Source organism: Dicentrarchus labrax, unplaced genomic scaffold, assembly GCF_905237075.1.
Source record: "Dicentrarchus labrax unplaced genomic scaffold, dlabrax2021, whole genome shotgun sequence".
Classification (NCBI taxonomy): Eukaryota; Metazoa; Chordata; class Actinopteri; family Moronidae; genus Dicentrarchus; species Dicentrarchus labrax.
Window position 1 is genome coordinate 19,692,746 of NW_026136723.1, and position 283,112 is coordinate 19,975,857.

At 40.8% G+C, this 283,112-nt stretch overlaps 19 protein-coding genes and 2 non-coding genes across 39 annotated transcripts; 10 read left to right on the top strand and 11 right to left on the bottom strand.

Annotated features, from left to right (window-relative positions):
- Positions 1-21,646: 21,646 nt before the first annotated feature.
- Positions 21,647-35,899, top strand: efna1a (ephrin-A1a). 2 transcript variants are annotated; one of them, XM_051390409.1, is made up of 5 exons: positions 21,647-21,999; positions 32,577-32,872; positions 33,813-33,878; positions 33,993-34,088; positions 34,218-35,899. In XM_051390409.1, exons 1-5 carry the CDS (start codon positions 21,902-21,904, stop codon positions 34,340-34,342), a joined length of 681 nt encoding a protein of 226 aa, XP_051246369.1. In that variant the 5' UTR covers positions 21,647-21,901; the 3' UTR covers positions 34,343-35,899. The 2 variants fall into 2 exon arrangements, with proteins under 2 accessions (XP_051246369.1, XP_051246368.1); XM_051390408.1 differs by having other exon boundaries at positions 21,649-21,999; positions 34,215-35,899.
- A 5,619-nt stretch (positions 35,900-41,518) lies between these two features.
- Positions 41,519-42,944, bottom strand: dpm3 (dolichyl-phosphate mannosyltransferase subunit 3, regulatory). The gene is made up of 2 exons (XM_051391026.1): positions 42,892-42,944; positions 41,519-42,649 (listed from the first exon to the last, which is right to left on the bottom strand). The coding sequence occupies exon 2, from the start codon at positions 42,623-42,625 to the stop codon at positions 42,347-42,349; it is 279 nt and encodes a 92-aa protein (XP_051246986.1). The 5' UTR covers positions 42,626-42,649; positions 42,892-42,944; the 3' UTR covers positions 41,519-42,346.
- A 10,177-nt stretch (positions 42,945-53,121) lies between these two features.
- trim46b (tripartite motif containing 46b) lies at positions 53,122-67,944 on the bottom strand. 5 transcript variants are annotated; one of them, XM_051390223.1, is made up of 12 exons: positions 67,214-67,938; positions 63,848-64,109; positions 63,573-63,762; positions 62,884-63,082; positions 61,833-61,979; positions 60,953-61,048; positions 59,811-60,064; positions 59,036-59,157; positions 58,440-58,778; positions 56,232-56,461; positions 55,445-55,512; positions 53,122-54,558 (listed from the first exon to the last, which is right to left on the bottom strand). In XM_051390223.1, the coding sequence occupies exons 1-12, from the start codon at positions 67,304-67,306 to the stop codon at positions 54,117-54,119; spliced, it is 2,442 nt and encodes an 813-aa protein (XP_051246183.1). In that variant the 5' UTR covers positions 67,307-67,938; the 3' UTR covers positions 53,122-54,116. The 5 variants fall into 5 exon arrangements, with proteins under 5 accessions (XP_051246183.1, XP_051246184.1, XP_051246185.1 ...); XM_051390224.1 differs by lacking the exon at positions 67,214-67,938 and adding an exon at positions 66,263-66,507; XM_051390225.1 differs by lacking the exons at positions 53,122-54,558; positions 55,445-55,512 and adding exons at positions 57,013-57,071; positions 57,184-57,248 and having other exon boundaries at positions 56,305-56,461; positions 67,214-67,944.
- Positions 67,945-71,925: 3,981 nt separating this feature from the next.
- s100a10a (S100 calcium binding protein A10a) lies at positions 71,926-73,800 on the top strand. The gene is made up of 3 exons (XM_051390229.1): positions 71,926-72,085; positions 73,262-73,414; positions 73,546-73,800. Exons 2-3 carry the CDS (start codon positions 73,283-73,285, stop codon positions 73,705-73,707), a joined length of 294 nt encoding a protein of 97 aa, XP_051246189.1. The 5' UTR covers positions 71,926-72,085; positions 73,262-73,282; the 3' UTR covers positions 73,708-73,800.
- A 4,770-nt stretch (positions 73,801-78,570) lies between these two features.
- Positions 78,571-80,847, top strand: LOC127357930 (ictacalcin-like). Its single transcript, XM_051390526.1, has 3 exons — positions 78,571-78,727; positions 80,143-80,288; positions 80,529-80,847. The coding sequence occupies exons 2-3, from the start codon at positions 80,151-80,153 to the stop codon at positions 80,667-80,669; spliced, it is 279 nt and encodes a 92-aa protein (XP_051246486.1). The 5' UTR covers positions 78,571-78,727; positions 80,143-80,150; the 3' UTR covers positions 80,670-80,847.
- Positions 80,848-83,284: 2,437 nt separating this feature from the next.
- Positions 83,285-98,388, top strand: snx27a (sorting nexin 27a). The gene is made up of 13 exons (XM_051390003.1): positions 83,285-83,730; positions 85,979-86,204; positions 86,367-86,559; positions 86,947-87,011; positions 87,790-87,894; positions 88,020-88,098; positions 88,394-88,557; positions 89,995-90,084; positions 91,093-91,242; positions 91,524-91,652; positions 92,518-92,577; positions 92,732-92,780; positions 93,807-98,388. The coding sequence occupies exons 1-13, from the start codon at positions 83,420-83,422 to the stop codon at positions 93,875-93,877; spliced, it is 1,692 nt and encodes a 563-aa protein (XP_051245963.1). The 5' UTR covers positions 83,285-83,419; the 3' UTR covers positions 93,878-98,388.
- A 5,386-nt stretch (positions 98,389-103,774) lies between these two features.
- On the bottom strand, positions 103,775-122,546 carry chrna11 (cholinergic receptor, nicotinic, alpha 11). 2 transcript variants are annotated; one of them, XM_051391202.1, is made up of 11 exons: positions 122,484-122,546; positions 119,090-119,320; positions 117,058-117,197; positions 116,576-116,620; positions 116,127-116,236; positions 115,956-116,035; positions 113,478-113,645; positions 113,190-113,384; positions 110,891-110,977; positions 109,263-109,372; positions 103,775-107,703 (listed from the first exon to the last, which is right to left on the bottom strand). In XM_051391202.1, the coding sequence occupies exons 2-11, from the start codon at positions 119,139-119,141 to the stop codon at positions 106,969-106,971; spliced, it is 1,722 nt and encodes a 573-aa protein (XP_051247162.1). In that variant the 5' UTR covers positions 119,142-119,320; positions 122,484-122,546; the 3' UTR covers positions 103,775-106,968. The 2 variants fall into 2 exon arrangements, with proteins under 2 accessions (XP_051247162.1, XP_051247161.1); XM_051391201.1 differs by lacking the exon at positions 122,484-122,546 and having other exon boundaries at positions 119,090-119,345.
- A 2,300-nt stretch (positions 122,547-124,846) lies between these two features.
- Positions 124,847-133,213, top strand: LOC127357863 (small conductance calcium-activated potassium channel protein 1-like). Its single transcript, XM_051390401.1, has 10 exons — positions 124,847-125,174; positions 125,748-126,609; positions 127,114-127,209; positions 128,075-128,374; positions 128,986-129,107; positions 130,239-130,380; positions 130,464-130,574; positions 130,800-130,927; positions 131,873-131,942; positions 132,089-133,213. The coding sequence occupies exons 1-10, from the start codon at positions 125,167-125,169 to the stop codon at positions 132,314-132,316; spliced, it is 2,067 nt and encodes a 688-aa protein (XP_051246361.1). The 5' UTR covers positions 124,847-125,166; the 3' UTR covers positions 132,317-133,213.
- Positions 133,126-136,134, bottom strand: rps27.1 (ribosomal protein S27, isoform 1). Its single transcript, XM_051390402.1, has 4 exons — positions 136,041-136,134; positions 134,929-135,037; positions 134,720-134,830; positions 133,126-133,378 (listed from the first exon to the last, which is right to left on the bottom strand). The coding sequence occupies exons 1-4, from the start codon at positions 136,044-136,046 to the stop codon at positions 133,350-133,352; spliced, it is 255 nt and encodes an 84-aa protein (XP_051246362.1). The 5' UTR covers positions 136,047-136,134; the 3' UTR covers positions 133,126-133,349.
- Positions 133,730-133,860, bottom strand: LOC127358524 (small nucleolar RNA SNORA35). Its single transcript, XR_007882458.1, has one exon. It is a non-coding gene; the product is annotated as a small nucleolar RNA SNORA35 (small nucleolar RNA).
- On the bottom strand, positions 135,305-135,435 carry LOC127358523 (small nucleolar RNA SNORA35). The gene has a single exon (XR_007882457.1). It is a non-coding gene; the product is annotated as a small nucleolar RNA SNORA35 (small nucleolar RNA).
- Positions 136,135-137,215: 1,081 nt separating the features above from the next.
- lrrc71 (leucine rich repeat containing 71) lies at positions 137,216-142,927 on the bottom strand. Of its 4 annotated transcripts, none has more exons than XM_051391146.1 (17): positions 142,709-142,927; positions 141,890-141,928; positions 141,678-141,744; positions 141,171-141,278; positions 140,915-140,990; positions 140,731-140,805; positions 140,458-140,526; positions 140,155-140,314; positions 139,984-140,067; positions 139,768-139,842; positions 139,459-139,566; positions 139,262-139,325; positions 139,097-139,167; positions 138,969-138,995; positions 138,764-138,875; positions 137,880-137,971; positions 137,216-137,417 (listed from the first exon to the last, which is right to left on the bottom strand). In XM_051391146.1, the coding sequence occupies exons 2-17, from the start codon at positions 141,914-141,916 to the stop codon at positions 137,298-137,300; spliced, it is 1,335 nt and encodes a 444-aa protein (XP_051247106.1). In that variant the 5' UTR covers positions 141,917-141,928; positions 142,709-142,927; the 3' UTR covers positions 137,216-137,297. The 4 variants fall into 4 exon arrangements, with proteins under 4 accessions (XP_051247106.1, XP_051247105.1, XP_051247104.1 ...); XM_051391145.1 differs by having other exon boundaries at positions 139,459-139,554; positions 141,678-141,812; XM_051391144.1 differs by having other exon boundaries at positions 138,764-138,872; positions 141,678-141,812.
- Positions 142,928-144,396: 1,469 nt separating this feature from the next.
- ash1l (ash1 (absent, small, or homeotic)-like (Drosophila)) lies at positions 144,397-175,423 on the bottom strand. Of its 4 annotated transcripts, none has more exons than XM_051389609.1 (27): positions 175,254-175,423; positions 173,942-174,042; positions 170,196-170,999; positions 164,932-169,351; positions 161,967-162,636; positions 161,641-161,814; positions 161,419-161,513; positions 160,935-161,008; positions 160,726-160,771; positions 160,358-160,466; positions 159,977-160,183; positions 159,625-159,771; positions 156,126-156,234; positions 155,821-155,970; positions 155,247-155,314; positions 154,547-154,713; positions 154,143-154,295; positions 153,843-153,897; positions 153,358-153,490; positions 151,728-151,991; positions 151,218-151,304; positions 150,997-151,087; positions 149,773-149,911; positions 149,469-149,641; positions 149,054-149,220; positions 147,896-148,355; positions 144,397-146,900 (listed from the first exon to the last, which is right to left on the bottom strand). In XM_051389609.1, the coding sequence occupies exons 3-27, from the start codon at positions 170,802-170,804 to the stop codon at positions 146,809-146,811; spliced, it is 8,859 nt and encodes a 2,952-aa protein (XP_051245569.1). In that variant the 5' UTR covers positions 170,805-170,999; positions 173,942-174,042; positions 175,254-175,423; the 3' UTR covers positions 144,397-146,808. The 4 variants fall into 4 exon arrangements, with proteins under 4 accessions (XP_051245569.1, XP_051245566.1, XP_051245567.1 ...); XM_051389606.1 differs by having other exon boundaries at positions 147,869-148,355; XM_051389607.1 differs by having other exon boundaries at positions 147,869-148,355; positions 175,157-175,423.
- Positions 175,424-176,709: 1,286 nt separating this feature from the next.
- Positions 176,710-182,947, bottom strand: rnf115b (ring finger protein 115b). Its single transcript, XM_051391176.1, has 10 exons — positions 182,851-182,947; positions 182,489-182,672; positions 180,950-181,008; positions 180,693-180,750; positions 180,393-180,604; positions 179,026-179,094; positions 178,852-178,930; positions 178,586-178,679; positions 177,537-177,652; positions 176,710-177,342 (listed from the first exon to the last, which is right to left on the bottom strand). Exons 2-10 carry the CDS (start codon positions 182,564-182,566, stop codon positions 177,220-177,222), a joined length of 888 nt encoding a protein of 295 aa, XP_051247136.1. The 5' UTR covers positions 182,567-182,672; positions 182,851-182,947; the 3' UTR covers positions 176,710-177,219.
- Positions 182,948-183,190: 243 nt separating this feature from the next.
- scamp3 (secretory carrier membrane protein 3) lies at positions 183,191-192,959 on the bottom strand. 2 transcript variants are annotated; one of them, XM_051390220.1, is made up of 9 exons: positions 192,420-192,959; positions 192,052-192,132; positions 190,325-190,438; positions 189,253-189,373; positions 188,575-188,703; positions 187,120-187,279; positions 186,911-187,012; positions 185,686-185,803; positions 183,191-184,198 (listed from the first exon to the last, which is right to left on the bottom strand). In XM_051390220.1, exons 1-9 carry the CDS (start codon positions 192,471-192,473, stop codon positions 184,049-184,051), a joined length of 1,029 nt encoding a protein of 342 aa, XP_051246180.1. In that variant the 5' UTR covers positions 192,474-192,959; the 3' UTR covers positions 183,191-184,048. The 2 variants fall into 2 exon arrangements, with proteins under 2 accessions (XP_051246180.1, XP_051246181.1); XM_051390221.1 differs by lacking the exon at positions 192,052-192,132.
- A 4,839-nt stretch (positions 192,960-197,798) lies between these two features.
- Positions 197,799-201,756, bottom strand: crabp2b (cellular retinoic acid binding protein 2, b). Its single transcript, XM_051390222.1, has 4 exons — positions 201,426-201,756; positions 199,380-199,558; positions 198,410-198,526; positions 197,799-198,136 (listed from the first exon to the last, which is right to left on the bottom strand). The coding sequence occupies exons 1-4, from the start codon at positions 201,739-201,741 to the stop codon at positions 198,086-198,088; spliced, it is 663 nt and encodes a 220-aa protein (XP_051246182.1). The 5' UTR covers positions 201,742-201,756; the 3' UTR covers positions 197,799-198,085.
- Positions 201,757-203,828: 2,072 nt separating this feature from the next.
- On the top strand, positions 203,829-206,263 carry mrps21 (mitochondrial ribosomal protein S21). Its single transcript, XM_051390207.1, has 2 exons — positions 203,829-203,968; positions 205,719-206,263. The coding sequence occupies exons 1-2, from the start codon at positions 203,886-203,888 to the stop codon at positions 205,897-205,899; spliced, it is 264 nt and encodes an 87-aa protein (XP_051246167.1). The 5' UTR covers positions 203,829-203,885; the 3' UTR covers positions 205,900-206,263.
- Positions 206,264-210,044: 3,781 nt separating this feature from the next.
- Positions 210,045-214,291, top strand: ciarta (circadian associated repressor of transcription a). The gene is made up of 6 exons (XM_051390206.1): positions 210,045-210,289; positions 211,408-211,758; positions 211,874-211,949; positions 212,073-212,151; positions 212,257-212,410; positions 212,753-214,291. The coding sequence occupies exons 2-6, from the start codon at positions 211,408-211,410 to the stop codon at positions 213,143-213,145; spliced, it is 1,053 nt and encodes a 350-aa protein (XP_051246166.1). The 5' UTR covers positions 210,045-210,289; the 3' UTR covers positions 213,146-214,291.
- A 1,659-nt stretch (positions 214,292-215,950) lies between these two features.
- On the top strand, positions 215,951-228,974 carry rprd2a (regulation of nuclear pre-mRNA domain containing 2a). Of its 2 annotated transcripts, XR_007882273.1 has the most exons (11): positions 215,951-216,430; positions 222,165-222,294; positions 222,550-222,701; positions 222,936-222,988; positions 223,146-223,272; positions 223,393-223,568; positions 224,057-224,399; positions 225,550-225,750; positions 225,907-226,089; positions 226,224-228,293; positions 228,869-228,974. XR_007882273.1 is itself a non-coding variant. In XM_051389751.1 (10 exons), the coding sequence occupies exons 1-10, from the start codon at positions 216,256-216,258 to the stop codon at positions 227,966-227,968; spliced, it is 3,285 nt and encodes a 1,094-aa protein (XP_051245711.1). In that variant the 5' UTR covers positions 215,951-216,255; the 3' UTR covers positions 227,969-228,974. The 2 variants fall into 2 exon arrangements, 1 of the variants encoding a protein (XP_051245711.1); XM_051389751.1 differs by having other exon boundaries at positions 226,224-228,974.
- Positions 228,975-236,932: 7,958 nt separating this feature from the next.
- Positions 236,933-262,931, top strand: celf3a (cugbp, Elav-like family member 3a). Of its 4 annotated transcripts, XR_007882274.1 has the most exons (16): positions 236,933-237,407; positions 238,378-238,530; positions 240,190-240,272; positions 250,028-250,076; positions 251,539-251,577; positions 251,904-252,029; positions 253,201-253,280; positions 253,878-254,021; positions 255,237-255,381; positions 256,697-256,846; positions 257,142-257,201; positions 257,760-257,864; positions 259,093-259,236; positions 259,385-259,517; positions 259,971-260,068; positions 261,927-262,931. XR_007882274.1 is itself a non-coding variant. In XM_051389752.1 (15 exons), exons 2-14 carry the CDS (start codon positions 238,386-238,388, stop codon positions 259,510-259,512), a joined length of 1,398 nt encoding a protein of 465 aa, XP_051245712.1. In that variant the 5' UTR covers positions 236,934-237,407; positions 238,378-238,385; the 3' UTR covers positions 259,513-259,517; positions 261,927-262,931. The 4 variants fall into 4 exon arrangements, 3 of the variants coding, with proteins under 3 accessions (XP_051245712.1, XP_051245714.1, XP_051245713.1); XM_051389752.1 differs by lacking the exon at positions 259,971-260,068 and having other exon boundaries at positions 236,934-237,407; XM_051389754.1 differs by lacking the exons at positions 251,539-251,577; positions 259,971-260,068 and having other exon boundaries at positions 236,936-237,407.
- A 3,103-nt stretch (positions 262,932-266,034) lies between these two features.
- Positions 266,035-279,697, top strand: cers2a (ceramide synthase 2a). 2 transcript variants are annotated; one of them, XM_051390573.1, is made up of 11 exons: positions 266,035-266,526; positions 272,409-272,582; positions 272,736-272,853; positions 273,077-273,195; positions 274,357-274,414; positions 274,753-274,803; positions 275,017-275,109; positions 275,918-276,046; positions 276,451-276,557; positions 277,629-277,782; positions 277,891-279,697. In XM_051390573.1, exons 2-11 carry the CDS (start codon positions 272,410-272,412, stop codon positions 278,035-278,037), a joined length of 1,149 nt encoding a protein of 382 aa, XP_051246533.1. In that variant the 5' UTR covers positions 266,035-266,526; position 272,409; the 3' UTR covers positions 278,038-279,697. The 2 variants fall into 2 exon arrangements, with proteins under 2 accessions (XP_051246533.1, XP_051246534.1); XM_051390574.1 differs by lacking the exon at positions 266,035-266,526 and adding an exon at positions 271,358-271,503.
- The last annotated feature ends 3,415 nt before the right edge of the window (positions 279,698-283,112 follow it).

Consider the following 283,112-nt stretch of genomic DNA (forward strand, 5'->3'; position numbering starts at 1 on the left):
AGCTCATGATTAGTCTCATGATCTGCAAGTAGTCACTACATTGCCATGCTTGCACCACCTATTTCATAAGCACATGTGAATGAGTTTCGCTGTGCCACTTTCAGATGTTGTTGGCACTCTGCTCTCCACACCCTGCTGCCCCAGACAACAGGCTCTGCTGCATTGAGATCATCAATCCATTAATAGCAGATCACCAGCAAGGAAGGTCTATCAAAGCTTCATAGTTCCCACTACCCCACTGGCCAACATGGACACTTCGATTAATCCTTCACTAATAGGATTTTTCACTTGAACAGTGAAATCTGCCAATAGCAATGGGATGATTTAGAGCACCAGACTGGGTTGAGCCCTTCGTATCTCCAGAGATGAACATAGCTTACTGTATGTGCACTAATGCCTTCTTGATGCCCATTGGTGGAAATCCAAATGAGGGCACATCATCCTAGATAGTATCCATATTTATCAGAATACCAAGAGGTCCAGGGGATGCTGCAAACAGACCATCCAGCTGTTGTGCCAGTTGTGTAGTAAACACAGCAAGGATTAGCCCCTGCTCTTAAGCTAGGAGATAATGATTCGAAATGGCCCAGGGTCAGAGGTTGATTGCATGTGTCCTGCTCTGTGGGCAGCATAATATGCTCTCTGTATCCTGTCTGCAATCGAAAAAAGACCTCTGGTCCGGGTCGACGCCTGAGTATCCGCCATCACTCCACAGCTGGCAGCCTCATATGGTCATTTTGGGAGCACAGAAATGATTAACTAATACATTCAGTGCAGATCACATTCCCAAGCAAGCATGCACACACACAAAACTCACGTATCATCTATATATATAGCTCATAATTTGTACCTTTCTCCAGCTTTTGATGAGCGAGAAAGTCTAAGAGTGACCTTACAGGCACACTAAACCCTCTGGATGAAGTGCATAATTCACACCAGGTCACAAGAGGTCTTTAGAGGCATAATGGACATTAATGACTCTTCTAATGTATGAGTACAGCTCAGCCTGTTAAGGTCAACAGATGAATATGACCTTAACTCCCCTCAAATATTACATTTTTACAATTACACAATGTCAACAGACTGGAAAGAAAATTCTCCCCCTGCACTAGCAGCAGCAGCAGCAGCTGTAGTTATTGGATATATTCATAGTAAAATTACTCTGGTCCAGAACTCAGAGAACTCCATACAGGGCTATAATGTACCTTTAGAGTTCAAAGCTGTGAAAAGCTGCAGCAATTGTTGATGGTGGAAAGCAGAATTTTGTCCCAGAATAGGACATGTGCCTCCACTGCCTCAATGACATACCTTCTTTGATAATATAACTTGTGCACAAAATGAAATCATGTTAGAGGTTTAAAAGGATTAGGTTCCCAAACTGATAACTGACCACATCTTGATAGCATAACGATAGTATTTGCAGTAAGCGGCATTTAGAGCTGTTAGATTAGTGCTACACTGCCCATATCACATGACACACCGACAAAATTCATTCCTACCAATACCTAACTTCATCTATTCTGTTTTTTAGGAGGAAATTTGTTTTCTGACTACTTTCAACTCAGCCTCAGATTGAATTGCTGTTGAATTTCTGTTGCTGGTTCAACCCGTCAAGTTCAATCAGTCAGTTACAAAACCAGGCCCACATAAGCCCAGCTTTAGCTCAGCAACCACCTGTGATTGTTTTTGTGAATTTGTCATCTCGTAATTTTGTCACCAGTGAGGTGCTTCAATGCAGAAAGCTACTGATACAGCGGTAATTCAGTGTATTCGATCCAGGTTGAGGATTCAGCGATTCCTAGTGAACACCTATAGAATGCTAAGAAGGGTTATCTCTTCCCAAAAATGAAAAAAATCCTCCCCCATCATCCAGATCCATCCCCGTGAAGAGGATCATGTGCTACCGTATGGTTGACAACTACAAAAAATGTGGTTTATGACATAAACCTGCAAAATGTATGACATTCCCATCAGCTTCTGCTGTACTTTGTGGTGCTAATGATTACCAAATGTATGCTAATATACTGAACTAAGACTGTAAACATAGTACATATTAACCTACTTGACATTAGAATATTATGACATTAGCGTTTAGCTCAAAGTACAGCCTCATAGAGCCAGTAGCCTGACTGTAGACTACATTTTACATTGCTCGCTCACTGATCACTGGTAATACCCAGCCTTTTTTTCTAAGCTGTGTGTATTGTTATGGACATAGCAGTTTAGTATGAATCTTAAAAACAATAAAAGAGTTATTAAATTGTCAAATACAGATCAGGTTTTGTTCCAAAAGATGGGAGTGTACCTCTTCAACAGTTATGGCATATGAAAGAACAGATGAGCTCTTTGTCAACTCTGCTATGTCCAGTCACTTTCTACTGAAAAACCTGTTCAACAGACATGACTTGCCTTGCACTCCGCTCACTCAAATAGCTTTCCCTGCACAAACATGTTTATTTTTAAAGAGTCTCCTATTCCCCTGAGGAGACAGTAAGTGAGCATGCATATTCATGAGGGGTGCATGTATTGTCATGTTACAACTACAGACAGGAAAGCATGTACCCACTAACCCTTCCTTGGGTGAATCGCTAAAAGCTTCTACACACTAACAAACACAAGTGCATGATGCCTAGTAGTGTGGATGCACAGGAGGCCATGCAGAAAGATATATTTCGACAATAATGGATGCGTAGTGCCAGCAGGAGAATGCAACCTGTTTAAGAATGATAGCTGAAAGCCAAGCCATTTTTAGTGGGGCAGATCCATAATGCAGAAATCCCAAGGGGCAGCACCTGCCTGCTTATACAGGCAAGAACACACGTTTCTTTCCCTAGCACACACACACACAGCATGCAGGGCCAGTAGAGGCTGTTGCTGCGGTGGTGTGAGGTGCAGAGTGGGGCCCCTCTTGGGCAGAGGGTCTTTGTTCCTCTTTCATGGTGCTCTGCTTCCCTCTGATGATGGGCCCATTGTCCATGCTTCCAGTGGACCTGCACCATTCAGGCCTGCTGATAAAGCCCCCTTTCACAAAACCAAAGCAGGGGAACAAGGAGGGAAAGAGGGAGAAAGGGGAGAGGAAGGCAGTGATGGAAGTGTGGAAAGGCAAAGGAGATAGGAAGGAGAAATGCAGCGAGGAACAGAGAGGGTTAAAGGTAGGAAAGAAAGGGTTGTGATGGTAGAGAGGGTGAGCAAGACCAGTGAGATTTTCAGAAGCTGGACTAAAAAACCATCAGAGTTAGAAAAAGAGGGGGACAAAAGAATAACTAGATTTGAGTGGAGTATTTGAAAGTGCATGAACAAATGAAAGCTTTCACTTGCTTTCCTCACCGGCTCCTCATCTGCTGATCTGAGATTAGCCATCAGGCGAACAGAAGCTCTTGTCTCTCCAGTTGTTTCCAGCCTGTTAGATCACACACTGTGCAGTCAAAACCTGCACATATCCAATGTGCATTGCATGACCCTAAATGTTTTTCCATCACTGCAATCTTTCTGAACTTTGAGGAGAGCTTTGTGCCACCCTTAATGAGAGCTAACATCAGCGCTTGACTCGCAATACCCTTGGCTGCAGTTCAGCAAAACACCGCTTACGTAATTATGCAGATTTATTTATTTATTGTGTGTAACCATGCGACTGAACCAAACATGCCCTTTTTTTACTCAGAAAAGCAGGGAAGGAGGAGGAAGAGATGGCAAAAAAAAGTGACCGCTGTCGCTGTCATGCAGAGCCGGAGGGGATGCTGCTGAGAATGTCACACAGCGTTCGGTCATACCAGCAGGGCTTGGCCTTGAGGCAGCCTCTCCCCTTTCTCCTCCACAGGATTAGAGGGGTGAGTGGTAAGCACTCATCATGGTCATGCGTTTTTCACCAGCTTGCTACACAAGTGCACATAGGGAAAACGCACAAGCAGAAAGCAGTCAGAAGTGGTAAACAGTAGCCAAGTGCCACAGGAAGATACGGATTGGGGCCACAGGCCATAGAAGGACAGGGAAAGAGTGAGGCAGCTGGTCACTTCTGATGGTTAATTAGCCAGTCGCCCTTCACTTCGACCAAAAAGCAAGAGACCAAAAATATCAGATTAAAGCAGATTTCCCCCTAAGATTTAATGAGATATTTCACCCATCGAGATCTTTCTACTATTAATTTGCCTGGAAAGAATAGTTGCCCTAACGTTGAGAATGATTCTGTGTACTATTTTTGGATAAAGCTCATGACGGGATGCATTGCAGTGGAGGTGGTCATCATAACATAATCTGTACTGAGCCTGTCCAGAATGTTTCATGTCAGAGTGGAATAGCTTGAACTGAGGCATCACGCCTTAATGCTTATGTCTGGCTATATAAACACACTCATGATACATGTACATGTACAATGTAAAACAAGAGAAGTGGAAGAGTCAAGCTGCTCTGTTTCAGCACATAAGATGAAGATGCCCTTCCAGATACTTTAAAAAATAAATCACAGCTGGTGACTCAGTTTGACAACTAAAGCACTCTCATTTGGACTTTTTAAAGCTTAAATGTTAACCACATCTGTGAGAGAAAACTAACAAATTGCTTTGCACATCCTCATCAGAGGGAGCTCAAAGCAGCCTGGTACGTCATGGCATTTAGGGTCAAAATAAAAAGTTTCTGAAATGTTAAAAATATTCAGTGATGATTACAAAGCACCGCCAAAAGTCTCTGAGGGCGCATTAGTGTGCCAAAGCAATGAGCCATTTTAGAGGTGCAGTGTCCGTAGAGTTTGAATTTTCATTCTGTCATTTTAATCCAGTGACTGCACCCATTACATGTCTGATATCTCACAGACTCATGTGTGTGCAGGGTCATTCGGAGGGCCAGAATAGATTTAACAGGTATCAGGAATAGAGCTGAGCAATTATGTAAGCAAAGAGACCCACTTAATGAGCATTTGCATAAATCCTTACACAAATAGACATCATCTGAAAAAATAAAAACCACTGTCACTCAGACTCAGATAAAAATACCCATTTTGTGAATGGAGAGGGGGTTGCAGATCCATAGGTTACGATGGTAATTACAGGCGGGCTAGAGGGGGAGACAGGAAGCGCTGAAACTGAGCGGCGAGTAAAGCCGCAGGGAGGATATGTTTTTAGAGGAGACGTGGATGTGTTCAGGACTTCCATCCGCACAGCAACAGGCACTGGGACAAAACAACAAGAAGAGAAAACAAGAAATGAGGAGGGAGGAGAGGAAAAAGATGAGATAGAGTTTTAGAGGGAAAAGAGAAAAGACAGAGAGTAGCATGGAAAAGCTCATGTGTCTTGTGACTTCAATGTCATCCTGACAGTTGTGGCACTGTGTGCTACATGGATTTAAATTAGATCATATTCAATGAATAAGACCCATCCAAAGTATGTTTAAATTCAATTAACAAAAGTAGAATCAAGAAAAGTATAGGGACAGAAAGATTAATGTAATTTGAGCAAGGGAGGTATGGAGAGATGGGGGAAGTTAAGGAAGGCGGAGGAAAAGGGACAGAGCAGGAGGGGTAGGTTAAGTACAAATTTGGAACCACACAAGCCAACCACACACTGAAAGACTGTAATTTGGATTTTCCCAGAATAGCCGGTAAACGAGGGAGAGAGGAGGGACGGAATAACATAAACTCTTTAGCAGCACGCAACACGCACAACAACAACACACTCCCCAGGACAGTCATCATATCTCACACACACACATTCATGTCATGTATATATAGGCGTACATATAGGCAAGGTAAACACCACTGCACTTATATGTAGGTACACCCACATGGGTAAGGAGTACACGTGCAGAAACAAAACTTTGTATTAATAGATGGTAAAACTCTCTCTCTGTTGAAAACATTAATGGAATAACATTTTGAAAAGTGCTCTTCTTATTCGCTTTTGATAGAGTTTAATAAAAAGACTGATTCCACTCTGTATGGTATATGAAGAGGTAGCTAAAGGGTAGTTAGTTTGGCTTAGCCTAAAGACTGGAATAAAATGTTTTACAAGGGACTATTTCTTGGCTGGTCACAGTGACTTTACTCCAGGAAATGACCACAACTTGTTTTAACGTTCCTTTTCACACAGACTAAATAAATGCGATTAAACTTTAACTATCTGTAAAGGTGCTTTTGGCAGAGCTAGGCTGGCTCCCTGTTTTCAGACTTTATGCTAAGCTAAGCAAAAGGGTGCAGGCTGTATTAGCAGTGGTGGTGTAATATTGTACAAAACAAGGTGATGCACCTCCAAAATAATGACTCCTCCCTAGTTTTGTGTGAAGTAAACAAATTAGATATTAAGCGACATGTTAATTAGTGAGCTATTTGGACAGAGCCAGGCTAGCTATTTCCCCTGTTCCAGTTGTTGTACTACGCTATGCAAACTGGCTGCTGGGTTGTTTGTGGCTTTGTATTTAGTGTGCAGACATGAGTGTGGTATCAATCAATCATCTAACTCTTGTCACAAAAGAAGTGTATTTCCCAAAATGAGGAACTATTCCTTTAATGTTTATGTGTTTTCTCTGCACAATATGTGGTTGATATTTAGGGTAAATACGTTAGTAAATGTCGGCTTCTCTCCAGTCCTCTGCAATACATCCTTCACTTCATAGACCCACAGAGACTTTTACGTGTATCGTCAGAGAACCATAATTCCAGCCTTAGACTTTCCAATGGCGGTTGCTCTAAAGCTAACAACACAATTGATTTATTCTCAATTTTTTCTTTTTTTTCGTTGTTTTTCCTTGCTGTGGTCATTGTTGTTCTTTACTGACACAAATGTCTCTGTAACCGATCACGCCACTAGTGCAAGTAACTAATACTTACAGTTCCTCCCAAAACAGCTGAAACCAATAATCTCATCAGCAGCAGTAGTGTCATTCCTGATTTATGACTTTGCATTTAACACTTCTACACAGGCCTGCAGAGCACCGCACACAGTGAGCTGTAGATATCCATCTCTGCGGCAGTTATGTCCTTCGTCAAGATGCTTTCAGCTGTCAGTTTTGCAGAAAATGCACAGACATGCGTGGTTTCCAACAGCTGTCTATCAAACCTATAGTTTTAAATATACATGCATTCAGTGTAACTGGACACAGATGTTGTGAAAAACTCAGCAGGATCTGACATGCTGACTAAAACACTTACGGCATGAATTGCAGAGAAGTATAAACAAAGTGTCATTCATCGCACGGCACTGAAAAAATCAGTTCTAATATGTCAAGCCTTTCGATATCGGTTTTACTTGCAGCTTTACTTCATTATCGTGTAGGGAGTGGAGGTTATAATGGCACGATTCTGACTGGAAGATAGCTGGTTTCAATTCTGGCCCTGCTGGGAAAATCTTAATAGGGAAGCCTAAAAACCAATAAAAACTGCTCACTTTAATTTTAGTAACTGTTACTAAAGTGCCCTTGAGCAAGGTGCCCTGTTACTAAAAAATATGTTGTAGGTTAATGATGCAGTTGTGTACTTTCAAGCAAAGCAACAAAACAGTGGCAAACTGTGGCAAACAAAAGGATCAGGTTTTTTTTTTTACAACCACTGGTGTTTGAACCTGTAGTGTGAATACTTTTAGACTTCTAGACTTTTCTTTATCCCACGATGATTCCTCAAGGAGGTATATGAACACAAACGAATAATTTAGCATGTAGTTACAGATTGCAACTCACTTTCTAAGCGCAAAGAAGAAACAAAGCTGACTGCAAAACAAGTGAAAAACACAAACCGCCCTACCTTGGTTTGTCCTTTCCGGGTTACTGTAGAAACATGGCGAATCAACATGGCGGCTTCCACAGAAGATGACCCGTGGCACCTCTAGTTAAAAATGGCTCATTCTAAGGTAACGGAAACCATTCTTATTTTCAGGTGATGATACACTACTGAAAACATACCTATGAATACTATATTCCATGTCCACCAATAGATCAATATTGGCCAAACTATATAATAAACTCAACTATAAAATAATAATACTCGCAGATCACCTGATATTTCCTTAGCTGTAGCTCTCTTTTTTTATTATTTGGCAGATTATGACTACCCACCTAAATTTAGACATATTAGTTCTCTACACAAGGCTAAGCAAAAACAATTTTTTTCCCAAACAACGTGTAGTCATAGTAACTGAGGGTTACTATAAACCTTTTCATGCTGATCCTGGAGATCCAAATCTTTGAGTTAACCTGAAATTTAATGTATTCTCGATTGATATCTCCACATTTGTGCCATAAATGTTATAAAACACATTCATTAAGAAGAAAACGCTGCTTGCTTATCTATTTCTACAGCTTGAGTTGACTTCACATACTGTTTATTTAAACAGTCACCGCTGTGCTCTCCCCTGGAGTACAACCTCAACCTTTATTTTTCTCTGACGTCTTGCGCATTAACATCTAATCACTTTGGACGGAGAATGAAAACAGTGAACGAAGCTCACTGCGACTGTGGCGATGCCGTCAGCCCTCCTCACCACGTTCTGTTACAGCAGGTCAAGCGGAAGAAGTAGGTCAGCCGTTGATTGAAACTGGGTCACATTGGCCTATTGCTGATGGCCCTCAGGCCAGCCAATGTGGGTATTAAGCGTACACTGCCCTCATTAACAAACAATAATTTTCACTCCAGGATTATCACTCTATGATCCCACTTCATGACTTACCCTAAGCATCATTTTGACTGTTAAAACTAGAGACTTGCTCAAGGATGTGAAGAGATTAAGTTTCAATTCCTAATTTAGCTAAATTACATGCAGCAAATAGTATTTCGTCACAATATTCTTGTATTACTCGACGGGGTCATGCTGTGTTTTCTGCAGATTCTTTTAGCAGGGATACTATGAATGATGTATTATTTAGAGGGCTTTTAAATTAATTTACATCAATTTAGCATATTTTAGTAAATTTACATATTTCACATTATCTGGATTGTCATGCCATACTTAATATCTTTCTAAGATATAGTTCGAATTTGTGGTTGTTCCCTTTTTTCAGAGATTTAAATGAGAGTATTGATAGTATAATAAGTATGAAGACCCATTGAACTTTATAGGTGCTGGTGGTGGCTAGCTATTTTCCCATTGTTTCCAGCTAAGCTAACAGGTTGCTGTGGGTAGGAATATTTGAAATTATTATCTGGACAGTATCTGGCTTGAGTTTTGGGTTTGGCTAACAGTCCATTATTTTCTTTTGCAGTTCAGGTTGTTGTTCAGATGTCCTACGTCATTAATCAGTGAATGCAACCACTAAGGAAAGCCTTCCTTCCTGTGGGATAGAATTCACTTGCTTAAACACATTTGTGATTTTATTGGCTCGGAATGTGTGTGTTATTACCTCAATGTTCTTCTTCCCTATGGTTTTTGAAAAAGCAGCCTGGAGAGCACTGTAGTCACTGCTGAGATGAGTCAGCCCATCAGAGAAAACCAGTATCACCACCAGCCATGTGTCATTATGTTTTCCCTGAACTTTCCTGTCATGGCTCTGCTGCTGTCCTTCATGGTGTTTCCCGATTTTGAAAGACGTTCAACACATCTGTGATTTTCATCCTTCATTAGGTAGAGCAAATAACCTAAAGGTAGAGCGGGGCTAAACCACGAAGATGAGCCAGATATGGCTTTGCTTGTTTTGTTTGATTTGATGTGAGATTGAATTTCTTACCAGCTGTAAACAAGCTGGAAGGCACACTTGACATCGAAGGGAAAAAAAACCTTGGTTGTCATGACAAGTCATGGAGATGGGTTTGATGGCATTGTTTTGCACAATGCGTGGGGCATCATCAGCCAAAGTCTTGGCAAGAAAAAAACAATATGTGGTTTTTTCTTTCTTCCGTTCGGTACAGCATTTCTGTGATGATTGCTCTTTTGCCTCGATGCCAAAATCTGTGAGGGGGTGCAGTGGGTAAGCTAGATCATATTGGCTTTCTGTTAGTCATTTTGGCACTTGTACTGGGGGTGACATCTACCCTAATTGTTGCTGAGGAGACTATGTTTCCATGTGGGACATGATTCTCTTCATGTAGATTTGACCACATCGTTTTGCTGTCTGTGAATGCAGTGACATTTTGTGCTCCAGCTAATACATGTACCTCTTATTATTTCAGTTCCCAAGGTCATTTCATTCTTTAATCCAGAAATAAAGACATTTTTGGCAAGCCCTGAACCACGCTTGGATGTGAATAAATCATTCTAATAGTGCACACTGACAGTCAAGATCTTTTAGTGGCTTTCGTGCAGCTTTGAGCCAAATGTCCAGGCTAATTATTTTTGATCCAGGGATCTCCTCATCACACGTTTCTCTGCTCTTTTAAAAAGAATAGTGAATAGGCCTTGATGAAAGATTGTTATCAACAAGCTTAATGTGCTCAGGTGTGTTTATTCTGCCTGCAAAATCCTTTAGGCTGTAACACACCCATCAACGTGCACATGTGCAGACAAAGCGACATTTAATCACACAAGATGTGCACACATGTTCATACACATGCCTGTATGCACACACAATTTGTCTACATTACATAGAGGCACATGATTCATTACCCCCTTTTTTAAAAACACTCGTGATTGCATCAATAAATACCCTTTTCAGTTTCAGATATCATTTTTGCCGCAAACTGTTTAGACGATTGAATTTCAAAACCGTCACAAAGAAAAGAGATTATTCTTGGCAAAGGGACAAAACTCCCCACATACCAATGCATCACTTCCAAACTGTGTTCGAAGGTCATGTCAGTTGCTTGTGTCCTGGTCCAGTCCAGCTGCAAGTAACTGTTAGCTACAGTCACACCCAGCACTCTCACAAAATCAAAATCGACAGATCAATTGAACCGGTTTCTGGAACATGCCATCTACTTTACTTTTGTTCACCCCTTGCCCCTGGCGGTGCTGAGTACTTTTAATCTGATTAGTATATTCTTTCTGTCATGTCAATACAGTTTTAAAAGGGTTTAAAGAATAAATCACATCTAGGCAGGCCTGGGGATCCTCTGTGCAATAACAACAAGAGGTTCTGGGAAAATGGCTATTAATTGATCATCCATCAACTATGTGCAGAATTTTCTTTGGGCTATTATTCATTTAAAAGCATATTGGCCTGTTCTCTGAAAAGACTCTGCACTGATATTCCCAGAGATTCAGGTTATGTTTTGTCTCCTAGTGACACCCCTATGTCTTTGTTGTTGAACATAAACCGAGCCCTTTTGTCCTGACCCATGACTGTATTTAGATAAGTTGGTTTTCAGTGTTTTGTGGTCTTTTGTGTTTGGTATCACACAGTGAGTGTTTTGTTTTAGCATTTGTAATGTGGTCAGCACTCACACGAGAGACATGTCCAGTAGAGGGTGGATTGTTGATGCTTGTGAGCGTGTGAACCAAGCTGGCTACTACTGTACACAGACTGAATGAAAATATCTGCATTTTTGTGTTTAGGCTTGTCCAAAATGTATGTGTCTCTAGATTTCTAAATGCATGTGTCTGTGCAGTTCTAGGAAAGTCTTCTCTTGCTTTCTTTCTCTCTTTTTCTTTCTCTTAAATTTCCATCTGCATGTGTTTGTATATTTGCATTGGGAGAAACCTGGGAAGGGCCCGTGTCTGGACAAACCAGGCAGACAGACAGATGAACATGCCAAAATGTGACCAAGAGAGAGGAAGGCAATGTTAAAAACAAGGGAGGACAAGAGGAAGAAAAGGCAGAGAGAACTTGGATGGTAGAGAAAGTGGAGAGAGACGGGGCCCCTGACCTGACCACACTGACACACTCGGGTCTCTCTCTCCTTGCCAGCTGTGCATTGTGGTCAACTCGGAGAGGACACACTCGCACACACATATACTTATCTACGCATACTGGCGATGAGGACATACTTGGCCTGTGTGCATATGTGTGTGTATTTGAGTGTGTGTTTGAATGTGACAGCCTATCCATGCGTGCTAAAGAGTGTGGACGCTACCAAAAATCCTACCGTCTGTGTTTGTTTTCCTTCCAGCCTTTGTGCCTTTGTGTTCATGTCCCTGAACCTGTATGCACATCTGTGTGTGTATACGTATATTTACACGCCTGCTGGAGTGTGCTGGTGCTCATTTCCATCTGTTTTTCTTGCTCAGCAGCATGAGCAAGCAGGATATTGGTGTGTAGTGTGTCCCCATGTACCACTCCATCATCTCAGCCTCTTCACTGTGTCTCCACATGTGTGTCACGTCTGCAAACCATTAGCAATGTCGAGCACAAACGGAGTAATTAGGAATAAGTGCTCAAAGGTGCAACAGTTAGACCCCGCAACCCCCCAAAGATCCCTTCCCACAATCCTTTGCCGCATTCTGAGGCCACCATTCCCACCACTGGAGCCTGACTGTTACCCTACGCTCACATATCCGCAAATAGAAATGGTGCCGCTAACAGGCAATGTGGGCACCCTGTGTTGTCAGAGTGGGCCCCAGCCAGTGCTGACTGGCCCTCGAAAGGGTTATTTTTACCGTGTGTGGAGTTCTGTTGGACTGGCAGGAGAGAGAGGTGCAGGAAATGCAACATGGTCAAAGAGTCAAGAAGGGGAAAGTTCCCTCTTAACACAGCAGTTTGTCATGTCTGTGTATCATTGAGTGAGTGTGTGAAGTGCACATACTTATGTTTATGTGTGTCTGTGGGTGTGTGTGTGTACATTACACTGTAACCAAATGCGGGTGGGCTTTTACAGTATGTGCGCGCTGTGTTTAGGCAAGGAGAACCGTCCATGTGTTTGTTTGTACGAATGTTGTGTGTGTTTGTCTCTCCATTTCTAGGAAACAGGCTTTCCTTGGCAAAGCAGGCAGCCAGCAAATCTGCTGTAACCTCTGTAACCCCCACCCACCACCACCATCACCACCACCACCACCTCCACCCTTCCTCACCCTCAAGGAGAGGAGCTGGGAATCGATACTCCACAAACTGAGGGAGTGAGCGTGCCAGCATCCATAAGCTGAGGTTTGGGCATGGAACATCAGTCAGATACGCGCACATGAGCATCCAAACAATTACACGTAAACACACATGCATGCACGCGCACACACTGTGCACACATGTTAATGTTTGCGTGGACGTGGGGACTTCCCACACGAGCTCATGACATCTTAATTCAGCGGCAAAGTGCAAAGTGGTACATAGTGGAGGGAAAAACGAAATGGAAAAACTGCATTGCTCCAGCTGAGGTCAGGTTTGGAGACAAACCTCTTGTTGAAGGAGCAAAGCAAAAACCTGAAATATGTGCCTTAATCGCTGTCCTCACTCTGGCCTCCAGCAATACGTGCTCCTGCCCGAGTCAAACAAAGGACGAAGAGGGAAATCAGTACAAACATATTTGCATACGCTCACAGTTTACTCCTGAGTGAGCGCAAATGTTGTGTGGAAAATGGATCCAAATAATCGTAGGTGCAGTCTAATTAAGATAATGCTTTTTCCATTGGTTCTAATCACTTACACATATAAACAAATCTGCTTGCTATGCATAGATTTTATGGATAAACACACCTACTCTTACTCACACACACACACACAAACGTAAACACACTGAGGCCACCATAAATTACAGTCATCCCATCTGGGAGCATTAAGAAGCTGTTAATGAATAGGGTGCTGGAGCAGCAGCCACAAGTGGAGCAAGGCAGCTGGAGGAAGGAGGTGTGGTGGAGGCAGGGAGGACGGGGCGGAGGGGAGGGGAGGCTGGGTAGCATCTGGGCAGCAGATATGTGTGTAGTCATGTAAAAGAGGTTGTGGTAACAGTGCACGTCTTGGGGGGAAGAGAGGAATCAAAAGATCTGTTTCGAAGCCAGTGCTCTTTGTGACCTGCCTGGTAGAAAATGCACTTTATGAGCAAATGCAAAAAATACCTATAATCATAATAATGCTTCTTTTCAAAAAAAACATGTGTGGAAGGTCAAACGTGAGTGCTCATATTTTAAGTCGAAATATTTAACATTGTATTAACAAGATCAAAAAGCCAGATAAACTCAGTAACCCTAATACTCCCTTATACTGCTGAATGCGCTCACACAGAAATGGGGCTGCAGCGAAAGGGGAGCTCAGCTCCAGACTAATGACTGCACCTTATCTACGGGAGGTGTCGGAGGAGGTGTGGCAACAGAAGGGCCAGTTATCTTAAGTGACCTTTTAATACCCTCAGCCCTTTCACAATACCTCCATTGGCGGGTGTTCAAAGTGGACACATGGGCAATATACAGAGCAGAAGTGTGCCTCAGACGGAGACAAAAGACACCACCTGTATGCTAATGCATGTGAGGCTTTCAGAGAAGGCAGTGCTGCAGAAGCAGAGGGATGAAGTGTGCCGCTCCTTTTGAGAAGGCCCGGGGCTGTAAAACGGGAGCAGAGGCCAAAAATTGATTTTGGCCACTCTTTTTTTAACAAGTAGAAAAGGAAGAAACAAGAAAAATCTGAAGTGTGCCACTTTATGGTGGAGAGGGTGCTGTAAAATTGATTTTCTCCTTCTTTAGGGCTGCAAAAGAGAGAGACAATAAGAGCAATGCGGATGAGTAACTATAGGACAGTGGTGAGGAGAGAAGAAAGGGCATGGGCAGTAAAATTCATTTACAATCTTTGTGTTAAGTAATGAGAAAGTGGCGGAGTGTGCCACTTCAGATGGGAGGCAGGGGGCTGTCTGAGGAGACAGATACGACCAAAGGCTGTAAAATTCATTTTCCCTTCCGCTCTTTAAGTAATAGGAGAGCAGAAGTCACAGAGGGTGAGTGTGGTGCCTTTGTCAATAAGCAGAGGGAGGGAAAATGGGGCAATAAAATTCATTTCCTTGCTCCTTATTCCGTATTTTCTTAAGAAAGAGAGAAGTTTGACTAGTGGAGTGTGTCGTGGCAGAGGGACGGCTGTTCATATGGAAAAAAGGAAGGGAGGTCAAAGGCTGTAAAAGTCTTTCACTTGCTTCCTCAGGTAATAAGACAGAGTGGTAGCATGTGCCTGTTTGAATGGAGGGTGGAGTAATTGCTATTAAGCAGATTTTTCTTTTTTTTTTTTGCATTGCACACATGCACACAGAGAGAGAGAGAGAGAGAGAGAGAGAGAGACAGCAAAAATTCCCTTCTTTTAGAGTCCCAGCCCACATAAGCATACTCTTTGCTCATTCATAAACAGACTTATGTAAACACATCTTCAGCATGCACACAGGCACACATTCGTGTCAGTTGGATTTACCGCTATCTCTGTGCTCCTCCAGACTTTGGAGCAGCAGCTTTTTTTTCACAAAGCCCCGAGCCATCTATTTACCACACTGTCTCTCAGTGTGTATACATCCAGACCCCTGCACTGCATATTTTTCACACCATCTATTGCTGTGTTTCAGCTGCAGAGCCCCCAACCATCTTCAATTATACAACATTCTATCAATGCATGTTTTTATTTTATTTTACTTTTTCTGTCGCTTTCACACTATCAGCATAACAAGTTGCAAAAGGCAACTTCAGGGTCGGAAAGTTGCGTCAACGCTACTTCCCGTCTGTCAGCACGAGTCAGCAGCAATGCCTCTGTAGCTGTTGAGCGAACGTGCATGTAAAGTATAACCTCTTGTTAGCAATGGTGTCACTTGCTGTTGCTGTCAGCGTGACAGTCAGGATGGCACTATTCTGGGCATTCCAGTTGGCGATGTCTCTTCTCTCCCTCGAGGCTCCCTGGGGCCCATCAGTGCTGCGAGGTCTGGGCACTTTGGACAGACCGCCTCTCTTCGGAGGGAAGGCAGAGCATGTCACTTTCATTTCAACATATTTCAGGGGGTAATGAGGAAACGTGCAAGGCTTCGGCATCCTTGGGATTGACAGCATGAGTACATGCTGTTCTCTCTCAAATCTGGTTATGTTGACTATTCTCTGGGATCAGGTGCATCTAGCCTACAGCTTCTTCCAAAAAAAACATGGCTCTGCAAACCTTGTCATTACTATTCAGCTTCCCCTCTACATATTTCCTCTGGAGAAAGGTGCTCAGCTGGGCCCTGAGAGATTGTTAGAGCTTTCTGTTTAAAATCCCACTGCAGAGGTGTAATGTGGCGCTGGGTTGTTTACCAAGCAATGTGATTTTGGTTTCCCCTTTCACTCCAGTATATGTTGTAATGATGTAATTGTGCTTTTGGAGTACTGTTGTAATTTAGTGAGCAGGTTATTCACACTGAGCCTCCTATACACTCCCAGGCTGTTGTGTTGTTGTGTCAAGGAAAAGCAGGGGATGGTAAACAGAGCCTCTGGGTGGTCCCCTTTCTCTGGACCCAGACTCCCTGGACACACTGTAAAGTCTGCTGACAGGAGAAGAGCTCTTTCTTTTCAACACAACCTGCGTTGCTGCTCTCCTCTCCTTTCTGTTCTGTCGCTTGTTTGTGGCTGCCGGAGTCTATGGAACTGCCCTCATACATATTGAAGGGGCTTTTGAGGAATTCACCAGTGTGCAGCTTTTTCATCCAGTCTACCCTCCTCTCCCTATTTACATTTGAGTGTCAATCTCTCCCTCTTTTTCTCTCTCCGTCTGTCTGTATCTCTCCAAAAAAGTACTTTTGCATTCCACTATTCAATTTCTGTTTTTCTCACTCTCTTCCACCTGCCCACTCTGATGCAACTCTCCACCCCCTCCTCCATTTCTCACACCACTTAGCTCCAAAATCTTTCACTGCCTAAATTTTTTTGGCTTTTGTTTTGTAGATTAAAACTCTTGTGTGCATCTCTCAGAGCCTCCCTACCTTAACTTACTTACTCCTCTCCATCTTTTTTTTCTCTCTCAAATCTCTTCCTTCCATTCCAAATGTTTATTTCAGTAAATCTCTGTCTTTCTCATTGTCTCCTTAAAAACCATGCTTGAAAAGTATACCTTTTATGCATCTTTGAAACCCTGTCTTTCTGATCTTTCAGCTATTTTTTCTTTTTTTGTCTTCCCTCTGCTCCAAATTTCCTCCAGCAAATACAGTAATAATCTAATTCTGCTTGTCTAAATCACACTCATACTTCTCCTCACTTCCTTTTTATTATTTTGTTCCATCTTTCCAGCCTGACTCCCGTATCCAGCTCTCCTATCTTTGTGTTTTCATGTTATGCCTCATCTGAACATCTTATTACATCTTGTGCCCCTCTGCTCTCCCCTCGTCCGTCCTGTTTGTTTCCTGTCTATTTCTATCTTTCTCACTCTCTCACCGGCCCCCTCTTATTCATTTGGCATCCGTCCTTCCTTCCGCTTCTCCTCTGCACTCACTTTCGCCTCAAATATATTTATGTTTACACATTAAGTCTCTTTTCACCTTTATTTTAAACCTCCCTCCTTCATATCTCCTCCTTGTTATTAAACTTCCTGTAGATTTCTGTCTCACATGTAGAATTTTTGCACTGCTTGAAACTGTAACGGATGGATGAGGTGGACTCCTTCTGTTCTTTTCCAAAATGACTCTGCATTTCCCAAGAGAGGCCAATGCGTTGTTCATTTGTTTCTCTGTGAGTCACCTGCAATATCTCAGACACTACTTACTAGATTTTGACAGTCTAAGGGAAATGATGCATCGCAACTCTAAAATTTAAATTTGCCTAAGGGATGGAGCCATAATTACAGGTTAGTAAAGGTAAAATGTTTGCTAATTGCTGGCACAAAGGTTTCCCTGCATCATTAGTGAACACATGTTTATTGTATGGTATGGTATCCCTCCCTTCCTCTATATCGCCTGCATCTTTTCGCTTTGCATATTGTCCCTCTTAAATACATCTTTTTTAAGCTTTTCACTCTCATCTCGCACGCCTCCTCACTTTTGCTTTCATTCTTGGTCTTACGCTTTCGTTATCTAACATTGTGTTTGCATTTCTCCTCAATCCTCCTCCTCCTCATCCGCCTCCTTCTCAGCTGCTCTTTGTCTCTCAGTTTGGCTTGTATGGTGGGTATGCAGGCATACATATTTTGTGTCTGTGTGTGTGGGTGCGTCTCAGTGTGTGTTCATCCCTGAATGTCTAAGCCTGGCTATCAGCAAGGCCACTCTCTGATATGTCATCCTAATAGTCTTACCTGACCTCTAATCTTGAAGCCGACACACTGATCATTGGATACGGCTACGCATAATCAACCACTTCTTTGTTTACCTCTGATAATTAAGCACAGCTAATTAAGAACTGGCACTTACCACTTCATCTCTTTGCTGTGATGCTAGGGTTACTCACTGATTACCTTTGTTTTGCTTTAAAATTGCTCCACCAAATCATTAACTTTGCTTTCTATTGCCTCGGGAAAGTCGAAGGAAAATCAGCATTTGTGCCAGAGCAGGCAATAACAAGACTATGAACAAACTTGTTCTTCACAAGCAAACTATTGAGAGAAGGATGGTTATGCAGTCTTTGCACAGTCTCTGTTTCATAAGAAGAGGTAAACCTGTGCCATGCTAATTACATGAAACACTTCAGTTCCATTGTTTGCAAAGAAAGAGCTCATAGGTTCAGAAACAACTCCTGCAGAGGAGCTGCATTGACTAACAATGGATGACACAAACCATGGAGGCCAATGAAATGAGACACACAGAGGACCGAGCACTGCTGGGCTGCTCCTCAGTTCACACCAGCACAGTTCACTTATGTAAATAGACGGTGGGGTGTTGTTTGGGGATGGGAACATGATGACAGTCTGTCATTAAATCTCTCATTTGTATTCATGGTCGAAGGGACTGAACACTTCTCCTTTAATGGTCATGCTGGAAGGAAGAAAGTGGCAAGCTCCAGCAGAGGACATAAGGCAACCCGTTGCACATCTGTCCAAACCTTCTCAAGTCATCAAGCTGCACTGGAAGAGCACACACAGCATATTAGACAGTGGTATGAACATGCTGAAGTTAAAATTATACAGCAGGTTACAAAAACTTCAGGTTGTTCCCATGCAAAGGTAGAGCATTTTCTATAGGCCATTTTTTTTAAATAGATTTTACGGAAAAACATCTCTATGTTTTGATTTATGTGTTCAGGATCACAGAAAGTGCAATCCTATGACATCATCTAATTACTTTGGTTGAAATGGTTGAAAAAAACAAATTATGGACAGTCAAGTTCCCATGCCTACATGAAACGGTTTTCCCTATCATTTTCCTATATCTTATTTTCATGCCGCAGAACAGGCTCAGTGCAAATTCTGTCAGGATTTGAGGTGAATAGGGTTGTGTTTATGTGTGTATGTGCGTCCATGTTTGTGTCTATGTGGATGTGCAAGCCTGCAGGGATCTATGCGTGTGTTTGTGTGTCTGTCTGTCTGTTTGCTGTAAAAAATATATATATCAGGGCTGAGCTGCAGTTTTGTTCCACTTCATCTTTCTATTTACTCATTCAGTATTTCAGGAAGGTATGAAATTAAAGGTCTACTCATTTGGCTCCTGATAGAGTTTTGACATAAATGTCTGCGGCGTGGCGAAAGCTTTTTCCACAACAATTTTCGATTGCAATGCAAATGACAATTATGTTGGCAGTCCCTCTCACCCTCTTATCTTCCCACCGAGCCAGAAAAAACAATTGGACTAAAAAATTTACCCACCGAGATGAGCGCTCTCCATGAATACAAAACACATTATTTCGGACGACCTGCTTGACACTGAATAGCACACAATTACCATGTATATGTGCCTTTCTGCAATTTCACTGTGAGATCTGAAAAAAAGGTGTGTCAGTTTGGACAGAGTTTTTAAATGCAGACTGCACAAACTGTGAATACTTAGAGCCACTGAACATAGAATATATTTGTTGTAATATCCAGAGAACTCCTCTTGAGTCTGGATCTTCTGCTGCATAAAGTAAATAATAAAAAAATAAAGGCTTTATGTAAACCGCTTGACGAAATAGTGTGGGAGTTTCATAGAGATGATTATTCAAAGATAAGAACAACACAGCGCAGAGTCAGACCTGGGTTAACAAGAGATGCAAATAGATGTTAGTAGTTGCTTTAATCTGCTTGGAGCACCTGACAGTTCAATTATCTCGTGAAGCTGTCCGGACTACTGTCACAGCCACAACCTTCTAAAATTTCATGTACTATCTCATGTGGCCAACACAACCTATACGAGATGAATTTAATCAATAACATAAAATCTCCATCTCTGGGCTGCAAAGAGCCTCATGTACAGTTTCTGTGAAAGAGGATGCCTTTCAGATTAAGTGTTACATTCTGGTTACATCAGGAGTGTATCCTACACTCAGAATTCCTTCACTGCTTTATTAAATATGGACCAAATCCCTGCAGAGTTTATGTGATCACATCCCAGAATCTTATCTATGTCCTGAAGTTGAGTCAATCTTCCAAACTCTGCACAACCGGCTGTTTGAATCTATTATCCAAAATAGTTGGCCCTCTAGTTTTTTTTTAAACTTACTTTTCATTTTTGTTGCTGGCTGTGATACCTCTGAAAGCTGTTATGCTGCTAAGCAGGTACAGCAAATAAAGTGCCATGTCAAGCAGAAGCAGGCTTGAAAACCCCCTCCGGCAGTATGGCTCACCAGGCTGAACAAGCAGCTCGTGGTCGAGATTATCCATGTCAATGGAACAGAAAATGAGAATCAGGATTTGCAATGTATCTGACAGCATGGAGGTTATATGCTTCGAGTTGAAGGTAGAATATTATTTGACTATTTAGGTTTTCTTTACATTTCATATATGATTTAAAAGGCTTGAAAGTGGTGGATTTGAATATTACAAATGAATAGAATAAATGTGAGCGATAGGGGCAACTAATGGACGTCCTCATACAAAAGAGTCGTTGAAAACCTGTAAGATAAAAACATCAACTTCAGTTCTAGTAATCATTGTGCAAACACAACAAATGTTGCCCAAGCGGTACTCAAGTAAGGGTGGTGTTCAATGATAGATAAGGGTCAGGAAAAAAGCGATACAGTTTGAGCACATTCAACACCTGACAAAATAACTGGAACAACTGTACAAGTTAATGCAACAACAAAATAATATTTTGCAGCTTGTAATGTTCAGGTTTCATTTACAATGTGTAGAGCTGTTTAATTAACTTCATGGTCATTTCAAGCTGTATTTGGCGGGGTTTTTGTATTGAATTGCAGTATATTGTTATGTGTTTTTATTTTTGTCTCTCCTGCAGGATTCCAATGGAGAGGGAATTAATATGTAAAAAAACGTTATTTCATATGCAAGCAAATAACAAGGATTGAAAGTGTTTCATATGAACAAATGGTAAGTAATTTCCTGTTTTACAGCACTCCTTTATAACCTACCTGCAAAATAAAATTACTTCTATTCTCAAAGTGTGATCTGCTTAACCTTCTAGAGGTAAAATAAATGTTTTAAAAGTATAGGCTACTTTAGAAGATGTACTTATATCATAACATCTACAAACGTTACATGTTTTTCCATTAAAAAATACAGTGAAGTAAAGGTATAAGGTCACTGTAAACACACATTCAACAAGTGTCTATGCATATTATATTACAACCACAAAAATATGACATAGAAATTCCAGAAACAAAATATTTACATGTTGTGTTTTAGCTTTATCCGGACATACTGTACATGCTGGAGCTGTAATTATGTGTACAACAAGTAAACATTACAACAGTATACACAGAGAAACCTGCGGAGCTCGCGTCTCTCGGACCGCCCTCTGATTGGTCTACTGTGGGGCAGAAGGCGGGGCTCCCGGCTGTGGGCGTTTCACAAAACCAGCCACCACGCAGCTCGAGCGTTCATTCACTACGGATTTGTTGAGTTACCCTGATCTCTCTGCAGTTTTATATTTCCTGAACAAACCCACTTGCGTTTTGCTTTTTAAAGTCGCTGCATGCGTAAAGTGTTTTTCTAAGCGTCTCCAGGTGCGCGGACAAACTCTTCTCGTTAAAGCTTTTGTTGTTGTTTTTTGTTGGTGTTTTTTTTTGTTGCACAACTTACCTGAGTTGTGTTTCCACTCTGCACGCCTCCACTCCTCTCCACCATGGATTTGGTTTGGATTGTGGGCTTCGTTGTGAGCGTCTGCGCCTGGTTTGCTTCAGCGGAGCGGCACAGCGTCTACTGGAACAGCACGAACCCAAAGTAAGTATATGTTGCAATTTGTTTTTTCACCCCCATGTTAATTGAAGTGGTATTAAACCCACGATTGCACACACTAAAAAAAAAAAAAAAAAAAAAAGCTATAAATGCATAAAACGAGATTGTTGCACATTAATGATCAGTGCAGATATGTCTTATTATGATCCATATTCAGATGCATTTGAATAGTTGCAACTTCATGCATATTCAGCGAGCTGGTTGTGATGAATTTGTGATGGAGGCGACTCGCTGCTGTTGTCATGATAATGCAAGACAGTTAGGAGGCCTACTCCCTCCCCCCTCTCTCTCCCTCCCCTCCCTCTCTGCCCTCGAACCTGTTATTATAGTGCTGTTTACCTGTGATACTTTGTCTGCTCAGATTTAATCCGTTTCGCAATCTGTGTACCTGTGCTGCGGGATTAGTTACATCAGGTTATGTCATTTATTTATCTTTGTCAACTGACAGTGGGCTAGTTGCACAGCTCATACTTCTGAGGACGGATAGCTCCTTGTTAATGGGTGAATGTTGGGGTTTCATGGACAAATAAATGCAAGGTTTAAGTTAATTTTGAAGCTCATATTTTCTTTTTAGGACATGATCTATGAACACTACTGAAAATACATCTCCTAATTTGGACTCTTAAGTGTCTTTCACACAGTTTATTTCTTTGCAAGAGTGAAGCAAAATGTAACAGTGAAGTCAATCACAGTGTTAAAAGTGAATATGTGTTCTCTGTTATGTGGAGGTTGTTGTGTCTTCATTCATGAGCTGAAATCCTGTTTTCCTTGGCAAGGGTTATATTTTTTGTGTTGGTTTTTTACAGATCTGACTCACGTCTAATGTGTTGAAATATCTATTGCAATATCCCCCATCTGACAGAGGCTCCTAACCTCTGTGTGGAGTGGGAGGTTGCGTTATCTCCTAAATCAAGAGATATCACATTGGGTTTAGGTGGCTGTCAGGGAGACATAAGGGTGTTCATATTTCAGGTGGTAAGACGAGTAATAATGGTGTATGACAGAGACAGAGGAGGTAACTTGAGGCCTGCCCAGTAGGTCACGCTGTGGGAGAGAGATGGATTGCTCAGGGAGGGAGAAATTGGAGCTCAAATTGTCGGGGTTAGGGGCCATTCAGAGTAAGTGGGGGTCAATTAGAATTATGGTTGATGATGGCTGGGGTGAAATGACTCGGGGTATGTGAAGGGTTAAGTTTACACGCCACAAACGAACTTGTACATGCACCTACACAACACACACACACACACACACCCACTCACACCCACTCACACACTGGAGGCAGGCAAGCACAAACAGAGACTCCTGGCAGATAATCACTCAATCACAAACCAGGACACTCAATCACACCAACCGACGCCATCTAAATCAATCAGTGTTGGGCTCAAACTCTTTCTGGTGTGTAAACACACGTCTTTTGTTGCAAACACTCAGATATTCAGATATTGTCCCACAAGCTTACACTTTTCCCTCCTGATGTCCCCTGTGGTTCAAACTACAGCATTTACTGTTCTCAGAAAGACCATAATTAGAGCGACAAAGCCTTTCACTGAAAATCAGAATGAAGTCAATGTCCCAGATGGAAAGGCGTTTTGTTGTTTCCCTGCTGTGGAACAACGTGCTCATTCCTGTATATATACAGATAATCCGTCCTTTTGCACTTGCTATTTTTTTCTGGATGAATGTGCTAAATCTCTCCCTTTGGCTATTCTTAATCCTGTATTCGCAGAAAAAGCACAGAGTTTCTGAGATGTTTTCATTTGGTCCTTTTCATCATTTCCCGCAATCTGTTCTCCCCTTTGACCCGTTACTTGATACAGTGTGTTGATGTCCATCTTATCCCCCATGAGAGGCGTTTTCCATTTTTGACCTCGGTTTATTGTTCCATCCTGTTGGTCAGAAAGCTGCTGTTAATCAAATTGATCGCAGATTGATCATTTCGGCCCATGTGGTACAGGCTTATTTCACTGTTCTCAGTGTATTTGTTGAGGGATTTAGCCACACACACACACATTCATACATTTACATGCACAGTTGCCCTGCTCTCCACTTATGTGTGTGAGCACGCCTTGGGCCCTGCTGACTTCCAAGGTCGTATCTGCCTGTACTTGAAATGAAATCTATCCCTGTCAGTGTGTGTTTCAGAACTCTCTGACCTTTTACTTGTTATATTAAATAGTATATTAGTAGCTTTTGTGTCTGATTAGCAACACATTAATCACAGGCACTGGTTCATTCCCAGAAAAGAGGCTCACCAGTGTGCCCAGTCAGCTTAGGTCCCGGCATGCCAGTGTGTGTACGTGTCTTTTGTGAAGGGAGTGTCTGTGCAGAAGCTTGTGTATATGTGTGAGCACTCACTTGTTTAACATCACCAGATTCAAGTGACTCACGCCCTCTCATACACATTAACCCAGTCGTCCACACACACATACACACATGTGCCTCACGGTTGTGATTGATGTTAACATCGTCCCAGGAGCCCTCTGGACTCTACAACTCCAATGCGAGGCAACAATCTGCTCATTCACTGCTTCTTCCACCCTTTCGCCTTTTTTCCCTGCTGACAGAGCATGAGAAGACCACCACCCACTCCTCCTCCTCCTCCTCCTCCTCTGCTTTGTACCTGTCTCCCCCTCTCTCCACCACCTCCCTCCCCCTCTTCTTGGCCAGGTTCCCTTTTCAACTTGGTTCTGTGGTCTCCAGTTTTGTGAGTCTGTTAACTGTTTCATGGCCCCTCTCACACACGTTTGATCCGCTGCATATTTTAACATCATTATCACCTTTTCTGTTATTCTAGCACAGTTACACAGTTAATCTCAAACTCAAAAGTCTTTGTTGTTCTATGTCTTTCTGATGAGCTCTTTGATTTTGATAAAAAAAAAAAGCAAAATATGCTTCCAGATTGTCTACCGTTGCTGGCGCCGTGGTTTAATTCCTTTGATTGAATCAGATTTTTGTGATGGCCCAGATGAGGGAGTTATTTAAGCTATGTTCCACCCACATTAAGGAATTTTTTGGTATTTATCCAGTCAATATGGGTGTTTTGTGATGCTTCCCATACAAATTGGGGAATGGTCTTCACGGTGAGCCACAGAAAGAGAATAGTAACTGGTGTGACTGATTGGGGGTCAGAGTTCCCCATGTGATGAAGTGGCACAGCCTCTATCAATCTGTCAGTCATTCTGTCACGGCGGTGGTCCCTGAATACTGGCTGCCACTCAGGCCAGCCCCTCTTCACACGGCCGTGGCTCGGCCTCTGGGAAACTCTCATTCTTCCCCCTCCTGTCTTTTCGGTCCCCTTCGCTCCTTCACCAGCTTTTATCTCAACTTTACAAGCTGTCCCTTTTCAGTCTATTATTTTCCTGTATTTCCTCTGGCTCTCAGAGAAGGGGGGAAGGAGGGAAGCATGCTAAGAAGTGTGGAATTTTTTTATCGTTCTTGGCACCCATGGCGATCCGTCACAAGGCACTTTGCCCTTTCCTTCACGCTTTTTCTCCCCCTCAGCTCTTTCCCTTAAAGCTTCCTTCTTCTACCTTCCTATGAAAGGCCACTCTAGTCCTCACAGCAAACCTGTTTAATTTTTTCCCCCTTCTTACTGGTCTTTTCACTTGTCTGTCTATTTATGCTTCTCCCCTCTTGAGTGTCTTGCTGAAACAGTGGAAGTGGTAGAGCCAGTCTGAGAACTCAAACCATGAAAGGACGGGGTTTAAATGAAGAAAAAACAAAAGTATATGTGTAGGAGTTGGTCTGTTTTTCCTCCGCCCATGTTTGCGCATACATGTTTGATAGATGGAAGATGAGATTGGGTCGTCACATCTGCGGGTATGATAAGTTGGACACAATAGATAAGAGATTTCTGCAATTTCCAAGTAATCTGAATTGAAGCTACTTTCCTCGAAAAACATCCAGGTTTATCACTTCACTTCCTAATCCAGCCTCGCTCTAACCCCCCCAACCCCCCAGGTCGGCCCCTCTTCAGTAAATTCCTAAGTCTGTGTCCATCTTTCTCGCATCGTCTGTCCCCTCCCACTCTTAATCTGCCATGGTAATCTGTCTGGTGAATTCAATCTGGAAAATACTGAGAGATTGTCAAACGGATAGTAATCGCCTCTCATAAGCTCAGTGATCATTGAAGTGTGTTGATGCGTCATATCTTTACAGACTGTAATCGTCTGTAAGAAAACTTCACCTCTGTGACCATACTGACAAGAGTTCCCCTCCGAAAAGCAAATTTTCTTCCTGTTCAATATTCCCACTTGTTGTTGTGGTGTCAGAGGCAGGAGGGCTTGTTTTATTGACTACACTAGATAGAGAATCAGGCCAAAGGTTTTAACTTCCCGCAGGCGTGCTGTCAGCGCTACCAAAGTCTGCACGCTGTCTGCTGCGTGCTTCCCTATGAAGTGCTGTACTTCCTGGCTACGTCTTTTCCCGGGAAAACAGCGTATCCTGTCTGCACAATAAACAATACAGTTCTCACACACCAACACACGCAAGACTGTAAAAGTCTGGACTCTGGAGTTGATTGAATTTCCCAGGCTTGTATGAGAAAAATAAATAAATAAAAAATTCTGAGAATAAGTAGATTAGCACTGATTAATTGAGATTAATTGTTTTCCTAAGGGATGCGCTCAACTGTCAAGCCTTGAGGAGGATTTGGGATCCGCCTCCCCGCCTGCCTTACTGTCAAATCTAAACCTGTCTCTATTTGGAATTCTCCTTCTTCTCGATCAGTGTCGCCCTGGTCAACACCGCCAGCTTTTCTCCTCCCCCTGCCCATCCTCGTGCCTCTTCCTTATCTTTGCAGCAGACTTCCCCTGCTCCTCCCCACCCTGATCCTCCTCTCTGCACTGCTTTACATCTGCTCAACCCCACACAAAAAATCACAGAGGAAGAAAAACTCCATTAGTGCACGGATTTATGATTGTGGTACAATTATAAGTGGAGCCAGCGCTTTTTCCCTCATGGTGTGTGTGTTTGTGTGTGTGTGTGTGTGTGTGTGTGTGAGGGAGAGATACTGAGTGCGTATGCATGTGTCCTCCAGACTTGTTTGTCGAGTCTTGGTGACATTCAGTGCACCAACTGTGTGTATGTGTTTGTATGAGGAAGAATTATCCAGCAAGAGTCAGATATTATCTCTCAAAATAAACTGCTCTGTTTGCTTTACTGTGTAAATAAGAGCCTTTGTGTAACTTTTGTTTGTCTCTTTCCTTTTTTGTCTTGTTTGTTGGATGTCTTGTGTAAATACGTCCCCAAAGCCATTATTGCCACCCCCTAGAGGTCATTTATATTATTACCATTATTACAACTAGGTATCTGTAAACACTACTACTACTACTACTACTACTACTACTACTACTACTACTACTTTAAAAAAAAAAACTATTTAATAACTATGGCCTGTACTCACATATTGTGAATTATCCATGGAATTCATTAAGCAACAAATGCAGACTATGTTTGCAGGAAAAATACACTGTGTAAGTTTTACCTTGTGGAAATCCATCCAGCAAAATCGATTTTCTTGTACAGATATATGCCTCCTGAGAAATGTTATGTCAGTGTTGACCTTTCTGTGCTGGCCCTTACAAGATACAAATGGCTCAGAGGACAGCGTGAGACAGTTGGAAAGAGCATATGTATTCATCTAAGCCTCCTTAGTGCAGTGGAATCAGCCAATTATTTCTCTGCTGGACTTAAAGCTCTGTCGCTTTGCTGGGTGGCAAAAGGAGCTTGACTAGTTCAGCCAGGAACGCTGGCAGAATGACCAATGATCTGGACAGACAAAGGTTGAATGACAGAGCGGAGAAAGCTGATTGAGATGGATGACAAAAAGTCACCCGGTGCAAAGAATGAAGACTGGAATATTATGTTAAAAGGGGGGCCAAAAGAGCTGGACCATATTTGTTTCTATGGTGACCCAAGCATACCCACGCCATATTGTGCATGGCCCGGTGGGTCAAAAAGTTGCATACTTGGAATACCACCAGGACAGGTTGTGATTGGTTCAGCAAGTCTGGTGTGGGGGGAGGGACAAAGTTGACACGAGGATCTGGTTTGCTTATTGAGTGATGAAAGACGGACAGAGAGTGGGAGGGAACGGCTGACATTGATGGATGAATAGATAGACGAAATGAAACAGAAAGAGGGGAAAAAACGATAAACAGTCAAGCTTAACTAAACTCATGATGCATCTCAGAAAGGCTTCACCTCTCTCTGCTGTGCCACCTCCCTCATGGAGTCACGTAGCTTTCACAGATGTATCTTGAAAGAAAATAGCTCCCTTGTGTCCACTGTCTTTCATTATTCTGTTAACACCTCTCACTTTCCCCTCTGCAACCATGGACACACTTGCGCACACACATACATGCGCAGTCAGTGTGTCTCTTTTTGATCTCCAAAACACCAGTGTAAAGGAGTAATATCCCTTCTCTGTGTGAGAACAATAGGGATGGGGGGGGAAAGCTCCACCCTGCCTTACTCTGCCCCCAGCCCTCAGCCCCTGCTCTGGGCCTCGCTGTCCACTCTAAGCCCCTGTATTAAGCAGGGTCTGGTGCTGATGAATGGACCCGAGCTCAGCCTCTACTCCACCCAATAATCCAGGCTTGGACTAGCTGATTAGGTGGTCCACACATTCCGGTTCACTCATCTGTGACGCAGGCCAGCCACCTTTTGGGTCACATTAATGCCGTGTGTAAAACCGGAGAGGAAAATAATCATGTTCATGTGGTTACGGTGGCTGTGCAGGGGCCTCTTAGAGACAGCACAGGTTAAGTAGGTCTAGAGCTCCTGTTATATGTAGTGCTCATAAATGTGTAGTTTGTCCTACGGTGGCCTTTATGGACCTTTTAAAAATAGGTCTGAATCGATCCTCAAAGAGTGATTCCGGTCATAGCACTAGTATATCGTATTTAAAGCACACAAGGCTCCCTCTTGCTGACTGTTAGGGTATAAAACTCTCCGGTGCTGACTTGGCGATTGTCCGACCTTTGATCCACATTGCGGCCCCTTCGCCTCAGAGGTCCAGCATTCCACAGGGCGATAGAGTGCAGAGATGAGAGGGTGATGGATGGATGAAAGGAAGGGGTAGAGGTGGAGAAGAAGGCAAAACGCTGGCCAGAGAGATTAAAGAAGAGAGATTAGACTCCTGCTCCTGAAGAGGCTCCAATAAATCAGGAATTCCTTCTTGGGAGAGGAGGAAGAGAGGCCGGGAACAGTCTGTAGTCTATTTTTCACCAGATTGAGCGCTTGCATACACACTTGACCACTTGACATTCTCTCACTGCTATTATTGGTGTTCATTATTGGTATTTCTTTGGTCCACCATATCACAATTGTAACGCACTCCCAGACTGCTCAGAGATCTACAAACGTAACACACAACAATCACACATTTAAATGTCTGACACACATGCACACAGTCCTCGCTGCATATCTGCCATAGCTCCATAAATCATCCTTAAGTAGAGAATACAACAACTCCTCAATGCTGTTGTTTCTAGTGAAGCTCCAAGTATCACTGTCATTAAAACAGAGAATCCTGGGATAAACAATGGGAATAAATCAAGACAGCCTATTGACAGGGAGAGGGAAACAGTCTGCAAGAGCAAAATAACAAGGGACACACACTGGGGAGACAAAAAGAAAGAGGATTTTGTCTGCTAAAGTGAAGGTGGCATGATTTGACTTTGTTAGCTAAACCTTTTCACACAGAGGCCTAAGCTCTCTTTGATGTGTGTTGCTGCAATCAGTTAATTAAGCTGATGATGTGGAACGTTTCAATGCCGAGGCGTTAGAGGGGAACAAAAGGCAGCAGGATAATTAAAAGTATTTGCCATTAATAAAAGGGGCTAGCCAGCCTCCCGGGTGCGTATTCAGCCACTGTTCTCTCTGCTAAGTGAGGTATTCCATCAGCGTGGGCACATTGTGAATAGAGACACTGTATGAAACAGTGGCGTTGATGAAGCAACTGTAGCACTCGCATAGATATTCATACTGAGAGAAACTTCAAAAGCCATTTCCAACTCAAGCCCTTTGACCCCCCCTGCCTACGCCTATTCATGCCCTCTGTCTCCCCCCAAACTCTTAGCCTAAGGAGGCTGGGAAGTGGGGAGCAAGAGGGCATAATTACCCCCCTCCGGGGCAACTTTAATACCCTTTTTTGTGCTTTAATTGCACCCCCTTCGACCCCCTTTTGATGAACACATTGGGAACATAGCACAACCAGTTTGTAATCGGGGCTGGGAGTGAAGAAGGGACTGGGTCGTAGGGAGTTTGTTTGTGTGTGTTTCCAGTGTTTGCAGGGGGATAATAACTCTGTCAGGCAAAAGCAGACAACAGTGTTTGTTCAATAGTGTTATCGATTCGACTGGAATTGAAAGTGGCAGGGGGAAAAAACACTTTAGCGCCAATCTGGTAAACAGAGCGTGGCAGGCAAACTGCAGATAAGCACAAAGCTGTCTGGACCATGGCAAAATGATAATTATTGCCCCCCACCCCCCCAAAAGTTGGCTTGAGCACACTATTATCGGCACAGTTAGATGGAAGTTTCATCAGTATACTAAAAAGGTACTTGTTTTCTAACAGGCCAGTGTTGCTGTTGTAATGGTGTTGCCAGCTAATCTGGTCATCAGTATTGAGGGAATGCAGTCAGGCGGAGAGGGGGAAAGAGAAGGGGGGAGGGAGCCAGAGGGGGGAGCAGAAGTCAGGGCCCAGTGTTTGGAGCCACAGCGTCTGTCCTTTTACCATGGGGTACCAGGGAGACCCCTGGCCACAAACAACAACACCAGCTAATGAGCGACGGGAGCCTGTGCCTGTGCACTTTGATCGTTAGTCACACATATGGACCTTGTCACACAAACACAAACCCCCCAAATGCTACTTGTTAGATTTAGGGGGTTTTATGAGAAAAAAGAATTTTCAAAGAAAATCAACTTTAGGGGAAGAAATACCTTCTGTGGGGAGTTTTTTCTTTGCTTAAGATCCAGTTAGCACCCTGTAGGCTTCTGAGAACCCGTAAGATTTGTAGATTAAATAGCAGTAAGTAACTTAACTCGCACTCTTTTTTGGTGGGGTTTGAAAGCCTGATGAACCATCCATGTATTCATTGCAAAAGCAACAAAACCCTATATTAGACACACATTCTCCTTGTGTGTTGTGAAAACATTTAATTCTGTCAAATTTCAGTCTTCCAGCGAACCCATGGTGATCCAGAACAGTAGGAGACGGTAAACTGATAGGCATCGCTTGGGAGCTCAGTACCGCGGGAGGAGGTGTGTGTATGTGTGTGTGGGTGGGGGATTGGTGGGTGCAAACGGTAGGTAGCTACTGCCTTAGGTTGTTGATAGATGAGAATTACTGGGAAGTGTGTGAGTTAGTGTGTGTTGCTAGCGGCCGGCTACCGCTCCAGGCCGGTGATAGATGGCTTTGGCTGAGAAGAGAGCATTAGCTGTGAGCCGCCCCTGGAGCAGTCACTCAGTCAGGGGGAAGGGGACAAAGCTGAAATACCTTTTAGTGACAATTCTCTGGAGATAAACTCATAATATCTCTGAAAGAAAATCCAGGAGGGGGTGGAGAGTTGAGATAAGGCCAATTTAAACTGCCTCCGAGTGTGCTAAATTGTTATTTATCTAGTCTAAAGTCTCTAGAATAATTCAATTGTGTTTACATTTGAAGCAGGCTTAAATGCTAAAAAGTTTTCTGCCAGTGCTCTCTGACCCAGGTCCAAGAGGAGTGGGATGACATTTAGTTTACTTAAAGACCATCGTAAAGAGGGCGGAGAGGGTGGAGGAGTGAAGGGAGGGATGCAGGGAGGAATGGAGGGGGAGGCAGACAGTCTGACTGTCTCTCTTTATTTGTAATGAGAGGGAGTGTGGTGGGAGACAGTTACAGACCGTCACCAGACTCATGTTGTATACGTCTGCCTGTCTCACTGACCCTAATGAATGGGTTAAAACATATGTGACCTTTATTTTTATCCATGTCCCTTTTCTTGAGGAAACTCAAGGTGTTTCTGCTTCTGTTAAGGTGAATTTGTCATCACAAATTCTGTGTGTGTGTGTGTGTGTGTGTGTGTGTGTGTGTGTGTGTGTGTGTGTGTCTAGCCGTGCAGATGTCGATACTCATCTTCTGTTTTGACGGGCTAACTGACTGCTAATGTTTCTCTGTAAACATCATTCAACTCCTGGGGGACATGGGATCAATGTAACTCAGTGCTAACTCGCAACACAGCAGCAAGCAGCAGCAGCTACACTCGCCTCACGTTCATCCATATTTATGCGCATGTCCTCTGCAGATCACTCTTCCCCTTATTGCGTTTTCCCTCCTCATTTCCCTCCAACACACACACATATCCTCACTCACAAACCCTCTCTCCTTCTCCTGCTCTCGATCTCTCATTCCCAGGCCTCTCAGTCTTTCCTCTGATTTCCCTGTTGTACACTGGCATGTAGCCGATCAATATATAATCACAGGTTTTGAGGCTTATATTTATTACCGTTCCGATGCTATAACCACGGTTATCAGTCTCCTGCCACTTGCATAACTGTCCTCCTGCCTCTTCCCCGCAGGTTTCTATGGGATGACTACGCTGTGGAGGTGAAGCTCAATGACTATCTGGACATCGTCTGCCCCCATTACCCTCAGGGTGAGGTGCCATTGCTGGATGCTGAACGATACGTGCTCTACATGGTGGAGCAAGAGGACTATGAATCCTGCAAGCCCCAATCTTACGATCAGATGCGCTGGGAGTGTGGCCATCCCTTTGCTCCTCATGCCCCTGAGAAGTTCTCAGAAAAGTTCCAGCGTTTTACTCCATTTACTCTGGGAAAGGAGTTCCGCCAAGGAGAAAGCTACTATTATATCTGTAAGTATCACTACAATTTTGTCTGATTTGTTGCTCTGTTTGCCAATTAGCTTATATTCAGATATTTTCACTTAAGAGTCTACAGCCACGCTGTGAGGTTGTACACAGCAGTGCTTTGAGCTAAATGCTAACTTTTTATAACTAGCAGTAGTTTTGCAGGTATTTTGTAATCAATCAGTATGCTCAAATTTAAAAAGTTAAGCAATCACCATAATTATTAAATTTTATGTTGGAGGAGGACAATAATGTCTGTAGCAGATTTCATGACAACCCATCCAATAACTGATAATTCACTCAAATCCACAAATGTCAACTTCATCTTTGTGCTAGAGGAAGAGCCAGGGAATCATCAAAGACATTAGGATTCATCATCTGGAACCAGGAATGTCTGTTTAAAATGTCATGGTAATCCATCAAAGACCTTTTGAGATATTTCAGTCTCGGCCAACTGATTATTGCCATCCCCAGAGCCCCCAACTGCTAGCATGGCTAAAAATCTCTACCATCATACAGAAGTGAGGCTAGAGTAAAGTTCTGCAGTTTTGCAAAAAAAAAAATTCTACTAATCGTGATGTCCTAGAGCTTGGTGGCCAGCTCTTTGAAGCCTGAAATGGACATTTACTGGGGTGTCTGCTCAGTTTGCCAAGTCTGTGCAATACTTATCCTGCTAGAATGTAACCACAAAGAGCAGCAGTGTTGTCACCCTGGCCATGGCTGTAATTAGATAAACGGCAGGACAAGACACACTTCGCCTGGTCACAGATGGTGTCCTAAAGCTTTGTCCCTGTGTCTGTCTGTTTGTCTGTCTGTTGCCAAGTGTGTGTGTGTGTGTGTGTGTGTGTGCGCGCGCGTGCATGAAGGTGAATTAAGGGGCCAGTGGAGGATAAGTGCATTAGTGGGGATGTTAACGCCTGTGTTGTTTCTTCCCTCTTCTCAACAGCCAAACCTTTGCACCACCATGGACAGGAGTGCCTCAAGCTCAGGGTGGACGTTGTAGCTGCTGATGGTGAGTTAAACCCCTCCTGGCTGTAAGGAGAGCAGCACGATGACCTCTGATAGTTGTGTTAGACTATTGCAAGAACAAAGCAGAGTAATTGATGGCATTTTGCTTTTCTTTCAGGCTCTCAAGAGGCCAGAGTGGCTAAAGGAGACACAGGTGGGGCTGTAGTTGGAGCTGGGGGTGGGGTTCACAACCCATCCAACAGACTGCCTGCAGGTATGTTGACCAACCCTGTGTCCTTTATAATTATCCCTGACCTTAAAACAATTCAGGTACATTCAGGATTACATTGGGGTGCAAATATGCGGTATTAATGTGTCTTCTTTATCTCTCATCTTCAAGCAGATGACCCAGTGGTAATCCTGCCAGACGTCCAGAAGAGTGTACGGACAAACTCTGCAGTGGCAGCTACATCCCTTTCAATCCTTTCATTGCTAGTCCCATTTTCATTACTGCTATTGTTGCACTGAGAGTACATGAAAGGACTGCTGTTGGCAGAATTTTTTTTTTTTTCAGGGACTACAATGAAGACAGTCCGTGGGGATGAAACCACTGACTCAAAAAGACAGTTTTCCATGCCCAGTGCAGGCCACAGGGAGAGACTTTTGAAGCTTGTAAAGTACAGATGGACTCACTTGCACTACATGTGCTGAGTAACTCTGAGCATTTGAGACAAAGAATATTTGCTTTGTCTTATTTTTCAAAAGGTGACAGTATTTTTTTTCTTGGAAAGACCAAGCTCTTCTTGATTTGTATTTTTTAGGGCTCTCTCCAAAAAAGACATGAACTTCTTTGGAAGATAACCCGAGAAGAAAATATGAAGAAGTTGAAGAGGAACCTAAAATGGCAGAAGAACAATCAAGAGCAAAGACGCCAACTCTGTTTGAATTCTAAGATATACGTTTAGCTGGAATAAATCCACATCCAATGATAAAGTAATCTCTTACCTTTTGAGCCAAAGATCAGTCATCTCTCCAACTTGTACACTATTCCACCCTTGAGTATTGTGTACTATCTGTTGTATTGTTATTGTAATGGTATTGAGTGGCATTGATGTCCCAAGTGATTACTTTCTCTAAATGTAGCATTGACAGACACAGGGGATGTTCTCATGACTACCATTCCTTTGCAAACGCGACCATGTGCTTATACACTGTAGCACTAAATACTGCACAGTACAAACACACACTACACAACGGTGTTACACACTGTCTCACACACACTGACATACAGTAACACATTAAAACACTACATTGAACTGTGTTAGGTGTACATTCTGTGAAGATAATTTATAACATTTGCAGCTGAGAAGTTTTACTGTATATACCATGTGCTCACGAAAACAAATGTTTACTGTTGGTAATGGGGAGAGCTTTTTTCTCTCTGTCCTGGTAGAGTTAGTACTTGTGTGAAAGCGAAAATGTGTGAGTTGAAGTGAGAGTAAGAAAATGTGCGCAACCAAGGGAGCGATTGATTGAAATAGTGATGAGACAAAATGTTTTTCTGCCAAAAGCAAACACTGAGATGTTGTGTGTATCACAGAGAGGCTGGATTTCTCTGTTTGTTGGATCTTGCCCCTGTATTGGTTAAACTGTCTGACATGAAGAGCTGGTATCAGATCTTTATTACTACAGGACCCAACCCTGTGCATCATGGTGCTTTCCTTCATGTGAAGTAATCAGCTATTTAGACTTTCAGAATAATTATCACAGTTTTGGATCATTTGAAAATGTTAGTCACCAGTTCACAATCACAACAGACAAGACACGGCATCAAACCGAGTTGCCAAGCACATCTTCACCTGACAGGCTGGCTTGATCGACAAAGCACAACGGTGTATGACTACCATTGAAGTCAGTCTTTTTTATCTGAATTCTTGTTACTTAATTTTGTACATGTGTAAGTAAGAGAAGTGTATAATATGTATATATATATATACATAGAAGATTATATAAAAGACCTGTTTGATAAATATGCTAAATGTGAAAATTTCATGTGAAATAAAAGATATTTTTGGAAAACCAGAACAGTTTTCTTGTGATTGTTTTAGACCAAGTTATGGCTGGTGTGACTCTAGAAATGGCAGTGTTGGTTTGTCTGTTTTGTCGCTTGGTTGGTCCAGACTGAAATATTTCAACAACTAATGAATGGATTGGCACAAAATGTTGTACAGACGTTTATGGTTGCCAGAGGATTAATCCTAATGACTTTAGTGGTCATTTTCCTCTAGTGCCACTGTGTGGTTTTGAGTGAAATGCCTCAACAATCATTGTATGGATTGCCATTAAATTTGACATTCATGTCCCCCCTTAGGATGAACTATAATAACTGGGTGATCCCTTAACTTTTCATCCGGTGCTATCATCAAGTCTAATGATATGGTTTATGACCAAATACATACACTAATGACATTCCCATCAGCCCCAGCTGTACTTTGTGTTTAGGACTAATTAGCAAATCGTATCACACACTAAACTTAAGATGTGGAACATGGTAAACATTATACCTTCTAAATCTCATTAACTAACATTGTCATTGTAAGTATGTTGGTATACTGTTATTTTACTCTTGTCTACTCATGGTTTGGAGTAAAGGTTCAATTATTATCCTAAAAAAGAAGAAAGAACGTTCCTAGCATCATCCTAAATGACATTTTGCTTGTAAGTAAGATGATTTTGGTGTTAAAAGGCTGCCAGGAAACCCAGCCCATTTCTCCTTTTGATTAAACCGGGGAGATCTGCACAGAAGGACCCAATAGCACAGATAATGAGTCACACACACTAATGTGACAGGAGTTGAATAGAATCAAGGCCAATATGGCCAGAGATGGGGAAAAGCTACAATGGAGAGATAAAGGAAAAGGGAGGAGAGAGCTGTGTTTATTATTACCATTACGGTCGCCTTTTGGCATGAAGACTGAATACACAGGTACTGTCTATATCTCAAACTTCTGGCAAATCTCCACCCTGAGCAACGACACCCACCCCTCCCAACATAAACACACACTCTTTTCTCCAACCATGATACTTTGCTCATCTGCAAGTTGCATGACAAGCCATTGTTCTGATCTCTCCTTTTCTTGTCTCTCCCTTCTCAGGGGAGCTTTACGGCCGTGACAGTAAAAACAGCTGTAGCACCAAAAACTGGTGCCACTGCCTCACAACTCCCCAATGTTTTCAAAGGGATGGCCATAAATTAGGGCTGGAGGACAGGCCCCCTTAACCGACTGACCCCTAGAAGAGGCTCCACTGAGTAGGAGCTCGTCAAGGCGAGACAATTCTTTTTATTTACTCACTCGTTCGGCGTACCAGCTTGAGTAAATGTGAACAGCAAGTGTGAAACCTTTAACGCAGTAGTAAACATTTAGGGTACCAGGAGATAACCGGAACAAACATGGAGCACAGAGAATAAGAACATCCAGAGGGCAATGTTCAGGCTGCAGACGCTCTCAAGAAGTATCAAGGACAGCATGACTGTAAAATCTCTGAATACTGAGAGCTACGCATGCAGTTTTGCAAAAAAAAAACAAATAACTGGCTAATCTTTTGAAATGCTAGAGGATTGTTTTACATCATCTACAGCTGTTCTGAAGGCCAAAATCCTCAATGACTCTTTTAGATGAAAGAAATCTTACGTCAATGCAAAAAAGATCTTTACCTAAGTTGGTCCACCATATTGTAGACAGAAATGACATATCTCCTTGCTTTCTCCTTCCTTTATACAACACAAGAAAAATAAATACATTATTTTTATAAAAAAATATGAAATAATACAGTATAATATTAATATAAATAATTATAGCTGTGACTATTTCACATCGTACAATTTTGAGCAGGGGCATACAGTATGTCATCTCCAGCTACATTTGTTTGGATTTACAGGTCCAGTGTGTAATTTTTAGGAGACAGAGATGGAATATAATGTTCATAGGTATGTTTTTATTGGCGTATAATCACCTGAATATAGGAATTCTTGTGTTTTTGTTACCTTAGAATTTCTTTCATTTCTACAGTACCCCAGAATGGACAAACCAAACATTGGCTGTAGATAGGGCTTTTTGCATTTTTGGCAAGTTTTGTGGCCACCGTAGTTTCTCCTACACACTCTACAGATGTGAGTGGTGTTAGTTGCAATATAAAACTTAAAACCACTAGATTCCAAATCCTACACACTAGTCCTTCAATTTATTCAAACATGAAACAAATACATATAATTTACCATGAAGCAGATTATTATTCAGATTTATTCAGTCTTTAGGGGTTTTAGAACAACCTTTAGGACTGTGGTAAACGTTAAATGAACCTGTGGGGTTTTAAGCCATGCTAGCCATAGGGATGTCAATGTCGGTCAGTCAGTCCACCACTTTGGTCTTTCATAGCGCCTCCAGCAGGTAAAAATGTTCACATATCCCATGAAATATCTCGACATCTACTAGATAGACTGGCACCGCATTTTGGCCAGACATTCCTCTTCCCCAGAGGATGAATCCTATTTATTCTGGTGATCCCTTGAATATTCCTCTCCCACAACCACAAGGTTGAAATCTTTGGTTTTGGGTGAAATTTCTCAACAATTGGATAGATTGGCATGAAATTTGGTTCACATTAATGTCCCAGCAGGATGAATAATAACCAGTACTTCCTTAGCTCTGTGACTCAAATATAATGGCAATACACGAGAGGCACAAACTGGGGCTATATTAAATCAAACATTTCCCGACAAGCAGAAAAACAAGCCATTTATCAATTTATCAGTCATCAGGGTTTAACAGAGCGAGAGATGAGCCAACAGTGTGTGACACTAAAAACTGTGAGGGGGCCATGAGACACAGCAAGAAAAAAAATCACATTTCAGAGTAGGTTTGGCATGGCCAGCTGGTCTATCTCTGCATCTCCGGACTGAGTCAGGCCTTGCTATCAGCGGGACACATGACGACCAGTCCCTGTCTGCCTTCTAGCGTATGTTACTGCTCAGAAGAGCCAGGAGTATCTGCCTTACAGGGCCTCTGGGAGGTTACCTAATGTTATTGTAGCTATTTGTAGCATTTATAAGCTTCCATGCTGCCCTAGAATGGGAACCCGGTGTCCTGTAAATATCAAAGCAGCTGTTTATAAGCAGCGAAAGAACAATAGGTTGACCCATGAGTGACTTTTTAGCCTCAATCACATAATTTTTATGCCGCGATGATGCTCTGCATGTTCGGATTAAATGCCGTCTTAATGTAGTGGCATATTTGGAAGCTCCTTTATTCCCTCTTTTGTTTGAGTCCTGCTTTAGTGCCAGCAAAAGCTTTAGATGACAGCATGGTCAGACAGGGCTGATGGGAAGGAAACACCTTGGTTGTACAGAATAAGTCGGAGCCTCTGGGCCAATCAGAGTACATTTTGGTCCCCTGCCACCGCCGGCGGTCGGGGTGTGGTCTCCACTTCCCGAAAAAGTCCTGTCACACACTCTCAGCCATCCGTCGCCGCTGCCAGGGTCGTCTGTCTTCTTCCAGCTCATGCTTTGGTTTCCTGTCTGTGTCACTTAGTCACTTTCCCTTTTTTTGTTATGCATTCCCATTTCAACACTTCTTTTGTTCAGCCCCTTTATTTCATTCACTCTGTCTGTATCTATCTCCTGTTTTGATTCGTCCTCATGTCACTCTCTCACCCTGTCATTATAATGTTGTTCTGTATCTGTAACAAATCTCCATCTCCTTAAGCTCTGGGCCTCGATTACCAACTCCATCTCTCTTTCTGTCCGTCTCTAGATGGTTTTGAGGTTTTGCTGTGAAATGTGTGGGTGGGAAAAAAAAGTATTTTCTGTGCAGAAAAATGATAGCCTATCATTTTTCAGTCTTGGTTCTCAGCCTGTCGAGATGGATTTGCTCCCAGCAGTGTTACTGAGTGTCTCTAGAAATGGTTTTTTATAGTGTCTCAAGGTCTCAGTGGGGCCATGCTGCGGGCACAACCCCGTGGCCTGCCCCTCTCACTGTCTCTATCCCCATTACGGTTTCCTTCTCAGCTCCTCTACCAATTTATCTGACGTCTATCACCTTGCCACTTTGGAGCAGAAGGTAAAGAACATTCTGTACCGATTTGTCATCTTTTTCAGCCTCCCTCACTGTCAAAATCCTGCCCTTAACGGAGACAGAGCAATTATGAAAAATGTGCTCGTAGCACAGAACAAAGCAAGAGGTTGTTGAAGTTCTCATTTACCCATGTAACACCACTCAGAGATTGTAGATCACACATGAACAAGTGATACAAGAATGAATAATTTAGATAATTCATCCCAAACTGGCATCATATCTCCAATGTGAAACACAACTGATTCTCAACTTTGGTTTTGGATTATTTCAGGTCAAGTTTAGGGCAGCTTGTAAAGGTTTAATTCTCCCAGCTGTATATGAAAGCTCATCATTGCCAGAATACTTAGGCCTGATACAAATAAAAGTTCTTACAACTAAAGCTGGGTTCAGACTGACAGGTGGAGATACTTAATTACTAGGTAATAATTTATAAAAAATTTTCTCCGTGCTTCAAATTACTACACTCTATCAGGTGGATCCTCTCTGGTGAGTACTGCCACACACCAAACAGCAGTGGTGTCGCTGGTCGTGGCCACATTTGCTGCAAATAAAATGCATTAAGATAAAAAAAATTTAAAAAGCCTGAGTATTTGAGCTTGTTTTGGATTGGACAGCTTTTGTTACATCTCTGTCTGTGCATCAGATTACACTTACTTAAACTTGCTATCCTGTAAATGCTAAGGGATAAGTCTGGGATGAAGCTTAAGTACTGTATGTTTGAAATAAGAGATTAACTAACATGCTTACACTGTATATGGCCTGTAAAATGTTTGGCCTATTACGATTTATACTTTTGTCTGATCGCCTGCAGAAAAAGAATGAACAGATGGACGTCTTCAAAGTTAGATTTAGGAAGAATGATAATAAAAAAAAAGAAAGTGATTAACTAGTTCACATGTGGCTACGAGTGAGAACATAGCTGCTTACCAAGGGAAGCCTTTGGTGTAATTGCCAAAGTAGAAAATATTCTGGTAAATAACAGGTTGCCTTTCATCCAGTCTGCTCTTGCAACAGCTTGCAGACATTCATGGGGGGGTGACGTTGCAAGGCATGATGGGGCTGCAGCCAACCAGCACAACAGGCAGAGCTAACACACAGAACTGTCGACTCTTTTGCATTTGTTCTGAAGTTATGGGAGCTTTTGAAACCCTATAATGATGCCTTTGGCCAGGCTATGCTTTGTTTATGCACAGCAGGGACTCACTGAAAATGAGCACAGGCAGCCTTTTAAGGCTCACACAAAAAGAACTGCACTTGCCAACATCAGATTACTTCAGAACTACATACTTCGCTTACATTTTTTGATTGGAACAAACCTCTGTGAGGGAAGAAAAGAAAAATGCTGTATATTTATGTGTATTCCATGTCGTTAACTACGAAATCGGACAAAAGAGATCTGTCTCTTGCACAGAGCGAGGCATTGAGAAGTTGATATAAAGCCCTGAGGCGATGTGGGTTATGCTTGGAGAAGGAATGCATCATATATGCGAGCCCTCATGCACATACTCGCATACCTCTTGGCCCTATACGAACCCCCAACCCACAAACACACACACACATTTGTAGGCAGAAAAACTGACAAAAAATAGACTCCAATTTAATTAAGTCCCAGCAATAGCCGTAGGGCACAAGTCTGAAATTGGACAATGGAATGTACACTTCTTTACAGATAAAATCTAGTCCATCCGTACTGACAAGCAGCAATCTCCTGACAAACACACACACAAACATCCACACTGTGTTGTACTATTTTGGAGCTGACGCAGATTGAAAGCATCTGAGAATTCTCAGTGGAAACAGTCTGTAAGTCAGATTGTTCCAGTGTGACCTTTGGGGTTTCATTTGGTTGGCATTTCAAGTGATCGGAAAATGGTTACAGATGATCATTTAGCAAACCAGCGACTCTCAGTGGTGTTTAACTGTGTGTTTGCAACCAAAGACGGTGCCATTTGTGTGTTCTTCTTTCATCTGGTTTATAGTGCATCAATCATTATAAACCACCTGCTACAAACGGATTTGAACAGACACTGATTATTGAGTATTAGTCAGTTACTTTATAAAAGAGGTCTTTACATGGGGAGAATACAAACTGCTCTGTTGTCATTCATGAATCATACATATAGGCCATTCATTACCAATTCCCTGAAGCATTTCTGATTAATATCTAATCTGACTCACTAAGACACTGTACCAAAACACAGCTGGATTTGAGGGTTATTATGACTGATGTTCAGATCATGTCTGCTGGAAACAGTTCAGTCTCATCCAACAACATTTCCACATTCTAAACAAGAGATACAACTCAAACATTACAGGAGCAGACACTTGGTTGTGTGTGAAAGTGGTCCGTGCATCGCCTTTTCGGTCTCCCAAAAAGGTCGTACATAGTCCTTCTCAGGTACTACATCTTTAAGCCCTTTTTCCTCAAGTCCTCTTTGGCTTCTTTTATCTGCTCCTGCAGCTCTTTCGCCGCCTCATCGCAGTCATTGAAGGTGGCCACCCGGTATCCCACCGTGGCCAGGGAGTAGCAGCCAAATGAGACCAGCAGATACAGAGGCATCGGCCAGGCAACCTCTCTGTACGTCTGCGGCAGGCTCAAGTCCAACAGGTCGAAAGTGACCAGAGCCCAGACGGCGGCCACCACCGAGCCTCCGAACAGCCACTCCAGGAGCTTAGTCATGATGAGAGCAGCCGGGAAAACAACCTGAAAGAGAAGCGACCGGTTAACAGGCTCACCTTATTCATTCAATTAGCTTTAGCTTTAGCTTTAGCACACCAAAGTAGCACCGTGTTGTCTCTCTAGCTTACAACACAAGAGGAACAGAAACCAGGGTAGTCGGAGGGGACAGAACAACCGCACAAAATCAATGGTTTACATTAAATCACTGGTTCGTTTGATTATTTTCAATAATCCGTTTAAAGAAAGTACTAATCCGACGTGTTTACCTCTCAAACGCCACCTCAGCTCTGCGCGGATATATGACGTGGCAAACCGCAACGCCTTATGGGAAACGTAGTTACTGCTACGTTACTAAAGAGATTCCTGCAAATCAGCTTTATTATTATGAGTCAGTTTTTGTTGTAATTTCATAATGTTTGCAAATGTCTTTATTCAAAAGAAAAATATAATCAAGATCACTTGAAAATTAAGAGAACATAACTTTTGTCACTTGTTTTATATATTTATTTTTGTATGTAAATCTTTTTTTTTTTTTTTACGTTTATTCATTAATTAGCATTACTATTATTTTCTTACATATTGTATTTTTTCATCAATACATCCTTGATGCAAAGGACACTGAGATTTCATTCTATATTTCCTTGTTTGTGTCATCGACCCGTTTATAAGAGAGGAGTGGTGAGACAGTGGTCAGAAAGATTAATTACTACATGTTCTTCTCAGTTCTCGATAAATCTCAATGTTGTAGCTGGCTGTGATTTTCATTAAAAGACTGCCCTAGACTGTTTTCTGATGTATTAACAACACCAATACCCTGTCAGCTGAGAGAGAGAAAACAATTTGTTTCAACGGAGTCTTTAATGAGCCCCCCAGTCAGGCTTTTAAAACACATTAGACCTCTAACTGTTTCTCTGTGTCACCCTTTTAATTTAGAAAAGCCATTTTGAAAATTAGATTACCATTAGCCCAAGCTAAAAGCTATCCATAAATATAAATGTTAGGAATCCAACAACAATTTCATTAGGGGCCGTTGGGAGAAAGGCTGGTGTTTGATCTCAGTGTCTCTTTAGGTGCTCTGGGGCAGTCTGTTCATTCAGGGTGGTGAACTGTCCAGGTGCAGAGGGCACTGCCTCTCAAGAGTGAAATTAGGAGGAGTGGGAGATGTAAACATCATTCAGTTAGCTGGGGAGAGGGACACACTAAAGAGCCACTGAGAAATAAACATCATTCTTCGGGGGGAAAATGGAGAGTTATTCTTAGGACGGTGGTGTTTATGTTTGTCTGCACCAGTGTTAATAGTGTAAGTGACGGTCTGCGCGCCTGCCAGATGGGTAGAGCCTGTTTCTTCTGTTTATGGAGACTGTTATACGCAAGCCTGGAAGTCAGCGTTTATGTCTGTTTGCTGAAAGCATACATTTTAAAGTCCTGAAATCAACAATTATCCTTCCAAGTTTGCAATGTTGTTCGAGGATCCTTCATCTTGCGAATGGCTTTGAGGCTGTATAAAACAGCCATCATGCTATGGCCTAAATGTCTGCCCATCCATGTTTATTGCATGTTCTTAACATGCAACTGCAGCACAAGGATCTTCAATTAATATGATGACCATTAGTTATTAAGTTTTAAATTGTTTAGTCTGTAAAATCTCAGAAAATAATAAAAATGCCCATTTTCACGTTCACAGAAATCCCAAATCCAAAGATATTCAAGAAAAGCAGAAGATCCCAACATTTGAACAAATAAATGTTTGGCCTATTTTTGCTTGATAAATAACTTTATCCATGAATTATCCATCCTATAATAACCTATTGAACTGTATATACATATATGCATATATATACAAATAGTGGTAAATTAAAAGGCAGCAATTCAAATAGATTTTAAAAATCTGTACAATAAAAACAAATAATACTATTTTTGAATTAGACTCTGTTCAAGAAGATTAAAACAACCTGGACCTTCTTTATATGCTTTATAAGATGTGATATAATACATATGAGACTGTGGTCAGGTTAGGTTACTCCACTGCATCGACAGAATAAACTGAATCCAGGTGGGATTACCCATGGCATGCCTCATCATTACATACATCATAGCGTGTGCTGTGTCCTGCCTGTGTTGCATCGCTATGAACAGCAGTGTGAGCGTGTGTGACACTCAGTGGGAACAGTCGAGCTGGCGTTTCTCAGTGTATCTCCCTGCCAGCTCCTGTTCCGTTCCAGTACTCAGGAAACCTGTGCTCCAGCCGAGAAGGCCTGGCAGACACAACACAACAGCCTGCGAACGGGAGGGGCACTGAAACAAGAGAGAACGAGAGAGAGACAAACAGATAGAAAGAGAAAGCATATGAGAGAGAGGGGGACATGCAGAGTGAGATAAAACAGGAGAAAGGGATGTTGGGAACCAGAGTGAGAGAAGGGGTGAAGCAGTGGCAGTGGTTACCTTTGATTAAAAAAAAGAACAGTAAAGAGAGGGAGGGATTTCATAGCTGACAGGGCAACAGAAAGAAAGCCGAGAGGGCTAGGAATGAAAAGAAAGGGTGACTGAGTATGTGGACGAAAGAGGAGAGGGCAACAGAGAAAAGAGGAGAGGAGGGAGGGGAGGGAGCAGACAAGGGAGAGAGGTTTAGACAGGAGGGGGGTGAAATCAGGGGATTTGCAGGTGCAGCTTGAACAACCAATGACCTTAATGGTGCATTAAATCCAGCTGTTGCTTATCCAGACTTTTCTTCAATCCCCCTAACACCTTCAACTGTGCAATAGACTGTGTGCAGCACCTTGGTTCCCACAACGAAGAGTGAGTATAGCAGTGTAGGCAGAAGGAATGAGGGAGGGAAAAAAAGCATGAAGACGGTGTGTGAGAGGGATTGACAGAGACAGAGCGATGGCAGAGGAGATACTTGATCCTCAAGTGCCGAAATAGGAGTGACTGTGTGACTCCATCCAGAGAGCAAAGATAAGAGGCATAGATAAAACAGGAAAAGTGGTAATGGAGAGTTGTGTTGACTCTATCTCTCTGGATTTGTCAATATTAGTAGAATGAAAGGTCCAGATAAGAATGAGTGCTGCTAAAGAGCTATATAGGGATCAAGATTTGGCTACATGTTGAATTGTGTAATATCTCCAGTGTGTGAAGCAAGAGCTGGAGAGGTAGAGAAACCAGACCAAAGGAGAGCGAGAGAGAGCATGTACTGTCAAAATGCTGTTTAAGATAACAATAGAGCTTGGACTCAAAAACAGGAACCCTCTGTTTCCTGAGCTGGAAACCATAGCTTTGTGTTATGTTGTCATTAGATGTGTGTGTAGATGTGTTTGGGAAGGGGAAAGAATGACTAATAGTGTGTCACAATGTCCAGGTTCTATAGGGATATTGCTGGGGGGAGAGGTAGAACTGATACTTACCCAAGCGAAGACAGGTGAGCCTGGCAGAACCAGGCCAAGTCTTTCAAGCTCCAGTTTTGTTGTAAAGTTTTGGTCCTGGAAAGAATCAAATTGAGTCGACTGAGCCTGGCAGCTGAATGCCAGACCAATCAACAACAATAAGGAGTGGTTTAAAGGTCCAGTGTGTAACATTCAGGAAGCTTTTTGAAACAGCATGGCCTATTTATGACCTCAATCTTAATCAGAAACGGATTCTAGTTGGTTCAGGAGAAATTTTACAATGTAGCCACAAGAAATCCTATGATTGTCTCGTTGGAAAATCTGAAGAATTGACCCGTAACAGAGCTCTTTTTAAGTCTTTTGGGCCAAGTCCAATTAAGAAGATTTTCTTCAGCCATTCTTGGGTTGAGAAAGGAGAAAAGCTTTTTTTAAACCCTTCATTTTGTCGGGCTTAATGGTTTAAAATGACATCTGATTTAAACCTGATCACAGAATTAATAAAAATAGACTGATTATCGGGTACCCACAATACACCAGAAGTAAACATTATTCTATCACACAGAAATGGCCGACAAATATGTTTCCACTGCCTCGTTTCATTGATTTCAAGGGGAATCCGACCGAATCCGACCTGGTGGCAGGCATTAAGAATAGCTTTATAGAAACAGGAAGTCGTCTAGCTGACGATCTTGTGTTCTTATGTAGGTCATGCAGGCATCAGTATGAAATTGGGACAGTTCCATAACTAGTTATAACTCCCTGCAGTAGGTTTAAACATCAATATCATGACAAAAAACATTCAGTGAAGAGCAACTTAATCAGGTCTCTGAATGCCGACCATGAAAATTATACAGCCTTTCAACATTCTTCCTTGAAAACTGTGTTAATAGTGTAGTTTTACAAAGAATGCATAGACCTAATATCAGCCTGTGCATAATTACATATACCCATCTTGCATAATGCCAGGTCTGCTGCTTTAACCGTGTTAAAAATGTCTTCGCTTTTGCAAGTCTTTCGTGAGTTAAGTCTGAGATAAGTCAAGATTTTTGTGACTTAAATGTGACAGTCTCAAATCTCAAGCTTTCACTAGTGATCCCCTGGCAAATTCTTCATTCTCCTAATAAAGGGTTAGGTCTGTGTTGTTTCCTTGAACGACAGTACTTCTCTATACTTCCATCTTGAAATTGCACTTTCCCCTTGCAACTTCCTTCCGTGCCTGGACGTACCATATTCAGTAAAGCAGAGTTTCGGGATGACTTTGCAAGTTAAAGAAGAGGCTCCTCAGACAGGTGAGGTGACCACGAATCAAAGTAGATGCATCAGGGTGGAGAGCCCCCGTGATACAGCTCATCAGGGGTCCCGAATTCAAAGCAGGCCTGCTGAAAGTTTTGACACTGATAAGCAGACTGCTCATAAATATCCTTGAGCCAAGATCATTTATGGACAGGGAGAGTCTGTATTAAATTGCAGAGATAATAGTTGTGAGACCCCTGCGCCACTTAGGGCCTTCTTAATGAAGTCTTGGGCTACTCAAGTGGGTGTAAGGTCAGAGTGCGGTCAAGTGTGACCGGTCTGAACCATGTGAGAATAGCACTTGTCTTGCCCTCAGTGCCCCAAGTAAAGACACACACCTGTTTCAGCTGCTGTTGTGACGGCCGCAGTGAAACAGTGGAGGAATTCACTCCCCTCTTTAACTCCCTCTTTCTCCCTCTCGATGCTCTCAATGCTGTCCTAATGAATCTCATCACACGGCCTGTGTTTGTCCCACTAGTGCTTTGTTTGTTGACCTTTATAAGACGTCATTACTTATTATCTTCATGGGTTGTGTAATTCTGCCCCATAACGCAACCCCCTCAATATGGGGGTATGTGTCTGATCAAATGCTTCTTGTCAGTGTAACAGCCATTAACAATGAACAACGGGCATAAGCTTGATGATGTCTCCCTCCTCCCTCTATCTATCCTCTCCTCTCACCCTAGAACACAATGTCCTTTAGCATTACCATTATTGACAGTGGAACTAATTGGCACATGGCTATGAAAGTTCCCCCCGGGCCATTTTAAATTGGACTGCACAATTTCCTTCAACATCTGATAGGCGAGTCTGCACACGGGACCTGAGGTGGTATCGATTATAAATGTATTAATGTGGGTCAGTGCTGTGTACTCAGCAAGGGGCGGATGATGTAGGGCTACATGTCTAGACTGGAATAAACTGACCACATCTTATATTTACATAATGGATGGTAATGGGAGGAAGAGGGGAATTCTGTCCAGTGGGTTGAACTGCTCACTGCATCGTTTTCCTTTGATAGATCTGTTGCACACAGGTCTTTGAGAGAAGTAGCTAATGTGTAGGTGAATTAAATATGATTGGTAGCTGTATCCAGCTGGGAAGACAGCGTATGCCTTGCCAATTCCACATTGATTTCAGGACAGACATTGCAAACTTTATCGACTCATTTCACTGATGTAATGAAGAGGCTCAGGAGAAACTGAACATGAAGTTACATACGAAAGCTCATTAAGTCCAGTCGATGGATGTGAGCATCACTGCCTGCATACAAGATATTGCCTTTGGTCTCTCATTATATAGACAATGTCCTTTTATGCTCCACCAGATTTGGTCCTTTGCATGATCAGAAAAATCACGTGGGTTGATTCATCTGGCCACACATCAATATGCTGCCGAATGACCTCACAGACTAATTACAGTTTGCATTTAAACAGGCGACAAGTAAATTGTAAGTAACTGTCACTTGAAAGGTTCAGACACTTATTTGTTTCACGATTACAGTTCAGCTTTGGAATTAAATCACACAAATGCAGTGAATATTTGCCCATGACACTGTGACTGTCACTGACTTTACTTTGAAAATGCAAAAGGTCAAGGATTCAAGGATTATGGATTTATAGTGGGTAGTGGGTAATACCCTGAAAGCTGATTGTGGCCGCCTCAGGCAGGCGTGGCTGTCTGTCATTGCCAGTAAATGAAGTTGATTAGGTGAGACTGCTGCTCTGTGGTCCCGTCTATCTCCTGCTCTGGACACTAGCCATATTGCCCCACACCCCCACCCGCCCCGCATGTTCCACCAAAAGACTGAGACTGCTTGACCTCTCAGAAATCTGACCCTGAGGCTCCTTGCTGCTCCCCCAGGCACCTGCCAACCTTTCACCCCTTCACTGGGTGAGCATCTGGAAGGTGAGGAGGGACAGACGAGGAGGCCAGGGTGGGCTGTTGTGAAGTATTGACATGGTAACAGATAGGACTATGAAGTTGTCAGACTTCAGAGACATGGTCGGACTGTTTTTTTCTTTTCACAGATCAAATACCAACTCCCCCTCCTCCGCCTCATATTCTGTGTATGTCTGTTGGTATCTGTTGTTACACGTCTTTCTCTTTTTCTTTCTCTTTCTGTCTTTATTTTTATCTTTCCCTCTGTCTTTTATTTCCTTCTTTAACTGTACACACAGATCATGCAGGCTATGATGTATGCACAGCTGGTCTTGACAGAGCCGTCCAGGAAACGTGTGGTTTACAGATCCCCTGTTGACACACTGATTTGACTAGCCTTTCACTTTTTAGAGACCTGGAATTTCAACTCTGCAGGGGCTATTGAGGTCCGACTCAGCATGTTTGACCACGGTGGAAAACCACTCAAAATATGCTGTGTCCTGACTGACTGACTTACTGAATGGATATGTCACATAATGCATAAACCCCAATCTAAAATCATGGTTTTCTAACCACACGTGCAATGGTCCCACACCTGCTCACACCATTTGCTACAAAGAATTTTATATCATTAGTCTCTCTAAAATGCTATCCCACACCTTGGTTTTATGGAAACAATAATATCCAAGCTGTTAAGTTACAGGCCGAGTGTAAAGACATATAACTGAAGTTAAGCCAGCCTGAAAGTTACACCTTAGGGCCAAAAGCTATGTAATATAGTTCGGTCCACTTCACACACAATCCAAAAGACAGGATTTTAATGGTTCAAACCAGTGAACTGTTACTTCAGGTTCAAAATGATATCATCTTTAGAGGATAGGATTCCGACATTTTGGGTTTCAGACTGTAGTTCAGCTTGCGATAACTATTATTTTTTGGCCACTCGGAGGCAGTGGAAACAAGTAGTGAACACAACACTGACATATTATCACCTGTTAGGTTGACATTGTGAACTTGTATAGACGTTATAGAGTGAGCCACATTCATTTGTGTTTCTGTCTTTTTTAGCTCTGCCAACTCCGCAGGGAAATCTATATAGTTTTCCCCATTTACAGTCTTTATGCTAAGCTAAGGTACCCAGCTGAACCATGCGAGAGTTCTGTAAATCTTCTCATCTAACTATTATTAAGAAAGCTAACTAAAGCTAGACAAAATGTCCTAAGACTACTCCTGTAATGTAGCGTTTGATATCAAGTGGCACTATAGTTGTCCAGTTGTGCGCTGTATGTAGTTTGATTAATGCATAAAACTACACAATCATTACAAAATACTCATTGCATTATTAAACAGAGAAAATGCAGTACACAAATCCAGTGGAGTAGGACATGCCACTGGAGTGTAAATGTTAGACTGAATTAGCCCTGTGTCTTCTCTCGCTATCGCAGTGCACTAGGTTACAGTATGTGGCCATATGGGCTCTGTCTAGCATTACTGTCACCCCTCATTTATTATAGTGAGGGAAGATGGCCCCGCTATGCCCCTCAAATCCTCTTAGCCAACATTTAGCTGATTGATTTTTTTCCCCTTCTTCCTCTATTCAGATTATCAATGTGATAAGAGCAGGAAGTTGTATATTATTAATGCTATGCAGTCTCATGGGTGGATGGATGAACGAGAAAGAGAAACATTAATGTTTCAGCAGTGGCCACGTCTTGAAGAATAATATCAAGGCAATGTTATTGAATTTAAAGGCAGAGCAAACTGAGTAAAATAAATGAATGATGTGAATGTGATTCAATCCCTTCAGCAAATAACCTGTTACATATGGAGAGGGAGTGTATGATCAGTGAACTAGAGTCATTGAGGTTTGTGCTTATGAAGATTAGGAATTAATCTGCTTCTTCAATGAAATAAAAATTCCACAGCCATAAAGAGAAGGTAGCAGCTGTCAGAAATTGAGCTCGCAGCACAAACACATTATATTCATGTCTCTTTTTTTAATTCACCCCCTGCCCACTTAATTCCTCCTGCAGGCCTCCATCACAGAGATCCACATTAATGGTTTTGACTCAGCAGAATAGTATAAGCAGGTTCCCCATAAACAATGTATTCCACTTCAGGCTATAGAAACCACAAAGCAGGTTCAACAAACAAATCAGGTCTTTTGAACATGTGGTTTAGCTTCATGTTGTTTAAGACAGTTGGGTTAGCGGATCCAAACAGACTCTGTCCTATGTGTTCTCCAGATGGCACCGCGCACTGTCTCTCACAGATTGTATATAGCTCTGAGATCCTTCATAAGTTCAGATGATTCCCTCCCCCAATTCTCTCCCTCTGAACTATACTAAATGATGATCGTGGAGATTATGTATTGGTAATTCCTGCCAGGTCTTTAAAAGAATGCCCATGCTGTGTGCTTAATACTCAGTGGAGGGATTATGCAGACCCCTACATGTGGTGTTGTGGCTGCATACCTCCAGTCAGACTAAACCCAATCTGTTACAGATTTGGACTAAAGAAGAGAGGTGCAGCAAGCACAAGGGGGTGGGTGTAGGGCTGTGTGGTGCTGTATTCATGCTTTACTGTACATTCCACATCTTCTATATCATGGGGGATCAGAGCTAAACCTCCCTTTCGAGGCAGTATTTTTATCTGTGTGTATTAGGACGTTAAAAAAGAATCTTGGCTTGTGTCAAGGCTGTGCGCTTTATTATTTTTTCTCTCAATTCTCTTTTTTTTTCAACAATTTTATTTTCCCTTCGTGGTTGAAGCAAAACCCAAATCCCCCTACAGTTTCTCCTTGAATGTGGGTCCAATTAAACACACATGTGGATTTTCATATTGAAGCTCATAAAAGGTAAACGCCAGCGATTTACATTACATTTACATAAGGAATGCAAAGTACCTTCACATGTGAGGTGTTAATATCTCTATCAAAAGCAGATGGTCATCATCATTCATTACACTCAATCAAGGTGTTTCATTGAGCAAGAATCTCATAGTCAGGCATCATTTCTGATTTGTGTGAAATTCCATAATCCTATCAGGAAACTCCAAAAATGTCAACATTTAGAGGTATTTGAGGGGTCTGCAGAATCTGTTTTCTATTTTGAACTGTCATTAGCCAATAGGTGGCGTCCTTTGCACTTTACAAGACTATCTTGTGTTATATTAAGTATATCAGAGGACATGTAGGACTAAAGGACACGTATTTTATCTCTGTCATTATGTGATTTCTTTATTGCATGTGTATAAACAATAAAGTTTGATTTACTGGTTCCTATACAGCGCTTCGTACACATGAATCTATACATAAATGTAAAAGACCATTTGGCAGTAAATGCTGTTCTGTAGAGTAAAAAAACTTGGCGTGAGTTGCCTAGTTCCACTTTATGATGGTTGTCCAGATCAGCCAACATGTGTAAAGGTTTGTGTGCTGTTATACTAATAATTTATTATCATGGCTATCAGTTAAGTGTGGCCATCCATATAGGTTATAGATAATAGAGTAAATTTAAGGAATGTGCTGTAAGCAAAGACAGACACTCTACGGTTAATTGGGAAGGTAATAAAAAAAAAGGCAGGTGATATATGTTTTAAAGATCCATAAAAATATGAGATCCATAAAAGCAAACTGTAGTTTTGGAAGAAGATGTGGAAAAGGATGCCAATTTTTAACAGCACGTTTGCCAATATCCTATAACAAAGGACTATTTGTATGAAAAATTGGTCCAATGATTCATCGTTACAATTAAAAAATATTCTGATCCTTCAATAGCTGCACTGTGTTGGAGATGTCTCTGGTGTTCTGCTTATGTCTTGCTGCACCCTAGTGGTGAAACAAGGGTAAAGATTCATCCTCACAGTGAAGTAATTACGAACATTTCAAAACCTGGATCAACCAAAATTTTAACAGAAACAACAACAAAAGGAAACAGAAGGTGTTTTTGTAATTTAAACAATTAGCATTTATTCAGTGTTTATTTGCTTAATTCCTTTTTCTGTTGCAAACATTCTGCCAGCAGGTGAAGTTTACATAAATTTAATCTGCAAATCGTTTCATAAGAAGCTCATTAACTTACAATCAAGCAAGGTTAAAAAAAATCAAAACCATTGTTTGCGTGAAAACAACTTTTTACCGTCAGCCAATGAAGCAATGTCGTTATCAGTCAAACCACACACGTACCCATGCACATAGGAGAGTAAACACACACGCACACACCCACACACACAGACATCAGACTAGTGTATTTGAAATACAAAATAGCAATGCACAAACAGAACCGTGGAAACTAGTGATTAGCTGTGAAGCAGAGGTATAATTGGAGCTTCTAATTACAGTATTGCCTCATTGTTCCTCTCTACCTCTAATTTACCACATTTACATCCCAGAAAAACAATAACTTTGGTTGGGATCATAATGTGTGAATGACTATAAAGTGTTCACCGACAGCAAAGAAATCTGTGTTGTTAAACAGAGTTTAGCTGCAGAGGCAATAAAATAGTTGAGGCCTCTTTTTTTTCAATCACATAATGTTCTCTAAAACATGAGCTTAAGCTTTTAACATCAAGGACATGAAGTGACAGAATAAAAGCTTCTACAGGAAGGACAACACGGTGGTGCTGTATCTACATTAGCTTTATAAATGTATGCAATATAGCCTGGCTACAAGTGCAAGCATCAAAGATATAATTACATTGTAAGTGCTGGATGTACCAGACACTACTTAAGCTATAATTCTTGCAAAACTGCATATAACAAAAATGTAAAAAACTTAATTACATTGCATATTTGTTGCTATAGAAACATTTTCTTATATAAAGAAAATAAAATACAAAACAAAATCGCTGAGATGTCTAACTTTTCGCTCTAGCTGAGTAAATACTTCACAATTACCAATTACATTCCAAATTACTATATGACCTCAGATCAGCCGTCAGTTGTTATTTGAATTAGAGACACGGGTTTGGATCGTTACCCTTCTGACCGGAGTCTGATCTGCATTGCGATTGGCTACCAGCTCCTGCAGCTGCAGCGCCCCTCCTCCGATGAAACAGAAAGCTGGACACACGGGGCCGGAGCAATCTACGTGACCTTCCCACAAAGGTCGCAGAGAGTGGGCATCATAGAAGGTGACGCGACCCTTCTCAAAGTCAAGGCACACCCCGAGCCGGGGCGGCAGCGGGTAGGTAAGACCTGTGGGTGAGGAGGGGCCATTGCTGATGGGGTCTCGGTTACTGTTCCCGTGGTGACTGTGGTGGTGGTAGCTGTGCTGAGGCAAGTAGATCTTACCCATCCCCATAGTGAGGAAGCAGAATGGAGGAGCAGAGTCCAAGGCATCCTCTGCCCCACTGTCATGACCGCTGTCTGGGTCGTAGCTGCAGAGAGAGCATAGTTTGATAAATGAGGATGAAAACAACTACTGTGGATGAATCATCTTCGCTTTTTCCTTATTTTTTATCTAGTATCACATACAGCGGCAGAATAACTGTTTAGATCCTTTACTTGAGTAAAAAATACCAATACAGCAATGTAAAAATACTCGAGTGCAATTAAGGGAAAGTCCTGCATTTATGTCCTAATTAAATAGAAGTACAGAAGTATTATTAGCAACATTTACTTAACTATCAAAAAGAAACAAACTTGTATTGCTGAAAATGGCCCCTGTGGCTGTTACAATTATATAAGACATTATTAGATTGTTAGCACTGATGCATCAATGTGTAAGCACCATTTTGCTGTTGTAGCTGCTCGAGGTGGAGCTATTCTTATCTACTACAGATACTGTGGTCCAGCAGTTCCAAACCTGGAGGTCAGGCCCCCCTTCAAATATCACAAGATAAATCTGAGGGTTGTGAGATGATTACAGAGGTAGGAAAAAAGAAAACAGTATGTTTTGCTACACAACTTTATTCCCTTGTTTTCACTTTGGACAAGATCTTTTGGCCTAAAACTGTTATTTAAACGGCAATCTAAATTAGAGATTAGATTAGAGTGTAAATCTCTCGTTGGTGGATCTGCTGACAATTTATAGACATTAACTTTACTCTATCCAATGTTTTTTATGCAAAATCCTAACCTAAAAAATAACTAGTAACTGGAGTTGTCTAATAAATGTAGTGGATAAATGGAAATAGAAAAGTAAAATATCTTGAAAAAGTACAGCGCTTGAGTAATTATAGTTGCTTCCCATCTTTGATTAAATACTACAATTTATTTTCTACTACTATAGCTCAATTGATTTCCATTTAATTTTCCACTCACCGCGGACTGGCCATGTCTTGTGGAAGGTGAAACCACTCTTGCAGTTTGGATTCCAGACCAACTCCCACCTGTTCAAAACAGGAAAAAAAACAATCAATTTGTAATTTAGTAAACATTTCTGTTGTAGCAAATCTTAACATTTGTCCTTTCTCTTTTCTCATTTACTATTATTTAAAGTGAAGCAGAAATACAAACATCTTCAGGAGATGAAATAAAACATAATTGTGAAAATAAGCCTGACGTAGATATGTGATCACTATGTTCAAATGTTTATAATATTATATAACGATAATAATAATAATAGTTGTGTAAACACAAATTTTAAGAAATTAAGGTATGATTAGCGAAGTATGTTTTATGTATACAATATAAACAAAAAAAGTACAGTCTGATATCCATCACATAATTCTTTGGAAGCTTTTCATTTCCTTAGAAACAATCTAGTTTGCTGACATTAATTGAAGGCCAAAGGTTCACTATAAGGTGATTTATTTGAAGTCATCTCTTTCTACAAACATATCTGTCTTCTTGATGAGATTTCTGTATTTGTGCTTTTATGTTTTATACCTCCAGGCACCAATCAGGGTTTAGTAACGTTTTAATGAATAAGTGATGGCAGTTGGGACGTTTGCTTATGTTGTCAACTGGCAAATTTGATAAAACCGCACCCACACAGTCCTAAAGAAGCACAATAACTGTGTTCATTCTTACTGCACTCAGTATGCACTGTTAGTATGTAGCATTCAGTACATTAAATATGTAGAAAGTACTACTATAAGTATGTTACCTTCACTAAGTAAGATCCAGGCTCCACTGAGCATGCCCAATAGTGTCGTCCTTGTGTAATAGCCACATCTCCTACCAGGAGGTCAGAGGTCAGGTGACAGGAAGTGAGGGCATGGTCTGCGGCCTGCAGCAGAGACAGACCGGGGACGCTGCGAGCACCACGCTGCTCCTTACTGACCACAAGCCGGTCGGCATGGAGACCCCAGCGAGAGTCCAGGTAGAAGTTTAGCACTGGGGGAACACAGGGAGAGAGGACACAGTAGAGAAAAGGGAAAGGGAAGGGAGGGGAGAAGAAGTAGATGTGAGGGTAGATAGGGGAAGAAAGGGAGACAGGTGCATTCAAAAATGACATATAGGGGTTTAAGAAGCGACAGAAGAAGTTTGGGATGCAACAGCAGAAAAGTTTTACAGATTTACAGTCAGAAAGCAGAAAGGAGAAGAGAAATGAGGAAAATACAAAGCATTTGAGAGGAGAGACTTGGGGGGAGAGGAAAGAGAACAGGCATGCACCTCCTCCCACCAGCACTGAGAGAAAAGGACACTGATCTATAAATTGATGACTCAGGGAGTAAAATACAGAAGGTATCACAAAGAAGCTCTGACTGTGGGTAGTGCAGATTTTTGGAGGTACAATTTACAGAGGGAACATTCACAATAGCAGGGAGGAAAAACAGCCTACAGGGACACAAGGAATTCACCAGTCACTCAACTCGACCATTAAAAAGCCCTGGATCTCAATCCGATCCATGTTGTTAAGCATCATGTCTTAACAAACTGCAAACCTCATCAGTGCTCGGACAGATCTCGTTATAGAACGGGGGGCAGAGGGGTGAGTGGGTGTCTAGATGGGGGGGGAGTGGAAGAACAGAGAATGAATGGGATGGCCACAAAGAGAAAGATTATGTTGTATGGGGTGCAGAGGGGTGGTCAAGACATATGAGTGCACTTCTTACGTTCCGTAGGAGGCATGTAGGTTGGCAGCGTGGAAGTAGCGCAGAAGAAGATGACAAGTACAAAGCTGTGAAATGGAAACAATACACGAGAGAAGGATGAAGAAATAAATAAATAAAAAAGTGGGGATGTGTTGAAAGTGGAGAAAGAGGTGGACATTTTGGAAAAAGAAAGATGGGAATGGGCAGAAAGGAAAAAAGAATGAATTATTAACTGCTCACCATGGTAACCATCCTAATGCTTTTACTGTGTCTAATAAATAATAGCAGGTGTGAAGAGATGAATGGCCCCTGGATGACAGCAACTGCAGCTTGCTGTGTGGATATAATTTTATGTAGCTGTCATACACTTTACACTTACACTAGAGTCTATAAGTCATTAACCAAAAATAGTAGAAATAACCTTCGCATAGTTGGGTGGAGGAAACAAAAAGAAATGAGACACTTTATGCAGGTGGGGGATGATCCTTCTGACATTCTGTTAGCACCGAACAAGTTAAAGGATAATCCCAGTTTACTGTGTAACTGTGTCCTCTTTCCTTATAGCAAAAACAACATTGTAATCACAAAGTTAATGCATAGATATGAGAATACACCTGCATTGCTAAAAAGAAGTCCAAACAGGTGAGTAACTTGGCCTGTTGTAACCACACTATGCCCCACCCTGAGGATTTGATACCAGAGTTTTTCAGAGCAACCTTTTTACAGTCATCAACAGTCCGTTGTAAATGCATTTGACCATATTGTGTGGACAGGAGAGGTACCCTGTGAGGTTGTCAACTATTACAACCGATGCAGACAACAATTCGATGCCTCAGAGGGTTACTGTTGTACTGTGGACTGTCAATAGCCAATTTTGGTAAGGTGTTTTGATTTAGTGGTTTATGTTTTGGTGCAATTATTGTACATGAAACTGTACAATATTGGTAATGCTCAAACACACTCTCCTGGTACATTTTAATCATATTTTTTCTACTCCCTTGTTATAGTGTCCCCAAATCCCACAATGTTATCCCAGCTCACTGCTGATGCTTTGAGACTCAAATGTTTTGCATTACATGATTCCATCCTATTAAATATGTGTAAGAATATTTCTACCCTTTTTCTAATGTTGCTTATCTTTTGCAAAAGAAAGTTTCATGTATTATTCATAATCATGAATCAAGGTGTGTCTGTTGTTTTCCTATAAACCATTAAGTGTCTGAAATTATAATTAACTCTGCTGTTTACTTTAAAAGTTGTGTGTGGACCAAACTAACCTGGTGCAGGCGGGGTGTGGAGGTACACCTCCTCACTGTACTCCCCGTAGCCCGCCTTGTTGCAGCCTCTCACCCGCAGCACGTACACACTGTCCATCTCCAACCTGTCGATCACAGCGCTGCTCCCACTCACTTCATCCAGTCGCTGCCAACCCCAGCGGGCAGCGGCCAATCCACCTCTGATCCCACCTCTAGACGCTCCCCCTGGTACCACACCCCGACGGCGATACTCGACGGAGAAGTGCCAGGCGGATGCAGAGTCCTGGGGCAGTCGCCAGCACAGGAAGAGCTGGTCGTAGGCCAGAGTACGCTGGGTATCAATCACTGGAGCCAAAGGAGCTGTGATAAAAATGGTTTATTGGGGAGTTTACGTCAATAACAAGTTTAACATGTGATAGTTGTACTACTGTATTCACTTCTATAACTACAACGTTTGCTTACTACATTTAATGGCTTCATTAGAAAGTATAGGTTAGATTAAATAAAGCCATCAATAAGATTTCCTCTCCTTCTCCTCTTCACCCCTTTCCTTCTTTATCATGTTCACTTCCTCTATCTCCATCCCCACCCTTCCTCTCATTCACTCCCTTTCTCACCCTGGATGAAGTTCAACTCAGTGAGGAGTTTGAGTTCTTTGGAGACATCGAGCTGGAAGTGTCTGAAGGATGGATCCGCAGCCAGAGTGAAATGCTGCAGATTGTCAATTCCTTTGCTCAACCTGGTGCAGTGAAAAACAGGGAAATCAGTGTTAGAGAAAGAAAGGAGGAGCAGTGTTTACACAATGCTTTCTTTAAGATTGGTTGGGGCGGGGGGAGGTGAGACAGATTGATGAAGAGGGAGGTGTGTATGATCATTTTTAAAAGATAAGGCCGGTGTTATTCTATGTTTTTCTTCCCACGAAAGGACCGATACTCTCCCTACCGTGTCCGTATCACTTAACCCCAATCCCATTCAATTCTACTAAAGAGGGGTTCCAAACCTTTCCTAAATATTAAGTAATTTCCTCCAACAGCTGGGCATTGTAGATTTTAGCAAATGCTACTCAAAGAGAAGTCAGTTCTGAATTTCTTGGAGACTACCTTCCAATTAATACTCATTTGGGGCACCAGTGAGTATTTATGAGAGCGGGACAGTGCGCTGTATGTGGGATTAACTCTAAACAAACTGAATGCCTGATGGCACGAATGTGGAACAACAACTAACTAAATAATTTTCTACTCTAAGCTTGTTTGTTTTGTGCATGAACTTTAGGTGTGAGTAAAACCTGTTCTAATGAAATGAAAAGTTACTAACAAAGAAAGCTAGAACTGATCTATTCAATCAAGACAGAGAGCGGTGCAAAAGATGCCAAAGATGGAACAAATAGAAAACCTGTTATGAGTCTGGCGAGCAGCCTGCACAAAACAGGGCTGGTCTGTTTCTTTCAGCAGCTCCTGGGTGAACGCCATGAGCCCTGCGTGTTCCATCAAGCTCCGTCTCTCCGCCACTTGAGAAGCCAACGCCTCGCCTCGTTTCTGCCGTGTCGACTCCAGAGCCTGGGTGAGCGAAGCATGGCGCTCGGCCAGAGCAGCCGTCAGATCCCTGATGCTCTGGGCCAGCTGCTCTCTGGCTGCCACGCTGTTTACCTGGTGATGAATAACACAGACAAACGTTTTAGCACGTGGAAACAGCTGAATAGCTGATGCTTGTTGACAACATCTTTGTGTCAGGTTTATTCACCGAGCCTTTTACAAAAATAGTTTTACGACAACAACAAGCGCTTAAAGGACATAAGGTATGAAAATATAAAATATAAAGTTTTAATATTTTCTATAACTCCTCCTGTGAAGCATCCATAACTGGTTAATAAACAGATAAGTAATTTGTAATTATATAAGGTACAGTATGAATTAATAAATAATTAAATATTAATTTAATATGTATTAATTATATGTATTTATACAATATTTATTTATGCATAAAAACGTCTGACCAAATCCAATCAGCTGATGAAGGCCATGAGATGCAGCTGAAAGCTCCAGGAGGAATCTAGTAATTATCTTTTTAAAACATTTATAAAACAGCTTTCAACTGGCCTTCAAATTATTTGTTCATGTGTAAAAACATATAATACAATATCTTTCAACACACTGTAAGGATAATTAAACATACAGCAATGTTATACTCTGTTATGAATGCTTAATTAACTGTTTATACACCAGTTATGAATGTATTTATATGTAATTTAAAGCCTAATTTTTCATAAATAATTATTGAAAAATACAACAATAAATGTCCTTATATCTGCTAACAACTACACTATAGTGTGTTAATGTATTCATTGTCCATATCCTTCTTAGAATTTTAAATGGTCAATCTTTCAACAAGTGAGTGTGAGCAAACACAAGTTGGCTGTCTGTCAATGAAGCTGTTAAAAATCAACAGTTTTTTTTTTTTTTTTTTTTAGTATTTAGCTGTTGACTGGTGTTAATTCCATGTTCAGCAACATTTTGTCAGGCCAAAGTATTAATCACCTCAGTCTGAGTGATGGAACTCTCCAGCTGGGTAATCTGTCCCAGAACTGTGTCCTGGTTGGACAGAATGTAGTTCATCTCCTTTGTAATCTTCTCCTGTAAAATAAACAGAAAATAAATACAAACAACAAACATACACCAGCTTAATTGTTACACACAGCCTTACATTGCTTGTCTTTTAGATATTGAAATGTCACTGTATCGTTCCACTGTATAAAATATCAAATTAAATTACTCAAAAAGTAATCAAACTTTAAATCACTAAGAAGAAAATACCAAGTATGCATGCTGTTGAGAAAACATAATCTAATTTCAAAATTCAAGAACTGTCTTTAAACATAAAAGTATTATTTTTACTAATTAAGCCTAGTAATGTATGAATGACGAGCACAAAACATTTTTTTTTACTTAAAATGTATGTAAAGAGTAAGAATAAAATCCTTCACATCATTTATATGAACACTGATTTCAAGCTTATACGCACTAATGACAGCTGCAAAAACTCACAGTTGGAAGCCCCTATGATAGATTAAACATGATAAAGTGCCCTCTATGCCCTTAAAATGGAGGAAACATGATGCAGTGTCATATAGTTTGTCCTGTATGCTAGAAAATTAGTCTCTAATAGTGTGTTTGTCTGAAGTGTAGTAATTATACTTAATCTGAGTCAAAAAATTAAATTATTTCAATTTAGCTAGGTTTTGGAGTTGTTTCATCATAAATCCATCACAACCTTCCGTGCACTGATGTTTTTCTATCTTCACATTTTTAAATGTTAAATTGTGTTTGTCAGAAACGCTATCCTGTATGTATTACACCTTTTATTTTGCAGGAAATTTAGAGAAACCCAGAGCAGACAATGTCAGATTCAGAGTCGTACCTTCAGGGCTTGGTATGCGTGGGCGACTGGCAGGATTTTGTGTCCGGTGTGGATGCGGCGCAGTTTGCAAAGAGGGCAGAGGAGACGTTGGCAGGACCTACAATAGAACTGCAGTTTCTCCTGGTCGTGCTCTGGACAGGTCAGAACCTGAGGACGAAGAGCAAAATGAGCCAAACATTTTTATCTGGGGCAAGGGAGGAAGAGCAGATCATTATGAGGTTGTGTTCATATACAGGGCCAGTCTTCTGTTTATGCAAAGAAAGGAAACCATTTTTACAACAGCAGTCAGTGCCACCAAAAAGTAAATGTAAAGGTGTTTTTATTTAAATCTTAAATAAATGTGTACACACATTTTCGTTCCTGTTTGTTGTTTCATCACTGCGGTTGCATGGTCAGAAAATAGATGGCCTAAGAAGGCGAACATGGCCTAAATCTGATCTGAAAGTATCACACTTTTGTGTTTCCAAAAAAATAAGATCTGTGTCATATTGCGAGTGCACAAAAAATATCTAATTTGGTCCAATTTGCTTGCAATTTGCTTGCAATGTGAATGCAAAAGCACAGTGTGACAATTTTACATGTACTGCTTCCTCTTATGCACCCTTTATAAGGGCTTTATAAGTTGTAACTAATGAGTTTTATTATTTTAAATTAACTTTAAAGCTTTAAATCTAATAAAATGTATTAGCTGCTTTTGGATTGCCAGGTTGTGAATAATCACCCTCTTTCAGGATGACACTTTCTTGATATTTTTAGCAAGCTCTTTATTTAATTTTTTATTATAAAAATGTAGACCTTTTAAAACTGAAGTTAATTTTTTGTTAAAAAGGGAGAATTCACACATAGAAACACCAATCAAAGAGATTCTTTTCACAGCTTAGCAACCAGAATATTGTTTTATGAATGGCATATAACATATAGGATTTATATGAGCCATTAGTGACGACTTATACATTCTTTATAAAGCGATATTACAAAGTTTTAACATGTCATGACTTTTAAAGTAACCGGTTTTAATCTCTGTAAATACATCAGTGTCGCAATGTCTTACCTTTGGTCTGAAGTTCAGCGTTGGCTGGATATGTTCATGCTGTGCCCGTGGCGTCCCCCACGGGTGATAGAGCTTGAAACACTCATTACAGAAATTGGCTCTGCAGTCAGCGCAGCCCTTAGTGGCCTCAAGAGCTTGAGGAGGCTTACAGAACTGGCACATCACAGCCACACTGCCCAGACTCACTGTGTGTCTGTACCTGGTGGGGGTGTGGAGGGAGAGCAGGAAGAACAGAGAGAACGCTCTTAACTTTTTATCAGAGTTGTAGTCAAAAGCATAAAGCAATTAGGGACATGAGCAAAAATTCTAATCAAAGCCAAATTAAAGGTTGTGAAGACTTCAAAAATTGTGAGCGAGTGAGACAAATAGGAGATAGATAAAGTGAACACAAAGCTACTAGATAATGGAAGCACACAGTCAGCCACAGTAGTAGATACAGTATGTTGCAGTGCATGCTCTGCAGGATTCTTCAACAGCTCAGCTGCTGCTGAATGATTACGATCAGCATTGGACATGTTCCCACACCTTCTGTTTGTCAGGCCCAAGTCATCTACATTTGGCCCCAAATCTCAGAATCACAGAAGGACAATATCCTTATGTGGGATTTTGGTGCATATCTTTGCATTTTTTAATTGTTTTGGCTGAAGAGTGTACGCATAAGTGTGTGTGCATGTGTGTGTGGTACCTACCTCTCCACTATACGCTCCAAGGTGAGGTTGCGCAGACAGTCGGTTAGGCCCTTCTCTCCCAGCTCCACATCTCGGCCGCAGGGGACACAGGGGAACATCATCACCAGGGGTGGGCCCTCCTTACGGCGTCGCCCTGGATACGTCCCATATCCCGGAGACCGGGGCATGGATGGCGAAGGCGGGTGGGGACCTCAAACCAAGAAGAAAGGCCAGTTATGAGCAGTGGGAGACATAAAAGTATGGGAGAGGATTGATATGAAGAAACTATTCCAAACCTGCCCGCAGCACGCGGTCAATAGGTCGCTGCTCAGCTTTAGGTGTAGGCCTGCGGGCCTGGCGGGGTGAGCGGGTGTTGGGTGTGGAGGCTGGGGAGTTTGGCTCGGGTGGAAGATCTGGAAGCGGGTAGCCATTTGCGACTAAGACCTCCGAGGCACACATGAGGCAGACACTGTGCTGGCATGGCAGGACCACGGGCTGTTTGACAATGTCCTTACACACAGGACAATACAGCTCACTCTCCAGGCTCTTCATGTTAGACTATCAGAGGCAAAGAAGTGACATTATTGCACCTTTCATGCAGAAAAATAGGTAGTATTCAGCATTTCCTAGCCTGGATTAGTTTGTATTAATATTATAACTCGCCGAGAGGACCACACGTACACAGTTAACCTTTAAAGGACCTGTGTGTAGGATTTAGTGGCACCTAGTATCTGTATTTGACGACCTGGGAATGAGAACAGGTTGTAAAGCGTGTAGGAGAAACTACGGTGGCTGTGAAACACCTGAAAAGCCCTATCTACAGCCATTGTTTGGTTTGTCCGTTCAGGGCTTCTGTAGAAACATGGCAGTTCAACATGGCGGACTCCACAGAAGGTGACCCACAGTGCCTGTAGATAAAAATGGTTCATTCAATGGTAATAAAAACACAAATACTCCTATATGCAGGTGATTATAGACCCTATGAATATTATATTACATTTCTGCCAACACATCCTCTTAAATTCTACACACTGGACCTTTAAAGGGATTAAAGAAATGTCCTTACTATGAGAAATATAAACAAAACAAATGTATCCACAACTTTAAACTGTTAAAGTTTGTGTTAACACAAGCAACCATACAGGAACTTAATTTAGTCTAATATTCGCAACATTTTGATTTAAATCTGTCTCTAAAGCTATGTTTCTGTGCTTGTCAGTTTTGGATACTTTCAGTCTTTACATAAAAAGTATAGTAGTTTAATACCCAGCCCTACTAGCGGGAGTACCACCGAGAAGATACAGCATCATTATAAAGACATTGAATTTAGAGACAGGCTGGGCAAAGTGAAGAGAAGTCCCTGACAGGCGACAGAGGACATCATTCTTGTTAAATATGGATAAAGACCAGGCATCAATTATTCAACCACTGCACAGAGTGAATCCCTTATATTGCAGCCCTGCATATGAGCACATGCTAAGCCAGGGACAGAGGGACGGTCCAGTATTTTTCTGCATCTTAACATAGATACTGAGGAGGGAGTACAGAGTGAGCTTTGGTGCAGTGGGGATTTCATAGAAAGACACAGTGAATTACACATATAACACCGAGTGTAAGTCTTCAGTGTGGATGCATCCGAGCTGAGGGTAAAAAGCTGCACCCCTGGAGTTGTCACGGTTCTGTTCAGGGACATGGATTTGAGAGAAAAGGACACACTTGCTGTTGTAGAAACCTGTGACCTCACAGCTACAGTCGGTCTAACCACAATACCCTGCCTCATAAATAATGGTTTAAAGGGACCTGTTCCTTCATCCATTTCCCTACACTGGGATGTGTGATAATCACTCAGTTATTGTGTTGAGTCAGTGTTCGTCAGTCTGGTGGCACAGGCGGAGTATATTGCATTTGCAGTCATTTTGCTAGTCAGCATTGCCTGCTTTCGTTTACTTCACGGATGCCCTTGACAGACAACCTCGACCTACAGCCCAAACTGTTGCAGGGCCAGAGGCAGTGCACCGACATCACGGACACCATGAGTTGACTTCAAAACCAGGACAAGCCTAACTGACTGACTCTGCTGCATAGGAGGTTTGGGGATTTTGTCACTGTGATGTGATTTGATGTGATATGATGCAGCATCCAGACAGATTATCACAGCACACCAAACACCACAGTTAAAGGCCACAGGGATGCAGTATCAGTAGGGATAATACACAGGTGATCTTATACAGTAAATTCCTGCATGTCCACTTCTTTTTATTAAGGCTAATAACACACACAATATTAAACTGGATGTCAATACTCTCTCACACACATTGATAAAAGCAACATCTTTGTTTACATATCAAATAAAACAATACAGCTGCAGACACTTTCCCAGATGAGACTGAACTAGGCTGCTGCGAAAAAATGGACCCACATTGAGGCGTTACATTGGAATAATTGGATTTTCAAAATAACCTACTTTCTCCACCAGTACACCTCAGTCTCTCTGTGTCATTCTCCAATGTCAACTCCGGCCTGCCTTTCTCTCCTCCTTCTAGCAATTTAGCCTATCGCAATATCAGGCTTTTGCGCTTCCAGCCGGCTACATACAGCGAGATAGATGTGCCCCTGTTGTATCCATTGCAAATAATCAGTGCACACCACAGTTAAAGCTGAGCCCGGCGTGGTGAAGGCGTTAAACAGGCGATGCGACAGCGCATCCTTACCTTCACCTGGAATCTGGGCGCCATGGCAGTAGACTACGTGTATATTTCCAGCATCAAGACAGCGCAAAAGAGGGGAGGGGTTTGAGGCATTGCATCGCGAGCAATGAGCCCCCCGCGCCGGTAAGATGGGGTCTGGAGGAAATTACTGTGGTGGCTCCTTCGACAGCATCTTAAATGTGTTTTTTTTTTCTTCTGTTTTTCAGTTTTAATGTTATATGTGCATGACTTGAGACCCTCAGACCCCCTGCCCCCCCCGGTATAATGTAACCATCCCTGCAAATTACTTGTATGTTTTAACCCTATAACGGCCGATGCTACAAGCAGCACCCCCCCACACACTTTTTTTCCTCCCTTGCCTCAGCAGCAGCATCAGCCAAAGGTCCTGCATCGCGTCTCCATGGAAACGACCATCCCGTGTGCCCAAAAAAAGAAACGTGTCATTTCTGTCTGCACCCACACCGTCATTGGAAAATGCTTGAAACACCCTAATACATAATCACTGAAGGAGCCTATTTTCTTTCTAATTCTGAGGAGGAATTAAGCTCGACTCTGGTGTACCGAGGCATTTTAGGACCTCCATTAGCACCGAGGAAACATAACGAACCTCTGGCTATTGATTTTCCACAGAAAAGATTAAAGATCAGCCAAAATGGCATCGGCTATAGACCGTTCATTTCATTTTATTTCAACAACCTTTCATCTGAGTGCAGGAAAAAAATACAGCATATGAAGGCCAGTTTTGCAGAAATGGACGGGCAGGTGGAACATGGAGACCTGCCATCCAAGCTGTTAATTCGGTACTCCTCTTTAAAAATAGACTACAGTCTGTAGTCATCATGGAAATGTATAATAATTGCATACCCAATAGTTAATACAATAATAATAATATGCTAAGTTGATTATATATATATATATATCCATGCAGCGATAAAAGAAACACAGACTACTCACACTGATACGAACCAATGCTTCCATCGTTGATGTGGCTGTTTTTAAATCCATCTCTGCCATTTTAAGAAAATAGCTACCCCCTGTTTTCATCATCTGGATATGAATCTCGATGTATCTTGGCCATACGCCATACGATACATATTAAGAACTCAAAAATGTGCAACCTTCAACATAATAAAATCTCAAATTCCGCGTTTTCTATGATTTTTCGAAAGACACCCGATCTGACATTTTTACGCACGAAAAACAAGAAGGCTAATAATCATCACCTTTTGAGTATAAGAAAAAGGAAGATACCGATTTCTAAATTTGTTGTTAACGTCAATGTATATCCACACTAACAGATGCCTGTGGCTTTTATTCCTCACCCAGACATCCCGCCCCCCACCCTTCCCATCCCGCACCGGATGCCTACAAATGATGTGGCACACAGCAGGGTGAAAGCTTGATGTCATAGGAGGGGGAAAACGGTCTGAGCCATCTATTATAAAACAAACGTGACTCTCTCATCAGTTCGTATTGTTTCCTCGGGGATGTAGACTAACATCTTTGACCGCTTACAGGCTGTGGAGACGGTAAAGGCTTTATGAATATCCCTAAATGCATATGGTGGTACAGCTAATGGTTAATAAATGTCCCAGGTGAATGTGGAAATGATATTTGTCCACTTTGCCTTAACTGTAAACCCATTAATGTCACTGTTAACAGTACTGCAATGTTGAATAAAGTACCTCTTTATAGTGCTCTTAGTGGAAGCACTCGTTATGCAGAATAGCTCCTTTGAAAGTGTTATGTTGTTATCATTTGTGATTTTTACTACAGATAAAATGACATGTAAGCAACATTTTAATGCTGCACCTGGTGGGTGCCAAGTTAAATGTAATGATCATCTTTCTATAAAATGATGACATGGTTTGTATGTAAAGTCTTAACCTGCACAGTAACCAGTAGGCCAACTTAAGCTGTCAAATAAATGTAGTGGAGTAAAGAGTACAATATTTCCCTCTACATTCGACTCTACAGAGTCGCAGTAGTGTGTATAAATAGGCAATAGGAGGAAAATTTTGTGTGATTGCAAATTCAGTGGTGGGATGTAACTAAGTACATTTACTCTAGTACTATCCTGAAGAACACTTCTACTCCATTACATCTCAGAGGCAAATATTTTTGCTCCAATAAATATTTATATATTAAATATAGAATAGTTCAATCTTAAACATCTGCAGCAGTAAAATGTGATATATAATAGTAAAACAATCACAGGGACCATTTTTCTGCATAATAGATACTTTTATTATTTTCTAAAATGATAATCCAGTGGAGTAGGGAGTGTGGTTGGAGATGAAAGGAGCCTTGTGGAGGTAGGGATAAAGGGTGTGGTGGTGTATAAAAGATCCTTTGCAGTCATTTCTCCATCACTACAGCTCCTCTAAAACGGACTGTCATCTCCTTAAATTTCTTCTTTACTTCTTTGGTGAGTAGAAAATCTAAACATGTTGTTTTGTTTGTTGTTTGATTCCAATGACTGGCTTGAAAAATGCACCAAAGAGGAAATTCTTTCAGTGAGTTTTATTTGTGTCAAAAACAAATGCAAAGCTACCAGCTCTGTGTATTGTTGTTATTGTGTTTTTGAGCCAACTATGACTTCTCTTCACTGCTTGTGAAACTAATTTTTTCTTCTATGCCAGTAATTTGGCAACACTTAGCCTGCAATGTCTTTTTATTGATGAATTGTGCATTCAGACATTAGCATCAAGCTTTCATTCTTAATGAAATCAGAACTGACTTTCTTGGCTTAATGGAGTCAGTGGAAAAAACACCTGTCAGGCATCCAGTGTCATGAAAACAGAGTCTACATTAATAGTATGCTGCATGTTTTTTTTTTTCCTTCCTTGTATGTTTATACTGTTGGGGGGGGGGGTGTTCATAACTACTGTCCCTGTGACTGTATATTCTCTATGTGCAAAACAATAAATATATTGTTAAAGAAAAATAGTATGCTGCATTCAAATAGCTGACTGACAACACTTTCTGGTTGGCACAGGAAAAAATAAACACTTGAATGAACCGACTTAATGGAAAGACGAGACGACTTAAATATATTAAATACAATTATTTTGTCTATATTATTTTATATCATTATTTAAAGTCCAGATAAAAGGAAAGTGCCCTTTTAACCCTTTAAAGGTAACTTTTATATAAGTAGTTTAAACTAGTAGTATATGAGACGGATAATCAGTTAAAAAAACATAATAAATCAGATTCCTCTGGCTCCTCCTTGTGCTCCTAATGGCATGTGCAAGAATCCACATATACTTGTTCAGATGCTGTTCATGCGAATGCCATTAGGAGCACTAGGTGGAGCGAGAGGAACCACAGATGATGTCTCTAATGTACTACTGTACATAAAAAGCTAAGTTACCCACTGTAGCCTAGACTTTGCCTCTAGATGGAGTCATAGCAGCATTGAATGACAGCAACTTTTTCAGTTCATCAGCTGAAGATATGAAAGGAAAATAGGGGGCCTGAATACTGGATTCTGACCTAAATCCACTGCAAACCTTCCAAAAATTTGACGGAAGCACTATATTTAATATATATTTAAGTCATGTTTGAAGGAAGAGTTATTATAATTGACATGTTTGAATTCATGAGCAATAAAACAAATCATTGCTCAATTAAATACACTCAGGCTTTTTTCTGTTACAATCTTACTTGGTCTGTTATGACCAGTAGCTTATAGTGGCTAATGATTGCTAATGTCTCTTTTTATATTTGCATATATTGTCTCCTTTTATTGTCTCTAATTGTATCTTTATTTATATATTTCTATGTTTAACTGTTATGCACCAACTTACCAAGGCAAATACCTTGTATGTGAAAACCTACTTGGCAATAAATCTGATTCTAACTCTTCAAAATTGTTCTTATGGACCTGAGCTGATGTACTGAGATACACCAATAAAGCAAAGAACAATGACAGCAAGGTCACTGGTGGTGTGTCCTGGTGGAAGTTGGCTCTGGTTATCTGTGTTGTTATATGTTTATATGAGAAATAATAATATGTCCATTAACCTTTACAAACGTAAACTTATTGATACTGGAACCTCAAATGCAACCTCATTAATAATATAAGAAGAAAAAATAAGGGACAGGCCTTCAGCATAACTAGTTTAATTTTCATATTAAGATTTTACATTAATACTCAACTATTAGTTTACAGAAATATAATGCATGTATGTAATGTATGTATGTTATAAATGTATATATTAGCTATTTAACTCCACTTTGACCAGCCATGATATTAAAATGGCACTTTTACTTAAAAGCAATATATATAATATAATATATACTTTCATACACCACTCAGTCAGTTAATGAGCATGAAAGGAGAATATGACTCATTTAACAAAAACTTAGCTTTCTTATTCAAATGTGTATTTAATGTTTATTTTTACACACATCAGCTCCCCAGGTGAAACAGTGTAGGTTTGTAATACTATATTTTGGCCACCAGAGGGCCCATTCTTCATTTATTAAAGCGCACTTCCTAAAACAGCCCAAAGAGGTTTGTAAAGTCAGATGATTCCAGATCATGCATTTAAAATGTTGTTCATGTAAAAGCACAAACGTTTTAGCATCAGAAGAATATACTCAAAAGTACAGGATACTCTTTTTCCAGAATGGCCCTTTCAGTTTGTGTTCATCTATCACCTAAATACAGCAGCTGGTAAATGTGTATATACTTTGGATACTACTGGCTAGATTGTGAATTTATACCCTGGGAATCAATAGCATCTGAATCTGGAAAGAAACTAGAAACTAAACTTATCAAATAAGTGCAGTAGAGTAAAAAGTATAATATTTACCTCTGAAATGGAGTAGAAGTAGCCTATAAAGTAGCAGGAAATGGAAATAAAATAAAGTACAAGTACTTCAAACTTGATGTGATGGAATGTAATTTGTACGTGGTTTTGTTTTGTTAAGTTGTGGTCTGCATTCACAAACTCTCTGAGATCTAGCAGCATACTAAAGCAGCTCCTAAAGCAACACTATGGAAGAAAACACTGTAAACTAAAACATATTGACTAATGCACAGCATATAGATATCTCATAGGAACATAAGTCACAAATTTACAAAGGGACTATTGATCTTTCTTTTTTGTGTGTGTGTGACTTTATCTTTAGCTTGCAGTGTGGCCAAATGCTACTGACTGGCTTTCTTAGCTACAGATTACATTGAGCCCCATTCATTAACTCCATCGTGTTTTGCTGTCAGTCGTCCAGCTCTCTTCTCTGCTTGGAAAAAACTACCTACCTCCGTGTCCTCTTTCCTGTCATCACTCAACATTACAAAGTAAGTCTAACACATAGCTGAAGGGGCAGGTCTTGTCTTGCACAACACACACAACACACTATAACATGATTAATCGATTATTAATCATGTTATAGTCGCATTTTTTCCTCGAGAGCCTATACTAATTAGGATTTCTCTAGGTTATTTATACATTATCAGAAGAATGTGTGTATTATAGGGCTGCTTCTACCGTTATTATTATAGCAGTACAATTATAAAGTGGCAGCCTTCTTGTTTATTTATTTACTTGTTTGACAAATTCAAAGTTATCTTATTATTAAAGGAGAAAATGGAAATCCAACCACTCCCACGCTTAATGATGAGTTTATCACTGTGCAGTTACCGCCCACCACCTCTGCACTTACAGTCGTCAGGGTCCACTATTCATATCAAAGCCTGACTCATAATGCACAGCAGCCAGGGCGGCGCCTCACTATAAAATCTCTACCGCACTTATTCCCCGACCTCTGAACATTCCCACTTCTGCTCCGTCGACCACGTCCCAGTCCTGCACGGTAAGAACTAACGTACTACTTTGTCAGGGATTTTTCACAGACCATTTAAAAGCCTGCAGGACACTGTACTGGATTAATCCCTTTTTTATATCTGTCAATTAAAGCTTTCCTGAGGGGAGTTTTTTTTTTAATTTATTTTATAAAAAGTTTTTTCTGTGCATCTTTTGAAGAATTATGGAGTGTATATGTATGTATATGATTGTACTAGGTGATGCCTCTTTTGTCTAAGCTTTGAACTCTCTCATTCTCTCACAAGTTTTACATAACTTTTTTTAAGAATTATTTTAAGATGTATAAATTTGGCTAATACAGTAAGCACTAACTGGAAGACTACACCTCTCATGTTGTCCAGTTTATCACGTTTTACTCCACTGGACAATCTCTTTCTTGTTAACACAGTTGAGTACATATATCCTATAGGTACTCTACAAAGGGTGTGGTTGGACTGTGGGCATGTACATACTTGTGCTCTCTCTTTTGTTGTAGCGTCCCCACTCATTATCTGCATCCAATTCCACCATCTTGTGCCTTGACACATTTTTTCCCTCATTCTGTTATGTTAAGTTTTCCACTTCCTCTGACACAAATAACAGAAAACCCCTGTTTTACCTCCCACTTCTCCTTTTTTTTTTTTTTTTTTAAAGTTTCAACTCTAGCAACAGGGCACAGTGTGTTCAACATTGTTTGATTTGTTTTGTGATAGTTTTCTTTTTTGCTTACCCAACAACAGACCTTATCTCACTTCTCATGAGTATTACTTCATCAGTGGGAAGGGGGCATTGGGGTAAAGAGTGCTGCTTCCCCTTCAAACAGCTACACACTATCCCTTTTTAGTGGAACTAACCGCTTTCGCAGGACAGATTTTATTTTACCCAAGACACTGAATACATTCTCTACAAGCGTCTCTGATCATTGCTGATATGTCGATCCAGCATTTGTTTCATGCAAAGAAAGGCTACTGTTGACACTGAGAGGATCCGCTCCTTGGCTTTTGAACTCCCCATTCCCCTTTAAATCCTTAGATAAGGTCATCAGTAGAACATGTCTTGCACAAGAATCTTTTGATAAGTAAACATCAAGTATCACAGCCAGTGTTTTCCATTTTGAAGTGGAAGCTGAACTGTATGCTATCAGTTATCAATGATCATATTCAACCAGTTCTTCTCTATTTTTCAGTCTAAACAGACTTCAGCAACCATGCCTTCAGAACTCGAGGGAGCCATGGAGTCACTTATCAAGGTGTTCCACCGCTACGCCTCTAAGGACGGCGTACTCTGCCGGCGAGAGCTCAGAGAGTTGATGGAGAACGAGCTGTCTAACTTCCTTAGGGTGAGATGAGACCGACATGTGAAGTGCAAAATCACAGTGTCTAAAATTGTAACATCCCTGATCACATAATACTGTATAACCCAAAGTTTTCTTGTTGATGCCCCCCTCCTCAAACCACTTTTTTAATCCAGTCTCAGAAGGACCCTGCTGCTGTGGACAAAATCATGAAGGACCTGGACACCAACGGTGACGGCAAGGTGGACTTTGAAGAGTTTGTTTCTCTGGTTGTTGGACTTTCCATTGCCTGTGAGCAGTGCTATCAGATTCACCTGAAGAAGACGGGAAAGAAGTAGAAGGCGACAGCGGTGGAGGCTACAAGAGACCAAAAAGCATTTCAATTTTTGTAAAGATATTTTTGTCCATTAAATATACAGACAAATTTCAAACCTGTTGTGTCCAGTGGTTATTGTATGTGTAAGTTATGTGTTTGCCTACATGTTATACATACATTATATATACATTTTCCTCCATTCAAATATAAAAACACCTATGCTTCTTCAAGTTCTTACTTGCACAAATATTAAAAATGGAAGCCCAAAGCCCAAATCATAGCACTTTCCAAGCCATTGGTTTGTGTTAATATCATGCCCTGGTGAAGCTCATTCCAGAGATCTCACAGTGTACTGACTCCCTTGGCAACTGTACGAGTGACATTAGGTGCGATGATGCAATTCCCACCTGTATTTTATGCTTCCCTGGGTGTAAAAGGGCAGAAAAACCTCTCCCTCTCTGTTTGATAAATCCTGCTTATCACTGCTCTGAGGAATCTGCAGAATGTTCCAGGCATGAACACACCTCTCTGTGAAGCTGATGTAGCAACTCTCTAAATTTTGATGCACTCATGAACAGATAAATCAGGTGATAGGACGCTTCATAACAGAATAAAGTTTGTTGCATTCTAGTCAATTTGATTTTGTTAAGCAAGACAGCCCTGAGCACTGTGAAGAAATGTGGAGGACGTCACAGGGCACAGCAGATCAGTACACCAGTGTTTTTTCACCAAATTCTTTTCATTGTGCTTCATGTCTGATGACCCCCCTCTTTCTGACTCTCCCTGAACAGAAAAGAGACTTATTTTGCTCTAAAATTAAGCCTCTCAGGCAGCACTTCTTCTCAGGCTACGTGCTGACAGGCTCTACCAATCAAATGTTTAAGTCATAGGATAGGATTTCTGTAATTTAGGGTTTCGGCCACAGCTGCGGTCAGGGTCTGCCAATCCCAGTGAAGTAGGCAGAACTGGTTGAGGAAAGCCTGCCTGAAAGCTTAAAATCAGGGCAAAATAAGTCATATGAGCCTTGAACACACCTCCTTGGGCAGGGCTCAACACTGTGGCCTACCAATGTTCATGGTAACAGGCTAAACACTGAAGTTGCTAGGTTACAGTGCTCTGAGTGTGAAAATGTGTGTGTGTGTGTGTGTGTGTGTGTGTGTGTGTGTGTGTGTGTGTGTGTGTGTGTGTGTGTGTGTGTGTGTGTGTGTGTGTGTGTGTGTGTGTGTGTGGTTAGTAGTTCGTATTTGCCCCTCAGTTTACACAAGCGCCACGCCCATGTGACACACAGCTGAGTTTACAGCCGGGAATTCCTACTTTGCTGACTGTTTTCACAATATCACTTTTGTGTAGTTTTTGTATGTATATTCTGGTAAAAAGAGATTTATACTTAAGTTTATCATGTGGCCTAAAACAATACAATCATTGTTTGTGAAGCTGAATAACTCTCTCCAAGCATGAAGCAGCAGACCAGATCTATGAGTTCAAAGAATATGCCGAAGATTGTTTCCTTAGTAAGGAGGCTCACTAGTACTGAGATCACGACCTTTGTCAGAACCTTTGTGAATTGGAACAATCCTAACAGTTTTAAGATTTCTCAATGGATTCTCAGTGAAGGTGTGTATGAGCAAACATTCACTAATGTATGCCACACCTTCCTTGGACACACACAGGCAGAACAGCCCCTCTCCGTGGACAGTTTCATTTGTTAAACAATAACACCAATGTTCTGAACCTGCCAACCCTTGCAAAATCCGGTTTGTAGCTGTTGCCATGGGAAATTAAATCAGACTATTGTGATCCTGTTATAGCTGATGATGATGCAGCTTATAAATATGTGCAAGTACTTCATGTTTGTTTTGTTTGCTTTCCGCTGTCACGTAGATGTGAGGCAATGCTTTACTATATTCACAGTTTTCTACCCCATCATGCAACAGTAAAACAACCACAAACTGCTCCAGGCCAGAGTGGATGCCATCTTTGAAGGGTGGCTACAAGATCATACATTCCACAATTAAAAACATACACATGATGGTTATTTTTTAAGGTAACTGTAGTGTTGTCAGACTCAGTTTCTCTTCCAGTACTTGATTGTTAGCAGTGTGAAAAATGTTGGTCTTGGTAGAGGCCTAGGGGTTAAAACCAGTTCCCAGTTTGCATGTGGTTCTCACACTTCCTGTCATCATCAGTGCAGCCAAAAACATTACAGTAAATACTAGTTAAAATCCAAACAATATTTTTTAAATAAATTTTTAACCTTTAACTTTTTTGATTGGGTGTGGGATGTATTGGGGAGACTCATGACCCCGCAGTAAAACTCCTGGTCATACAGCCCTGGATGGATGTTACATTTAAAAATGCTGGGGCGTTTGCGTTTCACTTGATCTGCATCACGTTGTTTTCAGAAAGGGACATGACTGCAAGAGAAAACTCTAGGAAAATATGCTTTCTTTTAAGTGTACTTCTGCTTGACCACTAGATGGCACAACGAGAGTATAACTGCAATCATAATGCTGGACATGAGTATTTGATAAGTGACTAAAACCGCTTCAGCTGCACTGCAAATAGTTTAATATGAATCACAGCTGGATATAATACAGAATGTGGTTTCCATGGATACTCCCTCCCTAATTTGGTAGATGTGAGTGAGTAAAATGGAGAAGGAAGAGGACAGGATAAAAAGTTTGACTAATGTTTTCCAGACATTGCAAAAGATCTCAGATTGAATTTGCATTATAAATTCAGTTGCAGAATACATGAATGTTGGTGACAATGACTTGACTTCTAGCCTATGATCTGTACTTTACTGGACTTTGAATTAAGTTGTTAATTAGAGACTAAAACAATTATACACTGACCAGAGAGGAGAGACAGGAAAAGACCTTTGATATGGAACTCAAAGTCATACACAACACAACAGACCACACACGTATACAAACAAACATCCACAGTTGCCACAGTGCTGATTTTCATGTCTCTGATTTTTGGTCTCTGCAGTATGAGTCATGAGCTTCAGGGACATTTCTCTGAGTCACAGCCTCCACCACAAAATTGCAAGGAGGAAAGGACCTACTCTGGACCATAACAATCAACGCTCAGTGAGTCACTGTGCCCAATGTTTTAGTTTAAGAATCATGTGCATTTCCAACAAGAAGGTAAAAATAGGGGGAAAAAAGTCAATTATATGCAAACAAACACCAGAAATTAGTTACTATAATATATAATTAAGGTGTCCTCTGACACACGCTTGGATAGAAAACTAAATCCACACTTAAATTAAAATATAAAATACTTTTCATTGCTTAAGTCTCTGATCTGTCCAGGCTGTAGGTTTTTCAAGAAGGGCACTGCAGCGGAGGTCTCGTCACATGTGGTCTGCATCTGTAGAAAATTTGAAAAATGGTCGAAATGCATTTGAGCTTTGTTGCACAGGGACACACACAACATGACAAACCTGAAACCTCAAATAGAGTGAAGAAAGTGGGATTATGATTCAGCATGTGCAAAAATGTGTACTGATTGAGTTAGTTATTTTGAGGGGAAAACTACTTAAAACATCTCAAAACAGCTCCAATTTGTCTCTTGCCCTCACCAGCAAGAGTCTTGGGAGATTTGTTTTTGCATGGGTCCAGGCTAAAATCACACAAACTGGATTTTTTCAAAATAAATAATTAATCAAAGCTCTAAATGGAGCAGCTGTATGTGACCACAACATTACAAAAAGTCATTCAGTTCACCAGTCATTGCTGTATCCCTCCCCTCATCAACTTGCAAAACATCGTCTTCAATCTTTAATGAACACAAGAAATGCTAAATAAATACATTTTTGATTTTCAATTTCCTGAAAAGTTATTATGCTGTTAACAAAAAACAAGTGAACTAACAGTTAAAAGTTTTAACTAAAACTAGGAAAATGGATCACATCACTCCTCTGCTAAACACTGCACTGGCTGCCTGTATCTTTTAGAATTGATTTTTAAAGTGATTTTACTTGTTTTTAAAGCTTTAAATGACGGTGATCCTAAATGCATCGGAGACGTTCCACCCAGATCACTGAGGTCCTTCACCGCTTTCCTTTTAAATGTTACTTATGTGTCCCATTAAAGTACTGTTGAGAATGCCTTCTGTTTTCATGCCCCTAAACTGTGAAACTCACTGCCTTTGGATATTAGATTTTAGGGGCATATTAAATACTGGAGCTTTTTAATCTGGCTTTTACTTTGGAGTAATGTTAGTTTTTATGTTTAAATCTATGTTTTTTATTTATTTTATTGTATTATTTTTATGATGTTTTACATTTGATTGTTTTTATTGTATACATTTTTTGCTTTGCACAATTTTATTCATGATTGTTTATATTGTTTCTATGCATTTGTTTTGCTATGTGAAGCACTTTGGGCTGCGTGTTTGTACGAGAGGCGTTGTATAAATGAAGTTGAGTTGAGTTGAGAATACATTCCATCAAAAAAATGGGGAAAAAATACTGTTACATGACTTAGTTGGCTCAAATAATACTGTAGCTGTAACAAGCCTGAAGTGCACAACATCCAATCTTTGCTTAGAAAAAGACTCTTAAAGACACAACACACTGCTCCACTTCTTCTAAATACCTCATGTTGTCTACCGTCTTAATAGCAATGGTTCAAAAGCAATCTTGACAACATATCATAAACTAGAAAAAAATGCATCCTTCCTGATTGCAAACATGCACTATAGTTAACTGTATACATAATACTGTAGAAATTATTGATTCATAGCAGACTCCCTAACAACCAGCATGAATAATCATCAGCTGAGGTTGATTATTTTCTAAGCAACAAGACATAAACCCAGTGTTTCAAAAAAGAATAACTTGTGAAATGAAAAAAAAAGTAACAAGACAAGGGGGGGAAGTAGGAGTGGTTGAAGATGAAAGGAGCTTTATGGAGGGAGGGATAAAGGGTGCGGTGGTGTATAAAGCATCCTTTGCATCCATTTCTACATCACTACAGCTCCTCCAAGACTGACTTTAACTCTTCAGTTCCTTAAAACTCTACAAATCTTTGGTGAGTAGAAAATCTAAACAATGCTGTTTTATTTGTTGTTTAATTTCCTTTGCTGACTTATAAAATGCATTAAAGCTTTTGTCCAATAGAAATTCTTATGAATGCAACAAGTTGAATGTCATGTCAGTGAGTTTTATTTGTGTAAAATACAAATGCAAAGTTACCATCTCTGTGTGCATTTTGTGTTTTCAGCCAACCATGACTTCTCTTTATTGCTTGTGAAACTAAACATTGCAGCAGACATTGCTCATTTTGCTCCGATGCCAGTTATTTGGCAACGTGTAACCTGCATCGTCTTTTAACCGATGCATTATACATTCAAAAGTGAGCATCAAGCTTTCGTTTTTACTTTTAACAAAAACAAACTAATTAAACATCGGATGAGTAGTATGGTATTTGTTTGGTGCTCTCTTCCTCCGTAATTGGAATCTGTTTACAAACCCTCTGCTGCCACAGTTTCCTCAGCTTACCACACCCCAGAGAGAGAGAGAGAGAGAGAGCAAGACCATGTGAGTCAGAATGCAACCAGAACTGACTCCCATGGGTTCATGGAGTCACTGGAAAAAACATCAGACGTACAGCGTTAAGAGAACAGACTTCAGACATCACTACTGGGACTTAAATCAAGTCTTGACCTGCTTCTTTACCTAGTTCAACTGAGTTACCTGGAGAGATTAAGCTGTTGCCATAACAATGTCCTGTGTCATTCGGCAGAGACGTTGCGCTAGAGACCGGTGAAAGGGGGAAATGAGAATGGCTGGGCCCCGGTGGAAACCTGGTGGTTTATTTTTATCTCCAGCTCAGTGGAAAATCCAGAGAAAAACACTGGCACAGACAAAAGCAATGGTGTCAGCCACTACTTGGTGCTCAAGGACTCTTAATAAAACCTTTATGTATATATTTAGCTACTTTAGGAATATATTTTGTATTTATAATTACAGGACATTAATATATTAGCCACTTAAACTGTAAACTGCAAGAGGAAAAAAAATATACAAAAAATTCAAACAATTAGCACAATAGTGAGGCAGACTTATAACCAGAATGTCTGATTTTAAGGTTTTAAAGCCCAGTTTTACCAAACAGGGCCAGCACTCCTCTCAGAAATGAACTCAAATGCCTGTGCCCATTTCTTCGCCTACAACTATTTCCTCAAGTTGTGGATATAAATGCTGTCCTTTGTTAACATTCCAAATCTGACCACAATGCCACATGATCCGTTAGTGCGCACCAGTTAAAGTTAACAGTCCTAGACTTTGCCTCTAGATGGAGCCACAGCAGTGTTGAGTGAGAGCCTTAAGAGAATCCTTAAGAAACTTCTACAGTTCATATGAAGATACTACGACCTGAAATCATTCCATCATAATGTACACACACTCACAACTCTTTTCTTTCTTCCTGTCCTCTTATTCCAGCTATCGTCATGTCTGACGTCCACACAGCAATGGCCCTCCTCATCAGCTCCTTCAGTAAGTATGCTGGCAAGGAGGGGGACCCCCACACTCTGAGTAAGGCAGAGCTGAAAGAGCTGCTTCAGAATGAACTTGGAGATCTGCTTGGGGTGAGTGACCACTGACCTCTCTCCATCTCAGTCCTGCACAACCACCAGGAAGCCCATTGGCATGTACAATGTGTGTTGAATGTATGATGGAGAATGTACTTGGTAGAATTTGTGCATCATCACAGCCTGTTGTGCTTTATGGTCGTGCACATGAATTTCCCCCAGTTTCATGATCAGTGCGAGTGATGCGTGTGAGTGTAAAACCAGTCTACATGTTTGTTTGACTTTTCTCACCTGCAGAAAGCCAGTGACAAGACAGCAGTGGACCGCATCTTCAAGGAACTGGACCAAAACCAGGACAACAGCGTGGACTTCAGCGAGTTTGGCAAGATGGTCTTCTGCCTCACTGTGATGTGCCACGAGTACTTCACCAAAAAATAAGGATCAAGCGCCCTCTTGGGGCCAACATAGAGCGCTGCCGCCCTGTGAAAGAGCAGTGTCTCATGACAGCTGTTCTGATGAAGGAATGAATATTTACTATTTACTTAATCACCATGAAATTGAAAAATTCTAATGTTACGCACAATGAAATAAACTTCTTTTTCTTTGAAACACTCAACTTGTGTTACTGATTCTTGTCCAAAACACTTGGAAGTGGTTAAGTTGTGTTGACACTAAACGTTCATGCTGTAAATCTTACAGCTGGATTAAAATCAGGAAAGAAACAATAAATGCAGGTTATGTCAAAGAATTATATTGTAACCCACAATGAAATGAATTTATTTTATTTGAGACACTTGACTTCTGCACTTTATGTGTCACTGCATATTTCCGGGGACCAATATTTGTGACAATATTGGCTTTCGTGCCTTAAATCTTAGTGCTGGGTTTACTTCAGGGAAGGATGTCACAGATGCAATCACATCTAGAGCTGGAAGGAACAGAATACATTTACAAAAGCACTCTATTTAAAGCAATGAAAGGAGAAATAACACAATACCCCTGTCACAAATTAAATGTTAAATTCATAGGTAACAAAACGCAGACCTGCTTAATACAATACACTCTTTTTTCTGTTACAGCCTTCTGGTGTGTCAAAGGCTAATGACTGCTAATGTTAGCAAACGTCATATGTTAGATGTTGTTGTATAAGCAACATTACTATGACTATATGTTTTAGCGTTCACTATTATTCTGTAATTGTAGTTTCTGGCCACAGTGGGTTTCAGCAAAATTTACATTGTCTTCCTTTAAGGAAGGTTTTAAGATAGCCTACTGTAACTTTACCTGGCAAAATTAGGTTTTACATGCAAAACAAAAATAACTAAAAAATAAAAATAATCAGGTTTAAACGTGATCTGGCTGGCTGAAGGTTTTCCATATGTACGTCTGCATGTTTTTCTGTGTATGGCTTTCCTGTAGGTGCCCCAGTTTTATTGCACAGTCTAAAGAAACACAGGTTAGATGAACTGTAAATTCTACATTGCCTTTAGATGTGACTGTGAATGCAGTTGTCTGTATGTGTTAGCGCCATGTGAGAGGCTTGGCAACCTGACCTGGGTGACCCTGCCTCTCACCTCATGTATATCACAATAGGCTGCCTTGATGAGGGAAAGTGGATGGATGAATAGCATGTTTAGTTAAACTCCACAACTATGGATTACCACATGCAAATCAATGCTTTTATTTGTGGTATATCCATACATTTCTGCTCATAGTTGTCAATAAGGATTCTGAATATGACTTTAGCTTTAAATTAAGTATTTTTCACTGTTACTCTTACTTTAAAAAAATAATATCTATCACTGATTTAAAATAATTTGGATTTTCTTTAAAGGATCAGTGTGTAGGATTAAGCAGCAATAGAAACTACGGTGGCTGCGAAACTCGAAAAAAATATGGAAGAACCTTTCTAGAGCCAGTGTTTGGTTTGTCCATTCTGGGCTACTGTAGAAATATTTCCTGAACCACCATCACATGTGCATTGGATTCAAGATGGTGCTTTGTTTTCTTAAGCTGGAGAAAATAAGACTCTCTCTCCAAGCAAGGTCCAACGCATTCTTCAAGGTCTGGGGCCCCTTTCTCAAGTACATTAATAACAGTACATGTAAGTGGTAAGTGGTGGTAACCCAGTGCTCACTTCTTTATAAAAAAAAAAACCCACACGTTTTTTTCCCCTCTATAAAAGGCATTTGTATTTCTCTAGATATAAGTGTTATATATACAAAAATCCTAATAAAAAAGGTGTAAAATATGGTGGTTCAACATGGCTGTGTGGAAGAGGAACTGCAGCCCCTGTAGATAGAAATGGCTCATACACCAATATTCTTTTAACGTCATGTATTTTGGCATGAGTAATCACGCCCTGAGGGCTGACAACCTGCAAGTTTTCATTCCAAACATATACTACAGCAGGTGACTTCCCTCACACATCACTTCTCCTTCTCTGTTTTCAAAATGAGTAATCAGCACCTCTATTGCACATGATTGCCCGTCCTTGTTTACATGGATTACACAAGATAACGTGAAACAAAGCATGGTATCAGTGTTTGGCAAACAGTTCACAAGGCAGCATATCAGTGAGGAAAAGCCCCAATGAAGGTGGATGAGTGTACAGAGAAACAGAGCATTTTTCTGGGATTAAAAGGTGATTTTAAAGGGAAATCTACCTAGTTTCTGTATTGTTTCATAATAATTTAGATAGTTAACAGCCCCCATACAGATAGATAATCATTTTTGTAAGACTATACTCAATTTGAGAAGATAAGCTATGGTATTTTTTAACAATTATTATTATTAAATGATAAATTATAAGAGGAATAAAATGTATTTGAGGGGGTTCAAACACATTTTTACATTTTAAATTTTTTACATTTGAACTTTTTAAAAATATTTCTATAAAATACTTCTATATTATATTTTAAGTGTCCAACAGAATAAATAGTTAACCCTACAGCTTAAAGTGAAGAGTAACCTCGCATTAAAAAGTTAGAACAGAGCTGCCTCTCGGTGACGCTTCCGGGAGGTCACGTTGTTCGGCCGTGTCTCGTGACGCCACCGAGGGGCGGGTTATCAACAACAGACTCGGTCTGTGGCGCTAACGTTACGTTACCGACGGACAGAGCCCGAGTGTTGTTTTGAATTTGCTAGAAGACACCGACTGGAAGTGGGGGCTAGGGCCTGTGGATAAGATGGCGGATGTAGAAGGCGATGAAACTCGGTCGACTCTACCTTCCGCATCCCGTAACGGTCCGGTCGTCGGTTCGTCCGCGAGCACCGCGGGCCAGATCGCGACCATGGTAACGTCAGGACCGCGGACGGTGAGGATCGTGAAGTCGGAGTCCGGATACGGCTTCAATGTTCGCGGTCAAGTTAGCGAAGGAGGACAGCTCCGGAGCATCAACGGGGAACTGTACGCTCCTCTTCAGCATGTCAGCGCTGTTCTGCCCGGCGGTGCGGCAGACCGAGCCGGGATAGCGAAGGGTGACCGGATCCTGGAGGTGTAAGTCAGCCTCTACCCTTTTCATTTAAGCCAGGTAGTTAGCATTGCAAAGGCTAGCTCCCCACTTTAGCCCGTGTTGATCCAATTTCAAGCGTGTGTGTGTTTTCACGTTAGCCACTTTTTTTTTTTTTTTTTCGAGGTATAAAGCTGCACGTCACCTGTCTGTTATGACAACAAAAGTGTCCTTTTTACGTAGTAAAACACTAATTCCTCTCAGTTTACGGCCATTCGTAGATAACCACACATTCGGGGATGTAGCTACATGACGCTAACGCTAGTGAGTTAGCTGTAACTAGAAAGCTAACCAGCTTACATAAGTTGGACAACAGGCTGTGCATGTTGATTAGCTTTAGCTAGCTAGCGACCCAGGTAGCTATAACGTCTTGTTTGGCTAGCCCCTTTGCGCAGTGACTGTTTTGAGCACGGTTGTAAGGACGGGATTTAATTGACAGCCTTGTTGACATTGCAGTGTCATATGCATAATATTAGGGATGTCAATTGTGACCCTGGCTGAATTCAGTGGATGGCAGAGTTGTCACTCAAATTCAACATCATTATGGTGTGTGGCTTTCACGACAGGCGTGATGTTTACTTGTGATGGTATTATGTATCTGTTGTTTTTGCCCTTTATCCCGATCAGTGTAGCTGAGTGGTTTTGTTATGCATGATTTGGTCTTGAAGACATCTTGTAGAGTTTGTTTGGTCAAACTTTAAAAAGTCTGGGGGCAAATGAGCTGTTAGCCCTAGGGGAGATTTGTGTGAACTTTTAACAGATATAATAGTTAATTTTATAGATACATGATTTCCCCACAGAGCCTCATTCTGTTTATTATCTCAGATTTCTGATAATGTCATGGTTAATCTAACTATCAGTGTTTCTCCCACCATGGTAGCCTCGGCCCTTGTTAAGGGTAAATGCTGCAAAATGTAGGAGAACTTAATGTTGACTATGTAAAGTTACTACAGTTATGGTTTTTTTAGGCATCCATGTGTATATGTGGCCTGGCAGAGGGCTTATTGTAAGGACTTGAGCAGTTAAAACATGTTGCTTTATTATTGTGAACTTGACTAGAGGCTAAAGTTAGAATAAGGGAGAAGAGATACTGAAAATGAGGAACACTTGACTACTTCTACTTGCTGAGGCATCAAAAAGGTTTTCTCCATTTTAACACTGTAATTTCTCTCTGGTCACATGACAGGACCAGTGCTTATCATGTGACTTATTAACCAGCTTGACCTTTTTTGCATAAATGCAAAAGAATCATCCGGTTAAGTATGTCATATGTCAGCATTTTACCTTTACTGTTTTATGAACAAGGAAAGAGGACAATGCTGCTTGTTATTCATTTTCTGACTCAACTGACGGCATCTGGTTTGTTCTTTCTTAGTAACCAGAAAGAAATTGAATTAAAACAGGAACTTGTTTTGCTCTCTGTGTACATTAGATAATAATGACATGAGGTTTTATAAAACTGGACCTAGTGGACAGGCCTATGCTCGCGCTGTGGCGTGCTCCCTTCTTTCCTGTGTCTGTCCCGCTGTTTCTCATAGGAAGATTAGCAGAGACACCTGATGCTGGTGCCATCTGGCCTCGGCAAAGCCAAGAAGGGAGGTGTCTCACAGCACCAAAGGAAAGGGAGACATAAGAGATGACCTGGTTACTCAGCACTCCAAACACTGTGCTTATCAATGAAGGACAAAATGCTCTGATATTGCCACACGCCATCACACCTGCAAGGGTGAAATGTTTCATTATTATTAATGAGTGGGTCGGATATGGTCTGACACACGAACAGTCCACATTAAATACACTTTTCTTTATCTGAGTCATTATGAAATTCATTGTTTATGTTATTAGTTTCATTCATTCGGTCACAGCGGGTCAAAAAACTCAGTCTTTTGTGCCACAGTTGTTCCTGGCCTCATGTTACCTTCCATAAAGATGATTAGTCACTGGATTTTAAATGTGGAGGAAAAAAGAGAGCACCAGTATTGGATTGGTATTTGATACTGTGAGAGATCCTGAGTTGAGGTTTTGGAATTGGCATCAGGAGAGGAATGAGTTGAAACAGTCCATCCTGAATTGTTTTTTTTACCAGAAATCCTTTTGAAATATTTCAAAACTGTCACACCATAGCAACATTGTAAAAGTTGAGTCAAGCCCTGCTCTGGTCTGGGCTTAATCTTCTTCCCTTTGTGTGCAGCGAGTTGAATCATCCCCTTCCTCTTGCTCTCCCTTTCCTTCCAGTAATGGGGTGAGTGTGGAAGGTGCCACCCATAAGCAGGTGGTGGACCTGATCCGTGCAGGGGAGAAGGAGCTGGTTCTGGCTGTGCTGTCTGTTCCAGCTCAGGAGGCTGATGGATTGGAGGGAGGAGAGGATATCCAACCCAACTATGACTACAGTGATAAGCAGGCAGTGCCCATTTCAATTCCCACATACAAACATGTAGAGCAGCACTCCGAGAGGTTTGTGGTGAGTGCTGATTTGAAACATTATCTTACATTTTTCCCTCAAGCGTGTCTTTTTTCCAATGGTGGTATTGAAAAAAAAGAACAATTCTTGATTGTAAACGTACCTTCCTTCTACTCTAATGTACTAAGTCTGTCTGTCCTGTCTCTGTCTCAATGAACATAGGTGTACAACGTGTATATGTCAGGTAGACAGCTGTGCTCAAAGCGCTATCGGGAGTTTGCCATCCTGCACCAGAACCTAAAAAGGGAGTTTTCCAACTTCAACTTCCCAAAGCTTCCTGGTAAATGGCCCTTCTCCCTGTCTGAACAGCAGCTCGATGCACGCCGCAGAGGCCTGGAGGAATATCTCGAGCGAGGTAGGCTGATTTTGGAAAGAAGGTCACTGCTGTATAAACCCCCTCCTTGTGTGTTGATTTTCAACATGGGCAAAGACAAAAGGCTTTTCTGTTACCAATCCATTCGAGAAGAATTGCAGCTCCATTTTCAAAGGCTGACATTCAAGCAGACAATAATCCATAATAGCCATACGTACCAAAAGAAGCAATAATTAAATGTATACAAGCAGAGATCATGTAGTTAGAATAGAAAAAAGGCCAAGCTTTGGCTGTGATCAATTTTCCACTGTACACGAAAAATACTTGAACACAGGATACAGGCAAAGTAACATTTAGCTGCCCTTTGTTTATTTAATATACGCTAACTTCTCTCTGCCTCCATCTTTCTCTGTCTCTGTTTGTCTCTAGTTTGCTCTGTGCGGGTGATCGGGGAGAGTGACATCATGCAGGAGTTTCTCTCTGAATCAGATGAGGTATGCACCATTTATTGTTGTTCTGATATGAATTGTTCTAAATTTAGATGCAGCTATTTTTATTTGACTTATGACTCTGAGCTTTTGAAACCTGAACCTTTTGACTGGGGAAGGTTTTTCTGCAAATCTTTGTTGTATAACTTGTGTCTTGTAAGGCAAGGCATCTGCACAGCACCTTGTTTATTATACTGTCTACTGTGTTCTCCAAAGTTAGATTAACATTTTGCTTCTCTAATAGATGATAATAGATTATTTTATATTCTGTATCTGTAGCTATTTCAAGAGGATTTTGGTGAATTCATCTTTTTGGTACATCTTTCTCAATCTTCAGTCTTTCAGTTAAAAAAAACAAAGTAGGCTATTTGCCATAAACAAGCGTCAGCAGTTAGGGCAGTTGAGTTTAATTACTTGTGAGTAGCTGGTGGCCCATCATGACTGCTAGTATGGAGTTTAAATGGGAGAGCCAAAACAATCAAATAGTTAATTGCAGTTCCTTCCTAGTGTTTTGAGGAATGACGGCAGCAGAGACAAATGCAGTACTACTGAATTAATCCAGTACTTTAGTAGGATTAGGATTTGTAACAGGTTTAGGATAGGAGTTCTGGTTTAGTTATGTCTTGTTTGTTTGTTGTTTTAAAGTCCTGAAGTACCTCACAGTAATACAAAAGAAACACATACATATGCCCTCATACAAGCTGGCACACACCCTTGTTAATCCACACACACGAGTAAATGCAGCCCAACAGCTGTTCTCATTATGTGTTACTTTGCTTTGCAGAACTACAATGGAGTGACAGATGTAGAACTGCGGATAGCCCTGCCAGATAAGACCACCATCTCCGTCAGAGTCCGCAAGAACAGCACCACAGACCAGGTGTACCAGGTAAGAACACAGAACATCTGGGATGTTGCTGTCATACAATAATATTGTACAGTTCATTGTCCCATCAAGAATTTTTAAACCAATGTTTTCCTTACATAAGTGACTCTGTACTGGTCTTCCTGCAGGCGTTAGTGATGAAGGTGGGAATGGACACTATTATGGCGAGCTACTTTGCCCTTTTTGAAGTCATCAACCACTCCTTTGGTAAGAACTGTTTGTATAATCAATGTGTATGAGTGTTTCAAAGTGAAATTCAAATATTCTCATGTGTTTAATTTAAAAGCCTAGTCTCGGATGACTTCATCACATGGCCACTAGTTTTCTAAATAAAGACCTGTGTCATCCCACTGGTGAGCTTAATTTATTGGGCCTAGGGGTATGTGTGCAGGTTTGGACAGCAAGGGCAAGTAATTTGGTACAGGCTAGAATTTTTTTAATGAATAAACAGACTGCTTTTCATCCCCCTCCTTATCCCTCTCCTTTCTATTATTTGTTGCAGTGCGGAAGCTGGCACCTAATGAGTTTCCCCACAAGCTTTATGTGCAGAATTACACATCGGCAGTGCCGGGGACTTGCTTGGCGCTCCGCAAATGGTTGTTCAGCTTCCAGGAGGAGGAGTTGCTAAGAGACAACCCGCTGGCACTGCACTACTGCTTTCACCAGGTAATAACAATAATTGAATCCCACTTGCCGTGGACTTAACGGAACTCAGCACAAAATTTGATCTTCTGGACTTTTTTTCTTCAAGAGTTTATGTACTCCTTTTGAAACTGTTAAAATGTTGTACGTGTCAGCATTTTATGGCTATAGATAATTTCTCCCATAATCAGAGAAATTTACTGTATTACTCTATTCTTTTACTTTTAATTACATATACTGACATCTGAATCTTCAAGTTCTCAGTCTAGTTAATTATTTGTACTGTTATAAATCTGCTCTTGCTCTGGCTTTTGTAATAGGATTATATAGAGATTATTATGAGTGCCGTACTCATAAGACCTGTACTTGCCAGCTGGGAGTGTGTTGGACAATGATTATTGTAACTGTGATAATCATATCCTAAACAAAATATCACACTACTACCTAAATAGTCCCAATAGTCTAGTGCTTCTATGTAAGTATGTATTTATGTATGTATGTACTTACAAGAAAACCAGAGAAGCATGATATTCTACAAGCCAGCAAAACTTTTGTACAGCTTTTGAAGTATAAATTGTAAAATGGAAAAAATAATCCTCTAATGCAAATGCGCTAAAAATAGCCATAGCAGCAGCAGCCTATGGGCTGTCTGCTGACCAACAAAGGTCACTACCTGAAGCGTTTAAGGCATGTGAGTTTCAGCAGTGACTCATTAAAGTGATTTATACAAGTAAAGTCAGCACATCACCACATCTAGGTATGTGCACTTCTGAAAACAAACCTATCCAGAATACCAAACCTGCAATAACCATTCCAGTTATTATGGAGCAACATTACCATTGATTTGGAGTCCTGTTTGTAGCCACTTGGCCAATGTAAGTCCAATATCCTCTCACCTTTTAGCTCAGTCTCCAACTCTTGAGGAAAATATCTGCCTCTTTTAGCTGCTAAATTCTCCACTAAGTTCACAAGCTATTCTCTAACTGTGTCTGTCTGCTGCTTTGGAGAGAGTATTGAGAGTACTGAGAGTACAGTGGTTTTTAGAGATTTTTCACTGAAAACAGCTGACAGGTGCAGCTGAAAACACCGCTTGGAGATTGGTGAGAGTTAACCAAAACATGGAAGTTGCAGGCCAGACAGCTAAATAATGAGGTAAAACTCTAGAAAGCTCTGTGAATCTGAGGTGATCAGGTCATAATTCAGGTGGTAATTCTCTGTAGGTTCATCATTACAAGTGACTCCTTTCACACTGTCGCAATGTCATTTCCACGGTTAAATATTGAATATAGGAATAGTGTGTACACCAGGTTATTGCTGTCATTGGTTCAACTTAGTTCATAAGTGTTTTGTTAAATGTTTTTAATGGCTGATTATTTTGTCCATTGACCACAAATGATAAATGGTGTTGCATCTCTTAATGCCACCCCAACCCCCCATCCTCCCCACCCCCTTTCTGTCTAGGCATTGGAAGATGTGAAGAAGGGATTCATAAAAACAGAGGACAAATCCTACCAGCTGCAGAAGCTGGCAGAGCAGCGCAAGATGGCCACGGTCAGTCCCACAGACCACTCTTTGTTCAGGGAGGAGATTGGGTTGACTACACTTTTTGCCTGCTGACCAGAGCCATCACCAAAACATTACCAAACAAAAATGGACAGAAAAGTCAGAAACCCTAATACAGCCCTCTTTGGTGTGAACAGAATTAAAGCCATTGAGTTTATACTGATGTTTGTAGAACATTAACTGAAAGTGGCGTGTGTTGAGTGTTTCTGTGTGTAACCTCCATTTACAACTATGTAGCCACCCAGCACAAGATTGCCAAGCTTTTAAAGGGCAACTTTAGATAAATGAATGTAAAAACAACACTGGCTTACATGTGCTTCAGTGATCTGATTGTTCCAAGTAGATAGATAGATAGACTTTATTACTCCCCGGAGGGAAATTGGGTAATGTAAAATGTTAGGCAGTATCTGATTTCAGAAATGTTCATGCAAACAAGAAACCTGGTTTGCTTCATCGGGACCAGGGACATGGTAGAGAAACCAAGATATTTGGTTACCGTACACCATTTGCTTTACGTCTGAATTTGCATGAAACAAACAATGTGAATGTAGTGATATCGCAGTGTAGTGGGGCTAAAGGAGACATTATTACTCACAGTTTTACATCTTGTTTCCAAAATAATCTGGTCCAAATTCTGACTGAAACTATTACTGCATTCATTTTTATTGTTATAACTCTGTTAACTCCATTATATTTATAGGGCAAATCAGTTTTCACAGCTTAACAGTGGCTTATTCTTTTTAATTCAAACTGTGTCCTCTCCCACCACAGAATCCGTCCACTCAGTCACTCAAAAATGTCGCAGCAGTATCAAATCATGAAACAATGTTTGTCATAAACTGAAATAATTACCAATTACTGGTACAGTAATGTAGTTGAACTCTGGTCACAACCCAAACTCCTTGTTAACTGGGATTTTGTAAATAATCTTACCATATCCTGGTTACTTATAGTATTGGTGACTAAAGTATTTGCTCTATAATACTTGTCTGTTAGTACCTGAGTCTGCTGCGGACATGTGAGGGCTACAATGAGGTGGCGTTCCCCCACTGCTCCTGTGACTCCAGGAGGAAGGGACACGTCATCACAGCTATCAGCATCAATCACTTCAAGCTGCACGCTTGTACTGAGGATGGCACGCTGGAGGTGAGCGTTTGTCTGTGCTAGTTTGATAAAGTAGCTCATCACTTTGTACGGCAACATGGGTTTAGTAAACCATTTGGTAAAAATATGGTGTTTCGTTATTAAACATAATGATTATTTATTGGATATACACTTATGGGGTTACTTTGTATAATAAAATCAAACCATTCCTAAAATGATTTTCCAGATACTGAATTGTGAATCAAATCAATGTTAAGTTAAACAATGTATATGCCTATGTATGCATGGGGCTTACCTAACTGTAAACTCTGTCTCTCCCTCAGAACCAGGTGATAGCTTTTGAGTGGGCAGAGATGCAGCGCTGGGACACCGATGAGGAGGGGATGGCTTTTTGCTTTGAATACGCCAGAGGAGAGAAGAAACCTCGCTGGGTCAAGATTTTCACTCCTTATGTGAGTGTACACACACACACACACACACACACACACATGCACTGCTGGTTTTTTCCCCCCAACTTTATCTTTATTGATTTTGTAACATAGCAGCCCTGGAGGTCAATAATGCAACAATGTACAAAAATATATTCCCATAGATGCCTCATCAACCCACCCCTCCCTCTCTCCATTCACCATTCGCCCCTCACACCCCAAAACACATCCCTCCTGTCCCTCCACCCACCCCTGACTGCTGATTTATACAGAATATGTACCTATTCAAAGAAAAAGGAATTAATAACAAACAAAAATAACTAGACATTTGCAGGAGGGGATAAAATAAAGCAACTGTCCGACACACACACACACACACACACACACACACACACAATTCAATTCGATACTTTATATGAATATAATAGGATTACTATTTTGTGGACTCAGGCTTACACTTCAGGTTATACATTATATTTTGATTTGGCATACGCTAATTCATTAGTCCATCTAGCCAGTGTAGGTGGTTGTTTGTTTTTCCATTGTATGGCTTTACATTTGTTGGCTGTGATGAGGTTTTTTTATTGACATTTATCATAGCTGTGTCGCCCAGCAGGGTTTCCTTTGGTTCTCTGTTGGACACGTTTTGCATATTGTTTTTATTGTGCTTATGTATTTATTTTTGCTTTGTTGGAATTCTCAGTTTTAGAGTAACAGATGTGATTTTTAAAAGAATGTAATATAATCCACTAACATATATGATTTGATAGTCAACACACTTCCTCACAAAGCAGTACACAGAAGAAGCAGCCAATAAAAAGTAGCTTGCAGTCTGATTGTGCTATATTGGAAGGCCGAATAACAATTGTGTTTGCTTTTTTTCTCTCAGTTTAACTACATGCATGAGTGCTTTGAGCGGGTCTTTTGTGAGCTGAAGTGGAGGAAACAGGTAAGGACCACTCCTTTCCTCTTTCATTCTGGGAAGCACAGGACTCCAGTCTGAAATTCTAAACTTAGCTTATTATTAGATTTGTGTTTTCTTCAGGCCTTTGTTTTAAATTATTAATTTTATATTTGCCATGTATTGATTTCTTTTCTGTCAGGTTGAGGAAGAGGCATCTGACAAAGACAACAAAAACTGCAGCAACAATGGTAAGCAGTTTTTGCCATATTTGTTGCCCTAAATACAAAGCAATAATATTGTTTGTAACACACAACAAAGCACCAGCACTAAAGGATAAACGGCTAGATTTTATCTGGGGCAAATCATGAGGAGATATGTATTCAGATGTGGTGCTGAGTGGTACTTTGAATGGCCTCGGCCATCAAGCACCATGAATTATGCAGAAATTTCCTATTTGACAAAAACTAAAAGGGCAAGGGCAGGGAGAGGATTTCAAGTATGCCACATTATTTTATGTCTGTGTATTAAAGGCAAAAATATACGTGAACATTTACTAGTTAGTAAGTAACTTTAGTTCAGTGACATTAAATTACACCCTGCCCTAGAAAGGGTGCATTCACACACATTTGTTTTGTTTTATTATATCTTTTGTGCAGCTCCTATGGCATCATAACTCAACTACAAAGGAGAGAAAAAGCTGCACTTTGTTGGCAGTGTGCCAGAGCTTCAAAATGCACTTAAGTAAGGAGTAATAAATTCCCCTCCAGTGCTATCAGATTACTGTGAGAAGACATACACTGATTTTTGTATACGGAGAAAAAAAAAGTATGCAGAATAGATACTACACGTTATCAGTGCCATCTCCAAGAGGCCCACACATAAGGGGGAAGTTGAAACTGTTTTCCTCATGTGAGACAGCACGAGAACAGCCATACAAGTATGCAGACAAGCAACTGCGAGGCATGAGGATGAGTAAGGATACTTTGGAGTTACACAAACGGAGGCAGATAATGAGCTATGGACAAAGCTGAGAAGGTTGAGGACATCCAGATAAAAGGCAAAGGCGAGAGCATGCCACAGAGGCACTTGTAGAATCATAATCACTAATTTGAAGCATAGTAGACATTCAGGGAAGTTTCTTAGTCACACTGTTGCTGGGACACTGACTTATCTGTGTTGTGTTGTGGCAGCATTTTTATAAGTCACATGATGTGCGAAAAAAAAAAAAAAACATCATTCAGACTTGTTCCCTGAACCGTCTCTCTGTGTTTCAGAGTATCTGCCTCCTCTGGAGACACAGCAGAAGGGATGGCGCCACCTAGGGGGGGAGATTGCAACTTCCTAAAACCATTCGTCATCACTGAAACTAGAACTGGTCCACTTGCATCATCACAGCCACCCCAGAGAGCGCCCATCGACAAACACAGAACTGAGTGACAGACTGAGGCGATCCATGCCCCGAAAAACATACTGGAAGTGACCTATTTGGGAAATTGGAATAGTCACACTTAAACGACCCCAGGGATACACACAGCAAGAAGAGCAATGAAGGAGAATAAACAAAAGCCAACTTTCATGTCATTTACTAGATCTCCATAGCGTGTCTGTTGTTTTCCTCCTTGCATCCGCCCTGTGATATGAGGCAGGACACGAGCAAATTCTTGCCACTGGTTGAGACGCGACACATACAGTACATACAGTGTGTGACCAGTCAGGGTCACCACAGAGCAGCGGCACCATTTTGCGTGAAGGGAGCACCGCACTGAATCGCTACTTGACGAGGGAGCTGACGCGGGATCCGATTGTGACGGTTGGGTCCTCCCAACACGACTGGCTCCGTCCAAAGCCCTCGGAGTGGCCCTGGTCTGATGAACTGAGCTGAGATGAAAATAAGAAGGGAGGGATACAGAAAATGGGGTTTTCACTTCTTTAACAGGTAGTGATGAAGAAAGAAAGCAAAATCATGCTTTACACTGATGATGGACATTAACACAAAAATTATGTTTTCTATCTGTAAGGTCAGAAGTGTTATTTCTTTGTTACAAATGTAACTAACTGAAAATGGATGTTGGGGCGGGGGAGGGGGGGACGTGTCCATAATTATGTGTATGTTTAACAATCTTACTTCTGATAAAATATAGATTAATATAAGAGCTATAATAATTGGTTTCTTGATCTAACACAATGAAACACTAACTGAATAGCATTCAAGCTACTCTAACTAATCTCCATTCTTTACCTTGTCTTGTGGTCCAACCCACGCTACTTCAGAATGACAAATGTTGGCAATCTGCCGTGAATGTGTGTGTGTGTTTATCCCCCTCGCAAGTGTTTTATTGTGGTGATTCTGCAGAGCCTAGAAGTTGAGTGGAAGAGGCTTTCTCATTCTCAGCTCTGTGCAGGGATGATCTCTTGAACAAAAGGTTGATGGGCCAAAGCGTTGATGTGTTTGAAATGGCACACATTCTGCATGAGGAATCTGACAGATTGTGAATATGAGGACCAGACAGGAGCGTTTTTGAGTGTACGTCTGTTGAGCTGCAGTTTACTGAACAGGCAGCAGAGAGCAGCAGAGTTTAACACAGATTTAGTCATAGGTTTTGAGCAGAAATAGAAATCTTCTCAGAGCTTCTTATAGAGTGATCCCTCGGGCTCTGTAACTCATCCAGAAGTATCACTCCACTGCAGTTTGTCCATTAACCACGTCAGGAGGACAGGTGGTGTGTGTGCGAGCGTGTTTGTTGTACTGAGCATAAAGTTGGCGACTGCAACCACAACCATCAGCTCTTACTGCACCTTAACGAGTACAGTAATAGTGCTGTGTGTGTGTATGCACATTACATATGATTTACAATTAACACAGATTTTGTTTGTTTTTGAGCATTTCAGTTTTTTTTTCACTCTAAGATAACATGTTTTTCTTTCTGTAGATTTAAAACACTTACATGCAGACAAAAATGCTCCTGATTTGAGACAATGTGCGTAAAAGGCTAGTAGTTTTACCTCGGCCGATTTATTACAGACTCATTCTTGTGCTTCATTTCGCCTTCTGGCAAGCGACCAAAAACCCAAAACTGAGAGTGATGTTGGTTTATTTTTTATTCACACTGACTTTTAGAGCACAAGTTCAAATTTCAGTTTGTTAAAAGATTTTTTTTTTTTTTTTTTTTTTACAGTTGAGCATAGCTTTCAGGTCAATAAAATGTTTAATTCATGCCTAGGTTTAGTCATAATTTGCTTTCCGTCACTTACCTTGGAGCATGTGTGCGTGCATATGTATGTGGGTGTGTGTGTCCTCTATGTTTATCATTGACATTGCTGATAAGCTTTTAGGCTGTGATTGGACGTGTCTGATGAGCTGTCGGTTTGAGAGCAGGCAAATGAAGATGGGGTTTTGTATCTGTACGACAGCGGAGACGCCAGACAGATGGAGACAAATGGGAGGCGTCTCTTATTGTCTCGCTAACATTCACAGCCCGTCACATGCTTTTTCTGCATAACGCACACACATCCCTGTCTCCCTGCTACTCTGTTTACAGTTTGACAAAATTGTTAAGTGCAACATTGTAAGATGTTTTGTTATTTGTCATCCTGTGTTGACTCTGAGGGCAAACCTCAGTTATAAGACAGACTATAGCAATACATACCATACTGTAGTAGCATGTTGTGTGTTTTACACACACACCACAGGTAGCTGGATTGAGAATGAAACTGCAATGTGCAGATTGCTGGATGGTCATTTTGACAGCCAAAGTAATAGCCAATTCAGAGATGGATGACATACGAATTGGAGTTGTTCAAGCATGATGTTTCTTTTTTTTTTTCCTTCATAAGATGTAGAAGGAGAAGCAGATAGAGGCTGAGTGATTGTGTGTGTGAGCTTTTCTGTCCTCTGGTCTCCAGGTTGGTCTCCCCATCATCACAGGGGGATGTGGTTGCCGTGGCAGCACCACGTTGGCTCAACACGCTCAGTGCAGCCTCTGTTCCTTTTATTCCTGTCAGCCAACTGACTCACTCCTCCCAATAATGTATTCAAAGCAGTGTTTTTTACTGTTTGATGTTTGTTCTCTGTCCCTGTGGCTCATGCTGCTGTGAATAGGCTTTTAGAAAGCTGCAGTTTTTTTTATATTTTTGTGTTTCGGTTTGTCTCGTCTGCGCCAGGTGCCATCTTACGCTCAGTCTCAGAGTCACAGGCAGGTGTGCATCCTGTCAGTTGTCCTCCGTTTCGGCCGTCGGTGAGATAAATGTCATAGTAACAGTGTTTAGGTGAAAGCAGAGAGATGACAGGAATGTTAAATAGCACGTCTTTGTATGGTCGGCCTGTGTTTGTCAGTGTACGCTGTGCTGTGGGGCCACCTGTGTTTGTGTCTGAGATGCTGGACTGCCTTCGCGTGTGAGTGAATGAATATTTACAGAAAGAGGCTTGAATTTCACACAGGATTTAACAGATAAAAAAAAACCTCTGATGGTACAGCAAACATGGTGGCAGTAGAATAAAAAAATTAATGTGTCCATGTGAGGTTCAGAAAGTTCGTGTCCATCAGAACCGCCACTGGAATGCTCGTCTAAATGATGCTGTTGCTATAGTAACACATTGGTTTTCTGAGTCTCGTGCCAAATCAGCACTGATTTCCATAACATCGTTTGAGTGGCAGACATTGTGTAAGATCTTTTCTCTTCAAATTCTACGGCATTTCAGGCTCAGAGTCCAGTGTTCAAAGTGGCATTTATGAGGCTGCTCAGTCGTTCTCTTTCCTTTGACGCTGTTGGTTCAGTCAGAGCCGCTACGTTTGTCTCATCATCAGCGCTTTTATGTAGACTTGATGTTTGTCGACCTCTGGAACACGCGTCCGACTCTAGAGGGCATTAGCTGCTGGCTTTCCCCATTTCAGCTGACATGTCCTACCCATGACTAACGTGAGGGGTGGATGTAAGTGTTTGTTTTTAAAAAGTGTTAAGCTTTGTGTAATTAATTTCTGTTCAATGCTTTGAAAACACGGGGCTTTTCCACGGCAAGTAGTCAGTGACATTAATTAAAAACCTAAGCCTTGTTTGTCTGTCTTCAGCATAACCTGTAAATAGTTGTTTTAAAAAGAAAAAGAGAATATCTCTTGGACAAAATGCACTCTTGTTTCTCCAACTCAAAACCTTTATTTATTTAAACAGAAATTATAAAGATTGGAGAAATTATAGTGTACAAGGCTAGAGCCACCGTTGATCATTAACTTTGTGCGTGGGCAATGGCTGTATGGAGTATTAGCTAACTACACAATGAAACTGAAGCTGTCAAAAATGAGAGTCAGTGTCTAAAGACATCAATTAACACCTGATGCAAAACTAGGCTACAAAATTGAGAGTTTTATATCTTAAACAACACATGAGGGTTTACTAACCAATATAAGAAAAAGGCAAAAAAAGGTTTGAAAATGTTGTGTAGAGTTATAAATTGTAACAATATTTTAAATAAAGTTATATATTGGGAAAAAAAAAAAGAAAATCTGTCAGTCTGAATTTATTTACTCCCTCCAGGACATAAAATGAACCGTGAACTCATTTTCTTTATGTTGGCAGTAATTTGAATTTGCTTCCAGGGGGATTTTTACCAGCTGTTAAATGATAAAGCACTCAGGTTGTGTTTATCAATGTATGGATTCTCTTCCTTTCCAGTGGGACCTGGCCAATGTCAAGACTGTCCTCCTATAAAAGACATAAAGTGATAAAGCAACAGCAGGGCTCATCTGGGACCAATTAACTTATTGAAGGGAAAAAAAGAGTGTACTTAATAAGCTTTTAATGTCTTTAAGTTTGAATTTGTCAAAATGTTACAGCGATGCTGAATAAATTGCTTTTAATGAGCATTTCTTCTGTGAGTTTCCAAGAAAGGTGATGGCAGACTCTCATTCATGCAGTACTTTCATTCTCAAGGTCTCCTTTAACTGCCTGGTGTTTGGAGCAATATGTCCTGTAATTTGTGTGCGTGTGTGGGAGGCATTTATGCAAATATGGTTCATATTGAATCGCTGATGGTAAATTATAAGTTCAAAGCAAAATTGTTTGGCACAGAATAACTGAGTTAAGGAGCTGAATCTGATTTGACAGCCATTTTTGTTTTTCTCTCCAGCCTGCTAGATAAGAAGTGAAAGGAGGGCTGATCATGACAAGGAACAGATGTGACAGTTTCCTGGCAGGAAACATTTCAGTATGCCTTAATCCTCATTGATGAAGAGGAAAGCACAATGTCACAACTTTTTTGGAGCTAAACAAATGACAAAACAGACCAAAGAGAGACTTGCTTGAATAGAAGGCATTTTGCCGCGGTGTCTTCATACAGTATACAGTCCACTCTCTATTTAAAAATGCACATTTCCTGCCTAATAACAGCCCTAGGTCTGCAGCAAAGGAAGAAGTGCTGTACAGTACATAACAGGTCCCATGGCAGGGAGCACGGCTGCTAATAAAAGGTCCACAGGCACATTATTCTGGCAGAGGAAGGGGCACGGTGACATTTTGATGGTCACATGCTGTACAGATCTTTATGTTGTTCGCTGTGCTCAACAGGAGCTGTTGCAGTCTGTGAGGAGGTAGTGGGGAACTGAGGTGAGGCATTATTCAAACCAAAAACCCAGAGCCTCTTAATGCACCCCGTGGAACCAAGCCCATAAAATGTTGTGTGCACTGGCACTGCTGAGGTGAAAATACTCATCTCATTAGAGCTGTCTCACGTGGACAAGATATGCTGACTGCAGGCTGCCAACCGAACTTCACCACCTGCCCTCACTTTGCTTTTTTTGGTCCAACTCAGAGAGAAAGTATAATTTAAACTCATAATCTATAAGGTGTGACTTTTTGACTTATTGTTAATCCATATTAAGGCTAATAAACTGATACTAAAGCATAGTATTAATACTTAAAATAAGTATGTGTAGCCAACACTACACAACCATAACCAAAGCATTGCTACCTCTAACCCTAAGAATGAACATTGTCTTTTTTGTAAAATTCAACTGATGGTTTATATTAAGTTTATTATAGACTCTAATCATATCCAGTAAGCACAGATTTGTTGATTTGCAGGTCAAAATGTGTCCAAACATCTCAGTTAAACATGAGCTTAGCTTGGTTGAAAAGAAAGAGTTACAGATGACTCTTCTTTAAACCACATGTCTTTGACTATAGATACGTTTGTTGTTAAGATCTGCTTCACACTGAACTTAAAGGGAGGAAAAGGTGACTGATGAAGTATGAAAATATAGATGTCTAAACAGCTCCATTTTCCTTGTATGTAGCAAGGATTCATATACAGTGCCATCCCATTGCACAGTTTCTTTTTTATGGTGGAATCATGAATGCTGACCTCCTGGACGAGTCGCCGATACGATTTTGGAGGAATTTTGGTCGGCCGGCCACTCCTGTGAAGAGTCACCGCTGTTCCAGGTTCTCATCATTGGAGATAATCGCTCTCACTGTGGTTTGCTGGAGTCCCAGGGCCTTAGAAATTGCTTGGAAACTCTTTCCAGACTGACATATTTCAATATCTTTCTTTCTCATCTCTTCTGAAATTTACTTTTATCCCGGCACACTGTGCTACTTTGTTGAGACCATTTAGCCAACTTTCACATAGCCGGAGAGGTTCGATGATTAGATTCAACAGGGCTGCCAGTAATCAAGCCTGATTGTGTCAAATTCAATGATCAGGTCACTTTGGTTCATTGGTTAAGTGAGTAACTAAGACGGCAGTTACTTTTTCACTTTTTCCTTCAATAAATGAAATGATCGTTTATTGCTTTTTGTGTTTACTGAGGTTCTCTTTGTCTTAATTCAATGTTGGGATCTGAAACAAGTGATGGAAGAAAATCAGAAAGGGAGCAAATACTTTTTCACTTCACTATAAACATTGTTTAAACAGAATTTTATTATTCTACTACTGTTTTAGGACACGTAATTTATCTTTATGTTAAAAATTCCTGAAAAAGCCATTTTAATTAGTTTGTTTTTAAAATGTTTAGCTGCCTTTTGACATGCACATGACCAAATCAAGCCTTACTGGCATAGATTACTAAACAATTTTGTAGCGGAAAGTTATTCCCAATGAATAATAATAATAAAAAGAGTGAAACCAGGGAATCAACACCTAAAATGGATAAACAGCCACTGGTTGAATATGTTGTAGTAGTTAGGAGGAGGAGAAAGTGAGCCCCTCTTGTCCTATAATAATAAGAACACTCCTTCTGCATGGTTGACTGATTTTAACTGTCGGCTTGGAATAATGTCCTCAGACCCACAGAGTGGCTGCTTACCCAGTGGTCACACCTGAGGGAAAATGTGTTAAGTCCACTTAACGTCTACTTGTGTTGAGGCTTCAGTGAGAACAGTGTGGGAGTCTCTCCAACATGCCATTCTCAGTTTTACACAGAAAGCAGCTGTGGTGGTCTTCAGCTGTTGGATTTATTATTTTCTTGTGAGTTTATCCACCCTGCCAAGCAAATTGCTTCTTTTTTTTGTGCCCGTTCCATGTCTGCTTCTCAGAATAAAAAGGCTGGATCTGAAATCTCAAATTACTTGTATAATTATGTAATGTATAATTAAAAGCCCTAACAGTTTCAATTTAAGACTCTTAACACCCTTCATGCATAGAAAGTCCTGGATTATCCTTGTTTGTTTTTTCCCTCATTTCACTAAACCCCATTTGAGTTGCAGTGAGTTGCAACATTCTCCAGAGAGGGGCAACTAAAAGACTGGTTAGTTGTGTAAGATAGAAATATGTCCCAAAAACTGCAGGTTTAAATTCAATTCCATGCTTATTCTTGATTAAAAAGGAGAGTTTTAATATCTGCAGTAGTGTTAAATTACAGTACAAAGCACATTTATGCAGACTTTTCTTTCATTGTTTTGTTTTTTTAGTCACAGGTTTATCATATGTTTAACTGTAGCTCTGTAATGGAGAAGTGTCTAATAAATAGTGTCTGGGTAAGACTGCTTAATGATTCCAACTTCACTGCATTGTCGCACGCAGATTGATCACATGAGATTAAAAGCGTAAATAAACATCCCGGACATGACATTCATATTTGCACTCATTTTGATTGCATTTTTGGAATTAGGCACTACACCAATTTTACACATGAAGTTTAGTTTACTCATCCAGAGGAGTTCTGCTCAGCCTGTGTTGTTTAATGTCCCCTGTGGCTCTGAAAGGGAGTCTTCTGAAGAGATAACTGTGATGTCTCATTTTGGGCTTGGAGACATTTTTATCAACAGCATGTGTTACAAATTGGGGTTTCAGTGTTTAGGAGGCAAGAGGTCTGATGAAAGATGCTATGGAGTGCTATTTTAAGTTTTGATTTCAGTCTTTTCTGAGTCCCAGAATTGTATGAAAGTGAAATATTAGGCCGCTGAGTCCCCTTTAAAAAAATCAATGAACAGATGAGTCTTAGTTCATTATTCACAGTGCAAGCGACATAGATAAAACTTCATTGATTTCTTTGGATTGAAAAAAAGAGTAAAATTCTTTAGTAATTTAGAATTAGAATTTACACCTTTGCCAATGCTTTCAGGTCCCTGAGTAGATATTTGTTGAAAGGATTAACTAAGTTATTTGTAGCTTACCTTGACATGCTGGATGCATTCTATCCTAATATCTTCCACCAGTCAAGTAAGAAATCAAAACTCAGTCAATGTAGAATCAGAGTATAATAGTCACACAGCCAGTACTTTAGAGAGCAACCAGCCACCCTTGACTTATTGGTAAAGAGGCCTTTGTTCCTCAGGGCGGACACCTCGTGTCCACTTAACCTTGTGACCGTGGCGGCCCAGGCTGGTTAAACAGCGGTCTGTAAAGTGAATGAATGTGGCTTGGCAGGATTAATCAAGCCTAACGACACATCTGTAGGTAGGCTCGCTGGGAGGAGTGAGCATCAATCACCGTCTGGAGCATCTCTCTGCCCCTCTCTCTCTCTCTCTCTCTCTCTCTCTCTCTCTCTCTCTCTCTCTCTACTTCTCGTCAGCTGTATCGACCAGCGCTTTGGGCCCTTGGTAATTAAAAGGCATTGATCGGCTTCAGCCGCAAGATGTTGGGATGCGATCATGCAGCACAGCATACTGGGACCCTGAGAGAGAACAGGTGTGCATGCACATGGGCTGGTGCATCTGGGTGTGTGTTTCAACATGTATTTAATTAGTGTGTTGAGGAAATGTTAATGTGATATGGGAATGCTTTGTGCAATATCTCTGACTGTTAGTCTTTTTTCGAGGTTAACTCGTAGGCTTGCTGCTTCATTTGTATGCTTTGCAGTGATTGCATCTTTTTAGCTTACATATCGCCACCCCATTTACACAGTCATAGAGCTGTGCAAGGCCTAATGTGCTTCCAGTGAGCTTCAGTTGAGTTACCCACCTGGTAAAATATCTGAGGCCTGAGAAAAAAAGCTTTAGGTCGGCACACTCTTATTAAATGAGAATTGGGGGAGAAGAAAAAAAACAACAACTGATTGATCTATGCATACACAAACCCTGAGGCTCATCTTCCCCCATGGACACACACACACACACACACACAGTCTTCACACACACACACATTCTCTCTCTTCTTTTATTCCATCTGAGTGAACACAGTAAATCTAAGTGCTGCTAGATTGCTAGCGCTGCACATTTTTCACCCTCGGAGAGAAAGAGAGGTAGCCCGTCTAACAGGGAGCCTTGCTTGGGCTGAATAAGGACCAGTACACTACTATAAATACACCCCTGACTCTTTACTCAGTCTGACACACTGACTGAGTGACACAGTCAAGGCTACGCACAAACCACACACATTCCCCACACTTGATGGACATATACTTGCATGAAAATATGTTTCTAATTTCTGTTTATTTCTGTGGTGTATATTTTCCCTTGTGGTGTGATATACAGCAGTGGCCTTTCATTTGATGTCTGTGACTGAGTTATGCTTGTCTGAGCACCCATCTCCCCTGCCTCTGTCCCTCATAAATCCGATGAATTACCCCATATACCCCCCTCTTTCCTCCATTAACCCTCCCCTCCTCCTCCACCCATCCCAACCCTCCCCCCTCCCTCCCCCCTTCTCTCCTTCCTGAACGAGTGATCAATTAAGGCCCTGTCCAGCTCTCACTGCACGTCAGCACTTTCTCTCCTCCTCTCATCCCCTCGCTCTGTCATTTTTCTCCTCTTTTTGGGTGTCGGGCCAGCCACTGTCAACACGGAGAGATAGGGAGCAGACCAAAGGTGGTAGAAAAAAAAAGAGAACCCTTTATTTTCAGGATGAGAAATGCGCTGTACAGATGTGAGTGTTTAGTTGTCAGTATGTGCTGGAAGGAGGACATCCTTTTGCAAACCCCCAGGCAGGAAGTTTACTTTCCGCCTACTAGGAGACTTGACTTTAGAGAGGAAGAGAGAGGAGTCAGAAGATGAAGAGAGGTATAGAGATAAAGTGTTTGTACAACTTTGTCTACACTCTGTGTAGCAGGTCACAGTGGGAGAATGCATGGGTACAGCCATTAGAAACAGTGTAGGTCAGGAATGTAGTAAACATATTTGTCCTATTGGATCTTTGTGTTTTGGATAAAGCAGCCAATGTTCTATATTTTTCTTACTGTCATCAAATGCCATGAAATTATCAAAAACCAACAACACATGTATCCAACTAGCCTAAGTATTTCCTGTATAGCCAAAGCCTGATGTAGCGTATTCCTTATCCCACCATTGTTTTTCAAAATCTATTTAAACACATCAATGTATAAACTCGCTACAGCACAAAATGTGTATTAATCCACAGCTGAAAATAGTCCCTTAATGTTTGCTAAAAAACTAGTGCCCAGCTGACCTGTTTTTAAGGATTATGTCTTCATTGGGAACAAACGGGCATGTGGCTGTGTGCCACAGATACTGTAGGAAAGTACTGAGAGACATAACATGTTATAGCTTTAGGTTTTCTCATTGAAGTTGCTGACAATATAAAAAAATATAGAGTAACTCCAGCTTTATCCTTTAAAGTGTTGTTTGGTTTTTGAGGAATCTCTCCTACTGTAGTCAGGCAAACCGAGGGATAACTTCTTTATGTCTTACTTTCTTACAGTTTGAATGTATGGTTGAATATTAAGCTTAGTTTACTTTGCTCCATTCATGGTTATTAGCCACTCAAATTCAGGGGAACACACTTTATCCAGGGTTTAATACAAAAACAATTGTTTTCACTATGTGGGCTATGTAGGTGTGACAGAATAAACAATATTTATACTACTACTACGTTTTCACAAAAACATAAACATATTCTTGACATTTCTATATTTATTGTCAGTGGCTGTGAACCATAGCTTTGTAACACTATCTTGGAATCAGTGAATCATCGGGAGACTCACTGAACGGAGTTGTTAAAGGTGCACTTGCTGCTTGTTGCTGCTCTGATGCTTCAAGCTATTTTGACTCATCTTTTGCTTATAATCTTGGGCCGTGTCCAAAATCCCTCCCTCATTAACTCTTTCACTATTCCCTTTATTATAGACACTCAATAGTTTGCTCTATAGTAAGCAGTAAATTGAGATTTCAGACACTTATGAATCATCATCACTGACAGATATAGTGTCATAAAAAGGACATTTTTGCATGTGTAATATGTGACATTCAGCTGTGGTCATTTTTGAGGGCACTATTACTGCATAAATGTCACATTATCTAGTACACTATAGAGTACTATACAGTATATGCTCTATATAGTAAAACAGGAAGGGTTTTGGACGCAGCCCTAGAGCATTGGAGCATTGATATAATCTAATTGTTCTAAAACTTCTAATGCGTAATACAACTTGCAATTGGGTCAGATCAGACAGCCATCCTGAACCCATAGACATCCATGAACTGAGCTAGGCTTACCTTGCATTCAGCATACATTCAAACTGCTAACAGAGACACAAAAAAGTCATTTATGGTTGTCTGACTCTTGAGAAAGTAGTGGAAAAAGTTCAGTTCCCTCAAACCCAAACTAATTTAAGACGTATTCTGTTTATTGGCTAACGTTTTCTACACAAGCTCTCTGGCTGAAGGTCGTGCCTTAAATTTAAACCTTTTAAAGCACCACTTTAGCAACTGGAGTCAATTTCATCTCTATTAAAATCCCATTGCTCATTTTAGATAGATGTGAAACCACTCATGAAGCTGTAAACCCCTGAAGGGATCTGACAGAAATTTGATAGGGCGTTGCTTCTCCATATACATTTTAAGATTCTGAATGATCTTTTTTACTTTTTTTTTTTTTTTAAAGACCTGACCTCCCATTTCAGTTTTTAAACCTTTAATATGAAATCCAATGAGATCCGCTGGCCTAATAGGAACTGCCAGATACCATTAGGTAACTGCTTCATGAGTTATTACTGGCTCAAGCCTCCACTGTGGTGCAGCTACTGGCCACTGCGATATTGATGACCGGTTAATTCAGTTTCCCGGTTGTGATAAGCACTGCACACTGTGCCGGCTGCTGAGGGGCTTTTGATCTCTGCTGATTGTTGCAGATTGGAAATCGTCTCAAAGAGATAAGGCCTTGGCAATTTAAAGTGGTTTGCGAGTGGAGAGGGGGCTTCATATTTTAAAAGCTTATTAGTCTTAAAGATTATCCAAGGTCTTTCAATTTGACGGTCATTAGATGGATGTGATTGAATAATAGATGAGATCCTCGTCTGATCTTCTCTGCTGCAGCGTTCCTGATCTTTGGTCCAGTTTTGTATATCCAAGCATCAGGCTGCTTACTCCGCCGAACTCTGCCAAAGTCAGGAGGGATGAAGTCTCGTTCCTTCACCACCGCTCTTTGTTGTCTGTCCTTGTAAAAGTCTCTTTCTCTTCTCCCCGCCCTCTCCTCCTCACATCACTTTAAATGATGCAGTCTTTTCTCAACATGTGGGAGTGAAGGACTGTCTTCCCTCCTCGAGAAAATAAAACGGCCAAATGTCTCTCTTATTTATCTGTCCCTATCCAACGCCTGTCGCTTTTCCCCTTTTATTCTCTCAATCTCCCTCTTTGCTTTAAGAGCTATCTTACTTGAGGTTGCTTTGGGATGATAATCTTCTCTTTCTGACTCATCTTTCTTCTAATTTTTTTTGTGGGGGGAGTCTTTGAATTAACCACAAGAATCCATTCCACCTTGTCAAGAATCTGATAAAGCACCCTGCTCAGTCTAATCTCCTTTTAAGTTCACTCTGTATCCCCTTCCTCATCTGTTTTCTTCTTATATTTCAGTTACAAAACAGAATGTATTGCAAAGAAAACCATTTGGGTTTTTTTTCTATTTCCCAGTTCCTCGCAATCACAAATCACAAAGCCTACAGTCCGCTGGAAATTGTTTCCTTGGATCCGGGCCCACTCCATCCTTCATCTTATATTTAATTCCCCTCATCCTTTCCTTCACGCTTCTCCTCCTCTTTTTTTCCTTTGCTTTCAAACGAAGTCCTTTGAAATAGCCTCCACAAAGTTGGGAGCAGACATGAGGATGGAGATGGTGCATATGATGTTGAAAACGCTGAACGCCACCAGACACAGGCGGTCGATTACAGCGCCTGCAAATTTCCACTGGTCGGCCACGCTCTCGGCCTCGTCCTGCTCCCGGAAACGGTCTGCCATGTAACGCACTTCCTCCAGGATAGCCTGGAGCTGGGGGTCTCCTATTCCTGAACCAGAGAACCCTCCAAGCCCTCCGGGTCCAACTCCAAAGCCCCCACCACTGGAGACAGTGCTAGGGCAGCCTGTATCCATATTAGGGGTAGGAGGTGGGGGGGAGCTGCAGAACTGAGATGGCAGGTGCGGAGGCGGGCTTCCTGCTACTCTCGGAGGCCCTGTGGAGATGTTATTCCTCTGGACAGACTCAGAGAGCATTGAAGGGTCGTCCATGCTCTGGAAGCCCATGTAAAGAAGGTTCCCATTGTTGTTAGCACTTGACTGGACGTGGAGGTGAGGGTGCCCTGCGTGGAGGGGCCCTGTTTGGAGAGGAGCCAAGTTCTGTGGGTGCAGCGGATGAAGGGTGGGGTCCGGAGGGTTTGGGATGCTCCCGCTCTGGGAGCCCGAGGAGCAGCGGCGCAAGTGGGGGGCACACGGGGGCCGCTCTGGGTCGTCGTTCTCTCCTGGACGCTTCATTCTCAAGAACCAAGCTACCCACTGCAGTAAGACGAGCTGCACCTGTGGAGAGAAACAGGGGAAATCTGATGAAACGGGAGTGAAGAACAGAGTGAAAGGATATGAAGAAAGAAAAAGTATAACAAGAAAGCTGTAAGGCATTGAGAACAACCCACACATCTAGACCTTGACATAACATAAGTTAAAAGTCGAGTGAATAGCTTCATTTGTCGTGCATTGGATTGTTGCTGTTTCCAACCTTGCGTCTTGTTTCAAATGCAGCTGCACTTGTAAGTAGAAGTAGGAGGTTGTCACCAGGGACGCCCAGTTAAAGAGCCTGAGGCGAAGAAGATTTTTTAGCTTGGATTGTGATTCCAGCAGAGAGGATACTTAAAAAGACTGCATTAAATTTAAACTGTGGAATCATTGAGATCGACTATCAGATTACTGTTTCATGACTATAATGAGCTTGCAATAATGTTTCAGTAAGCTGCCGCATTAAAATAAAGAGAAAATGAGCTGCTTGCAAGTTGGTACAAATTTAAAACTTGTTTTTTTGACTCCCCTCTGCTCTCCTCTAGTCCCCGCTCCTTGTTTCCTCTGTTCTCCGCTACCGCAACATTAAAACAAAACTCCCTCGGAAAAAGACTACATGTCCCCTGAAAGGGCATATTGGCCCAACAGCATCCAGATGGGTGTCTGGCATCTAATGAGAAGCTAATGTCCAGATGACTGCTCAATTAGTCTCCACCGAGTGTGTTTACTGGCCAGGTAACAGTCCCTGTTGCTGCTGCTGTTGATGTTGTTTTTGTCCGGGGCTGCAATCATGAACTGTGCTGGTTCGATGCACTCATCTGAACCACATCAATTAACTCCTTAATTGGCCATTGGACTGTCTGAACAGGCCATTCATCAACAGAACGTCCTTGCAATGCATCAATATATACAGCATCTGCACTCTCATTCAACCGAGCTATTTTTACATATATTGATAAATGTAGTTTGTCAATTTTTCTCTGCAGTCAAAACGTAAATCCCGGAAAAAATATATCTTAAAATGCCAAACATATGTAACATGTTGAGTAATATCACAGAAATAATTAGAAAATGTTCCCATTTAGAAAGACTCATTTTCTTTACCACCATATTTTTGATATTAAAACAAAACTTTTGTAAAAAGCCTTGATGCATTTTTTAGCATTAAACAGAAGGAAAGAAAAATAAGAAGAGGGAATAAGAAGAGGGAATGAGTCAAATCAAATCCACCCACATATCCAGAGCACTTTGAAAAGCACTCCTGTGGAAGTCTGTGGCGAGGCATTTGATGAACACGCTCAGGCAGACTGACACTGCCGGATGAGTCACAGCAGAGGAAGTCGGAGAATGAAAAGAGAAAAGAAACTGGCAGAGAAGCACAGGTAGTGCTAACAGATAGATGAAATGTTACTGAAAATGGGAGAGCAGAAGTGATATTAATGCTGTAATAGAGATTAATAAAAGCAATAGCATACTGTAACTGAAATAGAGGAGACCAACCCTTTACAGGATTTAACAATCTGGAAAGCAGTATGTGACTGATGATACACTTGAGGTTATGATGAACAGTCTGAGCTCAGCCTCACCCATTTGGGCATGTTTCCTCCATTTGGATCGTGGTGATGATACTGCAGAACGACCACTGTGGCGATGACTGACATCCCAACGATGATCATTATACTGGCAAAGTACTGACCTGAGAGTAGAGTGTCCAGCAGTGTTATATTTCATTTTTCACACACTGTAATTTACTATTACCATTTCCTACAATGCAATCATAAAACACACTTTCATGTTATTCACCAATACCCTCACAACATGGAGGAAAACATTTTATTTCAGTGGTTATTTCACAGAAATGTGACCAAAAAATACTGAAGAATAACAGATTTGTAAGTATTCTTTTCTCTGTTTCTCTCCTGCTTTATTCAAAATGAACACATCCTTTGTTAAAATCTTTATGCCAACCAGAATACAGACACCACCAACTGAAGAGTGTGTTTGTAAAATCAATGAACATATCAAGACTCCACCAGGGTAGTTATTTTTACTAAAAAGAATCCTGCTGAAGGCAGCGCTCTGGTGATTATGAAGTTTTTAATGACCAGGATTTGTGTCTTTAGGCAAAGATGTCCATGCATCTGTCTCTGGCTGCAATCTCACCTCACTAAACATAATTTCCGGCAGTGTGCCCGCAATCAATTTAGCCAATTAAATTTTAAGGCAAACAGATGGCTAAAATAAATTCTGTTGTTCTGGGTTTTATACTTTGTCACTTAGTAGCTCTACGACTGCCTAGTAATATGTTCTAATAGTGTAGTTGTTTTTCTTTCTTTCTTACTTGGGAGAGAGGTGTGATATCTGGGACAAACTGTAAAGACCTCTGTGACTTTTAGCCGTGCTAGAGGCTATATGAATGTCAATGTTGGTTTTTTGTTCTACCCCTTTGGTTCAGACTAAAATATCTCAAAAAGTATTTAATGGATTGCCATATCTTTGGTGCCCAGGAGATGAATCCTAATTACTCTAGTGACATTTTCCATAGTTCCACCATGAGGTTGACATTTGTGGTTTTGAGTCTCAACAAGCATTGCCATGAAATGTGGTACAAATATTCAGGATGAATTATGATCATTTTGAGCCTTTTCATCTAGAACCATCATCAGGTCAAATAATCTGATAATCCAACGCTTTGGTTTATGACCAAATACCTGCAAAACTAATGTCAGTCCCATCAGCCTCAGTTGTACTTTGAGTTTAGTGCTGATTAGCACATTAGCATGCTAACACACTGACCTAGGATGATAAACATGGTATACCTGCTAAACATCAGCTTCTCAGCAATGTTACTGTGACCACATTAGCTTGCAGACATTCGCTCAAAGCCCCATTTTGTCAGCCTCACAGAGTCTTGGTGATATATAAATAAACCTGACTTGACTGTTAACCCCCAGAGCTCAACCAGCTACTTCCTACTGTACACCACTAGGAATTACTGCAGAGAAAGAGGTCAAACATTGATTATCACTGTCAGATGGAAAACTTGTTGCAGCATCTCTAACGAGTACATCTTGACTTCATATTGACAATCATTAAATGTTGTTATAGAAATGGGATTTAATTGGTTGTCAAGTTAAACAACTTGCTCAATAAAGACCACGTGAAACAACAACTCGTGAAAAACATACACACACTAACACTGTCTCTCACATACCTATCAGAGGGACGGAGTCAGACGTGGCTGGCATGATCTCTGCGACCAGCAACATGAAAACAGTCAGAGACAGCAAGACAGTGATACCTGTAGATAGATAGATAGATAGATAGATAGATAGATAGATAGATAGATAGATAGATAGATAGATAGATAGATAGATAGATAGATAGATAGATAGATAGATAGATAGATAAAGATTTTGTCTCCTGAGTAGTGCTCTCTTTTGACAAATTGCATCAGTGTGTTTGGTATTTTGATAAATGGTCACACTCGGGATGAGACCAGGTTTCGATTTATGTAAATGACCAGCTAATGCTCATCCAGTGAATTACATTTTGACATTCTGTACTTCTACAGCAAAAAAAAAAAAGCAATTCCGCACAGCAAATGGCCATTTTTTAAAGTTGTCCAAACTCCGCCAGCGTGCACGTGAACACACGCCCCATACACTCCTGCACTGCAAACTCATCTCCATCTTCATTTATCTACCTCCACGCTATCTGTCTCACTTCTCCAGCAGACAGAATTTAAGGAGTGCTTTGCTGGCATAACTGTCCCCATTCAGAAACATTCAATTAAACTCCCAGGCAGAGAGATAAAATATGAATGCCCTTTAAGGATATTAAGAAAATTAAAAATGCTACTTTAATGTTGCCTTTTTTTCTCAGGAATGACACTTATTCTTTTTAAAAGCAAGCTCCTCTAACCCTAAAGGCCCAGCCACTTGGTCCCCATGGCTCCTCCATCAAGCGGAGTGACAGAGTATTTTCCTGGAAGGCAGTGTGTAAGCTCTCTCCCCCTAATCAATTCACTAGCCTTAATTACATCAATAGGTTAATTGGCCGTGTGTGTAAAGCTTGGCATTTTTTTTCTGTGGAGAAATGCTGCGTAATGCATCCTGTATTGAGGTTAAGGATATGCTTTGACAATGCCGTCGTGGTTTCCTCCTGCGTTCCCTCCCACTCAGACATGAGTCAAAAAGGCAGAAGCATTTATCTAAATGCTTTGGTGTATTTGGTGAGTGGTCGGGCTGGGACGTCAGGAATAAGGCAGCAAAGAATATTTATTTATTCCATTTATTTGAAGATTATTCAGTTAATTTTTAAATTTTTTCCAACAGTCTAAAACCCAGAGATATTTCTATTTACATAAAACAGGAAAGAGCACAAAAACCTCTTATTTGAGAAAATTGAAGCAGAAAATTTGGCCTTTTTGCTTCATAAACGTCTAAAACAGATAAATTATTATCAAAACATGATTTATTCTGCTGACCGACTATTCGACCAATTGACTTATCCTTTTAGCTTTAGTCATACATTTGATGAGGGCATTCAACTTAAACAGATATTAAAATGTATTTGCAGCACAGCCTTCCAGCCTATTATAGTGTGATTTGGTTGTCTCCCACTTTTCCTCCTCATCTGTCCTCCCTCTCTCTTTTGTGCTGTCCCCTCTCATCCTTTTCGAATCCGTCTCCTGTCGGTGTTCCCTTTTCGTTACCCTTCCCACACACATCCATCTCCGATCCTCCTCCTTGCATTTTTCATCTTTCTATTTCATCCTGTAATCCCTCTCCTCTCTCAGCTCCACACCTTCTCCCTGTGCCTCTTTCATCCCACCCCATAGTCCTCAGTGACACTTCTTTTTTCTCCCCTTTATTCTAGGAAGGTTTGCTTGTTGTGAATGCTCAGTAGGTTGGATGTTGAGCGAAGGGAGTGTTGTTGCCTTTTCAATGCAGATTTTCCATTCCTGGTCCGTGATGGAAATCCACCAGAATGGAAGCACGTTGCACAACTCTTCTATTCTTCTCATGTTTTATTCACTTCACCAAACTTCTGAGGTTGTTTTCAGTTTCCCTTCTGACAGTCATGTGACTTATATGAAGTAAATCACCATATATATTAAGCATATACAGCTCTTCATCTTTTGTTAAAAATACTTTATACAGAATACCATTCTAATTTATATACGTTTGTATGTTCGAGTTTGTGTATCAAGTCACTTAAGTGTTGTACCTTTGAGGGTGAATATGGTATTTTGTAGAATGTTTTTTACTTAAAAAATTAGGATAATGTTGTTTTGTATACCTGGTAGTTAAAGCCAAGTCAAATAAACCAACCAATGAACTTTATATAAGGAAACTGGAAATAGCGTCAGACACCACCAGATAGACAATTGGCCTGCACCTTACTGTGTGTGCGTTCCCCTTGCATTAAACTAACAAGCCATCTTTTCCCACTTCCTGTGTCTTGTTGCCCCACTGCCACTGCCTCCTTGTTCTTTTCGATCCACTCACCCAGTGAGATCTTCTCCCCAGAGTCAGCTGGTAGCACAAAGATGAGTAGGGTCATCGAAGACAGCAGCACACAGGGGATGAGCAGGTTCAGGGCATAGTAGAGCGTCCGTCGACGTATTGTCACCACAAATGTCACATCCGGATAAGGCTCCTTGCAGCAATCATAGAAGGCCTCGTTTCTGTTGCCGGGAACCCCTGGAAGAATAAGTACAGAGAGATATTGGCTCTGCTGCTCTGTGACTGGACGTTTTCAATTAGCATAAAACGCAAAGGTTTCACCTTACTCACCAATTAAGTCCCACTCCCCATTGGGCATGTAGCCTGAGATGTCAGCATCGTTCATTTGGAGGTCCAGCAGCCATCCGTCATACGTCCAAGAGCCGAACTTCAGCTCACACCTCTGGATGTCAAAAGGGAACCAGCGAACATCCACGTTGCATGTGCTCATAAAGATTCCTGAGAAGGACACAAAAGATGACAAATGAACAGGAGGCAGTGAATTAAAGCTCCTCAATCAATTCACTAAATGACAACAGTGACCTCGGCTGTTTTCTGTACAGAAGTGACAAGGGAAAGATGTATCAGAGGACCACTTGTGTTGTGCAGAAAGCCTGTTCTGAATAACAAGTTGCTTGTCAGAAAGATTCTTTCATTCATTTCATATCCAGCCAGCTCTAAAGAGCTCTTTACTCAACCCCCTTGCATATACTTTTTTATACAGAAATGGTGTGAGAAATGCTGCACCACAACCAAGTGCACACTGCAATAGGGTTTTTATTAACGTTGTGCAAGTCTACAGAGAGTTTACTGGTATGAAATTGAGTTGGGAGGCTGGAGAGGTGAAAGCAAAGACTAGATTAGGAACAATCTCCCATCAAAGAAATGTTTGTAAAAAACGCCTGGCAGCAGTATTGTCAGTCACGGTTTCAGATATTCAAGCAAACAAATGCTGTTTCTGCGCTCTCCCTGCACACACAGCTGTTAGCTAGGCCTCGGCAATAGAAGGGAAACATCAACAGAGACACTGAAAAATGAGATTGTGCACAGTGGCCTAATCAGATTACCACCTTTATTATGCAAAATAAACACACTCATATGCATATGCATCGGCACGCCCAGGCACAAAATCATAAGGACACACTTGGTATCCTCCCACACAAACGAAGAATCACAATGATCGTCGCAGTGGTCGCTGGCAAACTCAGAGCCTTAAAGTGATTAGTGAAATAAACGAATCAAGCCTGTTTAGACGTTCATACGCACACAGAACCAAAATGCCAATGAAGCCTCGCAGCCCTCAAAGACATTCATTATGAGGATGTCGACATGCAAATCAGCCTTCAGAGAGGAATGAAAGCAGAGTTTAGAGAAGTGTAAAGAGGTTAGCAGGTTGAACGCTGGTTTCAAAGCAGAGGTTGAACACGAAATGACACAAAATTAAGTAGTAGTCATACCTTTTTTTTCTCTTTATAAACTCCCTGCTCAAATCAAGTTACTGACATTAAAGTTCTTGCAACTGGCTGCCTTTGCTTCATATAATTACTCCCATTAAATTACACTGATTATGTAAAAGTAGATGCCTTTTCAGGCTACTGATCTGTGCACCTTCATGCATAGTATATTTCTGTAACCTGCTTCTCACAGACATCCAGTAACCTTGAAGCACTCACAAATAAGACACCTGGATTCTTCTGCTGCCTGGAACAATCTCTCTCCCTCCCGCAGCACAGATCCCAAAATAAAACTCCATCATCATTCTGAAAATCCCTTCCCAAAAAGGCATTACCAGGCCCAGAGACAAGATTTCCTCCTTGCAAATGTCACCCAATCAAGATATGTGCTAAAAACCTGTTACACCTTATGTGCTGTTTACCATTAAACCCAAACACAACACCTTTACCTCTGCAGTTACAAGAGGTATTCTTCAAATTATGGTGTGCAGCAGACACCTGGGATCCTACGCCTTTGAATTATTTACTGTGCGTCAAGCTCCTGTTCCATGCCTGCCACCCACAGACCTGTTGCCTTTTATTTACTGACAATAACAGCTCAAAAAGACCTCCAGAATCGCAACCGGGCTTGTGTGAGGGAGTCAAAAAAGCAGGGTTGCTGCTCTACTGCTTCATTTTTCCATTTACTCTCTGTCCTGATCTCTTTCTGATCACGTTTTGTGGTAAAAACCTCTCCTCCTCCTCCGCATTATCTTTTTATTCTTTTCCCTAATTGGCTCAGGTCCAAATTGCGGCATTAAGGAGAGTTATTTACATTCAGCAGCAGCCTATTAATAAACATGGCCACTGAATAGAATTGATAGGGTGGCTTTCTGATCTTTTACTTTGACTTTTACTTCAGAAGGCTATTTCAACTCAACGCCTCCTTTAACACCAGGGATTTAGTCCGCTGTAATCTGGTGTATAAAGAAACGACTGAGAAAAGCCAAAGTAAAGACCTGTGTAAACCCAGGGGAGCCGTTACTTTCGCAGGCTTGCACAGGTCTTGCGTTTGGGTTTAGACAGGAAACGAAGGAAGCTAACATCTCCTATTTATAGGTGTTACTCATAGCTCTGGGAACGTCTCACCAGTGAGTAACCAGGGATGCTGTTTCATACTAATAAAATATTAATGTCAAGTGTACAAACAGGGGAGACATGCAGAGATTGCAGAATGAGATGCTGCCGTTGCACCGCAGGGACATGAGGAAGTGATAGGAAAATGAGAAAGGGATGAACAATAATGAGAGCATGAAGGGGGGAAAAAAAGACTCACCTGGGGGCAGGTACTCGGCGTAGCCACTGGAGTTCACCAGAACATTGGTCTTAAAGGTGGAGTCAAAGTCGTCATCTGCACTGAGGAAGGACAGATGGGGAAGTGACACTACTTGTGGAAATATAATGTGTGCGTACGAGGTGTGTGTTAAGACGTTTATGCGTGTTTTACCTGTTGTAGAGCAGGATGTCTGGGGTCCAGACCTGATCTGTGGTGAAGCGTAGGTTTTTCACTCCAGGATGTTCGCTCTGGTTCCACTGGAGATAATGGTCGAACCAACTCTTAAACACACAGACAGATACAGTCCTTATCCTGGTGGACTAACAGGCAAGCTGCTTTATCTCCAGTCTCCTCTGCTGTTCAGAGTATACTTCAAACAAAACTTTACTTTTGTGTATTTATTTAGGCTACTGACAAAAAAGGTGAATTATTTCTGAGAAACAACTTTACTTTTTTCTGAATTTTAAAGGTCTTATCATGGGATTCACAGAGTGTAGGTCATCGCCTTAATTTACATGTCAAAGACCATGTAAACTAGTTTGAATAAAAATCACCTCAACCCATAACAGCAGCACATTTATTATCGCCCCAAGCATTCAGAGTCTCCAAGGGGTCCTTACCATCCGTAGCCATATGTTAGTGGTGAGCACCTGGTTCTTCTCATCCTGCAAAACATTTCAAACATCTTTAGCACTTCTATTTTCTTAAAAATCAGTTGCTGTGTAAATCATGAGGGAATAGCTGAATATTATTGTGCAGCCTTACTAAAGTTTACAGAGGTTATTATCTTAATTTTTACCTTTAAAGCCAAAACTATTTTTAAAAAGCCTGCTGTTATCACCATTATCATTATTAATATCACAGAATGCCTGACTAGGCCCCAAATGAATATTTTAATTTTCTTTTTTTTGTTTCCAAATTAAATAACAAAACAAACTAGAGGCTGCAAATGCTTTTTGCTCTCCGAGAAAACAAGCTTCTTTACAGATTCATTATAAACGTCATCATTTAATATTTTAATATTAGAAATATTTTTTCTCACACTCTTAATTCAGCCAACTGGTGAATGAGGTTGAGAACAACTGTGCCTGCGGACACCTACCACGTCCATGATCTGGATCAAACTGAGGGAGAAGACAACGGTGAGAGGGTGGGAGTCGTTCCCCACCGGCCGCTCCATCCGGTTGTAGTCTTTCAGGAGGTTCTTCAATAGGTTCCTCTGGTGAGGACCCTGCAACGACACTGGAGAGGCAGAAAAATATCATATAAACCTGATAAAATGTTCACCTGCCAGCTCCACACTCCATAATAAAAACCTCTGTTTTGTTAAAGTCTGTGTCACCCAGAGAGCCCTTAATGACAGAATAAGTCTGTGTCTCTTGTGAGGTGAATAAAAAGAACACCAGGCTTCAAGGAAAACCTCCAATAAAAATCTCACTAGGGAATCAAATGAGACTTTGTGGTGGGAGTACGGTCAAGCAGGGAAGAGTAAAAAGAAAATCAGAAGATCAGCTGATCCAATCAGGAGAATCAGACTAAAAAGCAAAGAGATAGAGGAAAATGAGATTTAATGATGAAACTAGCAGAAATAAAAACGGATCTTTTATCACCATTAGTCACACTTACACAGACTTTTATGGTTTAAACCTTACAAATGAAATATGAAGAGGTCCAGCTCCTCAGTCAGAATAAAATATATAACATTAATGTTAAAAAATACTGCAGGAAATCACCAAACAGGAGAAAGATTCAGAGGGAGCGTGCAGAATAGTCAGTAAACAAATAGTAATCTAATTAGAAATAGCAGGAAAACCCTATTAAGGGATAATTGGCACTAATGAATGTATAATTAGTTTACTTTGAAATGCTCAGAGTAATACAAATGTAATTTTGAGTCGAGATGTTTACGGACTTTAGAAGCAAATTGAATGGACTTAGAGGGAGTGTAAGGTGACTTTACCCTACAAACAGTGAAAACCAATTTAAATTGTAAAGGATGTCGTGTTACTGTGGCTTAGTGGTTCTATCAGAACACAGACGAGCTTCATTCAAACTCATAGATTCTGTCTTAGTGTCTAGGGTATTTCCCACAGATGCAATAGTGAAGCAATTAAAAAAATGAGGTCTTGGATTTGAAAATATCACTCAGTCTGGTGTTATATAATCTCAGTAAAGTGCTGGAGAAGCAGACACAGAACATATGAGACACAGTCGAAACAGTATGGAGAAATTGTTTTTCTCCTGACTTTAAAGCTCGTTCTATCTTTGGCGTGTTAGAGAGATGAAAAAGTCCTGGATGTTTCCTTAAATCTAGTGTTTTTAAAATTCAGTCTGAAACTTTTGCCTCATCTGTCCTCTTGACTTTTATTTTCCTGGACTTCTAAAGCATCTTCTTCAAAACACAAACAAACAGAAACACATTTCACTGCTGGTACTTCTTCTGCCTGTGGGGATAAGTTCACCCACTCTCCTCTCGGCTCTGTCATCCACTGTCAAGCCTTTATATTCAGCTACGACTTCTGCTGCTCGGAGCCCCATCAGCTCGGATGCAGTAACACGTCCACAACAGGGCGACAAGAAGGAAGAGCCAATCTATATGTGCAGCTCAATTGATCTGTGACCTGTTTTCTGTGTGTGTGTGTGTGTGTGGGGGGGGTTAAAGATCCCCTGACAGATTTGGACATAAAAAGGGGCTTGTGGAATGAGGAGAGAAAAGCAATGAGATGTTATGACTGCTCAGATTTATCTACACGCTGTCTCTGTCATCTGACTCACTGCACAGACTAGATGTCAATCTGTCTGTTTAAAGCATCGCATGTAGAGGCATCCAACCCCCCCTCAGGTCAACTCAGCAGTGTATCCGGTAAAATAAGAACACAGTTGCGAAAAGATGTAAACAAGCAAGCAAACAGGTGAGACAGATTCTCACTTTTTCGTCTTTTTTTTTCTACTTTGAATTCTTATTCCAGTCTACACTTCACCGATCAAGCATCAACACCACCGACTCCAATTTCTGAATTCCTATAAAATCCCACACTTTGCGACTAAAGTGCCGCTGCTGCAATCTAATTCCTGAAAACAGAATTAAAGACAGAGAGAGGGAGAGAGAGGGAGAGAAAGGCAAGCAGGCTCACCGTGGATCAAAGCAGAGAATCCAGAGAGGAGAAGAGCCACCGAGTGCCACATCCTGGTGGTAAGGAGCAGGAGAAAAGAGGTGGCAGAAGAGGAGAAGCTCCGGGTGTTGAAGGAGGAGGAGGAGGAGGAAGAGGAGGGTAGGGAGGAGAGGGAAGACCGACTCAGGAAGCTGCTGGAAATCGCCTGGTCTGCATCCAGTCGGCATCAGAGGGAAGGAGTGTGAGCGTGTGCTGGGAGAGAAAGGGAGCTGAGAGGAAGAGGAGGAAGGAGAGAGGAGGAGGAGGAGATGGTGGCTGTGAGCCTCTCTCTCTCTCTCTCTCTCTCTCTCTCTCTCTCTGGGAGGTAGGACTAAAATGGAGAGCACAAGAGAGAAAAATGTCAGTGATGGGGGGTGAAAGGGCTGAAGATGGAGCAGGAGGTGGAGGAAGGAGAGGTTGTAATTGGTCTGTCGCCATGAGTTGACCTTATTAAAGACAACAGAAACAGATGATGCACATGATTTTAAATGATCTGAGGGAGAACTGATTGAAAAAATGTTAAATGTGAAAGGAAATCCATACAGTCAAAAAGTGGAAAAGTCTTCCAAAGAGGTCAGTGCAGGGGAAGAAAACAGACACTAAGAGTCAAAGGGAACACAGAAACCTGAAGTAGCTGGAAATCCCATCCTGTTATTGTTCATTTTGCCTTTTAGTGTCTGTTTTTGTGCACAAATTGAGCAAAATATTGTGGGGGGGAAAAAATCACTCTGCATTTAATGTCTCCCTTCCTTTTGTGAAAAGGAAAACTGTAAAAGATAAATGACTATTTAAAGCCTTCACACTTCATTGTGTGTGTAATGGCTGGTGTGTAGCACGACATGTGTCAAAAATATATGCACAGCTGGTTACACGTATGATAACACACGACAGCAGTTACGCTCAGGCAACTGCTAGACTGCAACTGTGTGTGTGTGAGAGAGCTGCCCCCCTGCTCAACGGGGGTTGAGCTTTGAATCATGGGGGCAGATGGACTCCAGTTTAATTGAGAAAGTGCTGGGCTCTGCAGGAGGGCATCGGGAATGTGCATAGTTAAACTCTACTTCTCATTTGTCCTCACGAAATGCTGATGCAAGGGCAGAGGCAGCGAGAAACCGTAAGACTGAGGGAGAGGGAGATTGAGGAGGGGAGGAGGGGAAGGGGGGAAGCAAGAGAGGAGGAAGAAAGAGTTGGACTGTATAATAGATTACCCTATTACTTCTACTGCCCTTCGGAATTACCCCTCTCCTAGGCAGCCTGTCACACATCCAGAGCGCACCAGAGCTACAGATTCATGCTCGGCTGCACACAGAGGATGGAGAGTGGCCCTCGGAGGCAAAAAGAAGGATGGCTAAGTCACCGGTTAAACCAGACAAAACTGCACCAGGCATGGAGCGAGGACACACAGTGTGCCTCAGCAATGTATCATCAGAGGAGAAGCGTCCTGTTGCTGCTGCTGCTGCTGCATCCCTGCAATATTGCTGCTTAAATGTGTGAGAAATTGACTTTGAGTTCATCTTGTGGAAGGAAAAAAAAAAAAAAAAAGCTTCTTTAGCTGTTATGCACCAAGCACCAGTGTGACACAGTGCCAAAAACAAAAATTCATTACGCTTCATAAAAACACAGATTGGAGGCACTGAGGCGTGGGTGACATCTGGTGGTTTGTTTTCCAACTGCATGCTGGCTGGAGCTCAGCAACACTGGCAGGAGTTTCTTCTTTTTTTTTGAGTGAGGTGACGGTGTTAATTAACGAGGAAGAAACTGAGCTAAATGAAACGAGAAGATGATGAGAGCCAATGCTATAAAGAGAAGGCTAATTAGGAAACAATACAGGCAGATGAATGAAAACACTGAGCAGAGTGTGGAATAGAGCCATATCAATGATGAGGATAGTTGGAGGAAGAGAAAGAGGATTATGAACATCATGTGGACAATAACATGGTGCTAATGGTGCCACAGATCACTCTCTGCATAATAATTTTGTTGATCCTGATTGTGGTTGTAATTGCGCAGCAGTGGTGGCCATCGCTCTGACCTGGCATGACTACAGCTCATCCCTCTCTGTGCTAAATGCTGAATGCCGCCCCTCACAATGCAGCCATCAGCCATTAGGGCTGCTGTGCTGTGTTTTTTTAATTACTCTGCTGATTGGATTAGGCCCTCTCCTACGCTGACACGTCCCCTCCACTTAATAGGGTGTTATCGACAAAGCCAGCACATACATCCACTCGCCTGTGACGTCTGATTTGTCAGAGTGGCCTTTTTTTTTTGTCTTGAATTGAGTCGAGTAGATGAAGTTCTCTTCTAACACACAATTATATCCTGCCCCAGCAAGCCCTGGAGCAAGCTGGACAAAAGCTGGACTGTTATCTAATAAAATTTTATGGTGTGAAATCTTAAAAGAGTATTGCACTGATTTAGCGTGAGCACATAAATAAGATTGTCAGACAGTTGACAGTGAGGCAGAACCAGATATACTGTCTGTTTTATTCCACATATTCCTCTTGTCGCTTACCCACAATGCAATTTAACTTGGGCAGAGATTTGGTTGTGTTATGCTAGTGGCGGTAAATGTAACTAGCCACTAGCTCTCGTCTACACTGACTATGAAGCTGCAGCCAGGAGTCACTTAGCTTAGCTTAGCATAAAGATTTTGTTCAGGTTTTGTTCAGATTACACAATTGGCCTACCAACACCTTTAAAGCTCATTACGTCTCATGCATTGTTTGTTTAATCCATACCTAAGTTGTGGTTTTACACTGGGTCATGGGTCAGACTATTTCTTGTGTTAATCAGCTAGCTGTTTCCCCCTGTTTCAAGTCTTTATGCTAAGCTAAGCTAACCATTTATTGGTTGCAGCTTTAAATGAGGAATTACACTTGAAGCCATTTAAAAATTTAATTATATTTAGTTTCTATTAACAGGATTTCTTTGAGAACTGTTGGAAATGTTCTTGGATGGATGCATAAGTTCAAATGCTGATGGACTTAACAGTTATAACAATAACTAACATTAAGTACTAACAATAACTAACAATAACAATAACAGTTACTCTTAAAGGTCATGGAGGTGCTTTTAAAGAGTCTGAATAATGTAGTTGAAAGAATACAGGATTTGTTTATGTATAGTGAGAAAGGGATATTCAACCATTTTACCCATTTATAGGTCAACAAATGTATTTGTAAGAGAATATTGTGAGTGTAATGTTTTATTCTATATCGACATTTTTCTTGCAATTTTCTCTTTGATATATTCTCTAAAGATATCTGATGAATAATATCTTTGAAGAAAAGAATGACTGTAATGTACTGACACATCAATGTATGGTAAGAAACAGGAAACAGCCACAGAAACCACAGTGACTTCCACCAAAGCTTACCTCTGCACCTCGCTGTGTGTGAAGTCAGAAATTGTAGCTTTGGGGCGCCCGGTTAGCTCAGTGGGTAGAGCTGGCAACCCATGTACCGAGGCTGAGTCCTTGCTGCAGCGGCCCAGGGTTCAAATCCGACCTGCAGCCCTTTGCTGCATGTCATCCCCTCTCTCTCTGCCCCCATTTCCTGTCTGTCTTCAGCTGTCCTATCAAAAAATAAAGGCAATAAAAGCACAAAAAAAAAAACATTAAAAGAAATTGTAGCTTTGTATTTAACAGCTCCAGTTTGTGCCTCTCGTGTATAATCATTACATGTGAACGACAGAGCTCAGCATCTGATTTTTTTTTTTAAAAATACCATGCAATCTTTTCAAAACCGGAAAGGTAATTAGACAAAACGTACCACTGTTATCAAGTTAGAATACTCTCATCTCAATTAGAAAATCCTGTTTGTTGCACAATTATAAAGATTATTAACCTGTTTCCCAAGTTGTGACTTAGTCTCAGTAGCCTGATATTTCTTTGCTTAATTAATACAACATGGACCAAAATGTAACAAATATATTATCTGCTATATTTGTATATTATTTCTATATAGATGTTATTTTGTATTTTCATTACAATAATAGCTCTGTCACTCTAATGTAATGGTAATGCATTAGGGGCTAAAACAGACAGATATGAGAGCGGGGTATCAATTGTCTCATCTATCTCTATGCATAAAACAAATAAGCATATTTCCAGAAATGTCAGACTATTCCATTAACCCTAACAGTGACCTTTGACCGTTAAAACACAAAGATTACTTACTGCTGTTTGCATCCTAATGAACCTCTTTATCTTTTGATCTGTGCAGATTGAAACGATTAATATCCTGACCAGAAGATGAACTGGCACTCGCTAAAGATTGAGAGCATAGAGCAGATTTGCCATTTACCAGCCACAGCAATTAGTGGACTCAAAATATCTCCGTTTAATTTCACTTTCTTAGCAGCCAAAGGATGATTTGCAATAGAAGAGACTAATTGAAGATATGCTGGCTAACGGCCACAGTGGAAAGACGAATTGACATACTTAGCTACCAGCTACAGCAGTCAAGATTTACAAGCACTTGGCTGGAGGCTTGAATTAATTTGAAGCCTTGCAGATGTGCATATATCCTTTTAGCATCTTGTTATTAAAAGGACAACATAATTTAAGGACATTTGTAGTCTCTACCACCACAGCAGTCTTGCTCCAGTATTGCTCTACCTCAGCAAACTAAATAGTCATATTTTAGAATCCAGTTCTCTGCAAAGAAGTGTGATACTGTCTGTATTTACCATCTGCAAGGGTTGAGTGTTGACAGTCATGCACTGAGGCACAGACAGTTGGGAGCTCCCTGCCTGCAGAATATCAAAACAAAAATATCCAGACAGCAGCATCTGGCTAAGTCTCAGAGAAGAGTACTTTTAGCAAAATTAATCTATTTTACATCTGGAGGGATGTCTGAAGAAGTAAAACTCAGACTGTCTGATCAGACTATGTTTATGCTTTCCCACCTGTGCACTCACCAACCTCCTTTTGCCTCTATCTATCTTTTAATACATGTTGTCTTCAGATTAGATAATGCCTTCCTTTATCCTGCTACTATCCGGATGCTCTCCGCCCACCGTTTGCTCCTTAGCTCTCCATTTGGAGAGAGCTCTATTATCTGTAGACCCATCTGTCACACGGCTTTAGATAAATAAATGATGCTGAATGTCATTGTCATGACTTCAATGCTTAATACTCCACCCTGCTCGGTGCATATTGTTCGGTTAAGGGGTGACATATTTGATATTTCATAAGCCCATAAGTATCAGATCTCTGTCTGACTTGATTAATCTGCAATACTAATCTGCTGACCTGATATTGAGGAGCATTATTCCGTTCTGAAGATTAGATTTATTTAAAAAACAACTTTGTGTTACTAACTTGGAATTTACCCCTGACAGTAATGACGTCCATTCATGAAATTACAAATGAAAAGTGATATAATATCCTTTCTTTTAAGACTATGAGAAACACTTTGGCCTGATTTTGGACACCAGGGCACCCATGTATAAGCAGATGTCCCCACAGGGAGGTGGAAATCTGCCAATCCCGGGTAAAACTCTGACAGATGACTCCTTCTTTGCTTTTGCTCCATGCAACATCTGCAACTTAGAGTCTTTGCTGTCATTAAGCCCCTCCAGCTTTAAGGAAGATGCGCTGATGGTGGACAATCGTAAAGCAGGAAACACGCCCAAACAAGGGAATAAATGCCTGAACACATAATGGATATCCATGCGTATTTGCCTCATATGTCGTCATATGGAGGAGTTCATAAGCTCTGCATGAATCTATGGGAGGGGCTCTGTGATGCTGGGGCTGCTAATAGATTGCCGGAAAGTTTATACATGCAGAGCTGGGACCTTTGGAATATTTTGAGCTGATCGCACTGGAGTTCATTGGAGTTGCAGCTTGATTTTTTTAATCACAGTTTAACTCATTTCAAATGTCTTCTCAATGAAAGTGGTGCATCTGAGTCCAGTTTGTAGCAGGATTTTATCTGGAGGATCTCTTTGTGATTCAGGCAGATGTGACCTTCAGAACCGTAAGAAGACTGAAGACTATAATACTTGGGGAAATTACCAGAGAAAGCAGTTGTCTAGTAGACTGGAAACCCTGAATGAAAAGGTAAGAATAAAAAAAGAGCTGTGTGGAAATCAGCCCACAGAGAAAAGATTTCCATCAAGTGAAGTTTGTGACTAAATCTATAACGTATTAAAACAAACATTTGTGATTGTAGAATTATTGCAAGAGGTTATTTTGTTGCTCTTTACATGTTTCCTTTTAAAATCATATGATTTACGGATAAATATAAAAGGGGTGCAGTTAAAAATAAAAATGAGCATGAGCAAACTTAACGGATGTAAAAAGTTTAGGGAGAAAATTGTTTGGAGGCAGCTCTGTATACTTGATGAACATCCATGTTAAATTGATGCTTTATAACATAGCAGTGTGTATTTTCTCCTTTGAACAAATTTAATTTGGAATTAAGGGTGCGGTTATATAAGTTATCTTTTCTCTGGTTGTAGTATTAAAACACTGAAGGACATTATGAGAAATCTGCTGATATGAACTAAAAGACGTCATAGTTTACTCACAGGTTAGAGACCCCTGTACTAATGGGTGACACCACAGTGTTGTTTAACTGCCTTGTCTAATATTGTCCTCTGTCCCTCTCTCGCCTTCTCTGTTCTTAAAAAGAAACCCTCTCACCATGGAGCACTCCCCGTCTATGAACTTGTCAGTGGTGAGTGGAGATGAGGTGGAGGACCAGCGCCCCCTCCTCCCCCCCAGGATGGTCCCTCCACCTCAGGCCTGCCCTCCGCATTGTGGGATACACCAAAACCTCCAAACGTCGGCCGATCAGACCGTGTGGCTGGACAGAACCCAGGCCATGGCCACCACGCCTCTATACAACGGCCACCTTTATGTCACGCCTTCACCTCGCTCCCACCGGAGGGGAGACAAAGGCAAAGAGAAGAAATGTGAGAAAAGGTCAGGGGGGAGTAGACAAAATCAAGCACGAAAGGAGCGGAATCAGCAGTGCAAAGGCAGAAATGCAGGACCTGACAGACTCCAGGAGAGAGTCACCTCTTTTACTGACATCCCCGTGTCTCCCTGCGGGTCACCCTTTAAGAGTCCCCGCAGGTCACACTTAGAGGTCAAGGATACCGAGGGCAGAGGGCGCCGCAAGTCAGGCAACGTTTCTTTGGAGATGCACGACCGCCTGAGCCTCCCAGAGATCATCATCACCAGCAGAGATGACGACCTCCAGCAACACAATGAGACGTCCGAGTACCACCAGGAGGCCAAAGGCCTTCTGCCAGGAGCCGAGTGTCCCAGTTCAAGCCCCAGTCCCGGTCCCCACCTCAGCCCAAAACACAAGGTGGATGCCAAGGACGACACGTACCGGAAGACCCACAACATCGGCTGGCGGCTGGTCCACAGGAGGGCTCTGTTTTTGAAGAGGCAGCAGCTGAACGACTGCGCCCTAGCAGTGGGATTGTTCGGGGTAGTGCTGATGGTGATGGAGACAGAGCTCTCCTGGAGCATCTACAGCAAGGTCAGAAAATGAGGAGAAAAACCAGACCCTGACAAACCCCTTGAGAAATGTGAACGTAATTATAATGGGCTGTACAATTTTTGCAAGAGTAAAAGTCACACTGCTCAAGCCTTACTGCCTGAAAAATCCCATTTTGAGGAACAGCATAGCAAACCTTTCACTTCATTTGTCATTTTATTTCATATTCAGTAAAGATCTTGGAAAAAAGAAAACATTTGAATTATCCTTCACAGATGTTGTATGTTTAACTTTTTTCACCCACAAAAACAATCTGTCATGTTGAGTCAGTATGAGAATTTCCTGCAGGAAAATGTACAATACGCCCATAAGATCATGTTCATTATTCAAGCAAATGGATTATCTAAATGTATGTAAGATTATAAGGTTACGAAGGATCACTGATGCCATATTATAGGCCTTGTGGAGCTTTGTAATGTCAAACAGTCATCAGCTGACAAGGATGTCATGATTGTGTGTGTTTATCTGTGTCTCTGTCTACCCCAGAGCTCCGTCTACTCGCTTGCACTCAAGTCCATCATCAGTTTCTCTACGATCATTGTGCTGGGCCTCATCATAGCGTACCACTGCTGTGAGGTGCAGGTAACTATCTGGTTCTTAATTACCCCGACAGCTTTTTGTTTTGGGTTCTCCTCCCAGGGCTTTCTCTCAAATTTAAATGTTTCTCTGAAAATCTGTGGTAAAAAAGCAAGGTATTGTTATCATGTCACATCCCTATTTGCAGTGAAGGAAACTTTTTGTTTTGGATTTGGACTTCATGGGGAACTGAAAGTGATCCAAATGAAAAGAACTAAAGTTTTCTGTGTGAGCTGTTCAACCAAACAGTTTTTTTCCTGCTCAGGTTGTTTCATTTGAAGTTTTTTTCTAGAGGAGAAAGTAGGCTATACTTTACAAGGAGAAAGCAATAAAAGAATGATTGAGTCATTTTAAAGAATACTCCACCGATTGAGCATTGCAGTCCTGTAATATTGTCGAACTCATGATGGGCAGTTGAAAAAGAAACCTTTCAAAATCAATATAGCAGAACTTTTTCATTCCACATGTTCTTCTTCCTTGTCAAAACATAGCACCAACATTACCCACAATGCAACTTGAAGACTGACAGTTTCATCAATTCAGCTGTTATGTGCTTGTAGCAACTAATGTAGCCTCGAGTTAGCCCCAAGGCCACAGTTGTTTTCCTTCTTTCTTTCCAAACTTACTTACTCTTCACTTAAATGTCCAGTGTGGAATATAATATGAATAGGTATGTTTTCATTCGTATATAATCACCTGAAAATAGAAATCAAACGGACAAACCGAACACAAAAGGCTTAATACAACTCATTCCACACATGCAGCCACTAGTTAAAAGAATATGATGTGGAGTTAATGCATTTAATCATCTTTTATCCCCAGGTTAGGTGTTAATTTTCGCTACAATACACTCTTCCCACCTCTCTTGCAGCTCTACGTTCATGACATCGGTGCAGAAGATTGGCGGATTGCCATGACAACCGACCGAGTGGCTCTGGTAGCCCTGGAGCTGGCAACGGTGGCCATTCACCCCTATCCGGTGGGTCTCCTGGCCTACTTCCAGCAGACCTTTCAGCACACCACGACCCGCCTGTCGCTGTCAGAGACGGACCTGGAGATCATCCTGGCTCTGCCCATGTTCCTCAGGCTCTACCTGCTGGGCCGGGCCATGATGCTGCACAGCCGCCTCTTCACTGACACTGCGTCTCGCAGCATCGGAGCCCTCAATAAGGTGGGAGGGAGGTCACCCCTGGGCTCCCTTCAGAATCTGGCTTTGGACTTGGCTTGGATAGTACTGTGATCAAGATTATAACACTTTTAAATCAAATTAAAGAGTGAAATTTGAGGCTTTGCAACCTGCAACCTGGGATATTAAAGTCTATATTTTGGGCTGGGATTCCTCTATGAACATTTCATGCACATCTGTTTATGTCTTATGTCTAGGTGGGCCGAGAGGTCTGTAGAGGTGTGAATCTTGAGGTGTGACTATCACAGTTTTGCTCCCATGAATCCCAGTGGTTTCACATGCTGATTATGTCCCCTTACTAGCTCTCCTTTGCTTTTCTGCTTTGTTCTCCACCGCTGATAATATCCACCCGGCTAATCCCTTCCCCTATAAATGCTATTTAAGAGTGAATAAAAATGACCTTTGTCTCCCCTCTGCAATGCCAAACCTACTATCCATGTATCAAGCCAGATTGAGAACAAGTTTTCTTATCCCTCATTTCCTCTACATTATATAATCATAATCTGACAGGTTCTATCCTAAATAGTCTATGGCTATGTAAGTATGCCCCTACTGTTAAAATTATGACGTAAATGCATTTTGTTTGTGATCTCCAGATACACTTCAACACTCGGTTTGTGGGGAAAACTCTTATGACCACCTATCCAGGGACTGTGCTGATGATTTTCAGCGTCTCGCTGTGGGTTGTGGCAGCGTGGGGCTTACATGTTTGTGAGAGGTATGTGATGGTATATCAGCCTACTGCTGAATCTAAAGTAGTGTGCTCAAGGCCTCTATATTTAATCTTCATCCAAACATTGGAAGGTAAACAGTATTACTTTAATTAGAGCCAGGCCAAAATGTTTGATTTTAGAGGGAAAGGTTCACTGATTATCAATATGGAGGCAGAGATAGTGAATTTTTAAGCTGGAATGAAAAAAGACCTGATATGATAATGCAGAGGTACTCAGAAGGCTGCTTTCTTAAACAAATAACTTTATTAAAGAATATTTAAATTTAAAAAAAGGAAAATACATAGCTAAATCATCACTACTGTAAAAACTACAAGCATTTTTACATTATATACCGGAAAAAAAAAATTTTTTACTATCAGATGACATATACGCCGTCTGCAATAGGCCAATATCAGCCGATGATATTAGCCAACCGATATATTGGTCGGGCTTTAACTTTAATGGCTCTACTCTACCTTTAAAGCCTCAAAGTGCTTTGGAGGCTCATTTGAACCATCAGCTATCAGACTCCACAACACCACAACACCCAGTACATCAATGATTAAGACTGGTTTAACCTACAACCTACGACGCACTATTATCTTTAAATTGCACATGTACAGTTTGGTTAAGATATTTTGCACACCATTTTATTGCATATTGCTTATAGTGTATATATTTTTGAATATAGTCTTAGATTTTCTTTTATATTTTATAATATTCCTATTTTGTGATTCTTTATTATACTTTTACACTTCTGTACTTTTTGCAGTACATTCCCCATGGCTGTGTCTGATTTGAATTTCTCCTATGGGGGATCAATAAAGGAACATCTTATTATTTTATCTTATCTTATCTTACTGCAGCAAGAAAACAAATTTCACTCTGCTGTACTGTATCTGTACAAGCTGACATGTTCAAATCTTAACTAATCTTGACTTGATAATGTGAGTTTTTTGGATCATTGTTGGTGTTTTGTTGTACATTGTAAACTAGGACTGGGTAATAAGAAAATAATTAATCTCATCAGTACTGTGAAAGTAAGATAAGCTAGTAAAGCAGCATTTAAGACCAGAAAAAGACTAAATATAAGCTATCAATCAATGTCAGAGTACACCTTTTTTTTGTTCCTACAGACACCATAACTACAGGGACCTGAGTAGCAACTACATGGAGGCCTTGTGGATGGTCTCTGTCACCTTCTTGTCCATCGGTTATGGAGACGTGGTGCCTCACACCTACTGCGGTCGCAGCATCTGCCTCCTCACTGGGATAATGGTGAGCCAGAGGGTTGACAGCTCCTCTAGGGTCAGATTAGTTCAGATTCAGACTGTAAAAATGTCTCATTCTCACCCTAACAGGGAGCGGGCTGCACTGTCCTGGTGGTGGCGGTGGTCGCCAGGAAGCTGGAGCTGACCAGAGCAGAGAAACATGTTCACAACTTCATGATGGACTCCCACATCTCCAAGATGGTAAATATCAATATCTCCCTCAGTGTGGCTTTTATTTTACATATTATTGTTAACTGAATAGGTACAAAAGTAGGAGAGATTCTGCACAGACTAAAACCAGAACATTTTTCGTTGCAAAATATCCCAGGACACATTTCTTTTCACTTGTTTTAGGCAATAACTTTCAGGTTTTGTGCATAAATATAAAATAAGTCTCCCGGGTGCTTTTCTACATTCTTTCTCCAGTTAAAAATTGCAGCAGCAAATGTGCTGAGAGAGACTTGGCTTATCTACAAACACACTAAGCTGTCAAGAGAAAGAGACCACACCAGAGTCCGCATGCACCAGAGGAAGCTGCTTCTGGCCATCCACCAGTAAGACACTTAACCCTCATATAAAGCTGGTTCTGCACACGTCACAGTGCAAGAGAGACCAGCCTTCTCACTTTATTTGATATATATGTTTATGCTATGTTAATAATGATCTGCTTGTCAATCAATGCCTAACACCATCACTTTTTGCAGTACCAGTACCTGACATTTTTAATTTAAACCAATAGACACACCACTTTCTTTCTCTTTCTAAGTGATATTTGATTTTGAATGATCTGTGGTGGACTCCTGCCTGAGGGGCAGGGGCACCAGTGTACATAAAGTTGTGATGCATTTATGGTGAAACAGTTTAGTCAGGGTAAGAAATAGCACCCCAGAGGGTACTTTAACACATTTTGTCCGCTGAAAGATTTGATACTTATTTTTGTTTTCACCCACTATTTTTCCAGCTAAGATTAGATTTCCTTTGTGCAATGCACTGTGGGAGACTAGTCTGACAAATTTAGTCTGCATACTGAATGGTATCATGTATATGGTAACATATTTTATCACTTTTTCAGTGTGAATACTAAAAACCTGCTTAGAATCAGATTTGGTTTTGTTGGTTCTTGTGTGACCAAAAGCTTATGAATTCATCATTATCCTATAATTGTTCCTTGTGTCCGTTACTCAGCCACAGTTAGATACGCTTGGTTTAGTTTTGCACCAATACAATGGAAATGATGGAAAATTGGTTTCGATTTGTGAAAAATGAAAAATAAAACATCCTGGTAACTCTTTAATTTACGAACCTCCTTGTGAACAGTATTTACTGGAACTACGTCCGCTCAAAGAAAGTCTCTATTAAAGCTTTAGTGTGTTGTTTATCAGTAATGTGGCTGCGTGACCCTTTAAATGTCTCTTCTCGTCACTTTTCTCATATTGTTAAGGTAGTAATGTCATTCTAACCTCCTTTTCAAACCTGAAACTAAATAAATGTGTCCCCAGGCTACGGCGAGTGAAGATGGAGAAGAGGATACTTGCAGACCAAGGGAACACACTTGTAGACCTCTGCAAGGTGAGAGAGGCAAGTGAATGCATCATTTAGATATCACATCCTGTCCGAACCTCAACAAAGTAGCTTCCAATATGCCCTGATGCCCATTTTCTCTTCTCTTCTCTACGTGGACAAACACGCACCACTGCGGACATCTACCCCTACAGATGCAGAGCCTGATGTACGACGTGCTGTCGGAGGTGCAGGGCTGTAGGGGGGAGCTGGACACACACATCCATAGCCTGGAGAAAAACGTGGAGGAGTTGAGGGAGGGCTTCAGGAGCTTGATGCCACTCCTGTCCAGCACCCTGTCCATGCAGAACTCATCCATCCGCCACCTGCTCAGGGAGAGGGAAGAAAAGACAGAGACTGCTAGTACGAGTGTAGACAGGTAGAGGAGGAGGATGAAGAAATACAGGTTTCTCAGGTGCTCCTGGAGGAGTTATCTGCCTATTGTGCTGCTAAAATGATCATGTTGGGACATTTTTCTTACAGAGGTGGACACATTGGTGTTAATAACAAGGTTAAGGTTGTACAGAAGTAGTAAAATTGTATTTAAAATAGATTTTAGAACCATTTTCTGTAGCAGAAATACCATAAAACCAAAATGTAGTAATGACTCTTGATTCACTTCTTATGCAGCTTGTTGCAAACACTGTGGCGGCAACTTAACAACCTGCCACCAAATTGAACATTTATCAATACTAGAACAGCAATAATTAGTGAGTTGAGAGAAAATAATTGGCTACTTTTTTGGCCAGTAAATTGTTTTTCATGCAAAAATGCTCAACACTTTAATATTTTAGGGCTTTGGGCCAGATAGAGTAATTTGTGCTTTAGGAAACTGTGGCTTTTTTCCTCCACCATTATAGGTTTTATAGACCAACTGATTAATGGAGAACATAATCAGATTAATTGATCGTGAAAATAATTTAGTCACAGACCTAATCAATATATGAACTCAACCAAAAAATAAACCCAGACAGCTGTTATCACTCAGCGAGTTGCTTTACCTTAACACTGCACTTTTTTCTGATTATGTAATAGAAATTGCATAAAGTTAAATACAGTTTGGTATTGTAATATAAACCTATAATGTTACAGACTTGTGAAGATAACCTATAGTTCTTTCTAATAAAAATTATAAGACTGCCTTTGTATTTAATGTCTGAGACAGTTAGAATAACCACACACTAACCATTCCTTTAGCCAAAACAATATTTTATTAAGAGAGACAGGGTTGGAGGGTGGAGTTACAGCAACAACTGATCTGTCGACATGAACAGCGGAAATCCATCAGCTGTCCAGTCCGTCTTCAGGTCTCGTCTCAGATCAGACCGCTGGTTCTGCCGCCGTCCCGGAAGGCAGAAGACGCTGATATCAACCGGTCCATCCCCTCCTCTCCCCTTCAGCTCTGGGGGAGAACAGCTAGTGCTGCTTCCTCCTGAATGAGCACCCTGCCAGAGGAGACAATGACAGTCAGACAGATGCTGACACAAGAGAAGCCTTACAGTACAGAAATACTGCGAGCGATGCAGCGCCGCTATTGTCCTTCACAGCGCTGATACACAGAGTCATCGGTTTACCATCGTGTGACTGATTAGGTCAACATCTCTTCCCACTACAGACGTACTTTACATTTATTGAGGAAGGAAATAAGTGACACTAATGCAACATTAAGCTCGAAAGTAGAAGCTTTGACAGCAAAACTGACTAAATCAAATTATGGTGATTAAACAAGCCAGACAACTCTGCCACCAGCAGTGTTGGGAGATGTACAACACAGGAGACAAAAAAAAAAGGTAGATATTTGTTCTCAGCCTTCGAAAGGGGGGAGCCAGTGGTCTAGCTCAACCCTTCTGCAAACCGAGGGTCTATCTGGCACTGGAATGAGATTGGAAAACCACGATAGAGGAAGTCCAGTCACTAAGCAGTGCGGCCAAAAACTTCAAAATATAAATCAAACAAACAATTCATACACAAATTCTCTTTTTCAAGGTCTGAAGCACCAGACAAATGCCAATTATGACGTGAACTTCAGGTTAAGTTAAAAAAATGGCTAAATTAAGATTAATACATTGACAGTTCACTAAGTTATATTCTCAGTTCTCAATCTTTACACCGGATATTAAGTTCTGTTTATGAGCACAAAGCAGTTAAAAAAAAGGTTTTAAACAGGGTCCTGACTGGCACAAAGTTGTAGCATCTGGATGTTAATGTGCTTCATTTTCATCCTGCTCTTGTTTTATATCACAGATAAAAACAGTATAATGAATCACATATCGGTTGATGTTTAATGCAAGTGTGAAGCTGCTGACGAGTAACAAGAAGTTTCACAGCAACCAGTTCAATACGTAAAATGAAAGTAAAATCTGGCATTAATGTCGATCCTATGCAGACAAGGTGAAAACAGTTTTGAGTTTATTCTACAAAACTGCACTCAACCACTTCCTGAAAGCTTTCAGTGAAACAGGACTGGGAGCATTTAAAGGATGGTCCTCAAACATCAATTATTTAGTAAAGTGCACAAAATTTTATATGGAAAAACTAAATCTGTGTGCAGATTTGTGAAGGACAATTTAAGGGACCAAAAACATTTTGACATTTTGGGTTCTGCTGATGTTGACGGACCCTCACTCATACTTAGTGAATCAATAACTGAATATAGAACATGTAGCATAAAACAGCACCAGGCTAGTGAGATACTTTGTGATTTTAGGCTCCATAATAATCCCAACTCTTTATAATTAAGATTCAGATAAACTGCTAAAGTATAGATGTTGTAGATCAATACTGACCCTCTGTGAGACGTGCTTTGCCGCCAGTGGGCTGACACAGGACTGTTGAACAGCCAACACACAGCACGACCGTCTGAGCGTGGCTGAACACTGTCGTGATCTTGTAGCATCCTGTAAGAGACGGACGAGACACGAATTAAAACAAACCCCCTGACATAGACCACTCTGACCCTGGGGGGAGGTGGATTAATATGTAGGAAACAATGTACCTGGACATTTCACATCCATAAAGTAAGAGTTGGGACTCTGAACAAGACGCTTCTTCTTGTGCCTCCTCTTCTCCTCCTCAGGGGATGGATGCAACAAGTCTTTTGCGAGCTGTTTTTTTTTTTTAAAGAAAAGAGGAAATGAACAAAAGGTTAGTGAACCATATCAGTAAAAAACTTCCATCTCTGCCACCTATCAGTTAAAACTAGTTACTTCACATTTATTGAGCAAGCAAAGTAGTGACACTAATGCAACATAAAGCTCAAAAGCAGCTTTGACTGCAAAACTGACAAATTATGGCGATCAAACAAGCTAGACAACTCTGCCACCAGCAGTGTTGGGAGATGTACAACACAGGAGACAAAAAAAAGGGTAGATATTTGTTCTCAGCCTTCGAAAGGGGGGAGCCAGTGGTCTAGCTCAACCCTTCTGCAAACTGAGGGTCTATCTGGCACTGGAATGAGATTGGAAACCCACGATAGAGGAAGTCCAGTCACTAAGCAGTGCGGCCAAAAACTTCAAAATATAAATCAAACAATTCATGCACAAATTCTCTTTTTCAGGGTCTGAAGCACCAGACAAATGCCAGCTTTACTAAAAAACCCAAATATTATCTTTCTAAATTGTATAATAATTAATAGTATTGTTTTGTTCTGCTGACCGACTGCTCGGTTTGTAACGTTAAGGCTTCTCGGCCGGCCTAGTCTCTTAGATTAAACAACGCAGGATCCGTATTACGACCAATCGCGGGTGATTCTTCAAATATTAAAGCAAATTAACCTCGTCTTCAACCTGAACAACACAAACCAGGAGGGAAATCTCGACTCTTAATGTTCAGTTTCACTCCGTTACGAGCCCGTTCAGACCCGCCGCTGAACTGGCTCCATGTTTGCGGTGTGTGCGCAGCCATCTTGTGTCACAATGCGCTCGCAGTGTGCTCTAAATGTGTCCCCAGTTATTTGTGTCAAACTGGGACGAAAACTCAACGAAAGCACCTGAAACCGACACTGGTCGAGTCGCTACTCCCTTATGAAAACACCGAGCCGTGTGTTGGCTCTTCAACACTCGATTAAATGGTAAAAATGTCATTTTACAAACGCCTGTGGATACTCACTGGCATGTTGGCGAGGAAATAGCCGCTGCCGAAAAGGAGGCATTACCGGAAGCGAGGGGTTCATATTGGTTGTTCCTTTGAGCACCAGCCGGACGTGACGAATTTGACACGCTGTGGCGGCCATGTTGGTGAGGTCTAAACCCCGCCCTGCTTCCTCCACCGGGAAAACGTTTATATATTTTATTATCAAGTGTCCAAATATGCACAACGACTGTTGTTGTTGTTGTTTTAAAAAAATATATATAAATACAAAAAATATTTTAACACAGTACATTTGAAATACAGAATAACGTACTATAACTTTAAGATACACTCCCCAATGTTATTATGCCAGTCCCAAATCACAAAATGTATTATCACACAGATTATTAGACTGTGTGCTTAAATGAAAACAAACTGTGGACAGTGGGGGGAGGAAAAAAAAAAGAGTTCATATTTTAATTTCCTTTTAGGACCCCCTGGTGGTACTTCAGGGCCCCAAGGAGCAGACAAACCTTGTCCTCACTATCTGATGTGTAACAGAGAATAACCACTTAATGATTCTTTCAAGTCTCTCTTAATACAATACCAACATGCCGATATGTGCACTGAAAGAGTTCTGGTTCAATGTTATTTCTGCTTCCTGTCCATACTGGCTATGATGAAGCAATCTCTTCTTAGCCCAACTCCAATGTAAGAGATAGGCGACAACATTTCTGTGAAAAAATAATTTCTACAGTTCAGCTGAAGTTTATATTAGGCCTCCACAGCCTGAAATAGAGGAATGAAGTTGCATCATCCTAAGTCACGGCCTTTTTAGCATGACATTTGCTTCTTTGTGCTATATTTCACGGCAGCTTGGCAAAAAGGCAGCAACTTACACGTACACGACACCAATCAAATTTTAAAAATCTGGTCAAGTCCGTGGTAGATAAATCATCAGGTATCGCCTGTCACAGTGGCTGACAACTGTGAGATATGATAGCTATGGTTCTGTATTAAGTATTTGGCTGTTCGTTCTTTGTCCTTGATGTAAATTCTGACCGTGAGTAGACCAAAGCAGTAAAATGGATCCGTAAACAGGGTTCTGATTAGCTGTGCAAACCATCTGGATTTTAATGTACCACACTGTCCTCCTGACTTTGATTATAATACTTCCATCTCATTGGTTATAAAACCACAACAGAGGACAAATATATGTATGTATTTTTATTGTTATATACCAAATTAAAGGCATTCGGTATCAGTCTGGAGAAGTTGGTGTCAGTTCTCTCAGCACTATGCTCCCTGCCCTTCCTCTTCTGTCTGCTCAGGGGCATGTTTTTCAAGCGGGTCTGTGAGTGTCATCAGTTCCTTTATCTTCAGATAAATCTCACACTCTGGCGAGAAGCGGTTTCTCTGTAAGAAAGATCAGAAATCCTCAAATAATATATCATCACGTTCCTCTGCAACTGTAGATTTAATCAAAGGTTGATGTATTTATGGTGTCACTGATACAGAGGGAGCATAAACTAAAATCTTGACTAATATCATTGAAATACTGGTAGTTAAACATAGTAAAATATTGTATTATACTATACTGTACTAGAAATGAATAAAAAATGTAATGTGTGATGTAATAAACTTTAATAGATAATAAAGGAAAGTTAAAAGTAGCTCATTTAAAATGTACTTGAAACAGTGTTGCCACATTCCCAGATTTCAGTGAGTGAGTACAATGTTATCGTTAGCAACAGGAATGATGGCCAAAGCTATTTAAAACCAGGCCCAAGTTGTAGGAAACCAGAATTATCATGCAGAAATACTGACTTCCAAAATACGAAGTCAAATAAAAGTACACAAGTGACTTGAGTCGCATACCTGCAGACAGAGACGCAGCAGGCCTCCTCCCGCACCCTGCATCTCTAGTGATGTCAGGAACAGAGGCAGAGACTTCTCTGTAATCCTGTTTCCTACACAAACAAACACACAAACACACACACACACACACACACAACATTACCACTTTATTGAAATCTTCAATGGTCCTTATGAGATTTCATTATTTATTTTGTGCAGGGGAAATAGCTGCTAATTAGCGAGCAGCTGTTGCGAAACAAACAGATACATAAATACTTATTTTAATAATCTAATGTCACCCGTGAATAATAAACCTCCCATTTTTTTCATTATGTGTCTTTTTTTATAAACAAATTATAATACAAAAGGTAAAATTATTATATGTAGCACTTAAACTGAATACAAGGAGCTTTTAACTGGTTATTAATGAGTCTCCATCTAATACTGATGCCTCTGTAGGACCTATATAAAGCAAACAAGACCATCAGTGAGAAGATTAGCTATTTCTATATAGTTAATGTCTGCCACCTGGTTGGATTCAGTTGGATTCCCCTTGAAATCAATTAAACGAGGCAGAGAAAACACTACCACTTTAGTCCACAGGCGCCACCAGAATCAACACAAAATAAAAGTTCCTGGTTGCTGCTTTAAAGTTGAGTAAAAAAAAGTGTAATATAAAGTGACCTAAGAACAACCCCATCTCTGCTAAAGGGTCTTATACAGGATATTTGTGCACACTGATTCTGAATCACAATCACAACAAAACTGATGTTCAACAATAATGCCAGTTGAAATATTCCTGTTATGAAACTTAACTGTAGTTGTCCTGGAAATACTTTGATGTGAAAGGTTTCCAGATTTAGACTTTTCTGTCAAGCTGAGATGAACACAACACAATTACTGACCTGCCAAGTTTAGGGAGGTCAGAGTCCTGTTTCCGGGCAGAATAAGCTCACCGTCCCTGTGCTGCACCGACTGGTCCAGCAGGGGGTTCACTATCTCCACCGCCTCGATCTGCTGATGGAGAGGGAGAGGAGTAAACAAGTGCCTGACAGCTTGTGTTCAAATCATATTTATCATCGAGAACAAAAAGAAATGCATCAAACAAACCTCATTCAGAGCAGAGCTTAATTTATCCTGTGGGGGGGGGGGGGGATAAATAAATAAAAAGCAAATTTACTGTACTGTGTATGTTTATAGCCATATGGTACACAGATTCAGAAACATGTCTCTGGTACCTCCTGTGCAGACAGTTTCTCTTTGCTGCCCAGCTTGCCACCTTTACTTTGAGGCCCTTTTATATCTGCAGCTAGGAGACATTTAAAGAGATAACAATGAAAAGATAAACCCCGGCCTGTCAGAGGATAATACAGCAAGTGTTTATCTGTAACAGAAGCAATTACATTTCTTGTTAGACTTTGGGTTCTCTTTTTGGGCAGCTGGTTTCTCATCTTTTTTCGACGCTTCCTGTAAGTTAAAAGATCGGCAGATTATTTGTCACAAGATTTATAAACCGCAGATGCCATTGAAGTTACACCATAGTTTAACTTTTGCTGTCCATCTCACGCTGTTTTTTTATTTTTATTTTATGGTACGTTACCTTTTTTTTCCCTTTGTTCTCCCCTTTGCTGACGCTCAGTGATGTGCTGCTGGGTACTGAAGGAAGCTGGCCAGCAGGAGACACTTCAGGATCGACCTGAAAAGATGACTGCAAAAATAGATGTCTCATATGTTTCCCTGCATTCCTCTACTCCTGAGAACCAGGTTTGCAGAGTAATGTCAGTCTTCTGGTTGGAATCAAACCTAGGCTGCTGCGATAAGGACTAAGCCTACATGGTGAGCTCCCCTGTGCCCCAGGGATTAATTTTAACGTTAGGAGGATATTAATGTTAGAAATTGCTGCACTTACAGACTGCGATCTTTCCAGAAGCAGCTTCCTCCTCTCCACAACTTCTTCATGAGTTAGAGCAAACTCACCAAGTATCTGAAAATGGACGTGGTTAGGGGGCGGAGGCTTATTAAATTACATAATATAATACATTAAGCAGAATATAATTTAAAACAACTTAACCACTGATTTAAATGCATTATCTCCCAAGTTAAAGTCTTTAATGTAAATGGATACCGCAGCCAGATGAGCAGCTCCTACGTCTCCAATCTGATTGTTGGACAGCGAGAGAAAGAGCAAAGCACGATTCAACCGAAGACCCTGACAGACAAAACAGGATGAAGACAACACCTCAGTGGTCATGAGGGGAACATACAGGGGGAATGTGGAGTCAGCTCTGGGTTATACCTGCGCAATATGTATAGCACCTGCATCGCCAATAGAGTTGAATGCCAGGTTGAGTGATAAGAGGTTCTTGTTGGTAGATTTGGTTGTTGAGAGAGCCGAGCCAATTAAACGAGCGCCCTCGTCTCCTATCCGGTTATTTCGCAGGGACAAGTGAGTGAGGCTGGACCAAAGGAAACACACAACATAAATCTGATAGCTTGTGCTTCTATTTGTATGTGAATGCACATAGGTATGTGTATATGAAGGTTTATTTAAGGAAGTTTTGTACTTCTATGTGAGATATGTAACTGCTCGGTGACTCACGTGCTGTCTTCTGAGAGAAGGCAGTGGTAGCTCTGTTCTGGAAGAGGGTTGCCCTCCAATATCACTGTACTAACATAAAACAGGAGGGGAGGGATCATTAACCCTCTGTGTTTGACTGATGATGTTCAACAAGCTGTGGTATAGTTTTGTCTGCAACATTTTCAGACTCAGACTCAAATTTTGTTTCCCATCCTTCAATCCAAATTGAATTAGACCCACTGTGATGCAGGGAGCTATAAAACTAAGTGTGAGTGACAGTAGGAATCCAGTCACCTTAGGTTGGAGCACAGTGATACCGTGTTCATGAAGGAGATTACCATTTGATCTGTCAGTCCCGCCTGCCAAAACCTGCAACACAGTGGACAAGATTACACAAACAAACAAGAACAAAACAGTGACAGCTGTAACCCTGTTCCCTGTAACAGGAGTGCACTCTCCCCACCAGCTCATTACTCACTGAAGACTCTGTAGCTTGCTCAATGAGAGAAGCATCTTCTGCAGCACTCTGGCAATCTGCTCATCTACCTTCCATCCTGTGTATATTTAAAAAAGAAAATAAATATGTTTTCTCCAACGTCCAGCAGAAATATTGAACGACATTAACTACAGTGAGCATGGTTGGTTGCCAACCGCTCAGAATGTCAGATGATATTAAATATTAAACCAGAAACAAATGTGGCTGTAAATATTTCTCTGTGGTGTTTTGTTCTTACCACAAACCTTCAGCCTATTGGCGCTGAGGGGGTCTTCATTCTCCAGCTCCACTTGGAGGCATGGCTTAGACCAGAAAGGTGCAGCATTTATCTGTGACTGGCTGTCCTCTGAGGGAACAATTATGATCACTATAAGTAAACTGACAATTACTGTACATTCAGATTCACATATAATGATCTGTTGAGTACGGTAAAGTATATTTCTAGGGTATCAAGTGTTCCTAGGTCTTCAGATTTTGTTGTTTTGATGTGTTTCTTGTGTTCAGAAAATCAAAAATTATATTAGATTCAAGGTAAAATACTTACAAAACTATAATACAGAATAATTTCAGTGCTAATTGAACTAACTTCTACTTCTATTGGTTTAAGACATCAACTGGAGTAAACAAGCAAACAATCTTGCAAATATTCAAGTATCTTATACAGAATATACCAATATATGAGTATGAGTCTGCCTGTCTTTTTGTCAGTGTCAAGCTGTTCAGAACAGGAGCAGCTCTTGTTTACCCGTGTCTCCTCCTTCAGTTTCAGTGGTGGAGGAGGATGGTTGCTTGGTGCTGACATCTGGGATATCCTTCATGTCCAGAAGAGCACAAAGCCCAGGGAAGTCAATCTCCACATTGCCTGAGCACTGATATTCATCTGTGGGATAGTGGGTTTAAAGCATTGACCACACAGCTTTCATCTGTTACCAAAGACAGCCTGATAATGTTACTTACCGAAGGTCTGAGCTGGCAATTTTTCATTTGGAGTCTGTCCTAAAAACAACAGATAGGCCAGAGTTTACACACACTGAGCGTTTCCCCTTTTTATCAACCAACTGGGCAGTTAAACTACAGAAAGGGAAGTTATTTACCATCATAATTGTTACAAAATAGTTAGTGAATGAGAGTGGTATTTCATCCCTGACATCTATTAAGATTCTTTAAATACTACAGTCCAGTGTTTTCCTGTTTCCCTCCCATCTGCTCAGCACATGCTGGGTTATAGTAGGATCCTGTCTGCTGTGATGGGAGAAAAGCTATTAAAAAACTAGTACTCATTTCAAGAGTTGGAAAGTAACAGTGAAAGTACTGAACTTTAGTATAATAAGTACAAAGTATTTCGGTTTTATGCTACTTTATCATTCTGATCCACAACATTTCAAAGGGGAAAGTGTACTCTGTAAATTAATACTTTTACTTTTGATGCTGTTTTTCTGCTCACACTTTTGTTTTGTTCACACATAAATGATTAATCCAGTGTGGTATTAGCTAACTACTCTTAATACTTCTTCCACCACTAAAGTATTTAACTAAAATCCCACTTTTTATGTTTAATATGTATTTTAGTAGCAATTTTAAGTATTTATAGACCTTGAAAATTATACAAATAACAATACAACACACGATTGTATCCTTATATATTATTATATTGCATCATTAAAAGCCTATATCTTATAATTTACAGATTAATAACATTTTAAAAAGTTGTCTCATCAATAACAGCTAGCTTGGCAGTTCCAGTGAAAGGTCTGGCTGAAAGACTCATCGTCCAACCTGTAGTCTTCGAGGCCTCGTCCTCAGCGTGCGCCTTGTCTGTTTTCTCTTTTTGTTTCTTTCTAGACATTGTCCTGAAGTGTCCTAAAGTGTCCTGAAGTGTCCTGAAGTGTCCTGAAGTGTCTTGAAGTCGAGACACGCAGGAAAAGGGAGCTAACGCCGCTCGCAGTGCTAACGCTAGCTAAAATAAGCCATAACAAAACGAGCCTCTGGGCGTCACTGGCGTTACTATGGTAACCAACTCTCAGGCCAACCTGTGGGTCTCTCGCGAGATTTCTGGTTGGGAAGATTTCCTTTCGCTGTGTTGGTGTATTTAAAAGTTATTGTTAGTGGAGATTTGTTGGAAAATATTAAATTAGTTTATGCGGCATTTGCGTTATTGGCAGCGCTAAGAACATTAATATTCAATTTATAGCTAACTGCTGTAATATCGCGAGATTTCGGTGCCAAAGGTAAGGAAGTACAGATTCCCTGCTAAACTGTTCCTTTCAGCCTAGAGGCTATCACTCCAAGGATTGGTATTTTAAACTCAAGCTGGTTGTAGATTGTGTTCTGAATGCTCAATCGAGTATCCCCACTGTCTGTACCTTGTGAAAAGTAGCTCTAGCACAAGGAAATTCTTTTTCCAATGCTCAAACTGGAGCAGGAGCAGCCATGAGAGCTGGCTGCCTGTGGAGGTTTTACTCATTCATCACAGTGGAGATCAGGCTTTCATTTCAAATAACACAGTGCTGAACTTTCAGTAGTGCAGACACAGTAGCAATCACCGCCACGCAATATAAAAAGATAGTAATATAACTTCTCTGCTTCAACATCTTCCTTCCAGTGGCTTTGCACGGATACAGAGCTAAATGATCCATTCAGCATCAAACAAATTGTCTCGTAGGCACCATCTATTTTGTGACTGTCTCTAAATATATTTGTGCTGCAACATATTAAATACAGAGAAATTGATTTTGGGTGCTTTACACTGGGGAATGTGATAGATTCTGCTTTCCACAGCACCAATTCTTTCAGCAGTGGCAGCTGAAGTGAAAAGTATATGGCAATATATTTGTTTCACTGTGCAGAGCTCATTGTGTCTGGGCAAACCAAAATGTCACATTTTCAACATTTTAAAGAAGATATAAACATATAGTCATAATTCTATTAGACCTTAATTTAATATGATCAAAGGTAGGAAGTAACAAAGTACTTTGTTACTGTACTTAAGTAGTTTTCTCAGGTATCTCTACTTGAGTATTTCTTTTTCTGACTATATTTTATTTTCTCAGGCTCGTTACTTCAGCGTCATTGCACGTCATCCGCATATCACGCATGATAAGACGTAACATGACGAAAACAGACAAGAGGGAGACTCTACCCTGTTTGAAGTTTCAGTTTGCTTTGTGTAGAAACAGCTAATAGAAATGTCCTTCAGAGAAACCAAGAGAGTACTTTTATACTTAGAGTACATTTCAAAGCCTGTACTTTTTCACTTTTACTTGAGTAAAGAAGTTGAATCAGTGCTTCTACTATTTTTGTCACCTTTGTATAAGAGATCTGAATAAAGTTGAACTTAAACCACACCAGTGATAAACCAACACCAACCACTGATAGTATGGTCTACAAGTTTGTTGTTCTTTTTCCACCAACACGCAAGTTTTTGTGAAGTATCTGAAGGAAATTAAAAGCATAACAACATGAAGTGTATTCACAATAATGTAGTGCTTTTTATTAAAAAAACAAACAAACAAAAAAAACAAATATAAAACAAAAAAGTAAAAACCAACAGCATTTTTCATGACTTAAGAATCATAATTACAAACTTTTAACGAGTGGAAGAAGTTTTTTGACAAACTGTACACATCACAAAATGTCCGCCAGTCTGCCATTTACAATGCTTGCATCTTATTTTGTGATTGTCTAAAAATAACTAAACGAATCACACAAAACACACAAATACAAGTACAAGCATCATACAATGACTGCTATCACAAAACGGAACCATTTCCTATTTGAAAGAAAAAACGAAAATAATAACATGATATTGGGCTGACAGCTTTACTTTTGTTTCTGTCACTGTTTAAAAATATCATAACATTTTTATGTTGGTTTGTTTTTTTAGTGTTCAACACTTTGCAGCAAAAAACAAGGAGTACATTTCTCCTTAAAAGTAATATTATTAACAATATTCAGTGACAAAGGTGTCGTTGCTGAGTCACTGTCATGTCCCAATGCCTTCTGTGTCCGTTTGACATTCTTCTCGCTCATGCAGTACATAGATGAATTTCATTTATAGGCAACGAAAAACCTCAGCTTAAGTTTTTATGTCATCGGGACAGTTAAGGTGAGATTTTATGGACATTAAAAAAATCATTTTCCTCCGAGCTTAAGTGTCTTCATTATAGTAATACAAACGGAAGAAATTATAATATTATCATTATTATAATAATCATAATACATTTAGGGCTGAGTCCTGTACAGTACAATAATAAACAAAATCCATTTTTCAAGATATTGCTTTTGGAGACACTCCTCAATGTAAAGTGTGTATATTTACATAACTTGGCACTGTACAGCTTCCCGTTCCCTCTCTCCCTCCCTCCCTCCCTCCCTCCCTCCATCAGTGTCTCATTCTCCTCACTTTTTCTGTCAGTTTACCGCACTGGGACATTGCAGGCTGTCCCTTTTTAGCAGAGGCATTTGGGGGGAAAAAAAGGGAAAAAAAGGAAAAGAGAAAGAAATCTCATCAAATATCACAATTTCTTTTTAAAACATTCTCCATGGCAACCAGGAACATAGACTAAAGACAAAAAAAGGATCTTAAGTCCCTCCCCCTCCCCAATATACAGTATACACCGCCCCACCCATCTCACAGAATATAAGAAAATATGACCATCACGATACATTTCATGTTAAGTATTGTTTTCCATAGTTTTCTTAAAACTGTTAATTGCCATCGAGCCCTTAATTTTTTTTTCAAATTTTTTTTTTAAAAAGGTATATCTTCAAGAAATCTGGCAGAGTACAGACACACAATAAGTGTGCACGCACGCACACACTCGCACACAAGGCAGTCGGAGAGCACGGCTGTGTAAGGCGTTACAGTTAAAGCCGGTGTCCCCCCGCTCGCCTGATTTAGTTAAGCTGGTGAATCAATGTTACTTCAAAAAAGAGGGGCGAAGCTGACTGCCTCACGAGAAAATTAAAAAATTAAAATTAAAACCTCAACAAGACACTTTGACTGACAAAAGCGCACACTCGATCCTCCCTCCCCACCCTTTACTCTAAAAACAAACACACCCCAAGCCTCCTCTGTTCCTAAATGAGTTACTACAGTATAACAGGAAAAAGATAATAGACTTTTTAACTTGCTTTTTTTTTTTTTTCAGACTGCATCATCCAATACTGTGAGAGTGTTAGTGTGTTTTCATTATAGATACATTACACAGAGCTTCACAATATCCATGGTACCAAAAGTGCAGTTCACCACCCTCGCTCTCTCTTTCTCATGAGCAGCATCTGAGCACACTGCTCAACTTACATTTCTCCTATGCCATTTTCCCCCCGCGGTTCTCGGCGCAGCTCTTCTCTTGTCTGATATATTTTGTCATTGCAGCTAGGTCCCACTAGGGGGAACAATTCTCCAGCATTCACATCCCCATTGACTGAAACCAACCATCCCTCCCCTCTATCCATCCCTATTCAGTACCATCATTTCTGATGCTTGCTAGTGGAATTCATCTACCCATGTCTGTAATATTCAATGCATTTAAGTGCATGGGGTATTTCTCCTATGTTCATTTTTTAAAAAACAGATTTTGCATCATACTACTTAAATAAGCAAGAAGTCTGGGTCAGCTCCCTCCTCGTGCTCCTTGAGAACTCTTGAAAAGCTGAAATTGTCATGGAGTCAGCGCTTCCAAACCCCCTCCACCGTCTCAGAGTTGAGATGACAGTCTTGGAAGAGGTAAACCGGAAGAGGCCCCCAGGGATGCATTGCAGTCCTTAATGGTCGGACAACCAACAATGCTCATTTCCCTTCTTGCTGTCTCTCCATTTTCTGCCCCTTGCTCGCAAAAGGAAAAGGCAGTGTGCTTGACAGGCACGTAGCAACGTTATTTTCTGCCCACAAAGTCGCCGAACCCGAGCGTCCGTCGCCGTAGCCGCCGCCCTGCGCCCTCCTCCAGGAGGTAAGTGACATCTATGGCTGTTGGAAGAGCACAAAAGGAATTAAGACAGAAACCAATGGCACACTGTATTAAATGAAAGAAACAGCAAAGGTAAATGTATGAAAAAATGTGTCTTCTGTTACTGATGTTTAAAAGACTTAAAAGTGTTTAGTAAGTGTGACCGAGATGGCAACTTCCAGTGTCCAAAAATGTCTGTAGCTCTCTCAAATCAGGCAGGGTGGGCAGGAAGGTTTTGGTATGCTCTATTTTATTCTTGTTCTTACTAGTATTCCACAAATGCAAAGTCAAACTTGATCTGTGTCTCTCCTACGCTTTATCAGTAAATGCTTCGTCAGCGCTTCCTGCAGCTGCTTAACGCTTGAAGACTGGGCACGGTGGAGCTTTTTGATAAGGCGATACTGTGAAGCAGCAAGCAGTATAAGGCTGGTGATGTTCTGCATCCTATGGCACAGTGTGGCTCATTTATGTGTTTTTAATAGTTTTTGCTATTAAAAACACATAAATTAAAGACTTTGGCTACACAGGCAAGAGGATCAATTCATTGAAAAATACAGCCTACCACCAGACTTATCCTTTAAACATTGAGATTAGTCTAGATTTAGATTTGGATTTATTAGTAATATTGTCAGCAAACCGAAGCAATACCACAACAAACTGAAACACTGCATGGGAGGAAGAGACAAAGCAGCAGATCTAAAAACTGAGGTTCCCATCTGTTAACAAATACTAAAAAGAGTTTAAATATGAAAATCTGCCCACTTCTTTACAAAAAACACATGTCTTTGTTCCTTGATGGCACATTATAAAAGGCGATTGTATTTGTGTTGTATAATCCTGCAAAATAAAAATGCTTCCTTTTCATCCCCTACTCTCTCTAATGGACAATTTCTTGTTGTATGTAACAGTATAAAAATGTGTTATCCAACATGTGGTGTGTGACTGCAAGTGATCTGAAATGTGAACCCTGATTTGTCTGTTGACCTACCCCCCTGCTTTGTTCCCGGCCCCTCACCATTCTTGCTGGGGGTTCTGTGCAGCAGATCCAGCAGAATTTTGTTGAGCCGTTCCCTCTGGGCCTCCCTCCTGCCCAGCACTGGGTGGTGTAGCGGCGAGGAGGCCGAGGATGACGGGAGCTCGAGCATCTCTCCTATCCTCTCTGCGGAATTCTCCTCCAGCTCCTTGTGCTCCTCGGTGTCCTGCCCTTCCTCTTCGTCCTCCTCCTCGTCTTCATCCTCGTCTCCCTCGCCGTCTCGTTCCGCTCCTCTGGGCTTGGCCGAAATAAGTTCAGGATCCTCCGGAGCCATGTCCATGTCGTCCTCCACCCCTCTCCCGTCTTCAGCCTCGGTTGGAAAGTCATCACCCCGGTCGCAGGATGAGCCGTCGTCATCGCAGCCTCCAGCTCCTTTAGGCTGTTCGCTCTTCCAGGCAGAACGGCCCCCATTCCTCTTGTAGTTGTCAGGAACATAATGAGGCTGCAGAAATGTCAAAAAAGGACCTGTGTCAAATAGTGCTGTACTTGTCATGATTTTATTTAGCTGGCTTAGGTACCAGATGGTTAGGGTTTGTAAATTGAAAATGAAAGTCAGTGCAACACAGTTTAGAAATCTTTTGGAAAGTCATCTTACATTCAGTTTCTGTAATAGACACTAACACACCTAACACAGATCAGAACTAATTTAATGCAGTGAATCATCACCATCTGGTCCTTCATGGAGACAAAAACAAACAAAACTAAACAGAACTAAACAGAAACATTAAGCTAAAAACAAAGAAAGCCTAAAGAACTGACTAGAAAATCACGTTTTAGTTCGCTGGAAGCTTTGCGGTGTGAAAGAATTGCCGCAATTTACTTCAGGCAGTTGTCAACATGGTGACAGCAGTGATAACATCATAAAACAGATTTGGATGTAGTTCACCACAAACTATGTGGTTTGGATCAGAAACAAAAAGCAGCTGCAGTTTCTCACATTTGCTTCCCCTTAATCTACTATCACCTGTGATTGTGCTGCAGGCTGCTGAAAAACTGTGAGCAAGATAAGGTGGAGGCAAAATGTGCCCTGGGCTGTAATATTACCTCCACTCTTAAAATATCTTTCAGTGTTTATAAATCAGTAACAGATCCCAGCGCAACAGCCCCACCCTGTCAGAACCCCCCCCCCATCACTCTCACCGAGAAGTCTCTTTTGGGCGTGAGCCGCTTGGGGAAGTGGTTGAAGGCATATGGCTTGGTGCAGACAGGGTAGCGGTTACGATGGATCTTGTAGAACAGGTGAGCCGACTTGTCCAAGCGGTAATCACAGATGTAAACATCCTGCTCTTTTACACTCTTCGGTCGTCCTGTAGGAAGGAACACACTTTATATTAGCCGGGAACTGGTGTAATCTTCATAAATGGGATTTCTCAGCACTAGCTTGTGGGCTTCATATTTATACTTACACACAGTCATACTTGGCAGCAGACAAACACACCTGCATTTTTTACAGTTCACTGAGCTCCACTAAAGCAACAGCAGTAGTTATTCGAACAGACCAATAAACCCATCCAAACCAGCACGTGTCAGTTTGCTTATGTGTGATTTCCCTCACCCTTGCAGTAAGTGTAGAGATCAAGGACACAGCAGGTTGCCACCACTGCCTCCAGGGGGATGATCTCGTAGAGGGGCATGCGGAATAACTCGTTCTGGTAGAACCGCCGTGATGGAGAATGATGTGTCTCGTGAGGACGGAAATAGTGGTGACCAAAGGCAAACCTCTCACCCCTTTAGAGTTTGACAGGACGGAGAAAAGGCCATCAAATTAAACAAAGTAACGCAACTTCATGAGTACAATAATGAAGGTGTCTACAGTACATCACGCTAGTTGTTCAAAATACTAAATCTGATTAACTTACTTTTCATTCTTCCAGAGTTTCTCAATTCGGAAGATGTCGAGTTTGTCTCGGTTGACGTGAGACAAGAGACGGTAAGACTGTCTGACAGGCTGGCCCTCAGGTGTGCGTCTGCTGTCTCTCATCAGATACACACAGTCACCTGCACACAAGACACAGACACTGACAGGTTACTTGTCTACAATGGTGAAATTTTACAAGAAATTGACTGCTTGATACCTGACAGATACAGTTTTGAATGAGTATAACATCTCAGTACACATAACACATTTTTATGGCAGAAAAAAAAACTGCACTCGGGAGAGCTTGGATAAAAATCTTTTGTGGTTAGAGAAAAAAAGCTGCAAGTGGGTTCTTGGCAAAGTTAAAGTTGTTTGTATGTTGTTGTTGTTTGAATTAACAAGAGCAGACAGAGTGTTTTTATTTGTTTCTTTTCTGTCTCTGTTACGATAGTTTCTGACATATCATTAATGTGCAAAAAAGGCAAAGCGCTCTGAAAAAAGAACGCTGGGTGCAGCACTTTATACTCTCTTTTCATTGGAAAGGTGGTTTTTTCAGAAAAATAAATAATTTTGGTAAGACAAAACAGTTTCATGGTAAACTTGCATTAGTCACAGCTTAACCCCGTGACACAAAATGAATTATATGTACTTGATTTGCTAAAGTGTTATAAGCATAGCTTAAAGAGCAACTTAAAGGTACCCTGTGGCATTTCTGACCACTAGTAGTGCTATAGAGCAGTTTTTTATGATTCAGTCCCCATTTTGTGTGTCGTATGCACATTGTGAATTGACAGTCACAGTCCTGCCAATGGTAAAACACTATACTACTGATCTACAGGTAGCTGTGATGCACCTGGAAATGCAGCAACGTGCCAGAAAAAGCAGGAAAAAGAAAACTGCAAGTTAGTAAGCATGGACGTAGAGATTGCTGGATTTAAAATTTTTCATGAAGAAGGAAATGCATTAAAATCTTTGACCTCAATGATACACAATGCGTTTTGGTAACATCACTTTTTTTTTGTTTATAGGTAGCCTTCACAGCGGACCTTTAACACCAGGTTGAAAATCAGTGTTTCTCTGCCCTCTCAGATTGAAAGTTTCAAGCTTGTTTGAATCCTCTGATCACTTCCAGCTTCTTGGATGGTGTGGTTTGGTGTAATCAGAGGTGTACTCTAAAAGTGCAGAGATTGGAGCTCATTACTGCTGGTTTATATTCTTTCTTTACCTTGATGTAGAAGCAGGTCATCTCTAAGGAGGCAGATGTAGTAGACAGAGCCAGCCTGGGCGTAACTAGGCTGGGGTATCATGGGAACTTCCTGTAACAACAATAACACATATGGATGAGATTACATGGGAAGGGTGGTGAATTTTTGACATCATTTTTCTGTCCCGAGAAGAAAAACATTAAGTTCAGCATTCGTGGCTGCTTCGAGGGGATGGACGTACTCTGTCTACAGGCCGAGGGTCACACTGCTCACACAGGTAGTGCTCCACTTCGGTCTCCAGCCGCATGCAGTCAAAGTGCTGCCACACCTACAGAGACAAAAACAACTGTTGAATCACATAAATAGTTTAATAAATGACTCCCTAGCTGGTACTGACAATGACTCACTCTCAGAACACTGATGTTTTGAGTCTGTTTTACTAGCAAAGACAAACATTTGTAACAGCTTCCTTGATTCACAACTGTGGTTGTCTGAATCAATATTTGCAACCCTCCTTGTTTTCTTTGTCTAAAAATAAAAAAAAAAAAATATTCACAAAGGACCGACTGCACACTCTCCTTTGGAAAATCTCCTTGACAAAGTACTCCTTAGTTAGATTAGGTCTCAAGAGAAAGTACTCTGTCAGCCAGTGAGACAAAAATAATTGCTCTTTCTTGTCTATGCTAGTAAAATATAGTTTTGTCACAAATGTTTTTCACATGTTACACATGTTTGACAGCTTTCTTCTTACCATGCACTTATCACACTGGATCATCAAGCCTTCGTCCTTGTACATTCCACAGATGCAACGGATGATGTCGTCGTCCTTGTCGTGGGACCCTCCGTGGTGGTGTTGACCATGGTCGCGCTCCAGCGAATCCGAGCTGTCGGCCTCGCTAGCGGTCTCACCCACGATCTCATCAATCTGGACGGCAGCTTCATGACGAGCGCTGTAGTAGGCTTTCCGCAGCCGACACACGTCCCTGCCTACTGATGACTTCCTGCCGTAATATTTCTGGTGGGAAATAAAGATAAACGCAGGTTCTTTATTACTTTTTTTTTGCCTAAAAATTTAATAATAAATACATTTACAGGAATTCATCTTAGTGAATCTCTTACTGACGGTGTGTTCTGACAAAAGGCCAAAGACCTCACAAAAAGCATAAAAAAAGAAAAAAAGGAAGACTGCACATTTGACCCAAAAATTGTACCCTCATCATTCAGTCACTCAGACAAGACTCTGAGCTGATCTGCCTGAAGGTTTATAGGCAATTTCCTACAGAACAAAGGTCACTGGCACACAAAGATGCATTCAAAACTGTCTTTGGAGCTGCAAAAAAAACTCACAGCTCTCAATAAAGCACATTCCCCTCAAGTTTTTTTCAGTCTGGCAAAAAGGGTCTTGGGACCAAAGGGAGAATCTAATTTAGACATACACTTCAAACTTCTCTGAATGGAAGAGTAAGCTCCTCTGAGAGGTTTCAAGTGGCACTTGTTTTAACTGCTAAGCTATACAGATGTAAATCAAAAGAGACTGCAACGTGTGCGCAGAGGATCAGCAGTCATATGCCTCTTGGGAGGTGTTTGTGTGTGACAGGAAGAAATAAAGGAGCTGACTGAGTGGGAGGAAGAATGTGTTAGAGCTGCACAGTAACAGCGTAAATGATCATTCTGATGAGGCTTTTTGATATTGACTGAGCTCTAAGAATCTGGGATTAAACTCAAGAGACTCACAAGCATTATCAGTGTTATTAAATTACAAAGACTGGATGCTGCAGAAGAGCCTTAGCCTTCATGTAATCATCGCAGTGGTCTTTCTAATGATTGTTGACACATCTGACAAGTAGAGAACCTCTATAACATCGATTTAGCATTTAGTTTGATAGATAGATCATTTTCAAATGATGGACAATGATCCAATATCATGATGTATCAAATTAATTCAAAATCACATCTGACTCTCTTGGCAGTGGCTTTACCCTTTAGCACGAGCTAATAGGGTGTTTCCACCATAGCAACTTTCCCTGGTGACCGAGAACCTTTTAAAAATCAGGATCTAAATCTGTGTTCTGACCAGAGGAACCAGGGACTAAATTTAAGTCCTGTACAATAGGTCCAACGTCTATGCTCCAGGGCAGTACTTTGTGATGGTTCAGGAACTATCACGGCAATTCTTCATGGTCACGAAAGCCTATCATTTTTCAGTTTTGATGAGTAACTAAAAGTTCATCCTTTAAAATACTCAGTTCTTCTCCCAGCAACAAGTGCTGCTCATCTGACAGAACTATGAAACGATGTGTGCGTACAGAAACACACCACTCTGCAGTTCTCAATGTTAACGACAAAGGGTCATTAACATTAACAACGGGACACCTGCCTACCTCAGCATTGCGAAACACCTTGAGCATGTCGGTGTCAAACGCTTCAACGGTCTTGTAGTGGCCGGTGAGGATTTGCTTCTCGATGGTGCTCAGGTCCAGAGGGTCAGACACCTTCTCATAGTACTGGCTGTTCCTGATGGCACACAAAGACAGCAGGATTAATCTCTGCAAATCTGGTTCAAAAACATTTAAAACATTTAAAATCTGGGAGTCAGTAGAAACAATACCCCCCGACCATGATAGTGTGAATGTAGCCACAGAAAAATAATGAGCTGTTATTGTTTTGACCCAAAGTGATGACTATCAATACTGGAGTAGAATCAAAGCAAAGACTGTCACGGCTGAAATGAGTGGCACGAGATAAAACTGTTACACTGTGTGGGTGCTGTACACCGATACACGAGATAATACAGCAACACTGGGAACACTAAAATATTATGAATGAAACTGACGAAATGCAGGTTTGCACTTTTACACACTCTCACCTTTTCTTGGATGGGAGGTTCACCAGCGGAGCAGCAAGCGTCTGGCCAGCTGAATCTGAGGTTAGACAGAAGAATAACATTCCTGTCATCATTTCTCAATCATAGAGCCTTATCCTTCAGTGAATATTACATATTAGTCTACAGGCACTGACAGATGTGTTTTAGAGCCCTGATCAGACCTTAGATCAGGGTAGAGGTCGTACTGATGAGAGTATTTGATAGGATAGCACAATAGTAGGTGACATGTGCTACTGGTGCCTCCACACACTGTATATTTCTCAACATACGGCAGACACTAACCCTTGTAGCTGGTGATCATGTCACAAATCTCCTTGAAGATGTGCGCGAGGCGAGCAGTGCGTGTGACTTCTGTGTTTTCCTCAGCAGCGGCAAGTCTCCGTGTGCGAACTGATCGCGACGTCTGCAGGGCCGAGAACTGCGTCAGGAAAACATCTGTAAACAGGGCACGAGCATTATCCATCAAGTTTTTACAAAATATTTTATTTTATTTCAGATAAGTTATGTTTTAGGTACATGTTGAGTTGTTTACAGCTACAATAGAAAAAATAAAGTCACAAAATAAATTCCAGTGTTGCCACATTTTAACTGGAGCCACTAAAACAGATTTTTCTGTCTTCTCAAGTGTTCTTGCCTTCTCACATTTATATCACTTTCTTTTCACGCCTCTAAACTTGCACACTCACCTGACTTAATGTTACCGTCGTCACGGATGACTCCTCCCCAGCGTGTATATATGGACAGGCTGCTGGCGTCCCTCTCTCTCTCACCCTCTCTCTTCAGCAGCTCCTGTTTCTCTCTCATCTTCTCCCAGTTCCTCAAGAGAAATACTCTGTGCTTCAGCACAAAGTTCCTGATGATTGACAAAGAGAGGACAGGACTGTGAACACTGCTGTATGTGTCAACTCACACCTCTTACTTTGCTCTCTGATGGGAGTTCTTATAAATGGGAAATCTAAAATACCCCTACACTATTCTGTTCATGAATGGCATTCATTTGATTAATTATTAATTAACATTAAACAAATGTTCTGTAAGTAAAATGTGCAAGCATAGTATCTACCATCATTGAAAGTTGCATTTTTTAAATCCCCTATGTCAAGACGTTTGTCAATCTGTCTTTACACCTTATCTGAAACATTCACAATAGAATAGAATTTGTTTGGGAAAGACGTGTGAAAACTTGAATGTGTTGTGTCTGCTAAAAATGCAATCTGGTCTCAGTGACAGGACGATTAAATATTATAATCTGTATTATGATTGACGAAATCAGTTCCAGTACAAGGTTTGCAGTAAACAAAATGGAATACAGAACAAGTGTAATAATTTGCTCTGATAGTGTTTCTTTTATGTATAACTTGTGTGTCCATTTGTGTGTTTGTTCACCTCTCTCTGTTGGACATGGGCTTCATGAGATGAGGGTAAAACTTGTTGCTGTCACTCGACTCTTCCTCCTGATGATAAAGAAAGTTGTATTAATGCGTGATTTCACTGGAAAACACCCCTAAGCTACTGAACTACTTACATGTTACTCCTGTTTTAATTGTCAAGCTCAATCAGAATTCGTTCTTAAGATTCATACTAAAAACCATGGTGCAGAAATTCTATATTTAAAATATACCATGATATACTGTAAATTTTAGGTCATAGTTATACCATTCAGCCCTAATTCAAAAGTATACCCTTTAAGGTATTCTGAGTTACGTTTTTAGACACCTTGTGGCCCACTAAAAGTACCTCTGAGACAGTCATGGCCTACATAGACACTGCACCTGATATTTAATAAGACACTGCCAGGCAATAGTTTCAGCTAGATAACAATATGCTATAGTTCCAAATCAAAGAAAATCTTAAACAAAATATTATGGTATTGATTTAGCTATTAAGGACGGATGTTAAGGATGATTGAACTGATACCAAACACAGGTTCTTTGTATTCCTATCTACATTCATCACTCACTCGTTTCTTGAGCTGGTGTTTGGACTTCCTCTTCTCCTTGAGTCGACCCAGCCGCCGAGTCCCTCCTGTCTTCCCAGGCAGTCCGTTAATACGCTGGCTCTTCCCTCCGATGATGCCCCGGCAGCTCTCTGAACCACACTTACACACTTGCTGTAGAAGAAAGACAAAACGAGTGCAAAATAAGCAATGAGGTGTTGTGCGGGAAAAGAGTCTCGTCTAAGTAGAAACAGCAGTGATGATATCTCTGAACATGAAATATCCTTAGTGTTATTCAGTGAGGAGGTTAAAGGTCGTTGGTGCTTTACCTGCTCTTCTGTATTGAAGGAATGGAAATTGTAGTCATAGGTGAGCTCAGTGCCGCTGGTGATGTCCTTTAGAGCGAAGAGACCAATTCTGTACACCCCATTCACTGACCTAGAAGAGAGAAGTCACAGGAAGGTGGAGTGAGTGGGTGCAACATTCACATGACGAATTTGACATTTGATTTTTACATGAGGAAGTTCATTAAATAAACAACACTGAAATTAACTACTGTAAATATGCAAAATTGTGGTTTAAGGACAGGAAGGTTAAAGAATATTAGTTAAAGATAATTTAGGGCACACGGCCTCAGTATTGTTTTGACCTATCAGGAGGTCACTGGATCTATGTTTGGAGTAGTAGTTTACTGACATATATTCAAGATTATATTATATTGTGGTAAATATATAAATAGGGAACAGAAGTAAAGTTATGTTCCATTCCCTAATGTTATTATACAAAAGGAACCAGAGCATATTAGAGAAATCATATCATTTCCAGGTCAAGCTTTCTTGATAGCCATTTAATTATATGTCAATGGGTCAGCCCTGAGCTTGAGGTTAGTCGCACTCTACCTACATGTAAATATGATGGAGAGCTTTGTGGAAGAGCTGTGTAAGTAAATGAGCAATGACCCTTTGAGCAGGCTTGAAGTCAAGTTTCTGTCTTGACTTAAAAGAGTCTTATACTAACCCTGTCAGAATGACAATTAAATTAAGGCATTTCAATATTGGGACAAAAAGAGGACTGTCCAAGTTTTCATTTGCTCGATTTGGCAAACACTCAACACGTTGTCATTCCCATTTTTCCCCCTCTCCAAGCAAAGCAGTGCTCCAGCTTTTCGCCATTCTTCTAAGAATAAAGCGCACTGTTCTGTTTGCCAGCCACTTGATAATTTATTCCTTCTATAGGGGTAAAAAGCTGGTTCAGCGCATTGTCTTCAGGCACTACAGCTGTATCTAAAACCCGGCTGCATGTAATCTCTCTTCTGTGACAAGATGGATGACTCGTCAGGCTTTGTGCTGAAAATCCTCCATCCTTGTGGAGTCTTTTATTTCAGCCCAGCCACTCTACATTACACACACATGCACTCACACATACCAACCAATGCCCTAGATTATGAGCTGGTCTATGCTGAAGGGCAGAGGGTACAGTTTGACTGTTGACTCTCTTAAGGTCGTTAGCTATCCACAATCAAACCCGCTGGGGGTTTAAACTGTGGAGACACGTGTTGCAGATTCACTATATATAGGCAAACCACTCGTAAAGAAAAATCCAAGATTCACTTGTAAAAGTCAGGCACAGGGAGGCCCCTCAGCCAGTTCTCTGATTGCAGTGGATTTAGGCATGCTGTGAGAACAATCCCTCTGGAAACCAGTGAATTGTTTTGGCGTGGCGCAAGGCCTTTAAGCCATTTAGGTCTCTGAACACTGGCAAAGACTGACTGAGGTGATCTCATCAGATTACCACCACGCAACCACATTAATACGGTTGGGGTTTCGAGGCAGAGCTTTCTCATTTACAATGAAATGCACCTGCTACACGTGTCCCTTTTAGAGCTTGTGTAAGATATCCAAACTAGGGCAACACAGTACTGCCAAACATACTTTGTGACTACTTATCCATACCAAACATCTAAATAGAACTGTATTTGTCATAATAAGGGACTTTAACACCAAACACACATACAAGTCGACATTTAGATGCATTAAAGTGATTAGTAGTGAAAACCTCTGTTCTCTGATAACATGAGTGATAGCAGGATTTTTTGTGGCTTTGCTTGCCTTGTCTCTATCGGAATCATACCGTACCAAAACTATTATTTTTGTGCAGGATATCTTCTTTCACTATACTCAGTTTCCCTGTGTGAGTAAGAAATTACCCAGCTCACCCGAATCATCAGGCACACACACAAACAGACAGCAATTAACTGAAACCATTTAGGTAATAGGCTAGTATTTTCCAGTTCGTTAACCGTAAATGACGGAAGCATTTAGAAAACAAAATACTCAATTATCAAGCTGGAACATTTTCCAATCAGTGTCTCCCACTCTCCTCTCAACAATCCAGCAAGATTCTCAGCTTTACTTGTTTTACACTGTTGGCCTCTTTAATATATACTCTGTGGCTGTCAATGTACCTGACAGTCTTTGCAGGTTCCCTGGGGATTTCTGGGGGCACACAAGCACAGGAACGCATACGAGTGACACAATAAACACTCATATCAATGGTGTCACACTATTCCACTGATCTACAGGTGGTGGTAACGTGCCAAGATATGCTGCAATGTGCCAACAAAGGCAGGAAAGAAGAAGACAACAACCTTACAAATATGGACGTAAACAAAGTCAGATTTAAAATACCAGTTTAACAGGAATAAAGTTTTTATATTTTATGGTTTCATGATGGCACCCTCCAGTTTAGCATTAACTCAACGGACTATTGTTGGTATCCCTCTACATAGAAAGGAGACCTTATTTCAACACAGCAAATCAAAGCTTGCATAAAGCAGTCACAGCAGTCTTGCTCATACATCCGTCACCGTTTTAAGTAAAAAGAAAAAGTATGCCACTTAGAACGGGTGCTACATTACTTAATCATCAATAATGGCAGTTAAAACTACGGGAACTAGAACAGGCGGGCCGGGTCAAAGAAAATAACATTCTGATTAATAGTGGATGGGTTGCAGGGGCTGAGATGGGATGAAGCGTTAAAGGAGACGCTGTGTGCATTACACAGCAGCATAAATTCATTGTTTATTTAAATCTCTCTGCATGATGAGAGGATCGGTCAGGATCTAATGTTAATTAATGTTCTGTGTTGTTTTACACATTCAAAAGGTCACACACTGTCCAGGTTCATAGTCAAATAGCTTGGAGTAAAGCGGCCTTCTTCCTGATAAACTCCATCAGAGCTGAATGAAATATTTACAACCAAACGGCATTTACTGAGCTCGCCAGAGACGGAGCTCAACCCGGCAAGTTATTACTTTGTAATACATGCACTACTTTTACTCCTTTTGTTGTTATCGGGAAATACTAAACCTTGCATACTAAATAGTATAGTTACTATGGGTATTGGAAAGCAGGGACACACTGGCAGCCTGCCCACAGCTGTCAATCTAACACAGACAAAGACACACCCCTTCAACTGAGACAAAAAGGAGCATTTCTGATATTTCCCCAAAGAATTTTCTTCCTAATAATCTTCTTAATAATAAAAAAAATATTAACAATACATTGACATTATTTTAGACTGCAAAAAGAAATGACTAAATATGATTTTAGTTGGGCTTTGCAAATGTTTTGTGAACATAGTATGCTTTCTTTGTCATTACAGTCAAACAAATTTCAGGTCTGGCTCGGTTATCCGTCCATAACAACTAGTGGCAACTGCTTATGCTCAAGCCTGAAAAGGCTTAGCCAAATCTGGGCTTTGGTGAGAACCCAAAAGCACCACAAGGACATTAAGAGAAGACTGGTTTAAAGCTGCCATGACACCCACCACTTCTGCATCTCACAGTTGGGCTCACAGCTGTGGTTTATGAAGCGTGCCTCATTGCCCATTCGGTAGCTGTCGATCACCATGCCGCTATCCAGGTTGAGACAGTACTGGCCACTGTGGGAGAAGTACTGCTCCATCATACGGCTCCTGAAATGAAAGGGGAGCGGGGGTGGGAGATTAAAAGAGAGGCTTTCATTAATTTCCATGTCAAGATAAATTAAGTCCTGAACTGAGGAAGTTAAACAGGCAGAAAGACGTAGAATAGTCTAAATCTTCTGACATCCACGTACTTTTTGGGGCATGTCTGCCATCCAACGTATTTGTCACATAAAACGTGACCTAATTAACTCACCGAAACTCCTGTTCGCTAACCACCTCTCCCAGGTACTCGATGATAAACTGTCCAGAGCGAAGTGTCTCCTTGGTGCGGATGCCCCAGCCCTTGCCCTCCGCGCGAAATCGCTCCAGACACTGGACCCACTCATGTCTCTGGATGTGCTGGTTGTCACAGCGTTCACCACATGGACAGGTGCTGGGAGAGCACTCAGCAAAACTCATCCTGGGGAAATACGCAATTAAAAATGAAATGAGGCTGCTATTCTTTTGTCTTAACACCATGTTTACCCTCTATTCGTGTTTGTTTCATTACTAAACAAACAACTTAACATGAAAAAAAATTCTAAATACTGATTTTCGAAATATAATAAGATTGTATTCTCCACTTTGTCTTTACCTATTCAAGCAATCATCCAGGCAGCCTTTTTCAGTCACTTCCTCACGAGGTCTACAGCTGCATGTAGTTGTTTCATAACCAGAGAGAGGCTTCACATCGACATAGACATCTGTGACAGAAAGGGGGGATTACCATTTTACATTTACAGTTAACTGACATTCTCATAAAGTGTGAACAGCAGTGAGAGCATGAGATATGTTTAATTCCTGTTTTGCAAACAATGTGTATAATTTATAACATGGGCTTCAACAGTCAGAGCAACCAATGCAACCAAAGAAGTAAAACGAAGAAATGCAACCACATACACATTGATCGGGCTTACAAATTTACGTTCTGGCTGTATCACTGGAACAAAGCTGAATACTCACTTGATCTGATCTTCTTATAAAGGGGGACATCAGGCCTCTTGTAAAGCTGGAACATAAAACAGAGTGGTAAACATAAAAGGACTTAAAGACGGAAACAAATACTTATGTGAGCCTCCACTGGGGCTGTGCCTTTTGAAACTACCTGTCAGTTATTTAATGTGAGCATGGAAAAACCCTAAAAACATTAAGTGCTCGACATGATTGATCACCTGGTCGTGTTTCCACAGCCATAGGATGTCGTAAGGCAACTGGAAATCAATGCGCTTCTGTCTCAGGTACTTCCCTGAAAAAAAACAAAGCAAGGGACATTTGGGGACAGAAAATAAAATAAAATCAGTTATATTCACATCTAAATGAGAAGTCTGACCTCTTTTTGTGTTTTTCATCTTATCATTGCTGAAAATATGGGCCTGTGCTAACTGGCATAAAAAGGGTCTTGTTCCTAGAAACAGGTTTACTGAATAATCTGAATATACATGAGTAAAAATGGTTGTGGCTTTCACTCAGCAAAGCTCTGACTAATTCAACTTCATGAGGTGGGCCTATAACTTCCCTCTGCATATAGAAACATGACTGACCTTTAACAGTATCTGAAAATATGTCGTATGTTTAAGAGGACAGCTTAATTTGGTAGTTATTACATTCTCATATCCTGTGTTTTAAAAGAACAGGAGGTGCAGTGCAAAGACTCACCAACATGTATAGGAGCTGGAAACAATCCATAATCATGTTCCCCAGGTATGTATTCAAGCTTCTCCTTCTTTAGCTGCAGAAGCTGACTCCGGGGGCTATAAGGTGTGGTAGAGAAATAGTAAAATGTTCACAAGCACTCCAGAAAAACTGTATGGTGCACTGATATGTAAAATAAACATCAATATCATAAAGAAATTTTATTTTTGGTTTTTTTAAACTCACTCTTCAGTCTTGTACACATCAGAATAAAGCCCCGCTTTCTGGAACTTTTTCTTTGGAGGTCTAGCTGGTCTCTTCTCCCGTTGGCTGGTTATGGGCATGGGTGGAGCTTGTTCCCGGGAGACGGTGCCTGGGCGTTCTGGGGAGCAGTGGCCATCTGGCTTGCTTTCCACTGAGCTAAAAATAGAGCCATGACTTGGTTTCTAGTGACTTACTATATGTTTATATATCAGCATTGAATCTTCACGTTACTACTCAGTGTAAATCCCACAACTGAGACCTTTGGGTATAAAGGTTAGTATTAAACGGCATAGTGAAAATTGGCTTACCCACGAAAATGCTGGAGCTCATCCTGGGTAAGCCAACTTCTTCCTGTCCCAGCTTTGGGCCTTGCCACCAGGTTGCCCAGGTTTTCCTCTCTGTCCGGCAATCGCTCCTCAGGCTCTTCTACCTCCCCGTCCTCTTCTTCCTCCTCTTCTTCTTCCTCATCCCCATCTCTGTCCCAGTGCTTCTTCTTCTGAACTTTTCTACGCTGGCCCTGGACAACTGACTCAATAGCGTCTGTCACAGTGTCCCCCTCCCACCCTCTGCCCCCTGCTGGCCGTTCACCCCCTCTGTCCCTGTGCCGAGGCTGATTCAACTCAACCACTGGTGGTGGGGAAGGCGGTGGGGAGGGTAACGGGTGTTTTCTGGGACGTCCGGGGCCCCTCTTCTTCACCACGTTGTTTCCTGTACGAGCCTGTCTTTGTAGCTTCTTGGCACGCAGGATTTTGTTGACGTGGTGCAGGCTGTGTTTGGATGGCTGTGCCCGATGGGAGTGGTGGGGCAGGGAGGCATCCAGGCAACAGTCCTGAGAGGGGGAGAGGCAGGAGGAGGAAGCAGAGCCGTGGGAGTGAAACAGAGAAGGTTGGTGATGGTGCTGCTGCCTGTGGTGCAGGGATCCTTCGGGCCCTTCAGAGGTCGAGAGGGCAACACCTCTTGTCTGGATACCTGATGACCCTAGTAAAAGAAACAGAAAATTAGTCCTGCATATGTAGCACTAAGTATCAAAGCACATAGCATACATTCTTAGCATTTGGAAGTATTAGAAAAATAGAGACAAATTTTGAAAACTAATAATGATACTGTCCTGTGTGTCTCAACTATGTGGCACGACAGGCAATGTGTCCGCAAAATATTCTATAACTGATGTTTATAAATTACAACTAACATCTAAGATCTGTTCAGCATCTCTTAGACACTCTTCATTTTGACTCTCCATTCTCATACATCTTTCTTCAAATATCTCCTTTTTATTCTTAAACGCATGTGTCACCCATGTCCCCCTTACTTTCCATCCTTTGCATTACAAGACTATGTTTCACTTTATACACATCTTCCACTCTCTTCTCCCCCCCCCTTTTTGCTCATTAACAATTTTCTTTGTGCCTCTTCATCCTGACTTCTACACCCCCTCCTTCCTCCCCTTGTCTGACCTTTGAAAGCCCTTCTTCCCTCTATACTTAAGTCTAGGCTCAGTAAAAGGGGGTTGCCCCATGTCCAGTGTGACTAGTCACAGTGAGAACAAGAAGCCCACGCATGTAACCCAAGTCAGCGGGTAAGACAAGGTCAAAGTGGGACGACTGATGAACTAGCCTATCATGTGGTCATAATGTGTTATCATGCATGGTGTAAAACATGCACGCCAGTGTTTGGACATGCAGAATGAACATTACTTAATTACCTTACTTAACAGTAGTTAAGAAGCAAGCATTGATTTGCATTTTCTTGGAAATTGTGGAAATCTGAGTAAAAATGTGGGTGAAAACATATTCACAACTGCTCCTTTACGCTACAACTTTATCTTTGGCCTCTAGTAGTCTTTTTTTTCCCCACATCACTCTACTCATCTGTCAGTTTGCATCTATCTACTTCCATCATTCCCCACTTTTCTTGTGTGTCAGCCCAGTCCTCACACTTGGCCTCCCCTACCTTCACGGTGCAGTCTGCGACCGCTGGTTGACCCCCAAGTCCTGAGCTCTAATCCAGGATTACCCTGGCGTGGTTTGAACTGCACCATGCTGCCTCAACTGGGCTCTTACTGCTGGCTTCCCATCTCACTTACCAACATGCACATAAACATTCACATACACAACACCCTCCCAACCACTGCACGCACACACACACACACACACACACACACACACACACACACACACACACACACACCAATCTTGGTAAGGGGGCATTCAGGAGTCACCCCGATGAAGCAAGAACATTTCTGAGGAAGTATGTCCTACATCCGCAACATTAGCTCAGCCCAGGTGATGGGTGTACTGAAGGATAGGAATAGGCATTGTGGGCTTTTGAGGGAAATGTCTACTAAATATAGCATGTTAACAAAACACTCCACCCCTTTAGCTCTGGCAGAAATTCTATATCAACTGTGGCCAACTGCGGCCATCCACACTCACAGAGGATCCAGTTTAAATCATTACATGTGCTTTTTTTGCCATGCCCGTAACCACTAGTAAGAGCTACCAAATGTCAGACAGTGTATGCATAAGGGATGTCACTGTGTCTTTCAAGGGGAGTTTTTCATCAAAATAAAGGTCAATTTCACTTTGTATTTTCTTTGTACAGACGGGGAAAAGCTGTGAGGGCTACAGAAACAGAACAGATAATTTTCCAGGGTTGTTGGATCTACCCACAACTGAGATATGGATGGTTACAGTTGTAACCGCAATTTCTCCTCACTATGAAGGATTTTTGAAGAGATACACTGGCTTCACTGAGCAGAGATCAAGCAAGATTTGTGAGCCCTCTTACTGTGCCATATGGCAAAGTCTGAAAGGGTTACTGCCCAAATGCACAGTCCTGGAATCAGTATTGGATCTAATTGATTGCACACTGTGCCCAATTCACCATTGCTGTGCCAAGCCATAAAGCTCATCAGACATCAGCCAATCATATCTAGCCACAGGATTCTTCATAAAACTGTGTCAGAACTATTTTTGGAAACTGAATTTGGTGCACAATTGACTCCAATAACCTTTAACAATGGCAAATTTGATTTGGGTCGGAAATGAATTCTTTGCTGAATCGCTCAGCAAACTCGAAAGCTTATATGTCCAAGAACAAATCAACGCAAATAGCTCACTTCTGCTATTGTTAGTGGTCAGTATACAAATTTTCTTTATTTTAAATGAACTATGCAGATGCTGTTGTAACCTGTATACCAGTTTATCAGTGGATGCTGTGCTGTAGGCAGCCCATTCATAGAGACTCTTTTACATGTCACCAAATTAGACTTACCTAATTCTCTCCTTTCTGCTGATGTTGAGCGGTCTTTCCTCATCGGCCGGTCCATGCGGGGGAAGCTGGAGCTCTCTGTGACTACATCAGTCTTTCTGCTCCTGCCCCCCTTCAGTGTAGTGCGGGTGAGAGCAGAGGCAAACAAATTTGTAAGGTTTGGAGAATCATGGGCTCCTGGCTCAACATCCTCCGTGGGGGTGAGAGGCTCCTCATCCTCGCTGTCTGAGCAGCCTGTTGGGTCTTCAGCCCGTCCATCTGAGAAGGGACCCTGGCCAGGCGACACATGGCTCCGTGAAAGCTTAGAGTAGTCTGCCTTAGAGCTGCCCATCCTGAACCAGGACTCTACTGGGTGGTGGCCTTTTGAGCTGCTACCCAGTGCAAGCCTGGAAGGGCCTAGACAGGACATGGAGCTCTCTTTGCGCTTGTACCTTTCTGCAGATGAGGATGACGAAGAAGAAGGGGAGTTGGCCGAAGTGGAAGCAGCTTGCTTGCTGGCACTGATGCTGGAGGTGTCTCGTCCAAAGCGACATCGTTGTAAAGACTCTGGCATTCCTAAACTGCCAACTCGCTCTCCTTTCCCTGATGCTCCACTGTCAGAAATCCCTGCACTAGCCCGGCTCCCTGATGCTCCTCTTGCTGCTTCCTCCCTGTCGTCCTCAGCGCAGCGCTCTCTGTGTTTGTGTCTGTGTTTGTGTTTGTGATGCCAGTTGAACGAAAGCTCAGAGGACATGGGTGGGTACAGGACAGGGGACCTTCCTCCTCCCAGGTATTCCTGCCTAAGCAGCTTGTGTTTTTTCTTGTGAAACTTGGAGGGGTTCAGCAGGAGATGTGAAGGGTGGTGATGATGCATGTAAGATGTGGGGGGAGGAGGGGGGAAAGACGGTGAGTGGTGAGAGTGGTGGGATGGCGCTGTATGGGGTGACTGGTGGTGTGGGTGGGGATACAGAGCGCTAGCTGGAGGAAAGCCTCTGTAATAGCCCAACCCCAGGGGCCCAGAGGAGTAGGGAACACTGTAGGAGGGGTGGTAGAAGCCTCCACTAGAGAGTGGGAATCCAAGCCCAGGTACAAAGGGAACCTCAGACATGGACTCCCTCAGTTTGGGAGGCCGCCCCCGTTTCTTCTTCATGTCTGGTTTTCGAACAAAGTGCAATGGGTCACAGGAGTATGCAGGATGGGAGTAGAAGCTGCCAAAGTTAACCCTGAAGATTGTGGGCAGGAGGTCCCTGTGGACATAATGATGTGGAGGAGGGCCACCGGTGCCTCCTATGCCACCACTGGCCCTGCTGCCCACTCCTGGCACTCTACTTGTTCCCGCTGCTACGCCTATTCCACTGCCGAGCCGGTGCCCTGTGGTACGGTGTGCAATCCGTATTTCACTCAGTCTCACAACAATCTCATCCAGCTCAGCAAGAAAGTCTGGGTCATGCCGCCGAGAGCGCAGCTGTAAGTACTTCTTCTTGCGTTTCCTTTTCTGTCTCTTTAGCTTGTCATAGCCAGGACACCCATGGCTGCGGCGTTTACACTTGTGCTTATGTTTCTCCTTGTGTCCCAATAAGGAGGAGGCGGGAGCTGCTGGGTGTGGTCTCCGGGGATCAGGAGATGACCTTGCCCCGTGGGGTGATGGAGAGGGCGAGGGATGTTCCATGAGCACAGTGGAGTGTCGTCGCCTGCCTCTGGAATTAAGGCCCACCCCTGGACCGATAGCTGAACCGATGACCCCTTGCATTAATAATCCACTGCCCATACTGGGTGGCATCCCAATTCCACCCAAGCCACCTGCCCCTCCAGCTTTCTCACCACGGTCAGAGGTGCTGTTATTGTCTGTTCCTATACCACTGTCACTGGGAACTGTCTCCTCACTGTGTGACTCACTGACTGGGGATGGAGTGGCTTCCTTTAGCTCACTGAGAGGGGCAGGGGAGGTGGGATGGAGTGGCCTAGGAGGGGAAAGCTTATGATAATGGTAGTGCTGCCTATAATGGTGGTGGTGGTGATGGTATCCACGACAAGATGACTTTTTCTGGGAAGCTGCTGTGACCATAGATGATGACGTAGAGCCCAGCCCTGGGTTGCGGGGATTAGGGGCTGAAAAGGTTGGGGGAGGAAAGGAGAACGTGTTGTGGCTATGATGGGGGTTAGAATAGTGAGAGTGACCTGCAAAGTGCACTGAGCCTGGCTCCACAAAGCTGGCATCGCTGATGGGACTGTGGCCTCCACTAGACTGTGAGAGGGAGGGGGAGGGAAAGACCTCTGAAGAGCAGAGCTGGTGCTGTTGTTGGGACTGTGATTGATGGTGATGGAGAGGGGAAGTGGTGCTTGGGGATAGGAAGGGTTCTGGTGGTGGCGTTGCAGCTGTGGAATTAGTCGCTGCTTTTGGTTTACGGCCTCTCCTCTTACCCATGTATATTGTGCCCTTTTTACTGACATTTATTTGTGGCCCTAGTTTTCCCCCAAAAGAAGCTGCCAGGGAGGACAATGATTGGGTTGTAGCTTCCACAGTGCCAACCACCCCACTGGTGGTACTTTTAGGGGCTTCTTCTGTTCTTGGGCCTAACAAAATTTGACTGAGAATACGCTTCCGTTTCATACTTTTCATCTTATTGATCTTGCCTATGATAGTTTTCATAATAAGCTGCCCATTTCCTTTGCTGCGGAACCTTTTGTCTCCCATGTCCCCTGCCTCCGGAGCCAACGTGGGAGGCTGACCCTCCTGGGGTAAGGTAGGAGGAAGGCGCTTGGGGCGTCCACGTTTTCTAGGCATAGGTTTAGGGGGGTTCAGGTCCACCTCTGGGTGAAGAACAGGGGGGTCCTGCTCTTCTTTGGACTTTAGTAAAGATGAAAAGACCTTGGAGGGGGCCAATTTGTTAGGAAGGCACCCACGGGCTGGTGCGTCAAGCCTTGGCATTTTAGACTTTGGCCTTCCCCTTTTCTTAGGCTGGGGCGGGAAGAGCTGTGATGCTGGACTTTGTGGCACAGGATTTGGTTTGACCTTATTTGGGTTGGGAGGCCTGCCCACAGGTCTTTTAATAGGTGGTGATGGTGTTTCCAGGCTTGAAGATAAAGGAAAGGGGTTTTTGCTCTGGTCGAAAGGACTGTCCTGGCCTGTTCTTTGACTCTGCGTCTTGTTCATAATACGGGTCCAGCGGGGTTTCCTTCCTCTGCGTTTTTTGAGAGGTTTGCTGTCCTGCTCTGCGGGAGAGTCTAGGGATGAATCAGGAGAATCATCTCTAAGAGGTGTTAGTGGGCCTTCTTCACCATCTGGCTCTGGTGATGAAGATGCCCTTTGTCTTACAGGCTCAGGGGGACTGCTAGTGCGACCAGGTCGGCTACTATCCCTGTTGGGACTGCGCTTACTTGGACTACAGCTCTTCCCCCTCTCAACTCGCAGTGACTGATTACTACCCCCCTTGTCTTTCCCTTCTGGCTTTCCTGTTCCTGTTGGAAGAGGGCACTTGGTTAAGTCTCTGGGGCTGTCCCTTTCCTGTTCCATCTCACTTGCACTGCTTTCCTCTGCCAAGGCAGGACTCTCTCGTGCATGGTGTCCTTGTGAGGGAGCAGGGGAGCCCAGGTGACTCACTGCACTCACAGCCCTCTGCTCAGCTGAGGTGGTGGAAGAGGATGAAATGGGACAAGATGGCGAAGATGTGGTGTGGGGTAAGCAGTGAGCTGGACGTGACTGTGGCTTAGAAATGCTACTGTTGCTGCTGTCATTGTTGCTGTCTTTTGACATGGCTGACAGGCGGTTATTGCCATAGGTGAGTGCTGGGCTGTTGCTGCGACTGCTGCTGTTGCTGATATTGTTACCACTGCTGCTACTAGCTTTCCCAGCCCCTTCTATGTCCTCCTTCCTCAGTGGTGTCAGCGTGGGAGAATTTTCCATAACACTGTCTTTGTTTCTAGAACCATAGGGCCGACCAGGTGGTCGTGATACAGGAGGTGGTGGAGAGAGGTGTACCATTCTTGAATATGTGTTCCTATTGGCCATAGCCCTGTCTCGTTGCTTGGCTGTGGGGGCCATAAAGCCTGAGCTTGGGAGAGGAGAAGCAGGGTCAGTCTTTGCGAGTTTGGCTGGCTTAGGGGTCTTTGATGGTGGGCAAGTCGCTATGAGTTGAGCTAATTTCTCAGTGACTGTGGGTGCTCCCCAATTTTGAACACCCTTATCCTTGTCTCTCTGACTTTCAGTGCTGTAGGTGTATTGAGGAGCTTTAACTCCTTCAAAGTTGGGTTCCTTTGATGCAGGTAGTGGCGGAGAAGGTGAAGCTGTCCGAGGGTTGGGTTGTGGAGTTGGTGTTTTCTTCCCAGAGGGATGCGTTTTGCTGTCTGGTGGGGGGCGGTGAAGGTTAAGGGGTCTCTCTGATGTGGTGTTGGCTGCTTTCGTGTCTGGCTTTGTATCAGACTTGCAGTCCATCTTTGGTGAACCCTGCCAGAAAAAAGGGACAAAATGGCATGTTAATAATGAGAATGAATAGGTGGTTACTGAGTAAATAATTATTACTTTTAAGAAATACATTGCCATATTACTAAATTAAATGGATATATGTACACACTTTTGTCTAGAAACACTTGAACATATTTTTAAGTAATGTACTAAAGTCACACACTCACATATCATTGCAAATGTGAAAGGTATGTGGCAGAATTAAGTGCTGTTATGGTGCTAATGCCGCTGAACCTAACACATCTGGCCAGAGACAGCCCCAGCAAAAAGTGCAAACTATCAATCAGAAATGGTTTCTATACCCCTTTATAAACTGCAATTCATTGATAGGGTTTTCTGTCCAATGCCGCTTGCCCGGGAGGCAGCATGCCCACGGGGGAAGTTACACTCAACTCAATAACACTTATCAGGGTCAGACTGGGGACAGAGAGCGAGAGCAAGAGAGAGGGGTTGCGCAGGGGAGAGGGGGGTGGACAGGGTATGGCCAGGCAGAGACAGACGATAGACGACACAGACGGAGGGATATTGGAGGGGGTGGTGCATGATGAATAGAGACAGGCCAACAGAGAACACAAAGAAAACTAAGGAACAATTTATGCTCTGCTCTTTATCTGTGTAATAACATGGTGATTACTAGGGTAAGCTTGCTGTGGACCACTGCCTTACCGATGACTGACTGTCAAGAAAGGAAGGTAAATGTAAAAGTATGACACACACAATAAATATAATACATTGGTTAGCATGCCGTCTGTAAATATTGAAAGGTAACGTGTGAATCCGTTGCTGAATCAAAATACATAAATTGGCAATGTTCCCCCCTCCTTACCCTTTTTGCTGGAGCACTCCCATTCACTTGGGAGGGTGACAGGGTGGTAGTGCTGACAGGAGGAGGAGCAGGAGTAGGTTGTGTAGGAGCTTTAGCAGAGGTGGCTGATGAAGATGACGTGGCTGGTCTGTTGACACTGGGACTCTTCTCCTTCTCTTTTTCCCTGACATGTGAAGGACTCTGGCTCTGACTGCCTGGCCCATCACTTGCAGCCCCTGCACGGTTTCCACGAGCGCCGCCTCCTCCGCGCCCTGTATGCCTAACAGTGGCCCTGAAGGCTGGTCGGCACACATAGTTCTCCAAGATCTTAGGAGGCTTCTTCATGCGCTTAGCTTGAAGGCCAATCTTAAGTTTGACATTGCCCTCGGAGAGGCTGCTCTCTTTGATGGAGAAATGGGACTGGTCACCGCTGGCACCTCCTGGCCCACCTGCTCCTGCGCCTCCAGTTCCAGCAGAGACCGTGGCAGCTCCCTCCTTCTCTCTGTCTCTCTTTTTCTCCTCCTCCTCTTCTTTCTTTCCACCCCCTCCATCCTTCTCTCGCTCCCCTGTTGGGGCACCTGAGAGGAGAGGAGGCGGAGTTGCAGTTCCCCCCTGAATCTTTGAATCCATCAGAACTGTAGGGGGTGTGCAGGTTTAATAGGGAAGGGAGGTTGTGGATACCAGGTAGAGTTTATTTTAGGGAGTGGGATGGGGGTGAAGGGGGGAAAAGGGGGAGGGGGATAACGGTGAGGGTGAAGCGCTCCTTGTTTTTAGGTGGCTTCTGTCCCTTCCTCGGCTGACCAGCCCTCTTTCTCCGTCCTTCAACTGTAGGAGAAAAGACAGGTATAGCAGGGAGAGAGAAAGAAAGGGAGGGTGAGGGAGAGGACAAAAAAAAACTCCACATTAGTCACAGCAACAGAGAACATCAACCAAACATTGACAGTTTTAAACAGTGCCCTGCAACTGAGAAGTATAAAAGTGTCTCTTCATGAATGATGGTGGAAAGCAGACAGAGGGCAACAATTTTTATCATCTATTTGGTTAGAGGCTGTCCTTCATCCCGTCTGGGTGACTTTTTATGGTGTGTTCGTCCTCACAGTCTATAACAATCTGTGACCTATTTACACAGTCAAAGCTCTTCTACCTGAGAAATGTAACCTTAGGCTCAAGGACTCTGAATTGTCCAACTGAGAACTACTACAAAGCCCACAAGTTCAGAATCAATACTTAATCCCACAGAGCTGCCACATCCTTCTGAGGTGTTACAGGATAAGATGCCAAATGAGCAATCCCTTAAGTTGCCTCATTAGCAGCAGTGAAAACGGATGCATGCGATAGTGCCAAACTGCTCATACCCTACGTTAGCACAGCAGCAGCAGAGAGCAGCATGTTTCTTAATTGTGCTCCTTAGAGGACAGCCCAATTCAATGAAGTTGTCTACAGCTCCCTGTGGCCACTGGGTGATTTAATGCGGATTCGCCCCCAAGCAGGTGCTTTCTCTGGGTGAAGTCATTTGGAGGCAATTCAGAACTGTGACCTCAGCACATTGGGCCCACTGGGACTAGACAGAGGATCTAGCCGCCTTTCGCAGGCTACGCCAGCAGCAACTGAGAGTGAGTGATAGAGCGTCAACGTGCCGGCGGTTTCTCTGCGCCCTACATTAGTGGAGAGCACTAAAGGAGCTACTTAATGGAGCCTCAGGAAAGTCATACAAGTCGTCACATCAGTAAAGTGTCACAGGAAGAGAGGGAGAGAAAATAAAAAGGAATCCGCCTTACACCGAGTCCTAGACCATGTTTGTTTTGGATTATGACTGTGGAAAACAGTAGTAGAGATTTTTGTTGTTGAACCACACAGTAAACGCAGCCCGATTTTTTGGAGTCTGGCCTGTAGTTCCCCCACGCCCTCTTTTCTGTGTTTACTTCAATTACTCACTCCATTTCGCCTCAAAACTGCAGACTCCCCCTCGCTACACATACCACACTCAAATCACACCTCCCTCTTTTCTTTAACACTCCATCAATCTCTCTGTTCTTTCACCATTTTCTTTAAGCTTTTCTGTCCTTTTCCTGACTCGAATTCGCCTAACTTGGAAAAGCAGTAGTAACAGCACACAAACTAAAGTCACTGTGTTCCTACTTTAATCAAAAACACATTTCACCCACCATCCCCCCCAACTCTGTTCCCTGTGTCCTTCTCTCACCGAGTGACAAATGTTCTCCTCTCATTCTTTTATACTAAACGCTTGCAGAGATACTAACTGCTTCCGCTGCCTGACAGCAGCTATGCCAAAAATAAGCCAGTGTAGTACCTAACTCTGTGAGAGGCTACCGACAAGAGTCTAGAGAAAACCCTCTCGGAGAGTCAAAACATTCCTCCCACCTCAAAGCCAGGTCATTTACTGGTACTTGTTCTCCTTTTAAATGATACTAGGTCGACTCGCTTTCTAGTGTGTGATTGGTAAGCCCCAACACTGAGGCGTATCTCTTTTCATGTTTAGCATCGTGGTACTTTTGTATTTACCGAGCAGTTAAGATTTCACTGCAGTCGTTTCGTTCTTTGCAGTCATACTGCAAAACAACAGAATAACAGCACTACTGGTTTTTGAAGACCACATATCAGTAAACGCCTGCCTGTCGCTTGCTTTTACTTTCGGAGCAATAAACCAGGAGTTAAAAGTAGAAAAAGACAAGGCATATAAAACAAGCACAAAATGTCAGATATCAAAATGAAAAACAGAGAATCAATAATCAATATCAGGCCAACAATCTAAGAAATGGCAGAGCAGTCAGGAACGTAGTAAACAACTTCCCGCGCCCCCTCCCATTTCTTTCCCCTTACTCCCTCCCTCCTTTCACTCCCTCCTCACTTTTGCACACGTTGTTCATAACTGCTGATTTCCCTTTGGCCATAGCAATAGTATCCAACCCGCCCACCCCCCACATCATTCACATGAGGGCTGGCGTCTGCCCCCAGAGCGCCTTGTCATTTCCAGGGCTTTTACTCTATGGGTGTTAGTACAGAGCTCAGGGAGGGAGGGAGGGAGGGTAAAGCAGCCAAATTCCTTTACTACTACCATAAGTTTATATTCATATAACGTGCCTTTAACCGAAAGAGTCGACTATAATGTTTAAACCTCGATGTGCAATAAAGGCTGCAATCAATCGGACCGGGATGGCAGGTGTCGGTCAGACCAGCAGCATGCAAACACCCTCAGTCTGTCGCAGCCTAGGGAAGTTAATTCCGTGTTATTAACTGACTTAAAAATACAGTGCATATAATTTAATTAATCACACTTTCACCCCCTACCTCGTGTTATGCAAAAAAAAAAAAAAAAAACGTGGTTGACCAGCGGAGGGGCTGAAGACACCCAATAACGTTATCCGCTTTCGGTTTCCTGTACAGTCAACACTGCCCCTCAAGGGAATAACTCATGAGTCTGCGAACAGATCACCTTAAAAACATCTCACTTTAAGTATTCAGTCAGCAAATGTATCCCCATTTTAGTCACACTCATAATTACTGTTAAAGAGTGGAAAGGAAATCCGGCCTCAGAGGCATGCTGTTGAAGTTTCTATAAGCCAGTTAGGGTGACACTGCAATGCATGCAGCCGAAAATACATAACTGTGCACGTCTACTCGTGGGTAAACATTAAGACTATTTAAATCAGATGCAAGGAACAGTGAGCAAATCTGGCTTCAGGCTGCACTGTAGTGTCAAAAACAACTACTTTAAATGTGATGATATTGACCTGAAAGTCACTCACCTCTGTAATTGTCCAGAAACGGTGTTCACATTATTTGGCTCTGTGTCCTCTCCCTTCGTGTACGTATCAACGTGGTGGCCACATATTGTATGGTCCGAGTGCTGAATTGCCAAAAAAAAAAAAAAAAACATAAATAATAAAAAAATAAATAAAAAAGAGTCAGATATGGCTTGTATAAATGTTGTTTTAAAGCATGTACCCCATGAGCTGAAGCGACCAAGGCTACAATACTTTGCCACACAAACAAATGTTTATGCAGGTTTTTTGTGGGGGGTTTTTTTGTTGGACGTGCAGAAACAGGGTTTAAAACAAGGTACAATAATCTTGAACGCAGCCACAGAGAAAATCTGAAGCAATGCAAACAGCTCTAGACCACGAAATCTGATTGTTGAACCTTGGCCACCTCCAAAAAAACACCAAAGTTGCAATGCTGTAAGCGGAGTGTCAGCATGTGAAACATCAACCCCTCTCTCTCTCTCTCTCACACACATCTCTCTCTCTCTCTTTAGCTAAAAAAAAAAATGTATTTCCATAACATTTAGGATAACAGGGCAAGGCGGTAAAGTAATGGAGACGGCGTGGCCACTTTTATGGCGCTTAATATCACGCATGCATTGTGTTTATATATTTATGTAACAAGCTAGTAGCTACCCATGCAACAAATAACAATAATAATAATAATAATAATAATAATAATAATAAGGCAGCCCTGTGCTACATTTTGTAATCAATGGCACAGTGGCAGCAGCTAACTAGCCATCTATCAGCAGCCTGTTTTGAGGACGATTTATGCTAATTTCGCCCTGCACTAGCTTTAACTTGTACAGTATGAGAGTGGCAAAAACACCTAACCTTACCGCTTTCAAACTACCTGTGTAAACCGAGTGAATTGTTGGACACGACCCCACTGGACAAGTGATGCACATAATCTTACATCTCCCGTCACATTCTCGTAGGCACTCGTGTTACTACATCTCGGGCTACGACGGCTAACGATGCACTTAGCAAGTCAGCTAAAACCAACGGGAGGAAAAAAAAAAAAAAGAAATCTTCCCCCCGTTCAACGTTGGTTCAGAGACAAAAACCACAATTTATATAAACCGACTTTAACACACACGCAAAAAAAATCGGTGACGACCTGTATTCCAGTGGTGTTTAATAACAGATGCAGCGCCGTGTAGGTTATTAAAAAAAAAAAAAAAAAAAAACACTAACTGTCAACAAAATGGCGGCTGCGTTGAATCAACAGAGACCCGAAATGGATCTTCCCTCTTATTTCTCCTCCCTCGCTGTTAAAATCCTTTTTCCTTACAGCAGCTGGTATCCGTAAATATCTCCCGAGACGCTCCGAAATCCACTCCGACACGCCGTTAGCTAGGCCTGGATGTGTCAGCACGGGCCTCTCTCGTTAATCGGGCCTCCATGTCTGCTCAGCCCGTATCGCTACTGTGTCAGTACAACACGGGCATTCTCGGTCCCACAGAGGAGGGGAGGAGGGAGAGGAGGGAGAGGGGAGGGGAGGACGGGCCGAGGAGGGCGGAAGGTAGAGGGGAGGAGAGGAGAGGAGAGCAAATGTCGGTCGTACGCGGCTCCTGCGGTCCCTGGTCATTGACAAAAAATAAAATAAAAATAAATGTCTGTGTTATTCATTATTTGACTATTTTCGGCGCTTTGTTTTGAGGGTGTGTTTGTACTGGTGTGCAACAGTCAACTGTCACACTGCTGCCACAGAGACTGTCAACATAACCTCACAGTATATGAGGCTGCATAAACAGGAGCCTTACCTTCAACCTATAAATAAGTAATTCCTGCTCTATTAAGGTTTCCTCTGTTCTGTGAGAGCTGAGGTGATTAGTCGACTAATCAAGGCAGTATCACTGGTGTTAGATTAATCGACTGATATGTAATTTATTCAGCAGTGCATGGCTTCTCAAATGTGAGGATTTCTATGTTTTAAAATTACTTTTTCCATTATTTTTTTTCTTTAATTTCACTATCATTTTGCCAATTTATGAACTAAATTCTTAATTGGTTAATTGAAAAAATAATAATCTATAAAAACAAACTATTGTATTCTTTTCCTTGTTGTTGCATTTGTCTTTTGTTAGCTGTAGACTATAATATACTGCAGGTTGTGCCGTCACCAATTGCTTATTGATTATTTTAGATAATTTATTTGTCAGTAAAGGTCAGAAAATCATGGAAAACTAGCTACTCAGTATAGTGCAAGATGATGTCATGTCTTCAGTTTGCTTGTTTTGTCTGACCAACTGTACAAAAACATATTTTATGATTGTAAAATTCAGAGAAAAGCAGCAAATCCTCACATCCTAGATACATTTTTAGCTTTATATTTATTATTTAGCTTAATAAATGACTTTTGCTGTTAATCAAGTATCGAAATTGGTGACAATGAATTTTATCACTATTTGATTAACTGTCTTTATTCTTTGCCACTCTATTGTGCTCTATAGCCAACCATTACACTCTACTGTGTCTATTTTATTACACTCTAATGTATTGGATTAGGCTTTATTGTACTTTATTGAGGTGAAAGATCTGGTCATCTATTAAGCGGTTAGAAGAACGCTGACCACAAAATGCAAAAGACACAGAAAAGCCTCAAATACACACTCAGAATAAAAACTACCCTGTTAACCCAACTGATTACTGAACTGACTGGCTGGTAGACAGATAAAAAGTCTGCAATATGGCTGTGAATACCTGGAATCGCTCATGATTAGGGAGATGAAAGAAGGTGCAGAGGGTGAGGATCACAGGGTTAGGCTTTAATAACAGCTTTAAATAGATGAGGAGATCAACGTTGAATCTTACTGGGTGGAAAAAGGTCCTCAAAATATATACGGCATCAGGAAATTGTTTTACCAAGAACCTCAATGATAAAGTTGTTACTTCATAACTCTGCAAACCCATAAAGCTCAGTGGTAATTAGTTCATGACATCAAAGTCAGTCATTGAGAAATCCACCTTAGAGGGCACCGTCGCGAGAAGGACACATCACCTCCACATCTTGATTGCAAACTTCAGGGTCCTTTTGTGTGTGCGCGTAGCTTAGAAATGGTGAAGATGTTGGAGTGAAAAACATAAAGGTCCTTAGCAACGATGCGTGATGTCAAATTCTAACAGTGATGCGTGTACTGTATTTTATTTAAAAGCAGTTGGTGCAGGTATAGTGGGCGGGTGGTGGGGAAAAGGTCTGAGGTGAGAAGCGTGTCTCTTAAAAACAGTAAAGGAGGTAGAGTTGCTTGGCCCGTTCCTCAGATCGCCTGCCTCTCCTGTTGCTCTGTCCTGATGGAGCGGGCTTCTGGAGGTTCTGACGTGGGCGGGAGGCTGTTGTCGACACCGTCAAGGCTTTTTCGGCACACTGGGCAGGTATCATGCTGTGAGAGGGGGAGAGAGAGAGACATACTTATTAAGGAAAAATGTCAGCGGTATAACAGCAGAAAACACGAGTCCAGATTTCTGGTAAAAAGGGTCTCTATGTTGTCGTCACAGACGTTTATTCAGGATGTGTGATACACCTTTAAAACCTCCATGACAAACCTAACTGACCACATCCACTCCTCGTCCTTACCAGCTCCAGCCAAGGCACTATACATTCACTGTGGAAGTAATGGAGGCAGGGTAGCTTCCTGACAGATTCCCCTAATGAATACTCCTCCCTACAAACTGGACACTCCAGCCTGCAGTCTGGGAGAGAAAAAACAGAAACAGAAGGTATGAGTGTGTGCATGGGGAAGAGACACACACAGAGACAGAAAAGTATATACAGAAAACACAGTCGTAAAATGTTTAATGATTCATTACGCCTCGAATGTGCAAGACAGGTCTATAGGCCATTACGGTGTAGCACAGTGATGCATTTGTAATGTAGTCCTCTGTCATTTCATGTAGCTGGCCCAGTTTAATGATGTGTGAATACAGATTTAGCAGCTTTCACACAACTTTACAATAAGTCACATTTTACCTCAGGTTTTTATAAATGGTCAATAAGTTATTATAATGCATAAATACAACCATGTTAGGGGTTGCTGTGTGAGCCACTACTGTTTAGAGGAAGCCAAAAAAACATAAAATGAATGACTTATTGATACCTGGCTGAGTGAGCAAAGGAAATATTGGAGAAGGAAAGGGAAGATGTGAGGAAGGAAGGACTGACAATAGAAGGGAAGAGAAGAGAAGGTAAGGTAAGGAGAGATAGGAGGAGGGAAGGAAAAATAGGAAGAGAAAAGAAAAGATAAAAGGAGGAAAAGCGAGAAATGAGATGTAAGAAGAGGAAAGAAAAGATAAGAGGAGGAAGAGAGTGAAGGAAAGATATCAGGGGGAAGGAATGATAGGAGAAGGAAGGAGGGAAGCCCAGACGGAAGTAGGAAAGGAAACACAAGAGGTCAACTCAACTAGTAGGAGGAGAGAGAATAGGAAGTTATAAGGAGGAATGGAAAGATTGAGAGCGAAAGAGGAACTTGTAAATCATATAGTGTGTGTAAGCTTGAGTGTAAAGTAGAAGCACTAATACAGATCTCATCATCAAAAGTCAAACTTTACAAATCAACCTCCTAATATAAGATGTACTGGACAGATCATGTGACCCCGTGCACAGTATGCTGTGCTGGGGATTGGTACCTGTTTGCTCTTGAGAGATGCAAACCGTTGGCAGTGATGAGATCATGTCCTTTTCTGCAGGGGGCGGACCAGTGCTCTCCAACTGTCCTAACAACTACAGGTGAGTGGGAGGAGAAACAACAAGAGTGTGGATATATATATGAGGGGCAGAGAGGGAAACAGGGGCTGTAAAACAAGAGAGTCGAACCTTGTGTCAAGACTATAATAGGAGATGAAAGTTTAGCTTTTTATTTTTGCTTAGAATCACTGCCTCGGATATCACTGACCTCTGTGATGACAGTGTCCAGACCTCCCTGACCCCATGCGTAATCTCCAGGGTTTGCGTACAACTGTAGCATGCTGGATCTGAGAGACAGAAACAGAGAGAGGGCGGTTGTCACACGGCGTTAGACTAAAATCAAAAGCAAATGATGTGAATCGAAAATTAAAAGGCGCTTTACAGTGTGGCTGGTGCAGCTCCGGGGTTTCCGTTGTTGGCAAACAGGCCGGCCAAGAACTGCTGCACGATCCTTGAAAGAGCAAAAACAGACAGCAAACATGTCTGCCTTAGTGTGCTTTCAAAACTCATCCTTAACTGTATCGATTTCAGTCACACCATGACTTTATGATTTTATTTAGGGTATGTAAAGTATTCTGCAGTCAATGACTAGGCACACAACAGATAAGGGGTTTTATACACATAGTAATACCGAGACAAAGGAGTGAGATTTATGTGACTACACTTTCAGACCGGAAGAAGAATAATGATTTCAAGTTTCACAGAGATCATTAAATATGGAAGCTTGGTGAATATATAGTAATGTAATAACTGTATAACCATTATCAGGTGACAGAATTACTGAAGTAAGAGTGGGAAAACTCCCCTAAACACTTATTGGTAATCTGTCCTGATAGTGGAGTACTGTCAAACAGTTATTACTTTAGTGTGAGTAAAAGATAAAACTGACTTAGATGTGATTTATAGTATTGAACAGCACGCCACACTATTCTTTATACAGCCGTCAAATAAACCTCAATAAAGTTTGTTTGTGAGTGAAACCTTTTTGGCTCCTTCATCATTTATGATCTGATGATATGAGTATGTAAAGGTTCTCCTCTAACATCAATTCTGATGACCAGATGAACCTGACATTGGATCTCAAAACTACATGACTCACCTCCGGTATTTTATCAGCATTTAAAAAATAACTATATTATAACGTAGCTAAGCCCAGTGTTTTGTTCCCCAGCAACAAGAATAATGTTCACTAATCTGCTGTGGAAGTTATTACAATGTAATTGCCAAGTATTTCATAATTTAAAAATTAATTATAGCATAACTAATTTTGAAATTATTTATGGTATCTCCATTTCACCCATTTACTTGTGTTTTGTTATCCAGTAATAATGTTACTATACTTGTAAATATAAAATAGATACTCCTTAAGTAAGTCCTTCTTAACCACATGGTTGTCATGCCATTATTCCCTAACCTCCTCTTTTTTTATTGATATCCCACATGCACTCATATATATAAATACACTGTAATTTGTGGGCTGTAATCTAAGTTTTAAGTTGAATAACTTCTTAAAGCGAATCAATCCAATGTAATGTTTCCATTCACAAAATTATACATTTATTTCTGTGCAAAAACAGCTGTTTATGTAATTAAACTGCATGTTGGTGGTTGTTGGTTCTGTATGTCTATCTTTAACTTCCTTGAACATTACCTCGGGAGATATAAATAGAAAGAAATATATGAATAACTAGCATACTGAAGGATTTTTACTCTATTTGAGTTCAGTTTCTGTGTACCATGTCCACACACCCTTCCACTGCAGGCCTTTGTTCAGGCCTGGTCGACCTCTCTTGCTCAGGCTGGGAAGGAGACTCTGGTTCTCCGACCTCAGCAGTGCCTGGTGACACCGGAGAAGGACGGCTCTGACCTGCAGATACCTGCTCGCTGTCGTCTGGGTCGGACTCTGAGGAGGGCGGATGCGACAGCAGAGCAGAGCGCTCCATAAACAGCAGCTGCCATAACTTGGAGAGAGACCAGAGAAGCAACGTGTCAAACAAAGCTTCAGAGAAAAGAGGAGTGTTCTTATTAAAATGCCATTTGTTCTCATACCTCTGAGAACAGTGTGTCTGAATCTTCACTGGTTGCAGATCTGCTGTCCTGCAGGAGACTAGACAGCAAAGTAAAATTCAGTTTTAACATCAGTTGGGCAACATGAAAAACACAACTCTTACCAGCCTGTAACTACTTAACTCTACAGTGATCTTTTTAAAACTTAGTGAACATGCTTTGAAACATTTTTATTAACCAGAGAGTCTGTTTCTCAACTCACGATATAAAGAACAGTAAACACCAACACTGAGCTGTACCTGGAGTCTTCTGTCACCTCCTCAATGAAGTCAGAGTCACATCTGGGGCAGACGAAATCCTTGAAAAGAAAAAGAAAACATAAACACTACCCAGACAAAAGTATGTGGACACTCAGATTTCTCATCCAAACTATGGGTAATAAGCTGCTGTTATAACAGCCTCCATTCTTCTTGGGCGGCTTTTGATAAGATTTTGGGACCTGGTGGCAGAGATTTGCTCTCACTCAGCCTCAAGAGCATTAGTGAGGTCGCCACCTGGTCCACAGTCAGTGTTCCAGTTCATCCCAAAGGTTGTTGGATGAGGCTGTGTGCAGACCAGTCTTCTTCTTTCACACCAAATGTGGGAAAACAATTCTTTATTCTTTATAGATATGGCCTCAAGATTGTTTGCATTTTATTAGGTATACAGACAGTAAAGGTGTGGAGTTAGAGATGACCTGAAACAAAGGGTCAAACTTGTTGTTATATGGTATCTTAACCACTAGGCCACCAGGAACCAGGTCGCTGTCATGCTGAAGCAGAAAATGGCCTGTTTCCAAACTGCTGCCACAAAGTTGGAAGTGCACTATTGTCTAAAATATGATCGTATACTGCTGCATTACATTAATTAGAAGTAAGGGACATAACCCAAGGCACAAAAAAAACAGCCACATGACCAAAAAGTACACAAAAATGAGGCATCCTGGTGGATTAGAGTTTATAGGCACATTGTTATTGCAATGGCCCTGGTCACATGTCCTCATTACGTCTGTGGCTACGTCAACTAAAAATAATCTTTAACTAAATGTATCTGCACATGGATATATAGACATATATTTTTGTCCATAAAGTACAGATTGATCCATTATCTCTGTCTCTCCTTCTCACATAGAAACACACGTGCGCTTTTGCGCCATCATAACAATATCCGTGCGTAATCGTGCCATAAAACGTGTCAGCTGCGCACCAAATGCGCTCCAGCAGTGACTGCCACGGCGCACTCTGAACTTAACCACCAGGACAATTTAAACTCAAAAGAAAAATTGGTAAAAGTTAAACCTCTTTCAGTTGGACTGAGACAAAACGGAGGGCAAAACAAACCGCAGTGGTTAAAGGCACCTGCGGATCTGTGGCATGTAACAGTTAAGAAAGCCCTGTACGTGCTTGCTGGTGCATGTGGTGACACCCGGCCAGCCCCTCTTACGTCTCTCACACGCAGTTGACAGTAGACAACTGGACACAGTCGCCAACAGTGGTGTTTCTAAATATGGCAACGTGAATCGCCAGATTTGACTCCCTCTCTCTCTCTCTCTCTCTAAAGTAAGATATTGGTGCATGCTGTACGCACATAGTTATACAACCACCAACTGGCTGTCATGTGTGCGCTTTAGTGATCCCATTGATTATAATGACAGAGCAAACTCGTAAAAAATCAATAGTAAACCAGTAGTAGTAGTAAAAGAAGGAGATTTAAAAGTATCTATCCTTTCCTCTCTGTGTGGTTCCCAGGTTTGTGCGTGTGGAATAAAAATTAAAAAAACACTCTCCAAAGTGACTCACCGGGAGTTCTGGGTTAGTTTCACATTTACAGCAGTGACAGAAAAACCGGTGTTGTGGTGTCTCCGCAGCCTCCGCCATCTTCACAGTGAAGCGCAGAGACTGACGTCGGTGTGGCAGCCCATAAAAGTCAGAGGATCAGAGTTGTCCTGCAGGGTTTGGTGCCCGGGACATGTCAGAAAACTGTCTACAGATGGCACATTTTAATCGACAATGAGCAGGCAACACACTCCCCACACTGTCATTTGTTATAAATAAAAGGTTAAGTATTTATCTTGTTACATAATCAACAAAATGTGCCAAAAAGTTAAAAATATACATATATGTAGCTATAAATTGACCTGTGGCTTCATGATCAGACTTGCCTCGTTCAGTGCTCCAAAAATCAAGATGCCAAAAAGAAACCCAAAACTCAGAAAGCAACAAGTTGTCAGGATGACATCACGGCTGCAGTTTCCTCCAAGTGTGTGTAGGTGTCGCCAGAGAATAAAAAATGTTTTTAAAAAAGGAGGCTCTTTTCTTTTTTAAACGACACAAATGTGTGCTGCCTGGATTTTAAGTTTCTCTCTCGGTTCAGTGCAGAACTCGATTAAAGCGGTTTCCTAGCAACGCATTACCAGTTAAGATATAAACTGTCAGTATGTAAAACACAATCAAATTAATAATGAGTAAATCAATAAGATGAGGCGTAATAAGTGCAGTAGATTGTGTAAGCATGACAATATATTTTTATTAAAACCAAAGACAGTGAGCTGTAATAATCATAGGAACCACAAGCAACACCAACAGAACAGTGACAGATATATTTGTAACCGAAAACAACACACGTTCATAATCTTTACAGTATGAGAGGTTTTGGCAAGAAAAGGTAAATAGGCATTCTCATTTGAAATAATAACAACTTGTTAGTTAACACTTAGGCAATAACAAACGAACAAACAAACAAAAAAAAAGTGTTGGCCAAAGTTGAGCCAGTTAGTTATGGATCAAATGTTAAAAATGGCAACATTTCAGTGTTCAGCTCCGACTCTTTGTCTCAAACATGGCTCCACACAAACACAACGTATACATCCAAGTCATTTTAAAAAATGGTGAATATCCAGGCTACAACTGTCCCACTTGGCACACATCTTGTTTAGTTTTTTTTTTTTTCTTATACAAAAAAAAAAAAAAAGAAGCATTTTCCCTGCATTCACTGATACAACGGCGCTAAATTTAATACAACTTCACATCTTATTTTTTTTTCACATCTCACACCATCTCTCTAAATGTTGAATCAATCAATGATTTGCTGACTCCTGGTTTGGCAATGTAGCTAACTTGTCCTGTACACCTTTTAGAAATTAGACATCCCCCACCTCTGTCTCATGCACGTGCCCTGAAGTTCAGTTGCCCAGGGATAATTAGACTTGGTCCCCCCCCCCCCCCCCACCCACCCACCGCAACCCCCACATCAAATTCTAATCACCTGCGGGGAAATAAATACCAGACTGATCCTCTATCAAGCTGAAAGGGCCCCTCTCCTCCTCTACTTCTCACCCTCCCAACCCCTCTCGTCCCTCTCTATCGGGGTGCGGTGAAGGCCCCCGTGGCGGCGTTGGTGGCGGCGTTGGCAGCTGCCTGGCGTACGGCCTGATTGGACATGACTCCGGTGGCGAACTCGGCCTGGGCCTTCTGAAAGCTGGCATCGGTCTGCCTGTACAGACTGTGGACCTGAAGAAGAGAAGAGCAGAGCACGCTGACACCTGATCCATGCAGCAGTTCATCATCATATCATGCACATTGTGAGGGTGAAAGTAATACTCAGAACCCGATATCGGGGCTATTCTTCGGACTGTTTGTTATCCACCGAGTGCTTCATGGTAGGTGCACCACCTGGGCGCAGGCGGTTGAGAGTATTTGCACAGACCAGGTAGAAAGTGCAAATACACCTCAACGATTCTCTTTTCTTTGACTTATTTCCGGACAGGTGACCTACTAGATCATGTCACAGTATCTTCTTATTGTCTGCCGTTCAATTTTTAGCCGTATTGAGAGTATTTACAAGCACAGTGCACCTTAAAACTGCAGTAGGTAACTTTTATAAAGATGTCTGAGAGAGATAATTGATTGTTGAGTGTCATTCCCAGGTTGTCAAATATCAACACTATGGGCAGGTGGCTTAAAGATAGTTAAATGTTGTTGTTGTTGTTGTTGTGGTTGTTTTTGGTCAGATAAGGTGGATTCTTGCAAATGTCAGCACTAAAGGAGCCAGAGGGGTTATTTTTTTGTGAAACTTACCTACTGCAGCTTTAATATTCAAGTATTATTAGACTTAAACGTACTATTCCTTCACTTAATGATTGGATTTAAACGAGTACTTTACTCGGACTAACAATTCTGATTATTCTTCTGCCCTTTCGTGTGAATTTCTGCATTTGAAATACATTTATTAAATAACATTTCATTCCATAAAGCAAGATTACCAGTTAGTTTCAGTTTAGTTTCTATAGATGTATGAATAAGTCTGGCCTATGTTACCATGGAAACTCATGCTGCCAGACTAGCCTGGTCCAGGTCAGATTAGTTTTCAGGCTAAACATGTTGCAATCTGCCCGACAAAAGCATAGAGTTCTCTCAAAGCTTCCTCCCTTTCAGTTCCTTTTTACTGCTGCACTTTGAGTACATGTAAAATGTAAACTACATTTTATAATTAATGCCGGTTGTGTGAAGGTACGTTATCAACTCCAATTACAAAGTAGTTAGTTGGTATTATTAAAAATGTTACCGTAAATCATGACAATCACACAATGAAATAAAAGAAAAGTCTGACTTTGATCTGACAAAGAAGCCAAATCCTGCACAGTCGTCAATGCAGCCAAGTTCAAACAGCCAGAAACAAAACTGTTTGATCGGAAATGAGTGGCTAAGATCTTTTATTTATTAAGGGCCACGCCTGAAGTCAGATGATCAAAAACATGCATACTGTTATAATCATGTTTGTAGGTTTCTCATGTTCCATTAAAATTAATTCTGAATTAGATTGAAACCAGAATGAGAATCCGCTCAATAAACACAACACAAGTCACACTTTGTCTTTTTGCTCTGAATATCCTGTTAATTGGGTCAGACTGGGACACCTTGTAAAAACACAACTTTAAATCTCAGTCACTACCTGTGAATTTTTCCCCTGCATGTAAACAAATTTATTCAGTTTTCACCTTCTTCAACATGACAACCCCCATGGCGGCTTGGGCAGTAAAGAGGATGGCATTCATCATCATGATCGCACCGACGGGGACACTGTGCTTCAGAGCGGCCAGGCTCACGATCCACCCACTGAGGGACAGACACAGAGACACAGAGACACACAGGTGAGGAGGAGGAGGGGGGGGGCAATTAATATCCTCATTTGCACCTGGACTTAAAAAAAGCAATCTGTTTGTTACCCAGACAATGACTTTCACACCTGGTATTAATTATGTACTCATTATATTTGTTCCGTCAGCATTCTGCTCTATTAAGGACACGTATTTAAAGCAGAGGAGAGTTAACAAAATAAAGTGTGTGATGCAAGAAAAAGTTTCACTGCCTTTCATTGCAAACTGTTTTTTTTCATTACAAACATTGATATGTCACTATGGGGAAAAAAACCACAGGCTTAATTAATAAAAAAAAAGTCTTATTATGGTACTTAAAACCACACTGAAAATACTCCACTACAGGTAAAAGACCTGCATTCAAAATGTTGCGTAAAAGTATGTAAGTATAAGAAAATAGTCTTAATTTATATTTATCTATATTCTATAAGATCATCATCATTGTAGCTGTCCTGTGAGAACCAAGTAACAATGTATCAATGCATTTTCCAGCTAATCCAAACAGGTTTTTTTAATTGTTTTTTTAGTTTAAAAAGTGGGAACATTTCCTCAATCTATAAAGAAACACTTCCTTTAGTTTAACAGACAAATTCAAATTCAAAATGGCCAAATTTGGAGGTGCATGGTTTTAACACAGCAGGATGGGATTACATATCATAACTTTAAAAGTAACTAAAGCTGTCACACGAAGGTAGTGGAGTAAAGAAGTGCAATATTTGCCTCTGAGGTATAGTGGAGTAGAAGTATAATGTAGCATAAAATGCAAATACTCAAATACAAGCACCTCAAACAGTACTTAAGTACAGTAGTTGAGTAAATATACTTTCCAGGGCTTTGCTATTGCACATGCTGGCTCACTGGCACAACTAACTGGGACACTTGAGTGGAACAGAGCCACCATTAATGTTATTAGTTACATCAAATGTGGGCCTGTGGTCGCTGTGCATGAGCTTTTAAGGTAACCAGATACAGATGTTTTTTAAGCAGGTTTTAACATGTTAAACATGAACTGCAAAGAGAGTCATGCATCTGTATATCACAGACATGGTTTGCTTATTAGTCATACCTGAAACCCCATCCAGGGATACCAATAGTCATGATGACGTAGACGATAACTTGGGCAAAGAAAATGAAGAAGAAGGCAAAGAAATTGAAGGAGCTGTCACTCCTAGAGGAGAGGAAAAAAGCAATAAATAAAGGATAAAAGTTACACATTTTGGCCGACGCGTATCTTTGGTAAGTGTTCTTTTTTAAAATTGGGATGGTGGCACACACCTGAAGGCTTTGTACACAGGACGGTACCAGCAGACAAAAGAGCATGGGGTGAAGAGGAGGGCCCAGAGAATGGCGAGGCCCAGCCCAACACCATTGGTGGTGTCCACGCAGAACATGGCCAGGGAGGAGATCAGGTTGAAGAGCAGCGTGCCAGTGCAGACTAGACATTAATAAAACAGGACAATAAAAAAAAAAAGGAGACACAAAGTATAGAAGGATGAATGGGAGCAATTAAATAAGAGTGAAGAGCACTGCAGTCTTTGTTGCTTTGTTACACAGGTGTGGACTAGAACACTAATTCAACCTTCCCCTCTCTAAAGAAAAAGCCAACTTGGATTTGGCTGATGCAATATTACACTTCATATTACTCCCCTTTGCGTACTGCCAGGTTTAGAGATGGCCTTAGGTCAAAGAAGTCAAGAAGGAAGTTTATAACATTATAAAAAAAACACTGTTTTGAGTTCTTATATAATTTATAGTATTATATCTACTTTACACACATAGAGAAGGACTGACCTCTCGGCCTCTTTGCTTTATAGCGGATTTAACATTATGTGCAGTCAATATATGACAGTTAATGGGAACTATATTAGGTGTTCAGACAGAGGTAAAATAAAAACCACTGAGTTAACCAAAGACAGTAATAAGGAACTAAAACATAAAGCAGAGCTCACATGTTGACAGGAAACATGACAATATGTCAAATATTATTATATTTGCATTCTACAGTTTTATAAGCCAGAGGTTCCAGATCCCCTGGGTCTAGGACCGGTGCCAGGCGCTGGAAGATTTGCTACCATTTGCTATGATTCAGCCAAAAAAATAATAAAAAAATAGTAGAATAATAATTATATAAGCTAATAGGCTATTACTCTACAGGCTAGTAATTATCCAAGTAGGTCATAAGAATGAAAGGTAACCAGTCCATCATCACCTCCTTTAGGCAATCAGAAGTATAAATAAAATATAATGTGAGTTATAGAGAACTCTCACTTCCTTTTTCTGTGGTTTTATTTAAATCACACTTTAGACCCACTTTAACTTTATCTCCAGCATGCATACTGACAGGGGTTTGGCCATTATGATCTGAAACTTTGAGGTAGGTCAATAAGAACAACTTCTTTATTTTCCCTGGATGAAGACAGCTGAACCTTCAGTTGGTTCCTCAATTTGACGGTAAAGTGTGAAAGTCTCTGTACAAACATTCCAGCTCGTACTGCAGACAGCACAGTAGAAGTCACATGGACGTGAGTCAGCCCTAAGGTTCAATTACTGAAGTCATTCTCCAACTTCTACTAATAAATCTTAACTGGTGGAGAGTTTAGAGTCAGTGTAGTTTCATCGTCTATAAAGTCCCACTGTCCTCTGACACCACACGACCCAAACCCCCTTATGTTGCAACAATGATGCCGGGAATTCACACAACGGCACATAATAAGAGTTACAGGAACTCACACAGCCAGAAGTAGTACATGATGGTGACGGTGCGCTGGAAGTGCTGAGCGATCTCCACATTGATGTCCTGGTAGAAGCAGGGGCCCACGGGGCAGAATGAAGGCAGCGGGGGCCAGTTGTTCTGACGAGCTAATGAAGAGAAGAGGGGGAAATTTCAGTCACAGAGATTTCTTTTGAAGTCATTAAATCAATAACACATTTAGGCATCTTAGGTATTTATTTACCATAAAACTTAAATTAAAAGCGGGGTCTTAATTAAACGCCTGGTCTGGATTTTATAGAGATTCTCTGGATGTAATAAACCTCTAAAAACCCACGAGTCGCCCACTTGAGCAGATTCTAAGCTGCTTAGATCGCCTACACAAATATAAAATTCTCCACAATTTACTCATTCAGTTAATATTACAGAAACTATGAGCACCAAAGTATCAAATGAATGATTCATAATCGATATGTTATTTGATAGCACCATTTTTTATACAAGAAATATTCATACTGGTAAATATACAATAAACAATTTGATAGTATTTCTCCTCTTTGTTGAGCAAGAAGTTTGCGCAAAATTAATTAAAAGGCCTGTCTCAAATACAGGCAATATGAGCCCAGGCTATAAATTGGAGGTTTTACAGTATTCACTTAATGTTTGTCATGTTTAAGCTCATGCGCTCTTCTTCTTACAGGCTCCAGGTCCGAGGCTGTGCGACTCCAGCTCCCTCTCTCTTCTCTCCAGCTCTCGGGCTTTCTTCTCCAGCTCCTCCTGCTTCCTCAAGAGCTCTGCTGTGGTAGCGTTCACTGCAGTCTAACACAGTAAGACACACTGTGTAAATGATGCATCAGAACTGCACGTCAAAGAGACAGGTTGTGTTTGCCTCGTAAATAATGAATAAGGATTATGTAAAAGACCCGGTATCATAAGAGGATTCACAGATGAGATGCTTTCAGGGTACGTATGTGAATTTATGTATCGGCGTTAGGTTAGTTAGTTAAGATTAGATGTGGTTTTGGTTTTTGGTTTCTGCCTAAAACTGAATAGAGATCCGTCCTGTTGATGATTTGGGGAATTTCAGGATCCATAAAAATACTTTCCACGATGAAGGACAGACTTTGTGTTCTACGGACATCTCTAATATTCAATGTCCAACAACACTGCAAGTACAATCCTATCTCTGTGCATCCGACTGCCACTGAATGTGCGGATATTAAGATCAGATGGTGAACCTTAGTCTGAAGAAGTGGTTCCCAACTTTGTTCTTTAAGGGACTAAGTGACATGTTTTATGGATATTTCACATTATAATCAATGCAGAACAATAACAGTACAGAACAACTTACTGTACAATTAACCCAAATAGAGTGTAAAATTAGCAATTTGGATGACATTTAAGTAGATTATTTCCTATAAACATTGCATCAGAGATGAGTTTTCCTGATATTTTAGGAACTTTTTATACAATTATCTGTGTGTATTGTGTATTTTTAATTTTTTCTTAACAATAATACAGACTTAACAGGTGTTTTCTTCTCCCTGATGTTTGTCAGAGAGTGAAGGATCTGTGAATGCATTTTGTAAAAATAACATTAATATAGGCCTACTATATTTTAAAAAGTATTCTTACACCCCTTAAAATCAAGAAGGCCTCGTGACCCTCCGTGAAGCTTTGGCGACCCCTAGTGGGCATCCTAACCCCCAGGTTGGGAACCACAGGTCTAAAGTGCAGCAACAAGTGTGTTTAACATTGCAGCACGTGTACCTGGGAGGTATAGGAGCCATAGTTGCGAGGCTCAGTAGGTGTTGTCCTGCTGGGCGGAGTCTGTGCCGGCACAGCTGGAGCAGAGGGAGAGGTGGCTTCATACGGTGGTGGAGGCTGGAACAGAAAACATAACACATCAGTTTCACCTCATGTGGAACAACCTGTAAGCGACAATTTAAATAATTTTCACCGTCAGTTTTTTAGTTTCATGTCTACCATAAAATGTATAAATTACTGACAATACTGGAGAAACCAGAACATAGAAGATTTTAATTATCCATCTTTCTTTTCAAGGCTTTTGAGATAAACTTTAACATCTAAATTAAACATCCATTCAACTATTTTAACCTCTAATCAGAATACTTCAAGGTTACCATTTTAAAAGACCCATGTAATAACATTTATAGATGTTTGTATTAACTTCCTTCTCTCCAGAAGCATACATAATATTATAAGTAATCACAGACCAGCAGAATCTGAGGGACAAAAAGAATGAAGCACATCAGATCATAACTTTTCTTTCATATGATCGGGTCATTTCTCAGTCACGGCCCACAAACACACAATGGTGAAAACTGTTGATTTAAAAAGGACAGTGCCCGTACCAGAGTGAGTCTGCGTTATATCAAACACAGACACAATCATCTGTAAATAACTGTAGGAGTGAGCATGACGCTCGAGGGACTAGTTTCAGTTTCAAACATCCCAAACGAGTCCCAGTTCAGTTCCCTGTAGCTGCAGTATTTGCCAATATCAGCAACTGACAGGAAGTACACGTGGACCCACGCTGTTTCCTAGCAACAGAACTCCAATAACACGGTCCATAACTTAGACCCAAAGCGGTTTCCTAGCAACAAAAGAAACTCTATAACAGCGATGTGTACATTAAAGCTCCGGCTGCTTTCTGCTTTCCATGGCAGTTGATCTTTTATCGTATAATGAAGCACATTCATGTACAATCCAGTCTTCATACTCAAGTCTACATATAGGGACACGGATATATATTTGATAGAGCACAACATCAGCTGATGGACTAATGTTGTTAAGGTGGGAGCAGTTTTATTTTCCTAACCTTGTAGACTTTGTGGAGAGGTTTTTCTAGGCCCCGGTTTCCAGACAAATGAATTGCCACTATCGTCTGTGATTTGTTCATCGATTCAAACAGGATAAATGAGCCAAATGAAGCAAAATGGCATCTCATTTGGATTATGAGGCTACTAAAGCTCTGCGGCAAGTTAAATGCTGCCAGTTTCTGTATTTGAAAAACAACTGAACGTGCCAAAAACATGCCTTTATTCGTTTATTTACTAGTTTACAACAGATAACCTCCCGTCGCTTGCAGCCATCTCTGGGAGCAGTGCTGATCGAGACTGTAAACACAACGACTATTGGATTAAACATTCAACTAAGTGGCAATACAGTCTCATTATCGGGGCTACATTTCTGCAGCCTCATGCTTACAAGTTGCATAATTCAGAATGAATTAATACAAATGACCTCACAGCAACGCAGGAGCTCGGTGTTACTTCAGTTAGAGAGAAAACACACAGACAAGTGGAGGGGGAATGGGTGGTTAATGGGGGTAAAGCAGCACATCTTCTCTGTCCATGGCAAAATAAAGGAATAAAGGATACTGTTGTGGTTTTTTTTTTTATCTGCACAGTAGCGCACATTATCAACAATTCTCCCAGTATTATCTCACAGATAAGGAAGGGAATATTGCTCACCCCAGTCGTATTATCAAATGGGTTGTACAGGTCCAGTGTGGCATATCCTGTGTTGCTGCTGTGTTGAGTCACTGCAGGGTCCTAGCAGACACATCAAAAGGCTCATTTAAAAATCATACATAACGTTTGACCTGCTGGAAACATCCAATCCATATTTACCAAAATCTTTTTTCTTTTAAGTCAATGTAATCACTGTTAATAAGAGCTACAAGTTGGTAAAGATTAGGGAAGGGAGGAAGGCCCAGAAAAAAGGCACACATCGTCACATGAGCAACAACACGCCTGCTGTTACACAGATTTACATCCAGCAGACAGCTTTATCTTCACTCTGCACACACTCACAATAAAACAGGCCTTATTTCACCAACCTGGAAAGGGTTTTGGTCTTCCATCGGCTCTGGAAAGCTGGTGTATTTTGACATATCGATGGCTCTGTTGTTTTAGTTTTTTTTGTTGTTGGAAGGGGATGATGATAAGGAGAGGTAGGAGGGAGGGAAGGGGGGAGAGAGAGCTAACGTCAAGTAGCCACCACTTGATGCTAAACTTAACGTCAGTCGGGGAAGGGGAGCAAACAGCGTCAGTCGGCCCTTTTCTGGCAGGTTAACAAAAAAAAAAAACGTTAGTGCGTTAGTTTGTGTTTTCTATATCGAAAGAGCCGCCGGTGCGGTCGGTTTATCCGGTCCACTATCTACCCGCCCCTCCTCCGGTGCTCATCTCTCCGCGGTTCGGATAGCAGGTGAACACGACTCGGTGTTCGGTTGATGGTTGTATTCCCCCTCCGGTCCCCGAGTGGCAGGGTCTGGGTTAGAGAGAGCAGAGCGGACCCGTTATTTTTTTTTTTTTTTTTATACCGCAGGGAGAACAACCGCGGAACAGGAAGTCATCCAGCCGAAGACTCGGTCATGTGACCACTGCTGCGGCAGAGGAGCACGTGGGAGCGCGAAGGGGGCGGGGCTGAACGTGCGTCTGTAAAAATAATGTTTTTAAAATGGTTTAAAAATTAATTAATTCATTTCATATATAAAGTAAAAATAGGTTATCACAATAAACGTGTTTTTAAAAAGGTTAAAAAAATAAATTAATAAGTATATTAAGTAAAAAAAAACGTTATCACAATAAACATATTGGATATTAGATTTTAAAAAATCCCAAAACAATAACAGACATAATAAAAACCTTTTATTATTACTATTATTACTATTGTGATTATTATTAATTTATTTTATATAACGCTTTATATGCTTTATATGGTAACAAAAGACAGAAAGCAGAAACAGCAAAGGCAATATCAGTATAAAAACAATCACTATAACAACAGTACAGCATAAAAAACAAAAAGAAAACAGGTGGAGCAATAAAAAGGAGAGAAGGAGGGGGGTAGATGGATAGGTATCCTTATTTTTTCCAAATAATATTTTTTTTTGGATAGCATTGATGGCGTACTTTAAAACAGACAACTCTAAGCTTCTTTGTAATATTAAGGCCAAGGACTAAAAATGTTCCCACCTTCCACAGTAATGGACTGAAATGGTACAATGTCTCTCTGAAAGTGGGACGTGATTCTACTGTTCCAGTTTGTGGGATTACATAAAAAAAAGACATACCTCTCCTACTATGGTGTCATTCAAAGGTAAAGTACAATGAAGAAGATGTGGCTCAGTGTTATCACACCTTTGGGAATGACACCTGTTGTACAATAGTACTAGGGTTGTTATTATTAGAATAGGGTTAGGCATTTAACTGTCCTCTGTATCTCAGCCAATCATATGTCTGGATGCAAATTTAGCCAAAACATGTTTCGATTAGGCCCAGACCGTTGAGGTTAATCCAGGTAGACCTCATTATTCCTCTAGAGAGTTTTCCTTTTTAAACCAAGCTACACTTAAGCTGCAGACATACAGTGTGTCTGTTTTATCTCAGTCTTTTCCTGGTGTTTATGTAGCCTTTCATTTTAATGTTATGCTCTTCTTCCAGTAGATGTCACCCTTGCACCTTGAAGGACTAAATTGCCCCCCAACCTCTCTGGTCTTTCAGCTGACTAATGTGATTCTCAGGAGGAATGAGGGACTTGAACCTCAGGCAGGTGCAGCAACTCAGGTAACAAGAAAATAAACATTTATTAGGTTTTATCATATTTTAATTACATTAGATACACATACAACATGCACTCAAAAATAATCCTATAATTGAATCATTGTTGCTCCAAATATGTTACTTTATGTAACTGCTTTATCCACAAGAGCTATTAGATGTGAGTGAATATTTGGGCACACAGTGATAAGGTGCTAGCTCGTATGAAGGTCGATTGCTGAAAGGTTTTTTCTTTGTACTTCTCAAGCCTGCATTCACAGACTGAGCAGGAATGATTACGTCTTTAGTTTACACACGCTTCATGGCTTAATGCCCTCCTACATTGTAGCCTGGCCTGTTTTCATCCTCTTCTCCTACAAGTCACATGGGGTCACATGGGTGAGGGCAGTCATATGATTTCATTACAAACACATAGGCTGTTCTGTTCACACACACACACACACACACACACACACACACACACACACACACACACACACACACAAATGTACAGTACTACTGTACATTCCTTGTTACTGAATAGGTCTTCACACATGTGACCAGTCTATTTATGCACAAATAGACACATTAATGAACAATAACCTATCTGTAAATTGGGTTTGGGTGTAAATATAATATGTGTGTGTTTATTAGTGGTAGTAGAGTCAGGAAACTCATGATAACAGCTTAGCATCAGAGTTATTTAATTCAGCCTTTAAGTAGCTTTACCTTTGGACAAATTATTTCACATATATGTTCTTTATTCAAGCCCAGAGCTTCATGTTTTTATGGCTGCACCATTTCATCTAATGGAAATTTTCATTTTAAACAAATTTCTCCTAAATTTTGAGACATGTTCAGTATTTCTCTTAACTTTGGTTTCTCATCTAGAATTTAAAATAGTGCTCTGTGGGTTTTAACAATGTCTGACTGTACAGAAGAAAACTACATGCTACAAAAAATTAACTTTATATTTTTGAACTATTTACTGTTTCATGCCTCTGAAACTATCTAAAAAGGAAAAACTGCTCAGAGCTCCAACATGCAACTTGTGACAAGAGGTTCATAGATGACAGAGGTTTGTTTTTAAGAGGTCACAAGTCATAAAAGGGTGATACAAACCACTGATAAGATAATAATTAAAAATTGGGAAGTTTGAAAATGTGTTGTTGAGAAAACAAGCATTTTGAAGAAATCCCCATTATAGAAACAAAACGATACATTTATTTAGAAAATAATCAGCAGATTATAATCGATGATGAAAAGAAAAAGGCCTTAGTTTATGTCCATAATACAGGCCTGATTGGTAATTGGAGGTCAGAGTGTGTCAGATCTATAAATTACACTTCCACAGAAATATGAAACCACTGAGATGAATTGAATTTTTTATGGAGAACCATAAAGAAACAGAGCTCACACGTAGATGCTGGGGTGGAAAAGGATGTGGCCTAAATAGACTACAAAAGTACTGATGGAAGTTTATTTAACTGTTCCAACTGATGAGGTTTAACTTGTGTTATCTGCCTGAACCTGCTCACAGGTTTTTTGCTTTGTTTGTCTTCACGCCATTCTCTAGCATCTGTGTTTGTAAGCTGACTCCTGTGGCTCATCATTTCCTCTAAATGCCCTGTCACGATTGGTCCAGATGGCCTCGATTCAAAGCCTGGACTTGGGTGCTTCCCGGTCCTAAAACCACAGCATTCCTTCAGCCAATCGAGCAATGCAATGCTCCATTACATCACTGCCTGAGGAATGAACTGGCATAACAGTTGTGTGTGGAAAGTGACCCGGCTAACAAGGAGGGACAGGATGGTTTAGACTGCTCCTACAAGGCTAACAACTATAAGTCAAAGGGGGTCTTTTAGACAGAATCAGGCATCCAGTGTGTGTGTGTGTGTGTGTGTGTGTGTGTGTGTGTGTGTGTGTGTGTGATGCCAATTTTCTTATTGAGCAAAAAGCGGGGAACTTTCCATCCCCCCCGCCCCCCCAGAGTGCAGTTAAAGTGCTGTGGTTTTGATGAGCGCTTACACAATAACATGGGTTTCATTGAGGCCATTCAGTCTCTGTGAGACATAAAGGCACGCAAATAATGAGAGACGTTGTGTAAGCCATGCATATTTGGTCACAAATTATATTTTCATTCTTCTTTTTTCACACAGACACAAACTTTATGCAGATTAATGGTAGAATGAAACTTAGCACATCTACCAAAACTGTACTTAAGTAAAATTGAGGTACAAATACACTTTTTACTGCACTAGATTTTTCCAGCCAAGATTTTAAATAAAAGAAATATGATGAGTACATAAATAGCAGTGATTTCTTATCTTTTTTGCTTGCAGCATCTACTTGCTCGATTTAGATGTCAATGAGTTGTTTGCAGTTCCACCAAAGAGACATTTTCATCATCTCAAATGAGCCGTTAATGCATAAAATAGCAAATATTAGAGAAAGGTCCAAAATATTCAATCAGTATAAGTGGCAGAAGTCTTTTTTTCTTTTTTCCTGCCCCATTAATTATCTCACAACCCATCAGATTTATCATGTGATCCTTTGTGACTCCTAGGTTGGTAACCAGTGAACTAAATTACTCTACTGTATGTAAAGTAGTTAAAACTAGCTCCACAATGCTGCTTATGCATCACGCACTAGTGTTAACAAACTAAATATACAGTATAATAATTTTATATTGTGCTATTGCTGCTTTTACTTGAGTACTTCCTCCACTGCCGATGCAAACACACACATTTACCCACAGAGGTCATTGAGAACATTTATCCTGGAGGAGGCCCAGTGCTCCCTCTGCTTGTTCAGCACTGTGTGTATAAACTGGGAAGCACTTCAGAGGGGCGCTTGTCTGCACACTGTTTGAAAACCTGGAAAAACCATCACAGCTTGTGAACCGTAGCAGTACTCTCCTCAGGAAGTGCCCGAGAGACCCCGAAGGTCCATTTTTCACAGCAAGGTGAAGGTCTGAAGCCTCAGACTGAAGCATGCAGTTGAGTCAAAGACAGACTTTAGGGACTCTGAACGCTGTTAAATCTATCATTTTCTTCTAATGGGGCTTTCCCTTCACATTTTAAGTCTGTTTGTTTGCATCCACTATGTTGAAAAGTTAGTTTTGAAAGGGAACAGCTGGAAATCTCTCTGCACAGTGTAAGAGGAAGCTACTAAACACTTTGTACCTGGGTGCAAAGCCAGAGCAAAAAGGGTGGGGGACTTTTTATTGAGCTCATTCTGTAAGTCGGTACAGCTGGAAAGGGGCGCATATCATATAAAAAATAACCTCTCCTGATGCCATGAAATAATTTTCTCATGACCACCCTCTCTCTTTCACTCACTCGGTTTCCTTTCCACTCCCTGTTTCCATCCCGTCTTTGCCAAAGGTCTGTCAAAGCGGAGTTTAGAAAATATGAATTGTCTTTGGGTGTTTTTGAAGTAACTGACTACATATTGCAGTGAGCTATGATGACAGAGAGCATGCAGAGGACAAGGTACTGGATTGCAAATGGAAAGATGGAAGAGGGGTGGGGGGGAAGGGTGTGGAATAATGAGGAGAGTTTGAATGGCAGACAGTGATGTAAAGTGATATGCAGATGGACGACAAGGGAATGGGAGGGGCAGGGAGGAGGCAGCATACAGAATGAGGGTTGGAGAAGTAACCATCAAACAGTAAATTCATATAAAACAGTTTATTAACATCTTGAAAAAGGATGTAGACACTGCAATACAGTGTTAAAAAAGGAATGTGTGACATTTCTAATATGATACATGCAGACTAAGTTGAGTTTGGTGTTTTAAAAGCAACTACAGTACTGTTCCAACACGCGAGGCTTTTCTACACAGTGCACTGTTTGAGTAAGATCTGACTGACTGGCTGGGAGGAGGACGAGGAAGAAGAAAACAAGGCGAGTAAATGTAAACCATGCATGAGGCACAAAACATGAGGATTGTATGACAGTCTTCATTCCCTCTCATAAACTCTGGTGCACACAACATCCCCAGCAGTCATCGTCTGAAAGAAAACAGCCACAGAAGGACAGAGTTTTAACTTTTGATACCACTTTTTAATAGGGCACGCATCGTAAAGGGTTTATAAGTTATAACTAATGTCGTTGTTAACATTCATGAGATCATTTACTCTAGCAACTATTAGATGGATTGCCATAAAGTTTGCCCAGAAGATGAATCCTACTAACTTAGTTTATCCCCAGACATTCATCTTAGTTTAAGTGTCTAATACTCTCTTTATAAAGTTGTGCATTTGTGCTGTACACACAATAATTACCAGTATCAGTTCTCCGTCGTTGGTCAGCTCTCGGGTCCATGCTGTCTTGGGTCCATCGCCTTTCTGTAAAGTCTGTTCACAGCTGATCTTGCTGTCCGTTTCCCACTTCGGAAAACTCTGCAAGGATTCACAGAAGAACAATATTAAAATCCTCCTCCTCAAAAATATGTTTTTTTCTTCTTGTTCCTACAGTTGGATGTTTGAGCTTCACTGTGCAGAATGATGTATGTGCAGAGTTTGACGCTAGAGAGATGGTTTTACATTCATCTGCTGAATGTGGAAACTTTCTCTGCGCTCATTGAAAATCTGATCTTAAAGGGCGGGGCCTACGAGCTTGGAAGTCAACTTTGGTCCAGTATGCAATCTTATACAAGTGTGATGTAGAAACTGAAGCCACCACGGCACATACTCTGATAATGGACTTGACAGTTGAGTAGGAGACATCTTGTGGAAGGACAAACTTCACAAATGAACAAAACTTGCATATTCATAAGTCCTGGGATTTTTAATGAGGTAGAAGGAGAAGATGCCTTTTTAAGGATTTTAATGTGGACATTATATTTTTGTGTGTGTGGAAAAACATATCAGACACACATTATTGTTCCAAGCAGATTCTTTGAATAAATGTCTTATTTCCAGTCCATACTTGCCTTTAATAAAGGACATTTGGACGCTGTGAAGTTATAGCAAAGTTTGGGTTTCGTCATAACTGGAACTCTGTGCTGATTACTGCATGTCAGAACATTTTTATGGCTTGTCAGGAACTATGTCCATCACCACTTACTGAGCATGAAGAAATGAAGAACAGATCCATGTATTATCACCAGGACTGACTCTGGAGTGAAATTATTTCCATATGTTTCTTCTGTGCAGAACTCTAGGCTAGCTATGCTGTCCTTGGCCAAATGCTGGTATGCACGTATTAATACATTATACAGGAATGCTACATGGGAAGTTACGGGATGTGTACCGTGCAGGGACGTCCATCCACTGTGGCCTCACTGAAGGACTGACCCACAGTGAAGGAGACATGGGTAGTACGGACACTGGTGGAGGTCTTGATGGACAGACACTCTCCCTGCTGGGTGATTTCCACTGCCGGGCTGGAGGCCGCTGTCACTGCAATCTTCCTCAGGAACACATTCACACCTGTTCACACACAGACAGAAACTAATATCATATACAGAACATATTATATGTTTTTATGTTTTAACCAAAACTTTCCGCACCTTTAGTTTTTTGACAGTGTTACATTATAGCTTTGTGGTAATTCAGCTGCGAGCGGGGAATGTTTTGGGAAATGTTTCCATGGTTGGCATTCAGTGAAACTATGTCATCTGATATTTGAGAGTCGGCAGTCATTCAGCAGATTTTATAACAAGTGAGTAACAACTAACAATCCATGCCCTTCTTCTCACAATGCCTTTTGGCAGCCTGAACGTTTTCAAAACAGTCTGTGCTGCTGCAATGCCACACAATTATAACATAACTTTGATGAAAAAATAATAAGACAATGAATTGTTCATTGTAATTAGTTACTTAGTTTCAAGTCTCTGCACGCTGATGTTTTCTGCTGTACTGAATGAATCACAGAAATTAATCTAAGAACTTAATGTATGCTCTTTGTGGTTGTTTTGCGTTTCTTAATAGCCACATTGTGTCTCTTTGTTGTCGTTTCCTTTATGATTGTTTTGTGTTCTGTGTGTCTTTATGTATTTTTATATCTATTTTGCATTTTGCATCTCTTTGTGGCCATTTTGTGTCTCTCTTAGGTTGTTTCACATCTCCTTTTAGTTGTTTTGCATCTCTTTACAGTCATCTTTATATTCATCTCTTTGCAGGTTGATTTGTGTGTCTTTGTAGTAATTTGACTTTCCAACAAGAAATGTTCAAAGTAACTTCAAATAGAGGCCCCCTGACCCCTATGGGCCCATAGGCCTGTGCCTGGTAGGCCCATTCTACAACTAATCCATGAATTTATGCAACAAGTGGAAATATAACAGGATTTTCAGGAGAGATGTACAACCGGCCTAGTTACTGATGTGCCATGAACAACTAGGCTGAAAGAATAAATAGCCTATATAAACATCTGTGTCCTGAGTCTGTAGCGATGTGATGTGATGTTTAATAAATATAAAACTGCATGTTGACCCTTTAGTTTTTGCCATTATTCACATGAGCTGGACTGACTCAGATCTGATTTAGTTCAGACCATATTTGCCCATGCAGTGGTACAGAGGACACACACACACACACACACACACACACACACCCACACCCACAGCCGTAGATTGGGTCAGAGAGGCCCAGGGAAGTGAAGGAAAGTCAGTCTCAGAGCCGGCTGGCTGCTGGGGCCCATGTCAAGGCTTAGTTCCGTTTACACTGGCTCTAATTACAACCGCATGAGGAGGACTCTGCTTCAGATGAGTCTAATCTAACATTCCTCCACAGGCTATTTGTCTTCAGATTTTTAATGGATGCCACTGGCTGGCCCTCGCCTGACCTCCTTCTCTCTCCTGTTCTGTCTTTTAACCGGAGTCCATACAGCCTCCTATAGCTTAACAAGACCAGTATTCCCAGGAACATAAGGGCAGCAGGGCAGGGGCAAACCAATTTAACCACAGAGAACCCACTTCAAACCACTTTGGTTCTCCAGTTGACCTCTGAGCCAAGTGGATTTCCAGTTGATAATGCCACTGACAACGTGATTGACAGGTCTTTGTGCAGGAGATGCTTCCCTTTCCCTTTTCTTTTTTGCATTTTGACAATGGAGCTGAATGGTTGATGATAAACCAGATAACAATATGCGGCTTAACTCTCAACTGGCATCACAGTTTGAATAGTTTTTTGCATGTAAAGCACTTTGATCTAAAGCTTTCCGCCAAAAACAGGATGCAACCCACAATCTCGTGTTGGAAAACTTTTTAGGGACAGATAAACACCTTTATTGGGCATTTTCTGTAAGCCAATTAAATACAATATGAATCTATGCGTGTACATTAAACACATCACTCACCCAGCGCTTTCAAAAGTTCCTCGAAATTTTCCGAAGACTTCATTTTCCATTTTCCTGAGAAATCTGTGGTTTTCTTCTCCATTGTGATGATGATTTTGCAGATCAGAAAGCCGAGTGAGACTGCAGCAAGCTCTCCGGTTCGAGTCTCTCCCTCTCCGTTAACCGGTTTGCGAAGTCCTCTCCTCTGCCTGCATCTGCGCCTCCATTGATTGGCTAACAGCTCGCCTGGGATGTGATGCTGGTTCAGCCAATACAGAGGCTGGTGGCAGGGAGGGACTTTCCCCCCTGATTCTGTACCCACCACCTCTGTCAGCATGGTGAAAGATTTGGATACGAGCTGGAAAATGCACTTCCAGTAAGTGCTTTGATGTTGATGAGCAGCCAGTTAATTGTTTTTTTTTTTTTTTTAAAGTTGGTGTCATGTTAGTCCCAGTTATTTGTCAAGAAGTCCAGAACAGTCATTATACCTATTTAAGCAAGGGTTTACAGAGGGATCCAATCCGACCTGAAGCGATGTGTTAAGTTGTAAGATGTGGAATGTGAAATCAGATATCAGGATTAATGTGTTCAGCTCGGGGTTGTAAAGCTGGTAATGATAGGGGCAAAAGATAAGACATGCAGCTGGAGGCAGGAAAGTGCCACCAACACTTTCACAGTACAATTAAAATGTCTGAGAGAGGAGACACATCAATGTATTCATTATGATCAAACTGCACATACACACTGTGCAGACTGTGTGAGGGCCATTTACCCAGCGCTGACTCATGCTGCCATCTCACCCTGTCTTTATCTGGACTGGACGGTGGCAGGTTACATGTCTTTAGGGCTGCATGTTTATTTTGGTAAACAAACACAGACATAAGACACTGTTTAGTGACTCTTTGAGGTAAACAGTGTCGGTGTAAGACTATATACAAGGATACATTCTGCTAAAATCCTTCAATTCTGACTGAATCGTTTATATATGTATATGTGTTTATTTATATGACACATTAATTTTATACTACAGCACCAATAACTTAAGTACAAATTCAGGGATTGATTTACATGTAAGATGTAAGTTTTTTGTGCTGTGTTAGTATACAAAGTCAAGCTGAATTAGTTTGTATTCAAATTGGATGAAAATGACCAATTGGCTGATTCAAAAACCCTCCCTTCATTTTTCATTTGATTATACACTAATGAAAACATAATGTACTATTATATTCCCTTTCTACCAATAGATCCTCCTAAATGTTACACACTGGACTTTTAAAGTAAAGAAAGTGGGAATAAATGAATCTATTTTTTAATGCCCTCAAGTACTGTCAGGGAGATTTGATTTGATGATAGCACCCCGAGTGAAACAAAACTCTCAGAGCAAACTTAATTTTCTTTAAGTTATACGCTCTCTTTCTGTTCTTTATTTCTCCCAGTCTGCTCCACACACACACACACACACACACACACACACACACACACACACACACACACACACACAATCACACACGTACTGCCAAGAATATTTCATCAGGTCTGGATCAGAAGGGATGCCTCTGGAAACATGATGCAGTGCATTCACCCAACAAAAGGAGTCATGATGTTATCTGTGCAGATTGTCCCAGCATTTCTCCCCGTGGCACCATGCAGCTACGGCACTCTACAGGGTTACAGCAACATGGGAATTAACCTCATCAGGTATTTTGTACAGAGAAAGGAAATATAAAAGCACTTTTGAATGCAAATTGGACATACCATCCAGGCCAGCATTCACCGCTGGCTGACCTCAGACTGAGACACGCAGAGGACAACAGCAGCTCAGGGATGAGAAGAAGAAGAGGAGAATGGCCTTGATGAAAGGATAACACTGGACACCGCTCTACCCTGTTCCTATGACAACGCATGTAGTTTCATAAATCTGTGATTGGCCTGAAAGTTATCTCCCTGTTTATAAACTATAAGAATTGCTCGTTGGTTCCCTGTGCTGTAGAGATGTTTGTAGTGTGTCATTTCTTTCATGTCCACAGGGTATTTAACAAAATAAAAGCTGTGATATTTGATAAGATATATCAATAACACACAGGAGTAAAGCAAAATACAAACAAACAAATAAAACAAGACAAAAAGGTTCAGCCGTTCAGAGGATTATATAATGAACTTTATTTGTGTTAAGAGTCTTGGTTTGAATGTACAGTTTTAGTGAGTTTTTGATGCTAAGATGACAAAAATGTTTATGTTTGAGTTGCAAAGATCATAAAAACAAAACACCACATCTTTAAGTTGTATTAATATAAATAAAACAAAATATTTACATAAATAACAATGAGGTAAAAAAACAAAAACAAATGGAAAACCCCATTAACGAGAAAGGTTGAGTAAAGCGTCACCTAGCGTTGATTTATGGGGCTTCTTGTATCCGGAACCTTTTTGCACTTTGGTGTTTCCACCCGATCGGTGTCAGAGGAAGCAACCGATCCCAACATGTCGAGGCACCTTCGCTTTGTGGCGCGGACAGTGATGGTTGAAAACGGCGACGTTGAAGCGGCGTACAGGATCCTGCAGAGGTACAATCTCGTGTTTTTAAACTCCACCATCAGGAGACATTTGTTGTTACGCGGCGAATGCTAAGCTAACGTTAGCTCGGTCTGACGTTCGCCTTGCGCTCAATGTCACAGAGCTGCGGCTGCGCAGTGGTGTCCCCTCTCACTGAAGTACTGTGTACGTTGTTGTTGTTGTTGTTTGTTGTTTGTTGTTTGTTATGGTTCTTCGTTAGATAACGTTATATTTATTTGTAGATAGAATAACGTCAACGCTACGTAAAGAAAAATGTTTAATAATCACAGTAGTTGTTGTATAAGTGTGTAAATCAGTAGTTTGGGCTGTTTCAGTAAGATAATAATAATTAATCAATCAATTAATATTAATTACTATTATAGATAATGTGTGCCTTGATTGCATATTTAAAAAAATCTTAACAAACTGTTAATGTATCCAAGGGAACATTCAACAAACATTAATCTCACATTGTAACTGAGGTTAAAAGAATACAGCCTGTACGGAACCCGAAAAGTTCAATTTGACATTAATTAAATAGATACTCATATGAATAATTTGTGAAATAACTAAAGAAAGTAAAACTCAACTCATTATTATTATTATTGTTGTTATTATTATTATTATATTTCATAATAACTGAACTAGATTTGGATACCATTTTTATTTTATTATAGACAATGTATTTCAAAATTCAAAATGTTTTGTTTCGTGTCACGTTTCATAATGACTCATTTTATTTCATAATATCCCTTCTTCTTCGGTGGTGTTGTTACTGCCCTCTCACCTGTCAGCGAATCACATGCCCCCTGGAATGAAGTGCAAGTGTTAAAAATCAGTCAATGGTTATATATATAGTCAATGGTTATATAATATACAGTCAATGGTTATATATATATATATAGTCAATGGTTATATAATATACAGTCAGTGGGAAAAACGTAGTTATAAAATAAAAGCAGACTTTTCAGAGAATTTTGAAATAAAAATGTGTAAAAATAAATAAATTGTCATATAAAACTAACAACATTTTATAATAAAGAGTCAACTATGATTAATTTTACAAATTATTTTTTCATTCATATATTATCCACAATTTATTAATTAATTTACTAATAATAATAATCTATTTATTTATTTATGTGTTGAATATTGAACACTTAGGAGCGCCATATATTTGACCACCATTGTAGCATATATGTTTTTAAAGTGCAGAACCAGGTATTTATTAAAATGAACATAGCAAAATGAGTCCACCAACATTTTTGTGATTTTTCTTTTTTTTTGTGACCCACTGCATTATTATCATAGTGAAAACCAAATATGGAACATGCACTGTATCCAGTGATTGTCTAAATACATAACGTATTTTGATTAAAATGAAAAATATATGAAAGAATTGTTAAGTGTCCTAAAAGCATAATAGTTAAGAAATGCTTTATGCTCTCAGGTTATTATTTTTATTATTTCTATTATGACTTTTAATTGATCTGGATTCTCCGTTCTCCATTGTCATATATTGCCTATGGTGTTGTATTAGGCTATCTATGGCTGGAGTTTGCTGCATTTTACATTCATTAACCAAAGCAGGAAAATGTTTTTGATGTTTAAATATATAAATCATTTAAAATGAATCCATGAATTGAGATGAGCTGCTCTGCCAGTTTCACCTGTACTGCTCTTTCCATTTACCTGCTGTATAGAGTGACTTGAATGCAATCCAAGTCCCAGTTATTCACACACTTTGTCTACGTACTGCAGGTTACTGACTAAAGAGGAGATTATCAGTACAGTGTTGCACAAGCGATACTACGAGAAGCCCTGCCGAGAGCGACAGCGGTTGAACTTTGAGAGATGCAAGCGGATCTACCACATGGAAATGTCCAGAAAAATCGGCTTCATCTCCAAGACAAACCGAGTGGATCCTTGGCTCGGCAGCTAGTCGAATGGAGCGGGATGAAACCGGGCGTTAGCAGTGGGCTGCTCTAGACGGGGCCAACAAAGTAGAAGAAGCAATCAACATCAACACAATGACACTGTCCTATCTAAATGGACTTGGGAAATACTGAGAAAAGTGGCTTTCATGATGATATCACATTGTTTAACAATAAAAGGAATAATTGTTATTGTCAAGTCAACTATGGACATTTTTATCTTTTTACTTTCCTACAAAAATTTGGCTTGAAGGGAAAAATCTTTTGTGCTCATTCTTGGTTGTAATGATTATGTTAATGACTTGGTTGATGACATTTTGTGTTTTGAATCTTCCCACACAATCTTATGAATTAAAAAGCTGATAAATATGATTACATTTTCTGATAATCTTAAGCTGGTGAAGTATTTATCACTGTTACCTTTAAACAACAAAGACAAACTGGTATCTACTGTAAACACAGAGGTTTAATGGATGGCTTAAAGGTACATTGGGCCACACAAAACCTTCAGAAGTAGTTTCGGAAGTAGTTGGATGTGACCTCATTTGCTGGAGGAAAAAACAATGCAGGAGATGTTTGTATTCTGGGAATAAGATCCCAGCAGCAGCAGCAGCAGCAGCTCAAGTTAATTAATTCAAGGTCACTGCTGCACAGTGTGGCGTTAATGTCCACTGATGGTGTCAGACGCCTCTTGCAAACTCCCAAAAGTGAGACACATTGGCCGTGCACGTCTGTCAGACCCTGTGCTTTAGACCACGGGGGGTTTTAAAGGGTGCTTCCCTACACAGGAAAAGTTAATCAATTGTACCAGGCTCTCTTGTCTGTGAGGTTGGCAGGTCATGTTGATGCCCTGTCCTGTGGCTTCGGTCAGTGGGCGGCATTGTAAGGACTGAGGGGAGCAGTATGATAGATTACTTATATTTTACACTAAAGGAGATTGACTGCTGCCTGATACCTCCTTTTTTTTCAAAGGATCAGTTAAAAAACCTTTCCTCTTATCTCTAGTGGTATCTGGCTATAGTTTTTGGTTTTATTTGCTCAAGCTTCTCTGAGATTTCTGCCTCCAACTCAAACATTGTTAGGTACTTGTGTATAATTTGTCTTGCTGACAGCATGAAAAATGACCTTTTAAAAAGAGCAATGTGTCTTTCCAGAAATAAAAAGCATGCTCATTACTGTAGATAATCCACAGACCTCACTGTGAGCAGTTTTCTTTGGAACTACTTTTTGGCAACAACAGTTTTTTTATTCCAAGTAGCAGGGATGTTGCCATGTAATTTTTCCATGCTGTGATCTCCACAGACGCGTTTTCTTTCACCTCCACTGTATTGTCGGTGGCAGATATGAATACCTGTAAACACGGTGAAATTAAAGACAAAATTAAAACAGTTACATATATGAAAATATGTTTCTTGACCCTTTTAAAGAACAGATTTTCATATATGGAATCAGGTAATAGGATAGTGCATGCTGTTTTTTAATATTGTGTCATTTGTAATTCATCTAGGTTTTTATAAGCAAAAAGGGCTGAAGTATGTAACACATGCAGGTTGTGAAGTCAGTATCAATATCCCGTAATATGATTGTGAAATGCTCAAATGTGTTTTTGTTGGTCCCTTCCTAACATACACACTCAAACACACACACACTTACACTTTCTTATCACTGACAAATATCAGGTGTATTATGGGAAACCCACTCTTGTTATTAGAAAACATGGGGAGCAGATTTCTGTCCTGTAACAAACTCCTATACATATCCAACATCTGACTCAACAATATAACATATTAGCTGCTGTTAATGCTTAATTTTAATATCATTAGTTCTAATCCAACATCTAATAACTATGGTACTAAAATAAATGTGCCTTACTTACTCTCAGAATGTGCAAAGAGCCAGTTTAAACTAACGATTAGACTAATTATTTCAGTACTTTCAGATTTGCCTTTGGTTTTTCTTTTGTCCTCAAACGTTTTTAATTCGACCACTGCAGAAAGATGTGTACTATACGCTCCCAAGGGCTTAAAAATTAGCTCAGAATCTTCTTATGGATATGATCTGCAACAGTATCATCAAGCAAACTTGTCACCTTCCCACTATCTAACAGATGACACTGAAAGTCTGCATCTCTAAAATCACATGGTAGAAGCAGCCTTCAGCTGTTTCCATGTTCACAGTTCTGAAAACAGAGCTGTTAGTAATGGCCACCACTGTTTGCATGGTTTCTCAATCAGCTGATAGTATTGACAATGCTGTTTGCTCAGTGACGGTATCCATGTTGCAATCAAAAATCTGGAGCTAAATTACACTGTGCAACTTCAGGAGCGTGCATCAAGCCTTTTATAAGATGACAAAGAGCCCCCGACAGGCACTGTTGGGCAGTAACACATTACTTATATTAAGATTACTTTTCCCAGTAACTAGTAGTGTAACTAGGTACTAATACATTTCAGGAATAATATTGCAGTTACTCCTCCAAAAACTCCAAAAATGAATTACAATATTACAACCCCCTTCTGATTTGAAATCAATAACAATCCAATCACATCCTTGGATTCATGGAAATGTTCAGCAGCTGGAAGTATTCACATTACTTTGATTTTAACAAACAAAATTGGATTTTAATCGTCGTAAGTCTGAATTTTGTGGAGAAAGGAATCAATTACCAATTTCATAGTGCACTGTTTACTTCCATTTGCACTGTTTACTGTTTTGCACTGTTTACTGTGGCTACCATGTTATGTTAATTTTATTTTAATGTAGGTTTAATGTATGTTTAATGTATGTATTTCGTATGCTACTGGATACTTGAATTTCCCTCAGGATAAATAAAGTATCTATCTATCTAGTATAACTAATTACTGTTGACAGGGAGTAATAGGTGAAGTAATTATATTACTTTTATAATAAGTAAGTAATGAGTAATTTTTGAGTAACTAGCCCAACACTGCTGACAAGAAAGACACAAACAATCTTGCATTAAAAGAACATTACTGATGTGTTGATTTGCCTGGGGACCCAGTACAGATACCCCGGAAACTCCAATTTAATTTAATTATTTTGTGATAATGGCAGTCACAATTGTTTGAACTATAATTAGGTTTTGTACCAGTCCACCAAATATATCCGACCCCCTGGCTGAGGGTCTGAGATACTGTCATGCATTTATTGAGACGCCCTTTTCTGTTCATCCTGCCATACCTCAAGACAAAAGAAGTGATTCACTTGCTCATGCAGCAATCATGTGCAGCATTATGTCACTATGTAATGACTGCATGTGTCCCAAGCTTTCTGCCTCAGGCTCTAATAGGACTATGATGCCATATCTCATAAGCTTGTCTGTCTTATCTACATATACTTCATCATGAACAATGAAGAGACTAGAGCTCCTACAGCACACACATAGTGTCCCATCTGGGCTGGATTTGCTGAAAGTGCAGAATTATTTCTTAAAAGTGCAGTCGTGCATTAATAAATATACAGTTTGCATTGTCTGCTGGGCTCCCTGTTGCATCCATCCTTCGCACTTTATCAAAACAACATGGCTTTAATGATCATTTGGGAGAATATGGAGATGAAGGATGGCCATATGTTAAACAGGGGTTGCCATACATGGCCAGCTAGCAGGGTAACAAAGTATTTTTAAATGGTGCAGATAAATGTTAACTGTTTTGGACTTTAGTGACAAACCAACCTGGTCCTTATTAATCTCTTATGCACACTGTTCAGTCTTTGTTATTCTTATTATCCTTACATGACAAAATTAAAAAAAAAAAAAATGTAATAAAGATAAACACAAACAAACACATCATGGCACTGAAAAATACCAGCATTGTGACACGTAACTTCACTGTTATCGCCCCCTCCATAAGTATTGTGTCTTTTAAAGCAGGCCAAATGTAACCTCATTTACCAACATTTTCAGCACATGCCAAATGCCGCGTGCTGTTCATCTCGTTCTTCAGCCACACCACCCGCACGTGCCGCCGTCGCAGGTGAGGTGGGATCTACGCATATACCGGCCAATCTGCGCGGCGGACGCTCCCGATTGGCCGAGCCCCCGAGCCAATGGGAGACGAGCGAACCCCCTCGCAGCCAATCGCGCCGCTGTACCTATTCAGCACGTGTAGCGTCCGTTGCCTCTCTGCGAGTACTTTTTGAACAGGTTGGAACGTCCGTAAACGGAACACGAGCAGGGAATTGAAGAGGCAGGGTGGGACCGAGCTAGAACTGGACAACAGGCGTCACCGTTGTGTGTACACACGTTCTGAGATAGCCGTTAGCCGTGTTTGACTTTCTCCTGCGAGACTTGTTGTTTTCAACGTTTTCAAGTAACGTGCCTTTCTCGAGCGTGTTTTTAACGTTTCTTCGTGGTTCAAATTCTGCTCCATCTTGAAGGTAAGACTTTATTCTGTTGTTGTTGTTTTTTTTTCTGGAGTTTTTTTTTTTAGACTCACTCTACGTTAAATAGAATAAGTAACCCCTTTTTTTGTCTTAACTTCTACGGTTAATATACGTTTTCTGACGAGTCCCCAACGGGTATCGTCAACCTAGGATCACATGTTGTTTTCACGCGTTTGCCACTAAGACATTCATCTATCTCAGCTAAGTTATCGATCGTCACTTAACACGTGTATACATGGCAGCAGAAACCTGAAACGGGGTTGAAAACAAGAATTTCTTTTTTTTAATGTCAAATCATAATAGCGAGGTTAATTATTATTGAGCTGACGTTAAAAAAACAAACAGTGGATGTACACACTTCGTGCTCAGATGAGTTCCCACTGGAGCACAGGGGCCGTTGCACACATCTACGTACTTTATACTGCATGGGTTGATTTGCATAATCGTAGTCACAGGAGCAGGTCCTTTGTGTGTCTACTCCCGATGTGATAATACATCAACGCTGATCGTTTACGTCTCGGTTTATATTACACTTGCTGAGGCTTGACTTCACTCAAATAACCTGACAGCAAGTACACTTTGTACGGCACGATAGTGACTGGATTGGGCTTGGGTCACATTTTGCTGAATATTAGGATTAATTTATGAGTAACTTCTATACATCTTGTTTTGACTGTGTGATATGGGTTGGTTGACATTGTTATGTAATGTCAATAGGTATTTTTTGTTGTGATATAGCTTGTGTTTTTTTTTTTATCTTTAAAGCCTGCATTACATAATTTATGAGCTTATTAGACATTTATATATATAAAAAATTGTCTTTGTCTCATATTAATATTATTAATCATCACTAGTTTCTATGTGTCAATATATTCTAAAAAGCAGAAACCTTTGATTTAGCCAGTATCACATTGTACTGAATATTTTATTTCATTTACATTTTTGTGCAATGTACTATTAATACTATATACCACTATGTAGTATGCTGATAATGTACTGTAAGTGCAACCCCTTTTGATTTGGGTACTGCAACCCTACCTGCATGATTTTGCCCTGTGCCAACAGTTTACTTATTGAACTTCAGTGTAAACATTATCTCCCTGTTTCCACAGATGAATTCACTGGGCAGTGCTTCCAAATGGCCATCTTATGACTCACTACCCTCCAACTCAAGCTTCCTCCTCAGTGAGAGTGAGCAGACCGAGGATGAAGCAGACGTCTTCTCTGAGGGAGAGGGGGACAGTGGAATAACAAAGTCCCCTTCAGTTAGTGAGGGAATCACACTTTCAGGAAATTACCTTGATTTCCCAGCTCGTTCAGAACAGCCGCACTTGAGGACTAACAGAGACCAGCCTGAATGCTGCTCTGATGAAACGAAGCATCTCGGTTCCGCCTCTTCTGCTGGAGCTGCCACATTAGGCTCATCTTCAGCAACACCGGGGGACTTGGCCTTTGCTCAGAAAGTGAGCACCCTTAAACTGATTCCTAGGTTTTTGTTTCATTTTGTAAACAACTTTATGTTGCCAAATACCAGATCAGCCATAGTAGTAAAACAAGTCTCTCTGCTTATTTCCTCAGTGTGCAGATTTGCGCAGGTTTATCTGTCCTCTGCTTGATCTTCTACATGGACTGAAGACTGGGCGATTTCACAAAGGTATGTGGTTGAGCAATATCAAAAATGACTCATCTCTTTTTAAGTTTTTGTTCTGTATTCCATCCTGTAATTAAACCCCAAAGTGCCTATTTGCCTTAACATTGGTATATTTAATTGTGGCAGGTTTATCCAGTTTCCAGCAAAGTGTTGCCATAGACAGACTGCAGAGGATTCTTGGAATACTACAGAGGCCTGAAATGGGGTAAGACCATCACATATAGCAACTCTTTATTATGACAGTTGTGAAAAGGGGATATTGTCCTCCATACCTAGCATTATCATTAATGCTTGTTCCTTTTTTCTGCAGTGAGAAATACCTTCACAACCTGCTGCAGATAGAGATGATGCTGAAAATTTGGTTTCCTCGGGTGGCATTTCAGTCCACAGAGCCACCAAGCCAGACCACGGCTCCCAGATTCCTACCACACTGGCGAAAAAATCAGCTCCATATGCCAGTTAAGGTGAGCGTCACACTGGATGCTATCTACCATATGACAGTGCCTTTACACGTGTGCATTAATCAGATCACAGGTCTAATGATCCAGAGATGTTAAAATAGCAATACAGCATTTTACTTTATATTAAAACATAATTTGTTTAAAATCAAGCATAAAATATATTAATACAGTCAGGCAAAATAAAATATATGATAGATAGATGAAATGAATAACAATGTTACTGTAAAGATTTGGAGGAACTATATAAAGCATGTTCATAGGAAGGTTAAATATATTAACTGTGGTTCTCCTTTAAGACCTTGGTTTGTCATGGTTGTTATTTTTAATTTTATTTTCCCATTCCAGAAGAGAAAACTGAGCTGGTCAGACCCTGACCACTTTGGCACCGTCCCAACCAAGGATAAGCAGCATCAACATGGAAAACATGGGAGCTGCCAGACTGCAACTCCACTTGACACCGTTTCAGCGTGTCTACCTGGATCACCGAAAAAACAGAAAGCTGCAGTGGAAGAATCAGTTGAACCAGCCTGGGGCAGCTGTACCGCTGGACATGAGCTGACAGATAGCCCTGGCACTTTAAGCAGGCTGTCATATTTCTGTATCAGGAGAGAAAGTGAGAATTGGAAGCAGCCTGAGATTTCTCTGCCCTCCCCTTGTGGCAGCCCAGCTGCACAAGACAGCTTAGTGTCCTCAAGCGACACCAGTACTACAAGTGACTCACCTTTTAGTGGGCCTTAGCTGACCTTGCTACCACATGGAGGTGCCACAGCATGCCAGACAAAGTGAAGGCAGAGGGCGGACTTGATTACATAAGCATAAAGTTAGGCGCAGAGCCAGTCTGTGATGGCTGCGAGGCATGTAAAACCAGAGGAGGAGGAGGAGAAATGCAGAGAGACATTCATTAACTCATAACTGTCCAGTGTAGTTTTTGATAACACCGGAGTTATTGCACTATATTACAAGGAACTGTTTGTATTTAAGGGTATCACTTTTGTATACATTGACTTTTCCTAAGTTAACAGATGTTGGAAATACTTTGTGTGTAATGCGTTGAAGCAGTCTTTGCTCTGTTTTGTACTTTTTTCATATGGAACACAGTCCTAACAGTAACGGAAAAAGTAGAAAAACAGATATCCTTTTTATGAAAGCGCTTTCTTTGTCACATATGATAGCAAACGAATCTCTCAGTTTTACCTTGTGCTCTAGCAACTTGTGACGGCCATTTTTCACTATTCTCTTACATTTTATAGTCCAAACAAACTGATGAATTAACAAATAATTGGCAGCTTAATTTGTAGTGAAAATAACAGTTGGTTGCAGCCCTGTTATAGTTACAAAGAATATTTCAACCATAAGGAGACAAATGACTAAAAATGGCATTTAGGATGCCTAAATTGTATTTTGTCAGCTCATTGTAACACATGGTGTGGCAAAGCCACATAGCCCCTGCCAAAATGTGCCAAACAAAACCATTTTGCATTAATATATTTTCTGCACCTTACTTCAGTCACTTCTTTATTTATTAGTAATTATCACACACAACCATTGTTGTATGTAAAAGAGCGAAATGCTGCACAGGAAATACCACAACCTGAATGCTCGATAATTATTGAGGTAGTTGAGGAAATGTGAGTTGAGTTACTCCTTTATCTAGCCAGCGAGTGAACTTCTTGTTTTTGTTGTTGTGCAAAAGGAGCTGAAACATAACGTTCTATTACACACGAGTTTTAAGTGACCATTTTTTTATACGTTATAAAGCAGGCATAATATATTTGATCCATTTGAATATATGTAACTGCACTTTGGATGACAAAGAGGAAATGTTACACATTTATTAACATTAAAGAGTTGTGATATTATTTATTAAAGATCTGTTTAAGAGGATACCGTACTTGAAAACCTCAATTTCATCGGTAGACTTGTGGAGCCAACATGAGAGCTTTTACAGGCACTCAAATCAGAGACTATATAGACAAACTTGTCATTTGATTGTGTTTTTTTTCCTTTGTGGATGGAAGTAGTTGAAAAACATAAAAAGTAACTTTAGCTTATGCCTGGCTTATTTACACAAAATGCCCCAAATGCAATGTGTTGTTATGAGGGCAAAGAACAGCTTCCATTGAATATTGATTTATATCAGACTTGCTGTTATATAATTTGCATCACTCAAAAGTGCTTCACTCTTGATGACGTAATAAGGAATATCATGGAGATATGATAAACAAAAACTATTTCCATTCATGAACACATCTATTCTTTTTTTATGGCAATTTGTACCATCCGTATTTTAAATCCGATATCATTCATGTTGAATGGTGTTTCATCTCTGGTGGTTTGTCACCAGTCAGCCTTACTTTTACGACATAAAGTTAATCATACACTGACATTGCATCATCAATCATACGAGTGTATTTTTGATCTAAGGATGGTAAAATCATCATCTCACCACATGTCATTGCAAACCAAATGTGCTGTTGTGTAGATGTTCCTCAGTCTTCACCATTAGTCATTTTTATTGGCCCTGAGTTATGTTATTTAACATATAAAGTGTAAGCACATGGTGGAGAACAAAAGTGTAGTGTTGTTTTGGTATATAAAATGTAGCATCCTACTGTACAGGTTTTGCTGTGCTGGGTTTTACATTTTTTATTTCTGAAATAGAAAGTAAAGATCTTCCCAGTTTTATGTCTTTAATTTTTCTTGTTTTTAAGTTTTCTTTTTTTCCAGCTAGTTCTTTGTTTCTTATAATGAAATTGTCATTATTGGTGGTTGATTGATAAATGCACATATTTTTATATATTAAATGAGTGATTTGGTTCATCAAAATACAGAATATGTTTGTTGATTTCTAATGTCCATTTTCTTCTGGGTTAGCAGTGTGCAACATAAAATTAAATGAAATCCAACCCAAAGTGAGAGCAGCAGCTGGAGCTCTTACTGGACAGCTGTTATACATTGATAACTTTATAATAGCTTTTTCTTTTTTCTAAATCGATCAGATTGATATATTGATACACTAAATATCTGTAATTACTTTGGTAAAACATTGGCTCTATAAGAAAATTATCTCCATTTTATGTTTAATTTCTACTTCTACTCCACTACATTTAAGAGTTAAGATCCCCCCCCCATATTTATTTGACAGCTATAGTTACTTTGCAAATAAAGAATTAACATACAAAACAAATCATCATCTTATAAATTATGATACATTACTACAAATATTACTACCATCTTATATTTAAATTAAATAATATAATAATATATATAATAAATTATTAATTTAAATTGGCCTATAGAGGTCTATATATAAGGATAAAAGGCCCATTCTTACGTTTGATATGTACTTTTTCTTTATAATTTTACCTTTACTTTTTATTTAATTAAATTTAATAGAGTTTACCCATGTGAAAACACACACACACACACACACAAAAAAAGGAAATCAGTACTTTTATTTGCATGTCCTGCGTTACCAATAACACGCCACAGGTGGCGCTAACAAATATCAGCTTCCGTGGCACAGGGTGGCGCCACACTGACGTCTGGCTTCCGGAAGTGCCCTTCACCGCTCCACCAGCAGCGAGTAAACAGACGTCCAGGATGTCGCAAATCACCAAGTTTTAGCCCGAAATATTAGCCGATATTAACCACTGGTTGTGACACGGACGCTCACTCGGAGACTGGAAACAGGCACACCGCGCATTCAGGCGTCTGTGGCGGCGCAATGGCAGCTGAACGATGTGTCCGTGCTACGTTGAGCTAGCACGCTAAGCTAAGTGCTAGCTCGAGGGCTAACTTTCAGTTGGCGTTTGGAATGGTAGAGCGCAGCGCGAGCGCCTCCGGACATGGCAGCTGGAGCGGGAGCCACTTCCGGTGGCTCTCTGGAGTCCGCTTTAGACAAGAAGTTTCAAAGTGTCACAAATACGATGGATTCAATTCAAGGGTTGTCGACGTGGTGCATCGACAACAAGAAGTACCACAGCGCGATAGTGCGACACTGGATGAAGTGTTTGAAGAAATGTAAGTGGCTCTACCTGACGTTGTTGATTTAGACTGACAGTTGGTTGCTTTTTTATTATTATTATTATTATTATTATTATGTTTTTGAGTTACTGACCGATACATTTATCTTAGTTTGGTTCAAAATGTGCCCTTAACTCTTATTTTACTCTGCCAGCACCTAAACTAGCTAATAGTTATTATTATTAATATTGTATTCCTAATAGAGGAGCCTGGCTAAATGGCGACATACTTTAATATTTGTTTAATGTTATGATGAGAAAACTTACCGAAGTTACTCAAAAGTTCTCGTAAAGGGAGATTGTTTAAGGTGTCAGGTGTTATTCAGAGCTGGATTAAAAGGATAGGAATATAAAATAAAAATATAAAAGGATCTACCATTTAGGAGGCTCTATTGGCAGACATGGAATATAATATTCATGTATGTTTTCATTAGTGTATAATCATCTGAAAACAAGAATCCTTGTGTTACCTTTTGATCTACAGATGCTGCCATGTTTCTACAGTAGCCCAGAATGGACAAACCAAACACTGGTCATAGATTATTAGATAGAGTTTCGCTACCACCACACTTTCTCCTACACACCTCACAGCCTGTTGTCATTTCCTGGCTGACAGGAGCGATGTTCAGTTTGTCCTTCACTGTAACTGAAGTGAATGGTGTGCCTGTCTAAATATACAACAGCAATCTCAAACATCCCTGTAGAAACAAATACTTCAGGTATGTAAGAAATATCCGATCAGGGATGTGAATCGTGCAGATTTGTGAGAACCAACTGGGATTTCACTGTCGATTTGTAGTTGAAAACTGGGCGATATTAGATGGTCTGAACGTGTAAGACATCTTTTCGTCCTCTTTTCAATCAGCTAAAATTCAGTTAAAACATCAACGTGTCTCAAAACACACATTTGTGTCATTGTTTTGTTAATTTGTTCAGTTGTAGGTTGACAGAGGGACATTATTGATTAATGTGAAGGTATTTCTCCGAAGTCATATTGCACACTTTGGTCTACACAAAGATGGGATTTCAATACATTTATTGTTTCATATAAAATGTAACACATATGGATGTATATAGTCTATGACATGCCACCGAGGAAATTGTGCTTACTGCTGTAATGTGCATGTGCAAGGACTTCAGCGTCGTGGTTGGTTACAGCTTTGACTACTCTGAAGGTATATGCACCGAGACTTGTGAGAAGTTAGGCTTCAGCCTTTTTCTCTCTCTGGCAAAAAGACCCTAGGAAGTCAGGTGACATATTACTAAGAAGTGACAAAGTCCATTATGGCAGGAAAATGTGGTGGATAGGTTAATCATTGGGTGAATCATAGGGTCTTCCTCCAGGAGACTGTGGTTTTCTTGTGTGAGGCAAGTTGGTGGAGGTCTGTGCTTTCTGAGTGCCCTTCTAGTTTGTACATTTGTTCTATAATTTGCACCAGTAAAGTATAGACATCAACTGGGACCTGCATTAATTCAGGTGATTCCTGCTCCATTCAGTGTCGTATTGTTCTGTATTCTGCTGCTTAGGATGCCTGTCATGTAGTTAAAATAATCTCATCTTTTGAAACTGTGTTGTTAACAGTTGCTTTGTTGTTTGACTGATGAATTCACAAATTAAATAGCTGGTTTTTAATAGTGACTTTAAAAGATAATTTCCTCATATTTTTTCAGAGTAACAGAATGTCAGTTCCAGTTTTGATGATCCACTGATTTATCTCAAAAACACTTGCCGTTCGTAAAAGATGCAGTCATCTTCAGTTTGTCCTCTGGTAACTTATTATAGGCATTTGTCAGTTGTAATTAGTCATTAAAGAAAATAACTGGCAGTGCTACTTTTAATGCTTTCCCTGGTGTGCTGGACAGCAGCAGAGGGAGTGATAGAGAACCCATTAAATAGACTTGATATTTGCTCATCCATTAAAATAAGAGACTAAGACTGAAGCATGAAGATGAACTTTCTCATTACTTTCTTAAGTAGGGAGGAATTCAGTAGACAGTTGGCAGTGCACTTGCAAAAAGTTAGTTGGAAAGTTGTAAATATTTACATTTTTCTATTACAGTAAAAACTATGGTATATCTGAGAATGTAAAGGAAGGGATTTGGCATATCACTTGTAGAGCAGCTAAATTACCTACCAAACACTATTTTTCTTCACAAGTTAAGAAAATTGTACAAAGAACTTGCTGTACTGAATATTTTAATAGTATATAGTAGTACACTATGTTTGATATTACAATCATTGTGTCTCATAACAGAATACCAGTATGCAGCTTTCCCAGCGTTGTACTTTGTATGACACGTTAACATGAGCTGTCTGGTTCTATTTGTAGGTTTGGCTTTGTGTAACTTCAGCTTTATGTGTTTCTCAAAGTTTGGCACTGGTCTTTTGCTTAGCGACACAGCAAGGTCTGGTTTCTTACTGCAGTCAGTGTGTGAATGTATAAACGGTAACGAGTTGTGTTTCTCAGTCCACAGTTGCAGTATATTGTTGTCTTCTAAATAGCTGTCTTCTTGTTGGCCTTGGTTACACAGCTGTTTATTTGACTGAGTGTGTTTCCTTACTTAAAGTAAAGCTTATTGCCTGAGCTTTTTGCTTCAAGATCTGGCAACATGTGACTTGTAAACCGGATTTTTCTGTATACATTATACACTATAAGTCATTAATCAGTGGTGTTTAATAAGCCTGGTGCTGGAGTAATCATTGTCAAAGAATTCTTTGAAAACTTGGTGGACAAGGTCAAAACAGAAAATGAGAAGGATATATTTGTTATTATTAAATTAATGGAACACGATGGCCAACCGCATATAGCTGCTTATATTATGCATTTATTAATACCACCTAAATATGTTATGAATATATTAGAGCTGCCCGACTGAAACAATATGTCAATTAGTCTATTGACTAAATGTTGATTGTTGAATAATTGTTTTAAAAGTGCTTAACATTTATTGTTTCCTGCTCAAAATACGAGGCAATGTTTTCAGCTTTATATAATTATAAATTAAATATCTTTGCATTTGTTGAACAAATAAAATTTAAAGACATCACCTTTGTCTCTGGAATATTGTGATTGAGATTATTCACTATTATTTGATATTTTTAGACTAAACAATTAAGAAGGCAATTGACAGATAAATTGATAATGAACATAATTATTAGTTGCACCGAGGGCCTCAGATTTATATCATGGTTGTACAGACTGTAACAGTATAGCACGGTATATTTGTTTTTCCTAGAATTTCAATATAAATGCCTCTGAAGGGGTAAAGCACTGCTATAGCAACAGCATGGTTGCTAAAGTACTCTTAACTGTATTACTAGGGCATATTTCACACACTACAGAGGTATTTTAAGAATAGTTATGTGGAAAAAGAATATGTAGAAGATATTGCTTGTATTACCTCGCCTTGCAACCACTGTCGTCCAACATAATTAGCACATTGTTGTTTTCTGCTTGTTGTCTGACTTTTTAAACCTGCACCATGTTCAAGTAATGGAAGTTAGTGTTGTACATAAAGTTGAAAGGCCTGCTGTAGGGCAAATTCATACTGGTGTACTTTTTTTTATACTTTCTATACTTTTTATAACATCCACCCCTAGTTTTACTTCAATATAAGAATAATTAGACAGGGTTCAATAATCTTGGTGATGGCCTTTAGCTGTCACACTTTTCGATGTTGCTGTTTCATTTCCTATCCAATTGATGGACAATTTACGTACATGGGTCTGCAGGGAAAAGGCTGTTTGCTCATGGTTCTTACATTTTATTTTATTTAACCTCTAACTGCTATCAGTAACAGACAAACTACACTTAACAGACAGTTTCATGAAGTTCTGTTTTACAGGTTTTTTTGTGTATGCCTTTATGATGTCCTAAAGAGGTCCTTGTTTGTGAATAATGGAGATTCGTCTGGTGTCTGACGTAGATTTGTAGGCCAGGGCATCTCTTTAGAACTGCAGTACTTCATTATAATCCTGTTTTGTCACACATTTTACCTTTATCAAAAAATTGCAGCTTCCTCCTATTTGCATATTTCACTTGGCCATTTGTGATTTCAACAATATTTTAATTAATTGTGCAGCCCTATTCTGAACACTGGCATCTATTGTGATTAATGCATAAAACTTTCCTTTTTTATGTTAAATTATTTTTTGTGTTGTTTTGATATTCCAAAACCATTATTGTGTTTTTCACATCCACCCTGGCAGGAGATAAGGAATTTTATTATGGACCTCTATGCCAAGGTTTCGCTGTTAGACTTTGGCTTTCCTCCCAAACTCCGAGAGTAGAAACATTTGTTAAAACTCAGAGGTGACCTTGACTCACTGTTGGTTGTGTTTCTCTCGGCTTGCTTTATGTTTAAAGAAATGAGTTGTAAAATGTGTTTTCAGTTAGTCAAATGCAGTTTGACTGTCTGTTTGTGTGTGGATTGTAGTTTTGTCAGTTATTGTTCTGTTGGATAGATCACACAGTTGAACTATTATACATTCAAACTCTGTGTGCCTTGCAATAGCTTGAAAGTGAGCTCTTTTCTGGTGAAGGAGCTTTGGTGAACACAAATGTAAATGACTGACTGTGAGTACAGATGTGCCTGCTTGTACATTTTATGGTTGACTCAGTAGTAATTAAACTCTTTTGTGCTTTTGGTAAGAAACATTGCTTTCTTTATATCCCCTGGAGGATTTAAGCATAAGTTATTTGGAAACTTTGTTGATTTATGGAAAGCAGTTTATTTTCAACTCTTTGTCCCAGTTAACGCTTAAAAGACTTTACAACCTGATATAAATGTTTTCATTTTAAACAAGATAATCAGTAAATCTCCTGTAGATCTTTTTTTATTTTATTTCAAATTGTAAACAGAAGGCAAAAGATAACATAATCCAAAAATAACACCTTTCAAGTACTCACAACTCAGTTGCATTGTTTATAATACGTCACCCAATGAAGAGCTACGTGGAGTAATTCTTCCAATCAGCATACCCATCTAGTTCGCTACATCAGTCTATTGGTTTGTTCACATAGCGTGGATCCGCTAGTGAATGAGGTTATGTGAAGTTTAGACATTAAATACCGCAGTCTTTAAGATTCACCTGACAGGTAGATAGTGGTTGCCTTAGATTACAATCTAAAATCTTAAAAAGATTGCCCACCCCTATATCGTTATGTTGCATAGTCTGATGTTAGTTAAATGTCATATATTCATAGACTACATGCTCTCTCATATGACTTACCTTCTGTTGGCCTTCTGATCAGTTTGGATTGCTAATAAATGAATTTTAATAATTCATGAATGGTTGTCATACACTTGTATAAATTGATCAGAGTGATTAATTAGTCGTTGTTGGGCTTTATTAAGGAAAACTACCAAAGCTTTTAGATTTACAGCTTAACAAATGAAAAAGAGATTCCTTTGTGTTTCTCATTTAACATAATTACAAAATTAACATGTGTTTGTGTTTGGCTGTTGGTCAGATTAATCAGTCATTTGTTTTTATGTCCTGGTAATAAGTGATGAATGCTTGTCATTTTCACATTTTACAGAGGAGATGATTAACCAATTATTAATCAAAATAATCAACACATTGCAGCACCACTGATCCCTGTATAATAATATCTACTAATATTTGGAAACCGTTCAGAGACACAGGCCTCCTTTCAGGTTATTTGTACATAACTCCCTCAGCAGTATATTACTGTCTCTAATCGTACTGTCTCTCTTTCCTCTAACAGCTGATGCCGCACACAGGCTCAACCTTTTTTACCTGGCCAACGATGTCATTCAGAACTGTAAAAGGAAAAATGCCATTGTTTACCGTACGGCATTCGCTGAGGTGCTTCGGGATGCCTTCTTGCTGGTCAAGTAAGCAGTTAAATTGATTGCATAATGTAAAGTATATTGATGTTGTGATAATGTTTGTTGTTTATCTTTCCTCTTGTTCCTTTCACCCTCATCCTTTTGTCTTTTGCTGTTTGTGTTCCCTCTGTCCTAGCCTTTGTTTTATTCATTAAAGGAAATTCCTCCCACATAAATAAGCAAATGTCATTACAACAAAAAAAAGCATAAATCTCTGGGCTCCCTTGTTCTTATTCTGTCATCCGCCTCTCCTTTCTCCAGCTTTGAAGGTGATCCTAAGGTAATTAAATCAGTGGAGAGGATACTGTCCATCTGGGAGGAAAGGGGTGTGTATTCAGGAACACTCATTACTGAGCTCAGGAGTAGCTTAGTCAAAGAGGAATCCCCTCCTGAGACACCCGTGGAGCAAAAAAGTAAGTGTGTTGGCTTATTTTCCTTCTCACTTTCTCTCTCTCACTTTAGTTTTGTTTAAACATTGAATAACTTTTCTAGCTAAGTTCATGTGCTGGTATCAGAAAAACTGTAATCACAGTCTGTTGCTACTATAGATTTATTCTTATGTAACCCTGTTTTTAAATGTCTGACATTTTTATTTAATGCTATTCTGTTTGATACGATCTCTAATGTTTATTCTTATTTTCTTAAAGCTCCAGTTGAATGTAATGCAGATCTACGGTCCAAGGTTGTTGCTGAGTTCGTGGTAAGCAAGAAATTTAAGTTTTAAGTTGAATTAATCCCTAACTGCTTCAAAATTATTATTATTTTTACAAATTAGGCTCGTAGTTGTCCTCTTTTTCATCCTTTACTCAAATATTGTGTTGGTCTGACATTGTGACTGACTGCTCTCTCTGCTGTAGCCCCAGGCACTAATAGATGAACTGTCCAAGTACAAGAAATCTGTGGAGGAGATTGACCTGAGAGAAAAACAGCTGGCAGCTATGAGGGTTGACATCTGCAGTACTGCGGCCCTCAAGAAGCTCAAAGGTGCCTGCTTTAGTTGCCTTCTACCATCTGCCCTACTGCAACACACCAGTGGGTGCTAGCTCCAGGATCATCAGTGGTTTTCTGCCTCTAAAGTCATCCTCATATGCTCGATTATTACAGATAAGGCCGGGGGAAAGAAGTTTTCCAAGGATTTTGAGGAAGGCAGTGCCCAACTACAGGAGTTTGTCAAGTTCTTGGAAAAACAAAGCAAAACAGGGCCTCCTGTCATGGAGGCCCTCAGGAACGCAGATATCTTCTACGAGACGCAGTATAAGGAGGTCAAGATTGTTGCTAATGTGAGTGACACGTGTGTTGTATTGATTATGTTTTAGTTCTCAGTCATAAGAGGTTATCTGTAGGTTTCACAGCTCCAGTATGAATACAGGATCACTTCCTCACAACACTCAAATCACAATTTTGCAACTGTAAGTTTGTTTACAATGCTAGACTTTTGTAATTTAGGAACACTGATTCAAGTAAAATGTTGTTTTTGTTCAGGCTCTTATTTGTTATTCCCTCAACATACAGAGAACCACCTTGTAGCAGTGTATATGAACAACATTGATTCATGTTGGCCTGTGTGTTCAAATGTACATCCTTCTGCTGGCAGTATTTAATTTAAGATGAGATGCTTGTGCATAAAAGCACTATACATACAATATATTAAACTTCTTATAAACTGTGAAAGAATTTAGAATTTAGAATGACCAGAGGTGTTGTGGGTCGAATTATTAGCTTGCTCTTATTTTTCATGTACTGATACTCCATTACATCTCCCCTCAAGGCCTATCAGACGTTTGCTAACCGGGTGTCCCACCTCAAGCGTAAACTGGACACCCTGAAAGCCACCTTGCCAGACCTGGACGATTCACCCATCCCCTCACCCTCTGCAGATGCACCGTCTCCAACGGGCTCAGAGTCCCCTTTTCGTGGGCTGGAATTGGCCCACCCCGATCCAGATCTTGATGGCTCTGCTATGGATGACGAGGCAGAGCCGCCGGCCCCGAGCCCGCTGTCCTCACCGGGAGGATCCCCCAAACACACAGAGACACTCGGGGAGAATGACAATCGTGAAGTGGAAGATATGGAGCTCTCTGATGAAGAAATGGACAGTGGTGGCATTATAGGTAAGGAGCAAGGTGGTGACTCAATGTCTGACTGCACAGTGAGGGCTTTTTAAATGCAAAATGTATGTATTTATATATGTTTGTAATATCTCCCACTGTTTTATTATGCAGAAAATGTGTTGAAATATTGAAGCGCCAACAAAAACAGACAAATGACATTGCTCACTCATGAAGAAAATCACACAAAACTCCTATCGCAGCTTTCATATGTCAACAAAAACCATCCAAGCATTTCTTCCAATCTGTGTTCCAGCCAATTCGCTGGAACACTTTTCCCCACCCGTAGAGCCATCAAATTAAAATTAGACACAGTTTTACCACTAAAGATAGCCATATATCTCCCATTTTACTGGGTTTTTTCATGTGCAGTGTATTTTTATAAAGGCTGCAGCTTGCCTTATATGATCTGTATTAACTACCACTCATAGCAATGAGCGGATAAAATATGACTAGTGTGTAAATGTACTTGGATTTGTGTATTAGCCATATGTAAAGAGGATTTGTATTAGTATACTATTTCTTGTATATGATTTACCAAGAAAATGTTTTACTTTGCTTCCGATGCTCTAGATGATTTAATGAGCCATTTGCAGTTTCACTATATCAGCCGTTTGTACTTAGACTTGTATAGCTTGATCTCTGAGACAAGCATGTGGTAAAGTTATAGAGCTGAAATTGGCAGTTTTATGTAATGTTTAACATTTGATTGAGAAAATGATTAAAAGTGAGGTTAAAATGATTAGTTGTCGCCCTCCGTTATTTCAACATCAGGATTAATATCTTATAGCTAGTATAAGATTGTCTCATTACAATCAGCATTTTAAGACGTATTTTAGCTTGTTTTTAATGGTTGTTTTAAAAAAAAGCAAAAAATGTTTTAGATGAGTGACCTGTGTATTTTGATTTTGTTTTGCACAGAAAGAGAGACTATCTTTCAGTGTTTTTGGCAGGGTATTCCCCTCCATTAATTTACTGGCAGTGATTTCTCTGGTTCCATAAATTGTCTGCACTTGTAGAAAAACAATGCTAAATTTAATTGTGTAGCCTATTAAGACATATGAAACAACTATTGTTGTCTAGTTTCATTACACAGAGTGTATATCTGATAGCATTCAAACTCTCTCTCACTTCCATATCCCTCCCCCATCAGTTGAGGAACACATTGAATGCCCCACACAACCAGAGGTGTCCACTCCAGTTCCTGTGAAAACGGAGCCATCAATGTCAAGAGAGCAGCCTGTCGCACAGGTCACGCCCCCTGTTGCAGCTCCTGCAGCTGTTGTGGAAAGTGTTGATCTCGGTAAAATTGGCTCCATCCTCAACAGTTTAAGCTCAGTCATGAAGAACACAGGTGAGTGCTGGTAGCTGTTCCAACAACTAAAATAAACAAAATGTTGTTGTTTTTTCTGGATTATAAATGTGGTTTATGCTGCAGTAGCATCCTGTAATAATATGCTAAAATCTTTTGTTGTTCAAATAATTTACAATTAAAGTCTCTGTCTGACAGTGCCATCAGTGGAGAGTCCTCCTGCAGCTGCCCCTGCTGGCTCTTCGTTGAAGACCACACCTGCTGCCATAGTGGCCCCTCAGGATGCCAGTTCACTGGTAAACCTCCTGTCCAAGGTGGACGTGAGTCCTGCAGACCTCCTTGGTGCTCTCTCCAAAGTCCAGGGCCAAGGCAGCCGTGAGGGTGAGAATAAGGACCCCTTTGCTTAGTTTGAAAACAAAGACTTTATTGTAGATCATGTATCTGTTTTATATCATACATTAAAAGCAGAAAGTTTTATTAAAATATATCTCTGTATTCTTCCTTTCTTCACTTAGGCGTCACTTCTCTTCTGAGCAGCCCAGCTGCAAATGTCTCCTCAGACTCCTCCAGTACAGGCAAGATTCCTCCCACTCCCTCATCCACATCTACATCAGCGGTGCCCTCTCAGAGCCCGTCTATCTCCTCTGTTGCACCTGTGCCTTCTTCACCCAGCTCCACTATAAGGCAGAGAACAAGCTCCCAAGGCCCCCCTCAGACTTCTAACCCAGCCTCTGCCTTGGTCCAGGCTCTCCATAGAGACATGGATTTGACAACGGAGCCTGAAGCGTCCATGTCTTCTAAGAGTTTAGAGTCTAAAATCCACAACTTCCTGCAGGGGAACTCTGCTTTCAGTACATTTGACCTGGGTTTTACTGCAAACCCAGTGCAGGCTGGAGATAACCTCAGCCCAGTAACTGGGGCAGACACCCAGGATGGGACTCCAGTGCGGGACGAGGGTGGAGGCACTCCAACTCAAGATGAGATCATGGACAAGCCTGCTGTGGCCCCGTTCACATCCAACACAAATCAATCGTCTATTGGACCAACTTTTAAAACTGCTCCTATTCCATACCAGAACAGCAATCAGCAGAGCCTCAACAATCCCCAACAACAAGTTCACTTGCAGCCAGGTGTGGCTCAGAATGGGCAGGCCTACCAGATGTACCCATACGGCAAACACGAGATGTCGGAGCATGGGATTACTGCACCTGTTGCACATTACCAGCAGATCTCTGCACAAGCTGGAGGGCCAGTGCCTGGAGAAAGAGCCCCTGGCAGTGCCAGTAGCACACAGACAGTTGAAGGCTTCCAAGGGGCGAGTGAAAGGGGTTGGTATGGTGACATTTACCCAGAGGGGAACTCTCAGCAACCCAGAGGCTACAATGTGACAGTGCCCGGAGGGGCTGGAGAAAACAATACTGGACTGTATCCATACCGAGCAGAGCAAAGTCAGCAATCTCGAGACTTTGGCTCCCAGCAGGGTGCCACCACATCCCCCGGTTACTTCACAAGCACCCTCCCTCCAGTCCCAAAGTTCCCTCCCCCTCCTCATGGCTTTGACGTCCCCTCCTCCAGTGGTACAATGATTCCTCAAGAGCAGCAGCCAATGCCTCATGCAGGCAAAGGGGAGGGGACTGGGGCCAGAGCTGACAGTATCATTATTGGGATGGTGGTCCATGACCATCAACACAAATCCATGTTTCATCCAGATGATCCGCGATATGACCTTGATCAACATCCCCCTCCTCGCCCTCCTCACCCTGAGGATTTACACCCTCACCCAAATGACCTGCGTTACCAGGAAGACCAAGAGCGTTACCACAATGAGCTACGCCATCGCGATGCCCACTTCTTTCAAGATGACCCTTACCAGCACCCGGATGAGCCATATTACAGGCCAGGCAGCCCTCCACACCACTATCCCAGAGTTCGAGGGCGCCTCACTCCACCCCTCTCTCCCTCAGAGGACCTTTACTTTGCCCACGACTACCAACGACACAGCCCCCCGCCTCCACACTACACTCCAAGGAGGCCACCACCACCTCCTCATCTTGAAATCCGTCATCCTGGTCTACGGCCTCCAAATCGGCCTCCCCACCCAGCCCACCACCCACACCCGCGAGGACCCCCACGTGCACCATTTCCTCGGTTCCACGGCCCGGATCCAAGGTTAAGAGGCAAACGTCCAGGTCCAAGAGGAGGGGGAAATGCTGGACCAATGTTTGCCCCCAAAAGACCTTTTCTACCCCCACGGTACTGACGGACATGTAGCTTTGAGTTCTTTAAATCACTGTGGATGCCATGGAGGCAAGGGGGCAGGAGTTTTAAGACTGTTCAGTAACTTCCTCACCCTGCCATGAAAATCTGAAATGAAATAAATACTGCAGATACTGTGGTGTGGCATCAGGAGACAAGGTTTTACTGAAGAAGAATTAATTGAGCAGCTACCAGAAGAACAATGTAGATGGCGGAGAATAAAGGATGAGGAGAACAAGAAACCACACCTGGAGATGTAAAAGACATCAGAGGCTCTGAGAGGGCTGCCGAGCTGAAGAGTGAAGACAGAAGATTAAAGAAAATAAGAGGTGGATATATATAATTCACTTTTTGTGTTATTTGCTCCAGTATGAAGCATTGCATTAAATATGTAATTTAGCGTCAGTTTGATATAGGTCAGAGTGTGTGCATGGTATGCGTGTGTGCATGCAGTCAAGTGTAAATCAACCAGTCACAGAAGTTGACTCTGAAGATAGTTATTTTTTTGCTAAGAGAGTTAAAAAAAAACAACCCCCGAATGTAGTTGATGCAATATTTCTGCTGTGTTATTTTTAGTTTTTCAGTGAGCAGTTTTGACTGCTTCCATATCAGCAGTATCGCAGTAACTATGGTAAAACATCAATTTAAATTTCACTTTGGGAATGAAAAACACGAGTGTATGTTTATAGAATTTGTGTTCCTTCAAAAATACACATTCAAATATTCGGGGGGGAATAATTTTTTCATTGTTCCAAACACCGAATGTTATATTTGTGAAGCGCTGCTTTCTTTCACTGCGTTAGATCCCTTTCGGCGATAGTTTTTACGTCATCGTTATGTTCCCTGAAGTAGAGCGGCACAAGTCAATTCAAAGGGAGAAAAACGTGTGAGTTATTTTTTTCAGCCTCCAACACTGACGCAGAAGAAGTGCATTTTTGGAGGGGATGAAGATACTCGACTTCAGTTTCGTTTTTACTTGTACTGACTAATAAAAATCTGAGTTTGAAAAATGGTGTTGTTTTTTTCTTTCCTCTGATCTTTTGGACTGTTTCACCTCTGCCCTAATTTATTAGTCATCATCTATACATGCCTAAACTAAAACGTTATCTTTTTTCGTCCATCACCAGAGAGATTAGCATATCTCTCTTTGAAGTCTATTCAAATGATTACGGGTTGCATCAAACAGTTTGAAGCATTTTGTAGAATTATGCTTTGCTATTTGAGGTCAGTATTTAATCACTATCTTAATACTCAAAAGGAATTTTGTCGAAAAGTCAAAAGGAAGGGTTTTATCCACCCAAGTTTCAGTTTTCTGGTCTAAAATTGGTCGTTGTTACTATGCCACGTTATTCCAGAGAGGTAAAAGCAAGAGTAGAAATAGTCCTCTAATGTAGGTACATTTACTGTATTTAAATTAATTAATTAAATAAAATGTATAATGTTTTTGTATCATTTAGGTACAATGCATCAGGAATATTTTAACGTTTTCCATGTTTTATGTTTCAGACTCAACTTAAAATGGATTGAATACATTTTTTTCTCATTAATCTACACACTATTCCACAATGACAAAGCAAAAGCGTGTTTTTGGAATAAATTTGTCGATTTATTAAAAATAAAGGACAAATATTCCATTTACAAATATTTAGACACTTCACTACTTTGTTAAAGCACCTTTGGCACCAATGAAAGTCTTCTTGGAAATGATTCTACAAGCTTGGCTCACCTTTTTCTCCCACCCTTCTTGGCAGAATTGTTCAATCTCAGCCAGATTGGATGGGAGGTGCTGGTGCACAGCCATTTTCAGAGTTCTCCAGAACTCTATTCATTTCAGGTCTCCACTCTGGCTAGGCCACTCCAGGACTTAAAGTCCACGACTTTTCACTTTCACTTTCCTGAAGCCACTCCTGTTTTTTCTTGGCAGTAGACTTTGGGTCGTTGTCGAAATGTAAACCTTTGTACCAGCCTGTGACGCTCTGGAGGTTTACACTCAGGATTGCTCTATATTGTTCTGCTTCCATCTTTCCGGTCCCCGTTGCAGACAGACATCCCCCCATCACGATGCTGCCACCACCATGTTTGACTGTATGGATGGTTATTAGTGAGGTGATGCTCAGTGCCTGGTTTCTCCCACACACATCTTTGGGAATTGTGGCCAAATAGTTCAATCTTAATTTCATCAGAGCAAAAGATTTTGCTTCTCATGGCCTGAGAGTCGTTCAGGTGTCTTTTGGCAACCCCCCAGCAGACTGTCCTTCCTTTTACTGAGGAGTGGCTTCCATCTGGCCACTCTAGTGAAATGGCCTGATTGGTGGATTGGTGGACTGATGGTTGGTCTTCTGTAAGGTTCACCAATCTCCACTAAGGAACTCTGGAGCTCACTCATGGTGACCATTGGGTTCTTGGTTACCTGTCTGACCATGGCCCTTCATTCTCAATATCTCAGTTTGGCCGGGCGGCCAGAGGACGGAAGACCCTTGGTGGATCCAAACTTCTTCCATTTGAGAATGATGCAGGCTACCATGCTTTTGCTTCCAATGCTGCAGACATTTTCTTACATCGCTTCCCACTTGTGAGCCTTGACATAGTCCTGTCTTGCAGGACTACAAACAATCCTTTCAACCTCATAACTTGCTTTTAACAACATACACCATCAACTGAAACCTTTATACAGACAGGTGTGTGCACAGGTAGTTGTAGAAGTACGTCAGAGACCATTGATAGGAGTAAAATGAATGAGAGCTAAATTGTGAGTGAATTTGTTGGGCAGCCTCTGTGCAGCGCCCGGGAACCAGATCCAGTGTCTTGGTCAAGGGCACTGAGACAAGAATTAACCTAACATGCGTGTTTTTGTTGGTGGGAGCACTATGAAGCAACAATGCTACCAAACACCTGTTTTTGCTTTGTCTTTGTGGAGTATTGTGTGTAGATAGATAAGGGGGGGGGTGTAATCCATTGTAAAGTAACAAAATGTGGAAAACTTGAAAGGGTCTGAAAACCTTCCGTAAGCACTGTACTTTCTGTTCCTGGGAAGAAGATCCACTCATTAAGTAATATTAAAATCATTAAAAAATATTTAATTCTCTGTGCACCTTTTACAAATAGGCATTTAAACTGTAGACATGTAAACACACCAAGGCTGTATACTTCAGCCTGTGTGGAGGTTCCTGTTGTTTTCATTGAGTTTGTTTAATTGGTCATTTAATAAAATCTCAAACATTTTCAGTCATTTATCCGACCACAGTTAACTCAACCATTAAAGTTTGTATAGATAACTTAGTGTAGTCAACTATAGAAGACTGAGGAGTCTCATATTAGTACAATAGCAGTGCCTGTTAAGTTTGCCTTAAACTGTTCAGTGGAGTCCAAAAGTGATTTATTGTAGTCTACCTTCTTAAAATTACAAACCAGCTTTTCTTTCAAGCAGTTAAAAATCTACCAGATTTGTTTATATGAGACTTTACTGTTTCAGCAAAAGCAGAGCATTAAAGCTATACATTTGGTCCAACTTAAAGTCATTCCCATCCTCTTCACTGTTTTCTGCTGCTGATGGTTAAACCTGTGGAAAATAGATGTTTGTGTTCCTCCTAACTCTCTTTAGTGGAAGATTTTGAGAGACACTTAATTTGAGGCCAAACTGACTCCAAAATAGTTTTAATGTGAACAATTGACTAACAGTATGAAAATGTTTGATTTTATGCTCTAAATACAGATACATCTACTCTTCTCAGAGTCCATCACATTAACCCAATTATATGTTTATGTTTATTTTATTTAAGAGGGACCGTGCAGATCAGTTAACCTGACCACTTGGGTCCATCATGTAAATGTGCCAGATGTATCCATACAGGCAAATCTTTATTGATGGCATATAAAAAACTATACAGGAGCACAAAAGCAGAGATGAATAGTGAAATAATGACCTCAATAAGCACTAGCAGCATATTCGATTGTCCAGTAATTGATCTGTGGCTATAGTGTTCCAATCAATCAAAACTTTATTTATAAAGTGCCTTTCAAACAGATCAAATGCAATTTAAAAAGTACATGCAAATGACAAAACTTTGGATCTTAAAAATGGATTTAGACTGTTGAACACCAAAACAAGCCACTCCCCAACCAAAAAAAGGAAAAATAAGTAACAGTAAAATGTTGATTAAATAAAATAATATTTTAATAATAATAAATAAAGGTGTGTGCTGCTCTAGTGATAGCTCTGGTAGATGTGTTTGACTTTAGTTTAATAAAGGGGGGGATCTTGTACTTTAATGGATCTGAGTTTTGTTAGTGTGGTGAAGAAACAAAAAATGAAGCCTTAAACGAGACCCAGGGTGTGTGTGTGTGTGTGTGTGTGTGTGTGTGTGTGTTTAACATTCACATCAGCAGAAATGTGCACCTGGATCAGGTTGTAACTGATTAATCCGTCCGGGTGAGGTGGGCCTTAGTTACGACAATCATTAACTACAGTCTTTATTTACGTCAATGAGGATCGATTTTAACCAGGCGACACTTTAAACAACTCCGCAAAAATCCGGTGAAAACGTGAAGCTGAAAGTGAATTCTACTTGTAGTTTCATTCGGCGTAATAAGTGAGTGCGGAGTTATTCTGCGGAGGCGAGAAGCTGCGATGAGACTGACAATAAACGTCCCTGACATAAATAAATAGAGCAGTGAGCTCAGGTGAGCCAGCCCGTCGCCAGATGTCAGTAAATCTTTCCAGGATCACTTTTACTTTATCTGTCTGCTCTGTGAGAGGAGCTGCAGCACTTAAACAATAATTATGTCATGTCTACATTGAGATGTCGGTGTTATTGCGCAAAATGTATGTGCGCCATAATTCTTCTTTTTTTTTTGGGCCTATTATTTCATCATAAGTGAAAAATTATGTCTTATTTTCTTGGATGTTGCACAAATCTTCTTTCCCTTGCATTTTAACCTATTTTCTGTTTCATCTCCTCCCTCCTCCTGTTTTCCTCCTCAGGGATCCACAGCCACACTTTGATGTGTCTGATGTGATGGGGGGAACCTTTTTCCACATGTTAACTGATGGATGGTGGTGGGGGTTTGATGCTGTGGTGTGGCTCTCCTCTTTGAATCCTGCACAGCTCCCAGTGATGGCTCTTCATGGTCTGACACGAATGCTGTGCACCGCAGCAGCTGAGTAAGCCTCCGAGCTTAATACATTAGAAACTGAGTGGCACCAGCAGGAAATCAAAACAATCAATACAGGGTGGGAGAAAATAAAAATGATGAAATTGTTTCTCTCTCTCTCTCTCTCTCTCTCTCTCTCTCTGTGTGTGTGTGTGTGTGTGTGTGTGTGTGTGTGTTTTGTGTGTGTGTGTGTGTGTGTGTGTGTGTGTGTGTGTGTGTGGCAGGAATCACAGGAGAGCATGAAGGTTGGACAGAGAGGCCTCGTGTGAGTAAGTACAGACAAGGATTATTAAATACTGTTTAATAGACATTATATTCTCTTTATGTCGCACTCATGCACACTTACAATTACCTCTTGTTGCTTTCAACAAACCCAGGTATTCATACACCTCCAGTATGTAATAATGTCCATTAAATGCATGTTTTTTGTTTTTTTTTAAATAAAGAATTAATTGTTCATATCAAAATAAAACAAGGTTGTGTTGTCTGTCATTATCTTACAGCTTGTCGTGTGATTCAGCTGTGACAACCATGTATCTGTAATGGGATTTTAAATCAATTACATGTTTTTATTATTTTATTTTAGCCTAAGAAGTAGAGGGATGCTTCAGTTTATCCAGAAAACTCAAAATCATTACATTTGGAGAGGACAAAGTGAAGACCCTGGTGATCTCTGTCTGATTTATGGAGGCTGTTTCACTGCCCCAAGAAACATTTTTATCTGTAAAATTCAGCTATGGAATATAACTAAATACATTTACTCAAGTAATGTACTTAAGTGCAGTTTTTACTCCACTACATTTATTTTAACAGCTGTAGTTGCCTGTTTCTTGGCCAATTTTGTATACAACACATGACCACCTTTATAAAAATTATGCATTTATTCGTTTTAAAAACTAATTTGAAGTATTTTCTAGAATCAAGTTTAAATTTTCTGGATTTTAATTCAGCGATGCTTCTTATACTTTCATTGTTTTCAGACACAGGTTGAAATGAAGACCACATTAAAGCCACTTAAACCACTCCCCCAACAGTATGCAACAGTGAAATGCTGCTTATAACATTAATACATCAGTAATAATAATAATCTTTTATACATCAGTAATAATAATCTTTATATAACACTATGAATTTGATCCTTCTACACTACTCATACTGTTTAAATGCTATGTACTGTTGCTTAAGTAAAGTCTTTTTAAAGTAGGACTTATACATGTAATGGAGTATTTTATGAATTATTGTTACTTAAATACTTCTTAAATCTTTCCACTTCTTCCACCACCGTCTAAAGCGCATTTAAGTGCCTAGATATATCTTTTGCAAAGTCATATACTCAAAGCACAGCAGCAACATGAACACCACTGGCACCGTGTGTGTTTGCAGCTCGTCGCCAGATGTCGTTGTTGGTTACTCTCTCTGAAATAAAATAAATAAATAAATAAAATAAAAAATACCATCCGTTGTGACAAAGTGACACAAATCACGTTTTTCAAAGCGCACACACGTTTATTATTAATTTATCGGCTACCTGATCAAAAGTCAGGGTGTGTTCACACAGTGTGTTCGCCTCGACCCCTGCACTGTGAGGCTTATATGGAGGTTGAAGGGCGGAAAGGCGGATTTAGCGACTGATGGCAGATGGCAGTCTTAACATTAGAGACAAGCCGAGGAGATATTCTGCTGTTGGAAATAAAGGAATTAACGGTGGAGGTCTGTTGGCCCCCCAGAGGTTCTGCTGCGTTATTCCTTTTTTAGAAATAAACACTGTAATGTTTATTAAGCCAAGCACGTCCAGATCGTGACTCCTTTGAAGTGTGCGCAGGTCGGGTGTGTGCAAGCCTGCTGTCATGTGGGCTCATTGTTTACATGCTGTCGAGATTTCAGAGAGGGCGTGTGTGTGTGTGTGTGTGTGTGTTCACTGTGAAATCACGGCCCCTGCGTTTAGTAAAAAGCTCTTATTTAAAATAATGTCTTTATTATGGGGTGGTGGTGGTGGGGGGAGAGATATATATATCGTAGCCATGATAACGTGTCACGACGAGTTGAGTAGACTGATTTCAGCACCATGGCCAGCTCCACGGCGAGAACAAAAGGCGGATTTTGCATCGCTTGATGTCAGGGACCGTCTGCTTTTTAACAGCCCGCATGAAAAACGACATTCAGAGAGAGGCTCGGGGTCTTAGACCAGATTTTTCCTCAAATAATCATGAGATAAAGTTAATTAAACTAAAAAAAAAAGAATCTACTTCATCTACAGTAAACCAGCTCAGCTCTTATAACACTTGAAATACAGGAAAGTTAAAGGCTAGGTATCAGTCTTTTTCTTTGCGCAGTAGAGTATTGAAAACGTTGTCTGATTACATGGTAATGTTATTTACTCGCTCTCTGATCAGATCCTGGGTTAAAATCTGTTTTGCCTTTAATGGGTTCGCTTCTGCCTGTTTGGTTGTCCTCTGGGTGCACTGGTTTCGTTATGTGGATGAACTGATGACCTAACCCTCGTGACCCTGCACAGGATAAATGGATACAGATAAAAGATGGATGGATGTTCATCTATAGACCTCATTCATGACTATCATGCTGCGTATTACCGTCCTGGATGGCTAATTGAAGCCATCCATTTCAGGTATTAAATGCTCACAAAGTTAAATGGTGGACAAGTGTTGAGAATGTGACGCAACTGAATGAAAGATGAACTTGTGTTGAGATTTTATGTTAAGTTACAAACACATACGTTGATGGAGTCCATGTAAATAACATTAAACTGAGTCAGAGTTTCTGCTGTTTGTTACTACTTATAGTACACCTAACATGAATGTACAACCTGCTATATTATGACTAAATAAATCACCTCTCCTTATTGTTATAAGGATTCATTAGATCTTACTATTTGCCTCCCACGAATGTAATACAAAGTATGATGGTCATCCAACCAGGTAGAAGTAGGAAAAACAAGTTAAAATCAACATATTTTCTTTATAGGTCATCTTGTCTTGTGATGTGAAAAGATAGAGAAACAGTGCAAAATGCTCCTTAATGTGCAGGACAAATAAAAAGCTTTCACTTGATAAGATGAAGCGATTAGTTCTTTAATCAATTAGCAGGTTTACACAAAATAAATGTATAAGTGTTTATCATTAAGTCATTTTTCACTGGTGCCAGCTTCTCAAAATGTGAATACGCGCTAGTTTTTCTTACATCTTCTTTGATATTAAATAGAGTATCTTTGGGTTTTGGACCACTAGTCGAACAAAACAAACAATATATCAACTTGGGCTTATGTGGGAAATATGATTGGCAGTTGATTAATCCATAAACATTAGTTTAAGGCCTAATTATGAGCAGTAAATGCCACAAGTTGGTGCTGTGATTAGCCAGGACTGTAATACATATGACATCAATGCAGAATTAGAGGAAAACAAGATAATATAAAACATTATTGGCCATACAGTATTATACATATTGGCCATTGTTTAGGTATTTAGATATTTGGGCATCAAAAATAGAGTAACTGTGCACAGTATCTGAGTCTGATGGGGGGGCACGCACAAATACATAAATCAATAAGTATAAAACTTAAGCTTTGATGACATATAGCAGGAAAAAAAACTCACTTTACAGCCATGACTGTGTTTTATGCAGGCTTACACATCCTCTCCCTCCCTCCTCCTCCTCCTCCTCCTGCTGTCACAGGGCTGATAGTTTAGCGACGGTCCCTGACGGCAGACATCACGGCTCGTACAGCCCAGGGGAGGAGGGATGGAGCTGAGATGGACAGGGAGGGAGACACCGGCTTACGACGTCAAAGGAGTACAGACACACACACACAGGGAGAGAGGGAGAGGAGAGGACAACCAACCAGACTGCCAATTCCCTACGGTCCACTGAAGGGGAGCCTAAAATTCATCTATCACAACACTCCTCATTCAGCAAAGCTAGAGGGAGATTTTTGTTTATTTTTATATCAGATTTATTTGAGAGAGAGAGAGAATTACGGAGCATCTGTCAGGAAAGAGCAGGAAAGAGAGAGAGAGAGAGAGAGAGAGAGAGAGAGGGGAAAAACAACAAGCAGATCTAGAAAAACACGCTCATGCCGAATAAAGGACCGTCGCTGGATGTTACTTGTGTTGTTGTAGGGGGGGTGCAGGCCTAACTTGTTACAGGATTCACAGACGCGCTTACAGACAGATGAACTGAACAATTGAGATTCAGTAACTAAAATAACAGCGGGGGGAAAGAAGAAAAGGCATCCAACTGATTACGCCGATTCTTTGCCACGAACAGCACCACAGGTATGATATATGTATTTCTTTTTTTCTTTTAAACTCTTGTTGGGGTTTTTTTTTGGGGTGGGGGGTGGGGAGTGGGGGGGGACAAATGTGTGAAATCATGTCCAGGTCATTGTTGTTGTCACCCCACGTCTTGACAAAGAGAGCGCAGGTCTCCAGCTGTGTTGACAGACACACTGTCATGTTTCTATATAGGCGGCCTAGACCGAATTCAGTGCAACGAAAGCATTATTATTTACTACAATATCGCTTGTATTATTTTTTAAAAATCATTTATATTTCAAGCAAAGGGAGTATGTCTTCGCTCTGTTGCTATGAATCACTATTATTGATCCCTAATGGTCATGTAGCCTACTGGCAAGAATTTGAAAGTTATGAGATTGTAGTTTCATTTTCTGACATTAATGTGTTTTTATTCGGAGTTTTATGCAAATAAAACACAAGATAGTGTCTAAAAATATGTGTGAAAATATGTGTAATTGCATACAATGCCCTCTAAAATAAAACTACACAGCTATTTCTATAGAATTTACAGCACTTATAGCTCTTATGATGTATCTCTTATCTCTAACAGGCTACTTAAGAATTTTAGCCATTAATACATTAATATCTTGTAATCTAAGCCTTACTTATGGGTTTTATTGTGATAAAACTCCTAAAATCTACACCCGGATTATGACTATCATGTCTCCAAGGGTGTAGAAACTATTATTTCAGCCTCCCATTCCCACTGAACGCTCCCATCTGCACCTCCATCCCTGGCCTCCTGTTTGCACCTCCTGTGCAGTGTGAATTTAAGCCTGCAGGCTCCTGTCTGCTCCTCCTGACTGCCTCCTCCACTCTCTCTCTCTCTCTCTCTCTCTCTCTCTCTCTCTGTCTGTCTGTCTGTCTGTCTGTCTCTCTCTCTCTCTCTCTCTCTCTCTCTCTCTCTCTCTCTCTCTCTCTCTCTGTGTGTGTTATTATTCCTCCCCAGACTTCTCAATGAAGGAGCCTGACGCAATCAAGCTCTTCATCGGGCAGATACCCCGAAACTTGGAGGAGAAGGACCTGAAGCCCATCTTCGAGCAGTTCGGCAAGATCTATGAGTTGACGGTGATAAAGGACAAATACACAGGGATGCACAAAGGTAAGAGAGTCATCCAGACCAAGAATTCTCATTTGTCTCAGGAGCTAATATGGGGGAAAGATACTGTTAATTTAGTATTCATTATGTGGAAAGATAGTGGTCATTACAATAGTTGCTCTTATATCTTATGTCCTCCAGTTAGGATTTAATTCTCAGCTAGAATCAGTTTCCTCATTTGTCCCTCTGGAGCCTCTTTAAGGACCTCATGTGAGGTCAAAACCTGATGTTTAGCACCACTGATCTAAAAAAGAGATCTGATTCACAGTTGATAAAAAGTTTCCATGGACTGACTAAAATATTGATCTGTCTTGACTCATGTTTTTGTTGTGATTCACACAAAATACTTGATTTCATTCACAGCACTAAAGCAGATTTTTTTAAAAAAACGGTTTATAGGTAGTTTCCAGTTTTTAAATTTGAGATTGAACCACATGCTTTGCAATCTGTGTCCTGCTCATCAAGAGCAATTTGAAGTTTTCTTAGACTCTTAGATCAATGTTCAATACACTCTTAACCTTTAGTCCGTCCACTACATGCACTCACATTGAGGAGCTAACTAACTGTAGCAACAATTGAAATGTGGAAACAATGCATGCTGGGAGGCTCCTCTTCACACCTTCTTTTGGATATTATAATTACAAACTGTACATAGACGTAAATTAGTCATTTTAGACTGATGGAATTTAAAAAATAGGCCTTGAATAGAGTAAAATGTTGCACTGCATGTCTTTATTTTTTTGTCAGTACCATAAAAGTAGTTGTCTCAATCTCTCAGAAAGTATTTTGTCAGCCCATAATTGGTTTCATGTGGCGATATCAGTCAATTTGAAGGAGTTCATGTTACCCACTACTACTGCTGTGCGTCACATCGTGAGCATGCTTCTCTTATTTTTGGAAGTTAAGTCTCAGCACACTCAAAATCCTGTTTGACAGATGGACTAAAGCTGGTTAAAGTGATCTAAGCTAAACAATGATCCTTGCTGTCATTTCTAATGCAAATCTGAGCACAGAAAACAAAGGCTTTTATAAATCAGTCATTTGGGAGACGTATAGGCCAGGTGGTATCAGTCCTCTAACACCTATAACACCTATTCTGCATAATTTTACATATTCATGATTTGTGGGAGCCCTAAAGGTTAATGAAGGCCTTTCTCTATTATGTGGGACTGCATACATTTTGCTTGACCAGCATGATATTAAATACCCCTTCAGACTGCTTGTGTCTGAATAGTCTCCAGGTATTATGATTTAATAATCCCATAGATCTCCAGTGCTGCTGGAAGAAATGTTTAACAAAATGACAGCTCGTTGTTTATATTGTATTTTCTAGCCTCTGTTTCATGCAGCTTTCAACACATATTAAAAAAAGATGGCCTGATTTAAGGCGAGAGGCCTTTTTAGACATTTTAAACGCATGCTGATGACTCAGAACTGTTGTTAAATAAAGCCAAAGCACTTATATGAAATGGCAGATTTATAATATAGGATAATAAACTTCAGCAGCATGTTTCTAACTCCTTGCCAGGCCAAAGGTTTAATTCAGATTTGGTTATCATAATGTGGTACAGCCAGCTCTAACATACTGTATAGCATATGAATCTAACATAAAAACACACTGGTTTTTATAGTTTGCTTACCTTCTACTGCTTTTGTCTCCAGGATGTGCCTTCCTGACATATTGTGCACGTGAGTCCGCCCTCAAAGCCCAGAATGCACTGCACGAGCAGAAGACACTACCAGGGGTGAGTGTGTCGTTGTCTTTTCAAGATCCTCAACAGCTCACATGTATAAAAATATATAAACGGAGCAAAATAACTGGCATTCTGGGCTATCTGAACGCACCACACAGACACACGAGGACACACAATGACACGGGGAAATTAACCGAGTTTGACATGCGGGCCCGACTTCCCCCTTTAGCTGATATTCTCCAATAAAGGTCAGAGGCTGCTCTCCCTCTTATGTTTCATATGTGATGCATCCAGACATATCCATCCAGTTAAGGCATGAGTCATCTTGCAACATGTCACGGGTCGAAAGAGACAGCTATGAGGCTCGCTGCTGGAGTGACTTTGCCAGTTCTTATTCTCTCTGATGTTTCTCTTTCTTTTTGTGTCTTCGTCTTTTCTTTCTTTCTTTCTTTCTTTCTTTCTTTCTTTCTCTCTCTCTCTCCACCCCCTCCTTTCCTCTCTTTCTATCCATCTTTCCCTCTGAATTCTAATCAAAGTTAAACCTAGCTTTATTAGCATAGCCAGGCAGCAGGTGTGCTGCCAAATGACATTTCCAGAGCTAAATATGACATGACAGCCGCGTCTCTATAATAACCGACTATATGAGAGACAAGGCGACAAGGCAAGGAATTACTGAGACAGAGTGTGCTCCCAGACTTGCTGCTGCTTCCTCTTTTACTAACAAGGCTTTACCCCCGTTTCCTTTTGGTTATTTTTGTTGAAATCTACATCATTCACTTCTTTTTTTTGTGTGTGCCCCTGCTGAATGGCAGCTCATGACAGTAGTTTTTGAGGGAAAAAGGAACAATGTAGAGCTGCACCTAACAATTGTTTTCAGTATTGATTAATCTGTCAATTTTGTTTGATTTATCGATTAATTGTTTAGTTTGACAGGAGCAAAAAAAGGCTCAAAACTAAGACAAACTTATTTGCTTAAAATAAGGGTTATTGTAGTCGATTGACAGAAAATTATTGTAATGAATTGTTTGGTTCATTTTAATACAAAGAATGCGAAACATTCTCTTGCTAAAGCTTCTCAAATATGAGGATTTGCCACTTTTGTTTGTCTCATGTGATAGTTAACTGAATATCTTTGAGTTTTGGGCACAAAACAAGACAAGAGACGGCATCACCTTATACTCTGGGAACGAGTGACGAGTATTTTTCACTATTTTCAGACATTTTATAGACAACACAATACAAAGAAAACAACCCTTAAGCAGACACAAGCACCAAACCTCACATTTTGAGGAGTTTGAGCCAGCAAATAATTGGATTTTTTACCCCTTGATAAATAAACATAATTAAACCTACTTATTATTATTGAAGATTGACTTATTGATTGTTTTCAGGATTAAATCACAGTTGTAATGGCAGGCAGGGGGTTATTGGGGGATACTAGAGACAGTTTGAAGGAGCAGGCTGGTATTAGGGTTGCAACAAAAGAGATCCCATTGTTAGCGTGACAGTAGCGTGACCTTCCTGACCTCGCGTAGAGGATCAGCAGGGGCCAATGCCCCATGGCTAAAGCCCCCTTCCCCCCCCGTGTTTCTACCCCAGCGGCTCTTCTCCTCACAACCTCTTACCTCTTAGCCGTGTGGAACAAGCTAAACCGCCCTGTGTTCCCTAAAATCCTCCCCTGCCCCCCACCCCCTCAACCTCTTTGCCAAAAGAAAAAAAAAAGACGAAAACCATCTTATTAGCTCCATACACGCCCACACGGACAAGAGCTGCTTCCCACCCCTGCTACCAGCTGTGGTGTAATTGTCATCTAATTGCACCTGCACTGCCAAAGAATAATTAACTTTGGCATCTCATGGCCGGGGCGATACAAAAGAAATAACATGAAGGCAATTATAGGACTGAGGGGAGAAAGCTTGTATGAAGGCTCACCTGAATGTAGAGAAAGCTGAAGGATGTCATTAACACTCAACACTACTATTTCTTTTTTAGCATTTCTCCTCTCTGGGTCGGACTTAAGGCTTTTTTTTTGCCCCCCCCTTGCTATTTTACCTATTTTTTTTTTTCTTTCTCCTTGCTAACAATGGAGAAAGAAGAAAGAAAAAGAAACGGAGAAAGAAGTCAGGCCGGGGCGAACAGATGGTTGTTTCAGAGTGGCACCTGGCCTTGTGTTTAATTTCAGGTGAGAGAGTCCGTCTCTAAGTGAGAGGAGGAGGAAGAGTGTCAAAAGCACATTCAGCCGAAAGCGAGGAAAGAAAGTGAGAGAATGGTGGAGTTAAAAAAAAACACCTAAAAAAAAAAAGGCAGCAGCAATAAACTACATTCAATCTGAGAGGAAGAAGTGTGGAAATGGAGGTTAGGAAGAGAAAAGATTCACTCATGAGCTGTGCTCCCATTCAATCCTATTTGGACATCTTGTACTCTTTCCCCCTCTGTTCTTATCTCTTTATCTCTGTACTGTCTCGGGCTAATTTGTCTGGCCAAGTCTGCTGTTGTTGAGGCTCGTAGAGACAGTAATGTTCCAGTTATTCCACATTAAAAGAAGCCGTTTTATGAGGCAACCTACAAAACCAAACTTCTCTTTCCAACAGAAATAACCAAATAACTGTTGAATGAGCCGAGGGTGTTGCTGTTTACCATTTCAGGTCATTAGAGCTGAAATTATTTGACATAAATCAACAAAAATGAATCAGCAATATTTTCATAATGCCTTAAGTGTTCAAGAAAAAAATGGCACAAATTCAATATTTTTTTTTTGAACTAAATGTCTTCTGGCTTTCTTACTGTTATGTGATGCTAGGATATTACATTAAATATCTTTTGGGTTTTGGACTGTTGGATATTGTAAGACATCACCATAGGCTCTGGGAACTTGTGAGGGGCATTTTTTTGCTATTTTCTGTCATTTTAGGAACCAAACAATCAATCGATTATTGAGAAAATAATCAGTAGGTTAAAGGGAAAGATAAAAAGTCTGTCCAAAGGTAACAAAATCCACTTAGCAGCTCCTCTAAAGCTCACTTATAACATGTTATATCTTGTTCGTTTAAAAGCCAGGCTAGCTGTTTCCAGTCTGTATGCTAAGCTAAGCTAACAAGCTACTGACAGTAGAACCATTTAATTAAGTGTAGGAGTAATATCAGTCTTTTCATTTTAACTCTCGGCAAGAAAGCAAATTGGCGCATTTGCCCCAAAATGTCAAACTCTTTGTTTGATCGAACGGGAGAAGTATTGTCGGTCGCAAACCCTGAAGCTCATATCTGCTTCAGTAGAGACGTAATATATTGCCCCTCATCAACACTCACTTAATATTTGCAACAATGCCTCACCGTTAATTTTAAATGCAATAAGTATTTAATAATGTGACTGTGCCCAAGTGAGAAAGTGGCTGTGTGTGTTTGGTGTATATTTGCATGTGCAGAGGGGGGAAGGGAGGGCAGGTGTTCGCACTAACACGGTTTAATGAAGGGTGCGTGTGCTTTTGTGTGTGTGCGTGTGCGCGGTTGTGTGTAAGTGTCTGTTTGCTTTTGTGTGCATGCGTTTCCGTGGAGAGTACACATCCAAAGATATGGATGGATGGATGGATGTGTAGATGGAAGTTGTTGGTTTTATTATACTCTCCTCTCGGGTTTCTTCATTTACTATCTGCTTTGTGTGTGTTTGTGTGTGTGTGTGCGTGTGTGTGTGTGAGAGAGAGTAAAATCTGAGCTGCAAGGCCTTTCTGTGTTTAAGCTGCCCATACGAGAGGAACGAGCCCTCTTTGAGTGGAACATCTGACTAAGCCTGACATTTACTCAGCCATAAGGACTCAGACAGAGCAGACAGAGGGGTTTTATCAATAGTCTGAAATAAATGCATATGCTAAATATAGCCCAGGCTTTTTAAGCAGGATATGAGATAGGAAGTTGTAGTGCCACAATGTTGTGCCCTTAATGTCTGAGTAAATGTTCTGCTGTACAGTTGCAGCCTGATGTCTCTTATGTATTTCTTTGCTCTGTACACTCTGCATTTGACAACCACTGATAAAATAAGCAAAAACTGACATTTGATGTGTAACAAGGCAAGAAATATGACAAAAAAACACACCGTAGACGATCAGATTCGGTTCACTGAGGCCCTCCCTTTAAACATGCTGAACATGTGAGATATTTCATGTATCTGACAATAAGCAGATAAAGCAGTGCCTCCATATGTAGCCATGTCTTGGTGTCAGTCAGTTGCAGGGACGATGATGATAGCAATTAGTGCGCCTCAGAGCGAATGTGTTCACTTGATGAATCTATCTGGAGCTAAGTGTGCATTCATGCGGCGACCCCATTTACATATGCATGCATATCAATGCGTGACAGGGACGATGCAGGACAGGCGGCACCGACTGACAACAAAAAAAGGGCCCGTCCTCTGTACGTCACTCTGGGGCGACTGTAATGATGAATGCAGATTGGATTTATAGAGGTGGTAAATGGGTGTGAACTAGAGAGAAATTGGATAAATGAAGGAGGGAGGGGAGGGGAGAGGGCAATAAGTGAGGGTGGGGGGAAGGGAGGAAGAGATGAATGAAAGTTTGACATAATGAACAGTGGGTGGCAGTAAGGGTGGAGGGGGTTGGAGGTGCATTGAGGCAGTGTGTTTATCAGCTTAAATACAGACATCTGTTACTGAGAAATAGTGTGTTTTGGGGGGGGGAGTGTGCCTGTGGTAGGCGAACACACACAAAAGTGGGAAGAGGCTGTTGTCAGAAAACTCATTAGGCTCTTTGAACTACACATACACTGGACTCCTGGTGTACACTGGGCCAAATTAAAAAAAAAGTTTAATAAAAAGGAAAGTAGGACATGGACCCTATCTGTGTACACACACACACACACACACACACACACACACACACACACACACATATAAATCTGTCCGTGATTCAGTTCTTTCCCCCTTCTGCTCCACTGAGTCGAGTCAAACAACACTTGACATGAATATTTAACAGTCAGAAGAGACAAAACAATTGAGAGTCAACTTGAGTGTTGTTAGAAATTTACTCTTTGATATTCAGTTTCACCACTTTGAAGGATTTTTGTTGGCTGTCTGACAAGAAAACCCAAAAACGGCTGAACGTCGGCTTCAAGAGCTGTCAGCTTTGCCTCGATACTGGACAGACTAGTGAACCCTGTAGGAGTGGGAGACAACAGTGGGAAACAGCTTTGACACTGAAGACGGGATCATTGATTAAACATTATTGAACTGTACAAGCGTTGCGCTGTCGGTCTCTTTGTGTTTGATTGATTTAGTGACTGGCTGAATTCTGGAGAACGTAGAGTTTCTCTCTCCGCTTTGTGTGCCCACCCGCCCATGTGTGTTCGCATCTGTGTGTGCATCCACGTGTGGAAACATTAACAGAACCGCACTTGTGCATCTCTGTTGTTTTGTCCCTGCCTCTATCGCTTTGTTACAACTCATTGTGTGAGCTCACGATCATCTGCGTCTATTGATCTTCTTTTTTTTGTTTCTTTTTTTTTTTTTGTTGCCTTGTGAATATACCAATTTCCACCTGTGCTTGTTCTCTTCCCTGGGGTGAATTCACAAGTGCGTCCCAGCGTAAGTGCATTTGTGACGAGGAGGAGGTGGTGGATGGAGAAGCGGAGGGAGCAAAAGCAGCAGAGAAGGGAGAGAAACAGAACAGGGAGGAAGGGGAGGGGAGGGGGGGAGGCGGGAGGTGGCAGGTTGATTACGGTCGCAGGTCTCGTTGCCTGGAGACGGCGGGGACCAGGGATGCCAGGTTGCTAGGCAACCGGCACGATGCAATGACCAGCACTGTGTGATGGAGCGGAGGGGAGGCGAAGATGGAAAATTGTCTTTGTGCCCCCCCTTCTCCCTGCCGCTCCACCCACCTACACCCCCCCCACAACTCTGCCTCCCTGCTGTAAATGTTCTTGAAAGACCAGGGGAGATGGTCTCTGCTGATATATTTACCATTCAGAGTGGCTGCTTTTCAGGGCAGACAGGCAGAATGGATTGAAATTGGAGAGAAAACAGGCGACGGAAATGTGTCACCCTCACACAGCAGCACCTATATAGACTCAACAACACTCGCTACGTCGTGCTGAGAGCGTAGAGATTATCATCCGCTCTGCAGGCCGTAATATAAAAATGAGAAAAATGTCATCATTGATACGTTTTACTCACTGCGACTGTAAACGATCCTCTGTCTAAAACACATGGTTGTAGTGGATGAAAATGCATTTGCATGGGTGCCACTCCTCAGTGTGTGTGGACACTGATGTTTATGGGGTGGGGTTGGGTTGCTGGGTGTGGGGTGGTGTTATGCATTATGGCGAAAGGGGTCGAGCTGTGATTTGATTGGATAATCTATGGATTTAATATCTCATAATCCTAGTGAAATCCCCCGCGGCATCACAGAGCGAAAAAGATTAAGTATGTGTAGATGTGTGCTCATGTCAGTGTGACCGACAGGGGCAGCGTGTGTGTGTGTGTGGGGGGGGGGAGAACAATGAATGTGAGTTTATTCTGAGGATGATTGTATATAATATCAGCGCTGTGTGTTTGGAGATGGAGCGCAGGGGGAAGAAGAAGAAGAAAGAAAAAAAAAACAAATAGCAAAAAACACACAGGTAAAATGGGCTGTTGATCAGGCAGGTTTTGCCTGTGTGTTGTCTGTGCACAGGATGGGACTGTTTTTGTAAACAAGCCTAAGAGAGAAAAGGAGAGGGAGGGGAGGGGAGCAACAGGAGGAGGAGGGGAGAGAGCAAATTACTGTAAAGTGTGTACGTTAGTGGTTGAGGCTTAGAGGGAGATATTTTTCTCTCTGCTTCTGCATCTGCTCTCGAGGCAGCGCCAACATTCAACAGGCACGAATGCTCCCTCCATCATCCTTTCTTTTTTTTATTTGTTCGGTGTCTTTCATTTTTCCTCTCCTTTCTCCGCCTTCCTCCCCCCACCCCTTCCTCCTCCTCCTCCTCCTCCTCCTCCTCCTCCTCCTCCCTCACACACCTAATCCCTCTATCTCTCGACCTAGAAGCACCCTTTGTCCTCCCCATTTGTTTTTCAACCCTTCTCTTCCGCACGTCGTTCAGGGCAACCTTGTTTACCTGATGTGGGGGTCTCATCGCCGGGGTTGCCATGACGATGGCCATGCGAGCACGGTCTTTCGTCAGAGCAGCGGGGCCAGTTGCCGTGCCGATATGAAGTGGCACAGCCTTGATGGCCACCACTTCTCACTGTTTTCCCTCTTGTATATTCTAATTCCAATCTCCTGAGCCATCTGCTGCGCTTCTCCTTATCGCCACCGCCACTGTCACTGTCACAGCCTTTACTGTTTGTCCTGCTGAAATATGGGCCATGGGATGTTTTACAGGCGTCATTCAAACGTGTTATCAATCAAAGATGTCACATTAAACTACTGCCGTGGGGTAGTAGCATCAGCTTTGATTCCTTAACTCAACACTAAGATTAGACAAGATATTTCACAAGGGATTATGTTTTATCTTTGCATTAGAAAAGATCTAATCTCATCCTGAGTCTGGCTCTGTTGTCAATGAATTATAGATCATAGAAATCATAGAATCATAGAAAGAATGTGTCTGTGTAAATTGCTCTCTATGTCTATACCATCCACACAGAGCCATAAGCAACCACCAAGGTCTTGTTGTCAGACACCGACTGCAATAATCTGATCGGTAAAAGAAAATGTATCCTCAGCCATCAGCTATGATTTTATTTGTGTAAAGCTGCCCTCTTTGCCTCCATTTACGCACATTTTTGAAGCATTTTATTTTTGAAAATCCTCTCATTTCAACCCCTCAAAAACATTTTCATAAAAAATGGAATGCACTTTCAAATTAAGTGGATAAAAAAGCTGAGAGGGCGTTATGATTTCATTTGAATGAGAGACAAAAGAGTCAAAAGACTGTGAATAAAGATGCACTAATTAATCATATTAGATAAAAAAACAAAACATCTTAAAAAACACAAACACAGAATGGGGGGACTATGACTTCTGAAATCCTGTCTACGGTTCAACATATAGATAAAAGAGTATAAATGAAGAGTAAGGATAAAGCAAAGCATACTGTACAATGGACAGTGAGGCATAGGGTAAATATAACAGTAGTAGATAATATGGCATTCTGCAGAGGTTATAGTTGTTGCACTCGTACTGTAGGTTTACAAGTAGCATGAGCAGCGATTGGTTGAGTGGTGAACAGTGGTCAAGAGACAATGAATGGACCATTCTACAATAACATGAGTGATATTTGTTGAGTGAATTTTATTCAAAGCACCTTTTAACACCACAAGTACATGAACTTTTGGGGCGTTTGGGTCCAGTTGCAATGATTTTTTTTATTTCCCTGCAACAAAAACATGTTAAATCTAATTTAAACAAAAATTACTATTCAACAACTGCAGGAGAAGTTGCCCACATTTTCTTGACTGATGGGAAGATGGTTTTGAGACTTTGCCCCTCCATCTACTCTATCATCCTATTAATTGGTGCAATCAGTTTTGCGCTCTGAGTGAGGAGACACAGGCCCTTTGCAGCAGGTGTTGGTGGTATTTCAGCCGGGGTACGGCGGCAACGTGGACAAGGACGGTGTTTGTGCATGCGGGTCCTGGTGGCAGGACGCAACTGCAGCACCAATCAATAGTGTCTCCTGGTGACCGATCACAGCGGATCAATCAGTGACACGGGATCAGTGACTGGCTGAAATGTCACCAGCTCCATAATTAAGACCTTCATTAAGCCACAGTTAACAGAGTGTCACTCTGTTGCTCTCACCTCGACTCCTCACCGACATCGCCCTCCCTCCTCCTCCTCCTCCCTTCACGCACACACACATCCCCCCCACCTCCATCCTTTCCTCCATATGCTCCTTTCCTTCCTCTCAATCCCTCTCAATCCCACCCTTCTCCCATTTGCCCTCTCTTGTTCGTTCCTTTTCTTCATTTCATTCAATACCTCTTTTCACAGCTCTCGTGCTCTATACATTTGAAAGGCGAGGCGCCGAGGCACCAGTGTGCATAATTTCATATAGGGGTTTTGTTAAATAGTGGGGAGGACAATGATTGTGGAGAAGTAAAGGAAAGAAAATGGCATTTCAGCAGCTTGTCTTTTGATGAATTATGAAAAGGTCGCCTAATCCTTCTCTGTGTTGTGTGTGCTCTCTTTTTCCTTTGTCATTCTTTTATTCTTAGTTTTTTTTCCCAGATATCATTCCTTCCTTCCTAACCCTGTATACCCTCGTCATCGTCTCTCTGTCAGGCTCAGAATCTCTCACTATTCTGATGCTGCGTGCTCCTGTAATCCAGATTAGCCGGCGAGTGTGCTTAATCTTATCACTTCCCCAATCCCGCGTGGGTGTGTGCTTTTCCTGGTTTTGTGTGATGGGGGGGGAGGAACAGTAGACGGCAGGATTAGAGCAGATTCTGAGAGAGACTCGGAGAGAGGAGGTGGAGAGAGAGAAAGAGAGAGAGAGAGACTGTACGACACTGTAAATGTAATATCACACATATCGGTGTCAGCCGTGGTCTGCTGGAGTACAGTTGGCAAAAATAGAAAAAAGATAAATTAGTGGGGGATCGTAGGAGGTTGGAGCACCGGCCAAATTCACTAACATCCATACATGAACGCATATGTCACCATTACGTCATATTACAGCACTGATAGCATTTCCAGACGAGTTATATTTAGTCAGTACATATATTTTGCAATCTTACAAGACATTTTTATTTATTTGTCCTGTTTTTTCACATCTCTGTCCTGTATTTATACTGACCGTGCCATGTGCTCTTTCCAGATGAACCGTCCAATCCAAGTGAAGCCGGCAGACAGCGAGAGCAGAGGGGGTAAGAGACACCTGTCCCCACCCAGAAAACACAGCACCTGTTCAAACAACACCTTTACAAAGTACACAGCCAAAAATGTCCGTCTCAACAAGTGATTTAGTCTTGTGTCCACACTTAAACACTTGTTTTTCTTGCAACAAGTGAAATGTAAAGTCTTTACATGACACAACCAGAATCAAGACAATACCAGTTGATGTTTAAGGATGTTGCAACTTTAACTTGCATAGAAAATATGCAAGATTTAATCATCTCTCCAGCAGAGAATTGTTTTAACAAAACTACAATTCAGGATTCAGAATTAGATTAAATTATCTGTTAAAATGGATGTTCTGTTGCTGTCAAACCACACCTAAAAGCTGCATGCTTCAACTGCGGGATTTACACACTTAAGATCCCTCTTCCCTAACATCTAATCAGTCACTTTATTAGTTAATTTTCACCCACTTTTCAACATTTACGAGCATAAAAGCTGTTTTCCACAGACTTAAAGCATCACGTTCTTGTATGTTTTGTATGTATGTTTTGTATGTGACATTACTGTTGCTCATTTGCCAAAGCATACCATAGTTTTGTGGCAGCTGCTGTTTTAATAAGATTTAACCATCAATTTGAGAACTTAAAGCTTGAGATACATAAAGTCTATCTAATAGGCCTTTTTCACAGGAGACATTGTCACAGTTCGAGGGTCCTGGTATAGTTCATGTTGACTCACTGTCACACTGAATAGAAAAGAGTCATTGTGAATGTTATTCGTAACACCTGTGCTTTTCCTATTATAAGTCAAAATATTATATTATATATATATTATTATATATAATAATCTGTTCCATTTTAACATTTTGAGTTCACATTTTTATTTTAACTCGACACCTAAAGAATCATGTTTTTGCACTTTTACCACAACACACGTGTAATATATTTTGTTGTGACCATTTTTTGCAGAACATACTACAGTTTTGTTTCTTTTAATTACAGTATTGTATGACAGTGAGCTTAGCACACTAAATTTGCCTGATAGGTAAAAATTCATCGCAGTCGAAGCTCTTACATGTCAGCTGTCATACCACAGCTTTTTATACAACAAAGGATCAAATTGTACTTTTCGTTTGTTTGATATTTTGAAATGCCAGCTTGTGAATTCAGTGTATTTTGGCACCCAGCTCTCAAATCCAAGCACGCCACACAGGCAAAACTCCATTTTTAGTAGTAGCATGTGTAAATAAATGTTTTAACACAACAATAAAGACAACGATAAGTTCACTGTGACACTGCATCTCAAGCTGTAAGTCTCTCAACAGCTGATTTTCATACCATACTAAAGTGAAGGAAGGAAGTAGCAGCCTGTTATATATAGAATAAAGGTTATAATGTATAAATCTTTGGAGAACAGTATGCAGGAATGCAATGTGATTTGTAGTGAATGGGCTAAAACATGCAGAAACACTGGTCTGATCCTTCACAGACGGGGACAGACGGAGCAGCTTCTCTGACAACACACAGGGTGACAAACATTTGAGTCACCGCCAGATGCTGTTTGTTTGTTGTGATGTTCGTGTTACTGCACTCTGGTGGTGCCCTGAAGCATTGCAGGCTGACATCCATCCTGCTTTTCTCGCTGCTTATGACACTGTTGTTGTTCCCCGTTATTCATGCATGTACAGTGACGTGGCACTTCTCCCTTTTTTTTCCACCTTTTTCACTTGCTTGTATCTCCTCTCCCATAAAATATCTACTCCCGCTTTTTGCCCTCTGTAATCTCACTCACATTACCCACACATGATCCTCTTTTTTCTCCTCCCGTCTTGGCAATCTCCTTCCCCTTAGAAGACAGGAAGCTGTTTGTGGGCATGCTGGGAAAACAGCAGACGGACACTGATGTGAGAAAGATGTTCGAGCCGTTCGGCAGCATAGAGGAGTGCACGGTGCTCCGCGGGCCCGACGGTACCAGCAAAGGTAACGTCAGATCGTGCCTGAGAAAAAGAGAAAACAGCTTGGTTCAATCCAACGTGGAACATGAAGAAATGCAGAAACTCAGAATACAAAATAAAACACAAAGAAATTGTTATAAATACACTTTGAAAATATATAAATATACTTTATTTCCATATCGATGCCCTAAATACAGACTTACATTACAGTTGTGACATGCAGATTTAAACATAGTAGATACACTATTAGTCTCCATTTCTTTGACTAAGACCCCTTTTTTATAACATCTCTGATAGATTCTGAGTATCTCATATCATCTGCTGTTCCAAATGTCCCACACATTCGAAGGATTTTAAAGGAATCCATTAATTAATTTCACATGTTATACCCACGCTGGCCCGTAGTACACTCAAACACCTGTAAATAGTTGGGTGCCTGGCCAGTTTACACATTTATTATGGTCTTTCTGCTAAATACTGCACCCTGTTAGTGATTTAAAATATCCTGTATGTCAATGGATGCGAGATCTAACACATCATCTTATTTAAAAGATTACACTACCTAAAATCCTAAGAATTAATTTATATTTTGTCCCTGTAAATAAAATGATCAACTCTAAGTACCCCCTTAACTTAGCTTTTAAAGTGACATTATTGCGTCCAAATCATGACCGTAAATGTGACATTGACTTTGTTTAGCAGTTTATATTTTTATCCAGCCCTGAGAATTAAGCCCCCCAAGCACATTACCATCACGTGAATGTAAATTACCAATGTCACTAACAACAATGCTAATGATATTTGCCATGTAAATCAAAGTCCGGCGACAGTTCAAACACAGATGCTAGATTTTTCTGCGTTTGTTGCATGAGGCATGACTAATGGTGCAATAGGTTTTATGGGTCATAGCTAATGATGCGTTTGGTGGTTTACGGACTATGATTGATGAAGCAATGAATGTCTTGTGGACCATGTTTAATGATGCCACCGTAACTGATGAAGCCCTAGATGTAAAACAGCTCCTAATGTATTTTTAAAGGGAAGTAGTTTCTGTATGCTGCGTATGTGTGCTTGTGTGTGTGTGTGTGTGTGTGTGTGTGTGTGTGTGTGTGTGTGTGTGTGTGTGTGTATGGGTTTGTGTTTGTGTGTGAGTGTGAGCGTGAGGCCTCGTTTTAATGGTGTGTCATTTCATGTAGGGTGTGCATTTGTAAAGTACCAGAGCAACGCAGAGGCCCAGGCCGCCATCAATGCTTTGCATGGGAGTCGTACTTTACCAGTGAGTCCCTCCTACACACACACACACACACACACACACACACATGCAAAGAAACACATGGTCACACATGTACTCAAACATTCACACATTTAGATGCTCCAAATCCAGTCATTTGGACACTCAACGTGGTGACTCAGCTAATAGTCACCACTTCTCTTTTCTGTCCCCCTCCTCCACACACACACACACACACACACACACACACACACACACACACACACACACACACACACACACACACACACACACGATAGAGGACACTTTTTTTATGTGCTCATCTTTTTTCTGCTGTCTGTGATTTGTACTGTGCTTTGGTGCAGGTTGACTATCTTAAATGAACAACTAACTTCATGTGAAAAAGAGTTTCAGTTTTTGGGACATTTTATATATGTGTGTTATATACACACACTTTATTTTATTAGTATTTTTTGTATGGTAACTAACAAGAGTATTTTATTCACATATTTTTGCTGCTATTTGATGGCACACAGTAGAAAACTGATATAGAAATGGGGGGAAGACAGAGATTGACGTGAAGTGTCACACAGATGGAGTTGAGTATGAGTATGAATATGAGTTTTCCTGTTTCCTCCGCAGGGCGCCTCATCCAGCCTGGTGGTGAAGTTTGCCGATTCGGAGAAGGAGCGAGGGCTCCGGCGGATGCAGCAGGTGGCCTCTCAGTTGGGAGTCATCAGCCCCATGACCCTGCACCTCGGGGCTTATAACGCCTACACACAGGCCGTGAGTAACACCACACACACACACACACACACACACACACACACACACACACACACACACACACACACACACACACACACACAAAGACACATTTTGAAACAAGAAACACACACTCTACCTTTCACAAGGACACAATCTCAGTCTAGCTGGTCTATATCTAATTCAATTTTTTATTTAGTAATTTTCCACAATTAAATACAGACCAAACAAGGTTATGTTTCACCTACTGAGGGTTTGTGCAACTGGTGGTTGATCCACAACAAAATTGTCCATATAAAAAGAAGAAGTTGGTAAGTCCTTACTTAAGAAGAGGTCAAAGTACAGCAGTAAAAACTGATGTGACAAAAAGTGAAAAATATTTGACTCATACTAATAAGAAAAGATAAAAGATTATGTTGTATGTTCCATGTGTTTCTAATAGAAGAGATGATTTTAACTGGAAAAATTGCAATTTACAACGTAGCGTAAAGCCACGTTACTGCTCTTGTCGTTGCTAATTGACCGTTTACTGCAAATGGTTTCAGATCTGGCTCATTTACTGTTGTTCAATTTGTGATGCTTAAGGAGGCCTGACAACACTTTTACTCGTGATGAATGTGATTTATAGCGACGTTCGGTAAAAAAGTTCAATTAAAATAAACTTGTTTACTGAAAGGGGAATTTTTAAAACGTGCCGAACTGCACAAAAGCAGAGGCAGGGCTTTTAATAGGATCGATTCGCCCGTACAGCCCAGACACATGTAGTGTACATGATGTTAAGACCAATTATCATGCTGATTTGTGCACAATAACTTATTATGAAGATCTTAATAACCACGAGGGACAGTTGGTCTGTGTGTGTTAGGTTGCGGGGTACAGAGATGAGGCAAATATACTGACTCCTGATTGAGGTTCAGACTGGAGCCATTGCAATTATATTAAACATGTTCAATTTAAAATGCCCGGGCTCTGTTATTTGAGCTTGTTAATAATGGAAATCTGAAAGTGAGTCCATCTACATTTGTAATCTACAGATTTTTAAATTGTCTCTACTTTACAAGCCTGAGATTGCACTCAGGGAACACTTACAGAACACACTCTACACACAAAAAAACACACACAGATCCCTCTAAACATACTCCATAAACACTGAATCCCCCACCCTCCTCTCAATCACAACCTCTCTCTCTCTCTTCTCTCTCTCTCTCTCTCTCTCTCTCTCTTTCCATCCTCCAGCTGATGCAGCAGCAGGCCCTGGTGGCGCAGTCGGCCTACCTCTCTCCTGTTGCCACGGTGGCTGCGGTTCAGATGCAGCAGCTCGCCGCCCTCAACCCCAGCAGCATCATTGCCACGCCGATCGCATCCATCACCCCCTCCTCAGGTAATGAGAGGCAGAGATGTCTGGCCCCGGCTGGCCTTGATTAGATTTCTGCTTGAAATATGAGGACAGATATACAAGGAGCGGTGGACCTAAGAGGACAAAATAACAAACATCTATTTTGTAGTTGTTGTTTTTTGTCTTCCTACAGTCTGTCATTATGTTAGCTTTTTACATTTAAGGCGGAAAAGAAGGTAGAATGGTGAGTTAGTTAGAGTATGAGCATCCTGCAAGTGCTAGGATAGTTCTTATTAGAGCCAGATTGATACTGGCTGATGTTGATATTTGAGAGTTTAGAAAAAAATATCAGCCAATGCTCATTTAAAAAAATAAAAATGTGTTCAAGTGTTAAATAAACTTGGCATCGCTCTCTGGTGTAAGAAATATGTAATGTATCTTCTTGTATCTAACCGATTTATTGGTCTAATCCACAGTTGGACTGCAACACATTTTTTCATTAGCTTTTAAATTTTAATTCATTGTTAAATCTGCAAGTCTGTTGCATGTAATGTCATAAATAATGTAAAATCCCCAACAGAATTACTAAAAAAGTAGCCAAAAAACACTGTATTCTGTACTTTATTTCTTAAATTAAAATACTTTGAGCAGTTACTATACACTAATGAAACTGTAAACAGTAAATAAAGATATTAATTTCCCCTTAGTGCTTACGATGAACATGGTAAACATTATCTGCTCGACGGTGCTCTGTGGAGTTTTTGTAAACAAACAAAAGTTATATTCACAATTCATGTAACTCACCAAAACACATTGTGGGAATCCTTTAGGTAACACAAGTGTTAAATGCATTTCCATACTCATAAAACATTTGCAAAGCAGATTTTTAAAGTATTTTAAATCCTACATTGTTTACAACCATGTTTACTGGCTTTTAGTCCTCTTCTTCTCTAACTTTGTTGATGTATTTCTGCGTTTCTTGCCGCACCGTCACCTGTAGATCAGTGGAACAGTGTGAAACTGTCACTCACATCATTAAAAAATGCTCCATGGCGCTACTAGAGGTCATAAACTCCACAGGGTACCTCTAACATCAACATGTTAGTATTGTCATTGTGAACATATAAGCATGCTGATGTTAGCATTTAGCTCAAAGCACCGCTGTGCCAGAGAACAGCATCTCTGTAGACTCTGTGGCTGTAGACTCTTACTTTAGTTATTTCATAAATAGCTAATATAAATGGAAATCAAATAATTTTCTATTTCAGCACAAAGCTGTACTTCTCTCCTCTTTTCCCTGCTTTAACTGTCTGCTTTTATGCTGATTGCATGTATTAAAATGCCTTAAACTTGTCTGCAGGTACCAGCACTCCACCCTCCATGGCAGCCACACCTGTTCCTGCTCTGCCTCCACCAATCACAGTGAACAGCTACTCCTCTGTGCCAGCTCCACCCAACGGCCAATCAGCAACTGAAGCCCTGTACACCAATGGGGTTCATGCCTATCAAGGTATAGCCATAACATCCTTTAACAGCAGCGGCGCTAGAGAAAGTAAAGAAATAACTGTTTCTGTCATAAAATGTTCCTCCACTGATTCAGTTCCTGTGTTGATGTGCAACAGCGACGGTCTAATTAACAGGAAATTGAAATGAAACTAAAGAACTAAATGTTATTTGGAGCGTGCTGATGTGCCCCAAATAGCTTTTTTCTTTTTGTGTGTGTGTGTGTGTGTGTGTGTGTGTGTGTGTGTGTGTGTGTGTGTGTGTGTGTAGCAGTAAGTGACGATGTGTTTACTCTGCCACAGCTCAGAGTCCTGTCCTGGACCCCCTGCAGCAAGCTTATACAGGCATGCAGCACTATACAGGTGAGCCTCGAACTGTGTCAGATGTGTCCTATATAATGCCATAAACTGTGACATAAAGTGACATTTATTTGTAGAAATGTGTTCCTATGTACTAGTCTTATTGCTGCTACTGAAAAGTATGTGCATATACTATTTTTTGTAGGAAAAAGGTCTTTTTTGTTACATTTTATATAAAACTTGACCATTGGACCTCAGGTTTTTTTTGTCTTAGTTCCTTGAAATAACCTTTTAGTTCCTGCAACTAGAATTTAAAACAGTTTTATGTAACATAATGGAATGCAGTTACATTACCTTTGCACTCCCAGACTACCCAACACTGCATGTGTAAAGCAGAAAGAAGTCAAAACATGCACATATATTACAAACGTAAATAACCTGCAGTTCTATAGAATGAGTCATGCATCGCAAAATATATGCAAAACATCTCACAGTTTTAGAAAATCTGTAGGTGGAAAATGCAGCTCCGTCAGATGTTGTTTTGAAGAAAAAACTGTTTAGTTTGCAGTCTCTGCCTTCCTCACTGCTGCTCTCTGCTCACCTGCTCCTCCTCTCCATCAGCCACCTACCCTGCTGCCTACAGCCTGGTGGGACAACCATTCCCTCACCAGCCCACGCTGGTGGCTCAGCAGCCGCAGCAGCCGCAGCAGCTGCAACAGCGAGAAGGTAAACTCAGAGAGCTGCGCGCAAATATGGGTTAATCTTATCTTAGAGAAACATTCCAGTGGTTTTGTATGTTTTAGCCCATTTACCACAAATCACACATACTTTACATCACAGATTACCACTTTGTAAACAGTGCTGCTGCGTTTTAAAAAGTTCTAGGTATCAGTTTTTATTCATTTCAGGGTGTTATGATGTGAGTTAGCAGACTTTGAGCTTTTTGAAGTTTAAATGAATCTTTGTAAAAACAAGTATTTTTTGATTCTTTTATTATTGTTTAGTCAATAAAATGTCTGAAAATGATTAAACAATGTCCATCACAATTTCCCAAACCCCAAGGTCTTCAAATCTCTTTGTATCTCATTTTGTCCAAAAGCCCAAAGATATTCGCTTTACAATCATAAAACTGGGGAAAACAGGAAATACTCACACAGAAGAAGCTGGAACGAAAGAATATTTAGGTTTTTTGCTTGAAATATTACTTGAATTATTAGCATTGTTTCAGATTAATTTCCTGTGGATTGACTAATCAATTAATTGACTAATCATAGTCCTTTAAGTCACGTATAGGATCGAGTCTGTGACGTTATTGAGCCTCCACTATGGCCCTGATGTTTCAACATCATAATAATATGAAATGAAACTATTTTTCCTTAAAAGATCGTTGTGCTAAACCCAAATGTGGAGTAGGAGGTGAAGATGGGAAATGGGAAAAACAGCTAGCTTGGCTCTGTCCAAAGGTAACAACATCTGTTTGCCAGCACCTCTAAAGCTCACTAATTACCACTGGTTGGCAGATTTTGTTACTTTTGGACTGTGCCAGGATATCTGTTTCCTCTGGTTTTACATTTTTATGCTAAGCTAAGCTCACCAGCTGCTGGCTGCAGATTCATTTTCACTTCACAGACACGAGAGTGGTATCAATCAGACTTTCCAAAATTCCCTTTAAAATGCGTTTAATATTAAATTTTATGTCCTGCTCTATTCTGCTATTCTGCACTTGTCTCTTTCTTATTTTAGTTTCTTTTTTACTTCCCTGACTTGTCAAGTAAAAGCACCCCTGAGTATTCAGAAAGCCCTCTACAGATAAAATGTGCTATAATTGCTGCACAAGATGTTACTTGCACTAACTGAACTATGACTATTTCTGAATGTTTCTTGCAGTTTTCACCGATCGTAACCTTGTCATGTCACGTCTGTGTCGTCGTGGCTCTCCTCTATTTGTGTACAGGTCCCGAGGGCTGTAACATCTTCATCTACCACCTGCCGCAAGAGTTCACCGACTCTGAGATACTGCAGATGTTCCTGCCCTTCGGAAACGTCATCTCTGCAAAGGTCTTTGTGGACCGCGCCACCAACCAGAGTAAATGCTTCGGTGAGTCACTGTGATGATAACGTGTAAGATTGTTGCCTTGTGGTTTTTACAGTCTTTCTTCCTTCCTTTCACCTTTTTCTCCTTATAAATTACACTGCTGTTGCCACGCCATGTTTTGATTCTTTCATTCTGTCCACTTCCTCCTCAGGTTTTGTGAGTTTTGACAACCCATCCAGCGCCCAGACTGCCATCCAGGCCATGAACGGCTTCCAGATCGGCATGAAGAGACTGAAGGTGCAGCTGAAGAGGCCCAAGGATGCCAACAGGCCTTACTAAAGGAGGTGAGTTATCGTATATTGACATATTTGAAGAGACGGGAAGGGGCTCTGGGAGGGATTGATAGACAGCTGGTTATGTGTCTGGAAGTTAAAGAGACAGAGTGGATGTAATTGGGGGCTCAGTGCTTAAATGGCTGTCTTTCATGTGGAACTGAAGAAGTCAATAACCCTACAGTAGATTAACTTTAATGAGGTGGCAGCACTCTGAAAATACCATCAATTTGAAATAGATTGTGTAAAAGTAGCTCCTTCTTTTTTTTTGCTCATTATGTAGGGGCAGTTTAATTGAGAAGTAGATTTTTACTCGGTTCAAATGTTCTGTCTAACCAGTGTTCTGTCGCAGGGTTGAATGCCAACTACTGTTCGTCATTAATTTTTTGTTTTACTTTTCATTTATTGTTTTTGTGCTGTGCCATATGCCATTTTTCCTGAAAAAAACATCACACCACTCTCAAGACTGTCCCGTCCATACATATATCGTGGAGACGTGCGTCGCTATGGCTACGGTTGCCTAGCAACCGCTAAAACCTCCCCCCCTTCCTTCTCACTGCGTTGTAAGTTAATTGGCCTGTGTTGGTTGCTGTGGCGATATTGCCTGTGATGGTTGCCATTAGCAATTTTTATTTTGGGCCGTTGCCTTGATTCACCATGCTCAACTGCATGGCGGGTTACTGTGGCGACCATGAACTGTGTTTGGTGCGTTGTGAGTTTCCTCTTATTATTTTGTCCTGGTTTTAATCCTTGCAAACACTGATCAATAACTGTCACTTTACCTCAGCATCTGTAAGTAATTGATTATCATGACATGCTGTTTTTTTTTTTTTTTTAAGTCCTCTAAAAGCTTCAATGCTAAGAGCTAAATTAGCCTGCTGTCCATCAAATATGGATATATTAGGATTTTTTCCTTTTAGACGTTTTGGTTTTTGATTAGTTTCTTTTTTGTTGTCTGTCATGATTATCATTCTTACATATTCCCTCTGTTTAGTTGGTTGGTGTGGTAGTTTTCGGTGAGTGCGGGGTTTTTTGTTTGGTTGTAACTCGATTCCAAGTGACTTTGTGCCTGAACTTCGTTTGGTTTTTGTGAGACTGAACATGTATTGAACGTGCCTCCCCCCCTGTAAATGGTTGACAACATGGTATTGTGTGTATGAATGACTGTGAGAGTGTGAGACTGCCAGAAGGTCGCGTGCATTTATATATTTGTGTGAGTGTTTTTCTGTATTGATTAGATGTGAAAAGAAATGTCCATGTGTAAGTGAATGTGTGTGTGTTGTTGTACCAACTGAGACACTAACCTTACTTTAGAAGGTTTTGGGTAAAGCTGTTTGGTTCCTGTGACACGTGCTGCTGGCTGAGGAACTGCATTCCTCTGTAGGAATTCTGGGACTCAAAAAAATACTTACAAAATATTAATATTATTCAAATAATATCTCCACTTTACATTTATAATAACAATAACATAATGTGTCTTATGCACAGGGTATCTGCTGGCCACTGACCAAGTTGAAAAGAAATTTATTTCAAAATGAAGTCTGAGATTAAATGTTTTTTAATGAAAATGTAACATTTTAAGATGTTTCTGGTTCGGAAAAAAGCAGGAAATACACACAGTCTGAATCTATTTCAACCTCTAAAAAAGATCTTAACCTTTGCTACAACAAATTTAATTTAATTTTACAATAACTCCTTAACATACAGTTGGAAATGAGTGGGTTTCAACAAAGTTTGACAGTTTGTAACGACTGCTTGTTAAGGGGTTTTTAATATAGTGTATTATATATGTATATATATATATATATATATTATATATATATATATATATATATATATATATATATATATATATATATATAGGGGCCAGAAGATTCACATGTACTGCTCTGATGCACTGTTGGTCTTAAATTAAACATCAAAGATCTTTAAAAAGTCATAAACAGATTATTCTGGTACCTGTAGATGCCCTGTTAGCAGGAAACCACATAACAAATAAATCGTTTGGTGGATACTTTTGAAATCCAAACCTGAGAAAAAAACATGGTTTTCAATACTATCAGAATAAATGTAAAATTATTAAAATAAATTAAAATACTGGAGAGTTTACCACCAACCAGAATTCCTACTGTGCATGTTCTGAATTGATTTGCCTGCCAAAAGAGATGACAAAATATTTTCTAAGAACGTGCATACACTTGCAGCAGTATGACTGTCACTATTTGAGTTGCATGGACACTAGTTGATTACTGAAACTCCCCTGAGGCATTAGTGCAAGCAGTGTGTATTGCAGACACCACTCCACTTCCAAAGTCTTAAATGTGCCTGTTTTAACAGCTGTGATTTTGTTTAAAAACGCTTTGTGTTTTTTTTTCTTTTCTTTTTTCTCCCCCTCTCTCTCCTCTTCTTCTTTACCTCCAGGAAAACCTAAGAGTTCAATCAAGAAAACCACTTGGGATGTCCCAGCCTTTTTTGGTTGTTTGACCAACCGTATAGCACAGGAGCAACACTTCACTAAAAAGCAGTATCACGTGTATGCGCTTACAAAAACAACAACAACAACAACAACAACAACAACAACAACAACAGCAGTTATATCAGCAAAATACATCAACAGAATCAGCATCCGCAATATCGGAAGTGCTCCAGATTTCCTATCATTCCACAGCTGGATTCATTTATATTATGTACATACTCTATTGTCGGCAACAAGCTCTACATGTTAAGAAAAAGCATATCACTGATGTTATTCTACTGAACAGGGTTCTAATGTATAGTGTGATTTGTGGCGTTAACGGAAGGCCAGTCTGCACAGTCGGAGGCAAAAGAAAATACTATTCTGTATGATTACCATTGGTAATATTGTTATGTAGAGTTAGTTTTATTATTTATACGTAAATTAAAAAACATGGGGTAATTAACTGGAAGAGAAATGGATTTCCTCTCACTGTACATACCTTGGTTTTAAAAATGGAGTTAAAGGACTTCACGAGTTAAAGATTCTCTGCTGCCACTACTTTTCAAATTAACAAAGCGGAAGGAAAGGGCTGGGAATTTTTCTATCTTGATTTTTTACGTTTAATTTATTTGGTAATCAATTTGATGATGGGGTGGGGGTGGGGGGAGATGTGACAATTTCTTTTTTAATTTAAGAAGAAGAGAAGAAAAAAAAAGAGGATTCCTGTGGTCTTCAAGACAATGAACACACTTATTATAGAGTTTTTAATTACATAAATGTAACTATGGAAGTAAAAAAAAAACAACATAATGTTTCTTTATTTATTCTCTACAATCGCTGTTTTAAAACATATGTCTTTAAAAGAAAATAAAGTACAATTTAGAAAAAAAAAATGTGGATGTGTGTCTGCTCAATGTGTGACAAATCAAATGACACTTATTTTATTAAACAGACAGCAGAAGAGATGACGTTGGCCTCAGTGTTTGGGTGTTGTTTGATCATACTTGAGCTGTCCAGGGGAGTTTGCTGCTCTCTATAGGCCTGAAGAAGTATTGAGCAAAGTATAAAACATCTGGCCTCCAGTCTTGGTTGCATTTGAAACCTGTGGAATAAACTCACCAAGATTTACATGAAGGAAATGACAGAAATTACATTTAGTGTTTTTATTCGAGCTGCTTGAAATGAATTGTGATTAGTGAGTGGAGTATAATTTACAAACCTGTAGATAATGGGCATTATAACAGCACATAATTGTGTTTTGTCATCGATAATCTCACTCAGCACGATCCCGCCACCATTTACTGACGACACTACAATATGCAGCTCAGATATGAAGCGGATGGAAAAAGGCTGAGGTGTGTAACCACAGCTGGGGAGTGCAATAAGTCTGCCTACCACAGAATTCTGGGTTTGGCCTGATGTGCCCAAACACGCCTTGGCCCTCTTAGGTATGCCTGAGAGTATGAGGGGTGATTAATGCCACATAGCGATGTCAAAAAGAGAAGCAGAGTTAGCGTCTGCACAAGACTGCACCTTGAGAATCTATGATTATAATGCATTGGGAAATCTTATCCAATGCATAACTATGTAAAAGTAAGGAATCAGTGTGCAAGTCATATATTTAAAGACACTTTTCACTATTAGTTTGGATAGTCCAGGTGAGCAACAAGAACACTGTAACTATACACAACAATCAGAGCCAACTGGTTAAGTGAAAGGAGGAACAGTTGGATTATATTGTTATCTAATCATAATGCACTACATTTCATCAGCATGATCCGTCACGTTGCAAGTCAACCTTTGTGGCATCTTAACAATGTCAGTGAGAGCCTTCCAAGTCCACTTGCGCCTATATTTTAAAAGTGCCCTGAGGAAAGATAATTAGACCTCGCTCAACTCAGGTCCTAGTTATTACCACCAGTGTCTGTCTGAACATGCTCTGGAAGAGGCCGTAGGGCCACAGTTGAACCAGCCTGTAGTTATTTCAGCAGTGACATTGAGGTTAAAAGATAAGCAACTATATTAATTGATAAATGGACTGAAGGCATTTGGGAGTTTTCTATGTTCATTTCTGAAAACATGAAAGAATATTTGCAACATTTTAACACTATACACACTACACTATATAAGTGTTCCGATCTTTTAATCACTTTGTAAAAGTACTCTGTATAAGTAAAGGTCATGCATTAAAAAACTGACTTAAAGAACTAGTATTAACAACAAAAGGCACTTTGTCATTGTAATGCTACAACCAAATGCTCGCAGGTTCGAGCCCTGAACTGGCTCCAGAAAGATGTCTGATTGTATTCAACCTGATGATAAAATGACTCTACTTTTCACTTGATTTCCTGACACATTTATGGTCTCAATCACTAGTTTTATGTCGTCTTCACCTTCAAAACCAATGGGCGACGTCACATTGAGTTTACACTTGGTGCTGACTTGTGTCCGGTGGTGTAGTGGTGCCTGGAGGAGTTGGAATACACTGTTGTATATCTACCTCACCCACAAAATGGCCCTGTAATATTTGCATATTGTCACTTAACTTGTGCTGCCTGACTTCAGGGAGTAAGGATGATTATGAAATGAACATTAGTCACAGAGGAGGTGAGATAACTACAAAATTCTTTATTTCTTACAACATCCAGTCATGAAAGTCGGTCAGCTCTGTCAGGCCTTCGCTAATGTTGAGATCCTTAAAAGATTGCAAGTATTACAGAAATTACAAAGTATTACATTTAGACATTTTATCCAATGCATAACCATGGAAAAGTAAGGAATCAGCATGTGCAAGTCATATATTTAAAGACACTTTTCACTATTACTTTGGAGTTTGGTCCAGGTGAGGAACAAGAAGGCAGAAAACTGTCCTGCGGTTTTAGCAACAGTGTCTGTCTGAACATGCTCCTAAAGAGGCCCCTAGGGCCACAGTTGATCCTATCAAGGTAAAAAGAACAAAACAAAACCACAGAGTTTAAGAAAAAAATAGCTCAACAATAAGTTTCACTTATTTTGGTTAATTTTGATTAATTATATCATTCTACAGTTATTTCAGCTGTGACATTGAGGTAAATGAAATGTTCAGATCTTTTAATTAAGTATAAGTAAAGGTCATGCATTAAAAATTTTACTTAAAGTTCTAGTATTGGCAACAAAAAGCACTTTTAGCTCATTTGAATTAGCATACTTTACTGTAAACTTTAATATTTTGCAGCGGTGGAGAAGAACTCAGATCTTTTACCTCAATAAGAGTAGCAATACCACAGTGTACAAAATAATTGCTCACATTTATACACTGTGAGCAAAAGGCTCAAAAAGAAGTCTGATTGTATTCAACCTGATGACAAAATAACCCTACTTCTCACTTTATTTCTTGACACATTTATGGTCTTAGTCGCTATTTTTAAATCGTCTTCTCCTTCACAACAATGGTCAACAAACCAATGACTAAACCCCCTTGTGTTATGAACAGTGACATGTGAGACTACTATTTACCTCACCCCAAAAAATAGATTTCTTGCGAAAGGTATACAATAAACGTCCTGAAATAACTGTGTAGAAATAACCACCTTGATGCAGTGATACATGCCCCCACATGACTTTGGTGTTTCTGAAACTGAAAATATTCTTGTTAAAAAGGATAAAAAATGCCATGAGTTAGAGACATTTTTTGTTACAGTGGCTCAAATTACAATATTTAACACAGCATATATATAGAATAGAAAACATAAATATAATAAAAGCCTAAGTAAGTGTACATTATAATACAATATACACCAATATAGAAGTGTGACGACTAATAGTAGTGAGTACTGATAATGTTAAAGCTGAAATCCTTTAGTATAACACAGAGTTTTGCACATTAACCAGAGATGTTATGCTGTTTTTATGGTTTAGGGCTGAATTAGGGGTACCGGCCACCTTTTAAGGTCCAATCCAAAGCACCGTGTATCCACCCTGCAGTTACACCACTCCCCCCTGTCAGCACTGCCTCCTGCGGCACTAACCACCCCTCATACAGCGTACAGGATCGGGTCACTTTAAATAGCCTCCTCCCCGCCCTCCGCTCGGTCCACTTTTAACATACTACCATAATATCCTCTACATCCAACCAATTGAACTACCAGGGAGAGCGGCAACAAGCCGAGGCCCATTTAGATCCCCGTTGATCATACCAAGGGGGGGGGACAGAAAACAAAAAGTGACAAACTGAATATAATTGTTCCTGTTTGGACCAGCCACAAGGGAGAGTTTTCAGAAGAAAGTGCGACACAGTTTTTTTTTATTTTTTTTATTTATTTTTCTTCCTCCTCTCTTCTTTTTCCGGAGAATGTGGCAAACCTGAGATTAGAGAGAAGAAGGGAGGGAGAAAAGAAAAAGAAGAAAGAAAAAAGAGGCGGATTTGCAGCGATCAACAAGTTGTATTTGATGGCGAGAACTACATGAAATCCCCCCTCCTCCTCCTCCTCCGCTGCCACAGGAACAGAGGAAGAGCAAAGCAGCCCAACCGCCGTACATTTTGAGACTGACATTAAACCTGCCGACGGTGACGTGAAGAGTGAGGTAAGTTGGGACTGCACCGTTACATGATGGACGACGCTTTCGTTGTCGGTTAAAATATCGTTAAAAATAAATAAATTAATAAATAATCACAAGACTTATCATCAGGCACACGTTGGGCTGCTATTTTTAGACAGAAATCCGAGAGTCATCCTCCCGGGAGGATTTAAGAGAAGTTTTATTTTAACCGAGGCGGCGGTTGGTGGTGGTGGTTGATGGCGGTTGAAGGAGGGTGGGGGGGGTTACACTCTTCAAACTTTTGCTGACACGCTTTTAACGGAAAGCGCTCGCGGATTCAGCCGTTAGGGAGGAGAGGGGAGAGGGGAGAGGGGAGAGGGGGGGATGAAAAAGTTTAGCGAGCTAACAGGCCTTTGCTTGCCCTGATGTCGGTGGTGTTTGTTTAAGAACACCGCGATAAGAGAGAAGGTCGTCAAACCATTCATGTCCAACACAACAAAGCGTGACGGCAGCCGCAGAGGGATTAATGGAGGTTGTTTCCTAAACTATAAACGGCCATTTATACACACATTATCTTTCCTAACGGCACAAAATTATAAATGCGTAAAAGTTTTCTAGCGTAAACTGGAGATGTCGCCCGAGCTGAAAGTTTTAGCGCCTGCGCTGTCTCCTTTCTAACTGCTGATTCAAGAATAAGAAGTGTACGTGGTGCACTCACTTTCTCTGTGTGTAAAGAGTGTGAGCTGGTTTTAGTGTTTTTGAGATGTGTGGGGGGGAAACTTGTTTAAATCTCCATCTCAGTGAGCCGAGCTGTCTGTTCCGCTATGTCCGGGAGACTCCCCGCTTGCGCCATGCACTCTGCCACTCCCTGCACAAGTTTACGCAAACAGCGTAGAGATCTGTGACAGACACTAGCTGATAGTCTCCAGCTTGTGTGACATGAAGAGGTTATTTTGCGTCCTGTAAGCAGTTTTAATCTTCTTTACTCACCTCGACTTTAGAAATTGGGCTCCAGGTACTTACTAACTTGCAAATCCATGCAAACTGTACAGGTCTTCATTCATTTACTTAACACAGCAGCCACATTGTCTCTCTTTTAATATTTGTATATACTGTCTCTGTTTCTAGCTTTATTCATATTTTTGGTCTGTACAGCATCTGACAGCCTCTGGCCTTCAAGGTTGTAAGTAAGAAAAAAACTTCCCCCTTTTGAAAAGGGTTTTCTGCACATTTTTACACAAAGTTCAGTTAAAGATGAAATAAAAACTGACTTTTTAACTATTTTAGATCACACCACCCCCCCAACCATATTGTGCACGTATTTAACAGTGCAGGCCAAAAAAAGAGACTAAAATGTCTTTTTATTCTTCGTAAAACAGTAGATGACGTGCTTACGTGAGCCTGAACCAACCTTTTTCAACCAATAGTATTATGACATCCGCCTATCAATCAATATTCAACACTCACGGCACTCATTCATTGCTATTGGCTACTGCGACAGCTGCACTACCTGCGTGAGCCGTGCTTCTCAGGTGTGTCTGCAGCAGCGCTTCACCAGAGAGTGGAGGCATTTTGTTTCTGCGAGCTACGCACAAAAACAGACAGTGAAAAGGACCTTTTCATAGTCATATACACATATACAGAAACATATACACCTTTCACTACAGTTTAAATGTCTATATCTGTAAAATATCTCACTGACATATTAAAAAAATTGTTTTTAATTCAAGCTCTCAAGCATTTCTGTGGACAGAATCCATTCATTTGTTAACAAGGCTTTTATTGTATTGTATTTATCACTGTAGGAAGATAGGGCTGGCAGCAGCAGCAGAAACACTCACACAGGCGTGCAAGCTGCAGCGAGGCACCCGTGACGCACCGTTCACGCATGCTGTGTGGACCAGGCTTGAGTCTTAGCTTAACGGTGCCCCGAGGAGTTTTCCTGTAAACATGCAAAAGTTATCTTTACATTCAGTGTTTGCTCATGAAAACACATTGTGTGTGTGTGTGTGTGTGTGTGTTTGTGTGTATCCCTGAGGCCTGGTGAACAAGTTGAATGCATTTCCTCCTGTAACATTTGCAAAGCTGACTTTTTACATTTCTTCTTGCATTACCACCACCTGTAGACTCATGGACTACTGTTAAATTATAAAGAATATGTATTGCGCTATCCCCATTTATATGGAGGTTACAAAAATCAGGATAAACCCATACTCAGGATGAAATGTCAGGGTATCTTGGCTTCTGCTGCACAGAATCTGACAGATTATTTTTTTTGTACTTTGTCTTTTGTGAGTCCTTCAACTTAATGGAAGTGCAATACTAAATTGCTGTGTCAAATTAGAAAGAAACCTCACAAAGAACAGAGGCAGGATCACTTTTCCTAGGGTGGACTGAAATGTAATAGATGTCATGTACACAGAAATAAATAATGTAAAAGAAAAAAATAGATACAAACATACAGATCAGAGAAGACGTTGAGCAACCTTTGGTTATTGTGTTCACACAGAGGTTACATACATTGGTGGACTGTAGTCAGACAGCAGTGAGGATGGTAATGGTCTTTCTGGTACAATACTGAGTGTTGTGGAGTGAAATGTGAATTAAAATTAAAAGTCACTTTTCTTGGTGCCTCTCCAAAAACAACACTCCTGATTCCAGACACTAAACCATTGGTGCCAGAGTGGCACAGTGCACTTTGGTCTGTCCAAAAGCTGTCCTGAAGTTGGAAATGTGCAAGCACTAGCTGAGTGTTGACTGATGATAGTGGATTCAATTATATAGTAATGTAATGTAAGCGTTAATGTCAGCCAAAACAGATGGAGGATAAAATAACAACAGTGTGTAGGATTCAGTGGCATCTAGAGCTGGGGGACGTTGCAGATTGCAGCCATGTGAATACAGCTCAGAGTGTAGGAGAAACCACACTAGTAGTAGAGTTAGTGTTTAATTTGTCTGTTCTAGGCTACTGTAGAAACATGGCAGCTCATTCTAAGGTAACGAAAACACAACAATACTTATATTCAGGTGATTATACACCAATGAAAACATACCTATGAATGTTACATCCCCTTTTCTCCCAATAGATCCTCCTAAATGTTGCACAAAGGATCTTTAGTGCAGGTAACGTCTTCATGAATTGATTCACAAATACTGTTAGTACATGGATGTCATTTTGTGTCCAAGTGGAATCTCATAAAGGGTGTCCAGAATGTGCTTTTAAAATCCCAAATGTGATTCATTTAAAGGTCTTAGCCGGGGGTCTAAACTCAAACTGTCTTGCTGGTATTGTCATCTCATAGGAGGGCCACTTTAATGTTCAAATGGCCCCCAGGCGTGCAGTTTGACATCCTGGTGTAAGCTAAGCTGTATACAACAGTTTACTGGTCTTACTTCAGACTGGATGATTTGTCAACATAACATAGCTAACAAAAAATATTTATTTTAGCTTGCAGCAGTTTTACTTGATAAGCTGCTGGCGTTTTACCTGTTCTTCTGTCAACCATTTATCTCGTCCAGTCAATAAACTGTTGAGGAAATGATATGTCAGCAGGAGCAGACACCATACTATTAAACAGTGTAGCACAATGACAGAAACAAGTATAGAAAAAAAAATAATAATAGAGATATATAGAACTTAATAAGAAAAGAATACAAAATAGTAGCTTCTTACGTCTGGTTGCTTTTTAATATTGTTTTTGAGCATGTATCTTCACTAGAAAGTGAGCCCTGTTAGTTTAGATCAGTTATAGAAAGAAAAAGGTTTACTTTGTATTTAAGAAGTGGGACGTACACCTGAGAACTTTTGCAGCCCCAAGGTTGGTTTCCAGTTTCCAGAAAATCCTTTTGCGTGTTCACCCAAATCCCATAATTCAGTCCAGGAATACAAAATCTGCACTCATTAACACATTTTAACCCGGTCCACAGAAAGCCCATTCTCTGTTCGAAGACGGATAAGAATGGTGTGGGAAAGTTAGATGTGGGGTTTTTTTTTTTTTTTCAATTATTGTTTTATAGAGTGAAACTAAGAGCTTATAGTAGATGTTTCATGACATGATGGATAATAAACGGGAGCTAGCGGGTTCACTGAAACCCACAAACTGATTAACAGACAGGATAGTTCATATTTCACTGCTGTTGTTTCAAGGTGAGCCGGACTATCTTTGAAACTGTAACAGAGACTCTGTTGAAGTGAAACTCCTCTGCTAACAAAGGCAGCCTGCACAAGTTACTCTGTATTCATAGTAAGATTTAATGGGTTAAAGTTCACACACACACACACACACACACACACACACACACACACACACACACACACACACACACACACACAGCCCTGTTATGGGATCTTTCAGGAAACGTGTGATCTAAATTTCCCCCTTAAATGATTTGCTACAGAAAGAGTCTCATACTTTGACACAAACAAGGTGCAGCAGTAATATGATGATCAAAATCTGCTGATCGGACACTGTTAAAGTCCACAGGTGACTGCTTGTTCTATTGAGGAGCTGCCAGTAATTACAGCAACACTGATGTCATCCCAGATCCTGTTGCTGTTTCTGCACTCAAATAACAAAGCAGTAGGAATATGTCTCCGTGTCCAGATATCTGATGTTGCTCCTTCTTTTTTTTTTTACTAGTTAGTGCTCAACTTCTAGTCCCCTAATGTTAAAAGACCACGAAGCCAGGCCAAGAAATGTTCCACATGAGGGGAAATTTACAGCTTTACTACCACCTTAACAAGACTAAAGAGTCATGCGAACGTCTCTGTGAGCTAAATGATAACATTTGCTTATTAGCACAAAGTCCAAAGTACAGCCTGGGCTGATCGGTATGTCATTTATTTTGCAGCCAGTATATCATCAGTATGGATGGGTGAAAGAGCAGGCAATGAAAGATAAAATAATCTTTATACCTTTTTTATATAATTCCCTTTAAAGTCTTCTCCGCTATATGAATCTGGACAGACACGGCTGTAAACTGCAACTTGACTGGTTGGTGGAGGCATACAATTTCAGAGGGGTAATTCTGTTTTTCTATGACGACTGCATTAGGTGTCTCTCTAAAAAGTTACTCAGAAAGACCAAGAAAGTAGATCACCTCACTGCTATCTTTGCACTGGCTTCCTGTTTGTGTGCTTTATTCATTTATTTTTAATTGTGGTATTGGATCTGTTGCTGATGTTATGAGTCATCCAAACCTCACAGGTTGTTGGAGACAAGGTCGGCTTATTATAGTAGTTTGTTTATAGAGGTTTTTGATGTTGGTTTATAGAGGAAATTATGCAACTTTAATTCAGACATAGTTCTTAAATTATGTAAAACACATCATTACAACTCAGAGGTGTTATTGGTTGTACATTTTTTTTATTCTAAGGCCCTTCTGTCAGCATGGCAACTGTTGGAAATGTGACTTATTTTTTCAGACCATGGCTGTAACCATATTTACTGTCTGCCATTTTACGAGTGTCCGTTATATAGGGAGTAGAGAATGAGTGAACGAGGGAATGTTTGGAGTAAATGTGTCACCCAGCTGTGGAAATGGATGTTTTCCAAGGAACGGAAATAAATACCAAACTGGACTCCAGATTAGAGCTCACAGTGAATTCCCATAGGTTTTTCTGATTGTATTGTGTGCAGCACAACAGAATCCACCCTTCATCTGGAACAGGAAGTGCACAGATACGCTGCCTGTTGCAGATGCCCAGTGAGATTAATCACCTCCAATCAATACTCATTCCTCTCTGCCGTCTCTGTTTCCTCTGTTTCCTCTCAGGATATTGTCACATCTCAGCAAAAATGTATCTAATGGAAAATATGAATGGAGATCACCAAGCAGACAGACCTTATTTTTAATATGTCCTCCACAATACACATAAAAAAAAAAAAAACCCTTTAAATCCTTTTCTCTTTCTGTTTCGTTTTTAGGATGTTGTCCCGGTTGAGTGAGCTGTTGTGGGCCGACTGGATTTGGTTTCCTAAAGGCCACGGATGGGCTGACCTGAAGGACGGCGATGGCAAAGTCTTCCCTAAACCGCGGGACCTCTGGGCTACTATACCCATCGCTCTCTGCTTCCTGGTCATCAGACAGATATTCGAAAGGTAAGTCCTCTCCAGCTGTGAGTGTTTTATGATTTTTCACAGTGTCATTTGCCTGTTAATCTGCCTCTCTACCGGTCTAATTTGCATGTTTCTCTCTAACAAATATGAAATGATGGGTAAATTATGTTTTATCCCGTGTTTTCCTTTTTCCAGGACGGTAGCACTTCCTCTTGCCTCCCTGCTGGGAGTGAGTGACAAGAAGCGTGTTCGTGCTTCTCCAAATCCCGTCCTGGAGGCCTATTTCTGCAGCACATCAAAGCATCCCACACAGGTAATCATCCTGCACACTTAAGAAACTAGCACTGCTTCATACATACCGTGTGTCCTTTGGCAATAGCACAGCTTGAGTTTAATCATAGAACTCAGAGATGTTGGTATTTGAAGTGTGAATGGATGAGAAAGTCTTACGTGAGCAGGCAGCTACCGTCATTTTGTGATGCCAAACATTAAAGACAATACTGACTCTTCTTTCTTTGTCCTGTTTTTGTTGTCAGAGCTCCATAGAGAGTTTATGTAAACAGACGGGCTGTTCAGTGCGACAGGTCCAGAGGTGGTTCAGGCGGCGGAGAAACCAGGAGCGACCGAGCAAGCTTAAAAAATTCCAGGAAGCAAGGTAGCTAAAGATCTCCATCCATCAAATTCACCTAATTTTTGGTCTTTTTGATTCTAATCTCACTGCTGTTATAACCTGCTTTGAATCATAAAGTCGATGTATGATGGCTTTTTACACTTTTTTGGGGAAATTTGGTTTGTTTAGATTGGGAGTGGAATGGTACCACTAACATTAACAAAGAAATAAGGATTTGTTGGTGTTTCACTTCTGTTATTTAGTGTGATTTAACTGAATTCAAACCGAGGTTGTGGTGTACCAAATCCCAGCTTCATTAAAGCAGCGTTTAACCCTAACCCAAGTTCTATTTCTTATATTAGTTTCTCAGACTTTGCTCCCAACTTTGCATTTTCGTTGTGAAGTAATAAACAATTCAACCTGTTAAAAATAATTGAAATCAGTTAATCTGAGGAGGGAATATTACTCTTTGGCTAGCTGTTCACAACTCCTAGATTATACCCAACCTGTGACGAAGGGCCGTGAACAGACATTTGTTTCGTTTGTTTTTGGCATGTTGCACTTCTGGACACCCCTCTGGTGTGAAAGCAGCAACTTGTAAAACAAAAACAGTGGGAGTATTGAATTTGTTGTTGTAAAGCTTTTGGTACAAGTTGCTACTGCAGAACATCCAATCCATTTTTACTGTATTAAAGTGTTCCCTGGTGCACCAATGGTTATTTTATCATCAGTGTATTGGCTTTCAACCCTGATACACCCACAGAGAATTCCTCAAACACTGTTGCAAAACACGACAGGAGGAATACATAGTGTACGTTCAAGCAGAGAAACACATTGAAGGTAATCCAGGTGTTTCCCATTAGCTGTGAGAGGGAGCTTCTGTCCAATGGGATTGTTGAGTTTGGAGGGATTTAAATTCCTGTGATATAAGCACTTGTGATTGGAATTTTTATGTTGTCTGTGATATTTGAATTTTTTAAAAATACTATTCTGTTTATAGTTTCATTGGGATTCTGAAGTAATTGTTCTAACAAGTAGATAAAGTAAAGTGTACACAGTGCAGAGGTTGATGGTTTTTAGACATCTGTGTCCCTTAAACCCAAAAGCGTCGTGCCATTGTTTGAACATAATGTACAGGTGGGATGCTGCCTGAAACAATGTTTTACTTGAATGGGATTTCTGAGATTGCTGTGCGTTCTCTTACAGTTGGAGATTTACCTTTTACCTTCTTGCTTTCTTTGCTGGCCTGGCAGTCCTTATTGACGTGAGTACTGTGTCCGAATCCGGTTAGCTCTCATAGTGTTTGTTACAATCAGCAAAAGATCACTGCATTTGTCATTTTGTGGAATATAACCATGAACTAGTCATAACTGGAAATGTATCTATCGATCTAGTGACTTTATTCTTCTTCGGAAGAATAAAAGAGGATCATTTTGCTACATGTTACACATGCTTAAGTGCAGAAAACTAAAACTGTTGACATTATAACTGCAGTGTTTTCATTGTTTTCCACTTTGTTCAGTGTTTATGCATGACAGTGCTTGTAGTATTGTGTTGGACACTTAAGCCCTCATTAATAATGAGTTATTCATCTCACCTCAGAAACCATGGCTCTATGATATGAGGACGATGTGGGATGACTTCCCGAAAATGGTACGTACTATAATCTGGATTATTGCTCCTTCAGGTTTAAACATTTTAAGGTTATTTGAAATTTAAATGCAACTTTGGTGAAATGAAGTGCAGAAACGGCCTTACTTCTCTTAACTTCTGCCACTTCAATCATTGGTTTATCAAATCTAAATAATGGGAAGAATTATTGGTGTTGTGTTATTCTGAAAGCTTTTTCTTTCTCTTATCTTCCAGCCACTGTTGCCTTCACAGTACTGGTACTACATGATCGAATTAGGCTTCTATATCTCGCTGCTTGTTAGCGTAGCATCGGATGTCAAACGTAAGGTAAGTGATACAGAGCTGTCTTCAAAAACTTTGTTAGCTCTGTGCTATAACCCCCTGAGAAACCTTCCATCAAGATCACTGAGTGCACAGAATAAAGAGAATGATCTGTTGTGTATTTTGAGGTTTGGATATTGATTTCTTTGCTAAGACGTCCTGACTTTATGCACTGTATTGAGTGGAGCTGTCAGCATTCAGAATGCCATTAAGATAATGTATAATTCAGCCTCTTTCACTTTGTCAGTTTGGTAAAGTCAGAGTAAGAGGGCAACAATCCAAACTGTCTGTCCAGGTTGCATTGCTGCATCTCGAGGTGTCCTGTGAGTTAATGTGTGACCGAAGCACTGTAGGGGAATCACACTGCGGAGAGACAGACTGACCGTGTTGCCCACAGGTCAAAACGTTGTTGTAAAAATGTGGCAGACCTTCAAGCCCGTCAGCAAATTTGCGAGGCCTCGGTACCAGCTCTTGTTTTATAACTCACAAATGCAAGGAACTAAACCTCTTACACCAAAAAAACAGTTTCTCCTCAACAGATCCTCTATGTTGAAATCAGCCTCAAATGTGAGGATTTGTTTTGTAACTTATTGAGTTCCTTTTTTTTGCCTCTGTATATGGATTTACTTTCTTTTTATAGCTGTAAAGCCGTGTAATCTGCTATGTGCGGAGAGTTAATGATTTGTTAAAACCGACATCAACCAGACACACACTGTCGATTAGTGACCGATCTTTACAGCCTGATCAATAAGTGACCAAAACATTTGGGATTTTGTTTTTACTCTCTCTGGCTCTTGTTTTTTCTTCTCTGCAGGATTTCAAAGAGCAGATAATTCACCACATAGCCACCATTGTCCTCATCAGTTTCTCCTGGCTGGTCAACTACATCCGGGGAGGGACTTTGGTCATGTTAGTGCATGATGCCTCCGACTATCTAATGGAGGTATGAAAACGCGCTAAAATGGCAGAAAAAGGGGCATTTTACTCATATTTTACTCCATTTTATTTCAAACACATTGGTCACATTTCATTTAGATTGTTTGTTAAACGCATTAACTACACACCAACTCTCTTCTGGTTGCAGTTAGCTTTAAGTAAAGAGCGTGTATTCATACACATGGCAAGTTCTTTCATATAAACAGATCATTTAATCACAATCATACAGCAGTATACATCATTAAACATGTGCTGCCCTCCCACCTGTCCTCATAACATTTAGCACAGCTGAATAGCTTTATGATAGTGTTAAGGTTAGAGCACTGTACACCTCACTCAGTTCACTGTCTGCCCTCTAGAGGAGACTAAATGAAAAAGGTGGCGCTCTGATCTTTCTCTCTTTCATTCCAGTCAGCCAAAATGTTCAACTACGCGGGCTGGAGGAAAACCTGCAACTTCATCTTCACCCTGTTTGCTGCAGTTTTCATCGTCACCCGCCTTGTAATCCTCCCATTCTGGTAAAAACCATGTTGCATCAGATTTACTGTAACTGCAATGAGTCACTTGTATTACTGTGTGATTGGGACATGTGTACAATATGAGAATTTGTTAGCAGTTGTTCATTACAAGGCTTCATATATTTATTGCCATTTCCAATTTGTTCATAATTCACATATCTCAAAAAGACTTTTATGCTGGGCTCAGGTGGAGAAGCTGATATAGACAATCATTTTTATTCCTCTTATTGTCAACAAAACCCATAAAGAGTTTATACATTTTGTCCAAAAGTGACTGTATTAAGAGTGAGACAGACCTTTGCACTGGTTAACATGTATCTTCATTATTATTATTAACATGAGCACTGTGTAAGTCAATCCAACGTACACTGGTCCATAAAATAGCTACTAATCCATGACTGAAAATAGCCCCCAACAAATGCACTATTAACAGCTCTATGAGTAACGTTTGCTTAAAACTACAGTGGCCAGCTGTATTAAGAAGTTAGAGGCTAACTTCTTTATGATTTAAAAGAATTCAACTATATTCTTGTGACCCAATTGGGCTCGAGGCTGTGTGCCACAGACACGTAGGAAAGTCTGTAAGTATTAAGAGAGGGACTAAGGCATTGTTTGTTTAATCTTTTTCATGGGATTTTTTAATAATCTATACCTATCATAACGTACCTCTGTATCACACTAACAGCCGTTCAAAAGAGTCGAAGTTAATTCAGTAAGAAAACAAAAATGCCATCATAGGTGGGAAGTTGCAGTAAAAATGCCACGATGTGAGTTACTTGTGCTTGATGATGATATGATGCAATATGTCTTCTTGAATATATATTAGCATACAGGTAGTTGCTGGAAAAAAACACTCTTCATTTAGTAAAAAAAAACATATTTAAAAAAAATAAATAAATAAATAAATAAACATTTTTTACCTTCATTTTGCTTAAAACTTGAGCAACAATATAATGGAAATGTAACAACAGACACATTGTGTAGAGTTCTGGCCCGTCTCAATGGGCTTTTGATGGTGAACGTAGGAGGCTCTGACTGAACTCTTTATTCTGCCTTTGTCCTCTCGTCCAGGATTATATATTCAACGTGCATTTACCCCCTGACCCTCTACCCACCCTTCCCCGGCTTCTACTTCTTCAACGGGCTAATGTTGGTGCTGCAGACTTTGCACATCTTCTGGGCTGTGCTCATCTTGCGCATGGTTGTCAAATTCCTGCCAGGCAATGTATGAACCCGCACTTTTAGTTTTACCAATTTACCACCAATTTCACTTCCACCTCAAACCAACTGGATAAATTGTTTGTCTTTTTATGTTTTTATTTTAACCTGACAGGATATTGTTGAGGATGAGCGGAGCGACAAAGAGGAGACCGAGTCAGAAGAGGAAGGAGATGACCGTGAGCAGAGGGAAAAATCTAAAAACGGCCACGTGCAGAACGGCCATACTCCCCTCAACAACAACCACAATAAGACGGACTGATTGGACAGTGAGAGCTGGAGATGAGGTGATGGGCGCACATATGTGGCCCTGACCCGAGAGCCAAAGAATGGGAGCGTGGCATCTTGAAAAAGGGGCAGCAGGCAGCACACAGAAATATACACACTTTATCTAGAACTTCCTTTCTGAATGTGGATCATTTCACAGAAGAGAGGAAGACCGCAATGGAGAACCACAATGATCTGCTTAGTGAGCTAAGCAGCAGAGTGGTTTTCTCTCACACCTTCTCTTTTCTCTTCCCACTTAGTCTGTCATGCTATTTGCCAAGGTTTTGTGCTGTTGACCAAGTTGCCACATGCCGAATCTGCCTGCTTGTAGCTTTATGTTTTTGGTACTAGAAGTGTTTTAAAGGGATTCTGTGGTTAGGACAGGTGTTCCTTTCCTGCACAGTTAGTTAAAACTCTTCTAAGTGTTACTGCCCTTTAAACCTGACTGATTTTGCTCTAATAACTACACTTACTAAGTGAGTGACATCATGAGCAGCATAAAGCCAGGGAGATAAACTTGCTGTTTAACCCCAATGGGCACAACTCGGACGTGGCATACGTGTGGTTAAAATCAAGTATATCTCCAGCCTAAAGGTGAACGAGGTGATGTCTTTCTGTGGACCACAGTTTATTTACTGAAGTCAAGAGTTTCAATTAATAATGAATTTGTGCACGTCAGTTTTTGCAGCTGATATTTTGTCACTTTGGTTCCTGCAAAAAATATATTTGTTTAAATGATGTTTAAAAGAAAAAGAATTTGAGGTAAATGTTTTTTTAACAGTCTGACAGAGAGAGAGAGAGAGAGAGAGAGAGAGAGAAGGTGCTACATCTGCTACGTGTGTTGAAATGTGCCTTTTTGTGGAAGTTTGTCTTAAATTCTACGTCTCTTGGAAAGCAGAACGCACAGATCATTTTAAGTGTTTGTTTTGTTTATGCTCAATATCCTTTTTAGTTGTGTTTTTATTTGTTTTCTGTCCAGTTAACGGTTTAAATTTGGGAACAATTTGTTTGAGTGTAACCCAAAACCAATCAGTAACTGTTTATGAATTCTTTATGGGCTGGACGAGTCAATAGCATTTCCATTCAGTGTTGTTTTCATCCATCCAAAGATGCACTTTATGGTTTCTTCTATGGATCAGCATTGACTAAATATCTAGTAAACGAGTTAGTAATAGTGTTTGAGTTCAAACCTGATTTATTGTTTTAGTTTAGAGTGGTTTGGAGTACGATTTAAATTTTGTTACCCAAGATCTTCCTCATTGTCAGTGTCTTGGTTCATTTTGTAAAAAGGAAAAAGAAACGTTTAATGAAATCTTAAGTAAAGAGGTAAAAATGAAACACCAAAGTATGGTTTACATTTTGTACTACCTTGTAATTTGCAAGTGCCTTCATCATTTCACATGTTCATTGTAAAGAAAAAATGTAATTTCTGTCCCATTGTCTTTATTTTTGCTGTCTTTGTGCCCCAACACATCCAACAGTCGATGCACTGTAACGCTCTGGGCCTCTAACTTTCCTCAGCTCACGACGACCAATTACCTGCAGCTCCCTCTAAAGAGCTTTGCTTCTACAGAAAGTGTTTTTATTCTGCGTAATGTGTTGCTGAGATGTAAAATCATAATGGCGATGATGATAAAGATAAGCGTGGATAACTATTCTGTCTTGTAAAGTTTCTTCTTTTTAATTTGCATCTGAAATGACATTTTGACAGGAATATCAAGGTTTAGTTTGAGATATTAAACATTAAAGTTCTGTTTTTTTTAAACTAATTTATTAACTAATAATTGACAATAATTTGCAAAAATGAAAATATACTCTTAAGTCTTAATTCCCTAAAGTAAGCTTGTAAATCGTTTGTTTTAAATTCTCCCTCCCTTTGTTTATTTAAAAAACAACAACATTGTATTTCCTTCAAACATGCAAAGCCCCTGTAGTGAGTTTGTGATTATTTAATGTGATTATATTATATAACTGAGATAATGTTAAAAGTGTGTGTTCGTAAATTTCCTATGCTGTATACCAATCCAGAGTGAGTCAGTGAAGAGATTTAAGTTACAAACAAATTTATTCAACTATAGAGAACTTTAATTAGAGACAATGGGTAAGTCTGGGACAGTTGGAAGTAGAATTTGGGACAGTTGTGGGACACTGAGGACAAAGGTTAATTTCATTGCCTGCTTCTAGGTATGGAGGAAAAACTACGATGGTCTTGATTTAGAGCCAGTGCTTGGTTGGTCCGCTGAATAAACATGGTGGTTCAACATAGCGGCCTCCGTGGAAGATAGATAAAAACGTCTCATTCTAAGGTAACAAAAAAACAACGATACTTATTTTCAGGTGACTATACACTAATGAAATACATACCTATAAATATTATATTCAGTTTCCGATAGATCCTCCTAAATCTTACACACTGGACCTTGAACAATTAATTAATGAACTACTGATTCCTTATCTAGTGCAGCTTTAGCCTGCATGCAGAGAGCATTTGTCCTATATGAGAACAATAAAACAAGAAATGTTTGACAAAAATATCTTCAGAAACTTTATTAACTGGAAGTCTTAATCTTGTGACCTTCATCAGCAATAAAAAACCCTAAATGCTGCAGCAGTATTATGTTTTTTTAAAAAAAATAGTTTTACTTTAAATATTAATTTTTGTGCCATTTACGTCTGTAGGGTTTCTAAATTTCAAACTCCTTGTGGTACATGAAAAATATCATGGGATTTGTTGTCCTACTTCCCTTTGACATTTTGAGGACAGTACGATTTTGTGATTCAGAGGGTGTGTAGTATTTTCTTCAGACTAAACAACTAACTGATACAACCATAATTCAGGAGCTGAGGAGTGTGCCTCTCAGTGTGATACAGATACTAAAACACCACCTCGGGCATAATCTGTCACTGTCAAAGTGGAGCAAAACCAGTCTGGCATGAGCACCATCCATCAGTTATTGGTTCCACTGGTGTAGAGTAGACCTGAAGGCACCATGGACCCATTAAAATATCAGATGGCACAGTGTAGTGATGACAAACTGAGCAGCACCTGGCTGACACACTTTTTGGGAGGTAGACTGCGGCCCAAAAATTATCTCGGATTGAAAGAGTTGGTCTTCATTCAGTCGGAAAGTTTGAGAACGTGTATCAGGAAAAGCTTCTTTTTCACCCATCCTTAAAAGAAAACCGGTTCTTGTTTCCTCCTTCTCCCTCTGCCACTTTCCCCTACAGTATTTTGGCCGCAGCCTAAAAGGCCTCCTTGGCTAATTGCATATGGAGTGGGATCACTTTACCACCGTGCCCCGCACTTCAGCCTCCACACTGTTCTTGTCACTGGCAGCCTCACTGTAACAATCTCCATTTTAAAGCGGCAGGGTCAATTTCCACCCAGCTCTCGCATCTGGCTCCACAACTTAATTGCTAATGCATCTCCTGTTTCTCCTGCTCCAACGTCTGGTCTTTCCTCTGCACGTCCCCCCCCCCCCGCCCCACTCCTCCTCCCTCCCTCTCTCCCTCCACCCCTTCCAGTCTTATGTCCAGTCTTACTCCTCCTTAAATCTTTGCCTTTGCTTTCACATTAAGTTTCCCCTCCTTCCTGTGTTCCCTTTTCAGCCTTGTGTAATGAATAAGCTCAGTGTCGCCTAAGGTGCTTGAGTTAATTGTGGTGTGAAGCTGAATTGGTGACAGCGATGAAGGTCCTTCTGACAGGAGAACAAAGGCTGTGGGGTGTTTGATTCACTTGTGAACTGTGTAGACCGTTATTCAATTCCTGCTTAAGTATTAATAAAGGCTTTACACGCCAGGGGGAGGTCGCAAGGTGCAAGTGTATGCTTGTGTATGCATGTGTGTGAGTGCAGGAGCCAATTTGTGAGCTGCTCATTTTTCCAGTGATAATGAGAGGAGTGGGACAGTAAAGCCTTTGGTAACTGATGACTGTCTTATGTAACTTGAGTAATAAGGAACCTCACAGGCGACCAAGATGAACATGCTATGAAAGCTCTTCAAGGGTTTGGATGGGTGTTGGGAAGACTGCAGGAACAAACAGCTGGGTCACTGATGACACTGCAGAATGGTGAGTTCAAATGATGTGTTGCTGTCAGCTTTTACAGTGATTAAAACTACTTCATGATCCAGCGGTAATGCTAAATTTGACTTTAAATATGTATAACAATGTAAGTAATAACTTCTGCTATCTGTACGGCAATGTGCTGTGTTCCTCTAAATAGCAACTAGGCATAAAAATGAGAAACACTATTAAATAGCCCAGAACAATAAGTTATGGGGATGTTAACTTGTCCATTATAATATAATAGTAGAGCTGAAAAAGTAGTTGATTGATATAATACTTAACAGAAAGTTATACAGCATTTATTTTGATAGTTTAACCATTTAGGTTTTAAAAGTCGAACATTGTCTGGTTCCAATGTCTAGAAAATTGAGCATTTGCAATGTTTTTTGTTTTATGTGATAGTCGACAAAATATCTTTGTCAGTTTTTGGACTGTTTGTTGCACTAAAACAAGGAATCTGAAGACAATAACTTGGCTTTCCAGGATATTGTGATGGTAATTTTACAAACCAAATGATGAATCATTTTACTGAGAACCTCAACTGAAGATTAATCTGAATGAAAAAAGTAATATATTTTAGGGGAAACTTGTGTTCTGAAAGATTTAATTTTGAAAGTTTGAGTCTGATCTTTGTGAAATTAATGTAAGGAGACCTTAAGTGTAGCTTTTAAAGGGGAACTCCAGTGATTTTACACATCAGAGTCTGTTTACAGCTATTGAGGAGTACTAGTGCTCATGTGTGAAAAAAGTCATATAAAGCCTTTTGTGGAGGGAGCTGCGTGAAATCTGATAAATTGCCTTAGGTGATGTCACCTGAGTCAGCACTGAAGACTACGAGTTAAGAATGAAAAAAAAAAAAAATCAGGGTGTGGTAGAAAGAAATGACCTTTACAGACCTTTGTGTCCCGCTGCTCATCTCTGATTGATGATAGCAGCTCGAGGCTAGTTTAGCAGCTAGTAGCGTAACACACCTGAATCTCCGTCCCAGCAGTCCCCGGCTGAGT

What these genes read in the sequence shown, in the direction of transcription:
- rprd2a (XM_051389751.1), top strand. Translation starts at nt 216,256, where the DNA reads ATGGCAGCTGGAGCGGGAGCCACTTCCGGTGGCTCTCTGGAGTCCGCT. An exon ending in GGCCCTCAAGAAGCTCAAAG is followed by an intron (nt 223,273 to 223,392) that starts GTGCCTGCTTTA and finishes CGATTATTACAG; the next exon opens with ATAAGGCCGGGGGAAAGAAG. An exon ending in AGGTCAAGATTGTTGCTAAT is followed by an intron (nt 223,569 to 224,056) that starts GTGAGTGACACG and finishes TCTCCCCTCAAG; the next exon opens with GCCTATCAGACGTTTGCTAA.
- rps27.1 (XM_051390402.1), bottom strand. An exon ending in TATGGATGTGAAATGTCCAG is followed by an intron (nt 134,831 to 134,928) that starts GTACATTGTTTC and finishes CGTCTCTTACAG; the next exon opens with GATGCTACAAGATCACGACA. An exon ending in CAAAGCACGTCTCACAGAGG is followed by an intron (nt 133,379 to 134,719) that starts GTCAGTATTGAT and finishes CTCCTCTGGCAG; the next exon opens with GGTGCTCATTCAGGAGGAAG.
- scamp3 (XM_051390220.1), bottom strand. Translation starts at nt 192,473, where the DNA reads ATGTCAAAATACACCAGCTTTCCAGAGCCGATGGAAGACCAAAACCCT. An exon ending in AAGACCAAAACCCTTTCCAG is followed by an intron (nt 192,133 to 192,419) that starts GTTGGTGAAATA and finishes TGTGTCTGCTAG; the next exon opens with GACCCTGCAGTGACTCAACA. An exon ending in GGGTTGTCATGTTGAAGAAG is followed by an intron (nt 184,199 to 185,685) that starts GTGAAAACTGAA and finishes TCTCTTCTTCAG; the next exon opens with GTCCACAGTCTGTACAGGCA.
- lrrc71 (XM_051391143.1), bottom strand. Translation starts at nt 142,778, where the DNA reads ATGTCTAGAAAGAAACAAAAAGAGAAAACAGACAAGGCGCACGCTGAG. An exon ending in AGCAAGCTACAGAGTCTTCA is followed by an intron (nt 140,806 to 140,914) that starts GTGAGTAATGAG and finishes ACTGTGTTGCAG; the next exon opens with GTTTTGGCAGGCGGGACTGA. An exon ending in AGAACAAAGGGAAAAAAAAG is followed by an intron (nt 139,326 to 139,458) that starts GTAACGTACCAT and finishes TTTAACTTACAG; the next exon opens with GAAGCGTCGAAAAAAGATGA.
- ash1l (XM_051389606.1), bottom strand. Translation starts at nt 170,804, where the DNA reads ATGGATTCAAAGATTCAGGGGGGAACTGCAACTCCGCCTCCTCTCCTC. An exon ending in AACTGTGAGATGCAGAAGTG is followed by an intron (nt 156,235 to 159,624) that starts GTGGGTGTCATG and finishes TCTCTCTTCTAG; the next exon opens with GTCAGTGAATGGGGTGTACA. An exon ending in AGGTGTTTCGCAATGCTGAG is followed by an intron (nt 151,992 to 153,357) that starts GTAGGCAGGTGT and finishes ATTTCCCACCAG; the next exon opens with AAATATTACGGCAGGAAGTC.
- efna1a (XM_051390408.1), top strand. Translation starts at nt 21,902, where the DNA reads ATGGATTTGGTTTGGATTGTGGGCTTCGTTGTGAGCGTCTGCGCCTGG. An exon ending in TGGAACAGCACGAACCCAAA is followed by an intron (nt 22,000 to 32,576) that starts GTAAGTATATGT and finishes TCTTCCCCGCAG; the next exon opens with GTTTCTATGGGATGACTACG. An exon ending in AGAAAGCTACTATTATATCT is followed by an intron (nt 32,873 to 33,812) that starts GTAAGTATCACT and finishes TCTTCTCAACAG; the next exon opens with CCAAACCTTTGCACCACCAT.
- celf3a (XM_051389752.1), top strand. Translation starts at nt 238,386, where the DNA reads ATGAAGGAGCCTGACGCAATCAAGCTCTTCATCGGGCAGATACCCCGA. An exon ending in CTTCTCTGACAACACACAGG is followed by an intron (nt 251,578 to 251,903) that starts GTGACAAACATT and finishes TCCCCTTAGAAG; the next exon opens with ACAGGAAGCTGTTTGTGGGC. An exon ending in ATGGGAGTCGTACTTTACCA is followed by an intron (nt 253,281 to 253,877) that starts GTGAGTCCCTCC and finishes TTTCCTCCGCAG; the next exon opens with GGCGCCTCATCCAGCCTGGT.
- trim46b (XM_051390223.1), bottom strand. Translation starts at nt 67,306, where the DNA reads ATGATGAAAACAGGGGGTAGCTATTTTCTTAAAATGGCAGAGATGGAT. An exon ending in AAGCATTGGTTCGTATCAGT is followed by an intron (nt 64,110 to 67,213) that starts GTGAGTAGTCTG and finishes TGCCTCTGATAG; the next exon opens with TCTAACATGAAGAGCCTGGA. An exon ending in GTTCCATCACTCAGACTGAG is followed by an intron (nt 60,065 to 60,952) that starts GTGATTAATACT and finishes ATTCATCACCAG; the next exon opens with GTAAACAGCGTGGCAGCCAG.
- snx27a (XM_051390003.1), top strand. Translation starts at nt 83,420, where the DNA reads ATGGCGGATGTAGAAGGCGATGAAACTCGGTCGACTCTACCTTCCGCA. An exon ending in GGAGGAATATCTCGAGCGAG is followed by an intron (nt 86,560 to 86,946) that starts GTAGGCTGATTT and finishes GTTTGTCTCTAG; the next exon opens with TTTGCTCTGTGCGGGTGATC. An exon ending in CCACAGACCAGGTGTACCAG is followed by an intron (nt 87,895 to 88,019) that starts GTAAGAACACAG and finishes GTCTTCCTGCAG; the next exon opens with GCGTTAGTGATGAAGGTGGG.
- crabp2b (XM_051390222.1), bottom strand. Translation starts at nt 201,741, where the DNA reads ATGCTGACAGAGGTGGTGGGTACAGAATCAGGGGGGAAAGTCCCTCCC. An exon ending in GGAACTTTTGAAAGCGCTGG is followed by an intron (nt 199,559 to 201,425) that starts GTGAGTGATGTG and finishes GTGTGTGAACAG; the next exon opens with GTGTGAATGTGTTCCTGAGG. An exon ending in TGGATGGACGTCCCTGCACG is followed by an intron (nt 198,527 to 199,379) that starts GTACACATCCCG and finishes GAATCCTTGCAG; the next exon opens with AGTTTTCCGAAGTGGGAAAC.
- LOC127357930 (XM_051390526.1), top strand. Translation starts at nt 80,151, where the DNA reads ATGTCTGACGTCCACACAGCAATGGCCCTCCTCATCAGCTCCTTCAGT. An exon ending in AACTTGGAGATCTGCTTGGG is followed by an intron (nt 80,289 to 80,528) that starts GTGAGTGACCAC and finishes TCTCACCTGCAG; the next exon opens with AAAGCCAGTGACAAGACAGC.
- mrps21 (XM_051390207.1), top strand. Translation starts at nt 203,886, where the DNA reads ATGTCGAGGCACCTTCGCTTTGTGGCGCGGACAGTGATGGTTGAAAAC. An exon ending in GCGTACAGGATCCTGCAGAG is followed by an intron (nt 203,969 to 205,718) that starts GTACAATCTCGT and finishes TACGTACTGCAG; the next exon opens with GTTACTGACTAAAGAGGAGA.
- cers2a (XM_051390573.1), top strand. Translation starts at nt 272,410, where the DNA reads ATGTTGTCCCGGTTGAGTGAGCTGTTGTGGGCCGACTGGATTTGGTTT. An exon ending in CATCAAAGCATCCCACACAG is followed by an intron (nt 272,854 to 273,076) that starts GTAATCATCCTG and finishes TTTTGTTGTCAG; the next exon opens with AGCTCCATAGAGAGTTTATG. An exon ending in GGGATGACTTCCCGAAAATG is followed by an intron (nt 274,804 to 275,016) that starts GTACGTACTATA and finishes CTTATCTTCCAG; the next exon opens with CCACTGTTGCCTTCACAGTA.
- LOC127357863 (XM_051390401.1), top strand. An exon ending in CCTGGAGCATCTACAGCAAG is followed by an intron (nt 126,610 to 127,113) that starts GTCAGAAAATGA and finishes TGTCTACCCCAG; the next exon opens with AGCTCCGTCTACTCGCTTGC. An exon ending in CTGCTTCTGGCCATCCACCA is followed by an intron (nt 130,928 to 131,872) that starts GTAAGACACTTA and finishes ATGTGTCCCCAG; the next exon opens with GCTACGGCGAGTGAAGATGG.
- ciarta (XM_051390206.1), top strand. Translation starts at nt 211,408, where the DNA reads ATGAATTCACTGGGCAGTGCTTCCAAATGGCCATCTTATGACTCACTA. An exon ending in ACTTGGCCTTTGCTCAGAAA is followed by an intron (nt 211,759 to 211,873) that starts GTGAGCACCCTT and finishes TTATTTCCTCAG; the next exon opens with TGTGCAGATTTGCGCAGGTT. An exon ending in GACTGGGCGATTTCACAAAG is followed by an intron (nt 211,950 to 212,072) that starts GTATGTGGTTGA and finishes TAATTGTGGCAG; the next exon opens with GTTTATCCAGTTTCCAGCAA.
- dpm3 (XM_051391026.1), bottom strand. Translation starts at nt 42,625, where the DNA reads ATGACTAAGCTCCTGGAGTGGCTGTTCGGAGGCTCGGTGGTGGCCGCC.
- chrna11 (XM_051391202.1), bottom strand. Translation starts at nt 119,141, where the DNA reads ATGTGGCACTCGGTGGCTCTTCTCCTCTCTGGATTCTCTGCTTTGATC. An exon ending in TGGGGAGAAGATCTCACTGG is followed by an intron (nt 110,978 to 113,189) that starts GTGAGTGGATCG and finishes ATCTATCTACAG; the next exon opens with GTATCACTGTCTTGCTGTCT. An exon ending in TGACTCCGTCCCTCTGATAG is followed by an intron (nt 109,373 to 110,890) that starts GTATGTGAGAGA and finishes CTCTACTCTCAG; the next exon opens with GTCAGTACTTTGCCAGTATA.
- s100a10a (XM_051390229.1), top strand. Translation starts at nt 73,283, where the DNA reads ATGCCTTCAGAACTCGAGGGAGCCATGGAGTCACTTATCAAGGTGTTC. An exon ending in AGCTGTCTAACTTCCTTAGG is followed by an intron (nt 73,415 to 73,545) that starts GTGAGATGAGAC and finishes TTTTTAATCCAG; the next exon opens with TCTCAGAAGGACCCTGCTGC.
- rnf115b (XM_051391176.1), bottom strand. Translation starts at nt 182,566, where the DNA reads ATGGCGGAGGCTGCGGAGACACCACAACACCGGTTTTTCTGTCACTGC. An exon ending in CAAAGGCCTGCAGTGGAAGG is followed by an intron (nt 179,095 to 180,392) that starts GTGTGTGGACAT and finishes TGCTCTTTCAAG; the next exon opens with GATCGTGCAGCAGTTCTTGG. An exon ending in CATCTCTCAAGAGCAAACAG is followed by an intron (nt 177,653 to 178,585) that starts GTACCAATCCCC and finishes TTTCTCTCCCAG; the next exon opens with ACTGCAGGCTGGAGTGTCCA.